At 37.9% G+C, this 234,880-nt stretch overlaps 2 protein-coding genes across 8 annotated transcripts in view; both read left to right on the top strand.

Moving 5' to 3' along the window:
* The first annotated feature begins 32,295 nt into the window (after nt 1-32,295).
* Nucleotides 32,296-221,339, top strand: LOC122832938 (cGMP-dependent 3',5'-cyclic phosphodiesterase). 6 transcript variants are annotated; one of them, XM_044120170.1, is made up of 33 exons: nt 36,155-36,286; nt 93,683-93,764; nt 93,945-93,990; nt 94,180-94,270; nt 182,131-182,220; nt 182,513-182,601; nt 185,197-185,306; nt 186,020-186,075; nt 186,263-186,322; nt 187,746-187,902; nt 188,516-188,568; nt 192,170-192,244; nt 192,796-192,837; nt 193,549-193,617; nt 193,708-193,838; nt 198,165-198,276; nt 203,251-203,290; nt 203,784-203,847; nt 204,100-204,181; nt 206,654-206,828; nt 207,892-208,004; nt 209,983-210,060; nt 210,149-210,271; nt 210,381-210,451; nt 211,253-211,375; nt 211,468-211,555; nt 211,970-212,017; nt 212,294-212,368; nt 212,459-212,558; nt 214,230-214,342; nt 215,065-215,103; nt 215,223-215,329; nt 216,534-221,339. In XM_044120170.1, the coding sequence occupies exons 3-33, from the start codon at nt 93,956-93,958 to the stop codon at nt 216,766-216,768; spliced, it is 2,844 nt and encodes a 947-aa protein (XP_043976105.1). In that variant the 5' UTR covers nt 36,155-36,286; nt 93,683-93,764; nt 93,945-93,955; the 3' UTR covers nt 216,769-221,339. The 6 variants fall into 6 exon arrangements, with proteins under 6 accessions (XP_043976103.1, XP_043976102.1, XP_043976100.1 ...); XM_044120168.1 differs by lacking the exons at nt 93,683-93,764; nt 93,945-93,990 and adding an exon at nt 32,296-32,608 and having other exon boundaries at nt 36,146-36,286; XM_044120167.1 differs by lacking the exons at nt 93,683-93,764; nt 93,945-93,990 and adding an exon at nt 34,740-35,788 and having other exon boundaries at nt 36,146-36,286.
* Nucleotides 221,340-224,342: 3,003 nt separating this feature from the next.
* cul3b (cullin 3b) overlaps nt 224,343-234,880 on the top strand; it is a 17,039-nt gene continuing 6,501 nt past the window's right edge. Inside the window, exons 1-6 of one of the 2 annotated variants that reach the window (XM_044120163.1) lie at nt 224,343-224,613; nt 227,707-227,904; nt 231,860-231,973; nt 233,227-233,387; nt 233,790-233,904; nt 234,091-234,319. In XM_044120163.1, the coding sequence (XP_043976098.1) occupies nt 224,551-224,613; nt 227,707-227,904; nt 231,860-231,973; nt 233,227-233,387; nt 233,790-233,904; nt 234,091-234,319 (880 nt within the window). In that variant the 5' untranslated portion in view covers nt 224,343-224,550. Of the gene's footprint in view, nt 224,614-227,706; nt 227,905-228,896; nt 229,120-231,859; nt 231,974-233,226; nt 233,388-233,789; nt 233,905-234,090; nt 234,320-234,880 lie in introns of those variants that run through there. The other variant, XM_044120164.1, reaches the window with a different exon arrangement.

Genomic DNA, 234,880 nt, shown 5'->3' with positions numbered 1-234,880 from the left:
GCAGAACTGACACATCAGGGTCACTTTTTACCTCGAGACACCCACCGGAGAACGCTGCAAGGGACTTGCCCACATGAGATCTTCACTAAACTGTTCACAGGTCTGCACAGGAAACCCATTGGTGGAGGTAATAAACACAAGCACACTGTGGAGTGGCCTTTACTATATAGGTTATTGCAGCGGTTACATAATGCACACAGGGGATGGAAATGGACAAAGAGAGAGAGGGGGAGTAAAGCATGTAAGGGGGAGATAAAGTGAAAAGTTAGAAAACGGCTTCAGGCGCAGACCTGAGAGGTGTTGAGGTGCGTCAGCCCACCCACCAGCCTCCTCTAGCCCACCTGACCTGTCGCACGAAAATAAAAATGTAAATCACCACTGAGCCCAGGGTGCTGCGATCTCTGAAACTACACAAACAGCTAGAAGGAGAACAGCAGCAGCCACCTGCCTTCTGCAGACACCTGGACATCTTATGTGTGTGAGGCACACAGCAGCAAGAACAGGACCAGAGTCAGACGGCATCATCTGGTTTCCTCCGCATTCAGAGCCGCTTTCGCACACAAAGAATCCACATTTAGAAAGTTCAGAGCGGGGTTTAATCAATGCCTGATTTTTAAATCTAAATTACTGGTTTGAAATGTTTAACTTCATTTTTCCCGTACTCAGTACTTGACTAGGGAATTGCCTGAATGGCATCAGTGTGGAGTGGCATGGAAGCGATGCTTTGATACCAACCCTCAGGTCGTCTGCTTTATTGCGTCTGGTGTCTGTCATCTTCCTCCTGACAATCCACAATGGATTCTCTATGGAGTTCAGGGGAGTCTGCTAGCCAGTTCAGCACAGGAACATCATAGTCATGAAACTAGGTTTTGGTACCTATGCCAGTTTTGGCAGGTGCCAAGTCCTGCTGGAAAAAGGAATTCAGCATCTCAACAAAGCTTGTCAGCAGAAGGAACCGTACAGTGCTCTAAGACTTCCCTGTAAACGGCTGCGCTGACTTTGAACTTGATAAAACCCAGTGGACCAACACTGGCGAATGACATAAAAGTCCTGAATCATCGGCGACTGAGGACTCTGCCTCCCAGTGGTGGAATCAGGTGCTGCACAGCCGGAGGATGCATGTTTCTTGGTTAGCATAGATGAGACATCTGGGGGGGAAGGGGAATCTTTCTAACTCCAATGCAGATGATGAGATCTGTCAGTCACTCGGGCTCCACCAACAGTATCCACCACCTCACTGATGCCTCAATCCCACTTAACCTGCAGCTTCTTAGTCCTCCTTCTTACTCCCTTTTCATAGTCACCTTTCAGTTTTGGTCGACACAAGATGCTCTCCTTCACCAGCAGACTCAAAGTTCCTCAGTCAGCCCCTGACAGCACCGTGTAATAACAGCCTCTGTCTGCGCAATGACAAATACGTCAAGCTGAGCCTCCATCTGTCGTCTGTACCTACACCCTCTGTGTCCACTCCAACCTGAAGGATTGTTTACCCTCCACCATCACATCCGTCAAACTAAAACACTTTGTGAAGTATCAAAGGTCAGAACCAGACAAATAAGTCAAAGAAACATGGCCTTCTAGGTTTTTAAATGTAAGATTCTTCTTTTGTAAATAAGAGAAGGACCTTTTGAAGTATGGAGTATTGCTAAAGATGCACTCGCACTTTTACTCATTTATTCCATTGCGATCTCTTTACTGACACAAAGAACACAGTTTTAAAAGTAAGTAAGTATTTAAAAAAAAAAATTCACTTCAACAGAAAAAGGGCTGCTGTTGGCCGTAGTACGATGTAAGGGCACTGAGTAGGCCAGAAATGGAGCAAAGCAGTGAATGAGAATAAGGAGTGCCATAAGGTCCCTCTAGTCCTTGAATTAATTCCTGAATGTCTTATAGAAAAGCCATAAAAAGAATTTTCATGCTGCAGTCAATATTGTCTTCTCTCCCTCTTTTCAGGGTTTTTTTTTGTGCCATTATTACATTCTAATTTAGAGGCAGGGTTCACTTACTGCAGCGTTTAGTTAGTCAGTGGGCTGATTTACAGACTATCAGATATACTGACCTGTCTGAAATGCATGTAGTGCAGCTTACCTGGTCTTTGCTTTGACCTCTAGATTTAAACATGAAACAGACTAAATTTGCCACTTGTACCCATATTGTAGCTCAGGTTCAGAGGCTGGAGTTTCTGCAATACGTTGTTTCTCACACACTTCTGTTAAAATGACAGCTTAAAGTCAGATGTTCAAGCAACTAAAAAGAACAAACAAAACTGGAGGAAGCATAGATATAAACAACAACAAAAAAAAACTTTCATATTGTAATTTTAGGCTTCATTGGTGTGTGCACACCAGTTTTCATGAATTCACCATTGCCATACGTCGCAGTGAATCCACAACTTTCTCAACTGCTTCTGGTCATCTACTAATCAAGACAGTCTTGGCTCAAGCACATTTAATTTTTTTTTTCTTTTCACTGCGTCCTGCTAGTCACCTGCCAGCATTAATAATAATGCTAGTCACAAAGTCCACCTGTTCTGGTTCTTTAGAAGAAAGTTCAGTGAGCAAATAGGTAGAGGTTTACATAAATGTGATATTTGTATGCTAGAATATATAACTGTTACGGCCCTGGGCCTTATGGGCTGAGTTGCAGGTGCCTTGTTGTCTGTCTTTGTGCTCCTCCCCTTTACAGGTGCTGCTGATTTGTTCATTTGGAGCACAGATCATTTAAACCTGACAGTCTCCACCTTCTGGGTCGCCTTCGGCGTCCACTCTGCCACTTGTTGTGTTTTGGTGCCAGGCCTCAGCTCCCCTCCTTCTGCACATTTGAGTTTGTCTTTGTTTTTGCACTTCAACACTTCCATATGCACTCATACACCACATCCAAGCATTTGCATTACACCACTGATACCGACATTCACAATCCATTGTTGTTTTTGTTAATAAATATTCTTTGTTAAGCACTTCAACCACTGCATGGTCTCCCGTTTTTGTTATGACCTTGAGCCAGTCGTAACATAACCATAAAAATAAATGAGATGCTTTAGTTTTCTTTCAAGGAACTAAAGAGTCAAATACGTGACTTATGAATACATTTAGCATATGACTAAAAAAGTGATGTTACCACATAAAAAATCAAATCTGCAGAAAAAGCAGGGGAGCTGTTTGATTGTCAGATGAGTCCAGCACCTGATTCCCAAATGTTTTGAAAAGATTGAATGCACTGAATGTGGAGGATCTGAAACTAAAGTTTGATGACAGAGACCTTGAGACATTTCATCTCCTTTTGAAAGTGTCACCAGTGTGAGAGGCAGCCTGAGGCTGATTGGACTGTTCTAACTGCAATTGATTTTGACAGGAAAGGCCCAAGAATCTCACTCAGCGCCTGATGCTGTTGGCAGCCAGAATCATCGTGCTCCTTTAGAGCTGCAGTTGTCAGAGATCATGGACTGGTACCAGCGGCCTGTTGGCAACCTTTCGGTTCTTGGAGGAAGTCAAGCAGTCACACGTTTAGAGATTGAAACCTAACACAAAGTTGGGCGAAGTGTGTCTGAGGTTAAATGTCTGTGTTGCTGTCTGCAGCTTGAAAAGGTTTAAGGGATGTATTTCACCACGATGAATACATGCTAGCACATAAAATAACTTTCTGTCTGATAAAAAACAAACCATGTTTCAGTTGCCATTAGTGATAGACGGTTTCTGCTTGGTGTGGGAGTAGAAAAATGAATCCTGGTGTAATCTGAATTTCACGACTTCTTAACACTTTAAATCAGCTGCTCTCTCTCTCTTCCAGTGTCAATTTATCATAATGCTGGGATGTTTTTGCTGTTTTGGGTTTCCTCTTTGTTTTTATGTCGCCCTATGCAGGGCTTGAGAAATGAGAACCACTGCGCTAAAGAAAAGATTTATAGTTTTTTTTTTTTTAGTCCTGTTTGCACTTAGCCATTTTTGTGTAAATGTAACTTTAGCTGTCTGAGATGTGTTTGAAGAAAGTCTTTGTTCAAATCTCTAAGTCCTTGATCACATGGTTCTTAGACCTCTGGATCACAGATGAAGTTTCTCTGAACCTGATCATCTCAGCTGCTTTTCACCGTAGGCTTTTCACAGCTGATGTTACAACTGATTTGTGTCGCGAGTGCTATGAGGCAAGTGTTTGACCTCTTCAACTCGAAAGAAAATAAACTCAGCAACATAAACTTGCTAAAGCCACATTACATTTATCAATCTTTCCCCTCTGCTTGAAGACGGTTTCTAGCTTTATTACCTGTAAATTGCATTCAGGAGTTGTTTTGTAGGATGATATAATGGAGCCCGTTTAAGCAGGAGCGCTCGGTTATCTGAACGATTAGCTGTTTCGTCAGCTTTCTGATGAGCTCAGCGAGTTGAATGATTTAAATGAGGTGATTTAAGTCACACCCCCTTTTTTTTGACAGATGGCTGTAAGCATTTGATTGAACGTGACTTTGATGTTTGGAATGGGAAAGCAATTCATCAGAGGGTTTTATTGAATTCTTGCTGGAAATGGAAAAGAATCAATCATGTCTGCTTATCACAATTCTATTTGCTGCTTGAAAAATCGGCTCAGTCACTGTGGTTTTGTGACAAGGTCTAGGCACTGTCCTCTCAATTATGTCAGTAGCTGTATTGGTTTAAGTGCTACAGTGAAGTATATGAATTATTATTCAACCTTTTTAAGGAACACTGCGTTACCTTGCACAACTTGAGTAGCATTTCTTTCTTGACAGTTTTAGCTTTTAACTTCATTTGATGCTGGTTGTTTCTTAAAATTTTTTTTTTTAAGAAACAAATTTTTTTTAATTTTCTGGTTTGACTTGACAGTCTTTGGTATGCTTTCTTTTATTATGGTAACTTTATTCTGTCTATATGAGCTAATTCAGTGAAGCATTAGCCACTCTTTCTTTGTTCCAGCACTTTGTGATTCAGCTTGGGTTTCTTAGAAAGGAAATGAATTGGTTGATCAAAACCTTGTTTGTCAGCTTCAGGGAATACGATGCTTGCTCCAGAATAATGTGCCTCTGCCCTTAAAAGTTGCACCAAAGGAAAATTACATTTTAATGTTATCTGGAGCTTGCTGGAAGAGGAAAGAGATTTCAGATTTCCCCCACTGATCTGATCTGATCAGCAGCTCAGATCAGCTGAATCCTCACGGGGGAGAACAAAGGAAGCACTGGTATTACTATTGGCTTTGCAGGAATTTCTTTTCCACTCTGTGATACCAACTGCTTCATATTCCGGCTTTTCTAAAACCTCAACGGGGATGCATGCACTGTGATTGTACCGCTTCTCCAGCCCTGCATCTTTAGCAGCTGGAAGTTAGAGGTGATGTTAAGTCACCAGTCCACCAGTCTCAAGTCTCTGCACATTAACTAATAACATAACCTGTGACCCTACTGTGACCTGTGGGTTCATTTTTTCTTTCCTGCTGAATTATTCCTTTGCACCAAAGCTGCAGAGGTTGCACATGCAGACGTGTTTGTAATTTAAACTGGGGGAAAAGTAGAAAAGGTGTCCCGTCCTCTAACATCTCACACTGAAAACAGTTCAGCGTGAAAAGTAGAGCTTTTTAATGTTTAATGTTTACATTCTGAATTTTAGTGGTTGGCAGAAACCAGACAAAGAAAGTGAAATCAGTTGAAAAGAAAATACTTTTGGAACATATTGTGATAAGTGAAATATAATGTTGTCGGACCAATATTAATGTGTACCTGCTGGAAACATCAGTTCAGGAGATTCTGGAAGCATCATTAGCTTCACTTAGAAATCTCTCCAGGAGAGATGCATGAGGTGTTAAATCTTTAAGGAATTGGAAAATACGCTTTCTTGAACATGATCTTGGTAGATATGTAACCAGTCTCATTTACCTGCAATGTTTTTTGCTTGGATTGGTGGATTTCTCTTCAGAGCTAAGCTCCCAGGGTTTATTGTGGGAGTCTGATGCTGCAGAAAAGCTCGACAGGTTGCAATGCATTATGGAGAGTTATTTAAATTGTAGTTTTCAGTGTAGATGTATTTCATGACTATTTATATTTATGGATATTTTTGGCTATGGCTGCCAAAGACTTTTAACTACTGTTTGTGTCATTGGAAAATAATGTTCTGAGTCAGTTCTTATCTTATTTCTTATTTTACCAATTGACTAACAACACACACTTCACTTCCCGGTTTTGCAGGGGGTTGATACATAATAGATCTTTTATAATGCTTTGATGTAGGGTTTACTGTTAGTTAAACAAAATTAGTAAATGGTTGAAAAACCAAATGCAGCTGTGATCTGAAAGTTCCCACAGTTTTGTTGGTTATTGGTGCAGTTGTTAGGTCTTCTTTGATGTAAGAAGGTCAAAGGGGTTCAAAAGCTGGACAGGCCCTTTTCTGCATAGAATTTGCTTGTTGTCCTCATGCAAGCGTGGGTTTGTACCAAGTATCCTGACTTCCTCTTACAGTTCAAAAACAGGCATGTTAGGTTAAATGGCATCTTTAAATTTTCCTTAGATGTGACTTGTGTACGTGTGGTTGTTTGTCCTCCGCGTTTCTGCGCTGACCTGTGATGGATTAGCGACCTTTCCAAGGATGCAAGTTGCAAGACCACTTGAGGCGAGTGCCAGAGAAAAAAAAAATCTAGGTTGCTAGAGAGTTTTTCATTGCAGAGACAGGAGTGACAACAAAACTGTGAGAGCTTTATGACTGTATGTGCAGGCTGTATTTTTTTATAGCCGAATTTTCTTTTGGTTTTACTTTAACAACTGTCTGCAACTTACATATTTAGAGAGTTTACACATCAGTGATGTGTGGTCAGAGGAGGCAATGCCTCACCTGTGATCCTGACAAGTGAAATAGGTACATGAGATGTAAAGTAGATGCTAAGAATGATGAGAGAAAATCAATTTATCTTCTAAACTGTTCTAAAAATGTGTTGCTTTATTGTTAATATCAACATTTTTGAGATCAAAATCACTGAATTTGCACATTTCCTGTTTAAATACATGGAAGAAGTCTGGTGTGAGGCAGTGCTAGGCAATACAATATCAGTTACAGCTACAGGGGAGGTGTGAGCAGTGCATGCACAAGGATGATTGACAACGCCAAGACCTTCCTCCTGGCGCTTATTGGTTGTTTCTGACCGGGCGATGTGTTTCTGTATATTCTGTAGGACTACAGTTGAGTCACAACATAGTGACAGTTTTAACAGTCGCTATGCAACAAACTTCAGCTTTAATAGAAGAGGAATAAATATTCAGACAAAGACTTCACTCAATGTTTCATTCCTATATCATACTTTTAATCTTTTGAAATCCAGCTGTGTAATCGGTTTTTCTTTGAAACTCCTGTGTGAGAAGAGTTTTAATCAGGAAGCAAAAACGGGCTGCTGTGTACACTGAGTTAACTTCAGCTGTTAACTCCTGTCAAAGCAAGATTTTTTTATTTTTTTTTCAAGTCCAGCCAGTCTTGGTTTGAAATGCAAATGATTTCACGCATTTCAATTTTAAGACTACATGGAGCTTTGAATGTGTTTGTTTTTTGTAAACAACACACTGAAGTATGTGCCTTGAGGAATATCCGTTTTGCCCAAATATTTATTCACTCCACACAACATTTGCACTTTGGCGATTTATCAAGATCCTCTGGGGATTGTTTATTTCTGCCCTCTAACTGATGTTGTGAAACACGACAGAGAAAATATCATAGGCATAAAATTGAATCTAATTTCTAATTTTGTTGCAATCAGGGATTTTCGAAGTAAACAAAACAGCAAATGGATCCAGGCATGTTTTGCTTTGCATTGTCTACTATGACCCTTTGTCATTATGCACACAAACGCTCCTCTAGTTATCTTGCTATCATCAATCTCAACTCATTTATTCTCATAGTTCTTCGTGGCCTTGTCTGCATTTACCTCCAATGTTTTAGTGCTCTCTTTTTCACCCTGTCAGGAATAACTTCAGTCCCCACTAAGCTCCAAATCAAGACGAAAAAGCTTCAGACAAGTTTTGTGGATGAAATCGATGAAATCTCTTTGTTCAGGTAAGACTCTTAATACATGTCGCTCCTTCTGCTTCCAGCCAAAACCATTTTCACCCCAGAAAATGTGATCTGTGGCTTCACTTCCAATGAAACCAACCTAGCATGAGCTGATCATCATAAAGGTGTTGATCCCTGCAGCACTAAAAATAACTTTACTGTCAGGGGTCACACTGCGGCGGTGCTCAGTGTCTGGCTGAATTAAGAAGCTGTTTGCAAAGCAACATGAGTCCTTTTATTGCCTGAAATAAGCTGAACATGATGATTAAAAACAGCAGGGATCGCAGTAAGGACATGTAAAGAGAATTTTACATAAGAAGGGAAATAGTGTCTTTATTTTTTATTTTTTCCTCTGTCATGTAAATCTTTTTCAGAATCGTACTGTTCAAGTTAGGATAATGAGCTGTTCTAAACAGTCAGCTTTCACAGACGTGAATAAAACTGCAGGAAATTCAGTTTTATTGTTGTCAGTGTGTTTTATTTGCGTTTTCTTACGTCTAAAGTCAGAAGTGCTCTAACATCTCTTATCAGGGAAGTTCCTTGTGCTGTTGAGCTTAATGGGATGCTGATGTCATTTTCCTGCAGGATTTGGTACCCGCCCACACTGTCAAAAGTACTAATACCTACTTTAATAAACATGATTATTTTTATAAATAATATGTTTGTCTGTGGGTTGGTGGTTTGACCGAAGCTCCAAATCTCTGTCCCTCAGTGTTTCAGCAGTTTATCCTCAGGCCAAGGCTAGATTATTGACAGTTCTCCACCGAATGCACCCTAACACCTAAAAACCCCGGGGCTTCTTGAAAGCGGGATCTTTTTTTTTTTTCTTTTGGATTCCCACTGTGGTCTAAGCTACATGGGGATATGGAAAATTGGAGTTTGAAAGGAGATGCCAAATTTGAATCTCGGGCAGTGAGATGAAGAGGTTCAGTTATATCTTCATTTCACCACAGGCTGATGGTTACCTGCACATTTAAACAATTTGAGGCCTGTTGACAAACTACCTTGTTACTGAAATGTGCTACATAAATAAAACTGATTGATTTACTCTCTGTAGTTTTTTTTAGTCTTTTTTAGATGAAACCTTTGATACAGTCTGACGTATGAAACATAATTTAGCATTTTACTGTTCTGCACCAGTCACTTCCTCCTTGGCTTCCTTCCTTTGTTTCTTGTGTCGTACCTCATTTTGTCCCTCTAGGTAAAGCACAAGGAAGAAGACGGGCTCCTTCCTTGAGTTTTATCTTCCGTCCGTCTGTATTTCCTTCCCTGTCTTGCCTCATTTACTTACTGCTTCTTATGACCAGATGAAGTCTGTCTGCACTGATATGGGGGGCCAATAAGAGGATTAAAGATTTTTCTCTGTAAAATATCTACCATAACTTCATGGGGAACTTTTGTGCTGTTTATTTAAAAGGATGGTTTAAAAGCTGACAGCGACAGGAAGAGGAGTCTGGGGATTTTTGACGAAAAACAGAAACTCTGAGTTATCTTTCAGAGATCTTGGTTAAGTGAACTGTAATCCTTTTCCATATTCTGTTACAAAAGGTGTCAAAATCCAGTCCGGCAGAGTGGGTGTCGCTCTGCTTCAGTACATCTAAATCAAATGATACGGATATTATCACAATGCCGAACTCAACTGCATGCTGGGGAGGCGATTCAGTCATTTAATTCAGGTGTGTTGGACAAAGGCCATTCAAGGACGCCCGATCAAGAATATTACTGACATTTTCACATATTTTAGCAATTCAATTCAGAAACACATTATATGTAATAATTACACACAAACTGGTATTTCTGTTGATCATAATGATTTTCCACTTGCTGAACCCGTTTTAATGAGAGATGAACTTGCTCCATTATTGCCTACTAATAAGATTAGAATATTTCGTCAGGCCAATACAAAACACATTTTTAATACAGAGATATAAATTAAAAGTTTGTTTAATACTTGTTTTTATCTTTCAAAGGTACTTGCATATTCTACTTTATTGAATGTGAATTATTTTTCTCTTGGAGCAAAGTACCATCAGAAATCCAGACTGGCTTTTGAACTCATCTAAATATGTAGTGCAACTTGCCATAACATGTCTGAATATATGTTCCCTTGGCAGTGCCTGCAGAAATTTTAGACGAACCATAACAACATTGAAAATTTTCCCAACACTATCACAGAGATCTGCATGAAAACTGCTTTGATAATCTTTACTTCGGTGCTAAGATAAACAAGCTATCTGTGCAGATCACAAATAATTAAATTACATTTAATAATTACATTTCTGTGAAATAACCCAGCTGAGAAGTAGTTAATGAAAGTATCTTAAACAGAGTGAGTGCACACAGCACAGCTAGTCGTCCCATTTGACAGTCAATCACTGCATTGGCCACCGAGATGAGAGAAAGTCCTACTGAGCATTTAAAACATTAAATGTGTCGGTGCATGCTGAACTCTTTTTAGTGAAAGATGAACTTACTCCATCATTGGCTGCTGTTGATTAGCAACATTTTTTTTTTTTTTTTTTTTTTTTTTTGCATATGGTGCAGTTGCAGATGTGCTAGCAGCTGAAATAATTTCTCTATTTTTGTCTCCAAAGTAAAGTTAAAAGGACATAAAATAAAAACTGTGTTTTAACAAATCACTATGATAGATTTATTACTTAAAATATAAAATCTTAAAGGGATCATATTGCTTGTTTAGATTGAGTAGATTTTGCATCAATTAAAACTCTAAAGTGAATGATGCTTTTCAGATGTTTCAGCATCGTGTTTTTTCCCTGGAATTCAGTCCGGAGATAAAACATGAGAATCTATTCAATACCAGAAAACTAAAATAAATAACGTGACTCCTGATTTATGAAAAACCAGAAGTTTTTCATGAATGTTTTTCCTGGATCAAAGAAGAGCAGTAGAGCTATTCTGGTCCTGTTTCAGATCTAAATACCGCAAAACAAAAGGTGTTACAGGCTGCGTGGTGACCAACAACTGCACAGCTAAGTGTTTGGAGGATTTATTTTGAGGAGAACGTTACAAACTTTGTGTGTAAGAAAAATGAAAAATAGAAGGATGTGCACAAGGCATATCCAGCAGGATTGAAAGTTTATTGTGAGGATTGGAAGGTGAAGGTGTAGAATGACCCCCAAGCCACTGCAATCGGATTATGTTCTGAGTTAAAATGGACATTCCAGTGGAGGAGATGAGTTTGGAGTCAACACACTGCAGACTGTAGGATGGGATTCAACCCGCACCTGAAGAAGGAGAGCCTCAAGCTGTGAAATGGATGGAGTTGAGGCCCTTCTTGAAAAACATAAAATAATGAGGTTCCTTTGAAAGAAAGAAAAGGAGACTGAAATGGGGGAAATTAAATGTTTTTCTTTCCTTTCATTTTCTGCATTTCTTACCACTTACTCTGTCTTAATACATACTTTGATAAATAGTTTATGATATCTTGAAAAGATGTGGTATTATAGAATTTAGAATAGTGGACTTTGAGAACAAAATAGTTAGTAAATGCAAATGTATCCTTAAACAATGGAATTGTTCATTTGGATTTGCTGAAGCTTTCATGCCAATTTTGATAAGATTAATGAATATCTGAAAACATTTAAAAGCCACTTTCCAGTAATACCATTGTCTGAATCTTGGATAAATGACAAATGTACAGTGGGGACGGAAAGTGCCAGGCAGCAGTCTGTCAGTTTCTTCATTATTTTGAATCATTGGTACGGTTGTTTTACTTCTAAATCCTGTGTTGACCTCAACTGGAGGTGAATGTTGACAGTGGATGAATCTTCTTTTCTTTATGTTACCCCTCCAGGAGGCCTTTTGTGGGCTCCAGTGTCCCTTATATGAAAGTAGGCTGATAGGAAAGGGGGAAGACATGCGGCAAACATCGCCAGGTCCGGGAGTCGAACCCGCGACAGTCGCGGTCTCATGGCCTCCAAACATGGGTTGCGCTACCCCTACGCCACCACAGCATGCCTGGAATCTTCTTTTCTATTGCTTTAATTCTCCAAGGAAGCTTGACAACGCCACACCACCACCACCTCAGTCAACACAACACTTTATAAGAATTCTTCTGAATTATATTGTTTGCAGCTCTTACAGTCATTTTAATGTGTATGACCATTACATTTATTTTGTAATTATTGAAAATGGGAAAGATTTAGATAAAATTTCTCTTCTTCTTGCTCTCTTTTCTCTCATGCACAATAAGTATTGTAAGCATATGTGTTTGTGGCGTAATGGTCACTTTTGTTAAATTGAGTGAATAAACTAACTAGTTTTGGCTTTCTTCCTAGTTTGGATTAAATTCTGGCTGTGATTTAGGTGTGACAGAAACTGAAATAATATCTCTGTATGCTTTCTTTACCAGACACATGGCTAACGAGATACCATTCCCAACACTATCTCTGATTAAAATAATACTGGCCATTTAAAAATGGCTGCTGGATTGTGTTTAATCCAGTCACATTTACAATCTGCAGTGGACCACCATCAATTTCATGACTAGTAGTTACCGAGTGATAACATCTGAATGTTGGAATTGCATCTCGTATTTACAGACAGTAAATCAGTAATTATTTTGAAGTACTTCTCGCTGGAGATGAATACCACAACCACTGCATACCTACGAGGATTAAATATATATAGACGGACAAATATTCCCATAGGAATAATGAGGAACACAAAACTTTTAAGTATGCAATAACTTATTTTTCAGCCCTGACAAAGAACAAATAATAAATCTTCACTTCAGTACATGTGAAGGTTTGTTTGTGAGTTCTTAGTGAATTTATGTCTTCCCATTTCTACACATCTGGCCCTCAAATGCTCACCAGCAGTCACTGTTTGCTGCAGAGCAGTGCAGCGAGTCTAATTTTGTTCACCTGAGGACTTATTCCAGCCTCTGAGTCAACAGAAGCAGTTTATTCTGTTAACCTCAGCAGAGATGATCTAGTTAGCTCAGTTAGCTCCAGATATTCCACTAATTTTGTTCGCACTTTGTCATTTGGTACTCCACACAATGTGGCACATGTTAATGCATTAATCTGTCCTGAAACGGAAAAATTCATCCACCTTGCCTCACCGTTTTACCTTTGCTTGATCTCAGTTTTTGTGGACTGCTGTTGGATCCTTCACGCCTGTCCTGCAGGCTGCAAATGAAAAGAGAGCCACGTGGGTTTGATGGTCCACAGTGTCACATGCATCGCTCTCAGCTGGATACAGTTCATCCAAACTGTTTCCATTTATACATTTCATTAACACCTTGTCTTCAGTCACCTCCAGCTGACTGTAGGACACACAAACTCCTAGTTACACAATAATGACTACTTGCACACAAACCCGTACGATCTCAGTGCTGCAAAAGCTGTCTCGTTCCTGTGCGTGTGCTTGCACCGCCATCCAGTGCGTCTCCTCTGGTTTATCACCAATTACTGGTCCTTGAATAAAAAAAGAGAGGGAGAAAGCGCCTTCTTTGTGTCCCCATGGCAACCACTCTCCTAATCTCTCTTTCTGTGCAATCAATCAGGCGACTGTCTGGCTGTCCTGCCCCATCCTGGCTAAAGGGGAGAAGGTCAGACACCAAATATCACATTCAGAGGTTTGGGTTACGGGTTATTCTTGGTCATTTTCACCCACAACGACTGTGCCATCCATCTTCTCCTGGACAAGACTGTCACCATTTGTCCTAGAAAACATGTTCAGGACAGTCAAAAAGTCTACATCATCTAATTGTGTATTTTGATGCATTTTGTGGGGGGGAAAAGGTTAGCTTAATAGGCAATTTGATTCCACTAAAACCAAGGCAAGCGTCATGATATCAGCACAGGTTGGACTGCTATCAACTGACTGATACCGTTGTGGTGTCCATGCATAGAATCCCACAATGTTGTGGAGATGACTGTGTCTGTTAGGGGATCTCATCGCCTTTGTATGCTGCAGATGATCTATTTCTGATGGTGTCTGCAAGGCGTTTTCTTCTACGTGCAGAGAAGCTTTTCCCAGCCAAGTGTAAAATGGCTGAGATTTGACAGCTCCTCTACGTCTGAGGGAATGATGGGTTACTCCGTCCACAATGAGACTGAGTTACTAGAGGAGTTTCAGTGTCTTGTTAACCAGTAGGGTAAGAGTTTGATGATCTGCTCGTTTCATCTGGAGCTTGGGTGATGCTGTTGAAAAACAAAAAAGACTTGATGATCCATCAGTGAAATCTCAGTTTCAAGCAACTGATACAAAGGCAGTCGTTTCAGCCCAAGAGTAAAAATATTCCTTTGGACAGGGAATGTCTCGGGATCCTCAAAATTCTACTCACAAATTTCACATTATGACTATGTGAAAAAAGTTTTTTGAGTATTTGCAAATTCATCATTAATAGAAAACGAAGAAATCAAATTTATTTAAGTATTTATGACCTTTGTTGATCCCCCTTTGGCAGCGATTAAACCTCAAGTCTTTGAATATGATGCAACAAGCTGAGCTCATCTATCTTTAGGAAGTTTGTCCCATTCTTCTGTGCATTTTCTCTGAGGTTGGATAGGTTATGTTTTTGCAGCCATTTTCAGATCTCTCCAGCGACGATAAATCAGATTCACATCTGGTCTCTAGCTTGGCTGCTCCAGGATGTTCTCAGAGCGGTTCTGAAGCCACTCCTTTGAGATTCTTGGCCATATAGTTTGGGTCATTGTCCTGCTGAAAAATTAACCATTTCACCAGGTCTGAGGTCAAAAATATCAATGGAGCAGGTTTTTATCCATCCTTTAACACCCTAACACTTTAACGAAATCCTTCAGTCTATCACCAGCACAAGACTCTGAGATACTGGGATACAATTTGTTTCTGACACCTAGGTAATCTCTAACAGATATAATTGTGGATGGATTGGATTGGTCATTTTGCCAAAGGAATGAAGAGGTAACATTACACAAAAAACAGGAGAAAAAAAACGTGGCACAGAATGAAAACACTAGAAAACAGGATACACAATGGGAAAGATGAATGCAAACAAATTATTTAAAAGAACTAAAATAATTCTGGAGGAGAAGTGCAGAGAAAAAGGTGGAGTACTGTTTAGGGGGGAAAGAAGAGAAAATTATGTGTGAAGAGATCATGAAGGCGGAAATAGTGACGATGAAGAGATAAAAAGAAAGGGAGCGGGGAGAAAGGAGGCAAGATAGGAAGCAATTTACCTCTCGTGTCAAGGTTTTGTCAATCTTGTTATTTCTCAAAAGATGCTGAACACCCATACAGCTGAAAGAGCCCTCTAACTGAAATGGATAACGGAGGAGAAGAGGATGCGGAGCAAAGAAGTGCTGCTAAGGATGCAGGGATGGCTGGAGGAAAAAGACAAAGAAGGGAGGGATTAGAAGACAAGTGCTAATAGTGGATTAGTCACTCTAAACATGCTCTGGGCCAGCGCCGGACTAGTCACAGCGTGTCTGTATGCGTGTGTTTGAATTTATGACTGAGGGCGGGACAGGAAGAGCCCAGACTGACGTACTGAGGAATGTGCCCCTTAATCATTTTACAGTTTAATTAAACCTGACTGAGCTGATGAAGCGCCACACACAAACACACACTGATGCAGGGCAAATGACGTGTAAGCAACTGCAGCTGTTACATCATTCTAATGCCAGCAAATTTCTCTGTGACGAATCAAATCTCTATAAGCATTCTGGCAGGGAGTCTATCATTTATTCTGATATTTCTTTGTTTTTGTTTTTTGTTTACTACTCCCAGTTTCCTTGTTTCTGCTCTTCAGGGACATAGATGACACACTACAGCATCGTATTTGCCTATCACCCTAGATGCCCTAATTGGCCTTAGTCAGCATGGGGATGCAACTATCAGCATGAACTCATGCTGTCTGTGCTATCAACCTTCAAATGTTTGAAATTGTGTCTTAAAGCCCAATTAAAGGGTCACGGTTATCCAAGGCAGTCATTGTGTCGTACTGAATCATGCACCCTTTACTGAATAAACAACAACCTCATGTAAAAGTACAATTTGACAAAAAATGTTCCGAAAATGGTTTTAAAAGTTTGATTTTATCTTTGAGGTCTTTGGAATATTTTGCCATTTTATATCACAATCAAGTAACTATGTTACCTTTATTTGCTATAAAAATTGTGTACATATTCAAGATAACATAAAAGAAATTTGACTTCACAATTTGCCTTGAAATTGGGCCTCTGTCCAACCGTCACAGTTGCCAGCACTACCTTCTGCACGTCATTGCAACAGTGCTCCTCATCATCCCACATGCAATCGTTCTTGGACTAAAAAATATTTCTGATGATGAGCTCAGCAGAGGTGGTTTTTCTGCCGGTGTTTCCTAGTTGCCATTGAAAACTAGTCTGGTGGAGCTGAGTGGTGAAGGCATACCAAAAAGTTTGAACTGGCCTAGTCAAAGTTGTGACTTAATAATGTTGAAGTTGCCATATAGTATACCCTCTAGTGTTGCTGAACAGAAACAACCCTGCCCAGAAATCATGGTCAAAACTAAATGATGATTTTTTAAAAAAAAAAACCTAATTGCCAGGTATTTCCAAATGCTTGTTGAGGGTTATTGGCACAAAGTAAATTAAATATATATATTTTAAATTGGATTCCATGTTTATTCAAGTTGCCTGGTAACACAATTTACCACACTTACTTTTTTAAGTGTGGAAAATAAAAACAAAAACCAAATTACTTGTCACGTCACCATATTTTAGAAGTACACCAAGGAATCCTCTGGATATCTCAAGGTGTACAATAATCAGACACAATATCTTGTTTCTTCTTTTCCATCTTCTCAGCCTGTATGTTCAAGTACACCTGCGTATGAATAGTAATACCAGCTGAAGGCCCATCCTGAAAGATAAATCGTAGAAATGGACACGGCGCAGACAGGGTAGACCTTCACAAATCAAATGTCTGCAGTAAGAATTACCCCTGTGAGCACAAAGCAACATGAAAGCTGTTAAGAGAAGCAAAGAGAAAACAGAGAGAGCATGGAGGATGTAGCCACAGGGCATTCTCGTGTCAGGGTTTTCCAGGGTCATGCTCTCTGAATTATGTAAACTGTTTCAGGGAGCAGAGGGTGGGGGTGTTGTGTGTGTAGCTGATCTCTGCACACTGTAAGATGAATCAGAGGTGGCGGGATTCAACCTAAAGAAACGATTTACAGTAACTGAAAATAAGCAACAAACTCACACATGAACGCTAAGTCCGCACCCAATAAGAGACTCCGAACTTCCCAGGCACTCTTTCTAATATGCACGGAACTTCTGATTCAAAAACGTAATCCTCTTTTCTTTCCCCCTCTTCCCTCTCATCTAGCTCCACTATGCTCATCTTGCTCTTTTCCAACTTCATTTCTTGTTTCAGAGTGCCAGTGTTAGCGGAGCGCATGTGGCACAGTGCTGGATGTTGCTGCGTGACGCAGGCAAGTACGGCTAAGCTGTAGAAAAAAAGATATCAGCGTTTCCAGTGAACGTCACCATCTGTGCGCGTTTGATGCCTTTGCGACTGTGTTGTGCGCTTGTGCATGTCGTTTTGCTCTTAAGGGATGATCCCTACATCCCTTTGATATGGAGGAAACATGGGATTAAGAAAAGGTTAAAATACTGAAGGGCTAAACAAATTGATGCAGTGGTTGGACGTTCTTCTCTATTTATATGAAAAAAACCACCAGCTGTTAATGGCAAAATGAAGTCTTGCCAACAGAAACTAGTTTTCAAAAAGATAATCTCTTTGTTACATAAGAATGGGAACTTCTCACTTTTCATTATGTTCTGAGAGTAGGCAGGCGGATGCAATTTTTATAATAGAAATGGATCAAATGCTCAAAACAGTGAACAGCTTGGATTAGCTTTGACTAAAACATCAAAATCATATTTTATTACATTACTATTTTGTTTGTTTTACTTTTAAAAGCACAGTTTAAATATGTAACTTGTGGTCAGACACTACTCAGCAGGTCTGAAGATTTTTGATGTCAAAAAACGAATGGCATGAAAACTATTCTAAATGCACAAGTGAATATTAATTAAAGTAGTGATTAATGTCTCTAATTAACAATCAAAAGTACTGATCAATATTAGTGTATTTTTAATAACTGCTCAAAATGTTGAAATATAACCATGAACCATGCCGTTTTTGAACTGCTGAGCTCGGTTTAGAGCAACAATTGAAAAGGAAAGAGGGTTTTAAAGGCCAGAGAAAAAAAAGAAAATTATCTAGTTTTAAATGCTGTTATTGGCTTCTGGTGCAGTTTGGATAAGGAGGAGGACTCATTTTCAAACTTTTGGGTTTTCTTAATTCGTCTGCAGACATGCACAGCAGTATCAAAGCAGAAGAAAATATTACAGGGCTGTGAATGCTGCTGACTGAGCTGCTGCCGCTTTTAGCTCTGGGACTCTTGAGACTTAAATCTCAAGAGTCCTTTTATCCCAGTTACACAGAGACAAATTTCAAACACTGGAATAAACATGGCTATTTTTAACAGTTTCATGTCATATTCAAGGAGTGCCAGACACAATAAAATGTTGCTCTAATCAAAATCATAAGATGCAAAGCAGGGATGCAATAAAGCAAAGAGCTTAAAGTCATCATTTGTCAGCAACAAGATTCAATGTTGTTTGACAGAGAGATACAACATGCTGTCTCACTCCTTTCAGCTGCAGGTGTTCAGTGTAAAGTGCTAATTTGCAAAGACATCACTTTTGCGTGCAGTCAAATGAGCATAATAGAAATAGGGAATAGCAAAAAAAAAAAAATTCTTTTAGAGTAGATTTTTGGGCCACAGCTCAATTTGTTATATTTGTAACGCACAGAAGTTTGTAGAGTCTCTTCTAGATAATCACATCTTTACACCCCATTTTAAAAATGTTTTCCTTTTCACTTTTTTCTACACTTTCAGAGATGAGGAATGTCCAGGCAGACCTTGAAATGAGTCCACCTCTCATTGGTGCTCTTAAAGGGCACTCTGTTCTGAACTGAATGCTTTGTAAACTGGGAGGCTTTCCTGACAAATGTCAGCCTTTTCGCACAGGAAAGGAGTGCAACACTTTCCATCTACGGTGAGAACCTGATGACTACTACAGCATGTATGCACAGCTGAAACCAGAAGTTAACACCAAATAAAAAGACACGTACACATGCAAGTTAAATCAGACCAAACTTGTGTCATAAATCGTATTTCCCATTGGGAAAGTAGGAGCAACTCCGACTATCCTGCAGTGAAGGGTGAGTGTGTACATGTCTTTAATGGAAACCCTTTTATTAACAAGCTCCCCTTGCATTAATCACCAATATAGCAATAGAAACTAAATGTTCATGTCCCTAACACCAAGACTTCAAGATTATACATAATTGTTTTGACCCTCCATTCCTTTTGTTAGTTTGCTGCAGGAGCCTGCTGCAGGTTTGTTAAATTTATTGGTGATAAATCAAAGAGGGACCCTGACCTCAGTGCTGACAAAATTGTTTGCAGTCAATGACAAAGTATAAATGGACATTGTTTAGACATAATCACGTTAAAATAACTGATATGCTAATTGGGACTTGATGTTATCATCTACACATTTTTATAAGATTAATAAAGAAATAAGCGAACTAGATAATGTGTAAACAAGCCTGAGTCCAATCAGTTACATTATAACCTGTGTGAACCTAAGGCTATACAGTTCTATTACCCTAGGTTTCTTCTGTCACTTTCTGTTCAGTCTTAACGTGAGAAATAACAAAAGAAGAGCCAAAGAGCAGAAAGAAAACCAAGATATAACCAATAAAAAAGACCAAAAAGTACAGTAAGAGGACATTAGCGCACCTATGGCTCTGATGTATATGCAACATGTTCTTCAAAGTGTGTACTTGACGAACATGCGTTAACCTATATGAGCTATATTCTGTATTTAAGTCCTGTTTTAGTGAAGTATAATAATGGGAAGATAAGCAGAACTGTCTCATGTGATTTGCTTTAATTCTTGCTGCTGTGTCAGCCTGCAGCCATCTGGCTCCCCCCTGAAACCGACACACTGTGACTTCTACATTTACACAGGAACCTCGGTGGGAACGATAGCCTGAGGGCGGTCAGAAGACAGAAAGATGTAGGCCATAATGACCGTAACTCCTAGCTGATGAACTAGTCAGGCCATTCACAGACAACTATACCAACACACAACTTACAAAGTGATGTATGTGTTGACAGCTGCTTATTTTAACCATAAGAAGACATTCTTTAATAAAGCCCATTTTTCTTGCCTGTCATTCAGAATATTGTTAAGCTCATGTGGGGCCCACTAAAATTGGCCAGGTCAGTCCATTTTGGCCACCGTAATTAAATCAGCTCTCGTCGTTTCTGCTGGTTGCTCTTAGGTCATCCCTCCACCTCCTCCACCCACACCCCACCTCCTCCCGCTCTCCTTCTGAAGCGTGGTTCAAAAGATTGTGCTGATACCATTAAAAGCCCTACATAGCATCTGTAGTGCTGTGCCTCTGGCCGGCGCCAAAAATGATGCTGATGCTGTTCATTCAACAAGGGAATAAATCGTGTTGAACCCGTGTGCTGTGAAAAATTAGCACCCATGTAGAAGGACTGTTGAAGAGAGAGAGGGAGAGAGAGAGAGAGATAAAAAAAAAAAAGCCCAGTTCAGCGTGGGACTGACTGTGGTCAGCTGGCTCTGAGTCTGTGTTGACAAAAAGCTTAAACACTACTGGTTTTGTTGAATTTTGGAGCACCTCCCTCGAAGTAGTTAAATTTCCATTTCAAATAAAGGGCTGAAAGATGCTTTACAGATCCCCGTCTCCAACACAAACCAGCCCGACTACAGTTTACATTTCTCGGGACTCTTTAATCCTGAGTGACTAATGGGGGAGAACATCACAGTCTGATGACTAAGTAACAGTAATCTCAGCGGACTGCATGATCTTAATCCTCTCAGCAACTTAAACTGATACGTTATTTCTTTAAAATGTGGGTTTTGAATGTGTCACAATGACAGTTCATAACGCATTTTCATAACACTGGAAGTGTGAAAAAAAAAGAAGCTACTGTCCCGTCTTGTGACCTGATTTGTGGCTCTAATTTATCTCTAAGAACTCGCAGAAGGCATTTCTTGTCTTTCCGTGTTCTTGTATTCTAATAAGTTCTGCTCCTCTGTTTTGAATTGCAAACAAGGTGCACACAGAAATCACTTCGTTGAGAGCAGTTGCGTAATAAAAAGATGGGTATGGCTTTTCAAGGAGTAGCTTCACTCTATCTCTCCCTTTCATTGACTTTATTAACTGGATTTTCTGCAGTGAATGAAGAGCAATGTCAGAGAAGCTGAATATCAGAGTACAAATATGGCAAGCACATATACTACATACAGTAGACATACATTATATGACAGCCTTCAGATAACAATATTGCTAATAAGGCCACATTTGGGTATTTTGCACAGTTTATCAAGGAGTAAATGTACTTAATGCCTTGAGCAAGATGGATGAAGGCACCCAGAAATCAGAGACTGACACATTGAGCTAAGGTCTAATTGGCTTTTAGACTTCGTTGGCCCTCTGCAGAGGATAAGACTGGGCCATAACTATTTGCAATAAAATCCCATAGGATCAAGTGGGGAAGGCAGCAGCCACCTGGAGGGAACTTAATTCAGAGTCTGCATTGCAATAAGATGTTTATGTGTAATAGAAAAGATGACATAGGGAAAAGGAGGTGAGGATAACGGAGAGGAAGGACGCTAAGAAGCAATAAGAGGAACATATGGGTTGGTTAAGGGATGGCGGAGGGATTTTGGGATGTGGGGAGGTATTAAATCAAGTACAGCTGCTGAGAGTAGGGCCGGATGTGTGGAGAAAAAGAGCGAGGGGAGTTCAGACTGAGAGAAGAGAATTAAGACAAGGAGGGATATATAGGAGGTGTGGGAAATGTCGGGAAAGCTTATTTTATTTGCCGGCTGAGGATTAATTTACTCTCAAGTCATGTCTGGTCAGACTGGAGCCTGGATTGGGTATTTGACAAACAGGCTGCAGTTAGTGCCACTGAAGGCCTCAGGCAAGAGAGGTGAAGGAGTGCTGAGCGCTGCACTTCTTTAACCCTCCTATGGTAAAAGGAGTTATTATCTCCTGCTGTACTGAGCATGCTCAATAAGGACTAGTGAAATTAGTGAGGTGAAGATTCAACATCATACATTTATTTAAAGAAAATGTGCTTTATTTTAAAGTAACAGATAAACAGTCAGGTTTTAAAGAATGAACGGACTTTACAGAACTGGAGAGAACTTGCTCAAATCAATTGAGCTTGCTTTGAATTTCAGGAAGAGTAGGAAAAAAACAACCAATTTCCATCTGGGAATAATAAGAAGAGGAAAACTCTTGAACAACAAGAACTAATGGAAAAAAGTGTTGTTTGTAATTTTCAGCATATAGCCAAACACTGCATAACCTTTAATAATTTCTACATTATTGAGATAAATAATTCAACAAATGCTAAAATCTCATATAATTAAATTTGATTAAATTTCAGAATTTTTGCCCTGATTTAATCTGATTGGGACCCTGACCCCCGAACACCTCTGTAGTCAACAATTCCTCTTGACAGTCAAACACAGTCAACACTGTGCGGCATTATGCTGTGGGGCTGCAGGAATATTACCCTGGCAAATATAAACCTTTTCATGGGTCATCAGTTAATATTAAACCAGCTGCAATGCTTTCCAGATTTCAAGCCACTTTCTTAGCTTTCTAGACTTCTCAACATGTGTTAAAAGCACATTCACTGTGTCCTTCACGTCCCCTTCAATTTCATCTGTGGACTAATTTGTTTCAGTTTCTTTGTGTGTGTGTAAATGGGTATGAATACTTTCTGAATTGCACTGTATTCTCTATGTCAGATATTTTTATTCTAAACACTTAAACTGATTTTCTGTTATAGTAAATATGTCATTGCATAGCTTTATTTGTCCAGTGATTTTGTTCATCTTTAAAGTGTTTCATACGACCGTAAACAGGCTCACAAAGTACAGCGTGGTTTGAAAATCACTGAAGTCTCAAAAGCTCCTTTTTCGTTCAGTGATGATTTATTAAAGGAAAAGAATAAAAGTTAGTTTGTTCTCTGTAACACGCAACAAGAACAGAGTGTAGAGTGATAGGTATGAGTTACATAAACATTCAGTTCTGCTGAGTTGACTGTTATAAACATGCTTTTTAGTCAAAATACAAACTGAATGCTTTAACTTGGAGACAGACTGAGAAAATAATACTCAATGTTGTCTTTTTTTTTTTAAGAGGTCTGACTGGGTGCGAGGTGGTGCTTTATGAATTTTGTGTGAGAGCTCATAATCTAATCCAGGGATGCCCACATCCAGTTTTTGAATGCTGCTCCTCTGCATAATTTAGATGTATCCTTTCTCCAAATCACTTGAATCAAATAAATAGCCATTAACAGGCCTCTGCAGAGCTGAAGGCATGCTGATGAGGGAATTCAATCATTTGATTCAGGTGTTTTGGAACAGGGATGCATCCTAAAGATGCAGGATGGTAGCTCTAGAGGACTGGCATAACTGAGCTTATCTCTTACAGATCTGGTCAGATTAGCAACCATCCAGATAGCTAATATAATACCTGCGGCAGCTTTGAACACTGAAAATAAATCTGAACCAGATGATTTCCTAGATGAGGGCTTAATTCTCCTTTGAGAGGACATAGCAGAATGTCCTGTCCACCATGACAAAAAGTGTCATAGAGGTAAAAGCAAACTTTCTTTCATCCATCCATCCATTTTCTGTACACCCTTTGTCCCTAATGGGGTCAGGAGGTGCTGGTGTCTATCTCCAGCTACGTTCCGGGCGAGAGGCGGAGTTCACCCTGGACAGGTCGCCAGTCTGTCGCAGACTTTCATCCAAGTGGACAGTAAAAAAACAAACAGCTGACAAAAACACCACCTTAGACATATTAGTTTTTAAACTAGCTTGATCCTTTACGCCTTTGATTTGATTTATTGTTTGGAGAAAAGGTTAATGTTATAATTCAGGTTCTCCAAGAATATACTAACATTTTGAGTCATCTTATCACTTGTTACTAAAGTTTAGCCTTGGTATTTTCCCCTGACCAAAAGCCAAAATGTGATATTAAACTCTCTGTTTGGAACTATGACCTGGATTTTGTGTATCTCCAGCATCTATTTTTACATTATTGGAGTTTAATTTATTTGGATTTCCAGTTATAGTGCTGTGTAGCTTAGTTACAATTGTTGGTTGTTAGATCCACAGATCAAGTATCCTTAGCAAGTTTCACTGAGTTTCTCTTATTGCCAGATGAAAATGAAGGAATTTCAAATATTTATTTGCTCAATAAATTGATAGGCCACACTTACTGAGCATAATCACTGCAAAGCTAAGTTGACAGCATATTTCAGCTTTGCGAAAATACAATTAAGGTCTGGCATGCTGCCAAGTAATGACCTGCCATTAAATATTAAATGTTATTTTAGCACAGTTTTCAATCAGTGCTAAGAATAAAACAACAACAAAAACACAACTTAGCATAAAATTAACATGACATTCTTAATTGGTAGTTGTTTTACAGAATACCTCTTTACCTCCTTTGTCAAAGTGAAAAACAAGACAAGAAAAGTTGGATCAAAAAAAAGCTTCACGTTCAAGATAACTGACTTCGAACCATACCAATTTATCCATTTGGCACACATAAATTTCCATCTGTATAATAAATACATCTCTTTGCTTTCACGTCAGAGTTAGAGAGCATTGAGTTTTGCTATCCCTCTTGGCATTACAGTGTTTAAGCAACCTTCACAATTTTCTGCGCCAAAACCTCTGATAGAGCCATTATGCCGAGCATTAATAGGTGTGGAGAAAAGTGAGTACTGACTGGGGGTGAACGTTTAACTGCAGCAGAGGCACATATTTCCCCCAGGAGTCGGTATAGACCAGAAACAGAACTGCAAATAGAGCCGCTCACTTTGTTTGAGCAACCGATATCAGACCTTTGCACTACGGATGGGTTTCTAATAGACTATTTTCTGTTTAGACTTGGACTTTTCTGTATAGTGATGTGAAAAAAGAAGCGCAATTTAGCAAAAAAGAATGTTATTATAAAACACCACATACATACATGTACAAAAATGGCAAATGCCAGCTACAATGTAGGTGGCAATATAATGTCAGCTATATATTGCCAGCAATATAAAGGAATAGATTGCCGGCAACATATTTCTATATTGCTATACAGGAATAGTCAAGATAAAGACATCTTGTATTGCCTTAAAATACTTCCGCAGGTATCCTTACGTTTAACTCAGATGTTGTATATCAGCCTACCAAAACCTTGCCAACACTGTGATCCTCATCTGGTCATTTTCTAACTGTTTGAAGACATAATTGATGTATGCAGACTTCTGAGTTTGATCAAATTACAAAACAAAATCCTCTGTTTTCTTTTTCTGGCAAGTGACCTAAAAGAGGAAAACCTCAGTCTGATGTAATGTCAGACAGAGAGAACATAAAGGTTAGGTTACACAATGTATTTAAGCATCTAGTCATAAGAGTAAATGCTAAAAATTACTGACCATAATGGTCAAAACCACTCTTTTAAATCCCATGAGTTCACATTCTTTAATATAGTCCCAGGTTATTTTAACAAAAAAGTGAAAAATTATTTGAAAGATGATTGCCTGGGTTTATACATCTAAAATTAATAGTTTTAATCCCTTAACTGACTATTTATCTGCTGCTTTGAAAACAACTGACAAATGTCCTATTTTGCATGAAGAGTCATGAAGGACAGAACTAAATGTTGCAGTCAGCTTGAGAATGGGTTCCTTTATCTGAAATGTCTGAGCAGAAAGCCAGAGCAGCTGAAACAAAGCAGGGGACAGACGAAGGTGACTAAAATAAAACATGAAACAAAGCCACAAACAGCATGAGGACCATGACAGCACCCTCCCCTCAAGGAAGAGCTCCAGACATCTTTGACAAAAGAAAAAGAAAAACATAGTCGGAAGGGAGAGGGAAGGATATAGGAGTATTGGTATTTAGCTACACATGAACAGAGTAAGGAAGATTAATTCAGGAGGATGGCTGGGCATTTGGCATTTTGTAGAGATTTGTTACTGGTACTATAATTTGATAAATTCTTTGATAAATGTAAACTTTCAGGACCAGAAGCTGTGAAGATGTTTGACAGCATTGCTTTTCGTTTCTAGGTAATACTAAGTTTAGAGTTCAGATGAAAAGAAAAAAACAACCTTTTTAATAATTTTTGTATTGAATTTCTTCCTACTAAGCAATCTTAAAATTAATAATTACAGGATATTATATGCAAAAAAAAATTTTGGTTCATTTTTATTATGACTATGTGGGCCCTGATATGATTCTCCTTAGCGTCAGGTTTCTTGAAGTGCTTAAGAACACACTGGGGTTTCTGTCCCTTATTTAAAAATATGCCTCACATTCTGCCACTCCTTGCTATTCCTTATTTGTTGACATGAGGGAAGATGTGAAAAGCAAAAAATAAGTGTGTGCTGTTGGGACAACAGGCTACAATCTGCTACATGGAGGTTGTTTTCTGTGCTAAAATTGAGTATCGGCCCTGTCAATGAGGACACGAGGGAAAAGTCTGGATATTTGCTGAAGGAATGAAGTAGACAGAGTCCAGCATGACACCAAGAACAAACAACAACCTGCACTTCATTTTCCCTGCTTGGGAACATATGTAAAAACATTTTATCAGGAAGTTTAAAGCCCGTTTTTCCTCCTCATTCACTAATTTCACAGCCAACCTATTGGTCAGCTATAGGCATCTCAGCTCCATGTCCTAGCATTCTGCATGTGGTGAGATAGCATTATCGCTAATTCTACGGCACAACAAAGCACTGTTTACCAATCAGGCCATGTGCAGAGAAAGGATCATAAATAATTCAGTGTGGTCGGCACTTTCAAATTCCAGGAAGCATCAAAGACTGGTGGATTAGGCCAGCTATAAATGTCAGTAAACACTCCAAGATGAGGACAGTCAGTCTAATCAGGTTCTGATGTAATCAACATGAGGGCTTGATACGGGCGCAACAATCCAGGGAACTCAATCAACCAAAGCGTAATGTGCTGCCTTTTCTGCATGGCTTTGTTAAATCTCAACAAGAAGATTTTACTTTTGTGGTCACGAAACTTTAGATTGATGTCGAGGGAATCTTCTTGTATGGCTGTTTTCTTAACCTTATCTGATTCAAAGCCCTTGATTGGACTTTACTGTGAGACACTCAATATGAGCAATGAGACCAGGAGTGATATTGATCCGACGGAGCTGTAAAGTTAAAACAGCTCACCCTCTGCTTGGCCTTTTGTTGCCTCACTCAAACAGGACATATTACAGAGTTTTGCTCTTTTAAAATGCTCTGACTGGAATTTAGATTTTTGGATTTAATGAGGAGTGATGTTGTTGCATTAATTTATTGTATTAACGCAATACATTCATGTGTTGCATCAGGCCTAGTCACATATGAGAGGAGATTAAAACTGAGCCGGGATGGTTGGCTTTTTTGCATTTTATTCTGACCTTATTTCCAGAGGCAGATCTGCTCTGTGTTTGAGCACAAACTGAAGCAACAAGAATTTCCTCTCTCATAAAAATAGGCTCCAGTGCACTTTATTGCAGAGCACCGGTCACCAAACACTGCTGTCGCATTACAGCTGCAGCTCCTTATTGTCCTTGCGGTGGAAAGTCCTTAATTGTTGTTGTTATGGAAATGCAAAGGTAAAATTTTACCCTGGTTGTATTTAAGCCCATAAATGCAAAAAGGCTTAAGAGTCGCACAGATTTAACACTAAAATCCCTATTGCAAGTCTCCCTTTTGTATCAAAGGTATATGAAGATAAGAGGGTTACACAGAGTTAATTTCTGTAAACTTTGTTGAAACTTTCGGTGGGAAGATAACCTGAAAGCTAGCTGTAAATTAGATATCAACCAATACAATATTTGTGAATTATATTTATTCAGCATTATAACGATAACTGATTCATTTTGTGCATTCTGAAATGTTAGGCAGTAGTTCTGTTCTCTGGGCATGAAAACGCCTGTTGTTCATATGATGGAGGAACATGGCCTCAAACCCCCTGCAGCAAGGGGTTTGCTTTGCGCATGTCATCAAGAAGCAGCATAAATATTGTTTTCCAGCTGGTGATGAGTGTCCACTGAAGATGTTTCTTTGACCCAAGAAACAATACGTATATTTTCAAGAAAACTTACATGATATCTGGATATTTCAACCAAGTTTAATCTAAAATGTAAATTTTTCCCTCCCTCCCTACCAATTTTTCCTACAAATTAAAATTCCAGGTTTATTTCTGTTCATTCCCAGTAATTCCTGTTGATTTGAATCAGTCAAACTCTTTTGTCGTGCAGCCACTAGCCGCACAAAGTGCTGTACAAAAAAGGGACACAAACCAGTCAACTTAATTAAACAGACACAAACAAAACAGTAGCAGCTTGAGACTCGGAGGAGACTCTAGTGCTCCTGAGACATGAGAGGTCTGAGATGCAGGAGTGGGATTGGAGGTGTCGACCACATCCTACATTGACCCACATCCACTCCACAGGCCTCCAATACACGAAAGCACATCTGCATCGACAAGGCAGTGAATCAACAGAAGGATTCAACCCTAAGGTTTGGCTGGGACTGCGGCATCTTGCTAATACTTCTTGTTGGTCCATTTTAAACACTAAGAGCTCCACGAAACCCAGGGAAGGAAGCAAAAGGCTCTATTACAGTGTTTCCCAACCCTGGTCCTCAAGGCACACTGTCCTACATGTTTTAGAGGTTTCCCTGCTTTAATGTGCCTGATTCAACTGATTGCAGTTCAACAAACGCCTGTTAATCAGTCATCAATTGAAATCAGCTGCACTGAAGCAAGGAAATACCTAAAACATGCAGGGCAGTGTGCCTTGAGGACCAGGGTTGGGAAACACTGCTCTATTAAACAGTTTGCTTGCTAAGGCTAAACATCCCCATGGAGAGCAAAGAGGAGCCATGGTGCCAATGTAAAGAAAACTCACAGGAGATAGTTGAGTCCAGTGTCTCCTGTGAGTCCAAGGAGTGACATGGTAACCGAGGGAGCATGATCAACACAATGCAGAAGAGCTGGAGGAGAATCAAAGGGAACAACTGGAAGAATGAATGCTGGGCCCAGGAGGAACTAAAATGAAACACAGAGGATCTCACTAACTAAACGCAGAAAAAGACACATAAAGAACTAAGAAACTGAATACAAAGGAATTAACTTATGTGTAAACAAACTAATATGGACATGTCAGCAACACTAAAATAACTTAAGCACAAGTGAAAACAGCAACACAAACAGCTGTGGATCATGACATCATCTGTGTATTTAGTATACTTCTATGTTTTCGGCGGAGTTCAGTCAGTTAAAAACAATCTCAAAAAGCAGCATAAATATTTTTTTCCAGCTGGTGATGAGAGTCCACTGAAAATGTTTCTTTGACCCAACTCCCAGCATACAGTTTGAATTTCGACACAGTTGGCACAAGCAAACACACACACCCATACAAATACAAGCTTACACACAGCTGAGGAGCATAGATGTCAATGCCAGCAAACCAGATGTGACCAAATGTGCTCTCTGTAAACGCTCACATAAAGCAAAAAGCAATAACAATAAGACTCATGCTGTCCCTTAGAGAGTTCTGATTCCTCATTTTCATCGCTATTTTTTATCACTCAGCTTTCTAATGTACAATATCTTATTCAGTCTTTGCCATGTTTCCCTCTGTTTTTATACCAAGCACATTCCAGTTTCCAGTTCCAGTTTCTAAATCTCTTTTGAATTAACTTGACACAACATTTGTAGGGAACAAAGACAAAACCTGGTATAGTTTGAGTTGAGCTTTGAAAAGTACTTTCTGCAATTAGTTTGTTTGTGAATGCTGAACATGGTTTCCATGCACAGCTCCCGTAGATTGCAAAGACAAAGAGACAAGGTTACATTTAGACAAGCTGAGCAAACAGCTCTGATCTGGGGACCTCCTCTAGTCTTTTTCTGTTAGAGCAAGACAGTCTGGTTTGAATCAAATTTTATCTGTTAGGACAGTGATATGGAGAAAGTCCATTTTCAAAGAATAAGAAATAAACACACTTTCTGTTGAGGTCTGAAACAGGCCAAAAATACATACTGTGACTTGCATAAAACACAGGAACCACAATTACAACATGGTTAAACAAAACCTGCATCTTTATATTAGACTTCATTTTTGGGCTTTTTGTAGTTCTAGGAAACTTTGCGTTAATGTCAGGACACTGTAAATGCGTAAGAGCTTTAAGCTTAAGATGAAAACATCCAGACATCGTTCAACATTAGCTGTATTTTCTAGAACTTAAGCTTGTGTGACCTTTGTGCTTTCTTTAATAGCATGCCACTAATATATAATCTGATCATGATAAGCTGCTATGCTGCAATGCTTATGCTACGTTTACCCTCGAGTGGTATGGCAGATGGCATGACATGTCCCAACAGAGAAAGCACAGATTTGTTAGATAAAAAAAATCCAGATTTTATCTCAGATCAGAAGTCCGTAGAAACCAACTAATATAATAATTTGAAAAAAAAAAAAAAAAAGGACTATACACCAGTATTTTTTTCCAGCAGTACCCAATTTATGAGCCTCTTTCTGTACAACAAATATTTTTCCACCAGCCTGCTGGAACATGTCATCTGGTCTTAACGTTGATCCTTCTAATCACCGACAGTGCCAACATCACGTACAGTCCTCACTACATGTCTTTTTTCTCCTCATTCTGTCTCCATCTTCTTCATTTTGGAATCTCTGCATCTCTCACTGCCTTCTTGTCTGCTTGGTCAGTCGCTGAAATTCAGTTGTTTGGCTCGTTTGTCTGTTTCTATCTGGATATTCGGCAGGACCTTACCTGTCATTCTCCATCCCGTGGCTGTCAATAAATGACTCAGATGCTACAAATCTTTCTGACAGTACTCTTTCACTGCAAATTTTTAGCGTTTTTGTCTGTCGTTGCTGTGTAGTGTAAAGAGTATCTCTGCACGATTTTCTTCTAAGGCAGGTGTGCCAAACTCCAACTCCTTTCCTGCAAAGTCTCTCCTAGACACCTGAATCTAACGAATTGTTGCTTGCCAGACCTCTGCATAGCTGTAGTTCTATGAATGTGCAACTTGTACAATTATCTTTATCTTTCCTCTTTTGGTGATCTAATGTTGTTATGTCTCACTATTTTTATTTTACCTTCAGTTATACTTTTTCCATGCAGTGTCTCAGAAGCTTGTGGACATAGTAGGATCGCCCTTATATAAGCCACACATGATGGTCCATAATAAAACTTGCGTTATTGTCTTTAAATTGTCCTCCAGAGTTGTCTTTCACACAACCTCTGTGTTCTTTGGATTTTCAAGTGTAGGAAGTATTTCTTTATTCATGACAATGTAGTTTACAATGATTTCTGTAACTGCTTGGTTGGGTGGAGAGAGAAATAAAGCTCTGTAGTGTCTTGATACGGTGGGAATTTTGAAGTGTAGTGTTGAAATGTTAAGTTTATGTTTTTTCATAACTACTAAAATCTGACAGTGATGCATAAATACACAAACGTTGCTTAACAAAAAAAAATTCTGTTATAAGATGGAAAGTTGGACATCTCCATGTCTGAGACAATAGATTTTCAAGTTTCTTAATACTGAAAATCATGAAACATAACATAATTAAAAGCTCCAGATGTCTCAACCTATTTCCAAGTATCACCTAGGGATCTTCATATAGATTCGACATTGCCGTATTTTTTGGGATATTCTTGGATTGGGGGTAAAAGACCTGTCTTTATCCCTCAATTCACCTTCTTCCACTTATCAGAGGGTGTGAGGGCAAAAAAGGAAAGGAAAACCCAGATACCCCTCTATCTACCTCATTTTGAGGGATCACAAGATGTTCCCAGGCCAGAGGGGACATAGACCCTCCAGCATAATCTCCTTATGCCCTGCGGCCTCTTCCCAGTGAGCTACATTCGGTTTCCACCAATTTAATTGGACATTTACAATTTGCACACTCAGGCAAATATGATGAGTTCAGCTAGCTAAACCTGAACTCACTGTGATGAAGTAACACAGGTTAGATGAACCTCTCAAGAGGAGAGTGAAGCTCCCAAACAACACCAATGAGGCAAAACCAATTAAAGAACAGGTGGATGTATTGCTCTTAATGACCAACTGTTGTAAAGATTGTAGGATTTTCCCCTCTACACAGCTTTGAGGGGAAAAAAAACATTGACATCACTTAATGTTAACTGATGTGACTGCATTTGGCTTTAGTGGAGACTTGCGGTGTTCAATAGTTTGCCAGATGTCACTGCTAAGTAGATCCATGACAATGTGGGAGGATTCCTCATAGATCAAATACTTGCTGTGCTGCATTCCCAGGCATTGTGTAGGTTGTTAAACACAAGGAAAAATAACAGAGAACATGTCATTCGACACGAGGATGCTAGAAATATGATGAAAGACATGGAGTATGGGATATAAGCAGGGGTTCACAATACAACCTCTTATAAAAAGGTAAGCACTTCAAAAAGTTGTGAATTATTTACATTGCTGTACCCATGATGTGTGAAAATCTGATGTAAAAATCCAGGTTTGCCATTAAGACTCAGTAATGGCAAATAACTTAAATTAGTTGGATTGCTATAGGGCAAAGGTTCCTACATTTTATGCAAATTCCACTGAGTTCTACTAAACAGTTCTTCTGTTTAGTAGAACTCAGCCAAAGCTGTCAGCAATCATGGTCACAAGTCTCGTGACAAGTGACAAGAAAATGGCATCAAATGTCAATATAACATTGCCTTTATTCATTTGAAAATATATATTTTTTTTTTACCTCTTCAAAGATATAACATCAACAAAATTTGTGATGCACCACTGCAAAACCAGAATCAATTTGCCATGGCAGAAATGGAAAGAGAGACAAATAAAAAAAAAAATTTAAAAAAAAGTTGCTTTGCAAATTATATCAGAAGAAGTCATAAGGAAATCACCCTTGATTTAACCCGTTTCAAGGGATTTAAAATTGTAAACTTTGTTATTTTAAAATCAGCTTGCTTCAGTGTAACTTTGAACCATTTCAAAGGTTTGGGGAAAATCACAGCTGATTAACATACAAGATGGCAAAAAAAAAATGAAAAAATAAAAAAAGATTCTGACTCAGGTCTGTTTATGGATCCGTGAAAATGCTCACCTAAATTTGGCCCAGAGCCGGCCCAGATAACTTTTGCTGTCAAGGTAAATACTATGAGTGAAGAAAATAAATTTCTTCACTCTTTCATGCAACCACAAACTTTCTCCAGGACACAAAGCTAGATACTTTAGATGCAACAAAAGAATGGCAGGACATGACAGGTGTCCTGTTTGTCATGGCAAAGCCTCACAAGGCAGATTCTTATTGAAAACCTAGAACAAAAGCTAAAAAAATCAAATCCTACAAATATATATTTCTAACTAGATGAGACCGACAATAGTAAGCTTTTGTCTTCAAGCTTTCCCAGTCATACTTGTTGACAGTCGGAGCTAGGGGTCTGGGTTGTTGCACAGTAATGTAAATGAACAGTGTTTGCTAACGCTGAAGAGAATCACACAGATCCAGACTTGTTAGTCCTCCTCTCCACGTGGCGGTCCGGCTTTGTGAGTCACTGACATAGGAAAAGAAAACTCCAGATGAGGGCATATGCACAAAAAAGACAAGGGAAACAGAATAATGTTACTGCTGCAGCAAATTTTAATCTCTGAAATGGAAAATTCACACGTATGTTTGGATTTATGGCAAATTTGTCCTCTGCTCCGTCTGATATTGTGAAATTTAGGGGTTTATATTTAGAGGTTATTCAGTTCAAGAAGTAATAAAATGCTACAAATTCTGATAATTAACGTGATGATTAGCATGTGCAACCAATTAAATAGAAATTACCAAGTTGTCAGTCAGTCACAGCCTGTATGTGCACTTGAGCCTCTAGGTGGAGGATTAATTAGGCTAAATAATTGTCAACACCTGTGGCGTTTGTGACTGAAGGCTGCAGGGTAATAATAGTTCTACTCTGTTTTCTTTTTCAGTTGTCAGCAAAAATGTAAAACAGCTTCCAGGCATCTTTGAACGCGACTCCAGTAGCACACCAGTCGTTGCAATGGCATCCAGTCCCAGTTGGTTTTTACCACACCATCAGCAGGAATTTTGGAGCATAATGAATAATGTCCATTAAAATGATCAAATATTAATCAAACATGTGAGTTTTCCAATGTGGTCTTCAGCATAAGGACAATCAGCTTAAATATTTTTCTGGTAATATCCTTCCTGACTGTCGTTGAAATCCAGCTGAAGATGTTAGTGAGTTTATGTAGACTGTATATGTTTTGATTGAGCATCCCAATCTAGTAAATCTTAGAAACTATTATAGGATTACTGGTTTAGAAAGTTTTTGTCTTGGAGCAAGAACTTAATCCAGCTTTTAAAGGTGTAGCTACAGCGCTAAAATGAAACTTGTTAGCCTATGAGCATTTGAGGTATTTGTTACCAATGAAAACCTCCTCTTAGCTGTGGTTGTCAGACCAACTTGTGGAAACTGATTTTAAAAGTCTATCAGTTTATGTCTCATTTAGTTCAGCAACAATGCTAAGGTTAAAATCAAAGCTTTACCTTACTACTAAAGGCCAATAAATACTTCTCAAGAACAGATTATTTTGTTCTTTTACTTGAGGCGGCAGGAACAATGTTCCTTTTGGCCAGGATACACTTCACAGGACCTCAAGTGAAGTTTTCGTTGAGAGGTTTTAGCATTTGCATGTAGTAATTTTTAGACACCAGGCAAAAAAACAAACAAACAAACAAAAAATTGTTCTGTTCAGAATGTGTGTCAAGCTGCAAGAAGTCCAATGGAAATTAATATCTTAATATTTATAGTGGTCCTGGAGGACCACGCCCCTTATAACAGACACAGAGGGACACAAGGACAGTCAAGTATAAGTGGACAAATACATTAAAGAAAACATTTTGTGAAAATATACAACTTACAGTTACAGTTACACTTGTTTGTGTGCACTCCTGACTTCCACTGTTAATCAGGAATATTTAGTATCAATCAATATCAATTTGTAGGTTTCAAATATGCATTAAGGAAGATGATTTGCAATTAAGTTTAACTTTGTGCTCTGGTTGTTTATCACCTGTTGACTGCACTTGTTTAGTACCTCCATGTGTTTAAAACATAATCTGAGACATGTTACCTATTGTGTCTCTAAAGTCAAAATAAAATGAAATAGTTGGTCTTATTTTACTTGTCACTATGTGTCAATGATTAATACAAGTCTCAGGGTACTGTACCCACCTAAGTAGAAAATGGCGTTGTATGAGTTTATTGATATAAAAGCAAAGTCTTAAATAAAATCAACCCAGATTAAATGCATACAAATTCTTACAGCAGTTTTATTAGTCAAATTCCAGGTTTGTTTTATCAGCCTGGAAGCACCTTATATGGTAAGGGACATGTGACGGACTGTTGAGACCTGCAGCGTCCCATGACTGCCACGCTGGAGAGGAGCAGCGTGAGGTTCCTATTGAAACCCGTCTGATCCAGCCAGTGAGATCTTTAGTCAGTGGGGAGAGGAATCAATTCCAGATCTTGTCTTGCCGCGGACCTAATGCACGGTGTCTGTGTGCAACACAGAGTGAAAATGCGCAACCAAAGTGCACAGGTACAAGGTCAAAGTTTAATTTTCACAGCACATGTCAATGTCCACGGCTGGAAATTAGGAAATGCCATGAGAGGGAAGCAAAGAGTGATCGTGTATGATCCTTCCGTTTGGCTTCTGATGCATCTATGTAGTGCTGAACGGCTGGGCTCTCTCTGCCGCTGCTCTCTGTCTCTTTGCTCAGCTGTTATATGCTCGCTCACCGCGGCTCGAATATCACTTACTGGGTCCCGACCAATCCCTGCGCGCTATCAGAGCTGGAGAGAAGAGCAAGCTGGCAGGCAGACCGGGAGAGAGAAAGCAAGGAAGCACACACCCAGTCATCATCTACCCATCCAAACGCATATCCTCTTTCGACAGACCGACACACAGGCTGCTCTCACGCCAGCTCCCCCTCTGACTGCAGCCCGGTTAGAGAAGGAGGCGCCGGGCAGGATGCGCGATGGGACAGGCGTGCGGACACGCGCTCCTCTGCCGTAGCCAACCTCCGTCCTCTGAGATGTAAGTCTGTCTTATAACTCCGCTTACCTGCTCAGGTATTTACATTCAGAAGAAGCGCTCTGCTGACATTCACACGGCGTGTAACAATGAGCCACACGCAGAGTAAGTGTAGTAGTGTGAGCGAGTGTGACCTGCTGGGTGTCATCATGTCCACTGATGGCGAGATTGACGACCCAAAGTGTTGTGAGCTGGTTGTAAATGCTCTGTCAGTGTGCTTCTGCATAATATGCTCCACAGATAATTCAGTGACCTTATCGCGCTTTTCAGTCTTCCCGAGAATCGTCACATTGCTCACACTGGCTTCTCTTCGCCTAATATTCCTACAGGAGCGCATCCATTTGAAGTGATAAATCACTCCTAATTGGATTCTGCATGTGAAAATTGTCTTGTTAAAACTTGTTTTAAAGGACTGACTTTGAGCAAATAACGTTTGTGCCTCTAATTCAGCACTCTTCATAACTGATAGCAATATACCTATTTTAAGGTACGAGGCTGTGCTTCATTAAGGAGTCTTGTAATTATGGGTAAAGTTGTGGAAAATGGACTAATTTGTTGTGTTATACCGAAAAGGGTTGCAAATGCTAAATTGCACAAACTTGTTAGTCTTTAAACACCCGCTGACACCTGACAAATTTACAACAGACAATTGTTTTCCTTTTGAACTGCACATATTTCTCTGTCATTTCAATAAATGAAGCCATTGGTATGATGGAATTTTTTTGTTTTAAAATTTTGAAACACTGACATTTGTCCCATTCACACCTGTTCTTATCTTAGCCAGCTTTTTACTCTGTTTCCTATCAGTTCAATGGGATTTTGTCTCTTTTTACTTCATTTAATTCCTGCAAATATATATATATATATATTTTCCCCCTCCAGGGGGTCTTTTGTGGGCTCTAGTGTCCCTTATCTGAAAGTAGATTGACAGGAAGGGGGGAAGGAGAGGGGGAAAACATGCGGCAAACGCCTGCCGGGTCCGGGAATCGAACCCGCGACCGCCACGTCGAGGACTGAAGGCCTCCAAATCCCTACGCCACCACAGCACGCCCACAAATATATATTTTTAAATACATGTAGTTAACTATTGCTCATCACTTTATTTTTTCTCTGGGTTCACTTTTTCCATAAGTTATTTTCATGTTCAGACCTTAAGTAGGATTTAATAGTATGCTATTTTCTAAAAACTTTGGAATTGTTTACATGTATAGTGTGGCTCACAATAAGTCCAGCTGGATTTTTTTGAAATGTATAATATTATAAACCAATATAATCTCTGACATAACCTAATTACCTCTGAGGGATCTGATATATTATTTATTCCAGTCATAAATCCACATTTCTAGACTATGAGCAGGCACTCTAAATTGCCTTTGCTTCAAGTGTACAGGGCTCAAAAGCCTTGTTCTTGTTCATGAGTGATGGGAGGGTGAAGAGGCTGGAAGATTGACAGATGGATTCTGGTGTGATCTGTAGTAATACAAGTGTTAATCCGGTCTGTCGGTTGAGGAAAGAGATAAAGAGAAGCTCTTTGTTTGCTGATTTGTCTTTTTTCTGTTTCTTACCTATAGCCATGTGGACTGTGACCAAAAGAACGAGATACAGGACACAAACATCTAAAATAATATTTTTTCGTAAGGTGGCTAGCCACACAGGCTGAGAGATAAATCACTGTCATCAGGGGGAGTCGGATTTTGATAATCATGGTCTACAGAAAATGGAAACCCAACAATTCAGTGTCTCAGAAAATTAGAATGTTATCTACGATCAAATTTGAAAAAGGATTTTTAACGTGTAATATGTAATGGGGAAGAGTACTGATAGATAGATCTCCTGAAGACAGACCTCAACACCCTCTATCAGGCGGCTAAGCCACAAAAGATCATTGTTGGTTGTTCACAGAGTACTATAGCCAAGTGTTTTCAGAGGAAGTTGAGTAGAATGAAAAAGAGGCTCCAGCAACAGGGACAACAGCAGTCTTGAAAAGATTGTCAAATTAAATCAGTTAATGAAATTGGGGAAGCTTCATAAGGAGTGGACTGAGGCTGGAGTTAACGGATCAAGAGGAATACACAAACAAATCCTCCACATGGGCTCAAATGTTGCACTTCTTATGTCTCTCCACTCCTAAACAAGAGACTGGACTGTTGCTCTGTGCTTCCAAAGTCAACTTTTCAGATGAGAGTAAAGTTTTCAGTTCATTTCATAGTGTTATAGTGCATCTTTCACAGTGCGTTGATTTTAGTTCAAATCACGTTCCCAGAGTCTGGAGAAAGAGAGGAGAGGCAAAGAGTCCATGCTGCTTGAAGTCCAGCGTAAAGTTTCCACAGTTTGATGATTTGTGTTGTTTTCTCCCTCTCTCCTTCTGCGGCACTGAATCACTGAAGCGGGTTCAGCACCACAGAATGAAGGAGAATTAGCAATTCAGTTGATTCGTCGGAGGAGGACAATGAGAGAGACGTGACCAGGGACAAATTGAGGAACAGGTCAGATTATTTACTGTCTGACCAATAAAAAGGAGTCAAAATGTTCATGTAGGGAGGAGGGGAGGTGTGCGTGAGTGAGTTAGTGAATCTGGGTTGGGGGTAACCAACACGTAAGCTGGCACGCAGAGAGAAAAACACAGACTGCATGCCAGCAAGATGATGGACTATCACGGGAATGAAGATGGCCTATGGAGTTAACGATGAACACACTTTGGGATGCATGTGTCAATAATACTAGTAATTACAGAAGACAGTAAATTGAAGCAGAAAATCTAAAAAAGTAAGGAACAAATAGAACAGCTAAAACAGTTCTCATTAACACAATTAAAAGTATTTTTAAAAAAGGATTAGAGACACATCTTCACTAAACACTATCTGGGGAGGCTTTAATCAAAATGTGGACAAGCTCAACACAGGGAATGATTACAAGGCTTATTTTAGTCTGTCAAACTTAAAACAAGCCTTATAATATTAGGTTGTAGTTACAAATAATGCTATGCTAAATATATATGCCGCTTCATGTCCAACTTAGTGTTATTTTATCTTGCAGCAGGTCCTGCAGCTTACAGTTATTATCACAGTGTCAGTGAAGCATTGTTTTGCTGAAATAGATGATTTCTTAATTTTTCTCTGATAGAAATAACGGTAATGGAAAGGTCTCTGTTTTTCATTCTGTATCGAGACTTTGATGAGGAACTCTTTATTTTACCTGGATATATGGTCCTACTATAATTGTGTATTTTTCAAACATAATATTTCATAAAGCACTGATAAGATATTTCTAATAGTGGTTCTTTAACATCCACTTTCATTTCAAAATGCGAATTGTGACACTGTGGCCATCTCTTTCAAGATAAAAATATGAAAGTGAAAGAGCCTATCAATTTTTTAACATGGCCACTCTCATCCTTGTAGGCTGCTGTGTTTTATTTTAATTTTTGAAACAACACAACCTGCACATACATCCTCTGGTATGTCATGTACCTTTGCTTGTCAAATAAATAACCATAGGCACCATGGCCAAAAATGACATTTTTAGATCCCAGTCTATTTGATTTGTTGGTGTTTGTTTGTTTTCTTAAGTTCACAGTCAGTGCAGCCATTTATCAGGAAATCATAGAACATCTCATGCGCCTTATGCTGCTTAATTTTCCATCAGGTCTTGGCACCTGCCCCACTGCCAAAGGTACCAATACCTGGTTCAGTGACCATGGTGTTCCTGTGCTTCATTGGCCAGCAAACTGACCTGACACGAACATATAAAGAATCTATGGAGTATTGTGAAGTTGAATATGAGAGACACCAGACCCAAGAATGCTGATGATCTGAAAGCAATCTTTAAGCTTCTATCACCCTTCAGCAGAACCCCAGGCTTATTGTCTCCACGCCACACAGCAATGATGCAGTAAAGCTCATAGAAATGAACACACTTTTAAGAAGCCTGACATTTCTGTTTAAAACATCCTTTTTGTATTTATCTTATGTAATATTCAATTTTTTGAAGACACAGAATTTTGGGGTTTTTATTATCTGTAAGCAAATAGTGTTTGCTGTGACGTCATTCCAAGGCTGATTGAGCACATCTTAGTAATGTAATGCTCCAGCAAAGCAGGCTAATGCTGTATTCTGACTCAGTCTACTCAATTTGTGCTGAGAACATATCAAAGTACCATCCTAGAAATGAATCACTAACTATTGTTTCCAAATTTGCCAGCATTGATTTGATGTTGTAAGGTAATGTTTGTCAGGAAGCCTCATAAGGATGCCTGTATGCGAAAAAAAAAAAAGAGTTGTAAATGTCAGGTCGTTTTCTTCATTTTCATTTTAATGTTAGTAAATAAAGTAGACTACACTGCTTAGATTGATTGGTAATTAAATTGATTTTTCTGGTCTTGATTAAGCTGAGTGGTTATGAGATCAAACTTAAGGTAGATCAAATAGTATGTGCATATTTTATATATAAGCGTTTCCCTCAGGAACTATGAAACTTATTCCCTTTGCGTTTTTCATTTTCTGGCTGTTAACATTTAAAAGCAACAAACAGCATTGCTTGATATACCAAGCAATGTTGGTATATCAAGACTCAACAAATCTTTTTGTAGAAATAGGGAAGTATGTATATATATGACTTTATTTCATTTTTTGTTAATGGGTTTTAAATAAAATTAAGGAAATCCCTGAGGAATAATGGCTTTCATTCACCAGTCCACACAGAAGACTAATCTTCTTCCGCTGAACATTCGTTGACTTGTCCAGCAGAAAAATAGAGAGTAATGAATCTGCCACATGGCTGTCAGTGATCTCTGAAATACAATTAGATTCAGTAGCTGGTCTCACCTGTTTCCCTTATGCTAGAGCCGTTTTTATATAGCAGCTGTGATCAATGAAGGCCATGAAATGAAGCGTGATCCCTGCACAAAATAGCAGAAGCATTGCATGCAAACCTGTTCAAAATGTACCTGATATAAGTGAGCAATGAGAGCAGCTATGCAATTTTAACCTAGCAACTTCTGATTGATGCACAGCAGTCTTAGTACAGTTACTAACAGCCAAATTCAAAATACACTCTCCAATAGTAATACTTAATATAATCACACAAGTGAGAATGTCAATAGAAAACTTAAGCTTGTTTCAGTTAGGTGTCTGCATTATGCTTTTTTCCTGATCAAATTTTTTGGTCTGATTTTGTATCTAAGCATACAGTAGCCCTATATTTAACATGACACATACAGCTAAAATGTTTTGCTCCTTTTGGTAATAATTTGTTATGATACCATCTCATTGTGTAGTTTAATGTTCCAGTTAATTGTGTGAAAACAAAACTTGGACGGTTATTCTCCTGATTTATGTGGTGTTTTGCTTTGAATGTCATTAGATTTAGATACATTTTGGTTGTACTCTGCGTGACGTTGTCTTACGGCTGTCTGACCGCAGTAGTGGCCATATGTAGTGCACAGGAAACTGCAGCAGCTAAAACAGTATCTCTTTCAATATGGACATTATTGTAAAGATGGCAATGCAATGTGGCGTCTGATTGTACTGTACCAAAACTGAAGGCATTTGCAATTATTTATTTACAATAACTTCTACCACTAATATTAATAATTTTGCTATATTCAAGCACCTCGACTGGATTGCAGTAAAATTTGGGATGGTTCTGGCCATTCAAAAGAAACTGTCAGATCAACACAAAAAAAAGCAAGTATTGCTTATGATTATAGAAAAGCTCTCTGAATTAGGTGTGTTAGGGCCTTAGGGTTTCCCTTGAGCAACAAAGGGTCACAGGCTGTGCTGTCCTCTGCTCCTTCTGATGCGTCCCAATAGCTTTTTGAGAAAACATCATCTTTTGCTCATCTGCTGTGATTATTGAACATAATTTTTTTACATCCAACACACATCGCACTCATAATCTGTATTTGTGTGCCAGTGGGGTATGTACGCGAGTGGTTTTCAGCTTTGAAAATATTGCAATTTATTGGACTGATGCCAGGAAGTTAGATTCCCCAACCCCCTGCTGAGCAAACACGCTCACACAGAAATGCACACAATTGCTCAGCAGCAGCAGCAAGAGCAGAGTTGTAATCTGACCTCTGATTAGTGTGCGAGGGAGAGAGACACAGAGATGGAGGGAGAAAGAAAGAGAGAGAGAGAAAGATGCTGATGTTGCACTGTGTTATCATCAGTAATGGGCTCATCAATACTAAAATATTCAGAGAGAGAGAGAGATTTAAAGAGAGAGAGAAATGAGGGACAGAGAGTGAAGAGGAAGATTATAGGAAATGGGAGAAAAATCCTTTGTGTTCCTCTTTTTATGCTCCACAGCCTTTTCATGTATTGACAAAAAGGCATAAAAGGTTTCTGTTCACAGCTTTAAGTATTTTTGACACTTTTGAAAACAAGTTCATACTCTTTGCAAGCAGGAGAAATATGCTGTTCACTAAAATATGCATGTGAACTCCAGGGTCATCTGCGGCTTTAATTTAGGTACTAATTAATTAGATAAATAAATAAGTTTCTTATCAATTTTATATTCCAGACAGATGATAATTAAAATAGAGCCACAAGAGATCAATAATCCACCAACCTCTCACACAAAATCTAGACATGCAAAGCATGTTGAATGCTTATGAAATTTTCCAAATCATTATTCACTGGTTGTCATTGTATCGGTAAATATAATGAGCTAAGTGGCGAAGCATGATGCGTCCCACTGACTCATCAGTACAGATAATAAATGACAGGGGAAAAAACAAATAAACAAAACATGTCTATACAATAAAAAGTCAGAGGTCAATGACAGTGTGCCAGAAGACTGAAGTCAACAATGACTCACAGACAGATTACAGGCAGAAAATTTGACTGCATCACTACCAGTTTGTCTGTCAGAGTCATGACATTTTAGATCATGATTCATTTTCAGGCCAACATTCACTATTTAATACTGTTTTTGTTCTTGTGCATGAAGTCCTTTTCCATAAATTAATCTTGTTTGCCATCAGAAACACTTGTTGTGATTGTTATTAAAAAGCTCCTTCTTAACTAAAGAATAATGTCCCAGCAAACTCCATGTTTACTTGCGTGGCTATTACAGAATACCTAACATCCCTCTGAAGCAGCCAATGAACATACAGACAGTATCTAAGCATCGGTAGGGAGTCTTGGCGAACCCAAGATGCAACTCTTTCCTAAGGTTCTCTGACAATGAGCTTTGGAGATTTTTAATGTTCCTCATCCTCTCTTTCTAAGAAACAGACCAATGAGAAATATTGGGAGTTTTTTTTAATTTTTTATGTTTTTTTTACTTTCACCTACTTATACAGATTTTTAGATGACTCTGATTCCAATTTAGGATAAAATAGAAACAGTAATCAATATATTTTTTTAACCCTTCTTTCATGAGTCATTAAATATTTAGGAGCAAAACTGATATCACCAGTGTGTGACAGCATGGTAGCTAAAAGACAAGCCTTTATTATTAGTTCAAGGCTAAGACAAAATTATAACAAAGCTGGTATTTTAAACTGGATTTAGCACAGAGTTTCACTCAGAAAACAAGCTAAACAAGAGCTCAAATTCAAAGATCAAACTCATATTATCAGACTGTAGCCGTGGTAACAAAGCAATGTTACTATGACGATTGTTCTTTGCACTTTTACAAAGTAAACTTCCCAGCTCGGGAAGTTTAAATTTAAGATTTATTAACAATAAATAAAATTTAGCAGCTCTGACATTCCCATTATTTTACCCACGTGAAGCACAAGATGCAAGTCTTTCTTGAAGTGGAGTGGAAAATTAAAATACCCATTTGTTTAATAACTATTTAAAACCCAAGAAAACATAGAATTACAAATTACTCATCAAGGTCCTAAACTTTCTAATTAACTTAAATATGCAAAATATTAATTAAGAATGCCTAGATTGCATTTACTCAATATGAGTTGTGGCATGTAAATGGACAATTTCTCCTTTTTAAAACCAATTACTTCTTAATTGTTTGGATTTTATCTAATTTTATTAATTAGATTTTTCTCCCTTAGTGAAGAAATGACATTGTTGCAATGAAAGATTAATTTATTTCAAGGATGTCTACACTTCTTCACTAGAGTTAAACTGTTTTTGTTTAACCCTAATTAAGTTCATTTTTCTTTTCCCACATTCTACTGGGTTCCAGCTAATTAAAATGGAAAAAAATTACATGAAATTCTGGGAAGAGGATAAAATGTCTGAGTCCTCCAGAAATGACCTGTATTCTCCCCATTTTCAGCAGCTGGCACGGGACTCCTACTGCACTGTGTATGCAGAAAATTATAGTAAAGTTATTCAAGGCATAGCTGACTGACATTAATTATATTTTTTATCTTATGTTGCCTTGGCATTAGAGGAAATGTTGTTGCCCTCATAATGAGTTACTACATGGGGTTCAAGAATAAACTATAAATTACAGTTCTGCATATCAGTCAAGAAAAAGTTGCTGTAGGTTTACCTTCGTAATACGCAAACAAAACAAAAATAAAGCTACCTTGTATGTGTGGCATATCTTTGTTACCTGTGTTAATTAGGTTGAATTAAGGCTGAAAATGAAATGTTTTCTCTGAGTAAAATTATAGCTCTGCTGTTCTAACATTCTACCTGATTTATGTCAGAGTCTATAGTCTGATTTATTTTTCATGCTATAGAGTAAAATGACACTCGTCCATCCAGTCTTCTATTTTTTATGTTTGCTAGTCCTGTTCATGTGACTAAACCTATCATCAAAACATACTGGATATGAAGCGGAGTAACCCTGGAGAGGAATGACACATTTTCAGTCAAGCTACTCTCTCACTATTTTAGACTCTGCCTACGTCTTGTAACCGAATACAACTGATATTCAGACCGTTACAGATCAAACATGTATTTCTGACGTTCGTCTTATTTGTCTGAGAAATCAAAAAGGATCACACTGATTTATAAAGAGAAAACATCAAACATCCTACATTTCAGTTTGAGCAGGGACCTTCCTAAGTCAGTCATGGATTTAGTTACTTTACCCACCGCACAGGATTGATTCTTTCATTGTGAACTAAGTGGATTCATCACAGTGCACTCATTAAATTCCACACATTTCATCCTGTGTGTGTGTGTGTGTGTTTAACCTCGAAAACAGGAGATGGATGTGTCAATTTAGTTACATGCCATTTAACATTGATGTTAAGCAGTAAAATCTGTGTAATTAGATTTAATACAGCTGTCTCCATATGCCGTGTGAGCCATTTCATAAAGTCTTGGCTGATATATATCACAGTGGTCTTTCAGGGCTTTCACCAAATTTTATAGAAAGTGACAGAGCCCATAAATAAATAAAAAATAAGTGAAGATGGCAGCATACTTTTTGGATTATCAGACCGAACAAGGGCAATTTTTATTGGTTTAATTTAAAATTTCTTCAAACATAAAATATCATATTGTACAGCAGATTGTGGCAGAATGTGTAGATAAAACTGCTTAAACTTTTAGGTATTGCAGCTTTCTCTGCATTTGGTTTGTACTTCTCAAGATGAAATAATATTTAACATATTTTCAAACTAGTGTAATTTAGTCCAAAAATCTCTTGGTATTATTATTGACAAAGTCGATTAAAATGCATAAATAAATAAATTTCAACTGTGAATTCTTTACCTCTCCAGTGAGTTAAAGGGGCAGTATTATGTAATTTACTGAACCATAGTGCAAGTTTTTAGCACAATCTTACTTTCTGATAAAAATGTGTATTTATCAAACGTGACTTGAAAGAAAGTTGACTGTGCAATTTGACACCGTGGAATTGGGCCTCTGTCTCGTTGAGAAGCTCCTGCTCTTTCCGACAGTCCGCCTTCAACACATCTTCTCGATTATTCTTTTCCATTATACTGCTTACAACCACTGTTAAGAGTGTTAGATTGAGAAGTAGTTTGTATGATAAGGCGGAGCTTTGTGGAAATAGGTGGCATTTGTGAGAGGAAGGGCTTGGTTACCCTTGAAAAGCTACCATAGGAGAGTCAGGGATTCCTCTAACATGCATGAAAGGAAAAAAGCAACATTTGGTATGTTTTTCCCGATTCATTTTTGCTTCCAAGTGTTGGCTCAAGAAAGCCCAGATACTATCCTCCTTCTATTACAATTTCCAGACAGGTTTAGAAACCATGCCAGCTGGCTTCTTCTAATCACGAACTTCAGCATTTAATCAGAAAGTTATTTCACATGAAGAAGCTTAAGGTATTTTGGGACTAAACTTAAAAACTAGAAACTCTTGTTTTTGTTTTTGTTCCCCCCCCCCAACATTTAAATATTGCATGCTAAAGTCATGGTCCCATAAAATGGCAGCAAGGAAATAAATGGATGTCACCAGTCATCGAAGGTGTGCTTGTGTTTGTGTGGGAGCCTGGAGGTGTCACTGGGAAATGAGTCTGACAGCTCCCAGCTTTGGCTCCTGCAGCTCTTGTCAGCCTTCTTATCTCTGCGGACTGTTGCTGCAGACAGGTGTTTCTGTGCACAAGTGCATGCATGCGGGTGAGCGTGCGTGTGTTTGCGTGTTCACATTAGGGATAGATGTGTATGTCTCCTAGTCAGCAATCGATCAGACAGCCACGTCTAGATGTGAGTACTTCTCCATGGCTGCACACATGCACACCCTCATGAAGTTAAATATGAGGGTTAGGCAGTTATTTTAGGTCATGAAGTTTTGGTTTAATTAGAAAGCAGTACAATATCTCATTCATGTGTGTTACTCAGAGTGTAGTTGTAATCAGCGTTGTTGTGTTGTGACAATAGAATGCTTACGCGCGCTAACACAGGTGTGAACAGTTGCTAACTTGCAGCCTATACGGTGGGAATATGCAAAGATTCTGAAGCAGAATAAAAAGTACATCATATGTTCAACTTATTAATTATTTCTGACTTAAATCATAAATATCCGGCTTCTGGACCACTATACATTTTTTTATACATACATGCATGGCGGTTAGTGTAGCTAATCCTCTTGTGAGAAGTGAGATGAAAGTGATAACATTTTAACATTTAAAGGCACAAAAATTAAGCACACAATGGTAATGATATCAACTTTAGTACTGGAAACAGCAGAGACATTTTTCTTAATGTTGTATTTTCTTTGCATGAAAATATCTTTTATTAATGAGTTTATAATACTTGCATTGAAAATGCTTAAAATGTAACTGTGCTTAATCTTTTCATTGTGCAGAGTTAATTCCGCTTAATTTACACTGTGTTTCAATACTTTGGTGCTTTGGTAGCTGTTTCAGTCATTTTTGCTGTTTTTTTTAATTTACTCTTAGTACAAATATTTATCATTGTCTACCTTTGTTAAACTCTTTGGCCAGTTTTATTGTCGCTTTGGCTAATCTTTGTGTGTGTGTTTTTCTTTTTCTCCTGTCTTTTAACTTGTTGTTTGCTATAAATATTATCACACTGTTGCCTGTGTGCCTTTGGTTTCAGTGTCGTATGAAGATAAACTGCGTTACGTAAATTATTATTATTACAAATACAAATATCTTATGTAGTTTAGAACTGCACCACACACAATGTAGAAGTCCTGTTGTTCAGGATTCTTTTCCACTATCAGCTCTGCACATATTTATCTGTTTGTGTTTACAGAAATGCCAAACAAAAAGCATTAGTTAATTTCCTGCTAAGCAGATGCTCTGGTTACATTGGAAGATTAATTCTGCTTGGCATATTAAGTTCAATTGTAGAATATGATATATATATATATATGTATATATATATATATATAGTTTGAAAGTTGTGTCTATGTGAAAGAGTGCAAAGGTTTTAGCTGATTTTTTTTTTTCCAGAAATTTTGGAATTATTTTATTCATTTCAGTGGGGCCCAAGAGGATCATATTTCATAAACCGTTGAATATAACAACACCAAAAGACATTCTGAATAAGAAGAATACAGTAAAAGTTGAATGGTTGGAATAGCGCAAAGTATTCAGAAGTAAAGATGCAAAAAGCAGACAGAAATAAAGTGGAGGAACTCAAGAGTGTGAAGGCATACAACTAGTGATGTTACGTGATGAGCCGAGGCTTCGAGGCGTGTGTCGAGTAATGGAGGGGGCGTTTCCGTAAAGCGCGTATCGAGGCTTGCTTCATTTAGGGGAGGAGCCGAAAACGATGACGTCCGAGGCCTCGCTGCCCGGCTGTACCATGTGACTGCTTCGGGAAATGGCTCAGATTTTGTCGCGCGGTTTGACAGCTTTATAAATCCCACAGGCTCCATTCAAAACGTGGGTTGTTGTAGGCGAGTTGCGGTCAGTTGAGAGAGTGGATAGAGTTTTGATAGTTTGGATAGCAGAGTTTGGATAATGGTTATTTAGTTTGAGACAGTTAGTTTGGTGTTTGGAGAGTTTAGGAGAGAGATAGATAGATAGATAGATAGGAGATTTAGGAGCGCGAGGACAGGATAGGAGTAGGATGGAGCCAGCGAGAGGTAAGGTGAACTGAACATTTGCAGATGCATTAGGTTTGCTTATGAGGAACTGTATTTTTCACTGTTTCTTATTTTCTGTAAAGGTGAGGTGTTTATTGTGCACCAAGGAGTTGGGGTACAATAATAACACCTCATCCATGCTAAGACACTACCGTGCCTTGCATGAGAATAGGGAGGAAACTGGAGCTTCACCCAGCCAAGGTATTTCATTACTATATAGTATATACTATACTATAATCATCGGTCACTGTACCCCAATCTGTACAAACTTGCACTTATTTATTTATGCACCCCGGCATTATCTGTGCCATGTGAGCGTGTCTTTTCAAAGGCTGGGAGAAGTAGTGTCAAAAAAGAGAAATCCTTTGAAACCTAAAACTGTGGAGAAATTGTTGTTTCTTAATAAAAATGAATGAAATCATCCAAGTTACACAAGCATTAGCCTATTCACTATCCCCTCCCTAGTTCCACAAGCACTTTCACTGTCCTCTGCCTGATTAAGCTCATGCCATTTTTCTAGAGTCACAGAAAAACATTATTACACAACATGCCATATCACATGACACTACTATTTTGGGAATAATTACACACAGAGAATACATTCAAACAATATTTTATTGTTCAAACAATATTTTATTGTACACATATGTACACCTTTTGTGAAGTCATTCCCAAGACCCATAATAGACAAAAATTCAATGCATCACATGTGTTAAGATACAGCGGGCTGTGATTGTACACCTGGCCAGTAGGTGCTTTCGTGTGCACATGAAGCCTCAAGAAATGAACCCTTTCTCGAACCAATTGGCTCAAGTGGTTCAATGCCTCATGAGGCTTCATCTCACCATCACTACATACAACATTCACACAATTAAAGGCTTTAAATATTTTACTTCAGGTGTAAAAAGAAAGGTTCTATAAAATCTATGAGTTTCACTTAAAAGGTTTTCTAGTTTTTGGAGCAATATTCCATATCAGAGGATCTGAACATTGATCCTCACTGCCCACTGTCTTTCATGTTTAGGTGCTTCCCTGCTGCTGCACACCTGGCTTAAATAAATAGGTGATTAACAAGCCTCTGTGGGATTCGAAAGCTCTCTGAGGAAGTGATTCAATCATTTGAAGCAGGTGTGCAGCAGTGATGACACATCTAAAACATGCAGGACAGTGAGTGTTGAGAACCAGGGATTGGGACCACTGCTTTATGCCAAGGCAGGACTTGCTCTTTAAGAGACTGTGCTCTATTTTTGAATGTTAAAACCACCTAGAAATTATTTTCAGATACAGCATCTAATATATATATATATATATATATATAGATATATCTAATATAGAAAGATTCAGAAGTCAGAGATATATCAATAAATGTGAAATATTTTTGGCAGTGTTGGGAAATTTGCTGTGTTGCTCAGTCTTTATGTATATCTGATTATCACTATTTGATTTACACCATCCTGTTTAAAGTGAATCTTGTATCTCTAGCAGCATGCTTGCATTGCTGTGATTGTTATGCTCAGTCTCTCCTGCAGAGATAAAGATTACGGCCCTATGCTCTGTTGACTCGTGCCCTGACGGCAGGGGTCCTTTTTTTGTAATTGATTGGTTGTATTGATCAGCGCGCTGCACAGCTGTAGCTGTTTGAACAAGTTCTGTGATGCTTTCAGTTTTAAATAGTACTGCATATTAGCATTATGTAAACACAAGGCATCCATCTTCTGACATGCTGACATAGGCTCCTCATGCATAATCACAAACACCTTTTTACTGCACAGCTCATATGTCAAATGTCATTACCCGTCTGCTGCTCATTCAGCATTATGACATAAATTCCCAAATCTCTCAGCAGCTGATTTAGGTCTATTTTTAAAACATGGTCATTTCTCACAATCAGGTTGTGCATAAATTGTCTGTTTTTCCTCTGAATGTATGGTGACTCCTTTATTGACTCGCACTGGTTTACTTTTTTATAGTTGTCCCTCATTGATTTTTCTCTCTCTTAATGAGATTGTTTGGATTATTGACTCCATCTGCTTGTTGGCTTTTCTTTATTTCCCCACTCTCTGCCCTCTCCACATATCAAGCTCTGAAACACCACCTGTCACGCAGACAAATAAGTGAGACAGGTGGGTCAAAGAGAGGAGAAGGCTGCTTAGATGGTGAGATAGAAAAAAGTCAGGTGCTCCTTCCAAAGATCAATCCAAATTGCTTTCTGATTTTACTTCATCTAGGGCATTGAGTTTAAAATTGATAGTGGGCTAAGAAAATTAGAATTTTTAAAATGAGTAAAAATACGAAAATAACTTTATTCTGATTTATTTATATATAAATCTGCTGTGTAATGTGTTATCAACTGTGTTTTAATCAAGCTGAACATTCAGGGATTTAGGTTTGTGTCAATAAAGAAGGTAATATCAGGACTAACATGGTTTAAATTAGTAAAAAAAAAAAAAAGCCTGTCTAAAATTAGGGCACATGCTTCATTTAAATACTCCTATAGATATAGGAGTATAAGTATAGGATAAATACTTATACTCCTATAAGTATAAGTATTTATCCTATAAATACTCCTCAGATTAGTATTTGAGCTAATCTGAGGTGCTAAAATGTTTTAATCTGTCGTACATTGTGCGGCTTTAAGGAAAGACCATATTTGGGTTATTTTTTCATTTATTTTATTTTTATGTGTGTGTTGATTCTAATTTTAGAGACAAAGTCCCAATTGTTTTCTGTCCAGCAATAAATCTATTAAATTTTTACCTTGATTTTGAAGTCAACTAAGACTTAAAGATGCCATTAGTTCTACAATGTAAGTCTAAGTACAGTGAAAATAGAGTAACCCTTCTGAATAACGTTAACCTTCCATCAAGCCATCTCACAACCGCTGTCCAAGGCCACTTGTGGCTGCTCTATATGAAGAGGAAAACTATATGATCCATTTTAAATTGAATCTTCTACAACTTCAGCCAGAGTTATGAGCTGCAGAGAGAGCCCAAGGGCTAAAACGAATGAATGTCTAGAAGCTCAATGCATACAGACTAAAGAAAACAAATATCCACTTGGAACTTCAGAGTGATTGCTTAAAGGGAACTGTTGGTTTTAGAAAAGTAGAAGAATAGAATAGAATTCAACTTTATTGTCATTGCACTGTCACAAGTACAAGCAACGAAATGTAGTTTGCATCTATCCAGAAGTGCTATACAGGATATAAATATTTATTTACAGGTGTACAAGACTAAATATAAATATAAATATGGGAGCTATATGCACAGATTATACAGAATATACAAGAATGTTAGGAAATGGATTATATATGTATTAGTAGGTTTATAATACAAGATAAATAATGGCAGATGAGATTTACAGATTGCATATGTGTGTGAGGAAAACAGTCCGTGGTGTGGATATGTGGGCATTATAGTGAATACTTGTATGTACTTGAGAAACATTGCCTAAAACAATCAGTAAACCTCTAGTTCTCCGAATCAAGCATAGATGATGTATACTCTGATTAATATTGTCCATTTGTGGAAGCATACAGGTAAATTACTTTGAGCTCAACATGTGTGCACAGTTAATTTGTAGATTTGACTGTGCTTGATTTTGTGTTCTCCAGTTTCCACTGTCAGATTTGCTGACTTAACTTGACACAACTATCATATAATAATTTGGTGGTTACTACTCTTATCCCTTAGGAAGTTTAAGAGTAACCTCATGCGTTCTGAAGCCATCGCAAAGTTTCTGCTGTGGTTCCGACTGGATATCTGAACTCAAGAATTCACTTAAATTCTTAGTTTCTCTGTTATGATTCGATTCTAAAGCATAACCTGATACATTTTTAACTGGGCTGAATATTAGCCTTCTGTTTATGCCTTAGTTTCAACCTTCTCACCAATGATTTCAATTGAAGTTGAATAATTTGGATGTGGCCACTTCCAAGGGGTTTGTTTCAAAGGTTTTTGCATAGAACATTAACTAGGAATGCATGTTAACGCAATATTTTCTGTCACAAGACTTTGCATGGATTTTATGGTGTTTTTCTCCCATGTCATAAATGTAAATGGCAAATCAGTTTACCTTAGTTTAAACAGAATATGTGCCATGCTGTTCATGAGCTGTGGCATTCCCTAAAGTAGCTGTCTAGCCAGAGAATCACAAAAACACTGTAGGAACTTGGAAATTTGTCATCCTCTTTTGGAGAGAGATACTTTTCTCTGACCTTTGTGTCATAACTTTGACCCCAGTATGCAAGATGATCGCAAAGAGACTTCAACTTGCCCTGAGACAAATGTAGAAAAGTTGTACATGACCCCCACTTGTTCCCAGGAACACACACTGCCTCAGGCAATGCCATTTAAAGGAGAACTTGCGCACACACACAACCGCCTCACACAGACGCACACATACACTTTCATACACATTTCACTTTTTTAAGCCTCGCTGAAGTGCTGTCAAGAAGCTTGATAGGAGGAGGTGAAGTTCATCTGCATTCTGACAGCGCTTTCAGAGGCTGATTGGCTGTTAAAGCTGCAGCCTTACCACATGCAAATTATATCCTATAGAGCCACCCCACCAGCAATTATCTCATCTGAATCCTACAACCTCTAAATGATTACATACTGAGACAGACACCAGTAAACGGACACCGATGCAAACCCTGCTTCGTGTGAAATGTTTAGTCGCTAATTAGAGTCGAAGCTCACTCAGCGGCCTTGGTGTCTAGAGGTGGGCCGAGGGTCTTGGTTTGTCTCTTGTCAGTATGAGTAAATGTCTGCTTGGGTTTCTGGGTGTGCAGCTTCTGTGATTCTTTGTAATTGTGCTCACATCTGTCAGTATGTCTTCCCTCATTTTTCTCTCAATCATCAGTGACCCCAACCGGTCCCACTTTTACACTTTCACGCTTTTGGTCTACACAAACGCGCACAGATACATGTGTGCACACACAAACATTTGGGAGAAGCATACAGTAGAGGGTTGTATTTGCCAAGAGGGACTTCTTTCTGTCTCTGTAGCTCTGTGTCTTGTTCTGCCTTGTATCTATTTTTTTTTTCATTTTGCTTTTTAAAACATTCCCTCTCAGCTTATGCAGAAATTAGCATTTTTCACTGCCAACAGGCTGTCTGAAAGGGTTCCGTAGTCCCTTATGCATGTGTGCACAAATGTCCTGCACATGCAGAGTGGTGCAGTTGCACACGATTGCTGTTTCAGAGAAATTATGCACATCTCCAGGTGTTTTTATCTATCATAAAGTAAGACACCATATTGTCTTACTTACTTGCATAAATCACCATATTGGCGACGCATTCAGGTGCAGCCTTCAACTTGGCATCGGACATTTCATTAATAAAATATTTCTTCTAAAAATCTGACTTTTCTGCACTCTATATAGTAGTGAGCACTAAAGTCTTTGATGGGTCCATTGAGCCTTTTTTTAAGTCTTTGAGAAGTTTCCTGTTAGAATGGATTGATGTCACATAAAGGACAGCCTTGCTTTCATCTCTTTTCTTTGTCTGTGTCTGTAACAGACTTTGCTGTAATCTGAGTCTGCTTGTTTATTTCGCTTTGGTTTGATTGCTTCGGTAGCTTGCTGTGCCTTTAACTAGGAGGTTTAGGGAGCTACTTTGATGTGGCTGACAATTTGAAGTCCGTAATGAGGAGGTGAACGTAGTTCCGATTAGTCGGCCTTCTTTGAGTCATAGACTCGCCTCGTGTTTGTGGATGGTGTGCATGCTATGTTGGCTTCTGGTTTTCTGCCTTTAAGGTAATCAAAGTACTGACATTCAGGCAGCGTGTGGTTGGTTTTTCAAGGTTTACATCATACTGCCCTCTGTATGCGCAATGAGTATGAAAAACAAAAACGGCACAAAACCGTGGACAATAATCTTTATATTGTAAAAATGAAGCATGATAAATTCACAACTTTCAAATTTATTGTATTAATGTTTTGTTTTCTGCATTCCAGCTTACAAATGCTATGCCATCATTGAAATATTAGCTCTTTAAAGCACGACTCTGTACAGTACAGACCAAAAGTTTGGACACAGCTTCTAATTAAATTCAATTAGAAGTTGTGTCCAAACGTTTGGTCTTTACTGTATGTTTTTGGGGAGTCTGGAGACATTCTCACTTACAAGATGCCCAGTTGATGTATAAAACCATAGTGAGATTATTTTATTTTTATTTCCCCTCCTAAAAATGTAAGTTTGTTTTAAAGAGTTGGACAGCCCATTGATCACATAGGTGGAAGTAGTGCTGAAATGACATTAACCAGGCTGTATGTTTTGTATCATGCAGAAACTCTTTTTATGTTGCAGTAGGCAGTTCTATCAGTTGAAATGAGCCTCGCGTAATAACCCTGATAATGTAATTTGTCTACGTCTGTGCCAAATGGACGATCTTATTGGAGAAAAGAAAAATGAGATGACTCATCTATCAAATAATATTTCCATCAAGTCCTGACGCACTGGGGACTAAATTAAACAACCAATCACTGAAATCACTTTCTCGTTCAACACAGTTAAAACTGGGCATTCAGAAATAAGTTGTGGGTGTCCATGGTGACACTAATTGTGCTACAATGTAACAGATATTGATGAGATTGTTTTGTTTTACTCTCAGATTTGTTTAATTTCTCATTGCTGCTGCGGATGGTACATTCTACAAAAGACAGTTGGCAAATGTTCAGACGGCAACAAATCAGAAAGACATTCTCATGTTTGCTCTCCCTTTTTGTCTTTGGCCTCACAGTGCACATTATCCTCCCCTTTTCATTACCTTCTGAAGTAAAAAAAGAAGAAAAAAAAAACAGCCACTGCAGCTGTGGTACAAAGGATGGTGAAAGCGGCTAATATTCAAAGGTTTCTTTTATGTTTTTTGTTGTTTTTAATGTTGGATGCAACAGAAAACACATCAAAACGTCTCTCCACCTGTTTTCCCTCAGTGTCCTTTCTCATCCAATGTGCCTTTGGTCTCAGTTTATGTTAATAGCAGGTAATAAAGATTTAATATTAGACTTTTTGAACAATGATCTGATTCTCTACCTGTTGTAAGTAAAAGATAAAATACCTCACGCTGGTTCTGTTTTTAATGTTTTAAACATAACTTTTATGTAAACTGTCTTTGTTTCAATAACTTGTCCAATATGACCTTTGTCTATATTTCTTATCAAATATTTATCACTGATTTTGACTCTCATATCTTGTTGCTATTGTCTTCTGATTCATGTGATGGTGACCAATTACATAAATTGCAAACATGCATCCAGCAAGATGTTAAATAAAAAAGTCATGAAAAAAACCCCAAACTTTTTAAATATTCCATTCCAAAGTCTTCTGAATTTAATCAGGATAATTTAGATTATGTGGTAAGATCGATTGACCTTAAAGAGGTTAAAAAAAAACTTAATCAACAGAGTAGATGTTGCAGCAGAACTTAATCTTTATTGGCATTGTGATGCACTGTGGGATATGTAGTCTTTGTGTGAACACTGTACAGGCAGGACAGCAACGATTATTTATATCAATTATATCGTGGCTTGAATACAGTTCTATGCTAGTGTTTTTGCTAATATTTGACATGTCTGCTACAGGTTATAAATTCATTCATGCTTTTATGAACCTTATGTAGTTCTCTTTGTTTCTGAACTTTTTTCAACATGTGAAGAGACTGTTGTATTCAATGAAAGACTTGTTTAAAATATAAATATGCCTACATGAATAAACAGTGGAAATGGGTAGCTGTTGAACAAAGTGCTGATATTTTCAAGGTCCTGAAGTAATCTTTGTGATAATGCACTGAACACTTTTTAATATCTAGCTTTGTCCTTTACTAGAAAGTGCTCTTTAAAAGTTTCAAAGCCCTTACTTTTCACTTGATGAGATTGTTTTGTCTATTTTAATGTATTGTTCTTATTGTTGTATTGCAGTCTGCCCCTGCTTCCTAGACAAAATTCTCCTATGGGAGACTAATAGTTTATGTTATGTCTTATCTCTTACTGTGACTCTGAGAAAGTGCAAAACATTTATTGTCAATATTTGTTATTGTCCACCTGTTAATCTGCTGTCAGGAATCATACCATCAAGCATAAATGATGTCTGCAATAGGTTCAGAGAAGAACCTATTTTATTGGTTCAGTAAAGAATAAAACAGTTTATGTTTACAGTCCACTGCTCAGTCTACAGTTCTAAATTGAGGTCACTGACATTCACCTGGTACGTTGCACATGTTAATACCTAGATTGAAAAAGACAGTGCTGCAGTGAAAATGGAAAAAGTTTTCAGTCTGTCACTTATTGCGACAGCTATCTAACGCCCAACTAGATTGAAGTTTCACATCTTCTCAGATGACTGAGGGCAACATATTGTTCAAAACGAGACTGAACAGTTCATTTGTACAGAGAACCATCTCTGAAGCAGTGGCTATATTTATAGGTTTATAATTCCAGCATGCAATTTTTTAAGACCTTTTAATATATTAGGAAACAATTGGTGTTTATCTGAATACATTTAATTGTATTTTCTCTGTCTGTTTACCTTGTATATGTTTAGTTTACACTTGCTTGGAGATCAAACCATGTAAAGACACGGATATAAAGTATGATCTAAGTCTGAATTGGCTTTTCTTTTTTTATGTAGCCATGGTTTGAGTCTTTGTTTTGTTTATTTTAGTTGCTGCTGGTGACAGTCATTCCTTGAGGCTCTTTAGGAACTCATTCACATTTAATCATCCGTCTACCACTCCTAAAGGTCCTCACTAAAAAAATTTTTATTTACACTGTGAAAACCTGCTGCTGCTTCTGCCAACATCAAAGGAGTTATTGATTTAGATGAATATGTTATGTATTAACAGAGGTATGCTGCTGAGGATAGTAGCGCAAAGATAACTCAGTAGTCTTACCGAAATGGGGAAAGGAATGAGCCCAGAGTCATAAAAACTTTGAACTGATTTATAACCAGTTTGACAGCTGAGCCCAGATACTTGCATACAACACTTTTAGCTGTTTTCTTCTTCCATTCGGACATTAAATCAGGTTAAATATTTCCTGTTTAAGGTAAGTTACAATTACCAAAGTTATTTCTGTTTGCAATACAGCAAATGTTTCTGTTGATTTATTACTATGCTATTTTTTATTATTACTGCTTTCTTCAAAATGACAGATAAGCCAAGTGAAACAAGTTGTGGAATAGAACATCATGACGAACAACAGAAAACAAAAAATACAATTTCAAATCAACCAAAATTTCTGATCTTCTATGATCCAGAACCACATAATGTACATATTTGCTCCTACCTCTTACCCATTTGCCTACAATGACATGCACCCTAAAAGTAAATGTCACTTCTTGCAGAATCCTTCCAAAGCCTTTAAATGAGGAATGTGGACACGTTAAAAATGCAGTGCTAACATTTGGTCTTCACAAACAGAACTGGAACATGCAGACGTGTGCACACTAACACATGTTTGAATACACAACCTCGGTGGCTTTTTCTCCCTATTCCCCCTGTTCTGATACATAATACATTACATCTGAGACCAAATACCCCCCATGTCTGGTTTCTCTTTCCTGCTACCTCACTCCTTCCCACCCCATCTTTTCACCTCCTGTCTTCATCTCCATGCATTGATGTTGCTTCAGACTCTAGTTTTTTTTTTGTTTGTTTTTTTCTCAGACACCACTTTTCTCTCCATCTTATCTGCTTTTATTGTAATGTGTTGGAAGGTCCCCAGTGATTTATTCATAGATGTACACTGGCTGGCCTTTCCCAAAATTTCAGGGACAGATGGTTTACAAAAGGAAGGTGACAAGAGTGTTGGGAAAAGATGGGAGGGGGGGAGAATGCGAAAGGTAAATATTTTAGGTTTTATCTTCTAGGCTTCTGTTAAAAATTAAATCACACTTACTAAGTGTTGCTTGCCCAGTATCCAAAGCTGTGTATATGATCTCAAAAGCTCTCAGAATATACAAATTAAACTATATAAACTTTACAGTTGAATGTTTAAATTTAACATTAATAGAGTAAAAACAGGACAGGAAAATATACTTGAGAAGAAGATATAGCTTTTCATCATGGTGCACAACCTTTTGCACAATGTCAAATCTATGAGTTTGCAGATATTTTTGTCCAGTTATGTTTTACCATTTCTCAAGGCTTTTATTTAGATTAAGAATTTCTTCTGTCCTCGTTTGAGTCTGTTTACTCCCCCCAACCCTCTTTTTCAGCCCCTTGTCCATGGCTTGGGGTGTGCTTCAAGGCATTGTGCTGCTGAAACATCCAGCACACTATGAAGCCAGTTTGGCTCAAAAATAATTCAATAATCTCCTGATTTCACCCCTAAATATTTCCAGCAGTGGAGTCCCAAAGCAAACCTTTACTGCCTATAGAGTGTTATTTTTGTCTCTCCCTCACCTAGTACCAAATGTTTGCACTGAAATTCTCAAAATATGTGCTTAAACTTCTGTCTCTGTTTTTGTAAATATTTTATTGCTTTCGTTTACTGGAGTAGCACTTTTCAAAGGATAATTACTTTTTCCAATTGGCTCCAGAAATATGCGTAATATTTGATGGTCAGAGATTAAAAATACATTGCTAATCTTTCTTTCTACAAAGTATGATTTACAGTATTTGAAGCTTTTTATTGCATTTTTTACCTTCAATTTGTGAAATAATGATTATGTGTCATCAACAAAAGCTATTTTCATATTAATCTGTTTATGAGGTTGTAAGATTTAGGCACACACCCAGACTCCCTTCATTTAAAAAAAATTTTTTTTTGTTAATCTGTACCTGATTAGATCTTGTTGTTCCTGGAGAATCAAAGAAAGGTCACTTTGGTGTTCTTTCCTGTCTGAGTGGTCTCCTGTCACTTCTTCTGCTCTTGTATAATCACAGACAGCTCTAGCACTAACATTATACCAAGTACACACTGTTCAATAAATTTTTCAGGTCTTATGCTGAGCTCTTAGCTTTTTATTATTCTGCACATAGTTCATCTAAAACAGTATTTGCCCAGAAACAATGATCCTGTCTAGAGTGTATACACTAGACCTTGGCTACAGGTTTAGTTCAAAGCTGCTTGTCTTTCTCTTTTAAAAGGTGCTAAAGGCTTCAAAAGTAGATGCTCCAGAGACTGCTAATGAGGCATTAGTTTTTCCTTTGAGTTTTTAGCTTTAGATCTCTCAACATTCTTCACAAATGCTGAAGGGAACTCATAATGTAGGCTCAGCTGTTGCAACTGTTCTTGGATGACATAATTAGTTTTACAGCCAATTCTTCTAATTTTGGAACAAAGATCTCAAGAGCACACACTACAGTCGGAAAAACCAAACTTTTTAACATGCCCTGTCTTACCATCCGTGTCTAACAACAAATTGGGGCTATGGCTGATTTTTCTGCCTACTCTTTTTACTCTATTTACACTGCAGTATTTGTAAGTATTTTAGGTAAGGCTTACTCACATAAACCTAAAAGCATATGTAAATTTTACTACAGGAATGAATGTAATTGAATTTTCTTCTACTTATCGGGACCAGTTTGTAAATGCGAAAACGAGAAACGGAAGCGAAATGCCAAAAATTAAAACCACAATTGCTCTAGCAGACTGTTTGTGATCCCATAAAAAGTTTAATGCCACCAGTCCGTAAGGGTTTTAAGTTTGATTACGTTTTATGACTTTGATCTAAAACGTTTTATTAGCTGCTGAACAGCCTTTTCTTCTGGTTCTGCTCTGCTCTGCATCCCCAGAACCAAATATGGGGGAGTAACCATGTTTGGCCTCTATGCACCACAAGTTTTTGGTACAAATGTCCAGAAAATTGTAAAACACTGAGTTCCTTTTAAATCTAGACTAAAAATCCACCTGTTTGGAGTTGCTTTTCTACAATAATAAATAAAACTCTAAACAGTGTTGCATTTATTTCCAGGTGGAAAACATGACATTTTTCCACTTGGAAAAATGTCATGTTCTTGATAATTTAACTAATTTATTTTGCCTCTTGCTCCTTTGAGTTTTTTAAAGAAACTACAGCTATGCGGTAGTAAAAAGCGGCAATCTTATAACAGCCACCCATAACCTGTTACATTTTGTGCTTCAATGACATTTAAACACTTTCCTTAAAATCTCTTTGAACACAGATATCTAATGAAGGGCTTTACAACCAAATGGAAGCAATGGGTTTGTTGGTGCTGTTTGTACAGTGGCAGATGATGGTGATGCTAAATGGTCATTACAAATAGACTGCTTAGCTACAAAGCCACCAGATTGCTCATTGAGCTGCCAAATCATTTCCTGTCGGTGTGTATTGTCGCCTGTCCATTTAGGTGTCTGTGTGAACGACATTCATGTTGACCTTGTGAAACCAGCTGCTAGGTGTGTCTCCCATCAGCTTTCCAGCAGGAAGGATACACAGACCCATTATACAAGAGAGGAGAGACCTAATTGACCGAAAACAGGACATCAGAGTTGACACATGTCGCCTCCATCCTGAACTAGTCTGTTTTCTTCCCATCTGCACTTTTGTTCCATAATACTGCAAACAGAAATATCTAGTTCGGTTTCAGGAGGCACTAAGATTAAACATTAAGCTTCTTTTTCCGTTTGCCATCTAGTCATAAACTGTATGTTTTACAGTGTCACTTCAAACTCACTCATTTATGAAGGGGCACACTAGTTGCTCTGCTATGGGAATTGTCCACAGCATGACTGGTTTCACTGTTGAACAGCTCATCTTTCACATAAAGTCGAATCTCTTTTTTTTTTTAAAGGTGTTTGGTAGATATTATTGGACATGGATGTTGGTCCAGAAACTGAAGTCTGCTTTGAATCAGATATTGGGTTGAGGCCACCAAAGTCCAGGGTCTTATGAAAAATATATTTCCATGATAAAATTAACATTAATAGAGTGATGTTATTCTCTTGTCAAAAACAAGAGAATAACATGCTTTGCTTTGGGAAAAGCAAAGTGTTGCTTTGATTCTTTCATGTATGTTTGAGAAATCATTGAATATTGTGTGGCAGCCATTCAGAGGTGCCTGAACCAGCAGTTCCCAACCAAAGCTCTCATGCCCTCTAGGTTTTAGGTGTCTCCTTGCTCCCACACATCTGCCTCAAACCAATTGGGGATTAACAGGCTTCTGCTGCACTTGATGGCTGCCAAGGAGGTGATGCAATCATTTGAATCAGAAACAGAGACACATCTAGAACACATAAGACAGTGGTTCTTGAGGACCAGGATTGGGAACCACAGGTCTAAACGTCTGCTCATAAAAGCTCCAGATTGGCGCTTTTATGTCCCCAGCAGAGCTTCCACCTCACAGAGCACCTGCAAGTCTGCTTAACTCTTTATACAAACTGCTTCTCAGTCCAATGCTCCAAAAAAAAAAAAGTTTTAAATGGCACAATGAAGAAACATTGTCATGACGTGCAAAAGGTGGAATGCTTGAAAGAATAGGCAGTTCTTTTGGAGACATAGGCCAATTTCAAGGTGTCAGATTTGAAGTAAAGTTTCATTTGATATACTTCAGTTTAGGTAACATAATTTCATAATTGATTTAAATGGCACTATGTGCCAGAAAAATACATAATACCTCTCACTGGCCCCCAATTCTACAATTGGTGCTTTTTCTCATGCTACTACTTATACTGCTCTTGCACCACCTGTTGCTTTGGGTGAAGAAAATGCTAATATTGCTTTGAAAATATTTGTAATTTTAATTAGATTATCAGAGATCAGAGTATGTAGTTCTTGATGCCATGGCTGATTTATGACACCCCCTCCTTTCTTGGTCTGCCTCCTAATTTCCTCCCCACGTCCGCTGTTCCATGACCGCTATTAATAATAGATGGCACCGACTGTGTAAAATGCCACTCGCTTGCATATCAGTGAATTGTCCTTTTCAGAGAGCTAATGTTGACAAATGACTTCAGAGCACAAGGCATTTGAGCACCCTATTAACCTTTGAAATGTTTTTCTCTGTGTGTGTTTTGGAGAATTTGGCTGCTTGCGTGTGTGAGAGCCTGCCTACGAACCCTTATTGGGCTGCAATTAACCTTCATTGACCTTCTTTCAGTCTTTATTTTTCATCAAAAACTGTCAAATATCACAGTTTGTTGTAAACTGTAGTCGAGGAGTGTGCACTGAAGCAAAAATCCAATGCACAGATTCAAACGCACATCTATGGTCCTTTCCACAATCCTCCTGCACAGTAAGTGGATTTGGAAGACAAAAGGACTTTGCAGAACACTGTCTGAGTATGGGATGGTACAATTAAGTGCTTGATTACAGATTTTTATGGCACATACACAAACCATGCCCTAGGGCAGGTTTTGTGTTTTGCCACTATTAACAAATAGAACAGTGTTAAAGAGAAAACACTAAACTGGACTCCTTAAACTGAGTCTGTGATCTTGATGTGAGTGAATCTGAAAGAGACAGAAGTGTGTGATTGGGTGAGGGAAGAAACGGGAGCATACAGGTTGCTGAGCTACTTAATTACCTTGCCATGGAAAATCATGTTAGTACTGTAAAAGGTACAGGATTAAATGTCAGCATATCCCCATGTATAATCAGGACGAGCACAGAAATAGGTGTGTGCAAGCTTGTTTGTGTGACTGTCTGTGGATGCACACTGTCAACGCTGCAAGCTCTCATCTCACGCTTTGTGTCCTGCAGTCTCTCTGGGAGTCCTCCTCACTGCACTGATAGTTATGCTGTGCTGCTTGGAAGAGCATGGGTGTGTTGGTGTGTGCGTGTTTGAAACATTGTGTGGGTGTGTCAGCTGCTGCTTTTTATTGTTCAGCAATTGCTTATTAGCAAAATGGTGACCTTCGGCAATGATCACTCCTTGTCCCTTGTTTTCTCCTCTGATTACTTCTCACTCTTATTTCTGTAATATAACGTTTATATATGTTTTTCCATTTAAAATTTATTGTGCCACATTCACCAAGATGTGGTCAATTCTGCAGATTTAATACGTTGAATCTGAGCTTCAAAAACAATATATGGCATCACTGTACACTGTAATGCATTGCTTAGTTGTGCTAAGGGGCATCAGTTAAATTAATCCAATGCTGAATTGGATTAACGAAAGTTCAGAATGTTAATTTGTTCTGAATGTCAATGTAGCATTCATAAAATAGATAAATAGGCTGAAATATCAGCATTTATGGTGCATTTCCTTCAGGGAATAGGTATGAGCTGCTTATCAGATCGTTGAACAAATTATAATTTCAGATGGAGAACCTTAGTAAATGCAGTTTTCAAATAATGTTTGCAATTATTAGGGGATGTAGTCGAATAAGTGATTAACATCATGACACAACATGTCAGTTGTTGGATTTTAGTTCAGATTTTGACTGGGACAGACTGTTCTTTGGATTCATGTCCTGCTGCTTAATTCAAGTGGACCTGAGCTTATGGGGATGGCAGGACATATTTTTTTATGATATACATAAGGTTTTTTTCTGAAACACTGTTTGTTTTACACCATATGTTTCTCTTCTTCTTTCTCCCCTTTTTTTTACTCTGTCTTTGACCATTAGTGGTTTTTGACTTGGAGCACTCCCGTTGAGGCAGTCATTTATTTATTTATTTTTGTGTGTGTGGTTGAATAATAAAAATTGAACATATCAAAAGCAAGTGAAGCCTGCAGTCCTTTAGTTGTTCTTAGTTCTTTTGGGACCTTCTCAATACTTCTTGGAATCATTTTAATAGGTTGGCCTTTGTTCCATATTCTCTCCATTTGTGGATAATGGCTTTCACTGTAGTTCAGTGGAGTATCAAATTCTTACAAATAGCTTCGAATCCCTTTTCTACACTAATAGATTTTTCTAATTTGTTCTTGAATTTCTTCAGATTTTAGCGCAATATCTTGCTAATTGACACCCCTAACTTTATGTCATCAAATGATGTCTATTTTATAGTTTTGGCAGTAATCAGCCAAGGTCTGGATAGTGTACAATGACATGGCACAAGCAACCATCCATGCAAGCGCTTATACCTGTGCACAGTTTTGGAGAGATCAAGTGACCTACCATGCATGATCTGAGAATATGAGGGGAAGATACAAAGACTGTACAAAAACAATTTGGAAAGACTAAGTGTGGATAGAAACGCAGATCCTTCTTGCTATAAGTCACTAGTTTTAGCAATTGTAGCACCGTGCATCCGTTATCTTTGTCTGGTACTTAAATTTGTTAAAGTGTGTGCAGGATTTCTCTGTGAACAAAAGCAAAATAAATCTCTAAGTAGGGGGGCAACCCACTTTCACAGCTCTGTATCAGATAATTATCTTTATGTAATATAGAAAATTTAAAAAAACTATTCCTACTTATACCTGAGTAGCTCAAGAATCCTGTCATTAGTTATTATTCAGCTAAAAAAGTATTACTTTAAGAAAGGTAATGGGTGACACTTCTAGTTTTCACACAATGGCTGTTTTTCTGACTGCAAGCATGTACCTTTGGTTTTCTTTTTAGAAAGTTAAGAGAATGTTTTTCAGCCAGCTAACAAGCAGTGTGAAGCAATATGTCCATCAGTTAAAGGTCATTCTGCTGCTGACGTCAATTTTTTTTTTTTAAACTTTTTTTAATTGTGATTTTTTTTTTGTTTTGCGTTTCTTAAAGCAATTTTTAATTAATTCGCCTGATGTTTTACTTCTTTTACTAACCAATTACATTAATTCACCCATCAGTGTTACTTTCCTTCCCAAAATATTACGAGTTTAGTGATTGCTGTTCTCTGATTTAAAGCATCGCCTCTTTATTCTCTGCCCTTATAAAACTAACATCATATCCTCTTTCACTGCATCCATGAATCTTAATTTTCTTCTTCTTCTCGGCTTTTAGTCCAGCGGCTCCAACATGTGGCTCCAAGCATGCATCTACTGATATAATCATTGTTTCTCCTTTGAACACAAAAGGAATAACTAAGTGGAAAGAAAATCTAAAAGATTTTTCCCTGAATATGGAGCAGTGTCCAATTCTAGTCCTCAAAGGCAAGTGTCCTTCATGTTTTAGATGTGTCCCTGCTGCAACTCAGCTGAATAAAATACCTAATTTACCTCCTCAGCATGTCATCAAGTTTTGCAGGGGATTGCTAATGAGCCTTTCATTTGATTCAGGTATGCTGAACCAACATCTAAAGTGTGCAGGACACCAAACCTTGAGGAGTAATATAAAATGCTACTGCACAAGATGGTTCAAGATGGCTTGATTTTATATAATAAAAAGAATATCTGAGATATTTTGTGTCCAACAGTCTGGCTGCAGCTGACTTACATTTATTTTGTTGGTACTTATTTTGCAGCAGTGGTATTTTTGGACTAATCATGAGTCTAATAAACATTCTTTTAGTAGTATGTTTGGTCATTTTAATTTTACCTTGTCTTTTTTATTAATCTTTTTATTGAATATATTTGTATTGATATGTTTTTATTATTATTAGAGCCTTATAACAAAGTTTGGCTCAATATGTACATTTTAATTATACAATTGAATGACCTTTTTTATCTAATTGTATATTTGACCTGTTGGTTCTACTAGGATTATAAAATTTTTGCAAAAAAAGCGGTTAAGTTGTTAAGTCATTGCTTAAATCAGGATTTTAATAGTAATCAAGCAGTGCTGGAAATATGGTTGTTTCTTTGCTTGGAAAATGGCAGCATTCTTACCGATATCTTATGAAAGTGTAGGTGGTTCATATCTAATATAATGCTATATCTTGTAGATATAAACATTTCAGTATGAGTTCAGTCTGATCTGCCTGACTTGTTGGCTTTCCAAATGTTTTAGGAAGTTCCTGCAAATTCTTTGCTGTTTGACATATTTCTGTCAAAGGTAAGAGAACTTTTATCGATAATAACTTCACAGAACTTTGCTTCAAAAAATCCAAATGTGTTGAACTGTCTCTTCAAATATAAACTCCGACATGTCGAAGAAAAATTCCTACCATGTACAACTCCTGCGATGGGTGACGAGTTTGAATGGCTTTTGGTTGTTTTGCCACAAGTTCAATCAATATTTCCTGACACCTTCATTTCTGATGTTTTTTTATTTTTTTTTACTCCAATCTTTACGTCAAATAACCTAAAATGAAATGCTTCTCTGACAGGTGAAAAGTGCCTCTAAGCCTAGAATTGAGTCCTAGATAGGCACCTCAAAGATTACTCGCACAGCACAGGGTTCCCTATTGAATAGAAAGTGTCCAGTCATAAATATGTTTCAAGTCAAAGAGAAAATATCTGATCAGAGTGCATGAACACTTCAAAGGTTTCAATGCTCAACTTTTGATACTTTAGATATTGAATTTTTGATCAGTTTTAAAACACCAATGGGCTTTGATGTGCATGTTTACTAAAGGTAAAGACCCTCATCCCTTAGAGGGTTTATAAGTTTCGGGGATTTTGAACCTTAAAGCTTTAGATACTTTCATATGGTGAGGGTCACTTTGAGGTTGAGCTGCACATTAGTGTGAATAGTCTCGGGTTTTTTCTGCACTCAACACAAACTACACGATATATGGTTTTGATCTCGAATTCATGTATTAAATATTACCTTTTACTCTGGCAATCATTTTTCATGTGTTGCAGAGATGTGCCCTAGGATTTTACTAGTATAAAACCTAAACAGTGTATTGATGAGGAGCGTCTGAGGAAACAAAGACACAAAACAATCCAGGATCAGGTTCGGTTGAAACATATTTATGTCATCATCGTATATCATGCTGTACGTGTGTAAATTTACAAATGTTTTCATGCTCACTTATCGCCAGCGACACATGCAGAGCAAACCAACACGGTACCGGAAGCCTTATCACCATGAATGCCACCATGCTGTTTACATTGACAGGCAGACAATCACGCAAACCTTTGCTTTCCTTTGTGGTGTTTTCTTCCAGCGTAATGAGAGGAAGCTCAGTGTTTACAGTAGCCGGAGTTTGTGTTTTTAAGCAGGAGAGGGTGTGTGGCAACGTCCCTGTACTGCCATCAAGGTGACATCAAGTTGAGTAATGATGGCTCAATAAACACGGATGCATAATTGCTGTAAAGCCAGGCTGGACGTGCAGACATAATTGCATCTTGAGCTTTAATGTCTAGGCGGTTTGTCCTTAAGTAAGATATGAATAATTGAATAAACTAGCATAAATGTGATGCAATAGCTGAGAAATCAAGATAACCTCTACATTATTGATAATATAAAGGTTCAGATATGTAGTCTTGGGAATTTAATTTCAAATCAAATGATAATGGAAACGGCAAAATATGTTGCCACGTCCAACATATTACTTTACTTTTAATTTTCTAAAATTACATTTAACTCGGAACTTGGAAAAAAATCCAACATTTGGATAAAGAGAAAGATCAATTTTTGAACACAAGAAAACATCCAGTTCATTTATGTGGCATTGTCCACTATCTCTTACAGTGGGAGGATGTGGTCACAGATTTATGTAACGTATTGGTTACAGTCACACATTGACCTGTGAGAGTAGCCTAAAGGTAGGGCATACTGTGCAGCCTCTGTTTTCATTATGTTCTCTTGGCAGTAGTACAACACTCATTGGGGTTGTGACAAAACCATAGACTACTCTCCAAAAGCCCAGAGTAAGAACTGTTAGATATATATCCTGTGATTGTCATGTTTCTTCTGACCTCTCGTTTATAGATTCAGACTATCCTATTCAGCTGGAACAGATGGTTTGTCTGAGTCATATGTTTTTGTAATTAGGCTTTCTAAACTAATAGCGCTCTGGTGATTGCTTTGTTATTCGCTGGGTAGATTGCTCAGGCATGAAGAGTTATTCTGTATAATTATGGGTTTTTTACTGGATGAGCTGCAGAATGAGATAGACAGGGGAGCAATAGGTTTACACAGTGGGGGCATAAAAATTTATATATATATATGTTTACAGGCAGCCTGTACTATGAGGAACAGTCAGACTGATGGGTGTGGGGGAAGCCTGAAGTGTGTGTGCGCGCGTGTGTGTGTGTGTGTGTGTGTGTGTAAAGGGGTGGGAGGACAGAGAGAGAGAGAGAGAGACATTCTGATGGTCTTTTGACCTTGAACAAAGCTACCATCCTTATTTGGGTTCATGTTATTTACAAAACATGTTTCACAATCAAATTTCCTTTTATTTAAATAATTTATTTGTTCTGCTAGAATTTTTTTGTTCTAGATAGAATTATGACTAATGTCTCTGTATTAAAAATGGGGCAGCCTTTCAACCAGCTGAACACAAATGCATCCCAACATATAGGGAGGAGCAATGCTGTGTAACTCTGTACTCCATCTTCCAGACAAAAAAAAAAAAAGAACAAAACTCATTTTCCTTAGGATCCCAGGAACAGAAGCTTCTTGGGAAACTTTGGCTTCCCCTGGGTTCTCAAGAAACTTTGGTTTCTGGGATCCAAGCAGAGGTGAGTGTGAGGTAAATATTTGAAAATATGCTTGGTTTAGGTCAGATGGATTGATGAGGCAGGAAGTGTTGCTGTTTGATTTTTCCTTCTCTTTCGCAATCGACAGAGAATGAGACAAGGACCTTAGAGAGTTAATCAGATCGTAGGAACAGCATCTCCACTTCAGAAGGTGTTTTCAGGGCATGACTATTGCAGTGTTTAATCTCAGTAAGTTACTGTGTAACTTGGAGAGGGGGCTTTGTGTGTGACTTGAGGCAGGTGCAATATATTTGAAGACCCATGAAGACCCATGAATTTAACGACAGGTGAGATTAGGAGATAATAGTCTGGATAAATTGTGTAGACGGTGGGGTTGATTGCTGAGGACTAAAGTCAGAAGCGTGCCACTAGGCATTTGCAGAAGAACTCAAACTTTTTTTTGCACTGCTTCCAATAATGTAAGCCTCCCTGGATAGAAATGTCATTGCAGTAATTAAACAGTAACTTTTCATTTGGGAAGGAAATGGGAGAAGGGATTAGGGGAGGAAAGTGATTGAAATGGAGAAGAGAGAATATGCGACCTCAGGAAAGACGGGGGTGACAGAAAATTGAGCCTTCCAAGTCTGCTAAAACAATTTCACTAACATGTGTGGCAACTTACATTGATATGTATACACAGATCTTCTGTGAAGGTACTTGTTTAAAAACTAATTTAAACTTCTTTTGCTTTAGTGCGAAAGTTGAATTATAGCTGCCTGTCAGATTCGTTCTCTGCTTCTGTGTGTCTCCCCCTCTGAGCACAGTAATTGAAAACACCTCGTGTGGAAAGAAGTGTCAGAGTGACAGTATAAAGTTCAGCCCACCGTCTCTGTCAGCTCTGTACTTCATTTCCCCCCTTCGGGATGTAGAGGTATATCAATTACCACATATAGGAAACTGTTTTGCTCCTTATTGCTATCATAAATGTGTGAAGCTGTAAATTCTTGGATTTTGTTTTGTATGCGTTGATATTTTCATTGCTTTCAATGCATTGAAGCATTTTTTATTTCTGGCTGAAGCCACAAAACTTTATACTAGAAATAATTATAAATTCTGAGGCTTAGATGCTGCAAAAAAATCAAGTTTAATATTCAATGTATAATTAGAAGCAATACAATGTTGCATGTGTTTCATGCAAGGCTGGTTGTTTAACAACATAAGCTCAGTTTGTTTTTCGAGGTTGAAGATTTTTTTGTTGTTGTTTTTAAAGCAAAATAAAAAGCATGTAAGAATGTCACCATGGAAGTCGAGTCTTGAAAGCATCGAGACATGAAAAAAACACACCTTGTGAGGCGAGTAAGTCCATGAAGCTGTGATTGTTTTGAACTTGAGATGTAAGTGAGCAGCAGGGCTTCCCCGCCTTGTTATCAATCTCAAATTTGGCAGCTGAATTGGTTTTGAGCAAAACCTAACGGAGCTGCAAAAAATCGTTTTGTATTTAGTACGCCATGAAGTGTCTGTCAGATTCTGTTGACTTTGCCCTTTGTGAGGCCGCTTCCCGTTTTCATTGGGCATTGTTCTGTTACACACATCGAGTCCCTTGTAGTGTCGCTCTGTAAGTGGCAGTGTAAGCTCCTACAGTGTCTTTCAAAAGTTGTCATACCCTTAAACTTCTGTACATTTTGTAGCATTTCAGACACAAGACTTTCTATTATCTTATTTTGTGTGATGAGCCAACATGAAGTTGTAGGTAACCGTGAAATGGGACAAAAGTTTTTTTGTTTTTTTATCTAAAAAGATGATTTCACAAATTAACATTCAAGTTTTTTCTTTTTTTTTGTTAATGAAGACCATGAGTACAGTGAAATTGTGAGTGAAGCAGATTAATCAGAGTCCCTCCACTACTTTAGCCTCCAAATCATCATTACTTTTCAATGCCCTGTAAGCTGATAAAGCCTTGTGTAGAGGATATTGCACTATAATGATTCCCTTAGTGTTTTTTTTTTTCTTTTCCAGTGCAGCGTTTCTCAATTCTGCTCCTGAGGGACCACTTCCCTGCATATTTTAGATTTCTCTGTTCCAGAGCAACTGATTCCAATGATTGCTTGACCTCCTCTACAGCCATCAAGTGCTGCAGAAGCCCGTTAGTCATCCACAACTCTAGGCAGGTGTGTTGCAGAGGGGAAACGACTAATACGTGCAGGGCAGTGGAATGATACCACGAGAATGGTATCTTCAGTGTCTAGTGCCTAGTGTTGTAATTCTACCACACATACGGTTTTGCATGTGGGTGGAAAAGTTTTGTGTTCTTCTTTTCCACCAATAAGTTGTTAAGATGACCTGTGGAAAATGCAAGTACCGTACAACCTTCTTTTCTAAAGCTACTCTGCATTAGTCAGTCTTCCTTGATGGCAGAGTCAGGAGCACAGAACTCCACTACTTCATTAGTTGATTTCATAAAGATGGTTTTATTTCTATTTAGGAATAAGCAAATATTTCCTTTCCCCATAATGTGCTGTTATGTCTAAAAATATATTAAATTCATATAAAATACACTGATATTAAACTTTCACGAGACTTTGTTGGTGGAAGAAAATCTTCATTAAAAAGAAGATAAAACGAACTGACTTGTAAATAAAGATGTGAAGTGGGAAAGGTGCAGAAAAGAGGAAGTGAGGGGCTGACACCTGAAGGAGAGTAGAGAAAACAGGATGCTCTTGTCCCATGGTGGGAAGATTGTACAGACATTACTGAAGCATATACTGAGCTCTACGTTATACAGTCTGTGGTGAAACTAGCATGTCTGTGCTCACTAGCCCACATTTTAGCAGTGTTGGGAGCGTGGCCTTCCTACAGTAATCCTTATGAGTGTTATAACTGTGCAGCAGAATTGCTTCTTGCAACCCTTTAATCTCTGTGATTTTCAAGACTGGAAAAAATTAATCTGTAACCAACTATAAGAAGCACTGAAGCAAAAGACGAAAGCAGACTGGACTGTAAGATTTTGGGGGAGAAGATGTAGCAAATGTTTCTTTAGAAAACTGTGATATGTAAATGATTAAAATATAAAAAGTTCTTTGAATTATTGCTAATGAGCTTTTCTTCCTTTGTTTCATTTTGTCTGCACCGTGTGATAGTGTTTTGGGAAAAGTTTTCACAGCATTTTCTTTTATGGTGCAACAATATCAATAACAATATATATTGCAATAAAACACATAATTAATATCAATAAAAAAATACATCTAATAGAATTTAATAATCCAATCCAGAACCGCACAGCATTCTGGGGAATGTAAGCAGAGGAAAGCCTTCAGCCGCTCAAACTTGCCGCCGCCTAACCTAGGTTGGTATCATCACTAATTCTTTGGTTTCCTAGCAACAACCTGTTGAATGACTTGCACATCAGAAATTTAAAATTTCACAACTGTGCCTCATTGCTGCTTAAAAATAAAAAGAATGTCATGAAGTGAAGGGAGAAAATGAATAAAACAGCTTTAGGGGAAATTGTATTTCAGATATTTTAAAACAAAAAACTAATCAAATATTATGGATTATTGACTGATATGAAACTCTTACATCGTGATACTGCCCTAGTTACAACTATGAAAGATTACACTGGATTTTATGTTATGGAATCAGAGGAAACATGGTTGATTTGAAATGAAATACTAACTTTTTTTTTCAACTTTGCACTTACTACTTTGTGTTGATCACTCACAAAACCTTCAATTGTTGCAGTTTGGGTCAGAAAAAGAGTTCAAGGAGTACAAATACTTTTGTGAGGAACTGCATCCTTGATTTTTATTTGCAAGTTTTTGGGAGTCCTGATCCACAGATGGACCCGAGTCAATGAAGCTCAACTCTGAAAAGAATCTTCATGTTTATTATGCAGACTTGGTCTAGTTTTGAAGCTGCGTCCACATGGGGGACAGAAAGCAAGATATCATGTTGGTTTGTTGATGTACTGGAATAATGATCAACCACAACACTATTCAAAGTCAAACACAAGTCAAAAATGATTGAAGCTGCAGAAGGAATTGGATTATCTGATTTACAGTCCTGCCCTGCGACAGACTGGCGACCTGTCCAGGGTGAACCCCGCCTCTCGCCCGGAACGTAGCTGGAGGATAGGCACTAGCAACCCTCCTGACCCCATTAGGGACAAGGGGGAACAGAAAATGGATGGCTGGATGGATTTACAGTCCTTTTTTTAATAAATTATTCCTCAACTGTAATTGTTTGGAACATATGCTGGAACCCAATAAAATCTTAAACTTGTAAAATTACTCATGCAGACATGAGTTGATGTTATTGGTGGATAGCTGCTAATGGGTACTCTTATATTTTGTTATGGGCACACATTGCCATAATCTGCAAATGCAATCACTGGATGTAAATGTATTTACTCTTATGTTTTTTTTTTCTCCTATAAAATTATAGGACTAAATGTGTATTGGAAGTTCAGAGCATGAGATAATGAGGTGATTGAAGGAAGGGAGTCCTACTTGGCACTGAATCCTCCCAGCGGATTAGATGTCCCTTTTCCTTGTCTTCCTTTTTTTAATCTTATTTATCCTGTTTTGGGGAGGCGTTTAATTCTCACCCTTTGCAGGCCCGATGCTTCCCTTTGAAATGGAAACAATGAACTCATTGGTATTCCTTATAGACATGTGTGAGTGAGTGTGTGCATATGTGTTGTAGGAAGAGGGAGAACACTTGTAAGACTTTGAAGTTGGTGTTTGGGAGGCGGAGTGATGCCGTAATTGATGTGGGGCATTCAAATGAAGTCAAGGCAGAAGTTGCTCCTCATTTCCACTCTGCAGCTGCTACTATGCGATTACAGTATCTCTCTTGGAGAAAGTGTCAGAAATCGGCTCCCTTTCAGTTCAAAGTCTTGGCTTGACATAATGTGACATTGACAGGAAAGCGAACGAGAGCTCTCATGCATTTATGTTAATAGCAAAATTGCAGAAATATTCTGACTCTTAGTCATATTTTGTGGGATTTTATGTGAGAGATCAACACACTTTTGCATTTATGTGGAGTGGAAGGGAACTTATGCATTATTTTCTAACTTTTTCACAAAGAACATTTTGGAAAGTGTGCATTTATGTTTAACCATCCTGAGCCAATACTTAGAGGAACAATTTTTAACACAATTGCAGCTGCCAGTCTTGTGGATCTGCTTCTACCAGCTTTGCACATCTAGAGACTGACATTTTTGCTCCGTATTCTTTGCAAACTAGCAATAGTTCACTAGGTCAGTCAGACTGGTTGGAGGTCAAAGTCTGTGAACAGTTGTTTTCAAGTCTTGTCATAAATTCCCAATTGGGTTTATTGGTGAACTTTGACCTAGACCATCATCCTGTTGCAGCTTGTTATCATGCTGGAAGGTTAACCTCCATCCCAGTCTCAAGCCTCTTATAGCCTCCAACAGGTTTCCTTCCAAGACCGCCCACAGTTTATCTCCATCCATCTTCCCTGATCCTACTGAAATCAAGAATCCCCACAGCATGATGCTGCCACCGCCGTGGGGTGATGGTTTGTGCAGATTGGTGTATGAAGTTAAGTTCAACTCTATGCAGTATTTTACTTGTAGGTGAAAAGCTTCAGTTTTGGTCTGTGAACATTGCTCAGAGAAGTATTGGAGATTTTGTATTATAACTTAACTCTGCTTTAAACTCCTCCTCATCTTCCTCTCTGACCCATCTGCTGTGTTCCTTAGTCTTTGTGATCCCATTTGTTCACTAATGTTCTCTAACAAACCTCTGAGGCCTTGGTAGAACAGCTGGATTTATATTGAGATTACATTGCAGCCAATAAATTACTCTTAAATAACCTCTAAATGCGACTGGTGAAATGAAAAGTTTTTAGTGGCATAAAGAGGCGGAATAAAATACACAACACAATTTTCTTAAAAAAAAAAAAAAAAAAAAAAAAAGAAAAACTGCCGTTTTTTATGTTCAGTCCAGTTGCTGCTTGAAAGAAAAATCACTGCTATAACTTATCAGTAAAAGTAGGTTCATACGGGGCATGATTTCTATCGTCCCACAAATTTAAGAGCGGCAGTCACAAAGTAAAGAGAATTACTGTATTTTTAAGATGAAAGTTTACTGGAAAATCCATGTGGAATGACTAAAGGCTTTCTTCTAAGCAGAAAGTATGAAAACTTTTTTGCAATTTACAATCGTTTGTGTTTGTCACATAAAATCCCAACAAAACAAATTGAAGTTTGTGACGGTAATTTGACAAAATGTGCAAATTCTTCTCCAAGGTTCCGTATCTCTAAATTGTCCTTCTACAGAAAGTGGAATCTAAAAGTGAACTATTATGAAAATAAATGTAACTTATTTAGCAAAATAAAATGCATCCAAAATCATTTCTGAGCTGTGTATGAGAGTTGCAGCCACGCTCTTCTGGAGGTACACCGAGTGCTGTTGGAGTATTTGAACACATGGGGGCACTCTGACAGCAGCACTGATTTGTTTGGCCTTGTAAACCTGCAGCTGCGTCAGGCTGCATTGAATTTGATTTTAAAATAATGGAGCAAAAAGAAAGGAACTGAGGAAACATTTTGTGGAGAAGGAAGGAAGGAAGGAAGGGGGGACAGTGAGGGAGTATGAGGTGGAAAGTTCAGGGATGAGAGGTCAAACCTGTGTGATTAGGGTCTGTTTACATAGGTGGTGATGTGGATGTGTGTTGATGTGCATGTCGAGTACAATGACATGAGTCAGTGCGGTGCTATTGGTGTGGCTGTAATCTCCACTGCGTCTTTCTGCTGTCTGTGTTATTGCACCTCTCAGCACCTGGACCATCTATCTCTGCTTGCGCCAAGATTAATTCATTGTTGTTGTCACAATTAAATTTTAATTTAGCTAAATATTATCTACAATCTTCTCGAGTCATTAGCAGATGGTTTACATGATTTAACATCTGCAACTCTGTCATAGCTGCAAATGAAATTACATCTTTCTGGGGAGACTGAACCAGATGACATTTGTGTTGCAAAAATATGAGTCTTTCAAAGGCTTTTATATACCTGTAAACTAATAAGTCTTGGTGGTGCTTAAGACATTTCACTGCTGTAATTTATCAGAAACATTAAGTCAGTCTGAGGCTTGAAATCTAGCTTTCCACAGATTCAACAACTGCACTTATGTGGGGAAAGAAGAGAATTCTTGCATTATTAGAACTGATGTTTACTGAAAGAATCCATTTGGGGGAACAATTTAGAGAAGATTGTTGAGGAAAATCATACCTGATGCTAATCATTTAATGCCTACTCAGAAAAAAACAGAAGAAAATGAGGCGTGACACACTATTTACTGAGGAAGAGTTTATTTAACAAATACATTTTTAAAAAAGAAGGCAAATTCAAGGAATGTTTACATTGTCTGACTTGATTTAGTCTGTTATTAATATTTAACCTTAATTATACTAGGTAAAAACCTGTAGAGATAAAGACCTACATTTTTGGAGCCACCGGGATAATCCGTCAGTTTTCTGTATCATGTTGCCAATATTAGGATAGTGAAAGAAACCCTAATGGATCAGACGGCTCTCTGAATCAGTTTGTGTTTCTGCTTGGAGATTCAACCACCTGTGTCTCTTTCTGTTTCAGGTTTACGCTCCAGCAGCGGTTCTGCCTGCCACCAGCATAGCTTACTGCAACAGAGAGCTATTCTGGTTCATTCAGGCACTCGGATCTATTTGTACTATAGATTTTTCTCACCTTGGGTCACATTGGAACCGGGCCTGAGGCTCAAAAGTGTTACAAACTTAAAAATACTTTAAGACGCATGAAAACTGAAGCTGCCATTTTGCAGAGTTTCACACAGAAATAAACAACTTATTATTTTGGTAATTTGCAAAACTTTATGAAAAATATTTTTTAGAAAGTGGGAACATTTAGGAACCCGTTACATCTGGTCTAAAACTAACAGTATTTCTGAAAAAACAATTTACACGAAATATTGACATTACAGATGGAAAGAAGTGGTTAAAACATGTCTTACAAATAAAACGATTTAAATTTCATTGAGATCCCTCACCAGCCTTTTCAGTAAAATTGTCCTCTGTGACAATTTTACTGCCTGAAATTGAAATTCTGTGTTTCAATTCAACACAGAATTAAAACAGTTCTGTGTTGAGGATGTGCCAGAAATGGCTCCAAAGCAATGTAAATGTTTCACTGCTTGTTGTTGTTGCCAAGGATGGCACAACCGATCAAAGGGTTTAGGGAAGCAATTACAATTTCACATAGGGCAAGGCTTGAATAGCTTTATTTCTTGATAAACTAAATCATTTAAAAAACTGCATTGTCTGTTTTTCTGTTTAATATTAAATCACAAGTTAAGGCATCTAAATATGAGCAAAACCAGAATAAGCAATAAAAGAAAAACAGCAATAGTTTTGAAAGTTGGAACAATTCATTATTTTGTAAAAAATCAGCCTTGTTGGCAAAACTGAGAATTCATTTAGTCTAAAATATAAAATCTTGCAGCTCAGCTGACGTTGAAGTTGGTGGGAGAGTAAAGAGTTAAAAGTGAAGAGCCGAATGTTGGTTCACTACATTTGCTTTGGTTTAAAACATCTTTCCATTAATGTGATAAATTAATTCTTTGTTCATCCAGTTTAAGTTGAATCAAAATAAATAAGAGTGGAACAATTTGTTTTTAACACCATAAATAAGGAGCCTTTTACAATATAATGTGTAATGGTGACAACTGAGTAATTCATGTGAATTTACATATTCTTCCTCTACAACTTAAGTCTACTTTTTATCAATGATCTGCAAATGTCATGGTGTCAACATACCATAAACCTTTATACCTACAGATAAGAGGATATAACAGTATCCTGGTTTTTCTCTATCCCCCTTCTCTTCTTCCCTATGGGCTATAAGTCACCTATGGACAGAAGCACATCTGATACTTCTGCTCTTGTGCACATTACTCAGTTATCTGGACGTAAACGATTCTGTCCTTAAGGTATAAAGCACATCTGATCCTCTGTTTGGTAACACAAGCATTAGTTGCTATAGCTGTGACTTCTGTGTTTTATTGGGTCTGATGGACTCCTGTTTGCTGGTTGTAATATAAATGTGGCAACCGTCCTCGATCTCCTCCTGAGTTTAGTTGCAATCCACTGTCCAAGGTGTGAGATTGCATGCACTCCAGGGTTAGTGCATCCACTGCTTCATTATTGAGAGGAAATTGTTTGTATAAATTGTACTCTGATTTTTGCACCTCGGGAAGACAGGGTGCCATAGCAACAAATCGGAGCCTGTGTGGCTATTTTACACACAAACATGAGCACGCACACACACACAAACACACACACCGAGGGTTGTCGTCATTCCCACTTGTGGCGACTGTTCAGCAGCAGATATTCTCAGTGCGGTTTTCTGATTTGTTGTGCCGAGGAACCAATTAGATTCAAGAAATAAAGGGACAAAGAAGGCATTATTCTTGTCATTTGAAAAAATTTTCCCTTATATACAGAAATAAAACAGCAATCTTATGGTTGCTTTTTTTTTAAAATAAATACTTTCCAGACACACCAAGTGCACGGCTCTGTGCGGTACTGCTGGACTCTGTGCGGTACTGCTGGACTCTGTCACCCACGCCTCATTAGTTGTTGGGTGATTTTGTGCAAAGGAAGTGAAAGGGGGAAACAAGTAAAGGGAACAGGAGAAGGATGTGTAAGAGGGTGGAGAATGAAGTTTGGTCTGCTGCAGTGTTTCTCCGAGCTCTTTTTAACCTCGCTGCCCCTGCATGACGCCTTCCATCTATTATTTTTTTAGTCGCTTTTCTGCTGCAGTGTTTCCCTTCACTTCGTTGCCCTTTTTTCTGCTCTGGCCGTCTTGGTCCCCTGGCTCCTGTCTTTGTTTTCGGCCTCTTTGTCTTCACAACCTCTCGCTAACCTCTTCTACCTTGCTCACTGCAGCACTTTACACTTTGTCTGTCGGCGTGTACGTGCATGTGTTCTTTTAAAGTTTGGTAGAGTCCGTTTAGATTCCTGCGTTCATGTAGCAACTACTGTCGGCTGTGACACCCTTCAGCTTTTCAGCTGATCTTGACTTACTGACACCAGAGTTGTCGCTGATAACAGCTTCGCATTGGGAAGCAGGATTACCACTTCCTTCCATGTCTTCTCTCCTCATCCTCCTTGTGTTCTGTCTTCTGCCTCACTAACTTTCATATCTCCACTTTTCCTTTGCATCGCTTACAGTTTCACCTTTGACATGATCTGCCGATTCCCCAGTTCTCTGGCTACTGAAGGAAGGAAATGGGTGTGTGAGTTTGTGTGTGTACCTAAGGAACGGTGAGCAGTTCATCAGAAAGGAAGCAACAATGACAAGAGAAAAGCATGCACAAACACTCAATTTAAAGAATTTCGTTGAATCTATGATTACATAAATTTTTGGCATTTGCATTAAAAAAATGTCCTAAACATATTGTGCCTTGAAACCTGTTCTGCTAATTGTAAGTGGTCGATCTTTGTGGTTCACAGTAGACATAGTTTGGCTGACATGCAGAGCATGCAAGCTAATCATAAAACAATTTAAAATGCCTGATAAGAATGTTAACTCCATAAAACTCCAGTGTTTGGTTTTGGAAAAAAAAAAAGAACTCTTTGACTAAATAGCTGTATTACAGACAGTGACTTCACCTGTGGTCATAATAGAAATAATTTGCAGCTGAAAATATGCTCCCAACCAGAAATACATTTTAAATACCTTGTTTTTAAGGTGAACTCAAAAGCTAGTGAGCTGTACTCTGTTCTGTAAAGAAGAAATGCTAAAATGATTTCTAGTTAAATTTCTGATTGTTACATCTCTATTTTGGTACGCATTCTGATTTTTATTACAGACAAAATATAACATAACTATAATTTCAAATCCAGCCATTCTATTAATCTGATTTTACTCTAATTAGTTTAGATTTAATGACCAAAAAAGTCAACTACTGTCTGTTTCTCTGTCCTACTAAAATGGAGAAAGAACATAGACATTTATTCTTGACTAAAAGCCTTGGGAGAAAAGCTTGTAAACAGTTTTTCTCCACACTTACATTTGGATCACATTGTTGCAGGCAGAAGTTACAGAGCCATGTCAAGATTTAAGGCAGGAGAACATAGAATTTTCCTCTGCAGTGAAGCCGCTCAGGGCCAAGATGGCGCTTCATTAGACCTCAACCCATCATTAAAGAAAGTGTTCCCATGCATGTGTGTAACCTGAGGTTGCAGCTGAGAATATGCTCCCAACCGAACAGTGATAAAAGCATAATTTTCATAATTAATTTCCGTAGCATGACGGCTGTTGAATAATAAAACCTTTAATATTTTTCTTTCCTTTCCTTTATTTAACCAGGTTAAACCTCACTGACATCCAGATCTCATTTGGAAGAAGGATACAACACATAATGACCTGGTTACAGAAAAGTAAAACAAATTTGATCATTTGTTTGTCATGTCTTGTGAGTTTGGTATGAGTCGACCTGATTCACACAGAAGTGCTTTTCTTCCTCTTTCTTGCTGCCGAGTTATGATGGTGATTGGTGAGAACAAGTAGATAAAGTGAAAAGTGTGAGATTTTTACAACCTGAGGCTGATGTTACCTTTAAGTGTCCAGCTCCAGGCACACCAACAGAGCACTGCATGTGAAGCTCATTAAGAGTTGGAAACTAGTCTCCACAACTAAGACCAGCTCCAAGCTGTTGGCGTAAGATTGTGGTTAGGGCTGCAAAATATATCATCATGACAATATCGGTGTGCAATATTCATATCATGAAGGACTGTTTGGAGTGAAATAATTGTCATCTAATGTATTCCAAGTTTTGTGGACTTGAATTTTCCATGATGATCCCAGTTGGACAGTGTCTCATGCCAAACACCAACAGCCTTGACCAAAATGAGTTATGAAAGCAGAAAAAAATACAGAGAAAAGAATAAATTTGGTATATATGGCAATTTGTATTGCTATTGTAATATTTTCTATTAAACATATTGTAAGATTCACAAAAAGAGGTAGGAGCTATTCTGATTAATTGTCAAAGTTAGCAGGAGTGCAGCATAACTTAAGGTGCTTTTCAAATCATCTATTGAAAATCCACAGATTGTATCAAAATGGATATTGCAAGGTTAAAAATTAATTTAATTGTTTTTCCCCAATATTGTGCAGCCCTAATTGTGTTTAGTCGAATGGCTTATAACCTGGCTAAAGTGACTCTCCTTAAATTACTGTTTTTTTAAATTACTGATCACAGTCTGGAATAATCTAATAAACCAGCAAAAAACGAGATGAAAGAGTCCGAGTATCTGGGCTCTTTCCACATACAACAACCTGTGGCACCAAAGATTCATCAAATAGGTATTCAGAGAAAATTGCACAGGACATCTACCACCCTTTAATGATACCCAGTGTGGATTACCATTAAAGCCTGTGGAGTGCTTAGAATGGTGACCACGGTCATTTTGTTTGCACCTTCACTTATTTATTTATTTGCTAGTGTGCCTTCCGCACAGCAGACACAAATGGAAAAGTAACTAGGAGCTGGAGACTCAGGGAGTGGGTGTAAGTATCTTCAGACATTTCTTAAAATGCCTCTCCGCCTGTGGATTCTTGAAGGTACAGAACCTGTGGAGCAGTAATGCTCACCATAAATATGCCAGGATTTTGTAACATTACTTTCTAGCAATGAGCTAAAACAAAGGAAGTGTTTCTGTAACAAAATGTTGGTTTTGAGTGATATGTTTATAGTTTACAGGAGCTTTAGTTAATGCAGTGCATCACTTTCCCTGAAGTGTTCCAAGTTTTGAAAATAAACATTAAATTGTTTTGTTTTTTTTTACCCCAAACTGCCAACAAATGTAGATGTAGCAGCTGTCTACAAAGCTGGTTATCACAATAAATTAAGTTTGGTTTCTGAAACCTAATTAATTGGGTACATTTGCTCTAAAGGCAGCAGTGGGACAGATTTGCACATTTACTTTGATGGTTTTCTATCATAATGCATAAAGATTATGAGGTGCAACCATGCACTCAGTGCAATATTAATCAAATCAATACATCTAGCCATCAATCTGTCCAGACTATTCTGTATATAAAATGTTTTAGTGCAGAATTTGCAGGGGTTTAAGTGATGTTTTGCACCATGGCTCAGGATGAAAAAGCTCACCAGTGACTGTGATTTGGTAACAAAAATGCTGAAACATTATTCAGCATATTAAGATGTTTTCATTTGGGCTTTTGATTATGTGAACCGTTCCACTTTTAGGTTTAAATTATTATAAATACTAGATCCAATGACTTTTATTATCTACTAAAAACAAGAATAGTATGTTGTGACTTAAATGTGTAGATACAATTCTACTGATATTTTGGCTAATGTCCTTCAACAAGTTTCACTATGACCACAAATTTTTTTAATACATCTACAAATTTCTCTTTAATTCTAATTAACAGCATTGGGCCTGAAATAATGCAACATGCAAAAGGTTTGTTGAGTTGAAATGAAGTTGAGCTTTCAAATTTTTCGTTATTCCAACCAAAGTACCAGACAGACGGCTACTATACTGAAAAACTGGCACAGTCTTCGGTTCGATCACCTCATCTTGACTTCTCCAAACCTTTTGACTCTGGCCAGACAGCTTAATTTTTTCTGATCTGACAATAGAAATTTTCACCATATAACTTTGATTTTTTTCCTTGGAGGCAGCTGCAAATTTCCAGCAAGTCTGAAGGTGCTGATCTTTGAGCGGGGGATCATGTTTGTTTACTTTTGTTTAGGATAATATATTAATTCCAAAGTCCAAGTTTTATTTTATGTTGCATTTAAAGATATCCAAACTCAAGATCAGAACTGTTTTCTTTCCCTCTTTCTACAGACTATTTTTGTGTGTTAAATGAAAACTAAAAAGTAACTTTGGGGAATTTGCGACAGGTTGAAGTGACATTGATTCAGGTGCTATCTGGATTGGGGGAGGATAAATGTTGGATCAACAGTTAAAACCTTTCTCAGAAATCAACTCAAGCATTTATAAAATGTTTAGTTTTTTGTTTTTTAATTATTTCATTCTTTTCGATTTGTTAATGACAGAACTCTTTGCATTTAAACAATTGACTCTGCTCCTTAAATTAGTAGAAAGTCAGTCCTAAACGCTGACTTTTTACAAAAAAATTATAACAAAAACTTCTACTCCTGGATTAAATTAGTTGGTGTTTGTGTTTTGACAGTCTGAATGAAGTGTAAGTCAGGAAATACACTAACAGTAGCCAACAAAGCTAATCTAGTAATAGATGCTAATTATTCCAAATAATTGTCACTAAAAAGTGTATAATAACGCTAAGCTAAATGTTGTGACTCCCATATCTAAATAAATAAATAAACAGTTCACTCTAATCTGCTTACTTTGAGGGTGAACCAATCTTGTGGAGCCGAGGGTGCAGTGTAAGCCCATTAGTCATCTTATTTTTCCTGCCATTTCACATTTTAATAGCGTTACTCAGCTTATGTGATCATTCTTCCGCGTGGCTGTGGATGAAGGTAAAGAGTGAAAACGTATTCCAGTCAAGACCTCCAGCCAGATAAATCTTCAAGCATTCCTCTTGGTACTAATCCAAACAGTACAGTTTGAAACTCTGAGCTTATGTGAAGATATTATTAGTCCTGTTGGAAAGGCTTAAAATTTGATCTCTTTAATTTAAAAAAGTCTTTTTTCAGATGTAATATGAGAAATATTTTCCATTTGTAAAGTCCTCTAGCTAGTTCAACTTCCTTCTGCTGAGAAAAACCTGCTGCTGCTGTTGCTGCTGTCATTTTTGTTGTTGAAAATCCACCTGAAGCCCCTGTCCATTATGAGCCAGTGACAGTGGCCCTCGCAAGGATCAAAAGATCAGTCTGGGAAACTATTACAGTGGAAAAAGCCAGACTTCAACTCGAGGTCAGCAAATTTGTGATCTAAAGGTCAGTGAACTGATGACAAAGAACAAAGAGAAAAGAATAAAACAGATCATGTGTCCACTTTTCTTTGCCGGAGGCCTGTAAAAGCTGTCCGGTCCACTTCTGGCTGGTGTCCATGCGGCTCTCTGACAAGTTTAGCATTATTACACTCGCTTTGCACACTGACAGCCTCGTAGAGTCGCTAAAGAACCAAAATCTTTCTATCCAGAATGTTAGTTATTCACATAGAAATCCTAGTTTCAGTTTGTAAAGTGCCTATTCATGTTTTGGCCCATTTTATAACCACAAACTCCAAAATATTTCATTGAGATTTTATGGAGCAATTTAAAACAAAGTACATTCATGTGTATGGCCCAGTCAAAGCTTAGATTTAAATACAATTAAATATATACTATCAGACTTGAAAATGTATGTTCATAATTATTGATTATTATTGATCACCATCTTATCTGAGCTATTTTGCAAGCAAGAATGGAGCAGTGGGCAAATGCAACATTCCCAAAAGGTTCCACAATGTTTACATACTTTGAGAATAAATGCAAATGCATGGCACTCTTTTCAGAATTTTGTAAAATATTAAAACGATGTACATTTCCATCCTATTTCTTAATGACTTGGTGTTGGTCGATCACATAAAGAGGAGCTTGTGCTTTAAATGTGGAAAAAAAAGTGGACCGTTTATGGAATGGGGTACTATTCCATAAACCTTATTCTGATAAGGATTATATATCCTGACCAGGATTTTATATATATATATATATATATATATATATATATATATATATATTATATGTAAATATAATCCTGATGAGATCAGTTTGTACACACATTAAGATAGCTCAATGTATCTCCTGTATATTCAGACATAAATATAGAAAGTTAGTATGATTTCTGAGATTTTTACTGAGCGATAACTTCTGTTTTATTCTCCCATCTCTTCATTTTTTTTTTTCCCTCTTCTTGGTGAGGAGACGGTGCATGTTGGTATGGAAACTGGCTTATAAACCTTTTCAGGTTGCCAACGTACTAACTCGCATAGCAACCACCAAGCAGGCTCTCAAACTGTTGCTCTGTGATTTCTGATGAATAGAAGTCTAAAAGCTTTATTATTTTTGGTGCGGCTATTCCACAGGTCATCACACAGCGAGTCACTGCTGCAGCAGCACAAACCAGCCAGTTTTGAAGTGAGGGAGCAGGATCACCAAGGTCCCATTTCTACCGAATCAAAAGGAATTACTCCCACGCATGTACCTTGACGTCCCACTCAGAGGTGCTTGACTGTATGAGTCATGTTAATATGTTTGCTTACCAAATCCTTGAATTTGCTGATAATTTGATCTACTGGCACCTAAGAAATTCCATCACAGTCTTTATTTACAAGTTACATTTTCATGTTTGTCAGGTTGTGAATAATGTGTGGAATATGAGGCGAGATATTTAATATGCCTGCGTGCGTGTGTGTGTGTGCGTGTGTGTGTGTGCGTGTGTGTGCGTTTTTAAGGAGCTCCACCTGTGTCCTGTTCTCAGTGCTATTGATATAAGTTCAGTTCATGGTTTCCAAATTCCCCAGAGTCCGGTTAACAAACGCACTGCTCTGTTGAAACAGGTTATCAATACAAACAGTGGCACTCACTGTTTGTACCGTCACACTACGTGTGAGATTGCGTACTCCTTCGTGACTTTCTAAAGTAGGGTGTGTTTGTATCGCTTTCCTGCTGTTGTTTTACTGCTTGTGTTGTTTAAGGAAATTAGTTGTAACAATAAGGAAAAGTAATTTTTCGCACACACCGGCAGACACACACCTCTGCCAAAGCATACAGTCTATTCAAACCTCCTTTCTTATTTTGTTACTCCTAAAGAAACTGCTCAATATGACTTTTATGTGATTGACAGGTGAAAGGGAAATAATATGTTTGTTTTTACAAATTCAAATCTGATGTGTGGGATGCATTTTCCATTGAACCCTCTTTATTGTAATACCCCTAAACAAATCCATTGCAAATTGCCTTCAGAAGACATTTCATAAGTACAAAGTTCTGCTGTTTGTAATTTAAGTGTCAGTATAAATCCATCTTTTCTGTGAAGGCCATAGAGATTTTGAGAAAATATTGAACAAAAACCATCATGAGGGCTACAAAAATTGTCAGACAGGTCAGGGATAAAGTTGTGGAGAAGTTTAAAGCAAGTTTAGGTTTAAAAAACAATATCCAAAGATTTGAACATCTCTGTTTAATCAGTCATCAAAAAAATGGAGAGAGTAACTGCAATCCTCCCACAATTTGAACCGATAGGCCAAATGAACAGAGCATTTATCTGAAAAGCTGGCAGAAGGCCCTAATCCTGGAGGAGCTACTCAACTACTCAGGTGGTAGGACCTAACGACACAACAACTATTAGTGTTGCACTCTGCAAAGCTGGTCTTATTTGAAAAGTGGCAAATGGAAAGCTGGATTTGAAAGCCAGTTTGCCTCAAGATATGTGGGTAACTCAGAAGATATTGGGAAGAGAATGTTGGAAAGCCCGAGGTTTTCAGGGTGAAAGAAAAAAACACAAGAATCATGCAGTTGCTTTGCTACTTTGCTGTTTTTTCAAGTCCACAGTCTTCTACAGACACTAATTTGGTATGCAACATTTCTTGAAAGGTCTGTAAATTAACTGAGTTAAACTTATTCTGCTTTATGTTATGCTTTGTAATGAATTTTGTCTTGAGTTGCATTCATGAAAGGTTTGCAGCTCTCAATTAAGACTTGATTATACATTTTACTTTTTTTTTTTGCTAAAATTCTACTTGACAATGTATCTTTGCTTTTGTTTTCTGTATCTGACTGATGCAGTCCTCTAAGTTGATTAATTAGGACATATTGTAATTCATTTTATACCGACTGACTTTAAACTACTTACTACTACTTTAAACCTTTTTCTATTCATGCGGACAGCAGGCATGCCCACTGAGAGCTTCTTTTTATCTCCTGGAGTTCTTAAATCAATTTTCTAAATGCACATCACTCATTGGGCTCATCTGCTTCCTTAAGTGGACATACTGTGCAGACGTCAATTGATTTTGCAGAAACCGTTTAAGGCAAAATGGAGTTGGTGCAAGAGATTAAAATTTTGACCAAGTCCAGAGATCTCAGTTTGAGAGGTGGACATTGCTGGAGCTCTGGTCCAATCAGAAAAGCTGAAAAGTGGCAGCAGAGACAGTAGAGTGAGAAGGAAGTACCAAAAACTTGAATTTACACACACATTTGCAGAGTAGAAAAAGACAAAGTATGAGAAACATGTGAAACAGACACAAAGCCTTGTAACCACATGCTATCCTGAAGAGAAGACGGCAATTATCAGAAGCATAAAACAAGGGGAGATGAGTCTGGATGACAGGCTGGGCAGTTTAGATTAATAAGCAGGGCTGGTGAATTAAAATGAGAAAGATCACTGCACGAAAAAATGTCTTTAATTGTTTTCAGATCCAATGTGATATTTACTATTTTATCTAAAATCATTTAATTTATTTAGCGTATTCCTCACGGGTTTGTCAACAAACTTCTTGTGAAAATCAGTTTACACACAGTTGAAAACATAGAAATGAAACATACTCAGTGGTTTTCCTCATTAAAGTAATTCTTCTTTGAATTAGGATTCTGGGTATAGCATATGAGCTGCCAGTATCTTATTCCTCGGAAGAAACTTTTGACAACTTCGCTTCAAAAGGAACAGGAACGAGTTTTCCAGCTAACAGCTTCCTAGTGTTAAGCCAAGACGAAAGCAGTTTGGCAAATCAAATCAGTCTGATATCAGCATCAAGGATGTCTCATTAAGATTAAAAATATCACCTTCAATAGATTCTTAATCTATAGCAGTGTAGAGCTCATTGCCAAGTGCTAAATGCACTATATTTTTGCAACAAATAATCTTCTCTTTAATATTGCGCTCATCGGAATCAACTGGATTCAATATAACAAAAGGCTTCTAATACAGAGATGGCTTTCCCTGTAAACCAAAAACGGTAGTCAACTGTTTACACATGAAGCTCAAGATGTTTTGAATGTGTCTGAAAAAACGTCTAATGAATATGATTGATCAAGTGTAGCTGTCATCATCAGTCTATATTCTTTGTGTGCAATAAAACCAGAAATGCATCCCTACCAAAATGTTAAATACAGTCAAAGTAGAGGAATGTTATTTCATCTTTGTCTGAAGAAACTCTGCTTGTGTGGGTAATAGGAGAGGTTCTCAATCAGTGCACATGTTGGCGTGGAGGTGTGTGTGTGTGTAAGTGTGTGTAGGATATTGTTAATACAGTTCCACCATTATGTAGATTAGCCCTATTCCCCTGAGTGCACCTTTACCGTTTAGAGCTTTCAATCACTTGCCAGTTTATGGGACTTGGGTCAGACACACACATTTATCATCATTCACAAACACACAGCCTGCATACACACCTCAGGTCCTGTGCATAATTGTTTCTGTTATGTATATACACTGAAGATCTCATCTCATGCGTTTCAGGCCAAGGACACTGACTGGATCCTGGTCCATTTCCAGCTCCCTGGTTTGCTAACTGTTTCTGCATGGTATTTGTTTATGCTGCCAGCCTTCCACAGTTTTTGCATGTGCTTTGTGCACGTGTGTAGCAGGGTAACTGAGCGACTAGTTTCAGATCTGTGTTCTGATTACATTTGAGCGGTAACAACAGGCCTGGTCTTAATCACAAACTTTAGATCGATACTCTTTTCAGCTACAAAGAAAATAAAAGAAAAACAAAGACACACACACACGCGCACACACACGGCTAAATTCATCCACCTTCATTCATGCTCCTTATCCTTCAATCTAGTGATGCATTGCTTTGATTCTGTTTGCAATTCACCAGCATTTTTACATGTAAATAAGCACTCTCTTGTAGAGCCAACACAGGTAATAAACATGGGGGAACATCAGCTTTTACATCTGAAGCAGGATAACATTTCCGTACTGGTTCCTTTATCTTTCAAATATTGTGAGCATGACCTGAAGAAATGGGCTCTGATGACACGCAGAAGCGTTTCTTTCTGAGAGGATGAGTGTACTCAGTTCTGAAAAGACCAGGATGTCATGGAGTAATGAATTATTACTGATCATAAGTCATACAGGACTTGAGCATGTCATGTGAGCTTGATATAATAAAACCTTGATTGTGATACGTGTCTAACTAGATAGACGCAAGATGTTTTACTGCATGAGAAGTGCGTCAGAAAAACCCAGTACAAATGTCAGTCCATCAGTGAAGGCAAGCGTGTTGGTGTTGCTCTCTTGCCAGTAGATGCAAGCTCTAAAATAATGACAGGGAGAAATTTGTGCTTTTTTCTGTCATGGCAGCTCTGTCTCTGCATTTGTATCATGAACTGTGCACAGTTGTGATCATTTCTCAGGCAGCACTGGTCAATAGGTTGTGATGTGCTGAAATAGCCATTTTATCATGTGTACAAAACCCCACAGCCTTAGGGTTTACTGAGATATGGCAGCGTTTTATAGCAGAGGGCTGCAAATGAACAAGAATCAACCTCTGAGTGGTTGCTCCAGTGAACTCCCCGTTTCCCTTCAGCTCTGAAATAATTCACAGGAGCTCTTGCAGCTTGAAAAATGCATTAAAGTAAGAGTATGCCACATATGACATTGTGATACCATGTACAAATCTGTGATTATATAGCACAGAGTCCTAATTAACTTGGTAATGGTGCTTCAAGAATGTCACACATTCCAAGATCTGTCATTTGCTTAAAGTAATTTCATGCTCTGGAGAACTTATTGCTTACAGAACAGTGATTTTAAGTAATTTTGATCAGTTTTCTATGTAATTCAATTTAGTTTAATATCTTACCTCTATGTGAGTTGTAGCAAGAAATGTGTGCAGTCAGAACAAGCTTAAATGTTTCCCCTTAAGAAGTCTTCACCAAACTGAGTTCTTTTGTATGCAACTCAAAGATTATACATTTACATGTGAACTGACCCTAAGATGTCAGTAAGACTTCCTGTAGCTACTGGCCTTGTGGTTTGTCATCAAATTGATGGACTATCATTATTCAGTCCTGCTCCACCTGCAGCGCAGCATCATGTTAATTGTCCTGTCTCCTTTAATGTCACCTCAGCGAGTCAGCTGCTAGTGTCACTTTGGATTTCCTCTCTGCTGCTATGTGGGCTTCTGTGCTCAATACTGCCACTGAATTAAACGTAAGAAGCTCTCCAACTGAGATATGTCAGCCCAATATACGGCTCTGGAAAAAATTAAGAGTCCACTGCACTGGACCCCTTTGAAAACCTCCTGGTTTATCCACCAAATATTGATTTCTGAACTCTTCCTGAGTTGAAACATTAGTATTGCTGTTTCTAAATGAGTATGAACTTGTTTTCTTTGCATTTTTTGAGGTCTGAAAGCGCTCCATCTTTTCCATTATTTCCATCATTTCTCATTTTTTGCAAATAAAAACATTTTTGCTTGGAATTTCAGAGACATGTTAATAGTACATAGAATAAAAGAACAATGTTCATTTTACTCAAACATATACCTATAAAAGGCAAAATCAGAGAAACTGATCCTTTTAAGTCTTAATTTTTTTCCAGAGCTGTATGGGGCAAGACATTTTGGCATATGATCTAGCGCCATTCCTCCTCCACTTTAAAAGGAGTCAGTTGAGGTGCTTAAGGCGTTTAATCCGGACGCCTCCTGGATATGGCTGCTGATACACCATGTCTTGGACAAGCACAAAAAGATGGATGGATGGTTTTGAAACATTGGACCTTCTTGCGTCACTCCAGGCTTGAAAGTTTGACATAGTAGCATAGGAGATCTGATGGGGATGATTAAAAAGCTTTATTTTGCGGTAAGGACTAAAATCTTGAAGGTGTATGGCTGGTCTTTATCAACAGTCAGGCTGGGACAGGTTGGTACGATTATCCTTTTGGGTTAAAATCACGGTGTGTGAACTCCGACTCTTAATATATTCACCTGCAGTCATCTCGCTGCATAAATAGCTCTGCATATATTCGCCTTCCCCTCAGCTCCTACAGAGAGCACATTGTCTCATAATTATGTTCTATTCCTAGGAGACACTGAACGTTACACGGTTATGGTAATTTCTGAAATTAAAACACCCAGAAAGGGAAACTGAGACCTGCCTACTAATAAGTTGGAACATTTATGGATAAACATATTAACTCTAACAACATCCTGCCAGACATTAGTAAATTGCTGCTTTCTATCGTGCAGCCCCAATTAACCTCACATATTGCAACAGTGCGAGCAAAGATAAGACTCTAAAATGCCCCATTTAGAAATCGTTTTAGTTTAGATATGTTTTAGAAAGAAATCAACTCTGATAGGCCAGCAAAACAACTAACTACTGCTGAAAGATTTGCTTCGTGTTGCTTAAGCACTTAATTACACAAAATTGAATTATTTGTTTTTCCTGAAAATAAACCCTTTGGCGTTGGATTTAAACAAGAACACCATCAGTCAACAACAGAGATCTTTTTCTGGATAGAAAAAAAAAAGTTTAATCAAGCCATCCAGAAATGTTACTATCAATAATTAAATTGTAACTTGAAACAAGTTTTAAACATATCAACAGTAATCTAAACATCGATAACAAAATATGTTTCATTTGGTGGCTTTAGTTCAGGGAGCATAAACTAAAAACAGGGAAGCCAAATGCAAAAAGCTCCACAGTTCTCACAGAATAGAAACCCCATGTACCTTTTCTGTTTCCTACACATCAACATCAGCGGCAAAATGCTCGCTTGCTGACTAATACCTCTTGCCCACTGCCAGGTGCCATTGTAATGAGATGATCAATATTTTCCCTTCACCCATCACTGGTCTAAATGTGGAGACTGATTGTTGCAAAGCTGCACACAAGTCTCCATTACTCTTGTGTCAGGAATCAAAACGAACACGTTGCCTTTAATATTTGTTTGGCTGTGGTTTTTTTCTTGCATTAACATTTGAAGAGTGTTACGAAATAAAACATCATAGGAATCAAAATCTTTAAAAATATTAGTACTATTGGGACTAGGTGAGTGATGCAGTCATATTTCTGAAATAAAAATTTCAATAGGCAATACATTATTGCTTTAATATGTTTTTCTATGCCACATGCACAAAAACCATGCAGATTTGCATTATTATCCTAAGTAGTGTTAAAGATGTTGACATGCAGGTATGTTATGTTTTTATTTGTGAAATTCTGTTACATGAGCTCTACAATGTGCATAATTTATCCACATATAGAAATCAGGAATTACTCAAATGCTGCAGCAGGAACCAAATAATACTACTAAATGTCACAGCACACTATGCACATGCTCTGTCTGCACCAACAAAGATTTAATTAGCTAGGTAAGACTGCGCTACATAACAACTTTTTCTGCATATATAACTTTGCCACAACAGTGTTCAGAAGACGCAAAATGCAAGACTGGAGTGTGAGACATGTTAGAGGAAAATACCAACTCAAAAAAAGCTATATAAGATCTGAAATACTCAAAATACTGCAAAAATACTTTAGTGTAATTCAGCACATAGTTATTTGACCACTTGGGGGATGTCTTACACAGTGAAAATGGCATGAAACTTCCATCCCAAGCTGGCTAGATAAACATTAAGCATGTAAAATGTGAGAAAATAAAAGACGGTGACAGCAGCGCTAAAATTAACTCACTCAATTTTTGCAAAAATAAAAGATAAAAAATTTGTATACCTATTTTTTTTCACAGCCAAAAGTTGTGGTCTTCCAAATGTGGATGATATCAAATCTTCACCCGTCATAGCGTGTACAACCTCTTAACTTACATTTACTCAGGTTTTTGATGCCACCTTTAGAACATGAGCCATCGGGAATGCATCATTGGTTTGCAACGACGGTGATCCGTTCATCATCAAAAGGTGTCGACAAGACACAACTTAATTCTCTGATTCAAATTACAAACTAGGTTGAAAACACCTTGGAAATAACCAGATGTGGATGTGGGTGGGAATTCGTGTGGCAAAAGTTATGATTCTACTTACTTTCCATGGAAAGAGATCATTTGCTCCTTCTAATATTGTGATTTTTGTTAGGGTTCACTTTTTTTTTTTTTTTTTTTTTTTGTGAACTCATTGATCCACAACAGCCAGAGAATAGAATGGAAAACTCATTTATCCCTGCTGATAAATGTATAAATGTGATTTTTACAGCCATGATGATGCAGGTTATTATGTTTTTATTTATGACTATATAAAACATTTTGCTTTCTTGAGAAAACTAAAGAATCTTGAACTTCCAAGAATAGTAATAACTGCCTCTAGGTAGATGTGGCTACGGCTACTGCATACGCAACAGTTTTCATTTTGGAGCTGAAACTGCACCATAGAGCACATGACTGACAACAAATCTAAATGCATGCCACACTACTCAGATAATTGTATAAACAGTGGAAAACTATAAATAATTTTCTTCCACTTTCCGATTATATTCTACTTTATGTCAGTCTATCACTTAACATTTTATTTAAATTTCATAAAGTTTGTGATTTCAACCTGACAAAATGTGATTGTCTTTTATTTTTATTTTATTTTACTAAGCACTGTGTGTCCTCACAGTGAGGAGGTGAAACATAGGGAGGGCTGACGGAGGCAGTAAGACCCAGAGGAGGAGCAGTGAGAGAGACGGAGAGAGAGAGAGGTGGGAGGAGAGAGGAGGAGGAGGAGGGACTCCCTTCACTGTCGGCTCTATGTGTTGCCGCTCATGGTGTTAGCACACCAGTGTGTGTCTCAGCCTGCCGGCGCGAGTGAGTGCATTGCTGTGCAGCTGTGTGTGTGTGGATGTGTGTGTGACTCTGGCGCTCTCTCTGCGTTGCGACAGGTGGAGATGACATGACTGCGCTCGAGAGGAAGAAAGCAAAGGACCTGTAAGGGCTTCACACACATTTCACACAGATTCCTTCACACCTTTACATTCTTCCCTCCACTTCTTGGACAAGATAAGTTGCCGACAATCCGGCTTATCAACCAGCTGACTTTAAACTTGTGAAGAAAGAGAACCCACACAAAAAAAATACGTACAAAGTGGTCCTGACTATCATTCTTTATCTCTGCAGACGTGGTCAGCAAGTGTTTCTGCGTCCTGAGGAAAGTTCAGCCCCGGCTCTGGGCACCAGGCAGTCCACCACGTTGTCCGATCAGCTCCAGGTAGGGTCTCCTCACCTCTTCTCTTCAGCATCCTTTTTCTTGCATAAATGTTTTTTTAACAAATAGAACAAATGCAAAAAGAAACCCAATTAAGGATCCTTCACACTTTCCTTCTCTCCTTTTCCCCCTCATTTTCCAAAAATGAAAACTTTTATTCGTCTAGCTACTTTTTATCCCTTCTTCTGTCCTTCATTCAGACACTTTTCTTTCCTCTTCACCTCTTCGCCTTCTCCATCTTCTTTTGTATTTGCAAATGTTAAACTTCTGTCTGGAGGAGGTAAGTTTAAACTTCTGTTTCTGCAGCTTTCCTTCAGGATCCAAACAGGGAGAGACGTTCCTCTCTCTCTGAGTGGGCGTGGGTTTGTGTGTTTGGGAGACAAAAAGCTCCCACAACAGCGGAAAAGATAAAGCATAAAGCATCCGCAAACATAAAAGACAGGAAGTTAAAGACAGTTACTTCTCTGTATCTCAAATGAGCAGCTCAGCACCATGATTTGTGTCTCTTTAGGGAATTCTGTGTTGTCCATTTAAAGTCGTGCATTCTTGCTGATCACTAAAATGGAATTTCAATTTGATGTCTTGTGTTTTCATGACAATAACACATCAATACCGGAAAGTTGGAATTGCTGCCGTCTTGTTTCCTCACGTATACCACGTGTCTTTGTGCACGCAAAAGGAGCTTCTGATTCATTTTGCTGCAGGATTTAATTCTGGCAGTGACATTGAAAAAAAATAAATGTTTGATTAGCTTCCAGTGTCTACATGTTGTGCTTAGATCCAATTACCTAGGTCCAGTACCATGCATGCTTACTGAGATGCAGGTACATGTTTGTATGTTAGGGAAAAGATGTTTCCATTCAGTCTTTTGCGCTTTACTCAGTAAGATGTTGAATGTGTGTATTATTGTCTCTTTCTGGAGCTGTGTGCCTGTTCTGTTTGTGCAAATACTTTAATAAATCTGTCAACACGTGCTTGTCAGCTAAAATTTACGGTCTTCTCTAATGATCTGAAATTTTTTTCACACAGTGCCTCTGTGCGTTTTTAGTTTTGTTACAGTCCGAATGCACCTCCGCGTCAGGGCCTCTTAGGTGAAATCCTGCAGCCAGCTTGCTTTGTCGAAAGTCTGGTCGGGCTGCATTCCTTTCTCTTGTACCGTCTTGCTTTTATGGTTGCTGCATTGCTGCTTGTTCACCATCGGAGCGTAGCCGAACTGTAACACCATCCTCTGATTTGGCTGCAGGTAAGCATGCAGCTGTTGCAGCGTCACTTGTGAAAACAGCCTCAAACGGTGTGATGCTGGCTTCTTCTGCATCAAGAACTGTTTAAAAGGAGACTACTTGTTATCGGCAAGAAAATACTAAAATAAAGACTTTTGTTCTGGACACTTTTCTGCAAAATTAAAGAAAAATTCTGAAGTATTTAACTGAAGTAATTTGGATCCTTGTCTTAGACTTTTCAGTCATTTTGGGAAATGCTCTACTCAATCTGCTTCATAAGAGTTTAAGGACTTTATTTTTGGTGAACAACACCAGAGCAAAACTTCAGAGTATATTTGTTTTGCCTCTACCAGCTGTTGTCCAGTGACGGGTGAGGGGCAATCTGGACAACCCGTCACAGAAACACAAGGATTCATGCTTACACACTCGTTCCTGAGATTAATTTTAAATTAACAATTAGTCTAACAAGAATAAGTTAATCGAAGACTCTGAAGAGTGTGAAGATTATCTACGCAAGAATGAGGAGAAACATTAAAGAAGGAACTAGAATGCCGTGCACAGTTCAGAGACAACAGTGCTAACCACCTTGCTGCTGTGGTGCATAATCTCTGTGTAGCAGCTTTTTCAGAGTCACAGGGGAGACAGCCCCATCATTCAGGTTTACGCTCTGGACAGGCCTTTAGTCCATCACAGAGACACACAGCGCTGGACGCTCACACTTCCTCCTAAGATCCATTTATAATCACCAGATAACCAAACATGTGGGAAGCCTTCACAGAGAAAATCCACACATCCACGGAGAAAACAGGCAAACCGCACACACACAAACTACGCTGGAACAACATGGATTTAGACCAGCAAAATTAAGCTTATGTCAAACGAATCCCATTATGTTCATTTATTGCCGAATTTCTTCAAAAAGCAGATATGATTCAAAAGCTGTGCTGAGATATCAGTCTGTGTTGTGTAGCTGTTGGACTATCAGTAACTATCTTTGTTGGCAGGTTTTCTGTTGTTATGAATACTTCATGTGTTTGACTGCATCCACACTATGAGAGAATAAAATAACTGTAGTGGTCAGCAAAGAGAACATGCAACATGAACCCTGTAGTTAATCTGTTGGAGGTTTATGCAAGTATCCGATCCCCATTACGATTAAATATGTTTCCATCAATTAGTATGATTGTGCATGGAGTTCTTGATGCCTGTCTCCAATTAAGTTAGAAAGCAAATTTTTGTACTGTGGTTACCTGTAAAAACTCTGAGAGAAAACATGCAAACTCTGCACAGAAAAGAACTGACTAGGATTCAAACCAACAACTTTCTGACTATAAGGCAACAGTGGCAAAAGTCTGCCTCTGATCAGTATTAAGACAATGTAATTTTACATTGAAAACCTGTAAGCATTTACATTTTGTGTGGTCATAAGAGAAAATACTGAAATTCACTCAAAAATGATGACAATTATTCCACAGAGACCCTCTTTATGATTTTACCTTTTATTTTAAGAGCAATTAATGCAAGATGTTTCAAAACTAAGCTCAAGCTTTTTACTTAAAAGCTTTCTAACTTAATTATTAAATATAATAATAAATCTTCTGACTGCCTGCTAGTCTTTTTTTTTACTACTTCATAAACTGGTTAGGGTTTATTCTTGGTAAAATAGTTTATAGACTGAAAAAAAAAATCTTAAATATGTTTGGATGTTTGTAAAATACTCCACAATGTGAGAAAACATTTAGTTCACACTGTTTAAGGTGGAGAGACTTTGTCAATGATTGAGCAAAGGTTTCTGTTCAAAGCAGAAAAAAGATGTGATAAAGTAAGGCTGAACTTGGTTAACCAAGGTGAAGATAAAGCCATTATAAAGATATAAATGCTAAACAACTACGCGAAGTGTGTTTGTTCATGTTCAGAGTCTTAGAGGCAGTAAAAGCAGCAGGGAAATCTCTGCTCAGTCCTCAACAGAACAGATGTGAGGATTAGACTGTCAGAGAATCAGTGTGGCTCCTATTAGCATTTGTTTCTGACAGAGGAAACGTATAGTTTAAAATCTTGCAACAATTTACCATTTGATTGCAGAATGGCGATATACTTCCCATCATCCCTGTGGGTCAGTGCGTACATCCATGGAGCTCCTATTACACTTTATCATGTCAACTTCATTTTGACCAGGTTTACTTGTTTCACCATTTTCCTTTGATGAAAAAAAAAACATTTTGTGAGCTGAATATTTTAGATGGCACAAACTCAGAGTGAACAAATACAAACATGAGGCTTTTAATTATTGTTGTGTATGTGTGTGTTCAACAACTCTGTGTGGTCATGCCCCAGATAGTGCAAGCCTAATGACATGAAAGGGTTGTGGCTTCATAGACCAGGTTTAGCTTGCTGAAGTTTGCCCTCTGCCGTGTTATCGTTTCCAGTCTGCAGGCAGAAAATGTTCTCTGTGCTCTGACTTCATAGCTGGAGGCTCATGAAGGCAGATTTTTCTTATGGGAATAAAGACATAACTGTTGCATTAGCGGCGCCAAGCTTGTCCTTGCCTGCCCGCATCAACACGCCCGTCTGCGTTAGAATTATTAAAGAAATGTCACCACAAAAATGTTACAAATATAATTACCAATCAGCATAAGAAAAAAAACAACTCTTAAATACGTTGTGTTCTTATATACAGTGCATCCAAAAAGTGTACACACCCCTGATGGCTAAAAGTGATTGAAGTGTAAATAAAAAAAAATAAAAATAAAAACTTCATAACTTATTTAAAATCTTTTTTCCACCTTAGATATTACATATTGTGTACATTTCAACTGAAAAATAATTAAGATGTTTTTATACAAAGAATGAAGACCACAGAGAAACTACAGAAATGTAATAATGTACCAAAACTGTCAGAGGAGCCCAAAGAAGCCAGCAATAAAGGAGCTGCAGAAAAATCAAGCAAGTGCTGGTTGTGTTTTACATTTGACAGCAACCTTCTGTGCTTCCCATACATCTGGACAATCAATCACTCAAACATCAATCAATCAAGTTTATTTGTAAAGCACATTTCAGCAGCAAACCTGTTCAAAGTGCTTTACAAACATAAAAATGAAAAGAAAAGTAATGAAAGACATCACAGAGTCAGCAATTGAGAAACCCAATAAATATTTTACATTTTGTAAAAACAAATAAGTGCAAAACAGATCTGGTTAAAATCTCAAGCAACCTTGAAAATGTGTCATGAGCTGACAAAAACAAGCATGGTTTTTTAGCCACTATTCTAAAAGGTACACTTGAAAAAGCGCTGAACACCACATTGGCGGTGGCAGCATTATGCTGATGTGAAACCAATCGATTTTATTTTCTGCATCATTGTGAGTACAAGTGTACTACATCAATAAAAGCAAAAAAAGAAAGTAGAGGAAACCTAATGTTGTAGAATTGGCTTGCCAGAGTCCTGACAGAAACTATGTGAACATCTTCTGTCCACAGTCGGTCACAATCTGATTTGGAAACTTTCACAATGCTAGAGCAGGTGAATGTTGCCATGTGAACCGTGAGCATTGATAAGACAGTAGGATGAAATCGAATCATTTAGTGCAGGGGTGTCAAAGTCAAATGGACGGAGGGCCAAATAAAAAATTTAGCTACAAGCCGAGGGCCGGACTGATTGAGATTTTTTTAAATGACGCATTTGGTCTAGTGCAGCGGACCGGCCCAAGCCTTCGTAAGTTTCCTGCGGACCGGGGGTCTGTGTAGCGTTATGAGATCGAGCAGGGGAGGTGCGCGCGTTGTGAGGATCGAGCAGGGGAGTCGCGCGTTGTGAGGATCGAGCAGGGGGAGTGCGCGTTGTGAGGATCGAACGGGGGGGGGGTGCATCTCGCAGTGCCGGCTTGCTGCGGGCCGGTTCTAATAATAAATCAAGATCATCCCAGGGGCCGTAGAAAATCTTCTCGCGGGCCGGATGTGGCCCGCGGGCCTTGACTCTGACATATGTGATTTAGTGGGTCAGAAAATTATTTTAATTTCTGTGCACTTATGTTGTGTTATTTATTCTTTACTCAAAATGCCAGATTTGTTATTCCATAACATTTTTCAGATTATTTGTGACATTAAAGGTGGAAAAGGTTTTCAAAAAGTGGATCCTTACTTTCTAACACAGATGTGTAGACTTTTCATACACGTTGTAAGTGTTTACATGTTCATTGCATACAGAAAGTAAAAGACAGAAGCAGAGCTGAGTGATTGGTAAAGCTATTGCTCCATCAGTATCAGTCACATTGTTTTGAGCTCGGCCTACACATAGAAGGGCTTGCTTCCATGATTGAATAACATAAATAGATCCTTTCACTAAAGCAGCAGGTGACCAGAAACAATCGATTTGTCAAAATATGACTTCAATAAACCAGTGGAGCTCCCACTAATGCCCAGCATTTTCAGCTGGAAGGGAGACATGAGGAAGCAACAACTTTGCCCTTCAAATCCGATGTGGCCTTTTCAGTCTTGCATAAAACTTACCTCACCAGTATTTTTTTCCCCCAGTGTTCCTATGGTTAATGCGAGTGTATTAACCATAGAGTGGCTGCAGCGGTGAGCAGTACACACAGAACCCAGCACAGTAACATGCCATTATGGTTTGTGTTTAAGTGAGCAAAGTCTAAGTTCAGAACAAATTATCCCTATTCTTTGCAGAGGATACTGTGGTGTGATGCACTATGTGAGCAGGTGCAGGTGCTACTGTACGTTAATGGATTATGACTCACTTGGCACCATCAAATATCTACTATGTTACTCAAGCCTTAAAGCCTGCTATAGCTGCATTCTCTTGTCTGATTTAATGCAATTTATTCCAGTGAAAATTTCTTGAGCTTGGCTTTTTATGAAGATGACGACAATGAACAGCATGTCATTTCCTTCATATGCACCAAATTACACCTCAGTCAGACTTGAAAGTGGAAATGTAATGCAAAGAGTTTGTGTTGCAGAGAAGTGTTTTTATAACTGCAGCTTCCTTTACATGCAACTTCAGATAGATCCTTTCTGCATAATGGCAATAGAAGCTCTGATTTCCTTGCTTTATCGTTTAAATACACAATTTAGCCCAGTGAAACTCCAAATCTTGAGAGTCTGACAGATAATATCCACCAAGTATGCACTCCCACAACTGGGTTTTATTGCATTGATCTCTGGTGTGCTGAATGAAACTACTGGGTGCAGAATCCATAATGTGCCTCAATTTTTGGAGTCATTCTTCGATTTCAATCCCTTGAGGGGTCCGACGATTACCGGTGAGATGTGACATGCATGAGCCGAGGCTGCACTGGAGCAAAACGGGGAAAATGTGCAGCGAGATGACAGCTTGAATCGATCGTCCGTTTGGTGATGGCAAAAGGCAAACTGGGATGCACTTCAGTTGGTCTGGAGCCCATTGCTGGTTGACCTAGTTGAGTGAACGTCTCTGTGGAGTTTCATGTCTGTACTCGAGGAGAATAATTATTTATTTGAGACATTCATTTACCAAATGCCATTGTTTCAGTTAAGAGCAATTCTCTTTTCAATGCATCTTATCCTGGAGTTGGTTGCCACTGTTTCTGTTTTACATCTAAAATGGCAGCGATGCTGTTCAATTCTTTGATAGTAAGCGGCATTTTTTTTCTTGACTTCCTATTATTTTAGAAAATTTAACATACAGCAATTTAAACTCCATCTCCTTGAACATCACTGGTAAAGTTACTGTAACCACAATTCTGCACAGGCTTGTAGCTCTTAATAGCTATATTGTTACTCATGTCATCTGTGGAGAAGAAATAAAGCGAGTGCAAGGCACCTGAAGGGGTTCAATGGCTGCTATTGAAGAAAGTATTGATAGCAAAGTCTCCATCTTAAATTTAAGTTCATAATATGAAGGTTTACATTGGGATTTATCAAGTGAGGAGAAGGCGATCGGGAGGAAACATAAAGCAGAAAAAGAAATCAAGTAATAAAAAGTTGTGAGATCAGTTGCTTGGAGACCAAACAGACCAACTCTTTACCCAGGGATTTAAAAGTTCTAGGTGGAGAGCTCAGTTGCCACAATGCAGACAATTTTTCTGACAAAATTCTAACACTGTAATTTATTCTGTGGTTCCGACCAGCATTGTTGTTCTGACAAACATTAGATTGCATCAGAGACCAGAACATGAGACCCAGCTGGCAGAGGCAGTAGAAATCTTTCCTTTACATGATCCCTGTTTTTTACTTCTGAGGATTTGACTGCATTTCAGTAGTAAGGTTGTCAGAAAGTTCAGCATAGTAGTCATCCTCATGTACTGATATTTTTTTAAGTTCTAGAAAGATATGTTTGTCATGTCTTGAAAATACAAAAAAGCATCTCTTCTCCTGCCTCAGTCCCTAGAATGTAGGTTAAATGATATCAGATCATTTTATGTTAATGCATTTGAATAACTTCTTTAAAATAAATTCAAATTCCAACTATGTCATTACTGTGAAATATGATTTGGAGTTTGTGTTCCATATGATTTTCATGTCTGTAAAACATTATTTTATAACAATATGTTTATTTAAGAGTGTGAAACAAAAGTTATAGACTTGAAATAAATGAAATATTGTTTAAAGCATATTGCAATAATGACAAATTGTAAAAAACATAAATATGTATTTAGAACATATTTATAACGTACAGACCTCTACATTTCTACAGTATGTAGACTTATCTGTGTTTTAACTATATTTAAGGAGTTCATTGCAGTCCTCTCATGTTTCTAAGTGATAAATACTTCTAAACTTTTTGATGATGATAAAAGTAAAGCAAAAAAGTCTACATTTATTCTCTGCAAGTTCAGCATTCATTTATTGGGCCCACCAAGTCCTATTGTTTGATCCCATTGGCATCCTTACTGTTGAAGGGCTCACTGTGGCTGAATGATGTGAATCCAAGCGCAGCGGGGTGGATGTTTTACATTACAGGAGCGCAACGTTGCATTATGCACCGAGAGGTTCAAGCCCAAAGAGGAACTTAGCGCAGCACAGACGGTCGTGCTTTGCCTGCCATGGCGCTTTGGATCACATACTGTGATGAATGACCACAGACACAAGGGCACCTTCACGTCACAAAAACACTCTGAGAGTGCTGTATACCTGTGTGTGTATGTGTCAGGGTTAGCATTTTTTCCCTTTGATAAATGGACTGCATTATTTAGTGCTGCTGAATTTTATCTCAAGTGTATCCCTGCAGGATATTGACCAAGTGCTTCCCCTCGCTTTCTTTTGCGTGCTTGTGAGTGTGACGTTTGCTTACATGCACAAACACACGCCATTGTTGGATAGTTGCTGTCAAAGCCCTCTGGTGACTTGCTTAACTCTCAAGAATCAAAGTAGGCATTTGAGGATTCATCAATTACTCAGATAGCTTATCTTGATGGATTTCTTATCAGATTGCTGAGTTAGTGGTCAAAATAAGCACTTTTTGACACAAGGACTCACTTTTTGTGTCTCCTTGTGTCTCAAGGAGACACAAGAAATTCCAGTTGTTGCAGAAAAAAAGCTAAGAACCTAGAAATCCTCCTTTTTAACCAGCTAATTACCTTTTTTCTGGCAAAAATCTGATGAAATTGTAGTAGAGGAGAGGAAAATTCTGGACAAAATGCGGTTTTTGCTTTTTTCCCCTCAACAGGACATTTTAGGTTCTAGAAGTACTCACTCAGAGGAGACCTTGTTTCTTCTAAATTGTATCTCTGTGGCTGCTGGAAATGTCTTAGTGTTTTGTTTTTGGATTTTAAACTACACTATAAATATACATTGGATACCTGTTTTTTGGACTTTTTTTGAAGGTTTACACAACCCTGCTGCTGAAAAGCATTTTGTTTTCTGAAAGCGGTCCCTTTTAAAATGAACATAAACAAGCATTCAATTGGCAAAGCGCATTGTTTCAGCAAAGAAATAAATGAGCAAACACAGATTTCCTTACTGTCATGCTAATAAGGAGACTATTGACACATCACATTAAAACGTATATGTTCAAAAATGTTTCATCTTAAACACATACATAGATTTATCAATTCTGAAGTATTTATCAACTTGGAAAAGTGGTTTATTACGGCTGCAGTGAAATGTGTCTGACTAATCTTTGGGCAATCTTGGTTTCTTCTTTCCTTTCTGCTCTTTATTTTCAAACTGTGAGGAGGCAGAAAATGAGACCGATAAATCCATGACAACCAAAACTTTTGCTAAAGTATCTGCAGTTTTAATTAACTTCAAAAATGTTCCAACCACACTTCAGCATTGTTATGTGTTCATTCAGAAAAAAAATGTTAGTTTCATTTGGTATGTTAGTGAAGGACAAGTCGATTCTTCTTCTGTGCTGCCTGCATTCCTTTAACTGTACAATTAACTTTAACAAGTGAGTTCCTCAGCTCTGGGGCAACAATAAGAAAAGTGGCCCTGGGAGATGGCTTTTATCTGGCCAAAGCCACATCATTATTTTCAAGCTACATACAAAAAAGACAAACATTGACAGTTGCCACATTGTAAGAAGACTAAAATGCAACCCTCATGCTTTTGTGGGTTGAGATAAAGTAGGCTTCATTAAAACATGACTTAGGTAAATTTCAGTGAAACGTTCTGCTAATCTACATTGTATGCGACAGTGAGGTGATCAGACTTTATGGAGGCTTAGCTTTGAGGATAAAGATTTGGGTGGTTTTGTTTTCTAACAACCTGCTATCTTTGTAATTGAAATCAAACACTTTTGTTGCTTATTTTCAAAGAAGCAACAGTAGTTCAGAGTTCTCTTTAAAATCATCAAACTCATTCAAAATCTAATTTTTACAATATTAATTCTTTGGTCTGTTAGTAGCATTTCATGTTATTTTTTTATGTCCAAGCATCTAACACAGTTTGGAAGGTCAGTATCACTAAATGTAAGCATCAGTCATCGCATGTATTATGTATAGAATGTAGACACTCAATCTAAGATTTGAAAAACACTCAATATTTTCAAATCCAGCATGTTCCAAGAAACACAGACTTGCTCACAAGGATTAAACAGAAAACATAATTTAGGACTGTTCTAAGGTTTACATTAAACTGTCGAATTACAGTAATTGAGACTAATGCATTGTGTATATATATATATATATATATATATATATATATATATATATATATATATATAGTACTCATCTTCTCTGCTTCTCTTTTATCCACCTCCTTCATATGCTACAGAAAAACAACCTTCAAACAGAAAAAAAAGAAAACTTGGAGCATCTCTTTGCTGTATTATATGCCAGAACAAAAAATAAAAAAATCATCCAAAACTTCAGGTGGGTGGCCTGCCTACGCCCTTTGTTTTTTTGTTGGTTTTTTTTTTTTACCAAAAAGAATAGTTGGTTCTCTCTTCATCTGGCAACGCTGCAGGAACTCGACGTCATCAAGGCCAAGTTAGATAAAAATGTGAGTGCAGAGGCAGGAGAGAAGCAGCATGAGTAATAGACAGAGACTGAAGCACAAGAACAGCAACATGTGGGGGAAAAGCAGAACATGGATAGTTAGATTGATGGGTAGATGTAGCCTCCATTTACTTCCAGATTTGGTGCCTCCCTTGCTCTGTTCTTATGTTGCAGCCCTTCTATTGAAGTAATTGAACATTACTGAATGAACACTTGAATAGAACAGAGAACAAAAGGCTAGCGGTAAAGAAAAGAACCAAGGAAGTGTGTGAAAGAACAGCCAGGGAGGAGGTGTCAGTGTGTGATTTCCCAGAGGAAGAGAACCAAAAGAGGGGGGCGTGTCTCTTTGACTCTCACTTTGCTGCTGTCCATTTATGTGCTGCTTTGGGTGGACATGTTGCACTGTTCTGCCCAGGAGTATTTGACCTTCATGTATCTCTGGCATACATACCTTTATATTCTTTCAGATAAGAGTTAATACACCCAACGCAAGTTTCTGTGTGTCTTTGTGTGGGCATGTGTCTCATAATGAACCTGTGTGTATGGTTGGCAGGTTTGCATGTTCCCAGGATGTGTCTCCATCTACAGATAGGCGTGTTCACATGTGGGCATGTTTTTATTCCTTTTTAAATCCTGATTGACCGGCTTACTTATATTGATCCAATTCTGCTATTAATGGAAATCGATCTTCCACTTTCCACACGTACAGCATCCACGCACACAAAGACACACACACACACACACACGCGTGCTCACGCCCACACATGCCCACGCGCACACACAACTTACACTTGAAATTTCCTATACAAGCCCAGAGGTCAGACTCCATCAGGCTTGTGTACTTTTTACTCTAAAAGCTCTGCTGTATCAAGAGGGATACACTGAGATGTGCAAGTGGCTTTTAGATATCCCTGTGGAGAGACTGACAGTTAACTGAAAAGGAAATATGAGCTTTTACATCTCTGCAGACACTCAATGTAAAAATGAGCAGTGTTCTGGATTCAAAAGTGTCCCAACACCAATGTCCATGCGGCAACTGTAAAAGTGTGTGCATACTTCAACAATGGTGTTTACTCTTATGAAGTGTTGCCTTGCAATAGAACATAAGTGTGGGACTCAGATAGCTGCTAACATAATCATCTAGTCATGAATATTCTGAGAACCAGACGACTTTCTTAAGAAATAAGATTGTGTTGTTTGAAGCATATCACAAAACCACCATCCGTTGTTTTATCAATATGTTGCTCTTTCCTCTCTGCCTCTGTATTTTCTCAAAGACTCAAAAGACTTCTGCTAGTAAGAGCCATGCCACAAAACTGTCTGTACTGCTTTAATCCAAGTTGAGGAACAGAAAGTTTGGCCTTATCAGTTATCAGATCAGTCTTGTTAAGAAGAAGAAGAAAGCTTTAAGTCCTTCAGCTGGGAAATGGCCATACCAATTTAGAACCTCCATGATAGAGCTCATGGAGGATCGTGCACTGAATGGACGTTAAGTTGCTAAATCAAAGATTGCAGTAGACTGTCTGAAACGAGGAGCAAAACATGGACGTATTTTCTGTAGCTGTTAGAATAGGAATATCCTTTTACCGTCCCTCACAATCAATGATGTCAGTAATGCGTTAATTTGTAACGCGTTACTGACGTCGGACCACTTTTTTCAGTAACGAGTAATCTAACGCGTTGCTATTTCAAATCGAGTAGTCAGACTACAGTTACTTATCAAAATCACTGTGCGTTACTATCTTCTTTTTTTTTATTTACCGTAATCGTATTTCCTCTACTCGTCTTGTCGAGTGACCGACGTCTCTATGCGACAGAAATGTAAACAATGGAGGAAGATTTTGTTGGTGGAAAAACTGGAACTATTTTCGGTTTCTGCCGCCAAGTCCGATTATTACAAGCGGCTTTGGGCTTCATTTTTTTTTAAGTCGCTTGCAAATTTAATGAGTGGCGGGTTGCGCCTTATTGGGCTCGTTTTTGAACGTGAAGTTGCTCATTTGGGCTTGGAAATAAGCAGAGACTCATAATAAATCCAAGAATTTGTCCATCATTAAGGTAGTTTTAGTCAGTCTCTCCCTGTCCATCATTTCCCCGATGATCCGTCCCGCTGTGTCTTTGTTAATGTCAAGTTAATATATTACCTCTGAATGACGTCGAGTTTCGCGTTGCGCTCCAGAAAACTGCAAACATCGAGACCAATTTGAACAGCGCAATAAACGTGAAAACAGCCACGAATGAACGTGTCCGTAGTTGGCAATAATTATAATGGAAACTTAACGCCATTATAATTATTAATATTAAGATAAGTGTCACAAATCTGTGCAGCCATCTTAGCTGTGGAGCTGCAGGAGGAGATCTGGGCGCTGAGCTTTGAGACCAAACGCAGGGCCGTAACGCAGAACCTGGAGGCTGGGGGGATTTAGGGGGAGCTTTAAAATCCTTCTTAGAGTTTTTCAGACAACACTTGGACCACACAAATTACTCACGTTTTTTTATTTTTTTTGTACAATCTCCTCTTCAGTTCCTAATCAGTGGAGACACATTGTTGATGTTACCATTATAAAATAGCTTACAATTAAGTATTGGCAAAGCTCAATGTGATTTTCACAGGAGGCGGAGCATTGTTGTTAGCAGCTGCTGAAAGTAACTAAAAAGTTACTTTTAATGTAACTTAGTTACTTTCCAAATCAAGTAGTCAGTAATATAACTGTTACTTTTTCAAGGAGTAATCAGTAGTCCGATTAAAGTTTCTTTTTCAAAGTAACTATACCAACACTGCTCACAATATATATAAAATGTGATTAATATACTCTACAAGATTATAACAAAAAATGTGTTGTAGTTAACAGAAATATTGCACTCTGTTCCAAAGTATGTGCAACTAGGGTAACTTATTTTGTGCGTTTGTATTAGTGCTTTAAAAAAACAAGAAACCGTTTACAGTATATAAAAAAAAATAAAACAGTGCAGAGAAACAAATGTGCAATTCCAGTAAAATACCTATGAGATGTGAACACTTACTGATTTGGGAGCAGAGATGATTATAGTGCTGCTGGGAGGAAGGATCTACTATAACGCTCCTTTGTGCATTTATTATGATTTATTATTACAGTCCTTCACTGAAGAAACTCTTCAGTTCAGCAACAGCTCCATGCATGAGGTTCATCCATCCAACCCCATGGATGGATGCATGGATGTATGGATGGATGGATGGATGGATGGACGGACGGACGGACGGACATCATTCATTGTCTGTGAATGATGTCGTTTTGTCCAGAATCCTTCTGGACGCCCTGGGCCAGAACTTTGTCTACAGGTTAGCAGCTAACCACTTCTGCTAACCTGTAGACATTAGATAATTTACTAAGAATTAGCATTATAAATCATGGTGCGAGAACTGATAAAAACCTAAATTATATAGAAAAGGCACAAAGAAAAGTTTTTAAAAGAAAAATAATGTATGTAAGATTATATTTAATTTCAAAGGGTGTGGGTGCGATTAGAAGAGGTTGAATTGAGGGATTAGGTGGATTAATAGGATAAGGGAGGGTATAAAGAAGAATCATGAGGATAAAGGGGGAAAAATTTGTTTGAAGAGGACGAATGGAAAAATGTTGTAAAGAGAAATACAGTGGATATGGAAGGAAAGAATGGAATATTGAGCAGAGACTTAGATGAAAAGGGGATCTAGGGGGAATGAGAACGATGAGTGGGACAAGGTGAGTTCTTGAGGACCAGAAGGAGGACAGCTGAGATGCAGAGTGGTTGCAAGGAGGATCAAGGAGGATAAATGTGATGAAAATGTTACTAGAAAAGGAATGACAAGGACAATTAAAATCAAAAATGTCCTGAAGCACGACGAGAAGTGTAAGATTGAGATTAAAAAAAAGGTGTGAAAAGAGAAATAAGAATGACTGGGATAAAAATTACTTACAAATTGGAATAAAAATAATTAATAGAAATAAATGAATTACTAAGAGGTTTGAATTGGATAAATGACAAAGAATGTTGAGGGGAACCAGGAGGAGTGGAATAGAAAAGTTTCTTATGACGAATATCAAGACTGAGTTGGACAGAAGAAGGATGAGGTGAAGGATGATTGGGATGAAAATGGATGATGGCAGTCAATGAGAATGAGTGAGAGAGGAGTAGAAAAAGAAGGATAACATGGGTGTAGAAAACAATGAGTGAGATTGTAAATATAAACGAGTAGTGCGGCGTGATCACATGGTTAGAAGATGGGATGAAGAGATGACTGGAAAATAAGGTTAGGAGTTATGAGGCATGAAATAAAGGGCAGGATTAAACATTCTTGAATTAAATCTGAAAAATAAAATTTAACATGTAAACATACCATGTTTAGATTTATGGTTGGAAAATATTAAAATCTTATAAAACCAAAGAAATACCTACATTAGAGAGAATGTGATTACTGCATTAACAGTCAGATACTACCTCTGACTAATGTTGGGCCCTCAGATCACAGTTGTTATTTACTATAATTATCACATATTATGATTTTAATGAAATATATATAATTATACATAATTATCGCCTGCTTGAGCTCCTCGACATTTGATGGCAGCTGTAATCCTGGCATGAATGATTTGGTCTTATTTTGCAGTTAGGTGCTTTCATACCGTTATCTCTCAATGTGAGCTGAGGAAACATTTTAAAGGTGACTAATTTCAACAGAAACATCATAAATTAATGAGGTAGACCTTAATTGTCTCACACCATAAAGACAATAACACAAAAGGAGACAATACTTGAACCTACGACAAACAATGTCTAACTACAGGTAGATGTTCCAAGTTACCCATCCTCATCATTATCTGTCTCTCTACCTTAGTTTGATGGGTTTAGGACCCGGAGGATAATTTGCTGAAAAAGTGGCGTCTCATCATCGGGCCAAATGTCTCGGAGAAAGAGTGTCCACGGTGTCACAGCTCGGCACACACACTGGCAGCTCATCAGAGTGGGAAGCAGAGCGACGTGCCACAAAATGCACTGAGGCATTGCCTTTGGCATTTGAGTTGCTTGAAGGTGTCTCTGAAGATGAGCACCTGCAACACGGCACCCTTTAGCATTTTAATAAGCAGTTGGTTTCTGGGGGTGCAGCTACTGTTTTGATTCGGAGGAGTCCCTCAACACAGCTCGGGGCGGAGGTTGGCTCTCCTTTGCACCTCAGAGTCTGAATCAGTAAACCAGTTTTGCCTTCAGGGCGAACACATACACATCATTTGGACTCTGACAAAGCTGAAAATGCTTGACAATTAATCTCTGTGGGAAACAAATCACCTGTTCAACTCTAACTTGGTGTGTAGCTTCAATCAAATCAGCCATTAGGGGCAGGCCTGGTTTGAAAGCATCTAACAGTTCTTAAATAGAGATATAATAAACTTTCCAGACAACTGGTACAGTTCTATATCACAATCAAGTAGCTGTTGCCCTCAAAAGGAGCTTAAAGCAAATTTGACTTAGCATCATAGCCGTATCTAATGCCTCTGTCACTATAAGAAGCTCGTACCCATTCTGAGACTCCCCCTTCAGCACATCATCAATGCCTTTTTCTGCTGCCAATTGAAGCCTTTTACAACTATCATTTGGAGGGTTGTAGTTTCTATGAGAAGCTCAGCAGAATTGAAGTTAAACCAGGTGTTTGCTAATTGCTGCTGCTTGTCTTGAGGAGCTTTGTAGGGGACTGGTTCACAAAGGAGTCACTAATGAGAAGGGCACAAAATCTTCCACAGCATTATTTGTAGAAGTCATCATCAACAAGTGAAGAAGATAAAGTGCTAAACTAACTACAAAACGGCGACCCTAGAGGCTGACAGCAACTCGTAAATGAGTTGCAGGGATTTCCAACAAGAACTGGTTCTACACTTTTGACAATGTTCTGCTGCTTTCTTCATGTTTCTTGTCTGATTTAACTAAACTAAGAAGAAGAAATAGGAAGTTATGAACTGTTCCAAATATCAGTCAATTTGGTCCCAAGTCTTTCAGGTGTGCTTTAGAAAAAGCGGAGGGTAAAGATGGATTGTGATTTTCACCATCACAGAAAGCTTAAGCTGCGTCATAATCAACGAAAAGATTAGTTAATGAGAGAAAATTGAAATCTCCCAGCAGTTTGTGTTTCTGTTTCACAAATGATGTTAGTATCTTTTCAAACGGCCTGATGGCTCTTTGGTGCCATCAGGCCACTAACGACTAAATTTCATGAGATTTTATTAGGATATAAACTTCGATCTTTAAAATACTGGTAGCTTTCTGATTAATATTATTGCAATCTGTTGTGAGTGAAACCCTATTAATAATATCCTAAATAATACCTGCGATGAAATATTTATTGTTTTTGACAAAAGCAAGCAGCTGGATATTCTTCTGCTATTATTGAAAAATATAACTTTTTTTTTTTTTGCAATAGCCTCGAAGTCGTATTGAAAGCCCGTTTCTACAGTCAGAGCTGTTAGTCATATAATAAACTGCATCTGATGTGGGTTTGGTATATGAGCAATGTCTTTCTTTTACTTAAGCCCTTTTCAGAGTCTGTAGTGCTTGAAAATTGAAGCTGTAGTCGTGCTATCGCAAGGTTAGCTTTAAAGAAAATTTAAAGCAGACTTCATAAAACTGTATGATTTTTATTATTCTGAAGGACATAATAGTGAGTCTCTAAGGCATTCAGAAATGAAAAATATTTGTTTAAAGAGAAGAAAACATTTTTTTTCTGAAGGTCTTTTACTTGATAAATACCCTGAGGAATACGTGATGCACTTTTGAATCAAACAAATATGGCAATTTATGAATGCTCAAAGTCAAAATCAAAGAAGAAATAAATAGTACACCATATCTATTTGATAGTTGTAGTTGATATCAAATAAAAGTGTATTGTGATCAGCTCTTTGGTATGAGCCCTGCAAACAAAGTTGATCTATTTGTCATGAAAAGTAAACCTTGAGTTACTGATTAATTCAGCAAGACCAAGGTCCTGTTTCTGAGTTCATATATTCTATCTGATCAATGCTGATGAATCTAGCCTTCAGCTGCTTGTCGACTTGTCTAATGTCATCTGCATAGTGAATACTCTGCTGATTTCCTCCATCAAAGCTTTCCTGTTGTCTCTCATATTCCATTATACTGTCTGACATGTTGGTTTTGTACAGACAGAGAAAAAAAAAACACACATCCTTGAAAACTGCATACTGTTGAACTTGTTATAATTGCCTGTCCTTTCCTCTAAAGAGTTTTTCCATGTCATGTATCAGAGATGGGCTGCTGTCCATGTCGAAATGTGTAACTGCTGAGCCATTCGACAGGCGTGCAGCTCGGTGTGCGTGTGTGTGTGATGTGTCATTCAGCGGTGCTTCAACTCAGTTTAAATGTCATGTTGATGCTCTGTCCGTCCTCCACTTTGTATCGCTTCACTTCAGAATAGATTTGGACTTTTTCTTTTATCAGACTTTGACCCTTGGGTTGATATTTACAGGCTTAAAATCTGTTTTGTCAGAATACATTTCAGTTAAACCACTAAAAAAATCAACATGAAAAGCATGCCGAACTAAATTGTTTATTGGAATGTAAATTGACAGCAGATTGCTGGAAGCAGAGGAAGTTGTTTGGTTGTTTTAGAAAAAACTGAATGACATATTCACACTCAAGTGTGGAAGCTCGTCTCATGCTTAACCCTGTGGAGGGAAACAGGGGAAAATGTTTTATTGTGCAATTTTACATAAACTCTTTAATTCAATGAAATATTTCCTGAGGAAATATAATTTTCCTACTTTGTAGCCTAAATGTGCTTCATTTTAAAGTCATAAATTGATGTATGAAAATTCTCCTTGAATGTTTTCTCCTACGTCCACATCTAATTTTACCCCCAGTGCTGCTTTGATCTTCTTTGTTATGCATTTCTTCATAATGTTTTTACCTGGAAATGAATTTTCTTTTGAGTTGAGATAAATAGCACTTGAAACCACCAAACATTATGAACAATTAGCTTGTGGTATGACGGATGTTTCTCAAAGATGTCTCAAAATCCCAAACCTTACAAAGATGAATTTCTATAGGCCTACATGAAGTGATTTACACAGAAAAAGAATCATTATTCTTTACTAAAGTTTTATTTTCATTGATAATGAACATTACTCCAACTATTTTGAGTATATATAAGAATAAATCAATAAAGAAGAGCAATTCTGACCCTCATATAAATTTTCAAGTGGATTTGGACGTAAGAACCTCCTAAATAAGTAGAACAGCTATATATAATTCAAATTTCAGCATTCTTTATAACAATATTGTTTTCACAAATTGTCAAGGTATTTGATGTCTACAATATGTATTTATTGTTTATTGGATGACATTGAGAACAGATCATATACTAACTCCAAGTACTTTTTCTGGGAAACTTTTGAAAAAGACATATCCTCTAGATGCAGCATACAAACTGGAGATGGACCTCGATTCATGCTCTCACCTATAAATTGTCTCCAAACATGCAGCTAGCTTGGGTGAATAAGTTCCTCTATGAATTTGCCTGTACCTGGGTTAGTTTGCCTCACAACCCCGTTACAGCACAGTGATGGAAGGAAAGAGCACTTCATGACCATTTTTGCTGTAAAAATAAATCAAACTCAGCTGCCGTGCAGTTCTCCCACAGTAAAACTACATATGATGGTGTGTTTTGCTGTTTCGCTGCTGTGTTGTGAATTATGACACACATCTGATCTTTAGTGTGTAAAACTGCAGCAAACCTCCTGAGCCATATGCGAGTAGAAAATTCAGAAATTTCCAGGCAATTTGCCTACAAAATTGCAGAGTCTGGGTTGGAAAGACTGAAATGGTCAGATTCTATTTACTAGATAGGAACTTTACCACCCTGCAAAACAACCTCATCGTTTGTCACAACTACCAACAATGATTACCAAGCAGACTCACTGTTGATGGATCTGATCAAATCGATTAGCCCAACAATGGCTGCACATGAATCATGATCCAATACATGTATCAAGATTTAATTTCTGCTTGTGAATTTTGTAGAATTTCTGATATACATTGGCTTAATATATAATCTATAGTGATATTTTATTGCTGTTTTGGGTTAACAATTAAAGTGGTATCAACTATGGCATGTATGAGTAGCAAGCAATATTTAAAGACTATAAACAGATTTGTAGCAGTTTCCTGGTGCAAATCATACTTGTCACCACTTGTTTCAGCTTCATCTCTGTTAGCAGTCATATTCTGTCTCAAAAATAAAAAAACTGAACTGCTTACCACTGCACTATTGAATCAAATTGAAAACTGCATGAAAATGCTTTAGGATCACAAGAATCTGAAAAAGCTGCTTGCTTCTGTTTGTCAAATCCAGTTTTTTCTTATCCTTGCCATTGTCGTCATGACTTTGTTTGACGTCAATAACCTGAATGCTCACTATAGAGGAAAAAAAATGGTTGCTTCTTAAAAGCTGTACATCCATCTATTTTTAATCTTCTTTTTTATTATTATAATTCTCCAGCTGTTGAAAAGGAAATTCACCTCTGGCCACTCTATTGAAGAGAAGAGGAAGATCTATTTAACAAAAAATAAATTTCAGGAAATGCAAAGGAAAAAAAAGTCCCATGATGATGCTAAATTGAGCACAATGAGAAACACGCTGGACAAAGAAAAATGGTAAATCTAGCCCTGTGTGCAGTTTTCAAAGTTCAAAATGACGTTTGGTTGAGAAATAAATTAGAGCTTCCAGGGGGTACAAGCCTTCTTGTCTTAATTATTATTATCAACCTTTTCAGTGGAGCTTTATTACATCAATTTAAAAAAAAATCATAAAAGCTGCAATACATAATTTTAAATCTGCATTTAAGTCTATCAAAGTGTTATGGACTATCCAGAGTTACAGACTTAGGATTCAGTTGATGATTTTGAAAAATGTTTAACCATAATGTTCTCAATAAAACTAAATGTACATGTTTTCAAGTTTAAAAGGGCTTTCGTACATCATGATAAATATTACTGTGCTGCCTGGCCTTTACAGACTAACTTTTACTTCTGGGTTCAAAGACCAGATGGGGGAGAGAATGAACCTCTATTCAGAGTGTGTCAGTGGGTAAAATTAGAGCAAACAGCACCCTAACAGACAGAACAATGGAGCCATTGAAAACGAACAATGTCGTGCTATCCTGCTCTTTGTGATGCAGAACACTTGACCCTTTTCCGACGCCCTTGTTAAGCTGTATGTGTCGTAATTGTCAGTGGTCTGTCTACTCGTGTTTAGTCATCAACTAGCCTTCATTCAGAATGATTACACTGCATCATAATTTATATTCAGAAGTTCAACAGTGCTACACAATTCTCTCAAATACAAGCATTTTTGCATGAAGTGGCCCTAGTGCTGAAATTTTTATTATAATTAGACTGTTTTAATTGCTGCTTGTTAATGGCTGAAGTATTTATTGAATTCATATTTTACTAAACGGTAGATAACAATTTTGTTGCTATCGTGTCGAAGTGACACATTAAAGTAATTCAAGCTGAGGTGGTTAAAGGAAGCGGCGTTTCACAGTACAACACCCGCCATGGGATTAATCTTTCCTTGTGTTGTTCAGTGTTTTTCCTCAGTCGCTGCTGCTGCTGGGTCTTTTCTTTGATCGTACACCCAGAAATAACAACTTAATTTGTGAAGAATATTTGTTGGTACCACTCGTCTTGCAGTCAAAAAGTGATTAATTGAAATCCTTTTCAAAAGGCTTCATAAAGAAGAGAAGAGATCACACAAGAGTTTCCATTAATTTAAAATTAAATGAATCTACAAAGAATATACACAAGTGTGCTTTGCATTTGTTGATACAAAAAAAAACCTGTCTTCTTAAGATATTTTTGATCAATTCTGAAAATTAGTTTAATGTACTGCAATTAAATTTTCCAAGTAAAACTACTTTATCTTAGAACTTGTCATTCTGGTGCTTTTAATAATTTAATGAAATGCCTTTTACAAAGTTGTTTTTTATATCAGTCTCATTTTTATTTTCTTTCTACAAATCAAAGAGGCAAAGAGACTAAAAGTCATAAATAGTGATTCAGGTTTCTATCTAGTCCTGCTCTGCAAAAGGAGATTTAACCCTAATCTCTATTGGACTGGTGGGGAAATTACTGCCTTTCTCCTTGTTGAATGTGTCACCATGATTGTTTTAACTTCACAATGTTCTTTATCCACAATAAGGGCCCTTAAGAATTCAAGTCGTATCACTTTCCAGCACTGAGATTTATACACTTCTGCTATATTGTGTAGCATCGTCTCAGTTATTCCCAGATATGCCAGCCTAACATTTGTGTGGTTATGCAGTCATTAAATGTTTGAAAGCTTTGGCAGCTCTGAACTACTTAGCATATTTTCTAGGATCAGACATTTTTCATCATTTTAAAATGCATTAAAATGAATTCCTACTTACCCATTTGATTAGTATGCCTTGTGCTTGTGCATTATTTGATGAAATTTAACTCATTTGAAGCTGGTTAAATATGCAGAAGCCCATCTCGCTGCAAAGACAAAGTGCTGGGAAAGCATTATTAGCACAACGAGGCTCCCATTTTACTTTGCTTCAAATGTTTTCAATTGAACATGACATTTTGCTTAGAGATCGAATAGTTCTATCCAACCTGCTACAAAAAGCTTCCTTTAGCTTTACTTCAGACCACTGATCCAGACTCCACGCTGGTTTAATGCTGTAGGTCATATTTTAGCTCATTTTATACTAGAAGTGAATCCTATCTATCACATAAAATAATCCATCCATCCTTCCTGTGTGCACAGTTGTGTTCTCAGTAGACTACCTGTTTTAGAAATAGCAATCTGATTTTCTTCTTCTCACCTTTTTCTATAGATATTTTAGCATTTAGAGAGGCAAAATAAAAATATGTTTGGAATAGATTGTTAGTAATATGACTGAGTAAATTCTAGAGCTCTACAGAGAGGAAAGAAGCCTGGACAGCAAGATGAAGGCTAACTGGTAAGGCATACCTAATGTCAAATAAAAGTACTAAAAATGTCATAATATTCTCAAACTAGTTTCTCTGAAACATTAAATGCCTTTCTACTGGGCTTTTTGAAAGACCATGATTTAATGTGAAATATTTAGACAATATAAAGTTCATTTAAAAAAATTGCCGTAACATTTAATGATCTCTAAAATACTCTTCTGATGTTGGTATTGGTACTACAGGCGTTTGGATATATTCCAAATATTGATAAAAAAGTGTGTAGGAGAGCAGAAATTAATACAAGGCAGCAAATGTAAGATGTACATTTGCTCACTAAGAAATAAACTGCAATATTTTCACATAATCTCAGCCAGACATCTTCATAGATGTCTAGCTGTGCTATAAAATGGGGATCAATTCAATGAAGGCTGTAGCTTGTTTGATTTACTGCGTGAGAGAAATGCAGCCTTGCATCACTTGAAAAGGCTGATATAGATTGCTTGATTTTACCTGTCCTTCTACTGAACAGTCTGACTGAAGAAAGAGAGAGAGAACTTAAATTTAGCGATATTTGTAATAAAAACTAATTAAAATTAGTAATAACGGTGACTTCAAAAATTTGTCTGACTGAAAGACAAAACATAAGTTTGCTCCCTTCCTTCACTAGTGGGTTGACAGTTGAAGAACCTGCTTCATTCTTTTGGTGTCTTTGGAAAAATCTTTGGATATTCTGAGTTTTTGGTGTCCATTGCATATGTGAGGAGATCTTTAGATGTTAAAGAGGGAAGAGCAGGGCTTTAGTTTGAGAAGATCCTTTGATCTTGGATCGGTTTGGTTTATAATCTGACAGTCCTTCCAGTCCCCTCAGTACCTCTTCACGTTATCCATGTCAGCTGCTCTACATCTACCTCCTTGTGTCCGTCCCCATCCTCTAGTCTGCATTTGCTCACAGAATACAGCACTTATCCATCAAGCCTTTACAGTGAGTTATCTGGCTCTTCCAAAGAGCTAATCTTAATGTTTACCCAAGCATTGATTAGCCAATAGCAGACAGGTGGCCATTGATTAAACCATCAACTGTACAGCCCTCTGGGGAAATGGGCTGCAGCACAGTTACAATGAGTCACGTAAAAAGCACGTATTTACAGGAACATCCACGGACTGGCAGCAGCTGTGTACATAAATCATTACAAGGAAGGGAGGTACAGACAAAGCAAACAGAAATTCCCTGTAATATAATAATCATGATCACATTATGCCGCTTTGTTATGCCGTTCTCTGACGATTCCTTATTACTATGCTGACAAAATCACATTTCTGCCCTGGATCAAATGCATTTAAACTCTTTGCCACCTGAGACGGGCGTGCTGAACCTACACACCCAAACACAAACACTTGTTAGAAAACTGAAAGCAAAATGCGATAACTAGCAGACCTGCTGTGTTAAATCACATTGGACTCAGATGACATGTTGTCTATTCTGACCTTACTCTGTGACTCAAACCTAAAAGTGTACAGCTGATGTCCTCTACGCTTCCAGACAGTGTGTGTGCGTGTAAAATAGGTTGTGTCTTCTTTTACTCACAGGAAATAAACCTGACGTCAGTCATCTCTCACAAAGACTATTCCTCTTTTCCATTTCTCTGCTTTGGCTGCTCCGTCTATCCAGTTTTTTCAACCTCTTGTTTCTGTTTCTTTGCCTTTAACGCCCGATTTGTCCTCCTTTTGTCTCCCTGTACATCATGACTATCTCAGCAGACATTTGTTCCATGTTTTCTTATTCTCTAACTGTTTTACGCCTCCTCCTGCTCATTAATTTTCTAAATTACAAAACATTCTTCTCAGTGTTTCTGCCTCTCTACTTCCCATATGCTTTCCATCCAATTCTCTCACAGCATCTATCTCCTTCCTCAGCTATAAATCTGCAGATCTGCTTCTCTCCGTCACCCTCTATGTTGTCCCATTCTTCTTCCTTACTTATCTTTGAACCAACCCATTCCCCGAAAAAGCTATTCATCTTGGGAGCATTCTAGTGCATTGAACCCTTGATAAAGCGAACGCTCTGCAAGTTTTTAATCCCTGTTTTTGTCACTGCATCCTCACATCGGCTCCACGTAAAGTCTTCTCCTTCATGTGGTTCATTTTGTTCCACACTATCACCTGAGCTGAACAACTGCATAGTGACCATTTCAGTTTGAGATTTGCACAAATTATCACCTTTGGTGCTGTTCTGCTTTCCTCTGAAAGGTTATCATTTCAGATTTCAGTGAGAGACAATGCCGAACATCTAATGAGACAAGTGCTAAATGGCGATGGTGAAACACTATTTTCGCCTGTCAGTGTCAGTTTAGAACTTGCTTAAATCCACTGTTATTTACACAGTACATATTTCTATGATAGATGTTAATCATAACAGCACAGCAGCGTTTTGACATCTGTTGTCAGAGGTGTAAATGACTTGAAACATACTATACTTTTACAGGGTAAAAGTTAAGAGCTCAGTAATTCACCCAATACAAAGACTTGCTTTGTTTAATTTTTCAATGGGTATAAATGATGTATTGTTTATTATGAAAGAAAACATGATTCTGATGATGCAGTAAATATTCTGAACAATTTTTTTTCTTAGCACATGAAATATAATATTTTATAAAAATTTAAAGCTGGAACACAAGAATTTTATCTACTTTCATCAGGATAATAATATATTGATAGTAAGAAATAAAATTATACACATAAGCAGAGGATTTTTGACAGCTTGTGAGGCATGGTCTCTACTAGCTACAACCATGATACTGATCGATCTTCTTCCAACTTCATCATCCAGCAGTGAATGGATCCGTTTTTGAGCCCTGTCCTCCAGCATGTTATTCTAATTATTAATTTTCAGCCTCAATTCAGGCTGAATATATATCACTTTCCTTCCTTGTAATTGCAAAACTGTTTCTGACCTGGCAAACTGGAAAATTGGGTATTTTGGAAATCTTCATGTAATCCTGCAGAGTTCTAAAACCAAAGTGTAAAGTTACTGCATCCGACAAAAAGCATAAGTTCCCCAGGTTTGCTGTTGCACATTTATCTTTGCTACCAGATCTGAACTACATTGCTTAAATCTGCAAATACTCCCTTTTGAGATGGCTTCTTTTCTTCCTGCTATCTCAGTGAAAGAAATTTACTTCAACTTGGTTTTTGTGTTGAACATCTTGCAGTACAAGCTGGAATCTGCCAGCACACGTTATTCACCTTCACTATATGCTAATCCTAAATGTGCTTAATTTGTCTCCATTATCTATTTGGGTTTGCCTAATAAAAACCTTTGAACAGAATGTGTTGAAGTCACAGCTGGTGTCACATCTAATGACTCAGAAAAATAGATTGGTAATGACGAGGAAAAGCAGGAGGATGAGGATATGTCTGAATTAGAAAACACAATGCGATCTCATCCTGGGAGTCTAATAAAAATCAAGAGAAAAGATTCTTGGTAGTTATGACAGTAAAATGATGAAAAGGAAAATTATACACAACTCGGATGTCTTTTTTTTTTTTTTTTTTTTGCTTTCTATTAGCATGCCCCTGGTTTTTTATAGATTGTTAAGGGTGATAACTGATATTGTACACCACTATTAAGTGATAACCTAAAGTATTCATGGATGCTGTGCCACACTTAGGCAGCAATTATAATTTCTAAGCTAAGACTCCAACCACTCTCTCCAATGTCAAACATTTCCTCCAGTTCATTGCTATGCGTTACTCATAGCAGCACAGTTTGAGAACAACTTACAGTCCAATTATGACAACATGGGGCCAATGCTCCCCAAGGCTAAGTGCAATAGTATGAAAGTGTTAACATGCAGAGAATCACAGACTGCACATTGATACTTTCGCTCTCTAGTTCTGCTCTCTAATTTCAGTGATTAAATTCTCCAGCCAAGCCTGTGGATATGTCTGAGATCGTCTTTGCCCCGTTTACATCAGCACTCAGAATGCAAAATTCACTAAAGCAATATTATGCCTCTCTGGCCTATGTGTAAGTACATTTATTTCATTACATAGACAAATCATGCTGGGTTCACCTTGTAAAACAAAACTGAGGAAATGTTATAGTTTTTTGGGGTTTTTTTTTTTTAGCTCAAAATCTTTAAGTAATCAATCTTAATTCCTACTACACTACCAAAGGGTTTACTTGTATTTCTTTGCAGATATAAACAAAAGCTAATCTCATTCTTAGTACATCTTATTAGGATTTGCCAGCTGGATATGTTTATGCATAAAACATTCTTAGGTCTTGTACAATATATGCTTTTTATTCTGTTTTTATATAATAGATTTTTCTATATTTGTGTGGATCCACTTGCTTTGCTTGCCTGTAGCATCTAGAGTTTATTTCACTAGATTTAAGGGACACAGTTAAATTTCACTACTTATATCTGAGTTCTACCAGATGTGAACAATAAAGTAATCACTTAATTACAGCCTGTCTGGCATGAAGAACTCTGAAATACTTTCATGCACGAACCAGAAGAAATTCATAATAAATTAACCTGATCTGTTGTTGAATGTGGTGGACCACTTTGGTACCAGAAAAATCTGAAGGACAATATTTATCCATCAGTTTGCAAACCTAATTTCAAGCAAACTTTAATAATGCACCAGGACCCAAAAGCACATCTGCAAGGCTAACTCCGAATGGCTTAAATAGCTAAAAATAACATTTTAAGTGGCCTAGTCAAAATCTGGACTTCCATCTGACTGGGGTTCTGCCATATGACGAGCCTTTCATGTTCAAAATCCCTCAATTGTGACTACATTAAAACAATTATTCAAAGAAGAATGGCCCAAACTTACTCCAAAGGGAAATAAAAGGCTCATTGACAGTTATCACAAACGCTTGATGGTCGTGTCACTGCCAAGGGAGCGACAGCTTAAAACTATAACCGAAACAACTTGTTACAGTACTAGGCAGAAATTATTTTATTACACACGAGGCCAGTTTGGATAGCTTTCATCCATTGAAAAGGTATCAAACGGCTTTTTATATTTAATTAGGTTATGCTTGTTTTATATTAAAATCAGCGTCATGATCTTGAATATTTAAGTGTGGCAAAAATACAAAAGCTGAAGGAATCTGTAAGGAAGCAAATACCTTCTTGCCACAGTGAGTGACAAGATTTTAAAAAATAATAAAATTCTGTTTTTTGTTTTTTTGTTTTTTGGGGGGGGGGTTTTAAACATCAATGTTGCATTTACAATTTTTAAAATGAGACGAGTTTAAACAGTGCATCCTCATCTTCTGCCACGCTAGTTGGAAAAGTTCACTGATCATATCAGATCTGTTTTTGGAAACCCAGATTGATGCCTCCGATTGAGTGACTCACTGTTTATTAAGTGTTTTACATTTTAGTTAGCGTTATCGTTGGTCCCTGCTGAAGCGATATCAATCCATTGCACACACAGTCAGACAGACAGGCGCAGTGGTTGTCCCCCGCTAACAACTAGGACCACCATGCAGATGCTTCATTAGCTTTTACACCCTCCAGTCATATCGGCAAAATCATAAAAATAGCTCTGCCATTTAACAGACATGCAGAGAGATTCGCATGGACAATAAGTCACCATTCATATAGGATGTCATTACCGCTGACATCAGGGGCACTGGTGCCTCGGGAAGACAGCAGAGAGAGAGACACACACAGAAGGGGACGGATGACGGCGAGAGACAGAAAAGTGTGTGTTTCTGAAACGCTGAAAGCACAGACATATGCAGAAAATAAGAATGATGAACAAGGCGAAAAACATACAGAGAGAGCATTGTCCTGCTGCTATCCCTTTTTATTAAGTCACATTTTGGTGATTCCTCGCTGCTGTTCATCGCCTGGTAACTGTCACTTAGACGTGTCAATGAGGGGGCGATGGAGTGAAGATGTGTTATTCAAGAGAGTAAGAAGAAATTATAGGGCAGTGACTGAATCCAGGCCAGAATAATGGACATCAGCATTTAATATTCAAACAGACAGAATATTTTCTTCTCTGCTGCCTTCTCTTCATATTACTAGGGAATTTAAAGCAGAGAAAGTGCAGAAATCAATTTTTTAAAAACCCAGAAATTGTTGAGCTGAGTGTATTGTTTTTGTCCTAATAGAGTACATTGTTTAGACAGAATTGTTGCTGTAATTCAGCTGCAGTTAAGTGTTGTACCCTAATTGTAGAAAGTGTAACCCTGTAAATTGCTGTTGTGCAAAACACATCACCATCCAAAGCAGAAAACCTGTTTTATTGATCCTCAGCCTGAGGACCACAGTTTTTCCCTTTCTGTTTCTCTCCATCTTTTTGTAGCTGTATCTATAGGTGATGTTGCTGGTACGTGTGTGTGTGGGTGTGTTTTGTATGTTTTTTTGAGTGTGTGCTGTGTGCGTGAGCATGTGGCGGTTTCTGCCACTGGCCTTTTTTTTTTTGCTCTTTATGAGTTAGCAGTCACTTTTTCAAGATGAGGGTCTGTACAGTGCCTAATGTCAAAGATCATATCCCCGCCTACATTCCTGTACACACACGCCTACACACCAAAGATACTGCTCATGTGGAGAGAGAGGATGGTTGTAAGGGAAAATGAAATTATTGCATGTAGGCGTGTTGATCTTTTTCCTTTTATAAGTTTTAAAAGTTTCACAATTTCTATGAGTCTGAATGGATCATCATTCTTCTGTGTGTTTGAGGAGAAAAGAAATGGTAGTCAGACAGATTAGGTTCCCTGACCTTGATATGCACCTTTCCCAGCTCATGTGATATTGGGGTGACAATTGGAGAAGTACAATGTACTGTGTATACACACAATATATTTGTGGTCTTTTCCAAGAAAAACATTCACTTCACAGACTTGCTCCTGCATACAACATTGCTGTGTTGTTTTAGTTTGGAGTCCAGCTTTTTCTTTTGCAGAATGATTTTGACGTGAAGCTTGTCTGTATAATGCCTGCCTACAGGGGCTAGATTGGCACACCTTAAATTGAGAGTGAACAGCTGCACACAACATTTTCTGACATTCAACTTTTCAAGAAAAACAGATTGAGCCTCAGAGGGAGCATTTCATCTAAAATGCATGGCAGCAATGCACCTTATGAAGGGAATAGGTTTATTGAAATTTTAAGCATTATATGCTCTATTTGTACATCCCCTTCAGACATCTTACCAATATTTTCGGGAGAATTACAAATGCTAGGAAGTCTTCAAGGATGTCTTTTAAAGCATCCATAATCAATGTAGAACACTCTTCACCGGGTCTGATCTACTAAAAATGCATTGAAAATGCTTTATTGTTTGTTTTCACTAACGGTACCAACATTTTCATAAACTTTTAAATATGTGAAAAAATAAATCATTCAAGTGTCCCTGGGCACACCATAGCTGTAGTCCTGGGTTTGATTCCCAGTCTCATTTGATTTCATATACATCTTCTGTTTCTTTCTTCTCCCTATTTTCTGTCTGTTTACGGTTCAGTTTAGTTTTGAAACTTATAGTAGGACTGCATCACTATTTAAAACACAGGAGAGTATATTTGGTTGTCTGTAATTACTGCCATATGAAATAAGGTGGAAGAGCTAAAGCTACATTCAATATCAATGTTTATCATTTTACTGAACAAATTAGTGCAAAGATGAGCTAATTCACCTGAGCTTAGATTTCTGGTCTGTGAAAGAAAAGGAGCCCAGGCAAGCCATGTTAGCATCCTCAAAAATATTTATGTTGTTTGTGTGACTGTAATAAGATGAAAGATTTATGGAGCACCTAGTTGATTGGATCATTCTGGATGACCACTGCTGTGGTTGATTGTGTTTTGAAAATGTTGTAACCAAAGTAAACCCTCACTGCTCTCACTGCTACCTGCTGCGCAAATTCAAGTTTTTTTTTTGTTTTTTTTAGATCTACTGGCTTTGGTGCAGACAGGAAGTGATGAAAAATACTGTTATTGGTATCAAACACATTCGGTATTAAATTACACCTCAGTAGATATTGTTTTACCACAGTTATTGCACATTTTTGCTATATTTGTGAAGTGATGATTTGATCCAGTGAAAGCCCCTTCACAGACAACTGGATTTGTGAAGTTTGCCCGATGACGGGACTCGATGCCTCTGAACCACGGGTGGGCCAACCTGCTCCTCGAGGGCCAGTCTCCTGCAACTCTTAGATGTCTCCCTGGTCCAACACACCTGAATCCAACAGCTGAATCACCTCCTAAGTGCAGTCAAGTTCTCCAGAGTCCTGCTAATGACCTCAGTATTTGACTCAGGTGTGTTGAAGTAGAGATGCATCTAAAAGTTGCAGGAGACCGGCCCTCGAGGACCAGGATGGCCCACCCCTGCAGTCTAAACAAACTGCTTATTTAAAAAAAAAAAAGCATGTCCACTGGCTCTCTGGAGGTGGACATGCAGACACTTATTTGCACGTATTTGCTTAATGGATGGGGATTAAACTGTTTTCATAAATATTGCAGAAAAAAAAAAAAAAAGAAGAAGCAATAAATGGTTTAAGATTTCAAACACAAAGTTCAGCTGGTTTTACTTTAGTTACTCATTTTTCTGTGAAATGTCATAGACATGTCGCTACTTCTGAATACACTAGCACTGATTTCGTTTTTTAGTTTTTGTTAACTAACTAAAGTACCTCTGAAGTTAAAATTAAACCATTTGGCTTCCAGAAAACTTTATGCTGAGATATATTATACTGCTGCATTTCTATTGTAAGGTTTTGAAGAATTCAAATTGTGCCAATTGAATTTTTTTTATTTATTGTTTTACAAGGTATGAGCAACCTTTTCATTTGTTCAGATCTTGCTGTCATTCTTGTAGAAACGAACTCATTACTGCTGTTGTGCTTTGAAGGTGTTTGGGTTTGTATGAGGAAGAAAAATCTACTGCAGGAATTACAAATCACCAGTTCTTTATAGTTTGGTTTTGCTGCTGAGTTTTTTCATTGTGTGTGATTTTATGTTTATTTTGTAATGATCTTTGTTTCTTTATTTTGTACTCATTCCCATTAAATATCTATATTTTGCTAATTTGCATAAGCTTTATGCATGGATGCTGATGTGTGTGCATAGCACACCGCTCTCAGACTCAAATAGTACTAAGTCCTTCCTTATGCTTTCACCTTTTTTTTGTCATCTCCAAATTCAGCATGCATGAGATGAAATAAGCGAGACTCGGCGTGAAACAGAAAGGGATTGGGCTTCAGAGAAAATGGACAAAAAAAGAGAATGGCAGAGATTTTTTTCACAGCCCTCATAATGCAATCATTCTTGTTTCAGTGTATGGGAAGTATCTTTTTCATTCTGTTAAAAATGACCATTAGTACAATTAGTGATAGAAATCTTTTTCTTCACAGATTAAAAATTTAGATTGGACTTTTTTTTACGAAGCTAAAAATCTCCTTTTTTGCTACTTTTTGTGGGCATTTTGACAAATATAAATAATGTATATTTCAAATATTTTAGTACATAGATATGTAAAATTTGGATTGGTTTATCCTATCCAGATTCTTGACTTTACAGGTGATCGCAGCTTTGTGTACCTTTACTTACTGTGTGACAATTCCAGAAAATAGCAGCATTGATACTTCATTTGCCATCCAAATTGAACCAAGTTTAAGAATTTGGTTCTCAAATGGTCTACATTACAAAAATACAGTGAAATTGTATGCATTTCATACAGTTGATAGTGATAATTATTGATTGTTTTTTGTTTTGAAAATCCAAAATACTGCCAAACTGGTGACATGATTTTTCCTCTTTTATCCACAATTTACTCATTAGTTGTAACAATTTTCTCCTTTCATTCTTATTATTTTTAGTGGTTATAAGGCATGAGATTTCATATGCATAACCGGTTGTAAAAATTTACCTTTGACCTCCAAGGAGTGTAGTTCGAGTGTGTTTGGATCAACCTGAAACTGCTGCTCTTTACTTTGTTGCTAGGTAACCAAAGAGTGGATGAGTTAGTTGATGCCACCCATCTTGCTTAGCTATCCGTGAGAGGTTGCGCGGTTACATCCCCCACAATGCCTTGCGGCTCTGAATCAGTGTTTGGTAAATTAAAAAGTATTCCGTCTGACATATTTTTATTGATATTATTGTGTGTTTAATGTGATAGATATTGTTATTGTAAGTAAAATGATTTCTAAATGAGTACATGTTTACTGCTGGTCCACGAGTTGGATAAAACGTTACGTGTATTTGTGGAAAACAAAATGTAATCTAAATAAATCAGTGTAAAATGTCCTTTGTTTTTCATTGTGTTCATTTTTTAATTTATATTTTTGTGTTTTTTAGATAGTAAAATTAGGAATGATATTTGGCATATCTAACTTTTTATCATACTTAACTTTCCATTTTACTTACAGCCATGCAGACTTAGAAAATGCAGAAATGAATCCCAAACTTTCCCAGACTTCACAGAGTTATCTGAGAACCATGCAGAGAGGTAAAGTATTAGTGAAGAGTGATTTTATGTATCATCTGAAAATCCAGAGAAAGTGTATTTTGCGTTTTCATTAGCCACACATAATCATCAAAATGAACAGAAACAAACTCTTGCAATCCATCCCTGTGTGTGATGAATGGATGAATAAGACATGAGTTTCACTTTCAGAACTGAATTACTGAAATAAACTCTTCAGTGGTTTTCTAAGTCATTGACTTGCACCTTCAACACTCAATCTATTTATTTAATATTTTTGATGTTTATTCACTTTATCTTATTTGCTTTTTCGCTTCGTATACAAAAGCAACTGCTTCCGAGCAGAACTGCTTGTTATTCTCTGCTGCTTTTAGACGCTCGCTGATGCATGTAATATAATGAAGGAAATGAGAGGTGAGCAAAAGGGTTGCGGTTTGGGGTTGAACATATTAATTAACTGGCTACTATGCTGCTCCCCACTTGACCGTATATTTTTGTGCACAGAGCACTTACAGAAACAGTTAGCCATTCACAACTGTACCTCATATGACTAATTCAATCAGCCATGGGGCTTTCAATTTTAATATTTCTTCTAGATTAAAACCAAAGTTAAGCCGTTCGATGTATTTGCTCTCTGCTCCAAAGTAATTATAAATCGGACTGTCTTTACGATCAATCACACAAGTTGTTTAGTTCTTTAAAAGTCTACATATTTAACACCTTAAAAGAAATGCCAACTATAAAATGGCTGACTTTGTGTCTCATCAAGATTATTTTTTTGTTATTTTTAAAAAATGTAATGTACCATAAATAGCTGCCTTGTATGATATTTTGCAGAAAATGTTTCCTTTAAGAATCACAGTTATTGGCAATACAGTTAGAGAAAAATAAGACAATTAATAACAACACTTGCATACAAGAAAATAATAACATTATATATTATATGTTAATGTCTCAAGTGATTTCTAATTAAAACTTGTCTGAAGCAGTGTGGTCACATAATTAACTCAACACACTTTTGCGGTCAGTTTGTTTGCGCTCATCATAGACTTGAATGCTAATTAATTTTGTGCTTCTAAGGATATTTTTAGCTGTTACTATTCCAAGGTGCAATACTTATATAATAAAACATCCAGTCTTAGTGATTTGGAAAATTAAAGACTGACTTAAAATTATCCACACGGTCTCAGGTAAAGCTACTTGCAGCTCAAGACAATCCTTTTTTCAGCCGCCAACAACATACTAGAATCACGTTGTCTGAGTATTTGATCACCTACATGGCAGAATTTGCAGATTTTATGTTAGCTTGTTGGTTTCCTTCCACAAATCCAACCTTAACCATCTCTTTTTATCTTGTGCAGACATAATTTGATGTGTGTTTTGCGATTATGGTCTTGAGACGTCTAAAGCCTGGTAAACACACATTTTGAACAGGTTACGTTTTCAGCTTTTCAAATCTAAAACGTTTATTTTAATGCTCATCTATAATTCATCTATAATTGTAAGAGGCATGTTTTGACAAGTCAAGATCAAACTTTTAAACCCAAGACCACTATACCAAACGTCAAGCATGATGGTGGTAGACTGCTGCTTTGCATAAAGTGGACTAAGTGTTAATGAAAGAGCAATCTGTCCAGATTTTTCAGTTTCTGAACTTCAAAGTGAGTTAAAAAAAACTCCAAAGAATAAGACATGAGCTATTTAGGGAAAGACTTAGCAGTTTTCACATCAAATCACAAACTCTACATTTTACAGTCCTGGTATTTACAGCAGCTAACACCAAAGACTGTTTGTTGCAGTGAATCAGTTTCTATTCTGCGCCAAAGCTCCAATTTCTACAAAGATGTCCAGGGACTGTTCCTGAAAATGGGATTCAAACAATTTTCTTCATCTGTCTCCCCATCACCTCCACCATTATGCTGCATTATGGGCTTAGGGCAAACTTTTCACTCTCCTTTATGAAACTCTGACCCCATGAGAAAATGTTTCATTATATTTTATCTTTAGAGGCTCATGTGTTTGATTCTCAAGTTGTTTTACACCCACTTGTAGCTAACTAAATCATTATCAATTTAGGTCATTGAAATAACTTTAAGTGATTTAGGTCATTTGTACTTGTAATGTGCCAAAATAAGAAAAGCGATTTGTTTAAGAGATCTTTTTTTAGTTTGTTTTGTAAATTTCTATACATTTCCTTGCCATTTGATGTGTTTACAGTTTAAACTTATTTATTTGGGTCAAATTTTTAATGTACTTCCCTGATTAAATTAACTTTTAGCAAATAGAAATGGCTTTGTTAATCCTTATTGAGCTATCCGAAAACAGCTTAATGCAATTTAAATACTAACTGATCGTAACCAAAGGTTGTGTGACTTTAAAAAGTGTTTGTAAATATTTGGTTTCCTACATTTCAGAGTCTTTCTGATTAATCTGATTAGTGCTTCTAGGATTAGGCGTTTTAACTCACTCAGATAAGGAAACTGGGATACAAATACCTTACATATCTTTTAAGTCCAAGAAGTAATTTGGTGGGTATAACACATTCCAAAAGAAGGTTTATTTGCTGGTTATCAGCAGGCAGACACAAAGAATGCACTGTGGTTAATAAAGAAAATGTCAGAGGAAGGGTGTTAAGAAACAGACAGACAAGAGAGGGGAAAAAAATGGAGGTTAGATGGAAAGAAGGAACTGATAAAGGCAGAGGAAGATATCTCAGCGAGGCGCCTGGAGTGTTTGATTGTGCTGTGATGTTGTAGATAAGTGCTATAATCAACAAACAGAGAGCCTTTAAATTGATTTGGTGCAAAGGTGTATAGCGAGAGAGCAAGACACAAAAGAGAAGTACAGACGTGGTCTCCTGAGGAGTGAGTGACGCACAGAGCGTAGTGGCAGGAACAGGGCAGCAAACTGACGTCTCTATTACCTGCCTTCAACTTGACTCATTCCATCAGTCTGCAGTGTGCAAAGAAAAATATATACTTTAACCACGTTAATGTCATTTATGACGAAGGAAGTTCACCGCCCGTTTCATATGCACATGTAATGGATTTTATTAGTCATTTATTTGCTTCCCTTTATTTGAAATAGCGAATCTAAATTAAATCTCCAGAGAGAGGTGCAATGTTGTCAGTCGAGCACTATGTAAAAGTTGCCATGTTTTTATTTCATGTCAAGAAAAAAACTTTAAAGTAGCTTTTAACAGATCTCTTTTTTTTTTTTTGTCCTATTATTGTCTGGATTTTATGGTCTGTCTTGCGTCTTTGTTTGGTTATTGGTTCAAATATGTTGTTCTATACAACATAACTGTATAGAGCAACAGCTATGTTGTTCTATACTCTGTGTTACACCATCAACTAATTAATTTTATTATATTTTTTAATCCATCTTTTTCTATTAAGTCATTTTGTGTCCATTTGTCCGCTGATATAATTGTCAGTGGTTAAGAATAATATTTATTTTATTGATTAAGATCTCTAACCTCCCCACAGAGAAAAGATCAAGATAACAACACTGCATCACAATGTTTGTAAGTGTAGCAAGACAGAGGAGAACTAAGGTAATACACCATGAAATTACAAGTTTTTCCTACTGTTTAGAAGTGATGGCAGGCATAGTTTATATGTCTTGGGAAGCTTCTCACCCTGGCCACTGTCACTTTCAACAAAGTTTAAGATTAAAACTTGTGCAACAGCACAAAAGTTGGAAAGTAACAGTTCATAAGGACAGTGTTATTCTCTGTGGAGTCGTTACCAAAGCAAGGCAGCTGATGGTAAAAGAAGGCGGTAAAATGCTGAGTCAGTATTCACTCTGAACCCACTCTGACACCCAGCTCATCTCCAATTGATGTTTGTTGCGGGGTTTTCTTTGATTTTTATTCCACGTGGCAGGTTTATACCGAACCTCGATCATGTTCATCAAAGTCATACCCTGCATGGCGTCGTCTTATGTAAACTGGTTTTGACAATTGAGCAATTGTGCGAGATTTTTCTCTATAATAATGTTGGAAAATAAAAAAGGTCACATCCAGTCCTTTTTTCCTCAGCTGTATAACTCTCAGACAATAAATCCAAGAGCTCCAACACTGCTTAAGTCCAGCAGCACCCTCCATTCTTTTTGGGATCATCCTTAAAAATCGTAATAATAAATTAATCAACTACAGTAGCATAACTTCACTGTAACGATTTTACCAAATATCAAATGTTTAAACCAATATTGAATTTATTCAATAAAATCTCTGAATTTGGAAATGTTTTAAGGTGTATGTTTGGGGGTTTTTTTTGGGGGGGGCGGGGTCTTTCAGGTACTTGGTGACATTTTAAAGCATAATCCAGTAACTATGTTACCTTCAGATGTTTTAAAACAGCTATTCTGTACATATCAAAAGCAACTTAAAAGAAATTTGGCTTTGGATCATAGCTGTATCTGAGGCCTTGAAATTGACCTCTGTCTCTTTGAGAAGCTCCTACCTTTTCTGACACTGCATCTCTAGCACTTCATCCTAACAGTGCTTCTTCATGATGCCGTTTGCAACCGTTTGTAGTTTGCATGATGAGCTCAGGTGATACATGGTTCCACCAGGTGTTTTCTAATAGCTTCTAGGGCAACACTGGATATGTTTTTGGTTAGAGAGCAACATTATAACATGATATAAAGCTCCACATCGATTTTGCATAATATAATCCCGATCCCTATTAAGAAAAAAAGGCGTTGGTGCTGCACTTATTGCACCTCAAGATAACTGTAGACAAAGCATTTTCCATTTCACTTTTTCAAACTGATCACTAGTGAAAGAATACTTGATTAGAAATGTATGACTTCTTCTTTCTAGGATAATGAATGAATGTTGAAATCAAGTGAGACAGATGTGCGATGATCAGCATGAGTAAGAAAGTGGTTTGCATGAATGTGGCTATTGGCTTAAATTTGCCCATATCAGAATAAATCTAAAAAAATGTCAACTGGAGCTTTGACAAACAAGTCTTGACAAGGACAACGTTTATCTTGACACAGTGTACAGAAAGCAAGGAAGTAGAAAAAATCTGCAAAGCTTGCTACTGGAGAGCTGCATAACATTTTTCAGAGTTCAGATTATTCCCCTGCACAAAAAAGAAAATGCAGTAATTTCAACGCTTTGTTTATGTTTACCAAGGTTTTTCAACAGTTGAAGATACTGTGTAGCAAATACATGTAAATACCTACGGTGGCATGGAAACTTCATCATTCGCCACAACTTTTAATGATCACCTTCAATCTTTCTCTGGCTAATCATTTTTCCGTCTAAGCAACATTATTTCCACAAAGTCCACAAACCTTTAGTATAAAACAAAAAATTCCTAAAAAAAAAAATAAAATAAAATAAAAAAATCACGTCAGAACATATTTCATTCCTAATTTCTGAAATAAGGCAGCAAAACAAATTTAAGTTTAATTTTATTATGATTTAGTATTGAATGTAATGCATCAAAACAATGACACTTGTTGATGTTGAAACTTTGAAAGACATGGCTAGCTGAAGCGCTAATTAGAACTACAGCTATTGAAAAGAGACTGAGAAGTGAATTACTGTTTACTACTGCAAATTGAAATGAAAACATGACAATCTTGTTTATATGAGAGCAAACAAGGCTATCCACAAACCTGCTTTCGCTTGATCGTGTATTCAGTCGCACAAGTAATAGACCATTTAATCAGAACAGCAATTGAACAGGTACCTGGCTTCAGCCAATTATTTCATGCTGTTGACTGGTGATTATTTGAGAAGCCTATTATATGAAAAAGAAATGCAGATATTTGCACAGTGCAGGGAGCCACTTCCGTGAGGCTGTTGTTGAACAATGTTTTTGATTACCTGTGGGTGCTAATTTAGAATGTATGTTATATTTTTCTATATGAAATAAGTGCACTGCACACAGAATGAGAAGTAGAAGAACCTCAGCTAACACAATAGTGTTGATTAAATGTTTGTTTCAAATGGTACTGTCTCATATTTTGGAATTATAAAATTGTTTATGCTTGTATGATTCAAAATGATCAGAACTAAGAGCATTTGGCACAGCTGCACTAAACTTTTTCACATTTTTTACTGGAATCTTATATAACACTAAGTGGTACATAATTCTAAGGCAGAAGATGGATGCATTTTTAAATATTATAAGAATAAGTGGTATGCAGTAATGGTCTTACATTTATGCCAGCAAGTGAGATAAAGTGCAACCAGATACTTGGAAAAGTCACAGAATTAGTACAAAGTGTGTAATTTAATCTCAGTATAGTTAAGTAATTTCCTGTGAAGGTTTCTTTGAAAACATTAGAGGGCAAACAGCATCGTAGACACCAAGGAACACAGTAGGGGGAATGTTGTGGAGATGTTGAAAGCTGGGTTAGGTTTAAAGCTTGCATAGAAGTGAGTTCTCTGCCCGACTTTCATGAAGCCAAACTGCAACTAGAAGACACATTTAAAAATAGGAATTGTGGAAATGACGATCATTTGCATTGAATGAGGTCTTTGTTCTTTAATAGAAAGAGAAGTGGTTAAATATGCAGCTTCCCTATGTGAAGATGACAAATTGGTCTGAAAACTTTGGTTTAAAATATTTGCACTTCACTTAGTAGTAAGTGGCTAGTGTCTTTAAAAAATTGGCTCTTCAAGCTGTCAGGCTTCAGTAACTCGAGCAGATTGATATCTTTTAAAGTCCTACATTGCTCCTCACTGAAAATAGTGTCTGGTGGAAAAAGACTTTCTACTGAGAAGCTGCTGAGGAGAGTTATCAAAGACACAGTCAGTCTGTCCTAATGAAACAAAGTTCACATTAAATTCTCATTAATTCTCATTCGCCTTTTGCTTCTAACATGAGTCAAGTGTGGAAGCAGAGAGACACTTAAGACATCTTTTTTTGCTTTTTCCATGACTACAGAAAAAACTAACACAAAGAAATGTTGTTTTTATTGTTTTGCTCATACATAAACAATCAATAAAATCTAAAAGATTTTATTTTTCTCTCCAAGCTCATAAATCTAAGAGGATTTTTTTTTTCCCTCTATTGAGACAATATCTAATGTAGTTCATATGTCATCGGTAAGATCCTAACGGCTATTAAATCTATATAAATCTATAGATATGAACCAAATTTGTGATGTCACCAGTAGAATAAATCAGAAACTTAAAATTTTGTTCCATTTTTGACTTTGAGCTTGAGATGCTCTTGTCAAGAACCATTACAAACATGAACTGCACTTCAGCTCAGGGCACATAAATAAAACTCCTAACTAGATGCCAATTTAAAATCATTGGCTTGTTAGCCAGTCAGACATGTCGATTCAGATGTCAAATAGCTATTTTTAGCAACAGATCTTGAACTTCAACCTTTTACGTTTGCCATTAGCTGCAGATATCAAATTTAGCGAATTTAGCAGCAAACGGTTAGTTGCAGATACTAACTTTTAGCTTCCTCAGTGATGGATTATTTTTCACTCACCAGTGTAATGTTAGCATAGTTGGAATTGGTTTTCTCACAGTCATGAAACTATACATTGGGTCTGATCTGTCACTGTCAGAATTCTGCTTTTTATTACAAATATTACACCTGTCACGCCACTTCCTTATGAGAAGCCAATTACTCTGTTTTCGTTTTATTCTTAATTTCTTGGGTTGCACAATAAGCTAACAGCAGATAACGTTACCAACACAAGGCACACACTCAGAAAGCATAATGAGATTTATTTCAGCATGAAAATAAAGGCTAGTTTCCTTAGTAAATTCATGCATGATTTTATGTGGCGTACAGATTTAGACTGTTCACCAGCTGAGCACTTCTCAGCCTCTGCATATAACGTTGACGGCCTGCAGCCAGCCTTTCTCCGAAGCTTTTTCTGTCCGAGGAACAGAGAGGCTAATATATCCGGAAAATGTTACTTGTCATCGGGCGCAGAGAGCATATCAACCTATCAAATAATCATAAATCTCCCCCTTACATCTCCCTAAATCTGATGAAAACATGTAACAATTGTTTTCGCAGGATGGAAGGTGCACATCAGATACATTAAATCAGTGAAATGGCTTGTCTTTGTAGATTCTCTATTTTACGTCGTGTGTTTGTGTGTGCGTATTCATACATGTGTGGGCACTGTGTGTTCTTCACCAGCCCTTGCTGTGGGGGTGTCTGTTATTATTAGCACCTCCGTAGCCATGGAAACTATTTCAGTTATACTAATTGGCTTCATAACAAGACGAGTGAGAACGTGCTGAACCGTCAGAGAGGGATGCTGAAAAACCGAGGGACACTCTGGAGGAAGAATGAGACGGATGGAGAAAAGTTAGAGGGCAGGAAAAGTCTTTCTGGGTGAGATGGCAAAACGCAACACGTTTGTACGGGAGGGAAAAGTAATTCGGAAGACAAGGATAACGGCAAAAAAAAAAAAAAGTATCTCACCACCCTACTTCCATTTTTATTATTTTTTAACAGCACACGTAACCCCCATGAGATCCAGCTCCCAAGCATCTGTGGTGCTTCAGGTTTGCAGAATGTTTCTGTGTGCATCTGTTTTTATTGCATGATGCATCAGAACAGAGGGAGGCCATTGTATTGGTTCATGATTTAACGGCAGCTGTTACACTCGCTAGGTCACTCATTAAATGCGTAGAAACGCTGGGGACATCAGGGCTCGCTCTCCTTCACTCACAAACACCCACTGGCCTCACCTATTTGTTGGACAATTTTAGAAACAGTGTTTAACTAACCTTGTTTGAAAAAGCTCCGACAGATGCAGAAAAGCTTAATTTTCTCAAAGGTGCAGCTGGGTGAAGAAATCGGTTTAAAGGGAGTGTCAGGCATTTGTTAGCAAACACCTGACTGAGTTTTTCAGCAGCAATCCCACACCACTTTTGGTGCAGTTTGTCAAATCTTGTTTCATGGCATTGTATGCACAGGGGCTGGAACACCGCAGCATTGCAAAGGTGATTTAAAGCGACACAGGCAGTAAAATGTATGGACAGAACTAAACAAGGAGTATTTTAACTTGAAATGACTGGAGCATTTTCTGTTCAAACTGTCTGGCTGTGCGCTTGGCAGTGAGTCTCCGGCACGCTGGTCCATGCATATTGGAGACACACAGATGGCCTCAGCGCTGAATATGGATGAGCGATCTGACACCAGAACTCTGACAGACTCGATGACGGGGAAAAAAGAAAAAGAGGGAAGCAGAAAATGAAAGATAAAGAGAAATAAAGTGTAACCTCGGGAGGTTATTATGACTGATTTAATATGTCTGCTCTTTATATCTCTGCATTTCCTTCTTCTCCCTATCGGTTTTGTCGTTTTGACTTCTGTGCGCCTCATCTGTCTCTCTGACTAAGGCTGCATGAATTGTGAGGCACAAATGAGGGGCATGCGATTGTGCATATCATTGTGGCAGTGCAGCATATCGAGTTTGTCTTTGAGTGGGTTGGAGGCCAAAAGTGACATCATGAGAAGAACTCCTGCAATAGTCATCGCAGCATCTGTTGGGTAGAACGGTGTGAAGTTATACAGGGAGGTTAACGAAAGACTGGACACATTCCAGCATGTAAGCAAAATAATCATCGCTTTAAAGGGAGTGTCAGGTACATAGACTGTACAGGTATATCTTGTTGAATCAGAGTAACTTTTATAAACATGATTATTTCAGTAATTTAAAACCAATATGTCTTAGACTTATTATACACACATTTAAATTTTGTTGTTTATTTGGCTTTCAGCTAATTAAGACCCTGAATTCTGTTTCTCAGAAACATTAAATGTTAAAATTACAATATTAAGTAAACAAAAAGGGTTTTTAATTTGGAAATAGCATTCGACTGAAATTAATGTCCATGTACTGTTCAGTTTATGCACTCAGTAATTGCACTCTGGGCTTCTTTTGCATGAATTACTGCATCAATGCCGCATGGCACAAATGCGTTGCTCCCTAAACTACCATTAACTTTGGAAAATTCAAGCCTCTGCTTTTCTTCCAGACTCTGAAACCTTACCTCCAGTTGAAATGTGACATGTATTTTCATCTGAACACAGGTTTTTAGACCACTGAAAACGTGACCAGCGCTTGGTTACTTCTTCTCCTTTGTGTTGGTAAAAGGCTTTTGATGTTGTCTTCCTTGGCTTTTGAGAGGTTTAACACAAGAAATGTGACATTTGTGACCTTTTTCCTTGAAGCTCTGACTCTAGCCACAAGCCACACTTTATAAACTCGAAATGGGGGTCGCTCCCCCTTGTTCACCCATTTCCATGCAGTTTATCCTTCTACTCAATTTTCCATTAATATTTTTGGACGCAGCCAGCTTCTTAAGCAATGACATTTTGATGGATTCTTTCCCTGTCTAAGAACTTCTACCCCATAAATGTGTAGATCACAGCATGGCCTATTACTTTATTAAAGCATCATCTTTTATTTATTTTTTGTGATATCTACTTTTCTGGAAAAAAAATCATCTGTATACCATTATCATAAAAATGTCAGAGAAATAAATGCTTATTATATATTGAACCATACGTTAATAATACATGTAAGAATCTTACTTTTCAAATTAAATTTCAAATTTTAATCCAAGCTTTTGATAAAATTCTAGATTATTGAGATGTATTCGTCTCAATAATAATTATATTATCAAACTCCGTTTAATCACCACATCTTTTCCCGCTGTTTGTAAGTGCAGCATGCACCTTGTCTCTCTGTATACATTTCTGTTTCCAGGACTAATGAGGTTTTTAGTAGAGGTGGTTGATTCGGTCTGCAGAGGGGTGGGTCAGCGATCCTGCTGCGTTTCCACATTCTGCCCTCGCTCAGTGGGAGTGGGAGTCAGGGGAACTACAGACAGATGGCAGATGTGAGAGGAAAAAAACCATGAAACGAGAGTAAAGACGATGAAGATAAGATAACATGAAGATAACTAGAAAGAGAAAGAAATGCTGCAGGGGTGTTTTCATATAAGAGACAAAACCCAAAGTGCTGCAAGGTTGCATGACATGAGTGCTGCAGAAAGAAGAGGCAACAAGTTTTTTTATATTATGTAAATGTATTATGTGTTTACTTCATAAAGAGCCCATTTAACATCTATTCACAGTTCATCATTTTTCATTACCTCAGATAGTCTCAATATCTGTCATCAACTAATGAAACACTTGGATTTGATTTTCTCATCAGGAAACTGTTCCAAAAAGACCCACTCTGACTGATTATCTGATTGCCAAAAAATAAAGAAATTTAAAAAAAAATGGTAACAATAACAACACTAGAGTGTTGAATGGTAATATTGTTTGATAGTGGAAGAAAAATCTTGGACCACACAACACATTTCAGACTGTTTGGGAACAGAGTCTCTTAGAAATAAAACTCCCTTATACTAGAAAATGGAGATTACTGATCTTGTTCTACAGACACAAAAAAAAAATTTCTAGAAGAAATTAGATACAAAACACAAACCTTTTGATTTCATAAGGCAGTCGGTTGGATTTTATTCAAGTTTTACTTTATACCAGAGCAAAAGGGGCTGAAATAAAAGGAACATCATTCTTCAGAGTTTCACTAACATAAAATAATTTTCCTCACACTTTACAGTTATGCACTTCTCTGTCGTTCTGTTAAATTAAATCCCAAAAACTGAAGCATGTTTATTTCTTGCTTTTCATTTGACCAATTTGGCCGTTTTAGTTTATTAAACTTAAATATAAAATATATCTGATGCTGTTCGATATTTCTATTCAAGTGATTTTATTATTTTATTGTTTTATATTTTAACTAATTTTGATGATATTGTAAGTTGTCCATGAGAGGCACCTAAAAAAATTATTATTATTATTATTATTATTATTATTATTATTATTATTATTATTATTATTATTAGAAAGAGGTATTAAAGTAGATAAAAACCTGCTGAATTTTCTAAGCAATCTAATCTGATTTCTGTGATAATCTGAAACAAGTCTAATGAAAAAAATATATTTTGTACATCAGGAAATTTTTAAACATTAAGGTTGGAAGTGTTTAAAATAACATTTTGTCTCAATAAGTGCAGCGTAGATCAGATATAATTTATGTTCTCTGGGCTTGAAAGATTGATTTTATGCTCTCAAGCTTCGAGTACTCAGGAGATTCATTGTAAGAGTCACTCTGGATTTTATTTATGCTCAACATGTTGCTCTCTAACTAGATTTGCTGCGAATTACAGGAAATCTTCAACAGCTGATGAAATAAAATTAGATGTAGTGCAGCTGGGAAGGAGGATAGTCCATCTAGAACCCCATTGTAATCTTGGTAGTAATGTAAAGTGCTGGTGACATATATTTGGTGCAGAAATCAAGGGAATGCTTTGAACCTTTAGTTTCCTTCAGCACTTGAATCCATCCTTTCTTTTACTTTCATTTTTTTCTTTCTGTTTCTGTTTCTTACAAGCTGAGGGAATCACAGGATGTTTCTCCTCAGGGAGCAGCTTGTAACGTCTCTCTGAAAGATGGAAACAGACAAAGTTTCACCTCCGGCTCGACTCCCCAGCGACTGTTCATATCTGAGCGACTGGGCCTCGATTACTTTTTCCGCTACCTTTTGTCCCCATCCTCAACAGGGAGCGGAAGCGCCTTTCTCAGACTCCGTCCAGGAATGATATCTCAAATCTCTTTTGGGTCCTCAGTCTCTCAGCCCGTCACATGCAACATGTCGCTTGTGTGTTCGTGGCAGCGCAAAGTCTGGGTTTCCCTGCAAACAGACATGACTTCAATAAGCTCATTTGATGATCTAAGTATCACCGTCTGTCTGTTTGGATTTCTTTAGTCTTTCTACAACACTTTCAAAGACAAAGACAAATCTTCCGGCGATTCAAAAATCTTTTCTTTCCTTCCAGCTTTCACTGTGACAGTTTGTTTTGTTTGCTTCCTTTCTGATGTCTGTTGCGGCTTCATCTTCCTTTTGTTTGGAATCACGTGTGAATCATTAGCTTTTTTCCCAAATAAGTCATTTATTAAAAAGAATTTCTACAAGCCGACACATTTGTCTGTCTTGGTGTGCGAGGGAAAGGTCTAGTATCTTTCTTTCATCCATCTGACTTTTCATCAGCATGTGTAGAGGAAGATTTCTTCTGTGGTGCTAAACTGTAAAAGTGGTGTGATGGAAAATTTGTGAAACTCTTATTTTTTTAAACGCACGATGCCAGTAACTTGTGGCTTTCTGCTGTATAAAACATACCTTTTGCGAACATTAAAATAAGTTTCAAGCAGCCCCAACAAAATGTTTCTAGAGTCGAAAAGCACCTTATCAGACTACACAGGAATAATTTCACACTGGGCTTAAACAGCTGCGAGTCAAAGCTCAGTCAAACATGGCTCCATTCAGTCAGGAGTGAAGCTCAGCAGCTAAATCCACCCTCCCTGCTACATTATGCAGGCGCTGCTGCTGGTTCAGAAAGCAAATACTTACGTCTCTGTGTCAAATACATCATGACTGATGTGTTGCATTCGCTGCTCCAGAGGACACCTTGTGTGTGTCTCTGGGTTGTTGCCAGCTTTGACATCACGGCAGTGTTTGATGCAAATGTTTTTTTTGTTTTTTGTTTTTTTAATAGGCTGAATGGTAAATGAGGTAATGGAGATTATTCAAAAACGCAAACTGACTGTTGATGCTTGTACGCTGGATAAACTCCAAAAACGTCAAACTATGATGTAAGTTTCTAAGAAGAAAAGGTGGCATAGGACCTGAAGGGATTAAAATATTTTTTAAAGTTTTTTTTTTTTCTTTGGTTTCTCACCAAGTAAAGCACAAAAATAGGAAAAAGGGAGCAAAGCTCTGAAAAGAGAGAGTGAAACAAATTGGACGACATGAGATGCACCTTTGCTGGACAAAGCATCCAAATGCATTAGCTGTGGTCTTTTTGCAACAATCAGCTGAACATCCTCGGAGAACGTGATTACATTTAGCCTTCGCACTTTCCATTTCTCCACCTCAGCTTGGCTCTGTGTCTCTTTTTAATGTTTTAATTATTTATGATTTAATCACAGGGAGCACTAACAGACAGCACAGCTGCCGCCTGTCACACACATGCACCCACCAAGAGAGAAAATAAATGACTCGATGTCACTGTCCCTGTTTTTCACGTGCCATGGATTCATAGGACCAACCCAGGAAATATTAATTATGAGGTTGTAAAAGAAGCTTCTCATCAGCTTGTCACCAGGATGTTTTTAAGCCACGTAAGCCACTTTTTTTTTATTCCTCAGATATATTTTCTATTCTGTCCAAATGCTTTTAATCTCCAGTCAGACAAAAATAATAATAGTCTTCACCCACAATGTTCAAACTTATTCTTTCAGGAACAAAATTCCTAAAACTGTTTTATGTTTCTAATTATATGTCCCGATATAAGTAACCAAATCAAAGCTCTCTTGTCTCCTTCATGCTGGAGGCAAAGCAGGAGTGTGGTGATTTCTGAATCATTTAATGCACATTTTATGCACCGGAGTCTTAGGAGGAAGTAGAAAGTAAAAATGCCTTTCAGGCAGTCGTTATTCTGGGGTGTAGGGTGCATAAGTTCGATTTTAACTTCTCACTCGTAAGTTTAAATGCACACAACACACACACAGGTGGTGCACAACCGATTCTCATTTTTACAACGCTTTATTCACAGCATGTTACTAAATTAGATTCTTCTATATTTATTTTAAAAAGCTGTTAAACTGCGGCACAGCTGAAATGTTAAGGAATCTATTTGACACCCTTAGTTGGTATTCTGGACCAGTAGGAGGAACAGAGGAGGTTGGGAATGAAATGTGAAAAGAGGTTACGTTGTTCCCCTGAGGGATGGATTGACTGTTTAATTCAAGTAATCAAAATGAAAGTCAAAGACAGATAGAAGGATGAAGGTCAGGGTTATGTACAGAGGGACAAAGAAAAAAAGAACATGGAAGGACAAATGATGAGGTCACAGTGTGTTGGTACTGTCGGCTGCCTCATTGCCCCAAGTCTGCTCTTCGTTGTTGTCCATCACATAGGAACAAATTTAATGTTTCTGTCCCACTCCACATTCCCTTTAAGAGCTACACAGTGGTGTAAAAAGTGTTTGCCTCCCAGGGTTTTGTTCTGTTTTCTTTGACTTTTTTTGGTCAAAGTTACATGTTTCAGATCATAAAAAAAAAATAAAAAATTATATCAGACAAAGACATAAGGAGGAGAAAAGCTCTCCACACCATCCTGGTGTGATGTGAAAATGTAACTGCCCCACTTGTTACATTGTGAATTGACTGTTATTACCAAAAAGGGCCATTTCACAACCAGTCAGTAACATTAAGAGTTGTAGTCTGACAACAGAGTAGGCAAAAATATCTTATGTGTTATTTTAGAAATCATGGTGCACATCTCTACTCCCAATACAATACATCTCTGCTGTAAGCTATATTCCACTCTTCATGTGATTGTCTAGTGTAAATTGTTCATTATGAAAAACTTTTTTTGTAAGATTGGTTTGTATTTGAAGGATTTTAAGAGGAACTCGAGACACATAAGAAATTAAACCTGAGTTTACTTTTATATGTAACTAGACTGGGTAATCGAAAAATAAATTGACCCGTTATAATTGAATGTACAAACTACCATTAACAAGGAAATGACCTTTTCCAATAAAACATGAAAACACCCTCACACAAAAAGGACTGAAAATGTCTTCAGTCCTTTTTGACTTTCTCTAAGCATCGTTATTTCTGTAACCCTAAATCTGATTATGCGGTCACATTCTGAGCACTCTTCTGTCCTACTGTGAGACGAATACAAGTCACCCTTAAGTAAATCTTTACTTCGCATATCACAGGCTCGGGTTAAATTAAGATGAAGGTTGGATTAAAGCTTAAAGTTAGTAAAGTTAAGGTTACGGCTGTGGTTTGTCTCCAAGATATTAAAGCAAGTCAATCGAATGTCCTCTGAAGAGATGGAAGCTCGGCTGTGTATTTGCGTGTGCGTGTGTGGGTGTGTGTGTGCATGAGTGTGTGTATATTTAGACATGTCGACATGCCTCCACAGGCAATCTTGTTCTGCGTTTCCATGGAAATGACGGAGCAAAATTGTCAGTTTGCTCTCGAATAAAAGGGGTAAGCGACGCAGAGCCTTGATGTCCTTGTGTGTGCTTGTGTGTTGGAGATGCAGTTTATATTAAACTGTGTTTGTGTGCTAAGCTTTGTGTAGATGAGTGCCTCAGAGTGGGTCTGGGGAGATGATGTGTATTTGTTTTGGTTTATCGAGGCTGAAAAAACAATATTGGAGGCAGTGTGCCCTCTGCCACTAAATGTCTCTGCGTGTTTGACCAGGAAATTAAATCTCTCATGCTTTTCAGACAACGCTGAGCCGTTTAATCTTCCCTACTGTCTTTAGGTTATTGACCCTTTTTTTTTACACCTGTCAATCTGCTCATTCACTCCAACTTTCTATATATTTCCACTTTTCCTCTTTCTCTCTGTTTTTCACTATCTCTCCCAATCTCACTCCACATCTTTCCAGAATAATTCCTTGCTGTGCAATCATGTTGAGATGCAGCTGTTTGGGAAAGAGGAAAGAAAGACACATTAAGAGGTTTTGCAGAGGTTCATTTAACTCCTTTTGGGGGGGGTTGCACTATTCAGTGGGCATCAAATGAGGCTCGGCTAAACTGAGATTTAAGAACTTTGCAATATGCCTGTGCTGCTGTTAAATTAATTTCTTCGAGTTGATTGTAAAGTGTTTCTTTTTCTGTTACTTATCTGAGTTGATATTGTATGATTTCGGGATTTAAAAAAAGAGAAAACATTTAAGCTACACATTGCAAGCAAGAAAGCAATAATGTTTTAGGATGTGAACTGCTTTCATAGAAATTTAAAGATTGCATTGAATAAATGATTTATTTCATTTGACAAGTATTTGTGTACTTTTCATAGCAACACAAATGACAGTACAAAGATATCCCCAGCAGTAGTAATTATGAAAGAGACAGTTAAGCACAGAGTGACTTATAATGACATTGTTACATTGAAAAGTAACTTTACTTCTGATTATCACTTGAAAAGGTATCTTAGTTACTTTACAGATGTGCCATTGATGTCCTTAATGTATTATGAACATCATTGGCAAGAAGTACATTCAATAAGAATCGAGAACACAAAATAAATGGTAAGAGCTCAGTCAGTCGCTCTATCAGGAAAAAAAAAAGACGTTGAGTTTTAGCAGAATGATTGAGCTAGAGGTAGGAAGAAAAAACAAATACATGTTGTCAATGACAGCAGAAACTCTGCTCAGGAAAGAAAATGACAAAATGATCAAGTAAGTAGTATTTTGAGAGGGAAAGAAAAATAAAAAAAAGAGTATACATCTTAAAAGCAGCACTGTCTCAGGAGTACTTTCAGTGGGGAAGTAAAATATAGACAAAAATAATGGCAGCATAAGCTTCATCAGTGTTTCATTCCAGGGAAGAGACATGGGTATATAAAGAGTACTTTCTTTGTGGAAGAACGTCAGAGTCTGCATCTGTTTAGTCCAGAAAAGAGAGAGGCCAAGAGGAAAAAAAGTTTGCGTAAAGAATAATCCGTCTGAATCCAGAGCAACTGAAGAACATAATGAACATTACTAAAAATAAGAATGGAAATGGAAATCAATCCAATACTTGCCACCATCCTTATGTACATATTGTAAACCATTTCTTCTTTAAAATTAGTTTGTAACAGTCATTTTCTGTAGATTACAGACCTGCATAATTCAGTAAAGAATTCTTATGCTCTTATGCACAAAGACCAAAAAAACTTTTGTACTTGGTTGTTAAAATGTTGGCAGCAGCTGCATTGATGTATAATGTGGATGGATGCATGAAGCTTGGCATTTAAATGGACCCTCCAAATTAACAGAAGATATCTTTGACATCTTCTGTGGGGTTTGTGGAAGATCATGTGTGAAGCAGCAACTTGGGTGGAGTTGACTGTCTGAAGCGGCTCACATGTGTCACATCATTTGTACATCCAGCAGGTCTGGCTTCTATGAAGGAAAGTTATTGGAACAAATTATAAGAAGTTCCTTCTCCAGTTTGCTACAAACACTGAAGAGGACACTGCAAGCATGTGCAAGGAAAACAAAGCATGTCTCTGTGATATATCGCTCAGAAGAATATGCAAAAATATTCTTATCTGGACTAGACTATTTTATGATGTGTTTGACCTGAACTGGATTTCATTATAATACATTTAAATGTTGGAATAACTAGTACTCTTAAATGAGGACAGTGGTTCATGTGCAGATAAAATACTCCAAACTGGATGATTTGAGGTGAAATGTTATTTGTTGGTTCATTTCTGGAATTGTCTGACTTTTCCAAAACGGATAATTTCACATCGTCAGACAACATGTTCAAAAAAGCTTATCCACAAGGAAACTGCAACACATGAGCGTTTTAGGGAATTAGAACGTAATTATTTTGTCAGATTGTTAATAGTCCTCTAACCTCGGAGTACATTATTCATTGTTTTTTTTTAGCACAGATACATGCTGACACTGATCAAAGAGAAACTGCTGCTCACTGTAAATTGCGGGGACAAGATCAGCACATCCTCTTTAAACAAAAGGGTACGTAGGCGTGAAAATGCAGCAGCGGTGGACACAAACTCCACCCCACAACAACAAGAAAACCAGTGCTTAGAGCAAATCTGACAGATCACACAACTTTGGGTTCTATTGCGTGTTTTAATACTGCTTATTTTTATTTTGCTCTGCAGATCAGATTGTTGTAAAACTTGCTTTCAATCCAAAATGTTGAATAAAGGAATAGAAGAAGCATTGTTAAAGCAAAGGGAAAACCCCCTTAGAAGCTGAGACTCATCAATAAACTATGACTTTTTAAAAATGTGAGGCCTCAAGAATGTACTATTCTGCGTGCATAAGCTTAAAGCATGCATTGGAGAGTTTTCCAGCAAAGACAAATATGCGTCATTGTCACGAGAAAGATGGGAAGTGAAGAGGAAACACTTTTCAGCGCAAGATGATTTGAATTAGTAGCTCAAGCTGACACATGGATTACAGGAACTATGTGTGAGACTGTGTGCAAACTGAGATGAGAGCTATTATTCTCCTCCATCTCATCCTCTCAGCTTTCCTTTTATTTTCTTTGTCCGTATGCTTTTTTCATTTTTTCTTCCGTGTGCAACAGTGAGTGGGTGCATGAGTTTGAGAGCAGGACGAAGGAGGCGAAATGCAAGGGAAAAAAAGAGCAAAAGAAAGCGCAGTACTGGGGCTGTTTACGGTGTGGAAGATGTTCATGGACATTACACCAGATCCTGAAAAGTTCAGCCGGAGTGTCTTCACACACACACACACACGCACCCAAGCGAGACCCAGACACAGATTAGATTTCTTTGATTATCCGACAGGGAAATGAAGGAGAAATGCGACATATCCAGAAACGTATTCTCCTTACAGCTGGCAGAATGGAAGATGTTGTTCTTAATCCAATGAAAACAAATTCTTACATTTGATCTAATTTCTAATGCAGAATCCAGAGGAAACCTCTGGAATGCCTGTGTGCTTCTGCAAAGCTAAGTGGGTTCTCACTGCTTTTTCACAACAGTGAAAAAGCACAACAGTCTTGTGCGTCGCATGTAAAAAATTTAGCTGAGGTCAAAGATCTTTCCTCTTTCTCACCGTTTTCCAATGGAACATGAACAAGATTCAAACTAGAGTCAACGCAAAAGAAAAGGGGAAGTTGCACAAGTTGAAAACAAACTAAGCAGTTTGGTGCCAAGAATGGTAGTTTGGGGGCTTTCGCGTCTGCTCACCAGTGGTCCAGGGTGTAAATCACAGTAAAAGTAAGAGAAAAAGAGCAGTATATGTGCACATAACTGTACCACAGTCCACCTTTATGCTGACACAATATGATTTAGAGTTATTTCTGCACATCGAGTCTTTATGTTTTGCTCCAGCCTGACTGCCGACATAACCTTTAGGAGAAACAGGCAATATTTCAGATAACAGATGTTGTCTCTGCCTCTCTAATCAACCATTTTATTGTGGAGCATGTTTTCCTGATTTTTTTCTCCACTGCTGTTTACACCACCACATTATTGTTTATCCACATGCTACTAAAGGCTGCTTAGTGCAACCGATCAATAATCAGGCAGACCCGAATGGAAACCAAAAAGCTTTTGGTACCAGAGCTGTTTCATTGGTTTTGACTTTATATGCTCAACTATTATTGATGGAAAAGCAAAAATTGTGAAAAACAACTATTGGCATTCACTGAGAAATATTGAGAGAAGCAGATTGATATCATTTAACAATTTCTCTGAACATTCTTGGCTCTGCTTCCCTGGAGACGCTTTTAATTTTTTCTGATAAATGTTGGCAGAAATGATCTGCATCTGTAGGTCCCACAGAAATTAATCTGCATTTCATGGTTTCTTAATATTCCAGATCTGGAAAAAAAAAATCAATTAAATCCTGTGACAATGATGCACTGCTGTTATTGCTGTGACTGTATATTTGCAAATTCAATTTATTCTTCTGAGCTAGATATCTTACTAGATATCATAAGATCTGCTGTTTGCTGCAGCTGTGCTAATGGTGGAGAATCGACCTAGCATTGCAGGAAAACCGTGGCTTTGCTAACTAGCGTGAGCAAATCACTTCAAGTACAGCTGAGGTTAAGAAGCTGTGGCGTAGCAGAAAGCAAGAGGGAAGGTGTGAGCAGCATGTGGATGAGTATAATTGACACCAGTCAGACCCTCCTCTTGGCTTTGATTGGCTGTTTCTGACCGGGATTAACAATACTAGCGCTGGGAGAAGGCAGAGGAGCTTGTGTTTTGTTTTTAATTCCTCATGAAACTTTACTGGTTCTTCATTAAATTAATGTCACAGTTTTATTTGTCAATTTGATGGAGAATTAATACATTTTAACTTTTTAGGAAACAAGTAAATTGATATCCTGGATAAAGAATGGCTTTCTATAACTTCTGCTCAGCTTGTTCGCCAACAAAAACAGAATGCATTTTTGAAAAGTAATTACTTGACTCAGATTATGTTTATTCTCATCTCATCTCATTCTTTTTTTAATCAATTGTTGTGAGCTTCTGGAAAGTCTTGATTCTTCTGACTCCCGTCTGCTAGCACACACTGCAAGAATATTAGCTAAATGGAATGACAGCATCAAGCTAAAAAAAGATAAATTTTGTTCCCTCAGAAAGTGATAATACTAGTAAAAAGTGAGGAGGAGGAAGAGGAGGAGGAGAGAAAGAGGAGGAACTGGGGGGCAAATGTGATGGAAAGAAGCACCTGTTACCGCTAGCCACCTCTCAGTGCGGTTAAAAACAGCCATGGGAAGTAAAATTGCCGTCACCTTGGGAACAGCACAGAGTGGAGAGAAATAGGAGAAAAATACGAAATGCGTAGAGGAATGATGGATGTCATTATGACATTTTCTTTTTGCATAATAGGCTATAAGGATTGTGCGTGTGTGTGCGTGTGTGTGTGTGTGTGTGTGTGTGTGCGTGCATGTGAGAGTCAGTCAAACTAAAAGAAATCAAGGCCTTAAGGGAGGAATTAGTCTCTTTTACACGAAGATCTAAAACGCCGAGGTTGGGGTGATGTAGGTGTAGCAGATTATATGACTGTAAGTGGAGTGAACTACACTGATCTATGAGTCACAGCAGCCGTGACATCAGGGGAAGGAGTACAGTGCCGAGCCCTGTTTTCCACGCAGAAATTATTTTTTACTAGACTCCACTCCTTGAAATCTGCTCATTTTTTTGATTTTGCTATAATGGATATAATGTCATAAATATCCTTTGGAGTTTGGGGGAATGATTCCAAGCAGCCTGGAAGAACAGATTTCAGAAGACCCCCTACTGATCCGGAACAAAAGATTGCTTCATATTCCTGGAGTTTGGTGCCACAAACAAAAGTGTGACTCATCTATCTCACAGTTCTTCTAAAGTAGCAGCAAAAGTATAGCATAACTTTTTTTTTCCTCAACTAATGCTGAGCAGAACAGCAGCATAAAATCATGTAATAAGCTATGAAATATCTTGTTTTTAATTCTCTTGAGGGAAACTTTGACAGTTTGTGTTTAGTTTTTTTCTCACAGAGGTGTCACACATGCAGTTTCTGAAGAAGGTCTTAGCATTTTATCGTATTAACATTTTCACACTGTATCACATTAGAGCCCAAACCCAACATTTTATTGAAATTTTAATTTAATAGGCCACCACAAAGTAGTGCGTTATTGTGAAGAAAAAGGAAAGCGATACTTGCGGGTTTAGTTTTTTTGGGGGGGGGGTTTCTAAAAAAGAAAAAGTCAAACAAATGTGAGATCAGCCATTTTTTTGTCAATATATCCTTCATTTTGCATGCATGTTTTATGAGGGTCTTTAATTGCTGTGCATATGTACAGATTAAAATTCTGCTGGTTCTTTTTTACATCATGGCTCAAGATCAGATTTAATGGAGAACATCTGTGACCATTAGCTTCCAAGTCTTACAACAGATTCTTAGTTGACTTGGTCTTTATTTGATTTGAATTTATCAATCGGTTAATTGATTAGTTGCTTTTTGCAACAGGCTTATTTATAAGTTGTGGCTTCCCCCCAAAAGCTTACATTTTGATCTAATCTATCCAGAGCGCCTCATGTTAAATTTTTCCTCTACATGTATTGTGGCAAAATAATTATAATAAAAATAAAATAGAATAATATTGAATAACACTTTTAATTAAGGTGATATATTTTTTATATTGGTCTACACAAAAGATTAATAAATAAAATCAATTAATTTTATGTGGTGGTGTGACAAAATCCAACTGAAACTTCTTTTTGTAAGGTACTTTGTGTGTGCTCCTAAATCTACAAAGAACATAAAATATCTGTTTGGATATGTGCATGTTTTCCTTTTCCTTCCCTCAGTGAATGTTCTTATATCGCATTCACAGATGAGAAGATCCAAAATCATCTCCCGTTTTCCATCATAGCTCTCAGGTTAGGTCAGCTCCTTCCAACAAAGCTCCAAAATAATCATCATAATTCATACTGGGGAGCTCAGAGATGAAGCATGAAAGAAATTTTATCTGAGAGGTCTCTGAAATATTGTGTCTGCTAAAGATGGGGTTATTTATTTATTTTTTTTATCACTTTGACGAGGCTCTAAAATCTGCACACATCTCCTGCAACAAGGAGAAAAACCTCCCTGGTTTTTCCATTCATTCATTAAATTTCAAAGGATACCAGTGTGTGCCTCCAACAAAAATGTCAGACAGAATAATGGAGACATTCCACTTTAGAGAAAAGTTTTATTTAATCACGTTTTGCTTTTAGTTTTGCAGGTTCCCATTTGAGGGCTCTGAAAAAAGTTTAAAACGAAAACTAGTTGTTGACTTGTGCAGCAAATGTCAACATAATTACGTTGCGTAATACCAGAGACCATGGTTTAAATGCTAATTAATGTGTTTGGCATTTTACTAATGTGAAGTGGAAGGTGGCGCAAGCCTGCATTTTTCCTAAACACTCATTAAGACTTAAACAGTTCTGCCAAAAACACACGGGATGAAAGATGTAACATGTGAGGCCACTGAGTGACCGACTAGTGACAGCTTGATCAGATGGTTTTACTTCTCTTCCTCTGACTGATCTGACAGGAAACAGACGCACAGCCTCTGTATCCTGGCAACAGCCCTCATTCTGTGGCACCCAGAGATGGACAGGATGTGAGGCTTTCAGCGTGTGTCTGTGTGCGCGTGGGCGTGTGTGTGTGTGTGTTTATGTGTGTGAATAATGGATGGCGAACATACCCGTGTCCTAAATTCTGCCACAAACAGCAGTTGGTCCATCTTGACACTCTGATGCTGTGAAGTCAAACACAAAACAACATCAGTTTAAACTTTTACCATGTTTCTCATCTTTGAGTCTGTAAGAAATGAAAAGTCAACCGAGATATATTTTTAATGTGGAGCGCTTCACTTTTTACTTTATGGCATCCATCAGTAGATATCTGATTGATCCGATGATAACCAAAATCCACGCGGCTGCTGCTGCATTGCGCTTCGGTTTGCTCACAATTATCCAAACTCACTCCGCTACGTACATAAACACACGAAGCTTGTATTTCTAACCACAAAGAGAGGAGGGGGAGGCCAAGCACTGAGCTACTCTGATGTTTAGCTCATGTGCATAAAATAATATTTGGACTTCCATTGTTTCTGTAAAGCTGATTGAATAATTTTAATATTTTATGCACCAATAATGATTATTCCATTGAAGTCCTTGATCTAGTCACAAATACTGTATGTTGTTACTACAACCAAAACAAGAAGCAGTGTGTACTTTAAGAAGAGACATAATCTTTTTTTTTTTTTTTTCCTCAGTGTTTGGAGTTCAGTCAAACAGACTTTTTCTTGGAGGAATTGCTAATGCGTCTTTTTGGCTCTGCTCGCAATTTTTTTATGGGACTGAGGTCAGATCTTGCTTATTGCCACTCCAAAACTTTGACTTTGTTCTCTTTATCCCTGGTATTTTTAATGAACAGTGCTGACTTATGCTGCAAGGGCTCAGATCTGGGCATTACATCCCAAATGAGTAGAGACATTTTTAGTTTAAAGTCAGAAAACCAGTATTATTTTCAATTTACAATTAGCAATACAAACCAATAGCAATCTTTCCTTTAAATTTCATGATTTTTCAAACGGTAAAGTAGCATATTCCAGTTCTGTGGTGTTTTCTGAGAGTGAAATGTTTTGTCTGTAAGAAAAATTTTATTTCTGAGCCTTCAGAGCACTTCGTATATTTCATTCTCTTACGTTCTTTATCTAAGATCAATCATAACACCTTTTTGTTAAACATATTTTACTGTAATATTTATCCTTTGCCAGAAATTACTAATTTTCAAGGTGCAACAGGTTATCACACTATAACTTTACCAAACTCAAACTCATTTAAAGAGAAGCTGCTGTCACCGCAAAAAGCTTCCAGCGTGCAGTTTTACTCTGTGTAGTTTAATTTCTTGATCCCTTTAACTGGTCCAGCATGAGTATTTAGACTGACACACATCTATGCACAAAGTATTATTCTGATCCCCGCCGCAGGGAATTATGAAAACATAAAAACTGAATGAAGTTGACTTTTAAGGATTTTCTACTCAGAAGTAAAAGTGAGAAACTGCTTGATAAGGAAGAAGAAAATAAAAGGTTCCCAGGGCAAATGTAAATATAATCCTGCTGCATCAGGAGGAGACACATGTGAGCAGATGCACATGGTACTGCCAGGTGTGAAAGGGTGTTTTGTGTGGAAATTATGAAGAAATTTGGGAGAAAGTCAGACTGTGGGTGTGTTGGGCTTGGCTTGCTCTATGGAAGCACATACTATAGCCTAGGATGTACTTGTACATCGTATAATGGTCCGTTTGCAAGCATTAGTGCATGTATCAGAGTGAAAGAGACGTTGGCCTTATGGAGCGCACCTTTGTGTGTTACTGTGTCTGTGTTCACGTGCGCGAGAGCCTTAATCCTCCCCGTCAAAATGATTTTCCAGCTCTCGCTCATCTCCTTCGTCTTTCCAAACAGAGGAAGAGGAGATTAGTCACACCTCCTCCTCACTTGCTTGGTCTATTCCTTTATCTTCTGTTCCACAAGTGTGTATCAGTGCAAGAGCGTGTGTATATTGGTGCGTGCGCACGTATGTGTGAGATTTGTGAGATGTGTTTGTGTGTGGGCTCAGCGGTTTTACGTAAAGCTCTAAAGAAAAAGCAAGAGTCAAGCAGAGAGTCCTTGGCAGCAGAATGCAATTGCCGCTCAATGGAGCATTTTCTGCAGAGCTGACCCTGCCATATTGAGTTTTCTGTGGAGAAGTGCACACGCAGGCACGCACGCACATTACAAGCTTCAGATGATGAATCTGGAGTACAACATTCAAAACCTTTAAGACAGAAACGTGTAGACAAACACACACATATTACACACAGTTACAGAAAAGTGCTGCATGAATATGAGAGTTTAGTCCTTTAAAAGACAAGCATATGCTGCAGACCTCCTTAAAATACGCACACATCCACACGAGGCTGTGGTTATCGAGCATCGCATGCCCACGTTTGGCTTGATAATGATAATTACCACCTAATCACATACTCATGCAGAGCGCAATTATCATACAGCTGTTTACACACACTGTTTATATGCCTCACTGTGTTTATAAGGAGCGTGCACGTGTGCATTGAGGTCAAAGGGAAATGGGTGTTGTTTTCTCCAAGGGGGAAGTGTGTGTGATGGCATTATGACCTCCTCATCAGCTGCTCTTTTAACCTTTTGACCTTTAGTCTAAACAAGGATGATTTCTGTGCTTACGTAATCTCTTTTTTTTTGGTGTGTGAAGACAGTGGAGCAAATAGAGATACTAACGTAATCTTATGTTGCAATTCTTTATGAACTTGTTCCTAATTCATTCTTTATTCTCTCTCTGTCTCCCATTTATGTTTTCCTCCATTTTCCCCGGTGGTTTGATGTTTCCCTCTATAAGGTAAGAATCAACTGCACCCACTGTTTCCATATAAATAGATTCAGACATTGACAGAGAGGTGCAATGTTATGAAGCAGTGAGGGATTGCCAATAGAAAGAGCAAAGGTGGGAGATGGATTGATTTTCAGGCTGGTGAACGGCGCTGATTGAGAGACAACAGAAGGGAAAACAGATCAACAGATGGGCAGATCACTAGATCTCGGATTAATAGATTTCTCAGACCAAGACGTGCAAACGAACAGGGAGCTAGATGGAACAATTACAAGGGTTTAGGCAGATAAAAAAAAAATCATATCTGCAAATCTTTTAGCAGCTTCTTCTGTTCCCATGGCAGCACTAACACGCACCAGCTGCTTTGCAGAAGAGTTGCTTTAGCACAAACATGTTCTTTTTTTAACTTCTCGTCTGCAGTCTCCATCCAGAGCACTTATTTCATCTAATATAAATCAGAACCACCTCCAGGTAGAATACTATCGGGGAAAATTATGTAAAATTAAGTCATTATAGTCTGTGCTGGATTTTTACACCTGGCTGTGAGAGCGATTATGTACTTTACTGTAGCATCCATTTCTGCAACACAGCATGGCTTTATAGTGCTGTGGGCGATAAATGTGTCCAGAGGGAGCAGTGTAAAAACAAGAGTATTTTCAATTTTGATTACTTATAGACTTTAGCTACTCATTTGATACATGAGTGACATTGATCACTTTGGCCAAACTACCATAAAAGTTCTTTCTGAACTTTTCTTCCCTTTAGCTGTTTAAAAGTGATGGAGATTGTGACAATCTCTTGAGCTCCCCATGGGAACTGGTTTCATAAACGAAAAAACTGCATATTAAAAGCTCTGCTTTCATTTTTTCTCTTAGGACTCTTTAAGAATCTCAAATAAACCAAGCAGACTAATGCCCCAGTTTTCAGTGAAGCCATAATATTTTGTTGCGATCCAGATGCTCGTTTACAAGCCACCACTGATTGTAGTCTGATACTGAATAGTAAGGCGAAGAACATACCAAAATCACAGCACCTTATAGTGTCCTGACATGGCAACTAGAGCAGATTCCAGGTGCTGTGCTGGTCTCATCTAAACTTTGTCACAGTTCTGTCTAAAGGTGGAACTTTTCCTTAATCAACATCTGAAAATACAATGGTTTTGAGACACTATTCTCAGGTAAACAAAGAGAAATCTGAACAATATACTAAAGGGATCCAAGGTATTATGTGATCCTTCTATAAAGAGACAGTCTTTCATTTAATATTTAAGTTTATAAATATTAAATCAAATATTTTTCCATTTATATTATTCGCCGTATCTTTCTTCATCTGGAGAAATTAAATCCTCTTTAACTTGTCTTATTTTCCAATGCAGAGTTTTCTGTTAGTTCCTTTGTCTTCCTCATCTGTCTTTTCGCTTCCCTGACACGTTTTCTTTCCCGTCTTAGCCCTCTCTATTTTTGTCTCTTTTTTCACTTCTGTCTTGTAGTTTTGTTGTCCATCAGTCATTTCATCTTCACCGGTTTTCACCTTTTCTGTGGTTTCGTGTCGCCTAATTTCACCTGCTCCTTCTCCGACCTCTTACCATCTTGTGCTCAATTATCCTCCCAGCCCTCGCTGCCTTTCGATCATTCCTTTGCTTCTTTCTGCTCTCGTTGCTGTTTCTGCAGTATTGAGTCCCATCATTCTTATTGGTTAATTGATTACAGCCGAGAGAAGGAGCAACTCCTGTGTCACACCATCTCATTCCGTTTATCTTTACTTTCTGTTCCTTTTGCTGGATTCTGAAGAAAAGTTGCTTTACTTTATATCTGTCTTCATAAAAATTTATACGCATATCTTTGTGTGTGTAAGGATATTTGCCAGACACATATTTAATCCACATCTTTGACCCTTCTTCTTCATAGTTGCTGAGGATAACACACGCATAGAGATACACAAACACTTGGCTGATAGCAAGTTACATAGCGATGATAGCAGGGTTAAAAATGGTTGACCTTCTGTGTGCATGAGTGTGTTTGTAGAAGAGACCTAATGGCCTGAAGAGACTTTCTCTACACGCATCAACTCACAACCACCGACATGCAAACATGCACTGGGAATGAGAGAGAAAAAAAGACAATAGCCGTTTTTGAAATGTTCACTTTTTACTCAGTTTCACACAATGACATTCTCACTAAAGCACTGAGCATCAGACAGTAGTGACAGATTGATTTTGCGTTTCAAACAGTATTTGCAGTTTCAAGTAAATTGAAGTCATCTCTACAGCCTTGAACAAAGTTGAACATCAACAGGCCAGAAAGGAGTTCATTAATCAGGAAAGCAACCAAGACGAACATAATATTGCTGTGCAAGTTGCAGAGATCCACAACTTAGGTGGAAGAATCTGCTGAAAGGATGACTACTTTTCTGCACTTTTCACATTTGGGTTTTATGAGTGAAAAGAGCAAAGCTATAATGAGTCTAGTTTGTATGTAGGTAGTGTGTGAATAATTATTGCTCTTCATAAGAGGTTTAAAACTATTAAAATGTGATTTTTCAATTACGGTAAATGGGTAGCCTGCTGTTGAGTTTTAAGGGAAAAAATAAATCAGACTGAGAATCTAATAACACCAGGAACATAGTCTCTCTCAAAGAAAAAAAACACTTTTAGACAAAAACTCTTTCTCTCCAATGTTTTCAATGTACTGTGAGCTGGGTCTGCTTCTATGATACTTACAGACATTAGTAGTGAGCAAAACTTTCACATAATGCTCCTGCAACAGATACATACACAAACATGTACACTGATAGATCTGTGCAGAGGAGAGATGTAGCTATTTTGAAAGTCAATGTGCACTCCTGCTGGTGCCCGATAAGGCAGCCCTGGGCAAGATTCAAACTAAATAAATAACAGTTTTCACAATATCACTGGCTTTGCATATGGACAGTGTTGTGTGTGTTTGCATATCTGTCGCTGCGTGTGGATGAGAACTAGCTGCCATCCATCAGTAAGCCTCCTATCAATCACTTCCACTACAATCAGCTGAGTGGGCCTTACACTGCTGTGTAGACTTATTCATTTAATTCATTTTCATTTCATAAATTACACTTTTTGTGTTTAGTCAGCAGAGAAAACTTAGCCAAGCATCTCTCACTTTCTGTACAAATTAAAGCAAATGTGTGACATACTCAGCTTTTTCACCCAATAGAGTGGACTCACAAATTTGCAATCTTTTCATGTGATTTGGACGCAAATAGCCTCGCTGCGTCCCTGTTGAACCGTATCTAATTTGATGTCGAGTGTAATAGAAATGATTTATCTAAAGGTTATAGATAATTAAATGAAAGGTAGTATATGATAGCTTCTGTTAAAACAAAAAGCAGTTTTTTCATTTATAATTTTATTAAGTGAAGAAATCTTTAAAAAAAAAAAAAAAAAAAAAAAAAAAAACAAGACCTGGCCCTATACTCAAAATTAATTTTCCTCCCATTTGGTGTCTCCTCACTTCACTATAAATATCAACATTTTCAGGTTCAGTTTTAACCCTGAAGGAGAATGTTGGGGCATCAGTGCATGACTTTAAGCTGACATGCCCTTGTGTTACATATTAAGACAACAATCCAAACACAAGGCAAACACTGACTAGCTGAAAAAAAAATTAATAAAAAAAAATAAACAATTAAAGGGGTTTGGCATAGTCAAAGTCAATGCCAAACTTCTCACTCAGAAGCTTAGGTGTGACCTTGAACCCTAACCCTATTCACCCTGGAAAACCCATCCATGTGAAGGATTTAAAACAATCCAGCAAAGAACAGTGGGACAAAATCCATTTGAAGAGATTGAAAAGAGTAATTGTAGTTGTTGTAAACATTTGATGGAAATTGTTGGCGTCAATTTTTTCCAAGGTTGCCTTGGATAGTGTTTTTTTTTTTCTATTAAATACAAAAAACTACTTTTTGTATTTAATCAGACTATCTTTGTCTAGAGTTAAAAAACGGTGAAAATGTGTTAAGTCAGTGTGTCATATGATGCTTGTGGACATGTGAGCTGAAGTCGTTTATGTTCAGGCTTCCTGTTGGATCTGCTCAATTTGTGTGGCTGTAGCTTGAGTCCTTTAGACAGACTTATGGCCCGGGGCAGCAGCTGCACACTTACAGACCGTCCGTACAGGACTGATTCTGTGTGTTATGTCTGCGTGTGTTTTTGCGTGGGTGTGGGTGTGTGTTTGTGCATTGAAAATCTCCAGGGCTGGGATTGATTGAGTGTCTGGTGCCCCACTGTCAGCACACAGTTAGCCTCATTAGTAAAAGGTCTTTCTTTCCTCTCTTCTTCCTCTTCACATGTCTTCATTGCGTCTTCTCTCTCTACAACCTAGCATGACCCTATTTTCCTCTCCACTTGTCTCCGTCCTCCATTGCTGTCCCTTTTATTTCCTCTCTTGCCTTCATCCTCATCATCATTTCCATCATTTCCTAAACAGCTGAAAAAGATGGGCTGCATTAGCTGTTTAATATAGACCACTGGTGTTAATTGCAGTAATTGCCCAGACAGAATAGAGACTGTTCACGCTGGACTTTGATATGGATCAAAATTTAAACTGATTATATATAGAGACATTTCTTTAATTCAACCCTTGATTCATATGTTCATTCTTTCAAGTGTGCTGGTCTTATTAAGATATGAATCCCTTGAATTGTACATATTCTTCAATGTGCACTCAGGTTCCTTAATTGGAGAGAACAGCGGTAGCACAAATGATTACCCTGAAGCTCTGATTTAATTACATCTAATTTTCCAATATAACAAATGCATCTTGTACTGTATGTCCAGTACAAATCAGTGGCATCACATGAATGAAGTTCAACTGGGATTAAAATGATTTGTACATACAAACATTTAATCAGACTGATGTGCAATGTTTAGTGTCTTTCTAAGCTCTAAAGTTATACTCTCAAAACCAGGGGTACATTATTTTAGAAAGCATTATAGGGCCATGCAAAAGTATTAATATACCCCTAACTTCTACTTACATTTACTTTTGTTACACGTTTGTTACAGTGTGTTCAAAAACCTCAGTGCATTTTAATGGGATTGAAGGAAACTAAAAAAATGTTTGTATAAGGATAGTAAAAACTTTAAGGGGCCTTGCATTTGTATTAGCTATCTGTTTTCAGCCTATGAATACTTTTGCCATTTACTGGATGTATTTTTTGTATTCTGAGGATGCTACTGTTGTAATTAACATACAAACAGTGAAAGTCCATCAACTGGCCAGGTATATTAGTGGCACACAGAGCGTGAATTCATGGCACAAAAAGCAAACTCAATGTTGCATCCAGTAAGTCCTTTGCAATTTACATATTGCACATGCAGCTATTGCTACCCTGATTATAATTCAATATTTTGTGCAGCTTTATTTCATCCTGAAAGAGTCCACCTTATTACGACACCCTTTGTTAGAGATATTATGAAGTGTGAAAGATAAAAATGCTATTTTGTGCAATTATCTTGTGTAGCTCGTCTTTTTGCTTCAGGACGTTTTACAACCCTGACTCACTGGTTAATGGGAAATTTTCTAAGGATATCTAAAAATGAACAATGAACACACTGGGGGTTTTTTCCCTGTGGCAACTTGTCTTCCATATGAGTGCTTCATGAAAATGGAAACCCAGCTTTTACAGTCCTACGTGTCATAAAAGACACACACACATGCACAAGGTCGTGTTTTGGGTCTTGTGGGGACTTTACATTGACTTCCATTCATTTATCTACAGCCTAACCCTTACCCCACTCCTAATCCTAACCCTAACCATCACATTTTTAACACCTAACCCAAAAAAAAGCATTTCACCTCAAGGCGACCAGGATTTAGCCCCACAAGAAACAGTATCCCCACAAGCCCACAATGTAGACAGAAATAGACAAATAGGTCCCCACAAGAATATAAAAACCTGGTTTACACACACTCATTGTCACACGTGTTTTTACATATTTGAATATGGGATGTTATAGAGAGAAAAAAATAAAAGGAAGAGGTGTGTTCATAGAATTTTAATACGACCAAGAGATCAAAACGAACAAAATTCACAAATTTTTCCGTCAAATTTTGGTTTTGACAGATTTAAGGCCAATATGTATAAAGCTATAGTTGTGTGACAGCTTCAATACTTGACTCTTATGCACCTCACTCTATTATGGTTGAAACTTTATCGGTCTCACTGGGAGCCAATTTAAAGCAGACAATCACAGAACCATGAAGGACCTGTGAGAGTGTTTGTGAGCAGGCCAGGCAGCAGCATCCTGTTACAGCTGACTGACTGCTGCAGGAGAACAAGACAATGGTACTGACCTGACATGATTAGATAAAAGCATGAACGAAATATTGAAACAGTCTAGACAAGTTGCCCATCCACCTCGACGTGAAAACACAAACAAATTCTCACCTGCAGTCAAGCTGATGCTTGTTTTTGTCTGTAACTTTTGGCAGAAAATCAAAAGATACACAGAATATTTAGAAGGAAAGTCCTGATCCACAGTGCTACTCACTCAGTAATTGATTGCCTAAATTAAAAGAAAAAGCCACAGAGATGAGTCTGAGCTTTGTACATGAAAAACATTGTTGGGAGAACATGATGCTGTCAGGGGAAGAAAACGTGACCTCTCAAGAGTTCAGTAAGTTGATTTATTTTCCTTAAAATATTTCATCTTCTCATATGTCACCGGCATTGTTCAAGTATCCAAAGAGCAGGAAGGCAACAAATTACTCTACTTCAATTAGTATACCCATCTCCGCCAGTTTGTAATTGCTGTTTCTGGGCTTGTTCCATATTTTGCTCATGCTATCGGGGTTATAATTATTTTCCATAACATGCTCTTCGCCAAAGGAAATAGCCTTTGGTGAATTTCATCCAAGTCTAAGTTTCGTACTTTTCTCCCAGTGCCATAAGTGAAGCTTAATTAGCAGAGAGCATTTGTTTATGCAGCACTGTGTAAAAGTCTTCAGTAATCTCGTTGAAATAACAATCCCTCGTTATTTCTGTGTGCAATGAGGCAGACACTTTTGGCTTTTGAGGTTTACTTGATTAATTGTTCTTCAGGCTTTCTGAAGTTTTTTAATTTACTTTCCACTCATTTTCAAAGAAATGTCTTGAGTTGCTTCTTCTTAGGTCATGTAAGTCTAAACTGATAAACTCAGCGAATTAAACAGAGATGCATAGACACAACAGAAAACTTGTCAAATGACTGAAATCTTTCTTTCAAGCAGCTAAGTTGCTTGTAAGTAACAAGTTATTTGTTTTATGGGAACAAATAAATATCTCTTTCCATTTATCTGATTCTATGCAAAATACCAAACATACCACAGCTTGACAGACTGAAATTAAGATTGTTTTCACCAAAAGGTAATTCCCAAGGATTTGTTAGCTGACAACTTGACCTACAACAGTTGATTGACTTGAGGATGATGATGTTGCAAATCTCACTACCCAGTTCAGGTCTATTGTTGTGATTTTTCTGTTATTTCTGAACCGTTGGGGCACCTTTAAAATCTAGTTACACTTTTTGATCTGATGTTCAAACAGGGTCTCTTTCAATGAGAATTAAATAAAATAAACAGCATTTATCTGAGGTGCATCCATGTGAGAAGACGATTAATAAAACACCTCACTTTGATTTTCCATTTAAATTCTCAGTGTTGAAATATTTGATCGTTTATAACCCTTCAGAAACGTCTCCTCCCAGTCCTCATCTATAATTATTACTTTCATTTATAACTCCCATCTCACCTTTATGTCTTCTGTGTCTGCTGTGGCCTTCTCTTTTAATATTTTGTAAATATGGGGTATGTATCTAGAAGTTATATTTCATTCTATTATAGAGAAAAGATTCTCCACATTAGAAGGATATGCTTGTAAATTGTTCTTTCCTTTTGTGCTCAGTATTGATTTTGTTCTCTGACCATGTGGTTTGGTTAACAAAAGGAATAATATTGAGGAATATCTTCATAGCCATGTGACAATTTACCTAATTTGGGGATCACAGTAGTACTTTTTTAAGATTTGGTATGTTTAATCCCTCAAGCTTTTTCACGTTAAACTTTACGACACTTCAAACTAATTGTTGGGTGTTTGTTTTTCCAAGTAAATTTTGAACATCATTTGTTTTGCATGGTAAATATAGACATTGATATTCCATAGGTAGGGTTTGAAAAAGGAAGAGAGATCTCAGAAGGATGTTCATTCTAATGGTTTCTATTCTTTCTAAAAATGAGGGACACAGAATAGTTTTTTAATTGGTTCATATTTTTTGTGTTTGATGTACATTATGTGTCTTTAAGAGCCTCTGATATTGTCTTTTAAAAAAGCAGTATTGTCTGAAAATAAGATGCAAAGTGGAACATTTGGGATGATCTTATTACAGTCACAGATTGTCCACCATGATCAAGCATAAGGGTGTCCATATGTGCACTTGGCACCAGGATACCCTAGGCCACAGTTCGACGATCGACTTTGTCACCGTTTCATCTGATCTGCGGTCGTAACTCTTGGACACTCGGGTGAAGAGAGGTGCGGAGCTGTCCACTGACCACTACCTGGTGGTGAGCTGGCTGGTGGGGGAGGATGCCGGTCAGACCTGGCAGGCCCAAATGTGTTGGGAGGGTCTGCTGGGAACGTCTGGTGGAAACCCCTGTGAGACGGAGCTTTAACTCCCATCTCCGGCAGAACTTCGAACACGTCCCAGGGGAGGTGGGGGACATGGAGTCTGAGTGGACCGTGTTCTGTGCCTCCATTGTCGAGGCGGCTCATCTGAGCTGTGGCCGCAAGGTTGTTGGTGCCTGTCATGGTGGCAACCTTCGAAGCCGTTGGTGGACACCTTCAGTGGGGGATGATGTCAGGCTGAAGAAGGAGTCCTATCAGGCCTTTTTGGCCTCTGGGACTCCAGAAGCAGCTGATGGGTACCGGCGGGCGAAGCGGCATGCGGCTCGGGTGGTTGCTGAGGCAAAAACTTGGGCGTGGGAGGAGTTTGGAGAGGCCATGGAGAAAGACTTCCGTACTGCTTCGAGGCGATTCTGGTCCACCATCCAGCGTCTCAGGAGGGGGAAGCAGTGCAGCACCAACACTGTTTATAGTGGCGATGGTGTGCTGCTGACCTCGTCTTGGGATGTTGTGGGCCAATGGGCAGAAAACTTCGAAGACCTCCTCAATCCCACCAACATGCCTTCCATTGAGGAAGCTGAGCCTGGGGACTCTAGGTTGGGTTCTCCAATCTCTGGAGCCAAGGTCGCTGGTTAAAAAGCTCCTCTGTGGCACGGCCCCAGGGGAAGATGAGATCCGCCCGGAGTTCCTTAAAGCTCTGAATGTTGTAGGGTTGTGTTGGCTGACGGGACTCTGCAATATCGCATGGACATCGGGGGCAGGTCCTCTGGATTGGCAGACTGCCCCTTGTGGAGGAGTTCAAGTATCTCAGAATCTTGTTCACAAATGAGGGAAGAAGGGAGCGGGAGATCAGGCAGATTTGCGCAGCGTCTGCCATGAAGCGGGCGCTGTACCGGTCTGTCATGGTGAAGAGAGCACTGAGTCAAAAACCGAAGCTCTCGATTTACCGGTCAATCTATGTTCCCACCCTCATCTATGGTCATGAGCTTTGGGTCATGACTGTAAAAACGAGATCGCAGATACAAGCAGCCAAAATGGGTTTTCTCCGTAGGGTGGCTGGGCTCTCCCTTAGAGATAAGGTGAGAAGCTCGGTCATCCGGGAGGGACTCAGAGTAGAGCCGCTGCTCCTTCACATCGAGAGGGGCCAGTTGAGGTGGCTCGGGCATCTGGTCAGGATGCCTCCTGGACGCCTCTCTGGTGAGGTGTTCCGGGCACGTCCCACCGGGAGGAGACCCCGGGGAAGACCCAGGACACGCTGGAGGGACTATGTCTCTCAGCTGGCCTGGGAACGCGTTGGGATTCCCCCGGAGGAGCTGGAAGAAGTGGCTGGGGAGAGCGAAGTCTGGGCCTCCCTTCTGAAACTGCTACCCCCGCGACCCGACCCCAGATAAAGTGGATGGATGGATGGATGGATGGATAATGAATGATGCATGATGGATGGATGGATGGACCTTCTTTTTGCTTCTTTCACACATTTATTTTGCACATTTCAAGATATAATGTTTTTGAGTCACATATAAAAAGGTAGTTACATTATTTTAATGTTAGAACATAGGAAATTAATAAAAATAAATATTTTTTTACCTCACAATGAAGGATTTGCTTCAGTTCTCTAACAGTGAGAACTTCACTACATTTTTACTTGTGTTTTTTAAATGGGCAGTTGTTCAGGGTGGCATTAGAAATGGGGACGCAAGAGCATCAAATGAAAAATGGAATAGATTTATCCATCAGATGCCCACTGAACAAGTTTTCTATTGATTTATGCACGTGTTGTTAATGGGGTCTCAGCTCCCTGTGGCCCCATGCTTGCTGTGTGCTCAGTGTGTTATTGCTGTCAATCACACAGTTCTCCTGTGGGCCGAGGGGTAAGTTACTCTTCTTTTCCTTTAGCTAGGAGAGCTTGGCACTCTCTTTAGCTTTGCTCAACAGGGGAATAAGTAAGTAAGAAAGTTTAATCTTTGCAAATTGTCACTTTCTGTTATGGTAGAGTAGTTATGAAGGATGGGAGAAGATTGAGGAGATTGCCCTGGGCACAGACCATCCAAAAACTAACTTTTTTGTTGTTGCAAAGTAAATAGCTAAAATAATTTTTAAAAATCATAAAATGTCTTCAAAACTGTTCATCTTCAAAAGATAAAGCTTCAGTCACAATTTCATAACAGCTATTGGGTGACACACAATGTGATTTCGCAAAGCATATTATTTCCTGGCATATTTTTTGTGTAAGACAGAGCTTCTGTTTTAAATGATGTATTTAGGCTTGGGGCTTTTTCAACATGTTATACATTCAATGCCATTAACTGGGGAGGGGCTCTTATATCAAATCTTGACAGTGAGTAATCCTTTTTTAAACAAAACTCAAGGCCATTTTCTGACAGAGGACTTAACGTAGCTAATTTCTTGTAGGCTCCGTCAGTGTGTGTCCCCAGGAATCCTTCCTGTCTTTGATGTCATTTTGGCAAAAAAATATTTTACACAAAGAATATTTTTGACATGAATGAGGTAGAAACAATTGAATGTGAAGGAATAACACTGCAGAAATGAGATCTTTCATTTCCCTCCTGTCATTGCTGATACTGTCAACGAAGATAGATTCAGTGTCACATTAATAAGTCACTGTGCTCGGAGCTGAATAGATGTACTTTGTCTAAATTAAATTGCTGTTCAAAGGTTTAAAGCATAAATCCAACTTTGGGAAGTTATGCCTCTGCAGATATTGTAAAAAATAATACATGAAGTTTACAAGCTGCATATAATAGCAATGATGTGTGACTTCACATTCATATCAACAAATTTTGAAGATTTCTTTTAGCATTTTTTGGTCTGCTTTCAAGGTAAACTTGCTTGGACAGCCAGACCAAGACATGTTGACAGTTTGTTAGAATGTCCGTCTTCAAAATGGTTGATTTAAAAATAATTTAACATGTCTTTGAACTGCTAGTGAAAAAAGGCCACAAGCTCAAAATGAACAGTATCTCTTCAGAAGAGGCCAAAAGTCATAGCTCAACTTCACAAACACTTCTTAGCAAAACCCACCAGAATTTCACACTCATAAGTCATAGTTTTCTTGCAAATGGATTTTATTTGTATTTATTCAAGGAACAAATTGTTAAGGCATTCTTTACAGCGATATCAGCAGAGAGCCTTGTGCAGAAGTTTTAAGGTGGACCTTTTTTTTTTAAAGGGGAAGAGCCTTATGAGAGGAAAGGAGGTCATGGGAACAGAGAGAAGTGTGTAAAAGGACATCCAGTGACCCAGGAGTAGAAAAGATGGAGAGGGAGGGAGGGAGGAAAAAGGGGAGGTGAGAAATGTCAAGGAGACTTCGAGGTAGCTCAGGGAGACAGAGGTATTGTGCTGTTCTGTGAAACCATGTGTTTGTGCATGCTTTCAGACACACATATGCAGATAAACAGGGAAGCTCCCAGAGTGGAGCCCATCCTGGAATTTCAAACAGGAAATTTATTCTACTGTTAAACAATGGTGCAACACACACACCCAGTGACAAAGGTACAGTACACTCACATGTTCACAAACTACTGGAGTTCAAAATAGCACGCCATGCTGGAAGTTTTAGTTAAATTACAGTGTGTGTTTGTGTGTGTTTTGAACAGTAAGTGTGCGTTGTGTTCCTGTGTTTGGTTTTCACTAATTAAAGCTGGATTTGTGAGCTTGCACCTGCACCTGTGCCTGTATAAATTGGGCCAACTAATCACACCTTGTTTATAATTCAGTTTAATACATTTTCATTTTTAATTTGCTGCATTCATGCCCCAGGTGTACACTTTGAAGTTCACGTAGCTCATGCAGCTCCTCACTCGCCAATGTGCTGAACAGACGGAGGGAGTGGAGTGAAAGGCTCCATATTTAAAAGCAATGTTTGAACATGTGAACACAGGGAAATATCTCTCTGTTGTCTCAGAGTTTGTGTGTGTGGGGGGGTGGGCGTGTGTGTGTGGGAGAGCCAGTTCCTGACTTTATGTTTCTTGCCTAAAGAGGAAGTATTCAGTTCAGTTCATAGTTTGGTCAGCTCACCTTGAAAGTGGATCTGGAGAGAGAGTATGTTTGCGTCACAAATTTTGGCAACCTCTGCTAGGAGGTATGCAGTTGAGCTTTTTGGCTTGAAATTATAGGTCGGCTCATGGAAAGAGGACAATAATTGGTAGAGAATTAAATTCAGTGGAAGTGTAATAATGTTGATCTGTCTCCAGATTTCTCTATGGTACAAAAGAACAGTAATTATGCAGCTGGCAGGTCAGTGTTAACATGCTAATGCACTATTAGGGGCAGTAGCAGCTTTTTGGTTGTATTAAGTAGCCCTCAGAGTCTCTTACATGAAAAAAAGACTACCAATCATCCTAAACAAGGGTTAATAATATGTACCTCTAGTTCTGTGTTGTCACATTTAAGCTTATCACATCCATTCTGCCTCAAACAAGAATAATTTATTTGTTGCCCACCAACTCCCTTGTGTGTCTCGTAGATGTTTTCAAGTCCTCCGTGCTATACAAAGTAACGTGACATGAAACATATTTAGTCTGTCTCTCAAATGGTCATATTTTTTTGAGCCTTGCAACAGTTTTGCAAACAGAGCAGATTCCTGTTTGCAAAACAGCAACTGGCTGCTATAAGCCTTGCTAATGCTACACGTTATAGAGCTAAAGGAAAAAAAGTCAATTTTACATAATACCGGCTTTTTATGTAATAATGCTGTAATTCGAGACCGGTGCCTGAACATAGTTGCAACAGAAAACTGGAATAACCAAACCATTTGGTCTGCAACTCGATTGTACATCACACAGTTTCAGTAATCACAAACCCCTGGCCTTTTGTTTCATCCACTGAATCATTAAAACATCAAGTGCTTTGGTTACAATCACAGATCAATGTCAACATTAAGGTATACATCACTGGGTTAGAGTTAAACACAAGACACTTTTAACAAAGTTTGTTTTAATGCGACAATTACTTTTAGCTGCATTTTGAGCAACGGTGCAACAGATTTCTATGCAACTATGGTATTTCTGAATTACTGGAAAAAGTTTTGTAGCCCTGTACTGATAGGCAGCCCTCAGAGAAAAGACCCAGGAAGAGGAAAAAAAGAATGAGCGGGAGTCTAGCGAATGGTAGAAGCATGTGGGTGTCTGTTCCCAAACAGAGGAGTCAGATTAAAATAGAACAAGAGCCATATGACGACAGTGTGACTGTCAAACACCTGCAGCGGAGAGACGGGAAGGAACTGAGACAGAGGGGGACTCATAATGGGATGTAAGGGATAAATGGAGGAGCAGGCAGGTGACAAAGACAACGGACGCATAGGTGGAGGTGGAAATTGTGAATAGTCAGAATATGCATACGATTACAGGCTGCGGAGTGACAGAGTATCTGAAACAGATGTAGATGAGAGAGAAGGAAAAAAAGAAAAAAAAAAGGTGAAGATAAAGGATGGCGGTCATTAATGCGGGTTCCCTGTCAGACTTTGCGTGAGTGGCAAAAGAACTAATGGTTTTTGCTCATCCTCTCCCATCAACGGCCCCTTTTTTCTCCACTGTTGCTGCATAGAGAGAAAGTAGATGAGCTGAGGTGTCATTATCTCCAACAAAAGGTGCCACTGTATCCCACACACCACATGTGCCTCATGTGCACTTTTTTCTTTTTAGGCAACCATGATATTTAAATGTCCCTGATTGGCAGTTGTTGACATTTGGGAAGAGCCCATCCCTCAATTAGAACTGATGACAATCAGAGCCCTTCAACTTATTCAAGGTTATTAGCATTTCAGCTGCATGGTCACTGAGTCTGCATCAGAAAACAAAGCCAAGGTTGAGATATTTTTTCAGTGTGGACTGCTTTATGAAAATACAGGAGGCTAAAAAGCTCACTAATACTTTCTGGGGTGACATTTAGGTGTTAAAAAGCCTCAAAAATTGAATTTTACAAGGAGATATTGTCACCAGCTTGGCCAGAGCTGTCACCGTGATCATCAGTGTAACTGTGGGAATGACACCCGATGTGGAACATTAGCAGTGCTTCAGTAACCACAGACAACTAAACCTCAAGGGGCGATGACAGAGAGAGCCTCACGCGGCAAGAAAAGGATGCTGATGCTGCTCAGTCGCCCAAAACAAAAGGAGACATGAGACACAGAGCAGAGGGAGCTCATTCATTTTCTCATCCAGAAACAGCTGCACATCCAACAGGATGGCAGTGCTCCCATTAATTTCACTTCGAGCAAAGCGATTATCATTTTAAACCGGCCTAAATCTGAGAACTTAAAACAGCAATTCAGCAACGCATATCTTTTTGGGTTCTTTTAAAGATTAATTTGGCACTAGTGGTCCTTATTGAGAGTTAGCAGATGGGGAGAGGGCAGAGAGAGAAGAGGAAAGACATGCAGCAAATGTTTCAAGGTTGGGAATCAAAGCCAGGACAGCTGCATCCAGGACTACAGGCTCTTTATATGGGCTGCCCATTTTACCACTTGTATCGCTTTACCATGATTTTATCTCTGCTAAAAGCAAGAGATAGTACAATAACTTCATAAGTAGATGCCAGTATTTGTTTACTAATCAGGATTTACTGTTTACACTCTGAAAAAAGTCTATAATTTATGGTAAAATACCAGCAGCTGTGGTTGCCAGAATTTTACCATATAAAGATGGGTTTTACCGATGGCATGATGCTGCCATCTCCATAAATCACACCTGGGATGATGTTCCCAACCTTGAATGTATCCCCCTTTTTCCTCCAGATGTAACAATGGTCATTATGGCCAAACAGCTTAATCAGACCACAGAAAATGCCCTCAGAAATTAAGTTTTTTGTCTCTGTCTGCATTTGCAATCTGGCTTTTATGTGTTTCTTTTAAAGTGAATGCTGGTGTCTGTATGTAGATCGAAGGTGTTGGTTAACCTATCAGAAGTTTCCAAAGCCATGACATCTTCATTATCTGGGCTTTTTTTGTTTTGTTTAAAGAGACAGTTGCAATTCTAACTTTAAACTTCTGATTTTAACAAATATTAACAAATAAAACTTTGACATATTCTTTCTCTCATTATTGTGGCATTTAGAAAATATTTTTTGGTAATTAAATTAAAAGAAGTGAAGTATGATCTGATTGAGAAAAAAAAGCTGATGTTAGTTTAGTAATTAGCCTTTTTATCTGTAGTGTGGTTTTGCCAACCGACAGATAGTGTAACTCTTTTTATGGTTGTGATTTTGAAAAATTTCAATGGAAAATTTGCTTTTCTAACATACGTTTGACTGACAGCTCACAGCAACAAGTGGTAGAAGGGGGTGATAATCTATGTTATGGAAGAAAAAAGGAACTTAAACACTGTCTCTAGCATTTTAGTAAAAAGAATTAGAAATATAAGAACGGTGCTACATAAAATGCATGTTTTAAAATCGATAACCATGGCATATAGTAAAGGTGGAAAAAAAACCAAAGCATGTTCAAAATGTTCAAGGTTGGGCAGGTTTTCAGGACAGTGAGAAAACTGCATCACCAGTGACTTAGATGCAGATGATTAAATCATAAGCATGAAAACTAACACAAATGAAGCATAGTTGACACGTTTCCTTACCTTTGGAAAAAAAAGCTTTCCTTTTTTCCAGCTGATTTGATTTACACTATTTTACTACAGCATAAATAAATAGTCCTGTCCAGAACATCTATATTATTGGCATCACAAGGCTAAAAATTAATTTTTTCTTCAATGATGCTCAGTCCGTGCTGATGTGCCAACTGACAAACCCGGCAGCGTAGGGATTTTTTTTTTTGTTTTTGGGGGTTTTTTCCACTTTTGTTCTTCATTTCTCTTTCTTCTTTAATTAAAATGAAATACTGATGAGATGTGATGAGAACAGCTGTCTGATGTCGTCTTGGGAGAAGCTAAGGCTGCCTCAGACTGACTGAGGGGAGAATTGGCAGACATTTATAATGGGCAAAATATCACTGACAAGTTTTAAAGCATCTGGGTGTGCTCCGTGTAAGTCATGTTGGACACTTTTCTTAGATGAGCTCATATAAAACTTTGCCACGGGGTTTAATTACGACTTGACATCCTCCCAGAGCGGGATAAGAATGCGTTTCACTGTAAATCTGTGTTATATCGCAGCACACAAGGAACAGATCGGGCTCCCCAACCTTCTCTGTAATACCGTCCCTTCTGAGCAGTGTGTGAATTTCATCAGTGAGCAGTTCTCCGTCTTCATGGAATTGACTTACCTTGTTTCGTCTGTCGGGTGCTTGCCTGTCTTCTTGTTCTTTCAGGTCTGAACTCCTGTTCCTTATTCTTTCTGCCAATCATTCGCTTCCCATGAGTCGTTCATAGGAAATGTTTATAAATTATGGTCTGCTGGCTTGTCTCAGTTTAATAAAATTCAGGCAATGTTTAATATACACTTGTCATCAGCATGCCAATCGTCTTTATAAGAATAGGTCAACATTCTCATTGTTTTCTTGACGCTGTTGCTCTTTGCTTCTTTCTCTACTTCTATTGGCATTTAAAAGAAAACGAAATCAAACCCATCTTTATAGAGTTCCTTCTTAGGTTGCTTTACTTTGCTCTTTATTAGCAATTTTTGCCTATAAGAAGAAGTCTTTTTAATAATTGTTTTTATCATTTGTATCCATCACTAACAAAAGCAAAGAACAATTGAGGCCTCAACAAGTCACCTATATTCACTATTTTACCATAGAAATATCAGACCAACCTTATGAGTGCATTGTTAGTAAGACCTCTTTACACCTAACCAAGGTAACATTAACATTAAAAATCGGGGGTGAATCAAAAATATTATTTCATAGCAGAAACTTCCTTGGGGATATTTTAGTGGATCCTGTGCTTTTTGTGCTCAGAGTGGAGGAACTTACCCACATCCAGGGATCCTCCCACCCTCCTCATATACACAAACACACGCAGACATTTGAACCATGCCCTTAAGGTCAAGTAAGAGGCTCCTATTGGACGGATTTTTCAGCAGGGAAATAAGTATTTCGGCTCTTATTCAAATGTAAAATGTGTTCATCAACATGTCAAAGACAAGCTTGAGCATTGGATTTAGCGATGTTAAGGAAAAAATGATGTTGAGGAGCAGAAAAATGTTCACAAACTGACTCAAACGTTTATTGTTATTTTAAATTGCAACAGCGTGACTTTAAAAAAAAAAAAACTACTTCAGGTTTTAGAACTCAATATAAACAAGTGAACTTAAAAAATATAAAACTTCAAGTGAACTGTTAAAAATAAACTCTTTGTATTTTGTCTGCAAGATTCATTCTAACTGACATTGAGACATGCAGAAAGAACACGTTGTTCCAGGCTGAAATGATTATGCAGAATGCCCTTTATCTTTACAGAAAGACTGAAAAACCTGCTTGCTGCTTGCCTCTTTCTGTGAGAGTTAAGCAGTTCTTGTTCCTCAACAGAAAGACTGAAACTGGTGATGGAGGTGCAGAAACCTTTCCTATTTAAAAATAAAAAATCCCACAGATTGTGATGAAATGTCAAACTAATATAACACCTATCACAGCCACAATGTGGCAGGATGTTTGGCAAATCAGCAAGAGAAAACCTGTGCCATGCATGGTGTTCATTCAGTAGAAATCTTAGGTACATCTAGAACTAAGTATAAGCCAGTTTATTAGTTTTCGCACACTGAGTTCCTTTACATTGAGGATTAAAACCAACCTGTTTTAGAGTTGCCTTTGATTAGTAGTTAATGAAACATTGATCAACATATTTGAAATTTGGCAAAATGCAATGTTTATGGCTTGTTTCAGATAGCTCTATGACGATTTTATGATGGAACGCACTCCGAACGGCCTTTCTGCTGAAATGTGATATAAAACCTGACTTAGTTTATCACAAATGGTAAATCTACAGAATTTACACAGGGCTTATTTTAGTCACATTAACCACTTGAACCACTTTACTCTATGCCCAAATTCAACCAACACTCACTAACAGGTAAACATTCATACTCTGATTCGCAGATTAGTAGGTAAGCTAATAGCTTGTAATTTTAAGTTTCATACTGATTTTTGCAGCTCTGAAGATCAGAATTGATGCTTAGATTTTTGTTCATTCTATTGTTGAACAGTCTACATGTAGTAACAAATGTGTCTTTGTAGATATTATCAGAGCATTTTTACACATCTGAATATTGTGCTGCATCTTTCTATTGTGTCAGAACTTGGTTTGGCTTCAAAGTTTTTTGTCCATGTTCCTAGACCTGACCGTGAAGACGTTATAAAATACTTTAATAGTAGAAACTAAAAAGCATCTGAGGCAGCATAGTCTCTAAATGTTTGTAGAAGACATTTTTAGCTTTAGTGACTCGTGGTTGAACAGATAACCATACATGTGTGCTTATTAGAAGCTCTTCTTCATGGCCTGGCTGTATTCTACAGTGCATGTGTCTCCAGTATGTTAGTGATGCTACTGGAGACCCAGCTCTGTTGGAATAACAACCAGGACCCAATGCAACAACACAACCCTTCCTCCAGCCAGTCTGCAGGTAAGTGAATGTGTGACTCTTTCTGCGTTTTTTAAAAGAATAGACAAACTCATTTAGTCTCTACAGTTCGATTGACAACTGAGGGAAAATCATTCTGCATCAATAATTCACAAGATGTAAAGAGTTCAGTAGTTTGCCTCCTATCGAATTAAACATCAGCTGATGAGCATGCAGAAGATGAAGTAAGCATGCAAATGATTTGCTGTAAAGTACAAAGGGGCTCGTCACAACAAATAAATAGTTGATTTTAAATAAATCTCTATAGGCATGGGGCAATGGACGCATTTAATCATCTGCAAGTGGAATGTCATTACCCACCATCCCCTTGGTGCTTCATCAAGGTCGAGCCTATTGAAATGCAGATTGGTTTGCCGTGTTGGATGGCTCTGTGAACAGTGCAGCAGATAAGAAATATTGGAGTTACCCTAAAGGCTCCAATTAACTCCTTAAACTAATCCTCTCTGACAGCTCGTTACCTCGAACAGGTTAATATCTAATGTGACCAATTTGGAATATTAGTGTTTAGTTAACTATCTGATCTAATCTGACTCTCAAAGGCCCCTTATACCTCTAGTACATCCATGACTGTAATCCAGCTCTTAATGAGCCCCATATGGTGTCAGTGTCATTGAAATCCTTGATCCAGAATGATTTTGGATTTATTCTGCCATAAATAAATGAATTATAATTATCAGTTTGACTTTGACTCAGTCATTCTCGGGCTTATCAGTCATCCTAACTAGGACTACATCCGAGGGGGGAAATAAATCTCTCTCTAGCATGTAATACTGTAGGTTTGGAGATATATTTGCTGGGATAATTTATGTTCAGTTAGATAAGATTTGGTTCTGTGTGAAATTAACATCAAAGGTGTTGGACGTCCATTAAAAAGCAATTACTTGTAGCTCTCGCTTGGTTTAATAGCTGAACTGGGAGAAGGGTCAGTGGTTAGAACATAATTATGAAATATAGTACACTGAATATACAAAGGTGACAAAGTAGAGACATGTTGACTACTTCAAGTTGAATAGAGTATCTTTAATGGAGGGATTTGCAAAAATTATTTGCATAATAATTTTAGCTGTGAAGTGTTTCCTTTAAGCAAGGTTGAGAACATCAGCCTCAGAAGGGCACTTAGTACCATACCCATCCATAGAAATGTTTCCTCACGTTCTAAAACACATTCGTCGCATACAGCTCATCAAGGTATGGAGCATTGAGGCCACTGCCAGTAGGGGGCAGCGTATGGAGTGGTACTATGAGTTTCAAATGAAGTGGTTTGTAAGCAGTTTCACCATCAAAACCCACATAGTTTACACTATAGCCTAGCTCTTTTGGAGCCAAATAAAATAAATGACAGAGGAAAAAATCTGCACACTTCTATGGTGTATGTCTCTGATTTAAAGCTGCATTATAAAGAATATGTTTTACATATTGATTAAAGCTGTCATCATGTTGTGACAGTATGAGACAGTGAAAAGATTGTGCTCCCTCACCTCTCCTGACCAACAGGCTGTGCTAGCTGTAGCATAGCAAAGATCAAATGGGGCAGGTGAGGGAGGATTGTGATTGACTGGGTTAAGTCCCGCCTCCTGCTTCTGATTGGCTGTTTTTAGTTAGCATTGAGAGACCACAGAGGAGCTCATTTTAGTCACAGATTATATGTCTCACACCATACTGTCATGACAGAGTGCAGTTTCAACAAATATTTAAAATAATATTTTTTTTTTTAAGAAAAATTGCATACTGTAGGTTTAATCATCGGGCTTTAGTAATTTAGTAGAGGCAGTCAATGTTTGACAGTCATTATTCTGTTCCAACTGATTCCACATGTGACCCATTTATTTAAAATGCATAACAGTCCCAGTTTACTTTATTGTGCTTTCCTTGGTTGTTTGAGAGAGTGCCTGTGTCCAAAGTCTTTAAATCCTCCAGAGTTCCCTTTTTATAATAGGGAAGCTGATATAAATATAATTATATTGTACAATCTAGAAATGAGATACAGCTGCAAGCTTGGGATTTTTTCCAGGTGCTGGTAAAATAACTCAATTTACTCATATTTGAAGTATATTGTTAATTTAATACAAGGAAAATTAGATTTTCTCTGATACCCTGTCTGTAAAATTTATTTTATTTTACTTTCATCTGAAAAAAACTATAGAAAAAGCAGTTGGGAATCAGCCATTTACTATTACCTGCTAATTTAAAAAAGGCTGCATCTGTTTCACTACACCAGTCCAGTCTATTTTCTTTGTTTATTAAATATATTTCTATGAGTATTTCCTTGCATTTCAAATTATACATAAGCAATAATGCACTGGCTGATCCCTCTGGGCTTAATCCCTTGAACACTTCTGCTGCTTCTGTATTCGTTTACCGAGACCCTCAGGGAACTGATACAGACACCAAGAACTATGCACTAATTGTGCAATGACATCTACAGATAGCTGAAATCATTTTGTTATCAGCTGGAAAAACCACAGCTCATAAAATGAGTGCAATCTTGGATCTGTCCTACAGAATTCACACAGAAAAGCATCAGCTCTTAAATCCAGGACAGTAAACTGGAATAAACTCAGAAAGAATATGTAAAAATTATATGGCCTAGTTCTGTGCAGTAAGAAATTATCTTGCCATTACACAGAGCTGATTTGGCTTTATCCTGCTGGCTACGGCCTTGTCCGCGTAGACTTAATTAAACTTTTCCGTGAGAAGTCCTCCCGGAGTTTTTGTTGCAAACGTCTGGCTGCCTCTCCATTAACTCAGATTTATGGCTGCTGTAGTTCAGGGAAGCGATGGAGTGAAGAGGGGAGAATATTTTTACCCCCTGTTTTCCTTCCTTACTCACATTTATTAGCAGGTTGGCCCAGTGCACCAGCCGAGGCCTCTGTAATCTAATTTCTATACCAGTTTAGCTGTAGGCTCTCAGCTCTACTTTCTGAGCTTTTTGGCCCAGCTGTCCCACAGCTTCAGTGAGATGCTTGTAGCTAAAGTGGATCCCTAAAGAGTAAAGACAGTGTCACTGTTGTAGAGGAAGAATGAAGGCTTAAGACACTGCATATCTATTAGGCCACCTTTGAGAAAACGTGCAAGACAGAAGGGATGTAGAATAGAAATATATGCTTCCCTCGGTTTAGTGATTTTTAACTGCAATGTTTTTCCTTTTCTTTCAAAGCTTCTTTGGATCAGAGTGGTGTTTAAAATGTCAGATTTCAGTATTTAATGCGAGGTGAACCAGCTAAGGCTCGAGTATTTGAAACGGGGAAATGCAGAATGAAAGCGACAAGGCTGAGAACAATCTGTGTTTGGCCATGTCGATCACAGGTACCCTTCAAAATGTCAGAGAGCTGCAAGTGATTCGGCAAGCTGCAGATAAAGACGGCTGCAAACGTTCGCGCTGATGAAAGCAGCCGGAACAGCAGAGGGGATCAACGCAGCAATGAAGAGTTCAGGACTGAATTTTTACATTTGGAAAATTAGAGAGATGTGAAGGGAAGATGAGAAGACGTGTAAAAGAAAAGGACAAGTCACTGTGTGACTCAGCGTGGCATTTGCTGCAATCTAACATTCAGATTGTTCAATAAGCAGAGGCTGGAGGACAGTACAATCTGCCAAAGCAGTGCAATAAATTAATGGTGACGTGAAATGTATCTGTGGTGTCAACATTGTCATTTATTTGTAAAATAAAGCAAAGCAAAACTGTTTTGATATTTGGAATATCTATCACTGATAGATGTCTCCATTAATAGTGGCAATTTCATTTATTTGTTTCTCACAAATAAATGTTAGAAAAGTGTTGCTTATAGCTAGACCTAAACCTTGCTTGTATGTATTCTTTTCTCTGACAGTCCTAAATAAAACCCTGGGTAACCAGCTGACTTTAGTTACATATTCAGTTAATAGAGTCCATTCACATTTAAATAAAACTCAGTATAAATACAACTATTCTGTGAAAGCCTCAGAGGTTTGTTGGAGGAAATCAGAGAACAAACAGCAAAACGAGGAACCAGGAACACAGCAGACAGACAAGGAATAAAGTTTGGGAAACAATTAAAGGTTTGATTATGAAACAATTTTTCAAGTTTTGAACTTGTAATATATTTATTTATTTCAAACAGACAAAAGGAAAAGCAAGAAAAAATAAACAAATGATCATATCCATTGACATGCAACTTTAGATTATTTGTTTAAAAAGGAACAGTTAAAAAATGCAAGATCTTATTTCCTCACGACCTACAAACATTTAAATCTCCCCTCATCAGATGAACTCTCAAATGACAGTAATGATAGTGAAAGTGAAAATGTCAAGAGTATGACAAACATGCCACCAAAACATGGACTTTTACCTGAACTGACAGGAGAAGAACATAAATCAGAAAATCATCCAGTAGGTCCATGGTATCTCTGGAGGAGTCACAGAGATGTTTGTTTACCGTATATACAGTACAGACCAAAAGTTTGGACACACCTTCTCATTGAATTCAATTAGAAAGTGTGTCCAAACTTTCGGTCTGTACTGTATATTATTTAGATTTATTATTTAACAATTATTTAATTTGCCTTTGGGATTAATAAAGTATTTTTGAATTGAACTGAATTATTTTCCAAATCCACAAATCAAGATTTTACAAAAAAGTGGCAGGAAAGAAAAGAGAGACATCTCATTTGGAGTTTGCTCTAAACTATGTTGTGCAAACAAGTGGAAGAAGATTCTTTGGTTAGATGACACTTAACTTTTTAGCCTACATAAAATCTATTGCCTACAATAAAAAACCCACAGAGCACATTACTCTAAGCACACCCTATCCACAGCAGTGGCAGCATCGTGCTTTTCAAAACTGAGCTAAATACCGTGCAAGTCTGGAAGAAAACCTTAAACCTGATTCAGGTTCCAGCATGAAAATGTGTTTTAAGAAAATTGATGATTGCCTATACTTTCCAGTCAATCTGATAGAGCCTTGCTGTTTTTGCCTTGTTGTTTTTGGACACAGTTTTAACTCAGATTGTCTGAATACAAATTCACACCACACTTTTCAGGTTTTAAAAGAAATAAATAAATAAAATTTAAAAACACATTCATCATTTCTTTTCATCTAACAACTGTGCACTGCTTTGTGTTTACCTTTCACTTAAAATAAATCGAGGCTTGTAAATGTAGCATGACAAAATATTTGAAAAGACACTAAATTCTGTAATTTTAGTGTCCTCTATTTTCCCTTAAAATCCACAAATCAAAAAATGAAAATCAATAAAATGTTTCTTTTAATTTAAGCAAAAGGTTAAATGCTTAGACATTAGGGAGTAGAAACAAAGAAATAAACGGTCATGTTTGGTGCTTGGTTGTTTACGAGCGAGTGAGTGTGTGTGCAGGAGAGAGGATGTGCAGTGAGGGATGGAGAGGCAGGTAAATTAATGTAACAGATGGTTTGAGGTACATGGCAAGAAATTATTGGGAAAGGTCATAGGACGGCGTTTGACATTTACAGAGGCACACATCTTATTGCAAGCAACATACATCCACAAACAGTGACGCACAAAGGATGGCAAGTTACATCCTCTGTTCCCTGTGGGAACTGAACTGCAGAACAGGGAGGACTTATGTGTTCTGCTGGTATAATCTCCCAACAGTCCAACAATATTTGCAGGAATTTGTCTAAGCGTCTTGAGAGCCGTAACTTAAAATACAACACACTCACGCGCACGCACTCTGACGTCCTCCCACACATATGGATGCTCACACACGGGCTGGCATAGCTCCAACTTCATTACAACGTGCTGATTGAGTGATCAAAGCTAATCGCATTTAATCATATCTAATCATATGTAATGACCAGCATCGAGTGCGCAGCCATGACAACACTCTCCAGTTTTCTCCTTTTTTTTCTTCCTTCTTCACATTTGGCATTTTTAAAACCATCTCTGCTATCTAAGAAGCCCCATCATTTTCCCCCTTCTTCACCACCCAACCTCTTCTCTTTCACATTTTACCCTCGGTCCAAAGAAAAATAAGACTGAACATAGATGGAGGAGAAACAGCAGAGACACTAAAAAAGGGAGGAAAATTACAAAAAACAGAGGTGACAGATGGACACCCTCATTAAAAGCTTTAAGTCTGGAAGCGGGCACACGAACACTTTGAGGTATTCACAGTCGAGGCTGCAGAATAGCTTTTTCTTTTCAATTTTGATTCAGAACACAGTTTTCGGTGCTGCAGGATGTTACGTCTTCTGTTTTTCCTGTGCTTTGATCAGATGTTGAAGTCCCACTGAGATGTTTCTTCAGACGGTGGTAACAAGAAATCATAATGCTTTATGATAACACTAACAGGTTAGGATTTAAGTAGACCACACAGGGAATAAAAAGTGTATGCTGTGAAATGTCATAAGGGAAGCACATTTGCAAGGCTCATGTCTTTTCTATTTCATAGAGTGGATATGTTTACAAGGTTCTGCATGTAGCAGATATTTTTCTGTCAGGCCTTCACATTTGTTGAAACATCTGATAATGAGATTTTTTTTAAAAAATCCTTGGAATAGTCTAAACTTTTTTAGCAGTGGTATTTCACACTGAAAACGTGAAACATCTAAGACATTCAAGTGCTTTTGTTCATTGAATTTAAAATCCCCCTTTATTTATTTTTTTTTACTAATTTGCTGGTGCCACAGTTGTCATTTTATATGGCTCAAAACTTGGATACATAACTCTCCGTTTTCCAGGAAGATCAGCCACTGTTCAAATAAGACACAAGATCTTCATTTGCATAGTAACTAGTACAATTAAATAGCTATTCATTATAAATTTGCTCAGAGCTTCCATCAGAATAGTGCATAAAAAGCTTTCGAATAATTTGAACTCTGTCACACAATGCTAAATTTATTTTTTTATCATGTTCTGAGTTCTTTGAAATCTCTATTAGGAGTGTCAATAAATTTAGACAGGGCTGTATAATCTAGGATTTTTTTTCTGCAGTGACAAGAACAGAGTTTTAGGGAAAAGCAAACTACTCTATGGTTAAACAACTACTAAGCCAACAGTATTGCTAAACTGACATATTCATAAGATAGTGAAAAAGCCGTTGGATCACCCATCCTTTAAATATTTTTGACATTGAAATTGACTCTGGAAGTCTTTCCCTCTGGCCAACAGATTAGTCTGCACAGTGGCCAAGGCTTGAGCTACTTTTTTATGCTCTCATTTCTTTATTCTTCATACATTTCTCTCAAGTCTGCTCAGTCAGAGCAGGTATAAACAGTCTGGCTTTTGTGCACAGAGCTGGCAAGCAAAGACTGCAAATTAGCATAGCAGCAGCTCCAGAGGTTCCTGTTTGTGTCAGAAACTATAAAGAGCTGCAGGTCACAGGCTTCAGATGTCAATGGGCAATGATTTTAGTTGCAAATCTAAACTTGCAAAGAATAAACAGCGGGGAAAGATGTGAAAATGTTTTTGCATATGCTGACAAGATGAAATTTCACACAGAGCATCAGTGGCTGTTGTTGAATCAGTGGCATCCTGGAAATGTGCCTCCATTTATATGCCTCTATATATTCATTGGTGCATTTGTCCATAATGGATAGACAGGTAAAACTGAGGTCAGTTGACACTGAAATATCCTTTTAATTTAGCACTGAATCAAAAGTTGCAAAGCCAGGTTTAAAATCATTACCCGTATATGTTGCACATGATTTCTGTGGTTACATTACACAGACAAATAAGCCATAGAATACTTTTTAAGAACACTACTAAGACATGCTCCTTTATTTGCTTCTTGTGATGCGTAGCCCTGGGCAGAAAGCCATATCACCCAATCAAAAGCCATAATCACGTGGCAAATCTGTTGGATGAGCATTTAAAGGATGCTGTTTGTGCAAATAGAGATTGAACATCACCGAACCTGAAAACACACCCCTAAGCTTCCCTTCTGGAGTAATTTTTTTAGCTGGATATAATATAGAGCAAGTCTCAGGTAATGCAGTGTAAGAGATTAGGAGGTGGCTGTATGTTTTCATTCTTGTAACTAATGTTTTACCCTAAGTAATTTGCATTTGTAAAACTGCATGCAGTTAGGGGAAGCGTTATATTGGCTTGGAACAAACAGGGAACAATTACATGTCTGCTGCAAAGTTTTTTTATTTTGTCCATAAAGACTTTTGTTTATTCGAGGAAATGGGCAAAAGGTTAAACGTATTCAAAAGTTTAAATCTTAAAAGAGTTTCTTAACCCTCAAGCCATAATATTATTATTCTCTACATAAATGATGATGAGTATAGGCATATAGGCTCCATAAGAGCTGTGATTTTAGAGATATTATAGAGCTACTATCCTGTAAAGTTTTCCTGCTTCCTGTCTTCAACGCAAATGAGTGAAATTAATGACAAAGGCCTTTGCAGAGCTGAATGACTGATGTGAGACTTCGGCCATTTGATTCTGATGTGTCTGTAAGTTGCAGGTTACAAAATAACCACTTGTTATTTAGTTAACATGTCAATGGTCCTAATGTCTGATTAATGTATATCTCCAAAGTGTCCAGTTCAGTGAAACATTTAGTTTCTTAGAGCTCCAATTGTCAGATTTTTTATTTTGACACGTTGACCTTAGGATTTGTGAAGGTATTAGTTTTTGGTGTGGAAATTGGCTTAATCAGTCAAATCCTAAGCACAGCCATTCTAATTAGGATCAACACATTTTCATACACTCAGGTGCAAGTTAAGTGCTTCTGTGAGAGCTGCCCATTACTTCCCATGCACTTTAACTCCGTGAGTCAGCTACCTACCAAACTCTGCAAATGAATTTTCAAGTGCTTTGTTTTCACAGATCCAAATCGAAACAAAGCGCCAAGTGCGGAGAAGAGCAAAACTAATTCTGCTGTCTGAGTTCACTTTATGTTCCAAGAGCGACACTTGTGTTGCCAACTACAGAGCAGGATGCATTTAGAAAAATTACTTAGAAGGTCTTTGAAACCTTGCGAAATCATTATGAATAAATGGTTCTGACTTTGCAAACCTTGTACCTACTAAGAAAACACAAAATGGCAGCCAAGGTCCCTGCTTCTTCTTCTTTTCTTTTTTTTTTTTTTTGTCATAAACAAACAGCCAAGTACACATGAGGGAATTTGTTTGTCTTCCTCTCCAGGATGCCTTGCTGCGGCTGGCAGCAGTTGTTGATGTACGCTCGCTCCGAGTGGCCCTGCGAGACAGCGTTCAGGAGCTGCTCCCCAGCACGGTATTTGCTCTCTCTTCCTCTCACACACCTACACATACATAATTTACATTTGCAAATGAACACAATTGAAATTTTCTCAATTTATTACCTGGAGAAAAAAAAAAAAAACAGCCTCATGTTAATACTCAGAATGATGGAGACTGTTGTTTCAGTCTCGACATCGCTGCGGGGAGCATATAGGCCAAAACCCTTCTGCAAATGCATGAGGCTCGTTGCTCATTATATCAATTACAATCTGATTAATGTTTCAAACGAGGGTGCGCATATGTCTCTGTTTGATTTTGTATGCCAGGAGTGTGTGTGCATCTTCGTGCTGGAGGGAGACTCCAGGCTATTGTGCGATGACCCGCCGTACGAAGTGCCACAGGAGGGGAAGATCAGGTGTGTACCGTTTGTGTCTGTGTACACTGAACTGCAGATGTTTTTCAGTGCTGGGGGCTGATTTGCTGCCGCACCGCCGTCCAGGGCGGTGATGCCGAGAGAGGCAACAAAACACGGGGAGGAGGGCGGAAGCGACAGCGCTGTTTTGTCTACCTGAAAAGCAGATGCCACTTGAATGAAATCAGCAATCATCAGCACACAGATGGAGATGTCACCAAGAAAGACCCCATCATCTAGAAGCACAAGGATATTCTCTGCCTCTGGTGTCTCATTGTTACCATTTCTTGCTGTGTCTCTTTATTTCATCTCTTCTTTTATTTTTTTATCTTGTCAAACATCTTTGTCTCTCTGACACCCCAATCCTCTTTTGTCATCTAGTGGCCAATTCCATCTTTCTAACTCGCTGCCCGGTTCACACAGCTTGCCATGTTTTTCTCTTTCAAAGCACCGAGCCGCATGTGGTTTGGTCTCTCCGCCGCCTCTCTTTCACCTTCAGTCCCTCTCCCTTTGGAAGCGTTGCAGACCTAATCGCCCAGATAGCTGTACGCCTTTGTCCCTTAGCGAGACATGGCGATCATCTCCTCTCCTTTAGTGCTCTCTCTGCAGCTTTGCACATATGCTGCTGTCCAGGGGCTGGCAAAAACCAGCACTACATTATTGATGAATCTGTCTGTTTGTCAAACAAGAGGCCAGCATCTAACACCGTACTGGCACATTGACATAGGATCCCATGCAAAGACAGAAGCTCAGGCTTTAACATTACAGTTTCACACATGCACATCCTCACTAACCCTCATCTATCATCGCTGCATGGATTGACAGATTGCAGATATTTGAAAGGCTACAGGACCCTTTTAACTTTTTTCTTTTTAAATTCACTTGCTTACATAAGCATGTTATCAAGACCTTGGCATACACACCCCCACCTACCTATACTGAAAGAACCCATCTGATAGGTGGAAGGCCATTTGGTGTGAGCCTGATTCGAAACCACTTTCTAATAAACCAGACCTTGACACACACGCCCGCGCACACACACAGGCACACGCACTTAATGCACAAACATTTTCAGCTGAAAGAACGCCGGAGTTTGTTTTTCTTTTAAACTTTTTTGTCATGTGCAAGTAAACCAAAGTTTGGTGTGTATGTGTCAAAGAAAGCATTTTTTAAATTGCTGTGGATGGAAAAGGTCTACAGACCCCGGTCAAATGAGACTTTTTGTGCATTTAATGCATTTAACTTAGACGTAGAGTTGAAGTAAAGGAGCTCTCCTCCAGTTCAGCACATCACCACAAAGAAAACCTTATACACAGTGAATGATGGTGGTGGCAGCATCACGCTGTGGGATTACTTTTCTTCAGAAATGATATTTTTGTCAGGATTCCTCTTAGCATTAGCTAAACTGAGCAGAGGGGAAGAGTCCTAGTTATTGAGGTGGCCAATGTTCTATAGATAGAGGAGAACTTCTGAGAACAACAACCATCAGTGCAGCAATCTACATATTGGGCACCACTCATGTATTCAATAGTATCTATACTGTTGAAAATTGATAGTGGCAGTATTGTGCTGTGGGGATGTTTTTCAGCTGCAGGACCTAGAAAACTAGTCAGGATAGATGGAAAGATGAATGATGTTTTAATTCATAACCAATGCCTTTGTTCCTCTTCAATACATGTTCTTCATAAGTCACATGTCATTATTTTATTGTCTCTGCTGTCTTCTACACTTAAATATGCACCAGGTTTAAATCCCCAAACTCATAGAAAACACCCAATGTTTATGTAAAAGCATTACTATACTTAGTAACTGTATTCGTCTCAGTGCTCCCGGTTGTTTTTGCACTTTGCTGGGCCAGTTGGCATCGGCTCCAGGGCTGTGCTGCAGAGCTGCTTTGAACAAATACATTACACAAAGGTCAAATGTATTTGCCACAATAGAATATTTTCTGATTGGAGTGCACTGTTCCTCAGTGAGCTGAAATAAATGGACACTTTGAAATCCATGCACCATGCTGAGGTTTTCTGCAGTGGTTTGGGGTGTGGGAGTTCAGAGTCTATGGGCATGTAATGGAGTGACTGCTGCCTTGTGTGTGCGGCTGTGTGGGCGTGTGCGGGTGTGTATGTGTGATTCTGTCAGAGGGCTGATTATTATGTGCTGCACATAAATGTTGAATTTACCTGTGTGTGCTTCAGTGATGCTATTTAGATTTCTTATGCTTTTTCTTTCCATACTTATCCAATTCTAAATGAGTTTGTTTAGTATATCTGAGAAATTTAAAATGCTCATCTCATGTTCTGAATATATTACACCTGGCTGCACATCATACCTACTCTCCCCATGAAAATGTATAATATCCTCTCACAATGGATAATTGCTCTATTCACCAGTGTTTTGACGAGTGTGATTTAACAAAACACATCTGTTTTATTAACGCTGGTGATTGTTTTTCCATCTGCAATGAATTTCTTCCAGAGAGACCTCGTCTTGAGGTTTTGTCTCTGCAGTGTCTGACAAAACGAAATTAATTTAGACCAATTTCATGCGTGTTATTGCATTGCTGGAACCTGACTCAGACCCTTTCTGTGTCTGTTGTAGGAGTGCTGTGGAGCAGCAGAAGCGATGCGAGTGTGCCGGTCTCCCTCCATCTGAACTGCCAGAGAAACACAGGCTCTTCCTCGCTGCACCGTTACCGGCACACAGGAGAGGTTCGGCTGAATGTTTTGTGTAGGGTCCAGGCAGGGAAGAAAATGTGTAATTATGGGTCCGTCTCTGCGAGGCGAGAGTGTGGAAATATAAAAACAACAAAAGGGAGGAGATGGAGAGAGAAGTAGTTAACAAGAGAAGATAATTACACTGAGAGAGGTATGCAGCTGGGTGAGCAACAAAATTATACAAAGGACCCTAACAGAAGCGATAAAAGGTTGTGATGAGGGGAAAAAAATGTGAGATGAGTGTGAACAGACTCTTTTCTGCTCGCCAAATGAAAGAATTCAAAGAACAACCTGAGGAATGTCTGGACAAAAAAAATAAATACATATGCAAAGTGGCTTTGTGTTGTGGGAATAAATGCATACCAATGAACGTGTAATAATTATGCAGGAAAGAGAGTTTGTGTGCTTGCTTGTTTTATTGTCTGGCACAACAAGCAGCATCTCATTGTTGCTGCTCAAATGAAAGGAATAAGCAGTCTCACTCAAGGACATCAGCTGTGTACTTTATATATATATATATATATATATATATATATATATATATATATATATATATATATATATATATAAATATAAATATGTATATCCTTTATTTGTCTTTAGCATAAAACACAGAAAAAGAACAAATGTTATTAACAACAGTCATGAAAATGCATTTTATCCAGTTATTCTAAGCTTTATTTTATTTCTACTTCACTGTCTTTCAGCTCTTGTAATTCCTATCTTGGATCAGGATCACACCAAGGTCCTAGCCGTCTTACTGGTGAGGGGGAAAAAAATCAAAGGCTGCAAATTCAGCCTCTTCTTTGTGGAAAAGCAGATTGTTGGGAGCTAATTTAAGTTAACATATACACCTAAAATGAATTCTGAGACATCATAGCCCACACAATGACTTTGTGCTGCTCAGATCTCACTAGTTGTGTGTGTGTGTGTGTCTCTGTGTGCTGCAGGTGGGATGTGGCCCGCTATCAGATCAAGACGAACTGCATCTGAATGTGCTGGGAAAACACGTAAGATCCCTTTTTCGCTGTGTTCCATGATCAAACATGAAATGAAAGAAAAGACTTGGCTACATGAGCTGCAGTGTGTTGCTGGAGGTGTTTTACTCAATAAGGTTTCACAAAAGTAGGTTTTGCAGAACAGTGCTACGCAAGAAAATAATATAGCCTGCCAGCTCTCAGTGTTATATTTTTACCTGTGTTCATTAAAAAAACTTATTTCCTTTAGGTGGAGCCAGTCTGTTGCTAATTTATTTGTAAGTTTAGACTCACAGTGATACTGATAAACATATTCCCTTTGCTTTTTCATCTTTCAGCTAAAAACCTTCATGTTTTAAATAGAAATTCAATGTTATTTAGAGCTGCTCACATTTCATCCACATTGTCACAAATCAGTCTGAAATTGTAACACCAGCTCCCCTTCCCTTTCTGGAAGAGTGGCCCAGAAGTTTTATTTCATCACAGATTAACACTTTGTTCCCCCTGGAAAAAGGTTTCTGTCTTTCAGCATTAGTCTTTAGTCCAGAAAACTGGACAATATTGTCACTTGTAGAACACCAGCAGAATTCACCTGAATTTACTGCAGCACCTTCATTATTGTTGTCCGTCTCTTAGCAGCTCACCACCTTAGTTTTTAATTTATCTTTTTAACATGAGTTGAGAAATGTGGACATGTGGAAATGTGGTCATAAAATAATAAGGTCATTTTTGTTACATGTTTCCTAAAATAATAGATTATCATTTTAAATGTTTATACCCTTCTTCTGACTGATACTTTTGTGAAATGAGACCTTTTTGGCTGGTTGATGCCTCTCTGTAAGGAAATGACTTTATTTGCAGTTCATCAGATTTTGGATGCATTATGACAGGTTTGATCTTTAGAAGATTGCTTATTTAACACAGTATTACTTTAGAGGCGTACACACCTGTACCACCAGGTTATTCCAGTTTTGGGTTTTTTTACATTTTGATTCTGAATGATTTCTTTATTGTGCAGTTAAAAGATGCAGGATAAATGTTAAATTAAATGTAGCACACACACAAAAAAATCCTAAGTTGGTATAATTTGAACTTAGAAGAAGTAGTTGATTTTGCAGCTATGTCTCTTCTTGATCAGTCATGTGGCAACAGTAGATAGGAACCATGATTAAACTTTAACATGAATAAACTTCCTGCGGAATCAGACTCAGCCATCTGCTACAGCTGACTTGAGCAGAAGGCAGACACAGCAAAAGAAAAATTAAAGTTCTGGTCCAGGAGTATTTTTTAGGCAAAAACAAACAACAAAGCCTGTGGAGTCAATAGCTCAGTGACTGTCTTTATCTGGGGTAAAAACATAATGAAACAGAAGCACAGAGAGCTCAAAGTTAAATATCTACTTCAGCTGACTTTGCTGCTTGTCTTTGTTTGTGTTTGCTGCTTTATGGCCCTGCAGGCCTCGGTGGCTTGTGTTCGCATCCAGGCTCTGCAGGCATCCTATCAGAGGCCTCCTCTGAGCCCGTCTCCACTGCAGTCCCACAATGCTCTGCTGCACCTCAATGTCTCAGAGCAGGACTACTGCGAGCTAGATCGCAACATTCTGCAGCTCTGTGGTACGCTCGCAGCACTCACACACATACACACTCATCAAAGCACAAAAACTTACTGTTCCTTCTTTACTATACAGCTTACAGAAACACAGCAGTCATGCAGTCACAGACTGAGTGCATTATTAGCGTTGGACCCAGTGGCATGAAGGCCCTGTCTATCTAGATTCATAGTCTGAAAGCAGAATGCTTTACCAAAACATTGTTTAAATTCTCATGCATAATGGAGGTGGTCTACCTCCTGCTGTTCCTGCACAAATACATAAACATTGTTTACTCTCCAGTAATTGTCAATAAATATGAGTTAACTTTTTTCTCCCCAGTTTCCCCTGCCTTTGCTTCACTTTTCTGGCTCTCTTTTCTGCAGTCCAGGCAGCTCTCCATCTCTTGTCTTGTCTTTGTTATTAGTCTCCCTGTTAACCGGCTCCTTTCACCCTTCCCTGACCTCGCTGTCTGAGTGCACCTCTCTCTGGATTTCTCTCTGTCCCTTCGCATACATGATCTGAATTCCCTCTCTCTCCTGATGTCACTTCGCCCTTGCTCCTCCGTGTGTTTTTTTTTTCACTCTTGTCACTTTCTCTCTCTCTCTCTCTCTTTTTGTTTCCTTGTCCTCTTTTAGGTGAGCTCTATGACCTTGATGCCGCTTCTCTTCAGCTCAAAGTCATCAATTATGTAAGTAGCTGAGATCACTGAGATCGCTACCCCCCTCCCACCATCGCACACAGATGCACAGTAGATGCAAAACATCTCCACTGGTTACTTCTTCCTCCCTTTCTGTTGCAAAATCTTTGTCACACCATTACTTCATCAAACTCCCCACAGAGCAGCCCCTCCACCCTTTTCACATATTTATATATGCAGTCAGATAGACTCTGTAAAAGGAGAGGCAAGAAACAAAGTGTAGATCAAATGCAGTGGAGAAGAAGCTGTGCTGTAGCGGCGAGGGAGGAACAGCATCATCAGAAATACAATTCAAATGTATGGAATTATTCACAGATGGGGAAATATAAGAGAAACAGGAATTAAACCAGAGACAGGAGGGCTATTTGAAGGTTATCCTGCACAAATCCTTAGTACATTGCAGTGCAAGATTGCATCATGACTATATAGAGATTAGTTCTTTATGTCTGTGTATTGTCCTACGTAGCTCTGTACGGATGTCCAGAAAGCTGCTCTTTTGGGAAATCTTATTTTATACAATTTATAGCTTTTAAAACAAGGAAGCTTAGTTACCAAGAGTGTTTGATGGCTTCCTGCACATTTATTGATGCTCCCAATACAAAGGTTTTAACTTTTTCTTTTTAAATTATCAGTTAGTCTTTTATTGCAGCTGAATGAACAAAAGAACAAGATAAGTAATAACACTTATCTTTCTTATTTGTGTTTCTACTAATGATGTTTATAAAAAAATTTTGTATTTGTAGCTGCATTTTTTGTGTTGATCAGGGATTTGAATGATCTAAATATGATGATACCCTGAAGCCTGTCCCTCTTCAAACTAGGTAAAGAAAATATGCAGTTCTCGTGAGGCAGAGCTTTATCGATCTGGTGCTGAGTCACAAAATGGTGGTGAGGAAAACAGCTATTTGCCTAAATGTGCACACATCCACATTCAAAGCTGTTATTGAAATGCTTAAAAACACCTGAGACTGAGACAGAAAAGTGTCAGTGAGGATCCAGATTCATTTTGCCACCACAAAAAGTATGGAAGGAAGAAAAATCTCCAAAGACCACTGCAAGAGAACAGCAGCACACTTTTTAGTGTGATATTATGCTGCTATTTCACTAAAACATAATTTCTATATTAACACACTTTAGAGTTCTTGGTTGGTTGTATGAATATTTTCTTTTCGGTTGGATGGACTTTATTTGTAAATCAAAACAGTAAAAAGGTCCTGTTCATACCTGGATTAGAAAGCAACCAGTGAGGATCAGTGGGAGAAATTGGATTAGATTCGTTTCTGTCAGACTTGCTGTTGCGTATTTGGATCAGCTGGAGTGATATTTTTGCATCCCAGTAAATATGAATGAGAGCAGGTTAGCCTGTAAAGTAACAAAAACAAAATCCTTCTGCCTCTTCCTGAAACAGCAGGGCTGTAATATAATCATGTGCTGTTGAACACAGGTAATACCAGGTACTTGTTTTGCACATGAATTAAATAGGAAATATCGAAATGAAAAATGATGTCTGTGTTACTGATGGCAAAAGCGAAACCATTACAAGTGCTTCTAAATTGATTATACAACTTGTTTCTACTTGTATAGTTTTGTTGCCTTACTGGTTTAATTGGGCTATAATGGTAATTATTTTCATACTATATTTATTGTGGCTCCTTCTTGCACTCATAAAGAATAAACTGAAGTTTGCTGCTTAATACAAGCTGTCAGTTGAGAAAATTAATATGCATTGTTTTAAGCAATTTAAGTAATATAAGAGGTGATTTATCCACTTAACTGCTGAAGTCAAACACACCTTGATGTCAAACTGCTGTGCAGCGTCAGATCAACCTGCGTGAACTACATCTCCCCCCAACACCTCTAAACTCGTAATTCAGTTTTTTCCTTTGTATAAAGCAATAGACTGCACATTTTAACAGAATGTGCGCTGCTGTTAAAATGTATTCCATTTAAGTAGTGATTCATTTAGCCTGTTTATTGCTGTAGAAATGAGAAAGGAGAAAAGGGAAGCAGGAGATTGTTGTTCCTGAAGAATCATCAGTTTTGTGCTGAAAGCTCCGAGTAGTTCTTATGGGATTAACAGCATTTGTGAAAAATAAATAAATAAAATTGAGGTGGAGGGGTTTATTACTGTGTGTGGGTGCAGCAACATGCTGTCTATGGGTGTGCATGTTCCTGCTGAATGTGCACATACATGTGTTCTTCCAAGGGGCTGATGTTTGTGACTTGGGGGTGAGCTTGTTGGCAGTAGAGGCTGTTTATTCCTGCCTTGCTTGTTCTCCATCCAGATATGTGGATTACAGGGAAGAATGGTGGGTGTGTGTGGGTACGTACATGCTTGCGTGTGTGTGTGTGTGACAGTGTATTTCAGTCTATGAATGTGAATAGAGCATTTCTCTTCCCACGTAGCAGGAGGAAATTGGTTGAATTTCAGCAGGTAGAATAAAAGCAGCAGAACGACTGGAGGCATCCATACCATTTCATTTATATGATAGCTTTATGTGCCCTTTCTTTTATTTTTGTCAGAGTTTTGTATCCTAAAATTAAAGCATGTTATATTATTTCTATTATTTTATGTTTAGATGAGATAATCCCTTCTACTCTGGTCTAGTCCTAGTCCAAGCCCATGTGTTAAGGCAAGACTTTTGATGCGGTAAATGATAGATGTTTTCTCTCTAATCTGACCAAATCTGACCAAATTTGGGCTATTTTGCAATAAGACAATAGGCAAACCTATCATTGCAAAGTTGGTAGATAGACATCTATTTAATTGCACTGGAATTAAAGAGAGCCGAATATAAATGTACACCAGACTACGTAACATGGGAAAAAAAATAATTAAAGTTTCAAGGACTGTGAACACTTTTGCAACTAAGTGCACACATTGTGTAGTTTCAGTGGGCATGAATCTAACTGCGAAGCTACTACAGCTGCTAAGCTATAATTGCTCAATATATTGCCTCAAAGGAGCTAGATATTATCATAATATTTCCTGTGAAGTCCTTGTGCATGACCATGGCAGCATGATCTGCAGTGTATTTGAAAAATGAGGGAAGGTGGGCAAGTGCAGGTGAGAAAAAGACGTGTAAGACCTTATAAACTTAAAGCTTTATTAGTCATGTTGTTACAAAACAGAATAATTCAGCAAAGACCTTAGAGCTGAATGATTCATTAGTCAAGTCAAAAGGTATTACAGAGGCTTATCAAGCAAATAAAAAATAATCCTGTAAATATGGTCAGCTTAGTTTTGAGAGACCTTCAAAAGAATAGAAAAATATTGATCAAAATCTATTTAAAAGATTTTGAGAAAGCCTGACTGCTTGGAAGCAAAATAAATAGAAATAAAGGGGAAAGACATTTACATAGGGAAAAGGGATTCATTTAATTTTTATCTGAAATCCATCAAATTACTTCATTGGTGCAGCAAAGCATTAAAGATTACATTAAAATATTGCCAAAGTGGAGCTCCAGGTAATTTCATCACTCTGTGAATTCTAACCAAGACAGCTGGAGTCATGTGGCTGAATCTGGTTTTGTTGTTGTTTGCGATTGTGTACGCGGTTTGGGCTGATGTTGTGTTTCTTTTCCTGTACAGCTGCAGCAGCAGACCAAGTCTCAGTGTTGCTGCTTGTTGCTGGTGTCTGAGGACAACCACCAGCTATTCTGCCAGGTGACCACACTCGAACCGTTGTAGCCAAATCTTTATTTACACACAACCACATTTTAAATTCTAAATGGCCGACTTTAAGTCACACTAAGCTTTCAATATATTAGGTCATTTTATTATTACCAGTCTATTATCAAATTTTTAACACTACTTAAATGTCGAGGTTTGAAAAATTTCTATGTTCATTGGTAAAGATTTTATTTAAACTTTTTGACTTCAATCAACTTTTTGTTTCACTTCACCTATAAATTTTCTATGGGACTTAGATCAGGGCTTCGTGATGGACACTTCAAAACATCAACTTTGTTGCTCTTGAGTCATTTTGTAACTAATTTGGCGACATGATTAGGGTCATTAGCTTTCAATCACTGGTTTTCATTATATGTTTTTAAAATGCCTCATGGAAACAACATTCAAATGTTTAACCTCTTTTCTTCACACACTGAGACATACATACATAGATTATAGACATCTACAATTTCTGCTGTGATTTGGAACTAAATTCAAACCTAGCATTTAAATAGTTTGTAACCTTTGACCTTTGTTACATTTAGGTGGTTGGAGACAAAGTTCTGGAGGAGGAGATCAGCTTCCCGGTGAGACAGTGAAAGAAAAACACAATGGATTTATTTTCTCGTATTTGTAGATCCTTAATGTTCCCTCTGAGACCATTTGCTTATCAATTAATTGCCTATTTGTTTGATCATCCATATTTCAAATATTTCTTAATCAATCATTTCCTTCTTTTATTCATTGGATCCCATCTTCTCCTGCTTTACTGAGCTGAGGTTTTCAGGGATGTTTGTTGCTAATAATAATAATAAGCTTACTTAGAATACAAGTGCTGTAATCCTGCATGTGTTTTTGACAGACACAAAAGAATAAAGCTTCCACATGCAAAGACTCCTAATCCTCTGTAGGGGTTTGTAATTAAGAAATTTGTGCAGGAGAAGAAATGGCTTCCTTCGAGTCGCTCCAGGTCTCCTATCCATGCTTACGCTGCAGCTGTAGCATTACTAACAGGCTCTTCATTACAGGGTGAATACATGGTGTCCCCCCAGGCCAAATGATGTGTGAAACCTTGATGATAGCTGGGGTGAAAAGCTATGAGGACAAAAACGTCTTATATATCTTTCTCTTACAATAAAACATATAAAAGCCTTCATTTGTTATTTGTTTTGGTCCAAAAAGAACCTCTAGGGACATTTTCTTTGAATATTTTTTGTCACGATTTTGGTGCTTTTTCCCCCTCCCTCTCCATTTTCCTGTGGTCGCTTTACCCCTGTCTTTCTCTCTCAACTGTCCAGCTGATGTTTGGACGCTTTGGTCAAGTCGTGGAGAAAAAAAAGTCTATTTCCCTCCAGGACATCAGCGCTGTAAGACTTAATCCGTCTTATCTATTGATCCATCAAACTAGCCTCCTTTCTGCCTGTCTGATATTGTCTGTGTCCTTCTCATCCTCTCAGGAAGAACGCAGGCAGCTGTCCAGCATGCTGGGCTGTGAGATCTCCTCCATGCTTTGTGTCCCTGTTGTCAGCAGGGCCACCGGTCATGTGGTGGCGCTGGCCTGCGCTTTTAACAAGCAGGGAGGACAGAGGTGAGGGACTTCTAATTTTTCATGTTAGCCGTGTGTCCTTTTAAAGCTCAATAATTGCAGAATATCGCGTCCCAACCTTGCACAACTTTATGCCAAAATGCATTAAGACTGCTGGTTCTCAGTCTGCTATTTGAGACTGCTGACTCTTACGAGAAGCAGCAATTTATGCCACAGTAATTTGAGATGAGGTCTGATTAGATTAGATTAGATTAGCTAATTTGCCTAGATTTGTTGAGTTTGCAGAGGATTCGACATCTTACTGGCAGCGGGATAGTCGCAATCAAATTAAGTGGAGGAGCTAGCTGAGCTGCATATATTTAAAGGGAGAGGAAGAACCCATTGAGAACTAAAAGAAAATACCAGAACAGGGTTTATCACCCAGGGCAGCATAAAATTAGGACAACCACAAATACTCAATATTTCTATTTTTAAGTTATCTGCCAGTATCACCAAAGCTAAGTTTTCTATTGCTCTTTTTGTTGTCATTGTTTTGTGAGTGTTGTTCGCAGCTCCCTGGAGTCTAATTATGGCAGAGTTGAAGAAAGACCAATAATTAATTCGAATTAAGGACTTTAATGATTCACTATGTCTGCTAAATGAATTAGTCCTTTGCAGGAATGTCAGCATTAGTGAATAACATGTATTTGATGTCTGAAAGGCTCAAGGAGAGACCCAGAGCCATGTTGTTGCCATTTTCCACTGAAAGTTTAGGAAATGACAGCTCTAAAAACAGATATAACCTTTCATGCCTCCTATTAGATTAACACAGCATTTCTTTTAAAGTTACAAATTACACTAATTGGCAAGTTTAAGACTGCAGCGAGGATAAAGATGTGTGCACTGAAGCACCAGATTTCTTCACAAGCTCAAAATATACAGAAATGACTCAATTTAATGATCTTCTGACTGCTGATGTAATATGAAAATTATGGAAATGTTTATTTAGTTAATTGAAATAGAAAGTGTTTATTATGTCTTCATGAGTATCGCACAACAATGCAATTCGCTGAAATAGGCAGTTCATGATTTGATTCGTTACACTTTATCAGTTTTCAACTTGCTGTGAGTCTGACGCTTGTTGAATACAGATTTCCAGTTGTTCAGTAATAGTTTACTAATGAGCTTCTTTTGTTAAAAGATGCATTTTTGTGCTCTTCACTCACCAGCTCTCAGGTGCTTTAAATCTCCCTTCTATATACCTTTCACTTTTTGTCAAATGAAAACCACAACATTCAATTAAATTTTATTAGCATTTTAATGTGATAAACCATCTCGAAGCAGTTCATCACTGTAGAGAAAATCTTGCATAAAAATGAAATATAAAATAAAAATTTTCCCCTTTCTTCTTCACAAAATTGCTCAATTTCAGCCAGAATGGACAGCACCTTTAACTCTACTTTTAAGTCCTGACATACCTTCTCATTTGGATTTAGGTTGGGACTTTGACTGAGCCAATAAAAGAGTTTCACATGCTTTGATCTAAAGCATTCAGCTGCAGCTCTGCTTAGGGTTGTCCTGATCGAAGACAAACCCTTTCCTCACTTTTAAGTGTTTGGCTGTGTTTCCTCCCATCTACTTTTACCTTCTACTTTGTTCCCAATCGAGGAAAGCAATACCACATCATAATATAACTATAATCATGCTTTATCATTTGGATTTGGTGTTCGAGCTGAAGTGTTAATACACATAGAGCTTTTCGTCACCACCACTCAGAGAAACGTACAGTTATAGTCTTCACCACAGAATATTTGGCATATAGGTCAACATTTTGCTGTTTCCCTTTTCCAACACTCCTAAATCAAATGACAGGTGTGTTGGATGCAGTTATGTTCTACAGAGTCCTGCTAAATACCTAATCAATTGATTCGGGTGTTTTGGACCAGGAACACATCTAAATGTAGCAGAACTCCAGTCCAAGATGGCTGGATTCCCATGCTGTCATAAAGGCCAGGTTTGTGGAGTGCACAACCAATAAATGTCATGACAAATAGTTCTTCTTCTTGAGCCATGATGGCTCTGAATTAAGGTCCACTTTCTGAAGACCTTGGCTAGTATTGTGTCTTTGTACCAGATTTCCAGAAAGCCACTCTCTAAAAACTGCCACCTAGATAACTCTCAAAAACTCCTGAGCGAAATTACGCTTTCATTCAAATCACAGGACAAAAAAACCCTCAGAAAGTTGCTGATTGCACTCCATCAATATAGCTGTTATATATTCTTTTGCACTCTTCCTAAACTAAGCAAAGCTTTGCCTTATATTTTATTTAAAAGAAATCAGTGACAAGTGTTTAGACTGTTGGTCTGGCCCATCTTTGAAGGCTATGAAATTTTTCTCTGACTGTCAGGCCTCTGACAGAACTTCCAGACCTAAAGTGCACCCTCGACTGCATACCGCTGCACTTTAAAACTCATGTCCACTCATCCTCCCTTTGTATGTGTGAGCACATGGGTGTGATGATGATGATGAGGATGATGGCGGTGTGATGATCTGAAGTCAGGTCATGAGTCTAACAGCAGCGGGTGGTTTGGCTGCCTGATTTGGCAGCAGCGGGTTTTGGCGTGTATGCTCTGTGTGTGTTTGTCTCTGTGCGCTGCCAGGAGCAATGCCGTTATCTCCTGAATACAGAAGTAAGGGAAAAAGCTCTCTAGTTTTTTTTGTGTGTGTGTGTGTGTGTGTTGTTGTTTTTTTTTTTTATCACCACGGTTGTGTTTGTTAAAGTATGCAGAGGAGTTTATTGGTATATTATTTTTATTTTTTTCACAAATGCATGCACCCTCATGAGATGGATGAGAAGGGATCATGTCTGATCATTTCACTCAGTAGTGGCTGGCATCTCATTACCATGGTGAGAGCTTCAGGATTGGGGTTCCCACAGAGTAAATAATACAGTCGGTCTGGTCTTTGCTCCGAACGTAGTGAAACAGATGAACTTTGCCATCATTTTAAAGATTACATATGCAGAGTTTGTTTGTGTGCAAAGTAAAATATGGCCTCATATGTCTCCAGCAGCACAGCATGGCAGCAGTAATAGGTTCATAACTCATGTTTTACAACCAGAAAACTCCACAAACAGAGGAAACAGAAAAATGGTAGAGCTCAAAAAACCGAAAATCATTTTGTTAGATCAACCTTAATGCAAGGAATAGGGCCAACACAGAGAACCTTTTGTTTTTCATATATTAGACAATATCCGTATTTGGAAGCCCAAAGCTGCCGCTTGTTAGGCTTGTTTCCAAGATATGGAAGAATTTCAAAAATATCTTTCTCTCCAACACGGCAGCCAGGTCTACTGCAGAGTAACAAAGCGCTATTTCATAACCAAAATCTTCTATTTGTTGTGCATTGTGTGCTTCTTCTGCTGTATACATGTATTTTATGGTTTTTAGAAACAGACTCCCACTGGCTACTTTTCAACTTGTGGAGATGGCGACTAGACGATGTCATGACTGCAAATAACTAGCTGTTACCACAGAAAATAATCCTCCAGGCTCAGCGTAGCTCTGTGTAACTCCTGGGTGTCAGTCGCAGAGATTTCCCAGATGCAGGCTCCTGTCTTCATTGACAGGATCCTTGTGTGTCTGATTTGGGACCAGGAAAGACCCTTGAGCCCAAAGCAACGTGCCAGTGCTCTCTATAGGAAGTGACAGATAACTGCAGCCAATTACACAAACCATTAAAGTCATTGTTTTCAAAGATTTCTAACCTACAGGAAAACTGGTTTCATTATTGTTTTTGTTTTTTTCCCCCACTCAAAACATTTTATTGTAACTTTGTTCTTTAATGTTGTCCATTTCTGCATTGCTGTCTTAATGAGTTTTTGACTGATTGGAACAGAAATGTCACCAAGCAGAAGCAGAAAATCATTTTTAGATTTGTTCAGCAAAATTATCCAGTAGGGGAACATTTGTATTAGCTGCAAGTACTATGTGTGCAATTTAGGCCTTTTTATTTCACAACAATGCTTAATTTGTCACCTAGGATATTTTGTTTCTTCCATGAGATGTTAATGAAACACAGAAGAGGTACAGAAGCAATTTGCATTTCTCTGAAATGAGGTTCTGCGACCCGAAACACGACGAAGCAGGGACAAAACTAGAATTAATGCAGTGGTTTAGAATTTATTAATTAGAACAAATTATTATCGCTCTCTATGAGTAAATATAACATTTAGGATTTAAAAGTATAGTAAAAACAATGTTTATTAAAATGTTCTCGAGCTAAAGAAAAAACACTTAGAGACTTTTTACTGCAATATGAATAATACAATAAGAGGAGATTAAGTGTTGTATAAATCTCACTGTTTGACTTTGTTTGTTTCTCTGCAGACATGCAGAGGCAGACGAACACGTCATCCAGCACTGTTTCTGCTACACCTCAACAGTCCTCACTTCTACTCTGGCCTTTCAGAAAGAACAGAAATTAAAAGTGGAATGCCAGGTATCGCACATTTCCCCACTCGCTCTACACACACTCAAACACACACATGCAGTTCACAAGTTTACATCCCCTTATCACTAATATGAAAGTCATAACAATTTGGTCTTCTAATGATTGATTTGAACGTCTTTAAAGTGTGTGTTATTATGTAACAAGTAAAGTCAACAAGTGACTTTCATAAAGAAGATTTGGGTGTTCAAATGTACTGCTGGTTTTCTCTAAACCAACCTAAATATGTTAAAATATCCATTTGCCCCCACTAATAATAATTCCTAATGGATATTTGAACACTCATTAGAAATAATAAAGTTAAATTTAGAAACTTAGTTTTACTCTGGCTGCAGCTTGCTGGGAGATATTTCTCCATTTATTAGTAGGAGTACACACACACTAATTTCAGCCTGAGAAAATCTTTCATAAATTCAAACTTGTGCACCCTTATGGAAGTAAATATGTGCCATCAGAATTTGAATAAAAAATACCTCTGAAATTTGAATGTTGTATATTAGTGCTTACTTTTTCAGTATTAAAATAAATTCAGAATATATTTTTAACCTAAAAAAAATGTCAATGTCATTATTTTTGCAGTAAAAAAAAATTTGGTGTAAATTTTTTTACATGGTTGCAATTTTCAGTTATTAAAAAAATTCACATTCCTATTTCAAAGTGATCAAATTTTCAATATACATATTTTTCACAGTTTAAATTTTCAGTGTTAAAAAATTCAGCATATAAAAAATTCAACTTTTCAAAATTCGTTGTGCTCAAATTCGCCGTCTCAAATTCACCGTCTAAAAATTCGCTGTCTCAAATTCAGCGTCTAAAAATTCGCTGTCTCAAATTCAGCGTCTAAAAATTCGCTGTAAAAATGGCCAAGGTTACTTCAGGTCACAGACATTAGCAATGGATGTCCGATTCCAACATCCACATAATCACGTGACACAACCGTCATATTGAAGAAATACCAGCATCACCCAGGCTGGCGACCATGGAGAATGACATAAACCCAACAGTGAGTTTAATGCTTTCATATTTCTATAGTATATTTTATTTTGTGCATGAAGTTTGATACATTATCTTAAAGCCTGATTTAAAACACGGGTTGGGCCGTTGTTAATCTTACAAATTGTAGATTTATTTGTGTTTTATATAGTTTCTATAATTTTAATGAGAGAAGAGCACAGTAGGATTGCCATCCCTTTCGTAAAATACGGAATCGCCCCGTAACGAGACGCGATTTGTTCGGTTTTTCTGTATGTCCGACAGTAACGCCTATCACATGCATATAAACATTTAGTGTAACAATAATTACAAAAATAAAACACAAGACATGTTAAGCTCAGCTAATGTGGCGGGAGCTAGTAAGGACCCCAGAACGCTTTGGACCATTGATGATGTCACGGTTGCCTAGAAACACTAGGGTGCAAAGAGGGTTAGCAGTCGTGGTGAGCCGCTCTCAACCTGCGTCTTTTTAAAACGTCCTCAACCGATACTCTACCATGTCCTAGCAAAGATACAGGAGAGGGAAGACACACATGCCAGGCTGAACAGTGTCAGTGAGGATGAATGCTAGCAAATGTAAAAAAAATTAAGAGGGAAACTGAAGAAATTATACTGTCTCTTTATTCTTTAAAACTTATGGTACTGCAGTTTTAGTTTCTCTAGTGAAATAGAATGACACTTTCCATCTGCTAGATCCTTATTTTAATTTCTGAAAGGTGGGAACCCTACAGCACAGAGCTTTCCTGAGTAAAAGTGATCATTCTCATGAAGTGTAAATTTCTTTTTAACTTTTTCAACTGCTACTTTGTCTTTTATATATTTTGTGACTACAGGGTAGTCAGGATGCTATTGTTGAATCTGCAAGCCACTTACTTAATTTACTAACTGAAAGACCACGGAGTGGAGGAAGAGGAAGAGGAGACATGATGAAATTCTGGACTGGATGGGAAAATCTGCCAGCAAGTCTGTCTGTGGAGGTTGTTGGTGGAAACTACAAAACACTAAGAATTCCTTGTCACTACTGGAATTACAACTCTTTCAGTGAGGATTTTGTAGCATGCATTTCCTCTACGCAGTCTGGCTTTGGCTTGCTTTGAGTGATTGACCTGTTAAAAAAATAAATAAATAAAAAACAATCTACATTTAAGTTGTAGCAGTTCTTTGTTTGTGAATCAGTTTGTTAAAACAAAACAGTTTTGTTGAAATGTAGAATCAATTCAATTTTCTGATTTTTGTCAGATCACAAGTTCGATACATATGTTTAAATGTGATCATATGTATTACTCATTAGAGCGACAACATTGCTGTTACTCTAATTTCTCTAGTTTTGTCAAATTCAAAACTAGAGGAACTAGAATAACACAATGTTCAGAGTAGATATTTCATTTCTCTGAGTCAGTACTGTTTGTACAGGCAGTTTTAAATATGAAACTGAAATTGTTTTTTTATGCAAAATTTTATTGAATGTACTTAGATGAGTTCATATATGCTTTAGTATTAGAAAATAAACAACATAAGACAAAACTTTTTCTGATTCTTATAATTCAAGTAATGTAAAGCAATACAACAATGTACAAATGTACCTAATGGGTTCCTTTTGAGTAAAGAAAAAAAACAAATTACAAATTTAGAACATTTTTGTTCTCTGACATGTCTACCATAAAAGACCTGAAATTCACCTCTGTGGTAACATGATCAGCATTTTGCTTTACATTTCATAAATGGTGAATTTTTAAACTGGCACGGAAGCGTATTGCTGTCACAGGAAACAAAATTGGCGCTATCACGTTATAACGTCATATGTATCTTATTAAAATGTGATAGTTATCTTGTTAAAACATGATTGCCTTCTGGTGATTTTGGTTGCTTGGTTACAAACAGCCGTTTGCCGTTATTCAGCTATTGTTATTAAATAAAAATCTGAACATAAAATGTTCAGCAAATACATCTGAGCCTCCGTTATAATCTTTATAACCTCTGTCAAGGCACCGTGGGGTTCAGGAATTGGATGATGTGTACGACCAAGAACCCAGAGCAGGTTAGGAGTCATGTTGCTTCAGTTCGAAGTGGGTGATTGTCCCAGCCACTGCAGAAAGTATCCAGATCATCCTGCAGACATGGCAGGAAGACATAATGGCAACAGAAGAGGAGTGCTTCATTTGAAATGTCCAGGTATCCCTCTTCTTTAAGGTAGTGTAGCACGTCATAATAGATGCACGTTACAGCCGTCCACAGATCTCTCCACAGTCGCTCAGTCCTTCAATTATGGAGTAATAAACGATTAAAAACTGCCCTTCAAATCTCATCATATTGAAGACCACACAAAGCTAATGTTACTATAGACATTCAAAAGCATCACATATTGAAACTTGTCATTTGTACAAACCTTTGATTGTGCACACTCTTCCCAGATATAAAACTGCTTCTTCCTGCTCCAAACGATCACGGAGTCTATCAAAATATGATTCAGCAAAAGTTCCTTGAAAAAGAAAAAAACATTTAAAAAATTGCCAGTAAAATAAAAAGTATTTTGACATCAGTAGGTCAGCATTGAGAAGTCACAGTAATCTAAATTAAATTATGATATTTAATCTAAAATAAGTTAACAGATGTACTTACAAGCATATATTTTCTTGAAAATTAGTTAAAATCAACTGAAAAACAAAGGCGGTTGTTTATAGTGTTGCTAGGTAACAGAACGAGGTTTTAGGCAAAGTAAAAAGAATGTAAATTAATATTGTATATCAACAATTGTCAGATAAGAGAAGCAGTATTTTGGATGATGTTGTAATGAAGTCACCTGAACAATACGGTAGCTGATCAGAATGGGGTTGTGGTTATAATTAATGTCGGAAAGTGTTCACAGCCCCTCTTTGAAGCACACAAGGCAACCATATTAGCGGTAGCATCTCCTGAAAAATTACGACTTTACTAAGACTGCCTGTCTCAGTCTCACCTAAGACAACATACAAACAACCCAGAATGTCGCCACCCATCAGTTCTCTTTAAAGATTCTAGACTTGACCCAAGTGGTATTTCTTTTTGAAATAAAATTGGGGAAATTGGACGTGGGACAGCGGGGAGGGGCTGGGGGTGCTAGGAGGTAGCAAGATGTAATATGCCGGCACTACACGGTGTAAGATTAACAACGGCCCAACCCGTGTTTTAAATCAGGCTTTAAGATAATGTATCAAACTTCATGCACAAAATAAAATATACTATAGAAATATGAAAGCATTAAACTCACCGTTGGGTTTGCGTTCGCCTCCATGGTCGCCAGCCTGGGTGATGCTGGTATTTCTTCAATATGACGGTGTCACGTGATTAGGTGGATGTTGGAATCGGACATCCATTGCTAATGTCTGTGACCTGAAGTAACCTTGGCCATTTTTACAGCGAATTTTTAGACGCTGAATTTGAGACAGCGAATTTTTAGACGGTGAATTTGAGACAGCGAATTTTTAGACGGTGAATTTGAGACGGCGAATTTGAGCACAACGAATTTTGAAAAGTTGAATTTTTTATATGCTGAATTTTTTAACACTGAAAATTTAAACTGTGAAAAATATGTATATTGAAAATTTGATCACTTTGAAATAGGAATGTGAATTTTTTTAATAACTGAAAATTGCAACCATGTAAAAAATTTACACGAATTTTTTACTGCAAAAATAATGACATTGAAATTTTTTTTAGGTTAAAAATATATTCTGAATTTATTTTAATACTGAAAAAGTAAGCACTAATATACAACATTCAAATTTCAGAGGTATTTTTTATTCAAATTCTGATGGCACATATTTACTTCCATACACCCTATTCTCGGTTTTAAAATCATTCAGACTGCATTTTTTATTATTAGTCAAGTTGTTCATAATTAGTATGGCATTCATATGATGATGAAGGAATGTGCTTTACATTCTGAAGCTGTTTTTTGATGAGCTTGTTATTGTCCACCGTTTCCCTTTTTAGGCACTTCTGCAAGTAGCCAAGAATCTCTTCACACACTTGGGTACGTCTCTTTCCCGTCTCTATCTGAATGTCCAGTGAACAGACACTGTTGGAAGATCTGCTTTGCTGGCAGATATTTAAATGCTCACCTTTGAAACTAAATGGTGCACATAATTGAATGAGATATTACTGACCGTTAAAGTGATAATGTCCAGAATCATAATAATAAACTTAAAAGGGCATTAAAAATGATGGCTCTGCCATCCTCACACTCCCATTCTTATAAAACAGCCAGCAGCAACAGCAGAACATGTCATTGTTGATTTATCATGATTGCGAGAACAAAAATTGATCCAGTGTTAGAGCAAATTGCCACTCACTGGACTGAACCCATGATTACAAAAGCTCTTATCAGCTTGTGCTGTTGATCCTCAGGTACTCATGTTGTAATCTCTGTTTCTGTCTGCCTGGGCTCTATTGTACTGCTATAATTTTCTCTGTTTTCTTTTGGATTCCTCCCTCTCTGTCTCTTCCTCTCACCCTGATTCCTTCAGATGATGTGTCAGTACTGCTACAGGAAATAATTGTGGAGGCCAGAAACCTGAGCGATGCAGAGATGTAAGCCCTCTGATTTGTTCTAACAAGGACATTTTAATATATGTTGGAAAAGAGAACATGCCTTTGTAGATGGGGAATCTCTTTATCTCTATTTGCAAAAGGCTATTTCTGCTATTTGTTCTCAACCAGCTTGCCTGATTTGATTAAAGTTGCAAATTGACTTGAAATAGAATGAGAAAAACCTCTGTGAAGTTATCAGCTTTGCTCTGTTTTCTGTCACCTTTCTAATTTTGCCTCTCTCCACTCTCCTAGCTGTTCAGTGTTCCTGCTGGATCGGGTTAGCCATGAGCTAGTGGCGAAGGTGTTTGATGGAGGTGTTGTTAGTGATGAAGAGGTAAGGCAATCAAGGATAATGCGTTCAATGTAAAAAGTAGGCATACATATTAAACTGCAAAGTTTTGTTTATGATCTATCTTCAAATCAAATAAATATAACCTTAGAAGAGCAGAAATTATCCACTGTCATTACTATGTATAAAAAAAGTTCAACAATGCCAATCAAATGCTCTGTTTTAATCATGCAGGATAAACACCTCTAAAAAGAAGAATGTTTTGATGCTTTAGAGATGTGCGATACAAAAACATCAATTATTCAGACTCAGAAATGTTAGAGGGCAATGTCCAAATATCTGGCCTCGATCAATCTGCAGCAGCAAAGACTGCAGACTAGTGGAAAACACAGTAACCAATCTTTGTAGGGTCATCAAGTTTACCCAGAAATCAGACAGTACAATGCTCAGAGAAATTTCAAATAAAATATTTCAGACCCCACAGTCCTTAGCTCTTATATTAGATGTCAAAGTTCATGACAGTTCAGTTAGAAAAAGACTGAACCAGGAAGACTTGCTTAGTTGCAGACAGAAAGCCTCTTCTGTGTAGATGGAAAATGGCTCCAGACCTTGAGCTAAAATCTGGAAAAGGTTCATTTGAAGACATAAGAGCAAAGTGGATATGTTTATCTACAATGCATAGCAAATCGTCTGATGAGAACCAAATACGACATACATTAAATTAAGTTTTCTTTGGAGCTCCTGGACCTGTGGAACTAGCAGCTACAGTCAACTGTGGCCTAAGCATACACAGGTCTATTGGAGCTAAAAGTGGGACCATTTTACAACTTCTGAGTTTAGCTGAAGCTTTGGTTTGCAACAGGCAATCATGCCTAAGAGATGATCTAAAAAAGAAAAACTGAAAGAGCTACAATTCAGTCATAGAAGTCAAGCTAAATAAAGTACTGCTAAGGTACCCAAAAGCCTTCTTCTCACTCAATTGGAAACTGCCTACTGTTCTCCTAGACCTCCAAAACTTTTCAGCCAAATGTTGAAAACCTATTTCCAGCACAAACCCATGAAGCTATCGAACCCTTAGTATTTAACAATAAGATTTTTTTCTGCTTTCCAAACTATATCCAATACTACCAGCCCAGCTATCCCATCTGTACTAGGTTCTTTCCTTACAATAAATGATAAATTCCTAATAAATTATAGGAGGTTTCTGCAACTCCACCATCAGTTTCAGCCCTTCTGATGAGAAGCACCTGCAGTATTTTAATTTCTTTAAGTACAGAATGCAGTGCACTGCAGAACAAATATTTTTGCATCTGTGCGCCTATGTTTGTCTGAAGCATCATGCACATAATCATTTTTTGAATTAAGCTCAATCCAATCTTTATGTAAAATTTGGACAGGTGTGCACTTCTTCCCAGCTGAGACTCCTACTTTGTAGGAGGGGCAGCAAATATGAATCTTGATGTACAAAGGGCCAAACTTTGGTCAAGTGTTCAGATTATTATTGCTGCACCCAGTGTTACCTGCATCGCAGCTGCAACACCAAAAGTATTGGAATAAATTAGGCTACATTGGGCACTAACAGTCATGTGTTGGTGTTATTTGGCTCGCCGGTGGATTACTTTGGAGTTAGGTCTGCGCACCCACTCTTTGTTCAAATTCTCAAATGGCCAATCTGACCAGGTACACGCAGACCACAAAAAAACGTTTGACTGCCATCATGATAACAAAGCACCACAAATCTTTGGTGAAAGCTCAAAACAGTTCTCTCACATGCTATGAAACTGATAAGTTGGTGTGTTATTCCTGCTAAAGCTAAACTCTACAAGCTGAGAAACATTAAGGTATTCTACTCAACAATATGTCATATTAGGTGCAATATGTCATTTAACACGTCACGTTAAATTAATACAAACCTTATACAGTACTCAAGCATTTCCAGGAGTGACAGGATGATGCATGCAGCTACAGACCATGAGGGGTCACTGAATAGTTTAATGGTTATAAAATTAATGTGAATAATATATCACACCAGGTTTTAACCCAGTTTAACATTAAATTAGGCAGTTGCTTTGGGAAGAATGATGATCTTACCCTCCAGTAAAGCTCCAGGGACTGTTATAGTGAATGCTAATGTGCAATGAAGCTGTTGTGTGGGCACATGGTTGCCCAGCACCTTACAACATCCCTTTGATAGTGAATGCTCTTATAATTTGTCTCTTGTCTCATTGTGTGTACTCGACTTTTTTAAATGTATTTTTCCGCGTAGTGACTTATCCAGCATCTTCCTTTTGGCCTAGTTGTCTCAGAAGAATTCAGCAGTGTTTGCAGCATCAACTAAAAAAAAAGGAGGAAACTGGGGCATTTTTTGCATTTTTTAGAAAGTTGGCATGTGACAAACTTAGCCCACTAGTTGGGAGACTGAGCTGCTTGTCAACTGCTTACTCACTGTCACAGATATTTTTATTGGGTAAATGTCTTTTGTAAGGAAAACAACTCTGTGTTTGTGTCTGAACGCAGAATGAGTTTCGTATCCCAGCCGATCAAGGCATCGCAGGCCATGTTGCAACCACCGGTCAGATTTTAAACATTAAGGATGCCTACTCCCACCCTCTCTTCTACCGCGGCGTGGACGACAGCACCGGCTTCAGGACTCGCAACATTCTCTGCTTCCCCATCAAAGACGAAAACAACGGTAAGAATGAAATGACACATTTGCATACATTACTGCAGGTAAAAAGGACACAATTCAGTAACACTGCAGCAGTAATATAGTAATACTGCTGGAAGAGAAGTGAAGCTGTCTTAAAATCTAATAGCAGAAAGTCACAATTCAAGCTTTTAAATAAAGGAATTGCTAAAAGAAAATAGAAATACAGGAATTAATAACTTAATAGCTATTTTTAGCTATAAAGAAAGTCATGCATTTTGTTTTTCTGCACTAAAAGTGCAGAAAAATGATAAATAAGGGGAGGAAATGTGGGCGATATTGTTTTAGGTGGCTTTTTATGCATTGTAATTAAAAGAGGTCTTAATATATGTGTAACATATGAGTATTACACATTTAGGTGCTCCAGAGACATAAAAACAAAACTCATTCTTCTTATTCAGTACTTTGTAGAGAAACAGAGCCATATTTGCTACTTTATGATCTCTTTGTAGCATTCTGTCATTAAATAGTATTCCAGTATCAAATTTTGTGTTTTTCCTGCACTGTTGCCTTGAGTTAACTACCCTCTGCTGCTCTTTTGTCTGAAAAAGTGAAACTACATTTTCACCCAGGTGATTGTTCAGAATAGCACAAAGAGCAGTTACATCACATCCTTGTGCCTAAATGTTAGAGTGCTCAAAGTGCACTTCAAACCCTCTTCACTGAGTTATTTCAGAAATCTCCGCTTCATGTTGATGGTGCTGCCTAAACTGTTTCTGGGCAGAGCAACTTTGCATTCAGCGCCTCTTGTCTCTGTATGGAAAAGTGTCTGGAGCTCAGCTGGATGGTTTAAATTTGTGTATCAATTAGGATCAACCACAGTGTGAAATTAATCTGAGTTAGCAGAGCTGCTCAATTCCACTTTTGTTCTGCACTTCTAACTGTTGCTTTCTTTGCCCCATTATTTTTATTCATCCTTGCATCTTTATCTTCCCATTTTTGTCCATCATCTACGTTCCTTGCCTTTGTCTTTCTTACCTAATCTTTTCCTCCCACCATTTCCTCTTCTTTTCCTTTCCTCCTCTTTCTGAAATTCTCCGTCTCTTAGAGGTGATTGGTGTAGCGGAGTTGGTGAATAAAATGAACGGGCCATGGTTCAACCGCTTTGATGAAGATCTGGCCACAGCTTTCTCCATCTACTGTGGAATCAGCATTGCCCACGTAAGACTTTTCTCCCACTCACAGTCACCTTTAAATCTTTTTTTAGTCTTGCGAATGTCTTTACGGTGGATAGACTAAAATGAATCTCTTAGAGAATTTTTTTTTTCTTAAATATACAAAGTAAATCAATTCTTTCAGAAAGAAATGGTAGCATAGAGGAAATGAATTCAGCAGGATGAACAGTGAGCAACATCCTCATGACTAATGCATCCTGAGAAATGAAATATGTTGTTTTTCTGACCTTACAGTGGGTTAAAAAGTAGAAATGTACTGGTTATCCATTACTAGGAGTTGCTCTCCACTTGCGCTGGAGTTGTTGCTAATGTGGTCAGAAAGACTGAGCTTACCTGGGAAAATGAGATCAGTTCAGCAGGAGCAAAACGCTCATTCAGAGTGGAGGGAATGAACGTCTCGCAGGAAATTCAAAGAGATCCTGCCTAATGGTAGTGACAGAGCTCTGCTGTGCACTTTAAAAACCGTTTGTACGACAGCTTCAAAGCTATCAACAAGCATTCTGCTGGAGAGAAGGTTGAGCCTTGCAACAATGATGTTTATTTCATTAATGATGTTGAAGAAAAATATGACAGTGCTGCACGGCTCCACCAATACCCAAAGCACTTTTATGTTAACATGGATATATCCTGTTTGGAGACTCTCAGAGTGTAATTTAGACATCAGGAGAAAGATACATTTTACTTTCCCTATAAGTATAAAAGAATGAGGGACAGAAAGAAGGAAGTAATGATAGAAAGAAAAGGTAGCAAGAGAAAGAAGGGAAGAACTAAACGAAAATGACATAAGGAAGCAATGTGGGGTAGATGGGTAGCTTTTGACTCAATTAGAAATAAGCAACCTTTTTAAAGAATTGTTGCTTAATTAGTTTTACCAACAACTTGCAGGGTTTTGTCGACTAGCACATGTAACCTTGAACAGTCGTGTTTTGCTGGTAAATGGCCAGACTCTGTGAAGTTGCATCTCTCAGTTCTCAAATGGTCATCAGACTGAACTAGGACCCAGCGTCGGCTATCAGCAATAATCTTGGGGGACCTGTAATTACACACTTTCTTCTGCAGAATTCTGAATAAAACTAGAATCAAAGTACATTCTTACAGCTGGGCAAATACAGTCACCTACATATTTTTGGATCTAGAGCTTCTGAGTAAAGAACAGGCCTTCTCTCTGCCAATCAGAGAAGGCGTGCACTTGTTTCTCAAGTGGGTGAGCTTCCTTCAGCAGCTCAGTTTTGTAACCAGATATTAGATTTTCACATGGTAAAATTCCTCTTCCTGTTGAAACTGAAAGTATGTTAATTCACTGCATAGTGGGAAAAACAGTCCCTATACCAGTCTCCTGTCGTCAGTTCTTTATGGCAGGAGGTCCAACATTAGCAAAAGGAAAGGAGAGAGAGAAAAAAAGGGAACAGAAAGAAAGACTAAAATGTCAACATTGGATCAAAGAAGAAAAACAAAACAAAGAAAGGAAAGAAGGAAATGATGAGAGGATAAAAATACAGGAAAAAAAATACAAATGAGAAAACAGAGTGGAGCTAGAAGAAAGAGAAAAATAGATTCTTATTATAATCAAATTACATCTCAGAAATATTTTATTCAACATTTCTGATTCACTGTGTTATTAATGAGCACTTGTAGAGTGTGACCTTCCAGTAACTGCAGGTATTCAATAGAAAATCTGCAAACTATATAGACAAGCAATTGGGAAAACAACGGCTTTCAAGGACACTTATAAATCATTTGAAGATTGCCAAATAGAATATTAAACAATGCCTGTACTTTAACAGGCTATCCAGTACTGATATATGAGTTTTAATCAGTTATGTTCAGCTGTATTTTATGTTATAGGAAAGTAAAAATGAATTAAAGTAACGCCATAATGAGGATTATTTATTTACAAAGATGATTTATCTCTGTAATGAGAAACCAGCATTGTTATTTTTGTTTGTGATTCATATGTTCTTTAGTCTCTGCTCTACAAGAAAGTCCATGAGGCTCAGTTCAGGAACACGCTTGCCAATGAAATGATGATGTACCACATGAAGGTAACCTCACATTTACCCACGACACTGGGCATGTCGTTCCTCAGATAATGTTCCCCATTTTGTGAAATGCTGCTTGCACGTGCTGCAGGTGTCAGAGGAGGAGGTGACTAAGCTGCTTGTGACTGGAATCGAACCCGTGAAGGAGATTCATCCGTGTTTCGCCGAGTTCACCTACACTCCCCGTTCCCTTCCCGACGACACGACGCCTCATGTGAGAAAAAGAGGAAGAGGGTGTGGGGTGAAAGAAAAAATGACAATCAGAATACAGACCAGAAGAATGAGTAATATTTTCTGCTCCTTCTGTGTGTGTGTGTCTGCAGGGCGTCCTCAGCATGTTTGAAGATATGGGTTTCATCAACACGTACAAGATTGACCTGCACACTCTTGCCAGGTTAGACACTTACATCATTCCAAGTTTTGCATATGAGAATGTGGCTTTTTTCTTCAGTAACCAGCCTTCTTTGATTCTTCAAAAGTGACTGTATTAACCCAGTTGTGAGTACAATAAGATAAAAATACAAGCAAACAGCAACTGGCTTCAAATACAAAAGCATCAATTTATAGTTACAGCCCACACCTGACACCACGATTAATGTGCATTTAGATCCTTTACATTTCCACTAAAAGTAGCAGCCATATTTATTTATTTATTCTAATTACACAAAGGATAAAGCATATTCTTTCAGTGTATCAGTGAAGGTAAAAAGTTAATAGCATTTTATGCCAACAGGTGAGATAGATGTTACATTTAGTGAAACATAGCTTGAACAATTTAGCCATTTTTTATTGTAGCCTGTGATGCTATGCAGGCAATGCCCAAAAGTTATGTTTAAAGATCAGACTGAAAACCAACAAAAATATGGAAACAAGATTTTTATCCCTTGAGAGTAAAGTCACTGAGATTTATATCAAACTTCAGTTTTCACATAAGCTGTGATAAAGAGCCTCTGGTGCTACGTAATCAGCACTGCAGCTGAGCTGTAATGTAGCCACATTTTTATTAATTCCCCTCTTGCTCTTTCAGCTCAAGGAAAGAGGTGCACTTATCAAACCAGGTCATGATGTTCAAAACCAAATTACATGCTGCAAGTAAAAAAATAAGTGGGGAAATGATGTGGCCCTTTTTATAGCACATGTCCCAGTGTTACATGATGTGATGGCAAGTATAATTAAACTGCTGCCTTGGTGACAGGTTCTGTCTGATGGTGAAGAAAGGCTATAGGGATCCTCCATACCACAACTGGATGCATGCCTTCTCTGTATCACACTTCTGCTACCTGCTCTACAAAAACCTAGGGTTGTCCAACTACCTCGAGTGAGCACCCTTCTCCTAAATTTAATAATTTAATAATTTAATTTTTGCTGTGTTGAAATGAAAATGATTCTACTTTTCCTGTTTTCATGCAGGGATATAGAGATTTTAGCTCTCTTTGTTTCCTGTATGTGCCATGATCTGGACCATCGCGGCACCAACAATTCTTTCCAAGTGGCCTCGGTGAGAATATCCACTAAAATCTCTATTTCTTTTTTTTATATATATATGGAAGTGATATTGAGTAGGTACAATAATTCAAAATAATCAGCCAGAGTGTGTGACAGGATTAAAAACACCCAGTGTGACGCTAAGATGTCTCTGCGATGAGCAGTCTTTTGCTCTGGTTCATTTTAATCACACATAGCCCTGCAGCGCTAAATGACTCAAACACACAGACAGAAACATGTTGCAACAAAGGGCATACTTTAGATCAACAATCTATCAGCATCCCTGTGTGCTTTTTAGTTTCTAAGCACAGCTGATACAAGCCGTTTCAAAGAAAACACTGCTGCAGTTAGCCCGAGGATGTAGATTTCACTGTTTGTGGATGCTGCTAAAGGGACCGTCTCATTTTTGTCTCTGTTTGACTTTCAGCAATCAGTCCTGGCTGCTCTCTACAGCTCTGAGGGATCTGTAATGGAGGTGACTCAAGCTTCAAAATTTCTCTTTTAAACCCTCACTTTCTTTATAACACATTCTGAAACGCAAATCTGTATTTTTTTCGTTTTACATTTTGAATAAAGTGCCTTCGACTTGCAAATACTGTGTGCCACTGCGACATCTAGTGGCCAGAACAAAAAAGATATATTGTTTAAAGGAAGAAAATTAGATCCATCAAAATTTGTTTTGCCTTTTGCCTGCAATACATGACTCAGCAATATTACAGCTGCTTTCTTCATACTCTGTTTGCTGTGACAGAGACACCACTTTGCCCAGGCAATTGCTATTCTCAATACACAAGGCTGCAACATCTTCGAGAAATTCTCCAGGAAGGTAAAATACAACATTTGCCTCAATTTCAGTGGCTCTCAAAACTTTTTTGAATTTTTCTGCAAACTTATGGTGTTATTTCTATATTTCTAGGATTACCAGAGGATGTTGGATCTGATGAGAGACATAATTCTGGCTACAGACCTAGCTCATCACCTTCGAATTTTTAAGGACTTGCAGAGGATGGCTGATGGTATGTGTCAATAGTTAAGCACACACTGCTATGATCTAAGACGGCTTTGATCAGAACGTTCTAAAAATAGCGATATCGGACACTTATTGGACAGTAGCTATGCAACAATTTAAAGGGTACATCTTGCTGTCATGTCAAACAGAAGAAAGAAAACTTTACTGTATTTTATCAGAATATTATTTGATAATCCAGCATATAGTAGTGCAAAATTGTGAAGTGGAAGAAAAGAAATTATAAAAAATATATATTCAGCTCCTTTTACTCCTAATACCCCTAAATAAAATCCAGTGCAACCAAATGACTTCAAAAGTCACCTAATTAGTAAGAAGACAGTAAATATAGTCAGTCTGTGTGTAATTTTATCTCAGTATAAATCCATTTGTTCTATGAAGGCAGAACATTAGTGAACATCATTATGAAAACCAAGGAGCACAACAATAAAATCTGTGGTGGAAATGTTCCAGGTTTAGATACTTTTGCTAGATACTGCAGTATTGGATAAAAAAATAAGGTTCCTCTTGAGGTTTTATAATAACTAACTTAATATTCTAAAGATTTATGGTGAAGCTTGCAGCATTCAGCCTCGGCATTCTTAATAATCGTCCACAATTGCTTACATTCTCGTGTGACTTAATTGGGTGTAACGTCTGGGCCAGAGGTTAGTTACGCCTGAATGCAACCAATTATGAGTTATCCTGAGTGGATGCTTCTGCAGTGAATTCAGCTTAAGCTCCTAAAAGGATTCAAGGCTACACAAAACCTCTAAATGAGTGAGAAAGACAAACTCCTCTGCACTGCAGAGTCTGTGAATTTTAGACAGAAACAGATGAAACAAATTGCATAGGAATGGTTTTTGGATTCTCACGAGTTTGAGAATCAGAGACTAAAATATGTATTTTTGTCATTAAATAATGAACTTGCCAGTTGCCAAATATCGATGGTTTTATGTGTCCCACGCCAAACTCCATCGATAATTCAGAACACAAACACAAAAAGTAACAAAAGAAGCTCAAATGTGAGTTTATAATGTGAAGATTTATGTGGTGAATTATCAACAGTTGGGGAGGAAATCCAGAGAAATATTGTCTTACTTCAATAACTTCAATATCTAACAATCCAGTACTCCTCCCAAGAGTGGAAAAGTCCTCTGTGACTTTTTGTAAGCCACAGCAGTGGTAAATGACCATTTGTGACAAAAATTTATTTAAAAAAAACAAGCAATTCTTGAAGGATTTAGGTAGATGCAATGATTTCTGCCCTGGTTCTAGCACTACTTACATTTCTCTTAATATCTGTGTCACCAGAATATATTAGGAAATCATGAAGTGGTTCTGTAAAACAAAACAGCAGTAAACAAAAGGAGCTGAGAGTCTACACATGATTAGTCTGTTTTACTCCTGAGGGTTTAACTACGCTGCACTAATAGAAAGTTTGTTCCGAGGCAACATTGTTTCAGACAACAAATCATCTTTCATAAATCTTAGTACCTTTCTGCTTTTAGAAAGGCCACTGAATCAGAAAAGTGAATTTTTAAAGTGAATTATCTCCCTTGTAAAACAATTGAGGGGATGATGGTTAGATCTTCAAAGAGTTTTGGCTCTAAAATATGGTGTTTAGGATGTCAAACTGAATTGATGTGATATTATTGAATTGTGTCTGTGTGTCTTTTAGATGGATACAATACAAAGAGTCGCACCCATCACTCCTTGCTGCTGTGCCTGCTGATGACTTCCTGTGATCTGTCAGACCAAACCAAGGATTGGAAAACAACACGCAAGATTGCAGTCAGTTCATAGCCTACACTAGTGGCTATATATCCCACTACACAGAACTTCTGTCGACATTTTATTGTTTTTTTTTATTAGTACAGTTATAACGTTTTTCGCTAACCAGTTAATGAACAGCAAATATTTGGAGACATACACAAATGTAAATAACCTTTAAACTCCATTATACACTCTTCTGTGCAATCACACTGCTTTTTTTGGATTAGGTTTTTAATCTTGACCTGCCCCCTTTTACAAATACCAAAACCGCTGTAAACCTTGCCCTAAATCCTAACCTCAATCTCCAAACACCTAACGTCTAAATCAGAGGCAGAGTAATCCTTGATCCCGAAACAAAAAATCCATGCACCTCTTTTCTTCAGCAGAGATTACTATACAATATCTGGCTTGTTTCAGTCGCAGCGGGTGTAGTCATCACTTGTAATAAAGGGGAGCAGCAGGTGTTTGTATTAGTAAAATGAAAAAAGAAAAAAATCAAGCTTGTGGGACAGCAGCCTGGTGTAAAAAAAAATATCGTCAAGCATGTATCCAACATGCTTGAATACATGCTTGAATATTCAAGCATTTGACCACTTTTAAGCTATAATACAAGCACGTGCTTTCATATTTGCATTTTTAAATCCTTGACACAAATCCAGACTGAATTTTATCACTGTCCTCGTTCTGGAAACATGAAACCATGTATGCAGTGATATTTGTATGCCTCTGTCTGTCCACAGGAGCTGATTTACAAAGAGTTCTTCTCTCAAGGAGATTTGGTATGTCTCAGCAGCTAAATGCTTTCTGCTGCAGCATGTGGCTGAACTTTGCATCCTTATCCAGATTATTGAGCTCATTACTCATGTCAGTGTACTGTGTGCTCATTGCGTACGTGCAGGAGAAAGCCATGGGGAACAGACCAAGTGAGATGATGGACAGAGAGAAAGCGTATATCCCAGAACTACAGATCAGCTTCATGGAGCATATCGCCATGCCCATCTACAAGTGTGTACAAAACTGACTCCCTCAAGACACTTTACTCTACTTTACATCATCTCATGGCCAATTTCAGGAGAAATTTTAGCTTTAGATTTTGCTGACAGAAATTCTTTAAACACATCGAAAGTTACTTGCTGAGTTTTAGATCTTTTTAAATTAATTTGTTTTTATTTACTTATAATCCACATTTCTTTTCCAAAAGCTTTCCAGTGCTCTTTGCATTTTATGACAGGCTTGTGAAAAATACAGACGCTTTTAGCAGCTAAGTCACATATTTCATACAGGAGACCAGAGGAAGGAAAACAGATCAAATTGGGGGTAAAAATGTTAATGTTACTGTGTTACTATTGAGGAAAATTAAAGAACATGCCTCCTGGAAATGAGCTAATGCAGCTTTTTACCTTAAAATACAAAATTAAGGGATTTTCTTTTCTTCTCTTTTTCATGTAACTTTGCAACAAATTCTTCAATAAAAAGAGAAGATTTAAGAGTTAACTATTCTTCAAAGTCAGCAGGATTCAATGAAGACACATCAAATGTTTGGAGTTCCACCCAGAAAATTGTCCTATGGTCCACACTAACATTTGTTTTTTTCAAAATCTTCTCTGCATGCTCAGAAAAGTTTTACATTTACAAGTAAAAATGTTACATTTACAAACACACTTAACTTCCAACATTATAATAACATTTTTAGCTTTTTTTTCCAAATTCTTTTGTTTTGCTCTAAAGCAGTGGTCCCCGACCTTTTTAGTACAAGACATAACCGACAGCATCCGGGTTAGGATTTTCAAAATAAAAGCTCCTCCAAACTCAATACATAGAAAGGAGATATTTAATTATTTATTTCGGTGGTTGGGGACCACTGCTCTAAAGCTCATGAGTTGAACAAGCTTTAACTGTGTTCTATTGTAAATAAGATAAACAAACCTTGTTCCTACAGATTGAAATAAGTACTAAACAATAAGGGGAACACATTAGACTTTAAATTCCTCTAACTTTGCTCACAAATAGAATGAATGGAGATCAGATTTTAGGCTATCAATCATTTCTATTTCTGTGATGAACTATGACGGTGAGTTTTTCGGGTTTTTGCCATTGGTCCGTTTTTCACCTGGTGCACAGATCTAAGTGCTCTTATGCACAGATCACAGCTTAGATGTAAATAAAAAGTTTTGTCTTGCTAATTTTTCTCCTCCCGCTCTTCTTGCAGACTACTGTCCGAACTGTTCCCTGGGGCCACTGAGCTGTACGAGCGGGTGGCAGCAAATCGCGAGCAGTGGACCAAAGTCTCCCATAAGTTCACCATCCGTGGGTTGCCCAGCAACAACAGCCTGGACTTCCTGGACCAGGAGTACGAGCTGCTTCAGTCGCAGGGTGCTTTTGGGAGTGACGACCACTGCCTGAATGGCTGTCTCGATGACATAGAGGAAGGTCAGGGCCAGTGACAAACAAATGGGCCTCCGACAGTGTGTTAATGCTGAAGTTTTCTCGTGGTCCAAAAAGAGGCGAAGAATACCTTTCTAGAGGCCAAAGACAGGCTGGTCTCTCTGATGTCAACCAGCTGGTGTGCTTTAGTGGGCCTTGCTGGATGGAAACTGAAACAGACGGATGTTCTGAACCGATTCGTCTGAGTCACTCATTCGATGCTTGATGTCGCTTGTGTCAACCAGTCGAGGAGCGTAAAAGATGACAAGTATCTTTCTACATGTCACACGTTCATTCGTACAGTACTGATCCTTCTTAAGATTGTAAAAATAAAACAAGTCGACACATATTCGCACAAACAAGGTGGGAGCATTCGTAGTTGTGGCAAAGACTCCAACGTGTAACAATGAGATGAAGTGCTCTACTTTCTGTTACAGTGTGTGTACATTTCAGTTGCCACAGATCCCACCTGCTGCTTATGAATGCATGGACGGACACCTTACCAGTTATAAACCAATCTGTGATCATTTTCCCCATTCGTAGGAAATTAAAGCATTCTATTTTTACACAATCACAGCAGATTTTGTATCCACCATGTCAGAGCATGTTTAGGAGAATCATGACCTCTTTTTGTTCTTGTTCATTCATTTCAACATTTAAAATCTCCTTCTTTGTTTTAGTGGAGTTTAAGGGACATTTTTGACAATCAACCATCAATAACAACAGAGGCCATAAATTAAAATATATATAAGTGAACACATGCATTTTGTGAACATTAGTTACAAGTATCTCCCCCCATTTATTGTTTGTGCTTTTTGTTGCATTAAAAATGTTTTAGATCATCAAACAAAGTTTTATATCAGACAATGGTAGCCTAAAGTATGAAATCAGTATTTATTTTCTTTATATCAATAATTAAATCCAAACTAACTTTGACCTATGTAAAAAAAAAAGTGCTTTCACCCTACATTTATCGACTGTCTTCAACAGATGCCATCAGTCACTGCAATGACAAGCAGTGAGTTTTTTACATTGTTGTTTTAATTCAGCCACATTCAAGAGTTTTGTGCGATGATTTGCCTGTTTAAGGTCATGCCACTGCATCTATAGTAACTGAGTGTAGGACTGAATTAGGCCACTTCAAAACCTTGCCTTTGTTTTTTTCTTTTTTTGAGTCAGTAAAAGGTGAACTTGCTGGTGTCAAGTGAGTTAAATATAAATATCAGAAATTGATGACTGCAGCCTTATTTATGTTACAGAGTTGAATTTAATGACAGAAACTTGTTGAAGTCCTCAGGCTGAAATACAAGATGCTGTTTTTGTCCATTGTGTTTCTTATATTTTAGTCATGAACACTGATTTTAATTGAGGCAGATATAGTGCCTCAGTTACTATATCTGAGGCACTATAGAAATAGGCACTATATAAAAGGAACCTGGAAATGTTGTTCCGGGTTCCTTTTTTTATGTTCTGGATGAGCCATCAACATGCTTCTGCACTAATTATGATCAGCCAATCTCTTCCAGGAAGGTTTAGCCACTGCTCTGTTTTTTTTTTTTTCTCCATTTGGGGATGGCAGCTCTTATTGCTGCCTATAGGAGTCCCATACCCTCAGAAATATATTTGTGACTCTTCCCAGATTGATGCTTGTTAATTATATTTTCTCATCTTTTCTTGAATTTATTTTGGTTGGAGTATAATCTGTTGCTTTTTAAGCCTACTTCTTGTTGTCAGACAAATTCTATTCAAGTTATTTTCTGATTCTAAAGGTCTGACAATAATGAGGTTGTACTTAATGAAAATGAACCAAAAAATAGGTTAAGTCACAGATAATTCATAAATTAACAAGGGAGAGGCTAGATTAGGTTTTCACGCAACACCAGATTAGTTTGAATAGATTTTTCCCTAATAAGTGAAATTATAATTTGAAGACTGCTTTTTGTATATGTTCTGACTTTCTTTGTCTGATATTAAAGGTTACCTGATGCTCTGAAACATTTAATTTTGAAAAGAAAATGCAAGAACAGAAAAAAATCTGGGACAAATATTTACTACAGCACTGTTTTTTTTTTCATAATCCAAAATATTTAATCGCCTTTTTTGTATTTTTTTTTCCCTTTTATTATTCATTTCAAGACAAAAAAGAGAAGCCCTTTAAACAATCCATCTCATTCGTTGGTGTAACTGTGCAGTAGAGTGTGTTAAGTAGAGTGTGTCACTGAGTGTGTCCTATGGATCTGCCTTATTGCGTATCTTTGCTGCCTTTATTAGAGCTTTTAATATATAAAAGTGGAATAAAAAGTCTGTTTAGTATGTTTGTTGAATATTCCTATGGACACTGTGTTGACTGAGAACATGTATATTTTGTAAAACACTTGTTTAAAGACCTCAAACATTGCATCTTTTCACTTCTTTTCTATTCCTGCCTGTCTGTGCATCACACATGAAAGCATTGTTACGTAAGAAACAACATAAGAAAACAAAGAATCAACAAGAGATGTAGCCATGACAGAAAACATTACATAGGGTTTGTTTTCCAGATTTGTGCATCATTTTTAAAAAAAACCTAAAACTTCAGAGAAGTGGGGCTTAGTGTCACAACATGCCATACTTACTTTCACATTAGCTACAATGACAAGAATATGCTTAGGGTAGGATAGGACAGCTTATAAAGTGCAGGGTCGTGTGTTTGTGTGCTATGTATGAACTCTTGAATGAGTGGATAGATAAATAGATTACAATATCTTGAGAAAGTATTCACATAATGTCATGTTACAACCACAAATGTCAACGTATTTTAATGGATTTTATGTGATAGACCGAAACAAAGTCTTTTTTATGTGTGCATTACCTCCACAAACCTGAGGACTAATATTCTTTGCAAAATAGCTTAAATTCAGTCAGATTGAAAAGTAATTTTTAAGTTTGGTCACAGACTTTTTTTCTGCTGTGTTCCTTGGCTGTAATGATGCTGCTTATTCATTAATATTCTCTTACAAACATCTCAAGCCTTTACAGAACAGCTGGATTTATGGTGAATTTAAATTGGGCACAACTCAATTTACGAAATAGATTAATTCTGGGGGTTATCATTTGTACAGGGATTTATTTGGAATATCAAGGTTAAACACAAATGCATTTTACTTTTTTTTTTTTTTTTAGATTAATTGTGGGGAAAAAAAATTATCATTTCACTTCCACTTCATAGTTTTGCACTACTTTGTGTTGCTATATCACACGAAATCCCATTAAAATTCAATTTGCTCTGTATTTGTTACATGATTAAATGTGAAAAGGTTCAACAGGTATGAATGCTTTTTGTAAGGGATTCTAGTTACTGGGGGTTTTCTTATTTTGCATAAGAGTGAAAGTGTAGTAAATGTCAACAAAACTACCAGATTGAAATATGAGATGTTTCTTTCTATATGAAGAATCCCACAAAGGGTATTTGCAGGAAACGTTTTGGTTTCCTTGGATATACCTGAACAGTGCTGGATGAAGGGGTTGAATCTGCCTTCCTATGCTTTGTAAACTTACTTTAAAAAGGCATCAAGGTGTGTTAAAAATTGCTTCCTGGTCTGTCATTTTTCTCATTTTTCCTATCATTTGCTTCATATGTCCTTGTTTTTTTATGCGCAATATGAAGCCAATGCATAGATACTTACGTACATCAATAGAATTTGCTAAATACTTATGCCTCATTATATTATTGCTTTAGGTCTGAGTTGCCAAAGGCTTTTAAAATGTTAAATCACATTGGTTCCATGAAAAAAATAAATGAAATAGGACTTTTTTTTTCCACACTATAAATGCTTTTCAGAGTTCAGACCTTTGACAGTTTTCTATGAGTCTGTGTTTGTCTGTTAATGTTCGTCTTAGAGAGTCAGGGCTAAATGTGCCAAGCAAACACTTTCCACTTCCTGGCCCAGCTGCAAGATGAAACCCAGATGTGGCTTTAGGAATAGTTTGATGTCAGAAGGCTGCTGGTAACCGCACTTCATGTCAGCTTGTCCAGGAAGCATAAAGCCAATCTACTGTATTTCTTCTCATCACAGCAGGAACAGCGGGACTTAAACCTGTGATGCGATAACATTGTAATGATCACCTGTGACGTATTTGCTAAAAGTGGCAAGAATAAATATATATATATATATATATATATATATATTACCTGTAAATAACAGAGTTCAAAAACACAAATCTTTTGATTGTCATCATTACAATGGGAAGTACTGTATTTTAATTCTGTAATGTATTTATAGTGTTTGCTACCTGATTTTTCTTTTATTTTTTTTAGTTTGTCAAAGCCATTTTTGAGCAACCCTAAGCCCCAATATCTAAGCTGAAGATTAGAGAAAGATATATGTGTACTTAGGATATAAAAAATATTTTACCACGAAAAAAAATTCACACTACTTGTACAAATAGTGCTTAAGCTGAGAGGTGAATTTGGTCATCTTTAAAGATTTGTTTGGTGGGCTCTGAGTACTGTTGATCTGGTTCTTTTCAAGAAGAAAGAAAATGTATAACATTTTGGTTTGTTTTATTTTTTTTCTGTCTTTCTTTCTTGAAATAAATCTAGTGAACGGTGCTTTGGTGGTTGGTGTGTGTTTGTAAAGAAATGCTTCACAACATAACTCTACCATAAAGGTCTACTTGGGTGCCTGAAGTTGCATACTGATGATACTAGTCATTGAAAAGGCATCTTTGTGGATCCAGATGGATCATGTTTCATTAATACATTAATGTCCATGTGACAATCGAAAACATTTCCACACCTCTGTTAAAATTCCATGGTTTAGTTCTATAAAAGTAAGACCAAGACAAATAACTTTAGACCCATTTCTACCTTTAACTTGATCCATATCTTGTAATCACACACAGGATAGAAAAAGTAACTGAACTCTCCCCTTTTTTCTGGTGGAGGGTAGTAAAACATAAAAATCTAAATATTATAAAAGAATTGGACACATTTACTTAAGCTGTCAGACTGTCAGATGGATCTCATTGATCAAATGTATCAGTCAGTAGAAGGCTGATATATACAATATAACATGTAACTCAGAAGGTAGCCACTATCCAGGTGAGAAAATATAGCACAATGGAAAAAAAATAATGAAAAGATAGGAAGTAAACATCTGCATCATTAAAGAAGCTGTGTTTTATGGCTGATATTTGCTAGGTACATTAATCACATAGGCTAGTATGTAGCTAAACCTGAAAACAAATGTTAATTTGTTGCTTAGTCTGTTTGTGTCAAGTATTTTTTTTACTCTCATTGGGGTTTTTAAAACCTTTCTAAATTGTATTTTTATCTGCTTTGTACCCATGTTATATCTTGTTGTTGAGTCGTTGTGAGTAGTAATTATTCATTCTACATTTTTATATAGCAGAAAAAAGTAAAAGCTGAAGTTTAATTGAAGTGGTAGATGTGAGAACAATCTCTTGTAATCTCCAAAAAGTAGGTTTAGGGCTACCTCCAAGGACACACATATTGCCATCAGCACTTTGCACTGAAAGATCATCACAGGTAAGTAAGTTAATTATGTTAAAATTATGCACAAAAAGAAAACCGTTTATTGGCTCAAGAACTTCACTGAGAGAGGTACAGTTCCTCTGAGAAAAATTATTTGCATTCTTTAATAATACAATTTAGGAATTAGTGTGCTACCAACAGAGTAGAACTTGTTTAGGAATGGCGGCAGGCAGGCTTGAGTGTTTCTGCGAGCACAGAAACTAGAGACTCTTTAATGCTGCTGGTGTTAAGGAGGGTTAGCAAACGAGCCACTTCTCTCCAAGAAAAACATCAAGTACAGAGTGACATTCTGCAGTAAGTGGCATTATTAGACCAAAATAGTTATTTTCTTGGATTAAAGTCCCTTCAAACAGTTTCTGAAATGTGAAATTAAGGAGAAGACACTGAAGGAACTTGTGTCCTCCTAGGAAAGTGGATTCACAATTTTGCATAATGAATAAAACATCTTCCAAGAGGAGCTTTGCCCAAAGATTCAGGACTAACAGTTATGAACAGTATTCTTCCAGCATGATGAAGCAAAAGGTAAACGTGATAACTAAATGCATAACAAAGAAATACCCCAGATTCTAATCTGGTGAATTTTAGTCATTTACACTGTAAAAGCAGGAAAAAATGCAAATTTGGGATTGCTGTTCCTGGTTAAGCTCATAACTCCAGCTCTTATTGGGTGTTTCCAGTCTGCATGGTCAAGATCTATCAAAAGTGATCCAAGGAAGGAACGGCGATGAACTGGCTGCAGGGTTGTGGATGGCTTGTCTCCATGATATACCTGGGAAGAGAAGGCTAGCCAGTTTGGTTTGAGTGAGCAGACAAACATCTGCAGCTTAATTTGCTGAAGAAGTTAATGCTGGGCCTGATAGAAAGGGATCAGAATACAGAGTGCATTCCAATCTGTTTTAAATGGGGAATCATCAACAATTCAGGGTCATAATTTTCTCCCCAATTCATGTATTTTGTTTTTAGAAAAGCCTTTCACGCTTTCTAAATGCTTATTAATAAATTTTAGTATTCCATAGAAACATTTCACAAAAAGGTCTAAACTTACTGCAGCAGTAAAGTTGACATAAAGTTGATGAAAAACACATTTTCTGTGAGTAAAACCAAGATGCAGTCATGAATTTGGAATGACCGTGGTGAAGCACTTAATGATAATACAGAAAACAGAGGACAGAGTAACAGGAGGAATCGGCAAAGAACAATGGAAGCCAGTGAGTTTATATGCACAGGAAAGAATGGGGAACTCATTTTGAGTTAATCAGGAGATCTGCAGTGGGAGAGAGCAAAGAGGAAGGCTGAGGGAAGGTGAATAATTAACACAAAGGAAGCTGAACTAGACAAAAAGTAACTTCAAACCAAGGGGTAGAGACCTGACAACAATGCAAGACAAGCTAAAATGTTTGAACTCTAACACAACAATAAACTGAAAAACAAAACAGAGGACACTTCAGTATGACTTTAGTCAATAAAAAAAATTAAAAAAAACTTCCTCCTAGTGTGAAGTTCTAAAGCAGTGGTGCCCAAAGTCGTTCCTCGAGGGCCGGCATCCTGGGTGTTTTCGTTCTCTCCCTGGTGGTAGTAACAACCTTTTCAGTATGTCACTGTTCTTCTTAGCCCTTCTAACGAGCCATCATTTGATGCAGGCGCGATAAACCAGGGAGAGAACTAAAACATGCAGGATGCCGACCCCCGTGGACCGACTTTGAACAAGGCAATTGCTTGGTCTGTGTGCTTTGGTTCTGTTAATTGGTGAAAATCATCAATTTTTCATTAAAAAACAATATAGACCTTATGTGGAAAAATGTTAGATTGAATTAAAACTGAAAAAAATCGTCAATGTTTTAAATTTAGGTACACACAGGTCTGAAGTTCATTTGTGAAGATCTGTAATGTCTCTTGTCTTTTTTTTTGCGGTTCTTCGAATATGTGGTCCAAACAGATAAAGAAATTATTCTTCGATAAAGTAACCTGGTGACAAGACATTAAAAAAAAATGCAAGAAAAGCTAAAATGTTTAAACTCTTTTCTGAAGTTCTCGCGTTATCTGGGGAGCGTGATCTGTGCGCAGAGAGAACTGCAGGTATTTCGCCATTGCTGTATGAAGATTTATCTGGCCTGGCATTCAGCTGTCAACAAAAAACTTGCGGTGCGGGACGCGGAGCTGCGGGGTCGAGGAAAAGCTCGTCAGCTGCTCCTTGAACCAGTATCCACCCCTGTCCCTCCCCGGAGAATACTTTCATGTGAATACAGAGTCTACAGACGAGGCAATTATGTCCAATCTCAGCAAAGGCGGCACCAAGAAGGACACCAAAATGAGGATAAGGGCCTTTCCTGTAAGTATACACCGCAGCAGGTGCTTCGGCTGTCCGTCGGGCGTTCACTCGATCCCCGCAGTCTCAACTGCTGGCTAAGCGATAGTAGGCCAAACAGCTGAGTGGCATATTCGAGTTGGCTGTCCGTAAACAAAGTGCAGTCACCATATGTACAGTCGCTTGTGGTTGTTGTCGCGTAGTTTGGTGCCCAGTTTAGTACAACACCACCACATTTTCAGCGGTTAAGTGTCCGTTTTATTTTTCTAAACGAATAAATAAATGCAACTCCCCGACGGAAGCTAGCTAATACTGTCTGTCCACGTAGCCGTGGCTAACATTTTCCCCCGCTCTTCTTGACACTTGTTTTTAAAACTTATTGTTTGCAAAGATACAACATTCGTGCATTTAGGCTAAGCATGGCATAATATTACTATCTAAATGTTTAAAAGAATGATGTATCTGTCACATGTAAGAACGATTAGCTGCGTTTCTACAGCTACCAATGGATGCTAATGACAACCAAATCCGCTAACATAATTCCAGTTTCATTGGCATTTTATGTCTTTCTGTTATTTCATGACTGGAATTGTAATATAGGGATCCTGTCCTCGTTCTCCTAACGTTGCCTTTTTCTGCAAGTCACCTTAACATCTAATTTTCAAGCTAATCTCATTCTGCATAAGCATCTCGACAGGCTATGGAGGTATTTAGCTTCTGCATCCATATTGTTGCTGAACTGGTTGTTTATGACTTGAGTTTGTTATTGTTTAGTTAATTAAGGTGTTGTGTTTGTGACATTGGTTTCATTGTTTGCTTGTGTCAATGCAACCAACTACACACACTGAGTGTTGCCCTGTCTAGACAGGATCTCACAAGCTCCATAACATGCATGTGTTTGAGCCTGTTAAGTCAGAAGCACACATTGATTTTGCTCTTGCATTATTGTTTGTTTATTTATTTTTAGTTATCTACTTAGGCACTGGGGGAAAGTATGCTCTAATCCAGGGGTGTCAAACTCCAGTCCTCAAGGGCTGGTGTCCTGCAATTTTAGATGTGTCTCTGCTGCACCGCACCTGAATAGAATAATTGGGTCATTATCAAGGCTCTGGAGAACTTAGCTGCACAAAAAGGAGGCAATTAAGCCATTTCATTCCAGTGTTTTGCACCTGTGGCACATCTAAAAACTGCAGGGCAGCGGCCCTTGAGGACTGGAGTTTGACACCTGTTCTCTAATCTGCCACTATATTGTTGTTGATCCACAAAATACCTGTAGGATTAACTTTTGGTTGATAATCCATGTTACCAACCAGAATTTGGCTGGTTGAATTAAACCCACTCACTGTCACTTTGCCTTAACCTTCTTCTACTTTGTACCTGCAAACAAGCTGTTTTTATGCATCAACATACTGTAGCCATGGCATAAATTATTAGTTTTCTTGGAAAAGTATTTTGATGCAACATCTGGCCACTATTGATTGTGACTTATTGCTATTTTATAATCACCAATGTTGAATGGATTTACACCCTACCTTTTTTTTTTTTTTCTTATAAAAGAACACAATAAAAAATGCAGTACATTATATCGAAACGTATACATTACAAGAAGAGAAAGAGAGTAGCCCAAGTTTGATCAGGTTTTCACTTTCAGCCATGACAGTACCTGCTGGTAGCAAAGAAGACTGCTATTTCTTGGTCTACACTGCAGATACTTTATATTGACAGACTGTCAATATAAAAACTTCCAAACATTGGAAGTGCCCTCCACAGCACTTTTTCTAAACATCTACAGCAGTGGTGCCCAAAGTCGTTCCTCAAGGGCCGGCATCCTGCATGTTTTAGTTCAATCCCTGGTGGTGGTAGTAACAACTATTTCAGCATGTCAATGTTCTTCTTAGGCCTCTAATGAGCCATCATTTGAACCAGGTGCATTAAACCAGGGAGAGAACTAAAACATGCAGGACCAACTTTGGGCACCCCTGGTCTACAGCCTCTACCTGAATCCTTCTTGAAGTCGTAACCTCCACTTCAACCAAGACGCTAATTTTGGTTTTCTTAGCCAAAACCAATTTACTGTCAGTAGTAAAAATCCTTCAATCAGATTAAATACAGCTTTGTAATTCCTAAAAAGAGATGCTAAAATCTGTTGTTTTTCTTAAAAGGTCCTTCCAGTAATATATTTTTTATTTTGCTAAATTTGATTAAAAGACCGCTTTGTCAAGAACAACCATCAAATAGTTGTCAGTGTCCGCTAGTTAAAGCAGCACCGTTAGTTACCATCAATGCAGGGAAATGCTTCATAAAGTCAGTTGGCATGTGCTTACCGTCCAGGGTGTTGTAAAAATGATTAATCACAATAGGTTATAAACTCAGCAGGTCCATTGTGATTCCCTTTCCCATTAAGAAGGCTTAGAATGATTCTGTGGTCTGCAATTTAAGTAAGTGTTTGCCAGCTCACTATTAAAGCTAGTGGTGTATAGAAAATAAAGTAGTGAGGAAAAAAAGGAGCTCTGTGGTGATCTTATAGAAGGCAGCAATTGATTGATGAAAAACAGCTCTTGATTCACACACTGGTATCTGTATGTTTAAAAAGGGAAGGGAAGACCAACAACCATCTCTTATCTATTGGACCAGCATGCCAAACATATCTTACAGAACTTTGTGGCCCGACTTGACACAATGCACATTCAAAATAGAAAAAAAAAGCACAGGGCTAGGCTTGTAGTTTAGCTTAATTGTTATTATACTGTTTTATTGCAATACAAATGTGCAGATTTGGGCTTAAATTGTAATAATTTAAGTTGAGCTGGGGTCCATTACCAATCAATATCACCCAAACTCCCTTGTTCTATAAAATGTTTAAGTCCTTTGTCAATGCAATACAGTGCTACTTGTGGTTCCTGTTCAGTCATTACATACTATAGATTTATCAAATACAAATTAGGGCATTATGCACAAGCAGGAACTGGATGATGACTAAAATCCTCCTCCTGCCATGTAATGTATTTTATTTAATACAGAGATGTTTAAATAAGTAATCAGATCTGATATAGCGGTGAAGAAGGTAATCTTTACTTAACTTTTTTCTTTTTTTGTTGGTTTGTTTTATTCTTACAGATGACGATGGATGAAAAGTATGTCAACAATATCTGGGACCTACTAAAAAATGCCATCCAGGAAATACAGAGGAAGAACAACAGCGGCCTGAGCTTTGAGGAACTTTACAGGAATGCCTACACAATGGTGCTCCACAAACATGGAGAGAAACTGTACACAGGCCTGCGGGAAGTTGTCACAGAACATCTAATCAACAAAGTAAGAGCACAGATCACCACACAAACAGATCTACACAACTCCAGAAGGAGTCTAAAGGTCAAGAGATGGCAGATCGAATAAAGCATTTCTAAGTGCATCTAGCTGTGTTTTGAAAACGAGAATCCTTTTTGGGAACTTTTACAGTTGTTTATTGCTTTACACCCTCAGTAATGACTTCTGGGTGACAGATTGAACCCGTAAAGCAGTCGTGGTGTTGGTTGTTTGACCTAGACCTTCTTGGCGGATCTTTCAACACTATTTCCTTCTGATTGGTCAAGTGTTTTTCTGTGTCTTTATTGCTGTATTGTCTAATATTTAATCTCAAGACCAGTCAACATTTATGTTATTTAAATTTATTGTCTTATCAGTATTTGATGGAAATTTCTGTTGGCTTGAGAATGAGTTAGCAGAGGCTAGAGACCAATTACTACTCAACAGTAATATAGCAATACAATATCAGCCTCTGAATATTTCAGAGATTTTTATACACATGGCACAAAAATGCACACCAAATCATGTAGAAATATGAATATTTATGTTTGTAACACCACACCAATACAACTGGAATATAGCTGTTTGTTTTGTGCTTCTTGCACTGACACCTCTTTACATTGGGGAAGGGCACGGTTTCACACTTCTGCTTTTAATTTGTCTTCTGCACCCTTTAACTGACAGTTTGGATGTTTATTTTGAAGTCTGTGTGATGTTAATTTTATGACCTTAATTTGTCTTTGGGGGTTCTTACAGCCCAGAGCTTTGTCACTGGATCTTTTAGCTTATATTTCATCGTACTCTTTAAAACTCACCAGCACGTCATATTTGGGTTATATAACCTGGATTTTACGCAGCATCATCTGTCAGGGCATTCACTTAAGGACTAAATTTGCTTCTTTAGGTGTACGTTATTCTCACAGAACAAAGATAGCGGTAATTCTCAGTAGCATCTTTTGAACATTTCAAAAGTAAATTTTTCCGTTTGTTACACAAACCTTGTTAAAATGCAGGACCTGCACAGCAGTTTCCTCTTTCCTATGGCTGATTAGGCAGTTTCCAGGTTTATGAGGGGGGATGCAGAGAAGCCGTCAGTTGTGTTTTAGGCCATGTAATCTGTAGGATACTTAGAGGCCTAATTATAGTTTTGTTAACAGTACGTTTTACAGATTTGAGTTTAGGGATGGCTCATCAAGATTCTTCTAGATGCAGAGCAGCTTTCAGGTATGGTGTCTTAAGTTTAGAAAACAAACACCAGGCATTTACTAGAGAGTAGCCCTTCATTTCAGCAAGACTACTTGATCTACATTAATGTGATTGTGCCCTGTTTACTCAGTCCTGAATGATCTGTGACTCTGCAGCCTCCCTGAACAACATTTCTGCAGGACAGCTTTAATCTGTTGCTCCAACTTGTGGTCAATTGGCACAAGAATATTACTATGATGTTCAGACAGTATGTCACCTTAAACAAATGGCTTTATCACTTTTTTTGGAAGATGCGTGCTTCAGTAAACTTGCATCTTGCTCATGATGATTAATAATCCTTTTCTAAAATGCTTTTTTTGCTTATAGTTGCACATTCCCTACAGTTTTCATATGACCCCTTGGTAATTTGACCTGAACATGCATTTCTGTAGTTATCAATAATCATAAGGACAAAAGTAGAAGAAAAGTTATTTTCCTCCTTTACAACCCTAGCACTTTGCTTTGAAACTGCATGACTGGTACCTTTACTGGGGTTTACGCAGATTTCCACACTGACAGCTGTGTGTGAACACAGAGAAGATGATGGCACAGCGATCAGTACAGTCTCTTTCACAGTGACTGCCATTGTAAATTATGAAAAACAATAAAGTAATGTGGACAGCCTGTTTTACAGTTTAAAAAAAAAATTGGCCTTGCAAAATGTGCCTGCATGGCTCACTTGAAGTGCATCTGACATAAAGTTACAGACAGTATCCGTATCAAGCATGTACAGGAGTTGAGTTCATTTCAGAAACTCTTAGAGATAAGAATTTAAAAAATTCTTGCAATGGGGACATTCCTAGCTGGAGTATAATTAAGGCTCTTCTTAAATGGGAGTGTAAGCCCAACTTTTCCAGCTGTGCATTAATGATTACGTTTCAGCTTGAGAGTAATTTGATCAGACTAGATTATGGAATCAACTGAAGATTCCTATATGAAGTTTCAAATCTGAAAAATAATGTAAAACTGTTTTGGGTGCAATAATATCTAGGAATTGTAAGTGACTAGGCCTGTCACCATAAACAATAAATCAATTAATTCCAAGATAAATTAAAACTTTCGACCTTATTTTAATTATTGGGTTTATTGTTTCTTCCCGCCTTTTTTTTTTCTGTTGATGACACTGAATGAAAAAAGGCTCAACTCCGGTCCTCTCCACTGACCCTCCCTTCCTCATATCCTTAGTGTAATGCCCAGCACACACTACACCATCTTAAAAGTTGTCAGCCCATTTTCAAAACCTGAGAGATCACACATTAGCTGACAGAAATCCTAGGTATAACAGTTCAGTGAAATTGCTACCGCAGTTGCAATTTTCAGATGTTCTTCATTAATGTGACATAAATAGGTTGTAATGATTTTCATTCAGTCAGGACTGACACTAGCCACATGCATTGAAGGTAGATTGTAGTAAAACATTGATTAATGCCTGGTTTTAAAATTAGTTAACTGAACTTGTAGCCATTGTTGGACACCACATGACAGGATCGAACCCGATCGAACAGTTATACCTAGGATTTCTGTCGGCTAATGTGTGATCTCTCAAGTTTTGAAAATGGGCCGACAACTTTAAGATCGTGTAGTGTGCATTGGGCATTACACTAAGGAAACTGAGGGTCAGTGGAGAGCAGCGGAGTTGAGCCTTTTTTTCCATTCAGTGTCACCAACAGAAAGAGAAAAAGGCCAGAAGAGACGATAAACCCGATAATTAAAATGAGGTTGATAGTTTTAATTGATTGTGTGATTTATTACTTATTGCGACAGGCCTACATCTGATAGTGTTTTGATCAGATTGAGGAATACTTATTTGCCTGTTGGATGCAGTCTGACTGTTGGAGATGCCCAGATCTTACACAGATGATGTTACTAAACTAATCTAAAGTCAGTCTGTGGGAAGCATCACAACGATACAAGGCAGATGTTGCAATATTTTACAATAGTACAAGTTTCTGACTATTCTCCAATATTTTGAAACCTTACACTCAACATAATCCATATTTTTCTTTAAAGTATATTTTCCACTGATATTTTACTCTTTGAAAGTTATATGACCTCAGTGACTGAAAAACAGATTTACTGCTCATTAATTTCTGTACAGACACCAGTAGAGTCAATTGATTCTTAATTACTGACGGAGATGCATTGCATCCTTGTAGTTATTCGTTTTTAATAAATTAGTTTAATTAAACCTTGGACAAATTATAACTTATAAGACAAATTCTGTATAACCTCGGCCTTTTTAACCTGCAAAATGACAAATTTCTCTGTCTCCCTCTAAGATCTGATTTGAATCCATACAAAGAAAAAGTTGGATCATTTATGTGGTGAAATTGATGTGACTGTGGCAGAGGTGATAATTCCTCATCTCTGGCATAAGGGGGAGAAAAAAGGGAAGGTCAGTGTGCCCTAAAGTTTTTACTCTTCTGAGGCCCTGAGTTTCCAATGCCGAGTCACGCTGCATTGTCACCAGTATCAGCCTGCCATCTACCTGACTGCAAGGAAAGCGGTTGTCAGTAAACAGCCAGGAAGGGGGGCAATAACGTGCTGTGCTGCAAACAAATCACAGCTGTCAGGCTGTTTCAGGTCTTTTTTTTTTTACTCTTGGATATTACATGTGAAAGGGTTATTTTGTTCTTTTGTCAGAGACAACAGAAATGTTCTGTAGTACAAACTATGTGAACATTTGTTTTGTTTTTTTTTTGTTTTTTCTTTCCCTAAGGTACGAGAAGATGTCCTAAACTCTCTAAACAATAATTTCCTCCAGACGTTAAATCAAGCGTGGAACGACCACCAGACTGCGATGGTGATGATCAGAGACATCCTGATGTACATGGTGGGTTGACATGTTGAGTGGTTCCTGTTTTTAATCAACACAACAGTTAAACTGTGTAAAGTAAAGAACATCTTAGGGCAGTGGTATCAAGTATGATGACCTAAAATAGACCCCTATATGACCTGTTTTCTATGATCATATGTTGGCCCATACCTAAACATATTTAGGTTTGGCAAACTAAAATATGCTTATTTTAGGTCATATTTCTTTCATGTGTATGCATATATTTATTTACATATACACTTTTGTATATTGACATTTTCATATTTATATTTCTCATTTGGCTTGTCTGTTTTATTCTGTCCACTATCTGCCATGACGGCTTAAATTTCAAACATGTGCGACTAATATAGGATCATCTTATCTTCATTTTTCTTTTAAATATGACCAACGTTGGATAACTTTCCAGATCCTCTGGCTGTGTTGCAGACAGTCATGGGGTGTCCTTGATGTCAGACATATACCCACTAACCTGGTGCTGTGAAATGTTTGCTGTCTGTATATAATGGTCTAATGATGATGTTGAAATGTCCTTCTGAAATCCTTTACACTCTCTTTAGTTCTAGTGAGTTCAGAGTAATATTGTTGTTAATTTTGGATACAATTGTACCTTATTGAGACAAACACACAATGACAGTGTAATGGACATCAGGTTTAAAACTCTTAAGTTAGTTTTGATTTTTCTTAAATTGATGATAAACAAGCAAGTTCATTAAAGAAAAGTCAGATTGGCATCAAAATAATCACACTTCATCACAAAGGTACACAGGGGTCAGTGCTCCACTTGGCAACCACTATTAGCTGTTTGTAAATGTTAATTTCAAATCTGTTGATACAAACGGTGACAGTTTTAATTTTGCCAAGTTGTATTAATAAATCATGTTTGACACTGAGTGTAATTCCCAGTTGCATCTTTGGTAAATGCTGACTAGAAAGAATCAAAGTGTGGCTTAATATGTAAATAAATTAATCGGGTGACTTTTGCAATAAAAGATGTGTGTATAGATTTTCTTTCTAGAAGTGTAACTCCCTACAGACATTTAAAATGTAACAAAGGAACCGTCAGACATTTATAATAGAGATGTTTTTAAGGGTTTCAGGACCAACCTGGCTCTGTGGTGGAACCCTGAAGGTTCATGTTGATGTCATATTGTAGATTTTTCCAGCAGAAAATTATTACAACATGTCCATCATCAGTAAACTGCAAACTTTCCACATTGTCCAAGACTTTCTGTTTTATTTTTGTGCCAAAGGATCGAGTTTATGTGCAGCAAAATAATGTAGAAAACGTCTACAACCTGGGGCTCATCATCTTTAGGGATCAGGTGGTTCGATATGGCTGCATCAGAGACCACCTTCGACAAACCCTGCTGGACATGATTGCACGGGAGAGGAAGGGGGAAGTGGTGGACAGGTAGATGAGCAACACACATTAAAGATTGCTACCTAATGAATAATTCAGCATGTAGATAATGGCATAAAGGTATGTCTAATTAAGGATGGTTTAATTGTGATCAAAGAGAGGTTATGTTCATTTGGAGGAAGAAATAAAAGAGCTGTTAAAACATCCATGGCCTTTCTCCCCTTTTGGGGAAATCTTTAAAGCTTCTGACATTTTAAAATATTTATCTTCCTGAACCTCCTGCTGTGCAACAACATGGATTTTTCAAAGTAAAGAGTGAATTAATATTGAAAAATTGACTGGGGGCTGTTGGTGAAATGAACACTCTCACCCCCTTTAAAATATTTTAGTTTTTTCTTTCATGTTGCTGGGTGTTTTCCCCTCAACATTTGGCTTGCTTCTCCTCTCCTTCAGGGGGGCCATTAGAAATGCCTGCCAAATGTTAATGATCCTTGGCCTTGAAGGAAGGTCTGTTTATGAAGAAGACTTTGAAGCACCGTTCTTGGAAATGTCTGCAGAATTTTTCCAGGTTTGGATGAAAATTCCCTGTTCATAAGTTATTGATTGTTTGAATTTAAATCAGCTTTTACCTTTGCCGCATCTTCTCCTTTGGGGAGCCGTACACATATGAGAGTATAACACTTTGTACAGATGACGCGGCGCATTTGTGAACCACTGCTGATATATACTCTATAAATCGCTTGTTTTCACTTAGCTGGAGAGCCAAAAGTTCCTTTCGGAAAACAGTGCGAGTGTGTACATAAAGAAGGTAGAGGCCAGAATTAATGAGGAGATTGAGCGGGTAATGCACTGCCTGGACAAGTCGACAGAGGAGCCCATCGTCAAGGTGGTGGAACGGGAGCTCATCTCCAAGCACATGAAGACCATCGTAGAGATGGAGAACTCGGGCCTGGTCCATATGCTGAAGAATGGCAAGACGGACGGTATGGGTTCACACATATAGTACGTTTATTATTTGTGAGATTAAAATCCACTCAAGTAAAGTTTTTTTTTTTTTTGTTTGTTTTTAGCACAGATCTCATTTCACAAAGCAAATGAATAGGAAACCTTCACTCAGTATTTGTCTGAGTGGTTCTAAAGTTATTTTATTTAGCCAAAATACAACCTCTTCATTTCCTGTCAGCAAAAGTCCACATTAACTCATGAACATTAATATTTGAATTTTTAAAGATGCATGTGAACCATCTTTTTCCATTTGTCTACAAGTTGCTGATGAACATTAAAGCAAAAATTAATAGGTGTATTTATATTTTAGCCCGTATTTATTATGTTGAATCTGTGTTGGTTAGAGGAGGGGAAAAAAACTGCATTCATTTCAAACTTCCCTCAGTACTTTTTTTTTTTTTAAAGTTACTGAACTTATGTCTTCTAATCATTATTCAATCTTGAATGCCAAACTTGATATTCATTCTGATGAATATTATATGTTAACACCAGACTGACACTGAAACACCTCAGGAAAGAGGCTGATTCAATCTCAGTCA

The sequence above is a fragment of the Gambusia affinis genome, linkage group LG06 (genome assembly GCF_019740435.1).
Source record: "Gambusia affinis linkage group LG06, SWU_Gaff_1.0, whole genome shotgun sequence".
NCBI classification, from domain to species: domain Eukaryota; kingdom Metazoa; phylum Chordata; class Actinopteri; order Cyprinodontiformes; family Poeciliidae; genus Gambusia; species Gambusia affinis.
The sequence above is the reverse complement of the archived record's forward strand: the minus strand, read 5'-3'. Positions and strand labels throughout refer to the sequence as shown.

What these genes read in the sequence shown, in the direction of transcription:
- LOC122832938 (XM_044120165.1), top strand. Translation starts at nt 35,977, where the DNA reads ATGCTCGCTCACCGCGGCTCGAATATCACTTACTGGGTCCCGACCAAT. An exon ending in TGAATGTGCTGGGAAAACAC is followed by an intron (nt 186,323 to 187,745) that starts GTAAGATCCCTT and finishes ATGGCCCTGCAG; the next exon opens with GCCTCGGTGGCTTGTGTTCG. An exon ending in CTTGCAGAGGATGGCTGATG is followed by an intron (nt 212,559 to 214,229) that starts GTATGTGTCAAT and finishes TGTGTCTTTTAG; the next exon opens with ATGGATACAATACAAAGAGT.